General features: G+C 42.4%; 2 protein-coding genes and 3 long non-coding RNA genes across 12 annotated transcripts; 1 reads left to right on the forward strand and 4 right to left on the reverse strand.

Moving 5' to 3' along the window:
• Positions 1-58,193: 58,193 nt before the first annotated feature.
• Positions 58,194-72,384, reverse strand: LOC109146171. The gene is made up of 3 exons (XR_002048038.2): positions 72,157-72,384; positions 64,453-64,546; positions 58,194-58,966 (listed from the first exon to the last, which is right to left on the reverse strand). It is a non-coding gene; the product is annotated as an uncharacterized LOC109146171 (long non-coding RNA).
• PCSK2 (proprotein convertase subtilisin/kexin type 2) lies at positions 63,736-174,867 on the forward strand. 8 transcript variants are annotated; one of them, XM_039569447.1, is made up of 14 exons: positions 63,736-64,143; positions 84,871-84,975; positions 115,050-115,274; positions 116,158-116,271; positions 117,582-117,690; positions 118,332-118,394; positions 119,690-119,727; positions 138,014-138,090; positions 144,222-144,310; positions 147,799-147,974; positions 163,692-163,907; positions 165,147-165,247; positions 167,712-167,939; positions 171,565-174,867. In XM_039569447.1, the coding sequence occupies exons 1-14, from the start codon at positions 63,964-63,966 to the stop codon at positions 172,049-172,051; spliced, it is 2,208 nt and encodes a 735-aa protein (XP_039425381.1). In that variant the 5' UTR covers positions 63,736-63,963; the 3' UTR covers positions 172,052-174,867. The 8 variants fall into 8 exon arrangements, with proteins under 8 accessions (XP_039425381.1, XP_039425382.1, XP_039425385.1 ...); XM_019292773.1 differs by lacking the exon at positions 63,736-64,143 and adding an exon at positions 72,369-72,470; XM_039569448.1 differs by lacking the exon at positions 118,332-118,394 and having other exon boundaries at positions 63,737-64,143.
• Positions 121,260-123,798, reverse strand: LOC104696570. Its single transcript, XR_753039.4, has 2 exons — positions 123,658-123,798; positions 121,260-123,231 (listed from the first exon to the last, which is right to left on the reverse strand). It is a non-coding gene; the product is annotated as an uncharacterized LOC104696570 (long non-coding RNA).
• A 2,490-nt stretch (positions 174,868-177,357) lies between the features above and the next one.
• Positions 177,358-195,251, reverse strand: BFSP1 (beaded filament structural protein 1). The gene is made up of 8 exons (XM_010410957.2): positions 194,727-195,251; positions 188,686-188,746; positions 185,448-185,543; positions 184,567-184,659; positions 183,760-183,867; positions 181,389-181,609; positions 180,017-180,102; positions 177,358-178,704 (listed from the first exon to the last, which is right to left on the reverse strand). The coding sequence occupies exons 1-8, from the start codon at positions 195,095-195,097 to the stop codon at positions 177,761-177,763; spliced, it is 1,980 nt and encodes a 659-aa protein (XP_010409259.1). The 5' UTR covers positions 195,098-195,251; the 3' UTR covers positions 177,358-177,760.
• A 40,738-nt stretch (positions 195,252-235,989) lies between these two features.
• Positions 235,990-244,564, reverse strand: LOC109146169. The gene is made up of 3 exons (XR_002048034.3): positions 239,332-244,564; positions 238,180-238,355; positions 235,990-237,549 (listed from the first exon to the last, which is right to left on the reverse strand). It is a non-coding gene; the product is annotated as an uncharacterized LOC109146169 (long non-coding RNA).
• Positions 244,565-257,324: the final 12,760 nt, after the last annotated feature.

Below are 257,324 nucleotides of genomic sequence, written 5' to 3' on the forward strand. Positions count from 1 at the left end.
CTGCCCCGTTCTGATGAACAACTAAGATATTAGACACAGTCCTACTCGTTATTTTTTGCACACACTGAAGTATACAAGGTACTGCTACTAAAACTATAATTATTACTACTAGAATAATCAAGCCTATTTTACAGAGTTCCCTTAGCCAAGGTGCAAAGCTCCAACCATCAAACTGTCTAGCCAAGATGGGTCATCTGTTGTAATTTGGTTAGCTAGGTCCCTTAGGTTTTGTAGCTGTTTGTGAATGGAAACAGAATGATCGGATAAGTTCATACAGCATAATCCTTCAAAATCCTCACAGCCATGCCCATGTGCTAATAAAAGATAATCAATGGCAGCTCTGTTTTGTAAAGTGACATGTTTGACAGCTTCTTCATCTGTCAGCAAGTCACTGATCATAGAAGAAGTGGCACTTACTTCTTTACTGTGCCTAAAATTTCTAATTTTTGAAGGTCAAATTTATCAACTTTAAAATTATTAGTATAAGTTTGGTGTCTTGGGCTGGGAGTTGGAGAAATGTGATGATTATCATATGGCCAATATTTATCAAAAGTAACATGACCAAAACCTTCTGGGAAAGGCACTCAATAAGTTGAGAAAGGTTTGTCAGGGCTTTTGTTGGATAAACAGATGGTGTCGGAGCCTGCGGACTTGGCTAAAACAACCCAAACATTTGTCTTTGGTTGATTTACAGGTAAAGCTTCACTGCAAAAACAAAAACAAAAGGTTAAAAGCAACATGCATCTGCACAAATAATACTAAAACTCCATTCTTTTCTTGAGCCGTTTCTGGCAGACGATCTTCTCTCAGTGTTCTGCCTAGTTCACGTTTGGGTGCCGCTTCTCGGCTTCCACTCGCAGGGTCACTGCCTGAAGTGGAACCGACAACGGGCTTTGATGCGTGGTATGGCTTCATGTTCTTTGCTGGAATCCACTTGGTTCCTTCACCTGTGGAGAGACATGCAAATCCCTTTCCCCACATTATAAGATCATATGGTCTTTCTATTTTTCCTGATTCCAAATTCTTAAAAACTGGGGGGTGTTCTTTCAATTTTGCTTTTTTGTTGTTCAAGAAATACCTGAAAATGAGGGTGTCAGGCTCTTCTGCAGAGCTGTTCAAGAAATTATAAACATACAAGGCTTTATTCAACCTTCTTTGAGGTGTAGCCTGGGCTTCTCCCCCTTTCTGTTGATTTAAAATGCGTTTTAAAGTTTGATGTGTTCCTTTTAGGGTACTTTTTAGCAGTTGTTTAAGATACGGTGAGCAAATGCCACTGTATCTTACAGCCCTTCTTAGTTCTTTAATTTCGAGAGTGGGGATGGGAACCCACGTTTTAGGACTGTCATATTCCCAAAAGCTTTTGTCAGGCAATCATATTTATAAGGCTTTCCTGTTTCATCTTCCCCAACACTACAGCAGCCATTCTGGGCATAAAGCAGATGATCAGGAATAGAGTACCATCATAAATTCACCCCAAGACAGTGAATTAAAACATCTTGATTAGTGTGGTGGTGCAATGTTTTATTGTATTTTTGTATGTTCTTTGTACCCCAATGGTTCATCCCTATCTCCCCCACTTCGATTACCAATTGGTTTGCCCCAGATTCAAGCCGCTCCCCTGGTGCTCCCATTATGGTTATCTCCTTCCTCCCTTTGTTCTGGCTCCTTCCCTGCCAATCGCCCAAACCCCTCCCGGAGTTCTGGATTGTTCTGTGTCCGTCACCCAAGCCCTCCCTAATTACCCTTATATGGTCCCCGTCAATCTCCCGAGACCCTGCCCCCTCGGATACCTCCCCTCTTGGAAATCCCCTAAACCTCAACGCCCCATTGGGGCATGTGACCCCTCTCCCTCCTCCCACCAAGACCATTGGACCAGGTGTAGGTCCTCCCCTCTGGCACCCCTCCCTCCTAATCCTCCGATTGGTCCCTGGTCGAGTTACTCCCCCTGTTCAACCCCCCCTTTATAAGGTATGGTCACCCTGCAACTGTTGCTTGTTCACCACAGATCCCCTTCAATAAGTCTTGGATTGTATCCAGTGGCAAGCCTCCCTGCTACTTTTTATCTTTCCCTTTGTCGAGGGCTGCTGACTGCTACAGTGCCTGGAGCCTTCGCTCCCCAGGGTAGAGCAGAGGCTTCAGAGGAGCAGCTTCAAAGCTCTGTGCCTCCGGCTGCTCCCCACTCCCGCTGCACACTGCTGGAGCTAGCCTACGCTGTGGCCAGTAGCGGTCACTGTGACAGATTAATAGGGTTACCATTAACTCTGAGGAGTGCTTAAACAGGCTCTTGATCCGTGGCTTGATTCATGGAAGTTTATTGCACAAATTAGAACTTAATATGGTTCTCTAAAGTTTGAGTGCTAATTTTCAGGGTGTTGTGTATCTCATACTATCTAGTATCCTTTCCCTGTAAATAAGGAAATTTTTGGATCACTCCAGCAAAAATTTACGCAGGGTTCTCCTCCTTCCAAGCACAATGCACATTCCTTAATATAACATGAACTAGATTCTTATTCTATTACTGTAAAGACAAAACGATCAAACTCCAATTACGTAATAAACTAAATTTTACTCATTACTTTTGAAAGCTGTAGGAAGAAAACATAGCACAAGGTTGGATTCTAAATATCTTTTTTTTCATTTCTCACAGACTCAGTTATTAAATACATGGTCTTGAATAACTTTTAGACATTTAATTTATATTTTGTATTTTTAGCTCAACTTTCAGTACTATCACCTGGGTTTTGTGAGAAACAGCACACTGAAATGTTTGTGAAACAACTGTAAGCTGACTTAAGCTTTTTTAAAATAGTCCCCCAAACATGGATAAATGTCAGATGCTGTGAAACAGACCTCCCCTGCTATGTGTTTGTAGCTCTAGTTAACACAAATTTACACAAGGAATTTGAATGCCTGCTAGTATTATCTGTCTTGCTTATAAATTCATGTTGTCAGATGTGTATCAATAAACCTCTCATAGCAGATGAGAAAGGAAAAATGTTGATATTATGACTGATGTGGAAGTTTTCATTACTAAGACTGTTAATTTCTTAGATTATTAACTGAGTTTCTTAGTTTATAGCCTGAGCCCTAAGATTTCAGTGCAAATACATCACTTTTTAAGAATAATTGATGGTGTGTCACCTTACAAACACCAAAAAGGAGCCTGTCTCAGGATGACGGGGAATGCTTCATCAAATTTAGTATCTTTTTCACAGATGCAATCCACTGAATATGCAGAGCGATGGTCTTTGTCATTCCTTTTTCCTGTTGCAGAAGTACATATTTCAAAAGACATCATAGAGAGACAGGTCTGTAAGTGTGGATGGAGTCCATGCATGGTGTCTAAAGAATGTATGAATGATGCTTGAGTCTCCTTTCCCAGAGCTTGGCACTGCTGGCTTCCCTGTGTTATACTAGTGACTCTGCTTCTGGAGAATGTTCTGAGCCAGACCCATGGTATTGGGAGCAACAGCGTCTCCAATCCCAGCACTGGCACTCTGTCACCACAGTGATAGTTACAGTTCCTTTTGTATGTCTTTCAGGTCACAGGGGGTCCTTTTTGTTTGGGCCCACAAGTTCCACTTGGGGTTTGTCCATGTTTTAACTATTTAAAATTCTTACACTGTCTCCTGTCTCAAGAAGCTTGATCTTGAAACTGAGCAGCAAGTATTGCAAGATATCCCCAATGAACCACCCAGAACCTGCAGTGGCAAGTGAGCAGCTTTTTATATGTGCTTTCATATTTAGATCAACTTTATGTTGATTGTAACCACCTCTGTTTCTCATAATCCCTAATTGACATAATATATTTTTTCCTCCTTCTATTTTAACACAAGTTCAGACTTTACATAAAGCCAGTTTTCTATGCTTATACTCTATGGAATATTGGGGCTAGATGTAGATTCTTACATTTTGGTAAGTAGGATTTTCCAGCTTCCTTAACTGAGGTACCATGACAAATCAGTTAATGGGTAGTTTCATACACCCAGCGGTGCAGAAGATTTTTGGTTATTAAAGTCAAGCCAAACTAGAACAGAATTCATTATTTAACAGATTTTGGCAGTTCATCAGTCTTCAATGGACAGCCTGGAGTCACTTCACTGTCCCAGGAGACAGATCATCTAAGATCTTTTCCTCTCTCTCATTCTCTCTCTGAAGTAATGGCTGAAGGTTGCAAGCTCTGCCCACATGTGCTGTTCTCACTGTCCTACTGCAGAAGCCATGGATGTGTAAGGTGCCCAAAACTCCTGTAACACACTATTGCTAGTCATTATTTTCCTGTCACTAGCAGGTTGTCTTGTGAGGCTAATGTACAGCTCCTGGGAGACGTACTGCTCAAATCCTTCTCTTTGTCACTGAGCAGCCAGGCCAGTAAAGGCTTTTGATCGCTGTCACTTTGACTTGGTTTAGAAGTTGAAAGTCTCTGCTCTCTATTAATTGATTTGCATAATAGCAGCAGGGATGAAATAAGGACTGGCTTTTCAATTTTCCTTTCTCACAGCTTCTTGCATCTTGGCAGGACATAGTGGGATGTGGACTACCTGCTCTCCATCCAGGTCCTCCCTGAGAGTGGTGCTGTAGGGAATGCTCTTTGCACAGTGTCCAGGCTGCAGCCAGCCCTGATGGTGGCAAGTCCCAGACATACTCAGCAAATTATGATTTTATTCATTCAAAGCTGATCTAAAGAGCTGTTGAGGGAAAACTTTTCTTGGTCCATCAAACCCATGGGATTCTGTCTGAAAGCCACCTCCTAGTGGTTGCTTACTCACTTGCTCCTGTGCTGACACAGCTCCCCTCAAACATTTTCAAAGGCAAGGAAAAGTCCCTGTAACAACTAAAGTACACAGAAATAGCATTTTTCTCCTCTAACATGTAAAAAATCAACACATAAAAAGCTACTAATCCAGCTACTAATCTGCCAGAATTGGAGGTCAAACATAGCATTCTTCTTCTTTTGAGGTCAGGCTAATGTCTAATAATGGATTGCATGAGCCTGTTCATATTCTTTCTAGATTTCATTATTGAGACGTAATAAATTAATAGGAATATTCCTACAAACCCATTTATTTTTGTTGAGATTTTAAATAGAGATATTGCTGCCAGTAAAATACATATATTTTAAATTAATTTTTAAAACTTGCTTTCAAGTGGCTTCACCAGCCCCCACAATTATGAGACAACCTGTATTTGGCTGTTGCAAAACAAGACTTCCCTCTGAGATCTAATATGATTGTAGATACAAAAATGCTGCTAGCAAGGATTTTCTTGCTATTTTCTAAGTCCATGAGAGACTTTTCTCTCATGCAGAAGAGGTAGCAGGGAATGTAAACAACCAAGCCACCTGCAACCTTGAAAAGTCTTGTTCATGATATAGTAGAAAAATATTTTGACAATGGATGTTTTAGGATTTTAGCCAATCACCCCAAGGGGTGGCTGGTCCTTTGTCCAATTAGACTATGAAGAAAAACGTCTATAAAAGAGTTTGTAAAATAATTAAACGAATAAATCTTGCTGCACAATTCCTGCCTGCTGGATCTTCTCTCCTCCTCCCTATGGCTGCGGGACACGGTGAAATACCCGAGGGCACAGGCCTACGGTAATATATGATGCTCATACTTTGCTTACAAGCAAATCAGAACTGCAGCAGATGATGCTTAAAAATGACATTTATTATGATGTTTTGCTAAACAGCATGTTTTTGCTCAAGCATGTAAATATCAAGGAGCAGAACTAGCAACCAGTTCACAAAGGTATTTTCAACATGAAAAGAAGGTTCATAGAGTGTGTTGGTAGATGTATGTTTGTTAGTGCTTAGTAACTGACCCAGTAGCAGCCTTGGGTAGATAGGCTCTTCCTTACCTCTTTTATTTTAGTTATTACCTTAGGAAAATAATACTTAGCATGATAGGTATGCTCCAACCAGATGTTTTCTAGTTAGCTCAGATCTCGAAAATCAATCTTGACACCTTTTATGCAGGAAGAGTGGAGGCCAGACAACATTGCAAGATTAAATCCTTGTATCATAGGATGGGAGAAGGCCTGATAGTCATCCAGTCCATTTTTCTCTCCAAAGGCAGCATTTGTGTCATGCTGTGACAGGGTTTCTTTTGAAAAAATTTACTTTGGTTGAAATCCTGCCTTTCCTCTGACCATTCAGTTAAGAATAATCATTGTCCTCTTTGATGGGGAGACCTTTTGTTCTGCTTTTCTTCAAGAGTAACCTGATTTTTCATTTGTGTAGATTTAAGCCTCACCATTCTGTCTTCTGCTCACTATAGGTGTGGAGAACATGTAGGATTGCAAGAAATGCTCTCGTCGTCTAACACTTCAGTCTGCTTCCAGCAAAAATCACAGCCAGAGGCCTGAGCAAGAGTTACTAAGTTTTCCATTTGATTCTTCCTCTCCTTGTGACTTTTTTGTTGTTGTTGTTGTTTTGAATGTTTTTCCATGTCATTTTTTTTTCAGATGATTCCTCTTTAAACTGCACAATCATTGCATTCTCTCACAGGTCTCGTCTTATAGACTTCTGACCATTTCCCAATTGACCTATGCCTTTTTGGTCAGGTTTGAAGGCAAACCAGCAGTAGGAATTCACTCCACACAAATATTTTGCGAGACATTCCAAGTTAGAACTACAATTTAATAGGAAAATTACAATAAAGGCAATAATACAGAAACACTGGCTTAAACTGAGAACGCCAGAATACAACCTGACACCCTGTTGGTCAGGGTGATAGTAGCAGTCTGATTAAGTGGTGGCTGCAGTCCCTTTGGAGTGATGGATGTGGTTTTGTCAAAGCAGTGATCCTGTAGAAAAAGGTCTGGTCCTTCTGTGGAGGTCCAGTGGAGGTGGTTGAGAGCTCTTGTACTCTGGGAATCCAGTAGTAGTGCCCTCATGGTGTCCCAAGCCTCAGATTATATACAGGTAGGAATGTTTGGTTCCTCCCCCCAGGGCGGGGCATCTCACAATGGGATGATGTAATTCTGTGAGTCATGCTGGGAAACCTTGATGGCCCATTAGCAGAGATGACCCCCCCAGGGTGGCTGCTGCTTCCCTGGAGAGAGTTATCAGGGCTGAGGCATGCAGAAGATAAAGAACACTGCTCCACCATTTTTAACAGCTCATGCAGATGGTAATAGAATACATACTTTTGGTTACATCTTACATTGTAACCCAAGACACTTTCTTACAGCATACTTACTATAGTGATCATATAACATCAGCCCAACCCTCACCCAGGCTGATTATGTACCTTATGTCCTATTTATATCTTACCGATCTCATTAATGCTCTGTGTTTTCTGGGAAGTGCATTCTTTTACAGATAGCACAAACAAGATTTTTGGCTAAAAATATATGATATAAAGAGGATCTATGACTTGCTTTTGAAGATGCTTCCATTCTGATTGAACTAAATGGGGACAAAGACACTTGCTCTTCAGATGATTATAGTTGAAATTAGTAACCATGGAGAATATTTATACATTTCCCTCTGTGTCTGAGACCTGTTCTCTTTGTTACTGAAGCTATTGTTATTGAGTCCTGAAAAAACTTGCAGATGTTTTAACTTGTGCTGAAAATGACCTTTTCTTTTGGACTAGGCAGAAGGATTTCTTTAGTGACAAATTCCAGTCCATCCCTGTAAATTTGGAAGGGGTGCTCTTCTTGCATTTAAAAAAGGGCTCATGCTTCCCCACGCTGCTATCAATTAAGTGGGTGTGTTCCCCCACAGAAGTGTCTCTATATGACAGTGCAAAGCAATGCATTTAATATGGTGGCTAAAATATGAGAAGGTAATCTATAAAAAACCCACATTCTCTTCACATATTTATATACTTTGTTGTGGGAAACAATGCAGTGTCCATGAGTCTCCAGATGAGAGTATGATGATTGGCTGTATATATCTCTATATCTATCTATCTATCTATCTATCAATACTTTGATGTACAACTCTTGCATTTCCACAGTTCCATTTAGTATGTACTTGCTAGAGTTCTGTGTCATAATGAATAGAACTTTGAAAGTGTCTTTTAGATATGCTACAAGCAATGGAGGGCTATTGCGGAAAGCCACACTTGCTCTTAGACACTGACCAAATAGATGTTTGAAGGTGAAATTCAAATGACTGCAAGATTCAACGGAAAGTAAGCCTTGCTGAGTTCAAGGGAGCTTAAATGTGGGGAACTTTCCCCCTTTCTCCAGAGGAGGTCTGCTGTTTTTTGCAGGCAAATTGAGAAGAAACAAAAAAAGTGTGTGCCCCCAATGGTGCAGTGATGGGAAGGATGGAGAGAGGTAGAAAATAGACAAAAATGGGCTCAGGTCTGGTGTGCTCTGTCTTCACCATTGAGACTATGTGAGATGTGAATGAGTCACTGTGTGTTGTTCAGGACTGGGACAATGTTTGGCATCACCAAGGATCAGTATCTCCCTGAATATCTGTGTGACTGAGAAAGCTTTGCTTCTGACAGGAATGCAATGATGTGAAACAAGTTGGAGCCAGGTGTCCTTGTTCAAAGTGGCTGCAAAATTTTTAGTGTTTTGCTGTGCCTGTGCTGATTTAAGGTGATACTTTGTTTAGAGCTGTGTACAGGTTGTCCAGTCACATGGCACCTTGGAGTGTTTTTTTTTAAAGAAGGACGACATTTATGGAAAACCAAAACCAAACAAAACCCCCAAATGTTGCTTCTTTTTCCACACACCCCGCCCCCCCCCTTGCCCAACTGAAATCCGTGGTCAGGAAATTGCCAAGTTTTTGGGTCCCAGTCCTCAGCAAGTACTCTATCTTGGCTCTTAAATCTGTCCTAGTAGCTGAGAGTCTGTCCCAGACATTACAAACTCCATCAACACGCCCTTCAATTCAAATCTTATTAGCTTTCATTTGAAGAGAGGTTGGCCTGACATGGCAAAGATAGTGAGCTGGTTTTAAGATGCTGTTATTGCATAGCAACTGAGTTGGCCAATGGATCTTTAATTTCCTTTCGGCATCCAGCCCAAGGGAACACACAATGAGTAATTTCCTCAAACATAGCATCAGTGGGAAGTTCATCTTCTTCTTAGCTAACCTAGCTAATGATCTAAGCAGGGGATGGTATGATTTCCTGCGTTGATATTCTGAAACAGAAATTGGAATAGAAAATTATCCTCAATATTGGGCTATCTGTACTTCCACTGGGGCATTTTAAATGATACAACTGCTTCCTTATCCTGACATTTTCTTAGAATTTTCTTTATTGTAGCTATCAGTAGGCTGTTTACTAACTACTGTGTAGTCTACCAATCCTGTGCAAATATTTTATTTCATGGTAAGGAGAGAGTGTTTAATAATCAAAATGAAAACAGGCAGGCAGTTATTTTGAGTCTTCAGAATCAGCTCCTCTGTTATTAACTCCTTAGTGTCTAATTCTGATCTTTATAAAATCAAACCTATTTGTCTAATGCTTATTTCACCGGTCACTAAATTCCAGCGTTTTTATCTGATTCTTCTCCTTACCTCTTTATCTTCACAGGTGTTAGATTCTTCAAATTATCTGTCATTTCAAAACCATTTCTCACACTTTTTTCTTTCCATTGATGATTTTTTAGTGATGAAAAGCTGTATATGCATTACTTGTGATGCCTTGGATAGATTTTCAAGATTTCTCCTGAGCTAAAGATTTTTATACAGCTTCTCACTCCACCCACATAATTGTATTTCATAGTTCCCATTGAAATTTTTTTCTTCTGTTACCTGTTACTGTTGTATTGCCATGCTCTGAGAGTTCAAATATATGGCCTGCTTTAAGGAGTTTGCAGTAACTGCTACTGCTACTTAGCTGCGGTTTTCATTTGTGTACTTCATTCATTTCTTTCCCTTCAGCTTGGATCTTTGGGGCTAAGATTGCTGCCCAGGTGAATCCTTGAACCTGTTATGTGTCAGTGACAGAAATGCAGGTCATTATGACAAAAAATTAATTCTCACTTTGGTTTGTCTGTTTTCACGATTAACGGGTGTTCCATACATCAGGCCTCACTCCCCCTCAGTTGGAGTATTTTGCCTGTCCATAATGTACAGGATTTCTGGGATAAAGACACTTCAGTGTAGATGACTGTCCTCCACCTCTCATGTTTCTCCTTCCCTGGTAGATTCCCCTCTCTGGGTACAGTTGTTCAGGGTTTTTTGGCTGCTTTGCATGAACACCCACCTAGCTTTGACTTAGCACAAGTTCCATTATCTTTGCTTGCATTGCATAAATGCACTTTGCTTTTCTTGATAATCAGCTTTGCTCTTTAAAGTCTCCCTCCTTCACGACTCCCTTTGCTCTTGTCATACGTCTCAGTTCAGGTGGTGCATTTTAAACAACTTTCTGAAATCTTTTTTGATTTCCCAGGGCACCTGGCATTTGCTCTCACACAGTGACTGTAAGTGCTTGTGAATGTTGTAGTTTGTCCTTTTCCCTGATGATTTTTTGAGTCAGCCTCAGTCTCATTTGATGGAAATAGTTGAGGAGCTTGACATCTACAAGGAACACGTTGGTGTTTTTCCTGCAGAAAGGGAAAACAGCTCCCAGTATTTTTGTTCCTTCTTGACCTTGACTCAGAAACAGAGGTCATGCTTACTTATCTAGTGTTTATTATCTTTTTCCCTGTCTCGCTTCACTTTTTTGGAACTTATTAATGTCACTTTCTTGAAAGAGATACTGTTAGAATGCTCTATGCTGCTTCCTTCATCTTAGCTCATAAATGCCTGACTTGCAGATCTTTCTCTCTTTGGAGAAGATTTACACACTCTGATGATGTTCACTAATCTTACTTACGCAAAGCCTTAATATAGAGAAAGGTGATCTTAGGAATTATCCCTTAGTCACCTTTAATCTGAATTCAATGTCATTTATTGTCACCATGCTAGAAGCAATCTCTGACATGCAGGGATGAACACTAACTTGTTCAGCTTCCCTGTCCCTGGCTCTACTAGATGTTTCACATGTATTTTGATGTAAAATTGCATGTTCATATGTATATTTTTAACGTCAGGCTGCTAACAGTTGACTTGGTCTTTTTTCTTCCAGAAGTTGTAAACGCAAATCTTATTCAAGGTAATTCCTGTCCTCCACTGAATTAAATAATTTTTTGAGTAAATTTATAGTGACTTGCAAAATGAAGTATCAGCAAGCTTTATATTAATATATCTGTATTAGTAGCAACTCTAAATGGGTTGTCTTATATTTTAAACAATGAATTTCTACTTAAGGAAGGGATGTTTTTATTACTTTTTCCTTCTTTCTTCAGGGCAGATGACTTGATCCCTTGATATATTTATGTTATATATGGTGTACATTTCCCAACCCAGAGGTAAACCCATTTCTTTCTTTTATACTTCTTTGTAAATTTTTGGTGATATTCTAATTATTTTCATTATGGACTCTGGATGTTATATGTATTTTTTGAGAAGGAATGCCTAAGCTAACCAAGAACCAAAGGTGGGGCAGGCAGCTGACTTGGATTCATTCCCTTCTTCCCATCATCCTAGTTTGAGGTTTTATATCTTGCTTTACATTTTCCTCTGTACTTGCCAGTTTCATTCAAGTAGTTTGGTTGCTCTTGCTTTGTTTTGTTCTTTTATTATTTTGGAAATGGCTCCAGCTGTTTCAGAACTGTTAATGAATTTTCTCCTTCAAAAGAGAATATGAATTCCGAAAATAAGTGCAAAAAATCTAGCCCTTGTCTTTGGATTAGTAGCTGTGGCATACCTTCAGGACACGGAATACTACCTCCCAGCGGGATCCTAATCACAAAGGAATAGGGACCAATAAGGGGGTTTGTGCTGTTTACAATTTCCTTTAAATTCAGCTACTATTTCAAGCACAAATATAGAGTGCTTGAAGCACTCTGCTGATACAAATGCTCTGAACCAGTGAAGTAATTGTATTTTTTGGCTCTTGTAACACAGTCAGTTGTGAGCAAACTTGTCAGAGTTTGCTTTTATTCCCAAGCAGGACTACCACATTGCACATCATTTTTTTACTACTTCTTATCTACAGAACTCTGTGGTAAACAGCAGGATGTAGTTATTCCAAGATTTATGCTATTAATATCATGCCAAATTGAGTATTTTCCCTTTTTCTCACAGAATTTCTGGGGTTTACTTGATGCTAGAAGACATAAGCCACAAAAATTTTCAGGAAGCAGAAAAGATGAGGCTTGGAAGCCTTCCATCATTTCTCCAATGGCCCAAACTTTAGACAGTTCAGTCTTTTGACATTTGAGATTCGCACATCTGCTTGAAGTTGCCTGTCATCTCTGGATGTTTTCACAACATACAAAGATGCATTTAAGGAACATTTTCTAAAGGGGTATTGAAAAATTATACTATTCCAGTAAGGTACTGATCAGTATTAAATCAATGACTAATGATTAAACTTCGTTATAAAATTAGGCTCCAGGCAATAATTACTCATTATTTTGAATATGACACAGATTCTGTTAATGTGTAGCCTACAGTGCTGGAGAGTAGTGTTAACTCAAGATCAAAGCTGTCCTGAGGTAGCTGGAAACCTGTCACCCTGGTAAGTATCTGTGGGCAGGGTGAGCATTTTGTTTACATCATCATATCTCTTAATAATCCAAATTTTAGGTGAAATGGTTGAGAGATTAGAAGGCATGATGGGGAGAGTGTGCTGCTTTCAACACATCTGTCTCGTTCCACTATAAAAGGGGGAGCCGGGAAGGATTCTTTTGATAGATTTTTCAGATGAAAAATCAAGCACTAACATGGCAATATTATATCTGAAAACCGTTTATTGAAATAAAATAAACAAACAAACAACAACAAAAAAGAAACCTAAGTGTTCTTATTAAAAAAAAGGGGGGGGGGGGAACAGGAAAAAGGAGCAGAGGGAAAGAAACAGAAGGCAGGGGACAGCGTTACCACAGAACCCCAGCTATTTGACAGCATTGGTTTGGCAGACGGAGGTGCGTTTGCGAAGCTTCCATGACAGGCTGGGCGCAATTTTTAAAGAGCATCAGGCTGCGTGTCCCTTCCATCGGCAGGGAACAGGCTACTGAGGTTACAGGCGTGCTCCTGGAGCAGCTGCGGTCTTTCAGCATCGGGACGCGGTGGCTGCGGGCGCCAGTGGCTCCAGGTTGGGTGCCGCAGGGTTGTGCTCTGGGCTCGTTGCTACGGGGAACACGGCGGCGGCGATGGTCACAGCTAGATGCAAGTGGCGGCAACTGCAGGTTGGGTGTGGGCAGCGGCCATGAGCTGGGTCCAGGCGGCGGATGGAATCTGAGTGCAGGCGGCAGCTGTGGGCACGAGATCCTCACGGCGACAAGCTAGTTCCTGGAATTGGCACAGCAGGGCAAAGGAGGCACAGGCGGGGAAAACAGGACCACAGGGGAGAGGGCACAAAGGCAGGAGCAGAAGGGGCCAAGCTGACCCTCCAAGCAACCCAAAGCAAAAAGACAAGACAGACCTCATGGTGTTGCGGCTAGCTGCTTTTATGTACCCCAAACTCCTCCCCCAGTTTGGCTTTGCGGGCCCGTCTTTGGCGGGCATTTTTCACGGGCATCTGGGTACTTGCCTTCACCAGCAAACATGGCGGGGGGGAAAGGTTGGGGAGCTGCTCACAGTCTATTGCCCTGACTGGCTGCCAGTTGAAGCTTCTCTGGGCACAGGGCAACACAGTTTTTTTATAAGAATTTTCTTTCACCTCATTTGTGACATATGTTGAGGCATATATATTGCTCCCTCTCAACATCACTGAGTCAAAGCCTACCCTCGCTGAGGTTTGGTGTTTTTCATGGAAAGATTTGCGAAGTTATTATTTGTTTGTCTCTGTTGAGGTGGCCACAACACACACAGACAGTGCCTCTTTCAAGTGCCAAAAAGCCGTTTATTAAACAAAGCAGGCTCTTTTATACACTCTTTGTATGTTATCATTCATGTTACATATTCATTGGCTGCTAAACTACTACAGTAGACTCATTGGCTATTATTAACTACAATATACTACCATTGGCTACCTACAGCATAAGCATTTAAGCATTCAGAAAAATAACAGGCGCAGATATGTTGCTGTTTTTCTCCTTCCATTGTTTAACTTTCTTGCTTCTGTTGATACTACATTCTCACGGGTAAAAACTAATTGTTTTTCTTCTCATGGACTTTTCTCACAGTCCTTTTCTAGCTGAAGTAACAGGCCTGAGCCATAATTTTACAAAGGCAACAAGGTTGCATTTTATAAGGTTTTACTTAAACGCCACATTTGTTAGCCCTTCAAATGATTTTTATCTATTTGCTACTTCATGCACTTAAGGAAGGGGAGGCATGTGAGAAGGCAGGAAGAACAGACAGCTCCTAAATATGATATTTCTTCATGGCACCAAAGAACTTTAGTCCAAGCCAGTAAAAAATGGAAAGGTAGAGTGGAGGAGAAACAATAATATGGAAACAGCAATATCTCTCACTAAGTGCTTCGGTGGGTTAGTATGTTTGATGGCAGTAATAGTCAGCTTAAGCTAAACAGTGAGGAATCTCATAAGGATATGTATGAGCACAAAAAATTATGTGAAGAAATGTTTAAAGTGTCTTCTTATGGTGCTCATTCCTTTATTTTACACAAGCTAAATGCTCTATCATGCACAAGATGTGTAAGGCTGTGGTAAGATTATTACTGTCTTGGTTTGGACTGCTTAATGCAATATAAAGAAATACTTGGGCTTTGTCTTATTTGTACGTGAGATTTCAAGCAAAAGTTCCAAAATGTATTGAGCATAAATATTCGGGTTGTAAATATACTATATAAGGCCTAGAAAAAGTGGTCTTTAGGGAGCTGCATTGTGATCAGTTCCTTTCTAATTGAAAAACAAATAAATCTGTGAATCTTAAGTTTCCAAACCAAGGAAAGTCTAAGTTGGATGCTATTGAAGGATCTTATCAACAGTATGTGTGCTGTAACACTTTTTTATTGCTCATCTATATGATGCAAAGTTTGCAAATCAAACAATCATCCTACACCATCTCTGTCTGCATGGGTTCGTTTAATTCCCCACTGCCTGTTTCATCTCTTGAGGAGTGTAACAATATTCTTTATAGGACTAAATGATGTTTCTTATGAACCTTCTGTTGTGACTTTCATTACGACCTACTCCCTGCAACTTTTTTTTGTTTTCTTCCCTCCTCATTGGTGTGCAATTTGTTTAACATTTCTTTTTGTACCCCTGTAATTTCACATTGTAAATATTATTGTCCTTCAGCTACTTCATTCACTGGATTCTGTTTAGCAGAATTATTGTGAATAAGTTTTTCTTATCTTATTTCTTGCTGTTTCAAGAACTGTTGCAGAAAAGCTTGAGGTCCAAGGGGTGGTCATTGTCCTCCTCCTCCCTGGTGCACATCTCCACTGCATTAAACCGACCTAATATTTGACTTGAATATCATTACTTGCATTACTGTTTTTATATTATTCATCTTCTCTGTTCTTCATATTTGCCCATGCACTTTTTTTAGTAATGTTTTTCGTAAGTCTGTGCTCTTGCTGTTTTTCTCCTACATGTGTATCTTATTTTCTGAATTGGAAAACCCTGTTGGAGTATAAAGATGTGTGCTCTATGCACAGCTGCAGAAGAAACAGGTAATTTTTGCTGGGAAAAATAGAATAACAAAAGAAAGTGAGTTCTGAAAAAAAAATTCTCTTGACTTTTCAGACCATTTTCAGTTTTCTGAAATCAACTGCTCAGAAAGTCAAAGTGAGTTATTTAAAAATGGATAGTTGTCACTCTATGTCAAAAGTTTTGCTTTTCTAGGAAATAAAGGAAGTATTTACCATGTAAGCTATTTGTGGGCATTGGTTTCTCTCAGCATGGGCCCCTGTCTATAGGTAAATGGACAGGACACTTCATACTTTCAAGAAAGGTTTGAAGTTTTGTGTAATCTAGCTGAGTGAAAAGTAAGGGCATGAGGCTATGTTTTATAATGTGAGGTAACTGTTAACAGCTGCTGTCCTATCATAGTTGTTATGTCCTTCCAGGTATGCCTGTTTCGACTGTTTCCTAGGACAGGGATCCAAGCCAAGGTCTTGGATTCAAGGCTGTGGGTGAGATCCTGAACTGATGAAACTGAGTGCGTGACAATGGAGACAATATCTCTACCTGACCTGTGGATATAGATTAGGGGATTTGTCAGTGTTTGCCATTGAAACAGAGTTACAAGATACATTAAACCCATGGTCTCTCATGTTGAATGCTGGAGATGGGTGATGCTGCAATACACAGCCTAATTAAAAAGCAGTTTGAGATTTTTTTGTCCTTTGCTATTTGATGACACTTTCAGAAATGTAATGTCATAAGGAAAGATGGTTCCTACAACCATAGTTCCTTAATTGCAATTAAGATCCTAGAATGGTTAGGGTTGGAAGGAACCTTAAAGATGATAAAATTCCAACCCCCTGCCATGGGCAGGGATGCCACTCACTAGGTCAGGTTTCTCAGGTACCCATCCAAATTGGCCTTGAACATTTCCAGGAATGGCAAAAATAAAACCCGATCCAAGATACCTGGTGTACTAATTTGAAAACAAACCAGTAGGAGGCACCAAGTCAGAATAACAATTTAATGGAAATTAAAGAAAAGGAAAAAAAAAAGTAAAAGAAAACACTGTCAAACTGACAGTCAAGGTACAACCTGACACCCTGTTAGGCAGGGTGGTGGTAGCAGTCTGGTAGAATGGTGGCTGCAGTCCTCTGAAGCAGTGATCCTGTAGTAAAAGAGTCTGCTCTTCCTCAGAAAGTCCAATGGTGGCTGTGTAGCTCCTGTCCTCTGGAAATCCAGTGGGAAGGGTGTCTCTGGTGGTCAGAGTCCCAGATTGTATCCACAATGGGATGCTTGGTTCCTCCCTCTGGGTGGAGCATCTCACAATGGGGTAATGAGTCATGAGGCCAAGTGTTGATTAGGCTCATTAACAGAAGATAGTCCGGAGGGAGTTATCTCTGAGTCAGGTGGCAGGACAATGATGGGCAATTAACAGAAAGATAGTCTGGGGGGAGGAGGCAAGGAAACACTGCCCCACCTGGTTTCAACAGCTCCTGAGGATGGTAATCGAATACACTGCAACCCAGGACACCTGGTAAAAGGCAAATCTCAAAAGACAAGTGGATAGCTGTACTGGGAGGTGAATGGAAAGAAACTAACCCATTTTCTACTAGAAGTGTAGGGTTTGCTGCTTCAGTGCAAATCCTGCATCATTTCTGCGCTGCATATGACTTTGATAGATATTTTTCTTTACACATCCCATCTGTCTTCATGTTTAATTTTGGTTTTCTTTAGATCAGGAAACTCTGTTATGAGGGATATGATAATTTAAATGACCATTTTTATTGTGATTCCATCTTAAAATGCCTGGATGTTTCATTGAATTACAGTTGACATTCTGTTCAAAATTTGGAAAACAAACAGAACTGGAATTATTTTAAGTACCTGGTCCTTTTTCTATGGTAGGGTATTATGTTTGCTATTTCAGATCAATCCAGAAATTGATCCAGTGTAGTAAATGCTCTCAACCAGTAGTTTGGGAAAAACTCAGGAAAACAGTATAGAAAAAAAGTGTGTCTAGAATATCTTTCCACATATATATTTTTTAGCTCTTGGTAATCGGCTTAGTATTGTTTTCCACACTGATTATCCTGATTAATATCCACCAAAGATGAATGAGTCTAATTTCTTCTTCAACCTATTTATAATTTGGCTTCCACAACATTATGTTGTGGAGAGCTTTGAAATTAAACTAAGCATTGCACTGGGAAGAAAAGGATCTCGCTTGTTTGTTTTCAGCAAGCTGCCAAGTTATTTTGAGTACAAATACAAGAAATATAAGCTTCTCAGACCTCTCAAAATATTTCATGCTCAGCCTGAACCTGCCTTTTTTCTAATGCTGATGTTTCACATATGGTTATCAAGGACTCAAGACTAATGGTAGTTCAGTACCTTTAGTAACTGGTGATACCTGAACTTAGGGCCTACATCCATGCTTTGAATATTGTACTTACATTTGTTAATTAGCTCTTACATTGTAAATGTGCTCTTGTAAAGGAGAATACTCTTTTTTGGGATCCTGTGCTCTCTTGAGAAGTTTTTGAGGGAAATCTATAGAAGCTATACTCATGTATCTGAAAATACTTGCACCAAATGGTAAAAAATAATTAAGGATTCCTAACAAGTCACATCATCTATTATGCAAGCACCACTTTTTTACATCATCTTTTCCTCTGCCAGTTTTTCTTTCCTTCTTCAGAAATATCTGCTCTGGTTTAAATAAAAATAGAGTGAGGGGTGTGTGTGTGTGTAATATGTCAGGTTTCTCCTTCGGGTGCTGTCTGATAGATCAAACAAATTCTATGTGTTTATCTCTAGGGAATGGTGGCTGATGGTGAAAAACCATCATGTCTCAGAGAAAATTGCATGCACTAGTTCATTGTGCACAGATGTGCTCTTCTGAAAGCAAATCAAGCAGAGGAATTAACTCCACACAAATATTTTGTGAGAGATGCCAAGTTAGAACTACAATTTAATAGGAAAATTACAATAAAGGCAATAATACAGAAACACTGGCTTAAACTGAGAACGCCAGAATACAACCTGACACCCTGTTGATCAGGGTAATGGTAGCAGTCCGATTAAGTGGTGGCTGCAGTCCCGTTGGAGTGATGGATGTGTATTACAGCTGGTGAAGGGGGGTCAGCGGCTCTGACCCAGGAAGGTGTGACCAGTCCGGGGAGATGGTCCCGAAAGGAATCACCTTCCCAAGGTCCGGTGTCTTCCCTCAGCTGCTGGCAGGAGGGCCAAGCTGTCAGCTCTTTAGCGATTATCAGCTTGTGATTCCAGTTCAGCTCTGCAGGGCAGCCTCCAGGCCAAGCCAGACCAGAGAGAGAGACGAGAAGGCTCGTGTGGCTGGTTCCGCACAGAGGTAGCTTTATTGTGTGTCCCCTCCAGTGAAGGGGGGAGCCAGGGATGAGAATCCTCTCTGGGAGGGGCCCCAGAGAGCTTGCTTTTATAGGGATACAGGGGATCAGTAAGGGACCAATGGATTACAGAGTATCTGGGATGGGAACAGACCAATGGGTTACAGAATGATCTGCGTAGTGTCTCCCAAAGGATTGTGGGTCTGCCTTTCCTCGCCGTGACCAAAGTGGTTGCCTTTCCAGGGAGTCCTGCTGGGACATTGCTCAATCTCCTTATCTCAGCAGAGATCCCTCCAGGGCAGTGGCTGGGCATACCCCACAGATGTGGTTTTGTCAAAGCAGTGATCCTGTAGAAAAAGGTCTGGTCCTTCTGTGGAGGTGGTTGAGAGCTCTTGTACTCTGGGAATCCAGTAGTAGTGCCCTCATGGTGTCCCAAGCCTCAGATTATATACAGGTAGGAATGTTTGGTTCCTCCCCCCAGGGCGGGGCATCTCACAATGGGATGATGTAATTCTGTGAGTCATGCTGGGAAACCTTGATGGCCCATTAGCAGAGATGACCCCCCAGGGTGGCTGCTGCTTCCCTGGAGAGAGTTATCAGGGCTGAGGCATGCAGAAGATAAAGAACACTGCTCCACCATTTTTAACAGCTCATGCAGATGGTAATAGAATACATACTTTTGGTTACATCTTACATTGTAACCCAAGACAACAGCCATTAGATTACAGATGTTCCTTTAATTGAGCATAAAAAGGCAGTCCAATTAACAGCCCACCAGGAGCAGTGATGATGGCCTTTTTGTACTCGTGGGGTGAACTTATATCAGGATTTAGGTAGGCTGCAGGCTACCACATTTACCAAATATTTTCCCTTGGTGGCAAGAGATGTTTGCTTTGTTCTTTGAAGGAGCAGAAGGAATATTAAAACCAAAAGAAAGCATGACTGAAGTTTGCTAACAGCAACAGAGGATGGATAGGCACAATTCAGTTTATTTTTGCTTGGCAATTTACTTCATAATTGCAGATTTCTTTTTCATAAACCTCAAATGACTATAAAAAGTATACTACTACTTAAAAAAAATAAAGAGAAAAAGAAAAAAAAAGAAAAAAAGAAAAAGGAAAAAAGGGAAAAAAGAAACTTTAAAGACTTACTAGCAACTTGGGATGATTCAGTTCTGCTTTCTCTACATGCCTTTCTGGTCAGAATGCTCCAGTAAGAATGACATGGTATTTTCTATAAAGATATGTTTACATACTTACCTGAATTGAGGTCTTGATATAGTTAGTCCACACAGATGCAGATATTTCCAATGTTTATATCCTTTTCTATAGATTTTTTTTAAAATCAAGATTGTATTTGCTAAGCAAGAATTTATTCAGAGCACTGTGTTCCTCAACTTATTTTATGTTAAGAGAGATGGGCAGGTCTCAGTATGATTAAAGTAGTGTTCAGTGTAGGAATAGAGCTGTATGTTTGGAAACAGTCATGCTGGTGACTGTTTAGGAAAGTCATGCAACTGTATTTCAAAAAGGACAGTGTGCCTTGTTAGTGAGAAAGCAGGAGAAAGGTGTGTATGTTCTGGGTGTCTCTCTGCTGTTTGTTACCTGTCAGAGATGTGTCATTTTATGTCTACCAGAATTAGGGGTGGTAACAACAGTTAGTTTTGGTTCTCAAACTGGTTTTGGTAGCTTCCAACCTTCCCACAGATTTCAGTGACTTTGCAGGACTTTCTTGTTGCTTGCAGCATTGTCAAGACTATAAATCACAACTTTCTTTTTTTAAATTTGTTTCGCTATATAGCTGTTCAACATGGAACAGACAATTTTGCTGTCTTGAGCAAGACCTCAGTGTTCCCTGTGTAAATACATCTCTGGCTGACATGACATTTCCCAAACCACTGCTTATTTCATCCATGTTAGCTGTAGGGGTTCACACCTTCACAAAAGGAAAAGCCCAAAATACTTAATTTAGCTATAGACAAGACACAAGGCTGTTAAAGAAGAATCATTGTCTCATTTCACTTTGGAAACACATGCTAGCCTGGACGTCTCCCCCATGTGCAGAACTGCACAGAAATCCTGCTATACAGTTGAGAATTGAATGAACTAGAAACTTATCCTCCCCCTTGCATCTTCAGTTTGCTAATTTTACACTCTGTGCCACTGATCTCTGACAAACCCAAACTCAGACCTGTCTTAGTGCTTTAATATCTGCATTTTTCTAAGTTGAAAGTGTAAATTTTGAAATGCCATTGCTTTTGCAATTTTGATGGCTTGACCACATTGTAAGCAACTGAAAATAGCATCTTATAATGGGAAATGTTGGTGAATTGTAGTTGCAGTAATAACATACTCGATTGCGTATGTTTCCTTGTAAGAATAACAGTAATGGGATGAAAGAACAAATTGGCAATGATCTCTTTCCATGGTGATAGAAAAATCTTGATGGTTTCATGAATTATGCCCATGGAATCCATGTAAGGACTAACACAACAGAAATGCTGATCTTATGCTTTTCTCATTTTCATGACTTCACCTGCAGAAGTGTTTGAGGTAGCTGCTTTCTCACCCCTTCCAGAGAAGCCCGTTCTGTTTTCCAAGCCCTTGAGTTTTCAGCATTGTTCAATGTGAGCTTTAATTTGGATTATTTTCTCTTTTGGACAGTCAATTTTCCTATGTTAAATCCTGAGCACTTTGGCACTCACAGTCATTTCAGTGTAATTTCTTCATGTTGACTCAAATAAAAAAACCTTGCTCACTTGTGCCATGGTGGCGTGCTGGCTAGCACACTCTCCCAGGCACTGGGCAAACTTCTGCCTGCTTCGAGCGGAGAAGGATGGAAGTTGATCTCAGCACGGGGAGGGCAGGCGAAGCATCGGCTCGGGTTCACCTTGCCCTCTGATGTTGAGGGCATGCGAAGGAAGTAGGGTAAAAGTGGAGGGACTCCTTCGAGGGGGAGCGGGTTTATTGGAGAGAGAGAGAGATCCATGGAGAAAGCTGATGCTGCATGGCTTGCGGGGGGTTTTATACTCCTACAGAACAGGTGTGGAAAACACACAGTAACCAATGGAACATCAGCCAGGGGGTGTTACCAAGGTGGGGAGAAGGAATTACAGCAAATGGGAGAAGTGCTAGGTGGGAGGGAGTAACAAGGGCCAATTAACTACTGAGGAACATAGAACTCTGTGGAAAGGCAACCGAATATGAGAAATGGGGGGGGGGGGGGGGGAAGGCTGCAGCCAATGGTAAGGCACGGAGTTATGTATTTTTCACAGCCTTTTGAATGCTCAAGTGTTTTGGGCTGTGGAAGCATCAAACCAATGGACCTTTTGGTCCACTTGATTCGGCTGTTCATGGCTCATCGCAACACACTTGGTTTTCCTCCATCGAAAGTTAGAAGATTCTCTCACAGACATGCTCATTACCCTCAGGAATTATGTCCAATAAACCTCCTCTCCCACTGGGACCTCTGGTGCAGCCAAATCCAAGAGCTACTCATTTTCATGAAAGGAATCAGTTTTTCAGAAAACTCTGCTCTCTGCACGTGTTGAATCATGCTGTTATCGCTTGTCATCAGTGTGATCTGGTGTTCCTAACAGCACATCTAAGAGGCACACAGCCTTGGACATCACCAGCCCAGTGTAGCTCTGGAAAATTATATTGAGACCAAAGAACAATGACAAAAATTGGACCAGACCTTTGGCACTACTGCTCCACAAAATGTGCCCAACCTATCAACAGTCCAGCATGGAGAGGTGTAACCTCCCTTCCATAAGCTATTTTCCTACCTTCTAGTGACTTTGTGTATCTGAGAGCAAGTGAGATTTTAAAGTCTTGTTCAATTAAACACTGGGCTTAAAAGCCTGGCTTACTACTACTGTATGGATGTTGGGGTTTTAGGAGCTGTCCTGTTTTTGGTTTTTTTTTCCTGTTAAAGGAATTTTGCCCATACATGTTGCTAGGGGGACAAATGGCTGGGTACTTCAGAAAAACAAAAGAGCTGGATCCTCTTTTGTTTCACCTGGGTGTGTGGGCAGTCGGTCTCCGCGTTCGGACAGGGAGGGAGGCTGCTTTCTTCAGCTGCTTTTCCTTCTGCTGGAGAAGCCCCAGGATCCCAAAGCCCGCCTTCCCCGCCCCACTGGGAGCCGGGCTGTGGCCGCCCTGCCCCGCCATTGCTTTGAGCCTTCACTACATTGTAGCCGTGCTCACCCTGCCTGCCCAGACCTCTGGGGGGTTCCCTGTTTGGATACACCTCGTCTGCCACCCGGGATTTGTGCTTGTCCCTGCCGTTCCAGCCTGCTGTTCCAGCAGGATCAGCTGCCCAGGGGTTTGTGAAGCTTTTAGGTTCCATCCCTTCCCAGGATCCCAGGCCACCAGTGCCGCGTGCTCCCCGAGCTCGCTCGGCGCGCCCCCTGCAGCCGCAGGGAACCATCGCACCTGCCCTGCTCACCGGGAGCCGCCATCGCCCTTGCCGGCTGTGAGCGGAACTGCACCCAAGGGGAAAGGGCCTGACAGCCGAGAAGGCTGGGACTGGGTTTGTGATTGTTTGCTGTTACTGCCATAGTTATACACATATAGATATATAATAGTAAAGAACTGTTATTCCTATTTCCCACATCTTTGCCTAAAAGCCCCTTGATTTCAAAATTATAATAACTTGGAGGGAAGGGGGGGGTTGCATCTGCCATTCCAAGGGGGGCTCCCTGCCTTTCTTAGCAGATACCTGTCTTTCAAACAAAGACAGATCTTGGCACCCAATGTGAGGCCTGAGGGCATTAAGAGAGAGAGGTGAAAAAGGAATAACAGTTCCTGGATAACTTAATTTTGTGTGCTGGATATAGGAACCTTGTTAGGCAGCACTATGTGGTCTACTTTACCCTGGTTCGGGTGGCAGGTGGTCGTGGCTATATTCTTCCCCTTTGCAGCTCCTTACGTAAACATGGATCCTCTGACTAAGGCTACCATTGCTGTTATCCAGTTTGCACTATGGGTCAAGAAGGTGAGGAATTCATGGGTTTTTAACTTCCTCCGGAATGTGGGTACATGGATAAAGCGTTATCACACACTAAGTGATATCACAATCACACACATGTTTTTGGGGTTATGTTAATAATGGTACCTTCTGTGAGGAAATGACACAAGTGGAAGTTTTCTCCCAACCCCTCAACCAGTTCTTTGGGCCCACCCCACCAATTTTCAAAGGGTTTAGATTCCCTCTGAGTACTAACCAACTGGTGCTGATAGGCCTACTCTATTTAGCACTCAGGCATAAGTTGAGATTGGCTTGGTTAACTACCCAGACACCGGCCCCAGAGACTAGAGATCCTACCGCAAAGCCTGATCCTGACCCAGAACCTGACACGGCCCCAGACACTAGAGATCCTACCCGAGAGCCAGATCCGGCTCCAGAACCTGACACTGCCCCAGATACCAGAGATCCTGCCCCACAGGCTGACCCTGCCCCACAGCCTGATACTGCCCAACAGCCCACCTCAAAAATGGACTACCCAAACTGGGTGGGGGTACTGGAGAAGGGGATGCAGGAGATGTGCCAGGAGATGGGCCAGGTGCGCCAGGGGATATGCCAAGTTGCTAAGGGAATACACCTCCTCAGCTAGTGAAAAACCCTCTCCCTGCTGCAGAGGGTGAGTCTGATGGTGCAGCAGTGGAACCCAGAGATGTTACAACCGTCCAGGTTTCAGCCAAACCACATGGACAACCACAGCCAGCAGCAGTCGCCCCTGTGCAGAGGAGGAAGTATAAGACCAAATCAGTATGACCAGTTAATGATGATGGGGAACCAGGGCCCTCACAACCAGCAGGAGAGCCAGAGCCGGAAATTGTCACTGAGTACCTGTCATACGACAGTCTCCGTGTATGCGAAAAAGACTTGTGCAAAGGGGGCGTGAGCCTTATACAACCTGGCTGCCTTCGGGGTTTGGGACTTCATGGGCACAGGTGTGCAACTGGATAGTGGTGACAAAGGTATCTGGGATCGTTGACCCAGGACCCAGGTGTGGACCAGATATTTGTGAGGGAGCAGGGCCCCTTCTCTCTGGAGCGGCTCTTAATGAGCGTGAGAGAAAGATTCATTCACAAAGACAGAATGCAGGAGTACCACGTAGAATGCAGTGGAAGACACTCGAGGAAGGGATCCAACAGCTAAAAAGGTGGCAGTTTTAGAGGTACTCCTTGGAGGATGGACAGCATGATAATGACCCGATAAGGTCAGGTGCACAGGACAGATGATGTGGAACCTGGCAAGGCTAGGGCCATCGCAATACACCACCTTCATTGCAACGATTGATGCTGACAATACCCGAGAAACAGTGGGCTCTGTTGCCAACAGCTCAGGCATTATGACAGCATGATCAATGGCCCGCTGAAAGCTCATGTCTCTGCTGTGGTCCAGGACCTCAAAGAGGAGATGAAGGAGATGAGGGAGGAGATGAGGAAGATCAGTGTGGCACCAGTGCGAGTCACAGGCCCCCAAGTCAGAGCCCGTCGTCCCCCAGCTAGAGAGAGAGGGTACACCCCACGAGCTGAGCTGTGGTTTTTCCTGTGTGAGCATGGGGAAGACATGAGAAGGTGGGATGGGAAACCCACCTCTGCCCTGGCAGCGCGGGTGCGTGAACTCAAGGAGGGAGGCACTAACGAGGGGGTTCCGCTAAGGTGAAAGTAGCCTCAGCCTCCCGTGCCGAAGCTGCCAGGTATTACAGAAGGGAGGATGATATGTAGGATCCCCTTGAAGGTACTCAAGCATGTACGCCAGAGGAAAGAATGATAACCAGGGCTAGAGGGGCCCTGCCTCTAGCCAGGAAGAGGCACGGGAGAACCGGGTTTTCTGGACGGTGTGGATCTGATGGCCTGGCACATCAGAGCCATAAAAATATGATGCATTGGTTGATACTGGGGCCACAGTGTACTTTATGCCCATCGGGACATGTGGGGGCAGAACCTGTATCCATCACTGGGGTGACCGGGGGATCACACAAGTTGACCCTTTGTTGGAAGCTGAGGTGAGCCTGACTGGGAAGGAGTGGCAAAAGCATCCGATGTGACCGCCCAGAGCCCCGTGTATTCTGGGCATAGACTTCCTCCAGAATGGCTATTACAAAGACCCAAAAGGACTCAGGTGGGCATTTGGGATTGCTGCTGTGGAGGCAGAGGGCATTAGGCAATTGAACACCCTGCCTGGACTATCAGAGAATCCTTCTGCAGTTGGGCTCCTGAAAGTGGAAGAGCAACGAGTGCCAATTGCCACCTCGACAGTGCACCGCCGGCAGTATCGGACAAATCGAGATGCTGTGATCCCCATCCACAAGATGATCCGCGAGCTGGAGAGTCAAGGGGTGGTCAGCAAGACCCACTCACCCTTCAACAGCCCCATCTGGCCTGTGCGCAAGTCTGACGGGGAATGGAGATTGACTGTGGACTATCGTGCCTTGAATGAAGTGACTCCACCACTGAGCGCTGCTGTGCCGGACATGTTGGAGCTCCAGTACGAGCTGGAGTCCAAAGCAGCGAATTTCCAATGCATTTTCTCCATTCCTTTGGCAGCAGAGTGCAGGTCTCAGTTTGCCTTCACCTGGAGATGCGTGCAGTACACCTGGAACCGACTGCCCCAGGGGTGGAAGCACAGTCCCACCATTTGCCATGGACTGATCCAGACTGCACTAGAAAAGGTGAGGCTCCAGAACATCTGCAGTACATTGATGACATCATTGTGTGGGGGAACACCGCAACCGAAGTGTTTGAGAAAGGAGAGAGAATAATTCAAATTCTCCTGCAAGCTGGTTTTGCCATCAAGAAGAGCAAGGTCAAGGGACCTGCCCGAGAGATCCAGTTCCTGGGAGTAAAGTGGCAAGATGGACGACGTCAGATTCCCACTGAGGTCATCAATAAGATCACAGCAATGTCTCCGCCGACCAACAAGAAGGAAACACAAGCTTTCCTAGGCCTATAGGTTTCTGGAGGATGCACATTCCCGAGTACAGCCAGATCGTGAGTCCTCTCTACCTGGTTACCCGCAAGAAGAATGATTTCCACTGGGGCCCTGAACAGCAGCAAGCCTTCCCAGATCAACAGGAAATTGCTCACGCCGTAGCCCTTGGCCAGTCAGGACAGGACCAGAGGTGAAGAACGTGCTCTACTCTGCAGCCGGGAACAATTGGTCTGTCTGGAGCCTCTGGCAGAAGGTGGCCTGGTGAGACTGGGCCGACCACTGGGATTCTGGAGCCAAAGCTACAGAGGGTCTGAAGCCAACTACACTCCACAGAGAAGGAAATCTTGGCAGCTTATGAAGGAGTCCAGCTGCCTCAGAAGTAATCGGCACAGAAGGCACAACTTCCTCCTGGCACCCCGACTACCGGTGCTGGGGTGGATGTTCAAAGGAAAGGTTCCTTCCACGCATCACGCCACCGACGCTACTTGGAGCAAATGGATCCCTCATCACGCAGCGTGCCCGATTGGAAACCCAAGTCGCCCTGGGATCTTGGAAATAATTACGAAACTGGCCGAAGGTGAGACTTTTGGGTTATCTTCTGAAGAAGAAGAGGAGCAGGTGACGTGCCGAAGAAGCCCCACCATATAACGAGCTACCAGAGAGTGAAAGACAATACGCCCTCTTCACTGATGGTCCTGCCGAATTGTAGGCGCTAGCCGGAAATGGAAAGCCGCTGTATGGAGCCCCACACGACAAGTTGCACAGGCTACTGAAGGAGAAGGTGGATCGAGCCAATTTGCTGAACTCAAAAGCTGTTCAATTAGCTCTGGACATAGCTTGAAAGAGAAGAAAGTGGCCCAAAGCTCTACCTCTACACTGATTCATGGATGGTAGCCAATGCTCTGTGGGGTTGGCTTGGAAAGGTGGAAGAAGGCAAACTGGCAGCGCAGAGGAAAAACCAATCTGGGCTGCTGAAGGAGTGAAAAGACTATTGCCACTCGGGTAGAGAAGCTATCCGTGAAGGTCCGTCATGTAGATGCTCACATCCCCAAGAGACGGGCTAATGAAGAACATCGTAACAACAACAGGTAGATCAGGCTGCGAAAATAGAGGTGGCCCAGATAGACTTGGATTGGCAACATAAAGGAGAGTTTGTTCCTAGCTCGATGGGCCCATGATGCCTCAGGTCATCAGGGCAGAGATGCCACCTATAAGTGGGCACGAGACCGAGGGGTGGATCTAACCATGGACAGTATCTCCCAGGTTATCCATGATTGTGAGACATGCGCTGCGATCAAGCAGGCCAAGCGGGTGAAGCCTCTGTGGTATGGCGGGCGATGGTCCAAATACAAGTATGGGGAGGCCTGGCAGATTGATTACATCACACTGCCTCAAACCCGCCAAGGCAAGCGCTATGTGCTCACAATGGTAGAAGCCACCACTGGATGGCTGGAGACCTACCCTGTGCCTCACGCTACTGCCCGGAACACCATCCTGGGCCTGGAAAAGCAAGTCCTTTGGAGATTGAGAGAATCGAGTCTGACAATGGGACTCATTTCAAGAACAGCCTTATAAACACCTGGGCTAGAGAACATGGCATAGAGTGGGTGTACCACATCCCTTACCATGCACCAGCAGCTGGGAAGGTTGAGCGGTGTAATGGACTGCTTAAAACCACCTTGAAGGCACTGGGTGGGGGGACTTTCAAAAACTGGGAGATGCATTTAGCAAGAGCCACCTGGTTAGTTAACACTCGAGGTTCCACCAGCCGAGCAGGCCCTGCCCAATCTGAACCCCTACAAACAACAGACGGGGATAAGGTTCCAGTGGTGCACATGAGAGGTATGCTTGGAAAAACTGTTTGGGTAAAGTCTGCCTTGAGCAAAGACAAACCCATCCGTGGGGTTGTTTTTGCTCAGGGACCAGGTTGCACCTGGTGGGTGATGCAAAAGGATGGAGAGACCCGATGCTTACCTCAAGGGGACCTTGTTTTAGGGTGAACTACCCATGGCTCTGTACTTGTATCAGTATCAGCATGTATATTTGTATATAATTTGGGTAATGCATAGATTTATATGGTTAAAAAAGTTAAGTTTCATGTAACATGTTAGTATGGGAAAAAATTCGGGGTGGATAATGTTGGGGTTTTAGTTTTAGTTTTTTTTTTCCTGTTAAAGGAATTTTTCCCATATGCATGTTGCTAGGGGACAAATAGCTGTACTTAAGAAAGACAAAAAGGCCTGGCTACTCTTTTGTTTCACCTGGGTGTGTGGGCAGTTCGTCTCCGCGTCGAGACAGGGAAAGAGCTGCTTTCTTCTGCTTTTCCTTCTGCTGGAAACAACCCGGGATCCCAAAGCCGCTTTCCCTGCCCTGCTGGAGACCGGGCTGTGGCGCCCTGCCCGCGCTGCTTCGAGCTTCGCTACTGTAGCCCTGCTCGCCCTGCCTGCCTGGGCCTCGGGGGTTCCCATTGGATACATCTCGTCTGCCACCCGGGATTTTGCTTGTCCCTGCCGTCCAGCCTGCCGTTCCAGCCTGCTGTTCCTGAGGACACCGGGATCAGCTGCCCAGGGGTTTGTGAAGCTTTGTTCCATCCCTTCCCGGGATCCCAGGCACCAGTGCCGCGTGCTCCCGAGCTCGCTCCGGAGCGCCCCCTGCAGCCCGGGGGAACCATCGCACCTGCCCTGCTCACCGGGAGCCAACCATCGCCTTGCGGCTGTGAGCAGAACTGCAACCCAAGGGGAAAGGGCCTGAACAGCCGAGAAGGGCTGGCATTGGGTTTGTGATTGTTTGCTGTTACTTGCCAATAGTTATTGTTGTTTGTTTGACTGGTTATACACATATAGATATATAATAGTAAAGAACTGTTATTCCTATTTCCCACATCTTTGCCTAAAAGCCCCTTGATTTCAAAATTATAATAACTTGGAGGGAAGGGGGGTTGCATCTGCCATTCCAAGGGGGGCTCCTGCCTTCCTTAGCAGACACCTGTCTTTCAAACGAAGACAGTGGAGCAAACTCAAATATGGTGCCAAGAGCAGCCCTGATGGCCGACTGAGGTGCAGGTGGTTAGCTCTGTGCTGATGAAGTGGGATCTCCTCCTTGTTATGCCATTACATTCTGCTTGCAACTGCTTCTGCAGAGAAGCAGCAACCAAATGTGACAGTGACATGCATGACTATTTGAGGTTGATCTGTAAGGGTTGAGAGCCACGTAGCAACACTGCGAAAAGTGAAAAGCCCAGCTCTTTGCTACTTGATTTCAGGCATTTTTCTGAAGTTCTGCTCTAGTCTGTATTGTTCTCAGAGAAGAGTAATTAAGAAGTTATTTGGAGGCCATTACTAAGGTGTATGTGTGCAGATAAACCAGCAATCATTGGTGGAGAAGGGCGAGAGTGTCTCAAATGCCTCTTTCCATTTTGCTGATCTCTCTCTAGTTGAACTAAAGCAATGTCATTGTTCTTCAATTACTTTTTCTCCAAAATCCAGAGATCTTATATGTGCCTCTTTGCCCATGCCAGAGAAACTGGGAGAAACAGAGGAAAGGACAGACTGACTTGTAGCCATAGGTATACCAGTATATTTTGTTTGGCAATCAACTTGATATTGACAGAGCTCTCAGCCCTTTGGCTCCAATTCCTTGCCACATCTGTTGTCCTGCTTAACAAACAAAAGTGGTATTGCTGCCAATTAAGCTGCAACTTTTCATCTGACATAATTTCTGTTGAGACATCTCCTTTATTACATTTTTCTTTATAAATACAGATTTTGAAAAAGGCAAGAAAACTTGAAACTACCTTAAGAGCAGCCAGTTAAGTTATGGATAAAAATTCATGCTTAAAAAATTCCTCAATAAATAGGATGCTGCTCACCTACGAACTCTGTCACCATTACATCATGGGTTGATGGAGATTATTGAATCTGGGAAGAGAATTTTATTAAAAAATATTTTGTTATGAAACTGACAGTTTTCTGGGGCATGTAATCCCTGAGGGATAAATGGTGAGAAGGGAAATGATTTTGGTCAGAGAATGGGCACAGAGGATCTCTTAGTGCAAAGTCTACAGGTGACGGCATATGACTGCATATTCATTCTCCTGATGCTGGTTCTTGACTCAGCTGTGACATTTAAAACAGAGAACTGGAAAATCCTCAGACAGAATGGCAGCATGGCATAACCACTTTAGATATGGTACCAAGACGATTGAAAGAAGTCAGTATGTTGTGTTACTCTTGTGTGGGAGTTAATTAAAAGAAGAGAGGATCAAGTGCTCCTCCTCACTCAGAGCCCTGGTTTACTGCCCCACGAGATGCCCTGCCTCCTTTCCTTCTTGATATAACCAGCAGCAAATTCCCCCTCCAGATTTATGTAGGCAGTTGTCTGCTGTGGTCATGAGGATCAGGGGAAGCTCTGCTGACTCTCAATGGTTCTGTATCTGGACAAAAAAAGACTTCTGTGGTTTATTCTCTCACACATAGCTTCAAGTTGTTTTGTGCAAATCTGTATCATTCCTGATTGTCTTTACAGGACAATCCTTCCTGTCAGAGTAGGTTATGCTTTTCCTCTACAGCCACTGAGTAATCTCTCTCAGGAATCCTGCACCCAAAACCCTTCCTGGTATGGACTATACATGGCTTTGAGGAACTTGCTGTAGGAATAGACATGGGACTTGCTGTAGCAATGTGAAAATTCACATGCTGGATACTTTCACAGAATTTTAGTAATCTCACAATGCCAACAAAAGAATAAAAAGGAGCCCTGGAACAACTACTACGCTCTCTTAGCTAGGAAATGAAAAAGCTGTTTGTACCGACCAGTGCTTCAGATCACCAAGGTTTGCAAACCCACTGCACATCCTCATAATCAGGTTAAGGCTAAGTGGTGATATATAAGAAACATCTTCTGGGAGGTGATAATTATTTTTAATTCCCTTTGTTCTGTTGTCAAAACTGTCCCATTAAGCACCTATTGTACAGAAGGAACATTTTCTGCCATTTTGACACCTTCACGTGCAATCAGTGCTGCTGTGTTTGGGGCATGAGAGACTTCTGTTAGGCCAGATTGATGCCTTATTATTTCTTGTGAGTTCTGCTTTGGTGGTTCTAGATTTATGTATTGAATTCTGATTACCATTTTCTTTCACTTGTAAAAATAAGCAATGTGAGAGTACAAACAGTCTGCCTGGCTCTTGAAAAGCAGTATCAGCACTATTTTAGTTCATAGTCACAAGGTTGTTTTTCCCCCTTCTCAATTTTTAATGAGACAAGCTTATATAGCACAAAATTATATTTGAAAAGCATTTTAGTTCAGCTTGATTGCAGTACCATGAAGAATGTACACAATTTACACATATATGTCGAAAGAACTGGAAACAACAATTATACAGTAGCATAATCTTTAAATGACTGCTTCTATTTTGATTTCATTTGCTTAGAATAATAGCTAAAATCTTATGTGGTCAGAGAAAGCATCACTCATGGTTCAGTGAGCAAAGGGGTAAATAAATTCAATTTCATGCAAGCTTTGTTAGATGGATTTGTTCAGTGTCAAATCAATGTTTTGGTTGTTTTTAGCTAGAAATACTTAAGCAGGATTGACGGCTAACAAGTTCTCAATGGACTGGAATGAATCATTGTCAAAAAAGATGAGTTCACAATGAACAAAGGAGAGGGGTCATTGTTAAGTGTCTTGATTATCTCAGGATATCTCAAGATAACCAGTTATTAATCTTCTGAAGTATTCTTCTGCTTTTTAGAGCTGACAACTTTCAAAGAGACCAGCAATTTAGGCTGAACACTCATAGTAAGGGCAAGGAACTGAAACATCTTTTTCTACAGGATGCATTGAAAAGACTTTTTGTGTTACTGATGAAATATGTATAGATTAGATAATACTGCATTTTTACTGGGTTTTAGTGCATTTAGAGTAATTAATTTCCTTTTTCTCTCTGTTTTAGTCAAACATCAGACAGTGTAACCTGCAAAGGTATGAATAAAAAAAGGTAGCATTTAAAAAGAATTTTGGGCTAAATACCAAATTCTCAAAACTACAAGATGAACTCCCTCTTCTAGTGCTTTTGGGTGCATTTACATGGTCTCATTAAAACAAATGCTGTCTGTGTGTGCAGCTGTAAAATCTTTCATTAGTCATATTTGATGTTCTGAAGAGGAGCTGCAAAGATTAATTTCTTTCCATCTCCTTCATCTCACAAACAGATCCAATTTTTATTATTTATTCAGCACAGTCCTCACATTATTTGATAATGCAGTTGCTGATGTTTGCTCCATGAAACCAATTGTCTTGTGAAGGTAAGTGACATAAGGATGTGCTGGGGTTTTTTGTAATGGCAGTTTTCCTGTGACAATAGCAGCACACTGACACTCAGGTTCATAAATGTAGGCTAGTCAGAACTTTATGCTATATAATCATTTTTAAAGAAAAAATAACAAACCAGACCAGGCAAAGATCTCCACAAGTTATGTGTATCATTCATGTAATGATACCAATTTGAAATAGATGGTACTGAAGAATGCATGGCGTGTAACTAGCTGCCATTTCCAAATGTCATAGAATTCCTTGTCCTCAGAGAGGGACAGCAAAGCCTAGATCAGGTTAGCTTTAAATTCAGTATGTTCTGCTCTGGTAATATACCCGGGCTTAGAGGTGAGAGAGAGAGTATTTTGAGCCTGTAAGTCAGTCTTCCACTAATAATCTTGTGAGATTGTTAATGATCTGGGTAAATTGTTTAATATACTTCTGCATATTATTCAACCCATATTTTTTTAGTAGGTCTTATTTTTCTTGATGGATTGATTTACCACAATAATGTGGGCACTAAATTCAATCTAAAATGTATTGATTTACCATTTTGTGGCATGTCAAGAAATGAGCCAGATCCAAAAGAAGAGGTGTGTATAAAAAGTGCAGTTTCTTCCATGGTGTAACACAGATACCCCCCATGATTAACATAAAAAACAGAGATTTATCACTTAGTCTTTGCATTGGCATTCTTAAAAAACTGGTAAGAATTAACAGTGTTGTATATTTTTAAACAGATATTGATACAGATGCATGCAATAACCTAATATGCATCTTTACTGGACTTTCTTAATGATTTACCAAATTCTAAGAGATTTCTAAGGCTACATAAGGCAAACGGAGCAAAGTGCTCATCTTACCTTGTCAGTACTAGGAGATAATGTTATGTTTGGGCTTGGTTGCTGTACTACTTCCTGGATAAAAGTTTTTATTAAATAAAGGGGTTTTCTGAGCTTTATTTCCCCTTGAGGGACTGCAGGAGAAAGTCAAAGTGTTTCTAAAAATGTTTTGTGCTCATTACAGATTGCTGCCTGGCTGCATTGGACATGCCTCAACAGACAGCATGATGGGCTATTCCTTTGCTTCTCTTCGTTCCTGTAGTAGGTTCAGTTCGTATAACCGGGCAGAAACACCAATTAAGTGTAGAGGTTTGGTTCAAAATATCCATTACTTACTTATTTTCCTTCTGTGAGATAAGAATTAGGAGAAAGCAAAGCAGGTACAAAACTTAAAAGAATATAAAGAAGTTTATTAACAGAACTAAAAGAAAAAGAAGTCAGAATCAGACTAAACCTTCAAAACACTTCTCTTCCCCCCACCTTTCTCCCTTCTCCCACTGACATCATGAAAAGACAACCCTTGAGATTTTTCAGTCAGTTTACCACCTCTATAATAATCTTTTTTCAGTTCACTTAGGGAAAGGAGTCTCTCTTGCTCATGCTATGGAGATACTCCACAAGAAACAGTTCTCTCGTGGCTTCAGTGTTACAGAGAGACAGCCACCTGGGTTGGTTCTCTGCTCGCATGTGAAAGTCCCTTCCCTCGTCTTACAGCTTTCCCCACAACTGCTTTCGAGGGTCCAATCTTTAGCTAATGGGGTACCATTTTAAGGTTGAGCTATTCAGAAGCAAAGGTTCTCTTCACCTATCTCTGGGATCATCTTCATCTCTAGGAACAGAGATCTTCCCTGGGAGCAAGGGTCTTCATCACTTTCGCCTCTCTCTGTTCAAGCTTCTCACCAGATCACAGCTACTTCAACATTTGCTTGTTTCAGCACAGGTAGTTTTGCTCGTGATTGCGGTTTGAACGCTCCAGCCCCCATGCTTTCATGAAATTACAACAGGTATTCTGATGTATTGTAGTTCATCACCACAGCTTTACAAAAGAGTTTAAGGCTCTAGGTTTGAAGCATCTCCTCTTTCTCCTCTCTCTGGGCTTTAGCTCTTCCTTCTTCACTGACTTTGGTGTCTCTATAGTGTTTTCTTCATGTGCCTTTACCTTGCCCCTTCCTTTGACTTGGGAGAGGATTGATGTCTGCAGGCTTCATCTGTTCTGGAGGAATCTTACAGCACTAAGAGAGTTAATCTCGCCCAGGCCTTTCAGCTGGAATTCGCCTCTCGCTGTTGGTCACGTGATCTTTGCCAGGCAGTGGCCTCAGATGAATTTTGGCCGCACTGGGTGAGGGCCGGCCTGGCCGAGCCGCGCCGTGGCGCAGGGCCACCTGCACGGAGCAGGGCCATGGGTGGAACAGGGCTGTGCTGTTCCAGGGTGGCTGTCTCCTGGCTGGCCCGGCCTGCACTGAGGGGGCTGCGCCAGGTGTCCAGCGAGCAGAAGCGGCTGAGATCTTAGCCAAGCCACGCCCGGCCCCCAAGTTACCTGTCAAAAGCTGGAAGCAAGAGAGCTTTCCCGGGGTTTGTTCGTTCTTAAATGTGGACCACAGAGGCGTGTCAAGCTTCTTAAGTGGCTTAAAAAAGTTGCCAGTATTCAAACTAGCCAGTTGATTGGTTCTGTCTGGTCTAGAGGAATCTGTAAGCACCTCTCTGCAAAAGAATCACTTCCGTGGCTGATGGAGCCGTCCTTAATTAAAAACCTAAACTGTGCTAAACCATGACAGTTCCTTCACTTTATGGAATAATTTCTGCCTATATTGAAGAAGAAATGCAAAGTGCTAGTTTAAGCAGGATTTTGTTCTCATGTAGGTCTTATTTGGGGAAGAACTTAGTAAGCACTGAATAAGAGTAGTATTAATATTTCATAAGATAAGCCTCTGATAACATTTTGAATGTAGACTGAGTAGCAGAGGAATGAGAGAAGCAGTCAGGGTCAGATCCTCCGACATCATAAATTTGCCCCAGTAGGCTGTGGAGGTGCATTGCATTTTGAGTATTTCCTTTGAGTACTTCCCACTGGACAGCTGCAGTTTCCTCAAACTATAGACTATAGCTAAAATTTAAAAACCCCCATAGAGCAAAGTGTTTCCCCTATTTACTTTTAGGCCAGAGGCCTGTGCTGGGTTTGACTGGGGTAGAGTTAACTTTCTTCACAGTGGCTGGTGTGGGGCTGTGTTTTGGATTTTTGCTGAACATGGGGCTGATAATATAGAAATGGTTTAGTTATTGCTGAGCCAGGCTTACACAGAGCCAAAAGAGATTTTCCATGCTGTACGGCATCATGCTCAGTATGTAAAGTGGAGGAAAGAAGGAGGAAGAGGGGGACGTTTAGAGTGATGACGTTTGTCTACCCAAAGAACTGTTATATGTGGTGGAGATAGCTGAACACCTGCCTGCCCATGGGTAACAGTGAATTAATTCCTTGTTTGGCTCTGTTTGCATATGCAGCTTTTGCTTTCCCTATTAAACTGTCTTTATCTCAATCCATGAGTTTTCCAGCTTTTACCTTTCCCCTTCTCTCCCTGATCTTTCTGGTGGGGCAGTGAGCTGCCTGGGGCTTAGCTGCTGGCTGAGGTGAAACCACGAGAGAAGTCAAGCTGGTTGCTGCTGTTCCAAGGTGCAAAATTGCTCTTTGGGGTAGAAGACAGGTGTGACTGTGCCTCACCTCTGTGATTCCCTTTGAAACAGCCCACTAAGACTCCAGGTCTCTGTCCCTGCCCTTCCTCTTTTCTCTTGCTCTACAGTTTCTGTGACAAAAGTAGCCCAGCATAGCCTGGCCTTTGTGACCTTTCACCACAGGATGAGAGGAAATCTAGCTCCAAAGATGGCTGCTTACAGGAGGAACAGCTTTGGAGACATTGAAGAAATGCAGGCCCAGCTGAGACAGGTCTCTACACCCATGATGATCCCTATGCACCATGGACAGCTCTCCCACTTTCTTGGCTCCATTGCTTTCCTTTTACAACAGATGAATTTTCAATGATCTTTTTATCAATAACATGACCTCAAAAGATAGTATGAGTGATAGACAGCTGCTTCAAAATATTGGTTCCTTAACTAGGTGGTTGTGAAATTTTCATTGGTTGTGGACAGAGCAGAAGAGATATCAAAGGTTTTTAGCATTCAGAACATCACTTGTGCCTCATAGGGACTAGCACTGTGCTTTAGCTAAGAAGGCAGAAAGTGAACAAAACCTGCTCTACTTGTTGCCTGAACCCAACCTTAACAAAAACAGCTCTATCCTATCAGGGCACCATTGATATAAGGCTATGCCAGTTAAACTTTATCAAGAAAAATATAATTGTTGTAAATATTAATACATTTTATTCAGTGGCAAGAGCCTCTGGTGCTTTGTAACTAATAATAATTTAAATCTCATGGTGCAGGCTAAACAGGTAACCAACTTCCAAGCAGACCTGAGAAGTGAATGAGGTACCTATCTTCCCACTTTTAATTTAGAGGTTGGGTAACTAGAAGAGAGGCAGAAAATGTAATATATTTTCCCTGCAATTTTTATTCTTTGTTATTAAAATACACCTGGCTGTAGCAAATGTTCCCACAACTGCCAAGTAGGCAAAATTAGGATTTTCAGAACTGTTTAGATGGACAAAACATGCTGAAAGGCACCTGGGAAAATTTCACTGAGATCAAAGTATGTGCTGAACTCTTTCCAAAAATGAAAAGGAGCAAGGCTTTTATTTCTATTTGTGCAAAAGAAAATATTTCTTAATGATGTATTCAGTCCTCAGGTTGCATTCACATAGATCTGGGTGGATTTTTTCCTTGTATATTGTGGTTTTAAACCTATTTTTTTTTTCCAAAGGAAGACTCATGGGCTAAAAAAGGGATGCACATCATTTGAGACTGTGTCCAGCAAGGGACCTGGATATGAGAAGTTTGCCTGGCAGCCTTCTGACATGCTCAGATGGATCTCATGTCCTATAAAGGGTGTGGGGAGAACTTGGTGCTTGAGAAGGAACTTTAATCCAAACCAGATAATAAGATTTAAGATGAGTATGAATTATGAATCTATTCTAGGTTAAAAAGAAAAGATTAAAAGCTCTCTTATAGTAGCTTTTCTCAGTGGCTATTTGTATTCTCTTGGGCTGAATGCTCTTTTTCTGCTACCTCAGTTAATGAGCATTTTGCTTTCATTGAAAAACCTGCAGATTTAGGATGGAAACAGTTTGCAGCTGATTAAGGATGGTGTGCCTGGAAATTTCTTGCTAATCTCTCTTATTATGCCCTTCATAAAAGTGGTAGTCATGGTATAAATCCTAGTTTAAATCAACACCTGCAAGTGCTAACCTCTTGTAGAAGAATGGCTGCAAGAAAGAGGACATGAAACCCTGAGAGCTGCTGCAAAGCTCAGCAGCAAACCACAAGAATGAGCAAGGTCAGCATGACCTTGAGCCTGCCTGCTGGACAATAACAGGATCTTGTGGTCAGCGAAACAAGGATGTGGGTTACAGCCCTAACCACAGCTGGGCCGAGCTAAGAAAATGTAACCTTTAAGAATTATCCAATCAACTAAGGACAACTATGATTAGTTAATAAAGCCGGCTATAAATGTAACCGCAGAATCACTAATAAACGAAGCTTGCTCACCAATCATATTGATTGTCCGCATCTTCCCTCGTCATCCGCAAATGGTGACGCCGACGTGATACAAGGACGGCACGACAAGAGGACGAGTGAGAAAGCTCTGGTAAGCAGCGACCGGGAGGCAAAAGGAACCGCAGCGTTGGTGCTTCTTGTTCCCGTGCCTGGACCAACCCAATAACGGAGTGTCCGCCGCTCGGTGAGTTGCCTGCAGGGGAAAGGCGGCAACGGGCGCCCATACTAGCAGGCTGAAAGATGGAAAGACAGGCAGCTCTTCATTTACTCACTTGCTTTTTAGAAAAGCGTAGAGTTCAGGACCTCGATTTAAAAAAGGACCTGCCAGGGTTACTCACGTACGGAAACGTGCAGGGGTTTTTCAAGGACCCTAATACTGTGTTTGATGTGGCAGAGTGGAGGCGGTATGGAGACCAGCTGTGGGAGCAGGTGATAGACGACAACAAAGCCGCAAAAAGGGTTATGAAACCGTGGCAAGCGGTCATTAATGGTCTAAAGCAGCATCATATTGAGGAAAACCTAGCCGCGGTAGCCAATTCCTACTTGAACAACGGGGGGACAGCCCCATGTTCGAGCACAGGCGAGCCAGAAATAAAACCAGGGCAGTTAGACCTAGGGAGTGATAATGTCCCCATACCCCCAGCAACTCGAACATTCTCAGTCGCTGCTCGAGCTAGCCATGCAGCAGCAGAGAGCATGTCATCAACCCAAACAGCAGAGCCCTCTGCCCCGCTGGCAGAAGATGCACATTCAAAAACAGATCCCCTGAGACAACCACACCCCAATGAGCCTCACAAACATGCAGTAAAAGGGGTAGACTGGGACCATATAAAAAGGGAAGCATTACAAGCCGGCGACAGCACTATTTTAAAGGAGCTTGAGGATGACTGGGCATTCCCTGTGGTATATGGCCAAGATAATCGGGGAAATGTCACCGCCACATACAGCCCTCTGGATTAGAAATTGCTATTCCAGCTCCGCAGCACTGTCGCTGAGTCTGGCATCCACGGAGAGCCAGCAAAACAGATGCTAAATTATATTTGGGGAACTGGCATTTTACTGCAAGAAGATATTAAGACCATTATGAAAATGATTCTAACCCAATCCCAATTAATGCTATGGCCGTCTCATTGGAATGATCACTGCGGCCCATCTGCCCAGACCTGCTGGCGATCCTCTAGCCGGATTCACAGCAGACCAGTACACAGGTATAGGGATGTATGCCTCCATAGAAGAACAAGCTCAGCTAGGACCAGAATTACTGCAAGAAGCCATGCGACTAGCTAGGGCTGCCCTATGTCAGGTCAGGACTGCCCTGCCAACTCCCTCGTACATGGGAATAAAGCAAGGTAGAGATGAGACTTTTGCATCATTCATTGATCGAGTTACAGACGCCATTAACTGATCTGATGTGCAAGAATGGATGAAAGGCGCCTTGTTAAGGCAATGCGCCATGGAAAACGCAAACTCCAGCACCCAGGCGATTTTAATAACTCTGCCAGGGAACACCACAGTAGAAGAAATGCTAGAAAGAATGATCAGGGTCCCCGTAGGAGAGCGTGCCATGCTCGTAGAGGCAGTAAGAGAGGTAGGGCGCAGTATCAAAGCACACCAGGGGCAAGTACTGGCCGCCCTAGCCCCCCTGCAGGCCAAGCCAGCGGCAGCGCCGAGGGACCCCACACGTCCTCGATGCTTCCGCTGCGGACAGCAGGGACACATTCACCGAGAGTGCACCACCTCAGGAGTTTGGTGTCAGAGATGCCAGATGGACAACCATAGCACCTCAGCATGCCAACGCAGACAGGGAAACAGGAAGCCGAGCGCTCGGAGCCGCGGCGCGATGGCACCAACAGCAGCTCCCGCAATAGCATCAGCACCCCACCCCAACCACTCCAGCCAGCCAGTCGCCTCCGTCCCAGCACCTCAGGAAGCCTCGGCTTGGACTTGGCAACCACAGTAGACACTGTTCTTGCAAACAAAGAAGTCATATGTGCACCCACGGGGGTGCGTGGCCCTCTAAAGCACAATGGACAAACCTATGGAGCACTACTAATAGGCCGCTCCTCAGCAGCCCTGAAGGGCCTCCTCGTTATTCCCGGACTCATTGACGCCAACTACACAGGGGAAATTAAAATCATGGTTCAAGCGCAGTTCCCCCCATTGATTATACCTGCCGGCAGCAAAATAGCTCAACTAGTTCCCCTGCCACACCTCATCCAAGATGCAAATAGCTGCGCCCTAGAGCCCAGAGGCAACCGTGGGTTCGGATCAACAGGAGGCCTGGCGCTCTTGACAGTACCTATGAACTCTCGACCAGTAGTCCGCATTACGCTCAGCCATGGCCCAGAAAGAATTCACCTGCGAGCCCTCCTAGACTCTGGAGCCGACATCACCATCATCTCCCACCTAGAATGGCCACCACATTGGCCCCTTCAAAACGCAGCCAGAGCAGTAGAAAGGGTAGGGGGAGCATCAGCAGTACAACGGAGTGCCCCCGTCCAAATAGCGCTTGATGGCCGCCGGCTAACCCTTGCAGTCACCGTTATGCCATTGCCAAAGGGCGTGTCCGCCTTGATCGGACGTGATGTACTCAGCCAAATTGGAGCAGTACTCACTACAGAAACGGCTTTTCAATAGCGGCCATTGCATGGACTTTCCCCATTCCACTCACGTGGCTCAGTGACAATCCCATATGGATTGAGCAGTGGCCGCTAAAAGAGGAAAGTCTTGTCCAAGCACACTCCCTGGTGCAAGAGCAGCTAAACCAAGGTCATGTCCGGCTGTCTACCAGTCCCTGGAATACGCTCATATTCGTAATCAAGAAGAAATCTGGCAAGTACCGACTACTACATGACCTGAGGGCCATGAACGCCGAGACGCAAGCAATGGGAGCACTACAGCCAGGGCTGCCCAACCCAGCAATGCTACCCGTGGGTTGGCTCCTGCTGATCATAGACCTAAAGGACTGCTTTTTCACCATCTGCCTGCACCCTGCAGACATGCAGAGATTTGCCTTTACCTTACCATCAATTAATAAACAAAGCCCCGCACAACACTTTGAATGGGTTGTGCTGCCGCAAGGCATGCGTAATTCTCCCACCCTGTGCCAGCTCTTTGTAGACGCTGCTTTGCAACCCCTTCGGCAAAGGTGGACACAAACAATCATTTATCATTACATGGATGATATCCTGCTAGCTCAGCCAGAGCCCTTCACCCCAGTGCAAGAGCAAAAACTGATCGAGCAACTGAAGCAGCACGGCCTAGTAGCTGCGCCAGAGAAAATTCAACGCACTCCTGCTTGGAAATACCTTGGCTGGGAAATCACAGAATCGCACATTCAACCTCAAAAACTTGCGCTGCAGACAAAAGTGCGCACACTCCACGATGTGCAACGCCTGCTCGGAGATCTGCTGTGGCTGCGACCAGTCGTTGGCCTGTCCAACGATGACCTTAACTGCCTGCGCCCCCTACTCAAAGGTGTTGACCCAGCAGCTCCAGTGCACCTGATGCCTCAACAAGAAGCACAAATTCAACAAATAAGTGACCTAGTCACACAGTGCGCAGTAGCGCATCGGGACCTCACAGCACCTATAGACCGTACAATCCTTACCGGTCCCGAGCAGCTCGCCGCTGCTCTCACACAAAAAAGAAAACGGGGGAGCCACAAGTCCTAGAATGGCTCTTTTCAACCTTGCAGCCAAAGACAACTCTGCAAGAGCAAATTGAAAATCTGGCCGAGCTGATCCAAAAAGAGCGAGACCGAGCACTTCAAGTAACGGGCCGAGAACCCAACACCATTTATGTCCCCATAAAGAAGGACGTACTAGATTGGTATCTACAGCATTCCAATGCCCTCTGCGCCAGCCTGCTCACAGAATGGACTCCAGTTGATACCCGGCCAGTTAAAGTGCCTATGCTACAGTGGATGCAGTTACACACTTGGGTGCCTAAGCCAAAGCTCTTGCTACAACCCTTGCGAGACACCACGACAGTGTTTACCGATGCAGGAAGAAGATCGATGAGAGCCGCCGCCGTATGGCACGACGGCAAACAGTGGTGCCAACATGTCCTGCCAGCAGACCCAGATGATTCCTTGCAGACACTGGAACTGGCCGCTGTCATTTGGGCACTCAGCAACTGGCTGAAAGACCGCATCAACATCATTACAGACTCCCTGTACATTGCGGGCGTGGCACAGCGAATTGAAACCACTCGCATTAAAGAAGTGTCCAATAAAAGGTTGTTTACCCTACTGTGCCAGCTAAGACAAGCAGTACAGCAGCAAGAAGAAGCCTAAGCAGTACTCCACATCCGCAGTCACAAGTGGAACGAAGGCCTAGGAGAAGGCAATGCCCTTGCAGATCGACTAGTGACCGCCATCACCGTGCCCCTCGATCAATTTCAGCTCACACGGCAAGCCCATGAGACATTCCACCAGAATGCCAAAGGTCCGTTGTGGGTACTGAGCCGTTGGACCCGACCTGCTCTAGCAGATGACAGAGTCGCCACGAGATCAGGCAAAGACATCTGTTCCAACTCCACCCTAGCAACTAGAGATCCGCTTCAACAACTCGAGAAACTTTTGGGTCAATCCCTTCACTGGACTACTCAGCGGGAACTATTGGACCTAATAAGCTGGATTAAGAGGCAAGGGTGGCAAGGTGGGCAGTGTAACACTTGCTTACACTGCGGACAAATAAGGTGTCACGCTTGGGTAAAAATGCTGTGTGGGAGTTGTCATCATAAGGTGTGGATTTTCCAAGAGCATTTACAATCTTGGTTGTGTCACAACTGCTACACCAGGGGGACCCAAAGATCCTGGGCCAGAGACTTGGCTGACTGGACAGGGTATCCTACCGAGATAGCAGTCAACCTCATTGAAGACGTGAACCAAAGGGCAAATTGGGTTTTGGTGTGGGATCTTTGGCAAGCAGTGGCTCGATTAACGGCCCAAACAGCCACTTACATAATTGGGCATCGCTGCAAAGTAGGGCTCAAAATCTCCCAGCTGTGGGAGGTTGAAGATGGGGATTGGGACCGCCTTTGCCGTCGCTTTGCTGTGGTCCCTAGGGTGGACCGCCAGGGCGATTGTGCACCGCATAGACACCGAGAGAACATGTGGGTCACCTGGGCTAACCAGACAGGCCAAGAGTCCTTCTGCTTATCACTAGCCACGCCTTCTGATCCCTTCCGTACCTGCCTTATCGGGTTCCCATTGACAAAGGCCAGTAGCCTCAAAAGCTACACCTCTAAATATCAAGAGCCAGAAGCCGTGCTCTTGGCCTTTTGTGTTGTGACGAGCGGTAGCACAACGCTTGACATCTGCGAGACCCTTCAAATTAAGCAGAACCCTTTAGCCGCCCAAGCGCAAAAGATCACCCTAGGCCTTAATACATCTACGCTCAAACAGCAAGAGCTAGATCTCTTAGGTTCCCAGCCTGGTCCCTATTGCCTTATGTTTGGATACTATGGCTATAACGGCAATTTAAAGCCCCAACAGCCGATCAATGATAACACATGGCTGAGCCCCACCACCTCATGGTACTCCAATGGCACAGCCTACTGCAATGGCTCAGTGTGGCCAGTTAATGACCCTCCACAAGAACCTAGGGCGTTACCCTCGGGAACCTTCCTTATTTGCGGAGATAGAGCATGGCCAGGAGTGCCTTCTAAGCTGATGGGAGGACTGTGTTATTTTGGGAAGCTAACAATGTTTGCCCCTAGCATCCAGACAAATCCTAAACATCACGCCCAAACGATCACGATGGAGCATTCATCAGTTAGGCCCTGATTGCAGAGACAATGTGGAATTATGGGAACCCCCTGCTGTCTTTTTTGCCTCACTCCTAGCACCAGGGGTTGCCTCAGCACACGCCCTCACCCAGCTCAAAAAGCTCGCGTGTTGAGCAGGCAAGCAGGCGAATGCCACCTCAGATGTGTTGGGTAAGCTCGCTGCAGATATAGATAGCCTTCGCCATGCACTACTGCAAGACCGAGCAGCCATTGACTTTTTATTACTAGCTCAAGGCCATGGCTGCCAAGAATTTGAAGGAATGTGCTGCTTTAATCTATCCGATCACAGCACTTCCATCCATAAGCAACTGCAATGGCTGCGAGAGCATACTCAGAAGCTTACTGTAGAAAGCAACCCCTTTGATCAATGGCTTGCTAGCCTCTTTGGTAATCTTTCCCCTTGGATGCGAACCATTTTAACAGAAGCTCTTCGCTGGCTCAGTATAATTTTTGCCATGCTGCTTATTATCCGAAATAGCTAATTCTTGCATTATGCGCCAGGTAACAAAGATCACAAACAATGTCCTGCTTGTGCAAAAAGAAAAAACGGGAATTGTGGAAGAATGGCTGCAAGAAAGAGGACATGAAACCTGAGAGCTGCTGCAAAGCTCAGCAGCAAACCACAAGAATGAGCAAGGTCAGCATGACCGTGAGCCTGCCTGCTAGACAAAGATAGGATCTTGCGGTCAGCGAGACAAGGATGTGAGTTACAGCCCTAACCACAGCTGGGCAGAGCTAAGAAAATGTAACCTTTAAGAATTATCCAATCAACTAAGGACAACTATGATTAGTTAATAAAGCCGGCTATAAATGTAACCGCAGAATCACTAATAAACGAAGCTTGCTCACCAATCATATTGATTGTCCGCATCTTCCCTCGTCCTCTGCAACCTCTGAAGAGAAAAACTTCAAATACCTCTTGCTGTGGGCAAAGTCTCAAATTCTATGGCATAAAACATAAAAGGCTGCTGAAATTATTCACCTTTTTTTTCCTTTGCACAAACTTTTGCACTTTCTTTTCTAGCATTTCACATGTCATTAACCATTCTTATACAAACAGTGCCTTAATGGTGGTGGATGCATGACATGTCTGACAGTGGCACTTGGTCACTCTTCACCCTATGGTGGAGCCACTAGGGTCCCCAGCTCTCCCCCAGGTATTATCTTTGACTGTGCCTTGAGTTCCGGAGTCAGCTTCCTTCCTTACTCGTGGGATCTCTTCTGAGAAAGGTTTCTAAAAGCCCCAAGTGTTAGTTGCGTGTTTAAGTGCAGCGTGGCACTTAAATGACCAGTGCAAGGAATCCTGGAGCCAAAATGAGTGGTAAATTTAATCTGCTTCGGGACCTTAAACCCAGATTTGAACACTTACCGTCAGCATCCTATCCCATCCCCGTGATGTTTTTCTTGCTATTAACATTGGGACACAGTGTTTTCAAAACCCTGCTCTTTGCTCTGCAGTGCTAGATGGGAAAACGCAAGTAAGTGAGCTGCAGGACTGAAAGATCACTTAGAAAAGAGTACACAATGTGTTTCAAGGTAAAAAGTCTTTACCTGCCCACTGTTTCTGTTCCATCTCTGCAGAAGTATTTGCTCCATTTCTAAATTAAAATTATTCTCATAAAAAGTTCCCAACTTAGAGAGTATTTTTGCTGTCACTGATATCCTTGGTCCTCTGCAAAGATAACCTGCTTGAGTACCATAGTGCATTAGGGAACCTAATTCTAGAAAGTGCTTTTTGTAGATTTTTCATGATTGAGATTAACAGACTGATTAGGACAGAAATTATCTATATAATTTTTAAAGCTTTTAGAAATTTTATGTTGTTTTTATAAGGTACATATATGAATTTTGTTTGTCATTCTGTTAGTTCTGTTGCAAAAATAGCAAGCCAAATTTCAAAAATCTTTACTCTCCTTTCATTATTGTCCTTGGATAAAGAAGTCACTGATACTATCTCAGCCCAAGGAAGAGCCAAGGAATACTGTGCCAAGCATCTTCAGATATGCCTCAATGCTCTCTTTCTTTGTTTCAGACAGCTGTTTCTGAAACATGTTCTAGTAGCCCTACAAATACAAGCAGCAGAGCGTGTATCAGGCAGACGTAGTTGGGGCTTGGGGATCCCTGTAATCCTGAGTATTAACAGATTAGAGACTAAAGCTGCACTAGATTAAAGGTTTACGAGGAAGAGACACCTGAGTTTGAGTGGTGTTCCCTTAGCCAAGGAATAGCATGAGAGATGGATGACTGCTAGAAGACAGTCATAGTGTGTGCAAATGGGTGGTTGCAGATATCCCAGGAATGATTTGGCCTGAATGGACTCTTAAGAAGTTTTTTTAAGATAGGGACAGCTTCTCTAATAAAAGAAGCTTTGTTCTCCTGAGGATTTTTGTGTGCTTAAAAAAACCTAAACCAACCTGTTTTCAACTAACATCTTCAAGGAAGTGACCTTGAATTGTACATACTTGCACAGATTTCCTCCTGTAAAAATACAGTCAGAAAAATACGTCTAACAGCGATCATCTTTTTACAGCTCTGCAGCTGGGAGGACTACCACTTTTCTGTCATTTCACAAAAGAAGGTATAGTTTCTGGTTTTTGGCAATTTTTGGAAGCCAGAAGCAAACAAGTGATGAAAGCTTAGGAGTAGTAAATTTGCAGCTTTATACCTAAGTCAGCTAGTGCCAAATTGTGTTCACATAAGCAGTCCTGCTGGAGAACCAGCAGAGCTGTGTGCAAACACACTCTGGGGCACAGTCTGCATGTCTGAGATGACTACTACCAAATAAAAACAGTGCAGAATTGCAATCTGTTCTGCCTCCTTTGCATCAGTGACATTTCTGTTGACTTCAGCAGAAGTTGTGTTGTCTGACGGAGCTGAAGCAGCACCTTTCCTTTTCCGGGAATGAAGTAATTTAGTTTTATTTTAAGGGATTGAGGCATCTCACACCTCAACATTTTTATATTCCAGCAAAGACTAAATGTAATTCAACTGACCTCTCAGGAATTTGTGTGGTGAATCTAGTAGGCAGATTGAACCTTACAGTGGCTCCAGGGAACTGTATGATAAGTTAATAACTGTTCACCAGTTGGATTTGTTTGAAGAGTCTTAAGGGCATACTGTGATGATGCTGTGCTGAAAAGGTGCTGCATTCCAGCCCTTACAAATGTACAGAGACTGCATTAGCTGATTATTTAGAGCTGGTGTTAGGTGCTTTGCAAGCTACTATGTCAAATACTAGAACCAATACATATGGAGATGAACACTGGGCAGCTGTACCAGAAATGGAAACTGTTGCAGGGAAAATGTGTGGAAGGAGGCAAACAGGAGGCTTCTTGTTTGGCATGACAGGTGTTGGGGTCTCCTCTCCCCACTGTGTAGCCCTGGGAGAGGGGCCCTGAGGGCACAGACACGGGGTTTCCCTGCCCCTGCTCAGCCTCGTTCCCATTGGTTGGTTTGTGTTCCCTGCGAGGGCAGAAGGACCCTTGGTCCCGTGACTGGAACAGTTCCTCGGCAGAGCTCCGGCCATGCGGCTGGAGAAATAAACATCTCTCTGAAACAGCTATCAAGAATCTGTCTGTCCATATATATTTCCTTTCCACGGGACTCCTGGTTTGATATATGTATGTTGCAGTATCCCCACTGCAACAGACAGAAATATGCATTGTGTTCATGTTTGCTCAGTTTTTTAGTCTCCCATAGCAGTTTCTCACAGTGGCTTTCTCGCATGGGCTTTGCACATATTTTGGCCCCATCTCTTCTCTATGTGTCTCTTTCCAAAATCTTTTCTAAATTTTCATTGGTTTATCAATCTTTCACTTCAACTCTTTCATTCTCTTCTGCATTCCCATTGCCTTCTCTCCTCGCTTTTCCTTTTCCTCAGACTCATACATTCTTTCTTCAGGCACCTTTGCCACTTTTTCTTAATTAATTCCATCCCTACATTTTCCTGGCAGCATCCATGGCCCAGCTGGTAGGGTGTAATTACCCTTGCCACATCCAAACAGGAGCAGGGCTGAAGTTTCTTGAGCCCTTAAAACCATTCTATCTTCCAGACACCCCTGGGCTCTGAGAAAGGAGAGGACCAGCACAATGGATCCTGACTGATCCTAGGCAGTTCAGAAGGGGAGCTGCAACTCAGTTTCTTCCTTAAGGAGGCTCTGAGACCTCCATCTTTTCCCAAGGAGGCCCTCAAGGTACAACTACAACCTGAGCTGTCATGTTTGGATCAAGGTCTCCTGTACTGTTTTGTAGAGAAGGTCAGGTCAAGATATTCTTGCCATATATTTTTGGATTTTTGCCTTCAGTTGTCCTTGGTTTAATGTAGTCAGAACTGGTAAAGTTAAGTACAAAAGGTACAGGTGTTATCCTGCCAGAGGGATATGTTTTTAAAAAAATAATGTGCCTAGTCTTAAATGCCCCTTCTTTGTCAATGCTTTCCCTTACATGTGTGATTCTGTGTTTTTCAGAGCAGCCTTATCCCTTCTCTTCTGTTTTGGTTGATTGAAAAACCACAGCTGGACTTTGCAATGTTTGGGCTGCCTCTTGGTTCCCGTGACTGCCTTCATTGTTTTTTTAAATACCTGCAGCAATCACAATCTTTCTTGAATCTGAGTGACCAGAATTATATACATTATTTCAAATATTCCCAGTGCAACCCATTACATTCTTGACTACAGAGAAAGCCTGCTTTTGTCAGAAGTGTTAGGTACTAACAATTATCAATGACTATCAGAAGAAAAATAGCTAATAAATACTTCAATTTCAGATGCTCTTTAACCTTGCAACAAACACTGATTTTAAGATATAATTTCCTTTAGACACATGTGAGTAGTTCCTATGATTTTTATGCCTTTTTTCCAGAAGTCATTCTCCCTCCTAGCATTTGCTTGACTTCACTGTGTATATTCAATAAAAAGAAATTCAGATCTAACATCTTAGCCAAATCTGTGGAGGTCAAGAAAGCTGCAATAAGCCATGTGCCTGTAACCACAAAGACATCCTTCTCCTGCTGTTGTGAGTGCCAGCTCACAACCCACTCCTGCTTTGATTTGCTGGCGACCTTTCCTTTCAGTGCTCAGCCCTGTTGAGACTCTCATGAGGGATGTTACAGAAATGAACAGAATCGCTTCCTCAGAAGAGAAATGCCAGACCTTAAATAGGCAGCTGGAGAAGCCAAGGATAAATAAGAATACTCTGTTCTTGAGAAGGAAAAGACTGTTTCTCTGCCGAAAAATTAAAATCCTTGTAGACTCCAGTCAGTTTCTTCTAGAGAGAACCAGTGTGGCGCTTCATGTTTCCTCATAAAATTGAATGCAAGTGTTTCAATACTGGGTGCCTGATTAAATTAGATCTCCCTAATTTATATATATGTCCCCATTTTGTAGGTGAATTTCACACTGGAATTGAGGGAATTCAGTCTCTGAATTCATGTGTTTAACCACTTCCCTTTGAGGGCATGCAATCACCACATAGGTTTTCTTTTTTAAATCCTTTTGTTAGGACCATTATTTATCATGGATATGTGGGTACTTTTATTAAAATGACTAATATATTACTAGCAATCACGTTCAGTTTAAAGATTATTAACAGACTGCTTAATTGTCCTCTAATGGTATAATGGGTACACTTAACCCATGTCTATACAGCAGTGCCAAGCTGTGACAGTCACCGCTTAATCACAGTGATTCAATGTGTGATTTTCAAAGTATGAACAAATGAATGATACTGGTCCATCTGCACTGGGCTACTTCAGGAAGAAATGGTACTTGCAAGGTAGCAGGAGTGGAAATGAGATGTTAACCAGTGGCTGCCATTTATGTGATTGGATGGAAGTCAGAAGCAAAAAAACAACAAAAAAAAATCCCTAAACAAATAAAATCTGTCTTGGGGTGACTTTATGATGTGTATTCCCTATTGCCGCCCTATGCCCAGAAATTAATTTGTGCCTTTCTGTGCCTTTAAACTGAGCCTGGGAGGGGGAAGAAAAAAAACTGAGCAGAACTTTCAAAGCAGTGTTTCAAGGACACACAGAGATAGAGACGGCTCTCTGTGTTCAGCTGCGGCAGCGGAGCGAGAGAGCAGAGGGGCACCCTGCTTGCATTTTTCAGCCAGTTTTTCTGGTTTTTTTTCCCTCCGGAGAGTTGAACTTTGTTTTCCTGGGACTTTGATTTTTCCCTTCTTCTTTTCTGGACTGTTTCAACATCAGAACACATCAGGAGGACTTTTGCCATCAAGGCCCTGGAGGAGGTCCCACCCCGTCCCATCTCCAAGGAGGAGGGGAGAAGCTACCTACAGAAGGACTCTGAAATTTTCCCAGGTTTTCTCTCCACAGCGAGAGGTTTTATTATTTAGCGGTATTATCCTTTTCCCGTGTGTTTGTTAAATAAATAGTTTTTATCTCTTTCACTTTCCTTTGAGGAAAATTTTTTTTCCCAAACCTGGTGGGGGAGGGGTGGTTGTAACCTGCCTTCTATCAGAGGATATTTTCCTCCAAATTTGTACAAACCGGCACAAACCCTACACCATTCATGAAGGAGGGGATGTTTCCCAACTGTAGCTATCAAGGAGTTTGTTTCAGTAAAGAAGGGAGAGAAGGAGGATTGTTGTATCAGGACATCAGTGGTGTCTCTCAGGCAAGGAGCATACCGGCATTGTGCCATGCACCTTGAGCTGAGAGCACAGCACACAGTTCTTCCTGCTCCTTCTAAAGGGTTCAAAAACTGATTTACATACATTTTCATGGAAGCCAGAATAAGGGAAGTTCACTGATTTTTATCTAAAATGTTTCTAAACTGATTCCGTTAAAGAGCTGAAACGTTTATTCCTTTTTTTAATCCCAGTATGTATTCAAGGCCTTTGTAGAATAAACAATAATTACCATTAGAGCTGAGATGTTTTTATCCCTAGAGCTCAAGTGCTTTGGAAAGATGAGTGTTACCAGTCTGTTTGAACAGTTCCACCTGCTCAGTTACAAAGACTTGAGGCAATTATTGGAGAACCTGTGAATGAAGCTCAGGCTGTATGGGATCAGACAGTGGGGAGCGACTCCTTGACCCCCTTCTGTGAGGCTGTGTCTTGCTCCTCGGAGCTGGAGATGCTTGTGTGCGTGCTTGTTGGAGTGAGAGGACACATAGGGAAGAATGTAAAGGAGATAAAGGTTGTTTTATATCAATTCTTTCACTTTCAGAAATTATTTCCATGGAATATCGAAAGTGAAAATAGCTACTTTTTGTTTGACTGTCTTGTTTTCCTCTACTGAACAGCACTCTGTCTTTGAAATGGTTTGAAAGAAGATGGAATGTATTTCTCTTAAAACTTAGGGATGTTGAGTGTTACAAATCACCTAATTCCTAGGATAAAATCTGTTGAACAGAAGCATCACTGGTCACAGTGCTGTTCTGACTTGGTATAGCTCAGGAAAATGGGAAGGGTCATTGCTGCTGATTTAATGGAGTTGATTTGTTGAAACAGAGGCAAATACAAATCATCCTGTCAAATCAGTAAAGCAGACAGTGTCACCCAGGCCTCAGAGTACATTTTATTAAAGGGTTTGTCTTGGAAAGGAAGAGAAAATCTAGCAGTAGAACTGAAGATGAGGCAGTTAAGGTAGAAAACATGCAGGACTTTCTTGTGTGAGGGGCTGAATTGTCCTCATTTGTCCTTTTGAAAAGGTTAAAGTGGACGAGTCATGATTTATCTGGTGCCTGAGGTCTTCAGCTGAGCGTGAGGAATTCTAGGCTCTAGTCACTTTTCCAAGACTCTGCTTTATTACTTTATATTCAGTAACTCCAGAATATGAAGTGCATAGACAGTCTTTTGACCCAGTCCATGCTTTAGGTGATTACAGGCTAGGGGATTTCAGCATTACCTTTCTGGACTTGGTTAAACTTTATCTCCTTGAGGCTTTAAACCCTCCTTGGGATATAGTACCACTGTACATAGGGTCATAAGCCTCAGACACAGTACCTAAGATTTGGTTGGTGCAGTCAGAACGAGATTTCAGTAGTTTTCAAAATTGAATTAGGGACACATTTTGCTAAGGGTGTTTGAAAGTGAAGGTTTGAGGGCTTGTATAAGTTCCATGCTCTTGAAAACTTTATTCACATTTAGAGATAATGCAAATGTTCATGCTTAGAGATAATGCAAATATTCATGCTTTTTACTCCTCTTATACTGCTAGACTTTTCATTAATGGCTTTCACATACAATTCAATAGTTCTAGTAAAAGAAAAGGAAGACAACTTTAAAAAATACTTTTCAAATTCCATAGACCAATAAGTCAACCCAGTAATGCGGTGAACTGATAAAAAGCCCTGGCCTTACAGCTGTCATGTTACACATGAAGATGAGCTACAACCCACTGTGTTGTCCCTGGCAGGAAGATTTTTGAGAGTGACTGTGAAGGGGAGGGTGCTAGGGTTGTTTTATAGAAGCTTTGAGGTAGGCTGAGGCTTTCAGTTGGAGAAACTGAACATCTGGTTATTGACTGTGTTTATTTTTACAGTAGCAAACAGAAGAGTTGAGATCACAGTCAGAACAAAATCTCTTATTCTATAGATTGCCTGACACATTGCGCACATTTTGAGCAGCATGGTTGGCACCACTTCAGTGAAGCCTGTGTATTTCAGCAGCCATTAGATTATTACCCATGCAGAAAAGAGCTCAGGAGAGAGGCACTGAAAGATTTAGAGCAATGCCACCTAGTGCTGGAATTAAATCTCCTGAAATAAATAGATTTTAATTTTTGCAGGCTGCATGTTGTTTATTTCTTTACTTTTTTGGCAATTCCACTTGTTAGCATTAAACTTGTACATCAAAAAACCACCTTGAGGCATAGTTGGAGGATTTGCTCAGCACCAGCTTGGATTTGAAAGTATGGCTCATATCCCACTGAGAGCAGCAGGGACAGCTGACCAGGAGGAACCTTCTCACCTCACTTCTCCTGTCTTGTCTCAGTTAGTGGCTGGATGCTGGTACCACTACTTAGCAGGAGGGTGTGCATCTGAATTTGACCATTTTTAGCCTTTGATGTCTGATGGTGAATAATTTTTCCCCCCACAACAGCTGCTTGAATAAGGTGACCATCTGTTCCTTATTAAAAAAAAAAAAAAATCCTTTTTTCAGTGTTCAGCCTGTATCAGTTTAATATAAGGACGTACTTAGTCCCACATTTTGGCAGTGATCACACAGAGGAGTCCATACAAAGATACAATGATTTTATAAGATCCATGATTGTTACATATGAAATAGAACAGTGCAGGCTTTTCTTTTCCTTTTCCATTTTTCTGGTTGTTTCCTTTTTTTTTTTTTTTTTAAATTTCTTTTCCTTTTTGTGTTTTCTGGTTATACAAACAGCTATTCAGTATGTGCAATGCATTGCTGTGATCCTTTAATAACCAAAAGTTATTAGGACTGTTCTACATTATGCACTTCCATAAGAAGACAGAATTGATATATTTCCCACTGAGACTATTTTTGTCTCATGATGCCCTTCATGATGTTGGTGATCCTTTTGCTTAATTTCTCCACGGAAGGTATCACCATATTTCAAAGAGATGGCTCCTGAGAGTAACCTGAACAGGATATGACTAAAAGAACCTGTCAAAACAAGCCTTTGGGCAAAACAACAATGCACACAGATGCTCTCTCTCTTTCATTTTTTAAAAATAGTGGTCCATGGCTCTGCCAAGACCAGTGTCCTATCACATATAGTGGGCAAGATATGCATACAAAGGCAAACCTGTCTTGAAGGCCAGACCTCGTATTTCCTTTCCCATCTAAATTCCTTTACCTTGATTTTGGCACTGTCTCAAATGAAGTGTCAGCCTCTCTTCCTTATTTGGTATTGTACTCTCTTCTCTGAGCTGAAATTCAAATGGAAAATTTCCTGAATAGCAAGTCTTCCCTTTGGACACTAATGCAGCTCTGCTCCCATCAAGAGGTAAGGATTGCAAAGAACTCTCTTGAAAGGCTCCCCACCTTGAAGCCAGCATGGTTGTTCTGATGGAAAAGAGGTTCTCAATTTTTGAAATCTGATCATGTAGTAAAGTAAAAACAAAACCAAAATGACACCCAAACCAAACCACACAGTAAACTAAATTTCAGTTTTCCCATACTAAGATGTTTATTGAAGACTTGCATTCTCATCTGTTTCTTGAGGCTTCTTTATTTTCTACAAGTGAAATAAAGCTGTAGCCAAACACCAGCTTCTTGCAGTAGTTTTGAAATGAACTCTTGAGCACAGCCTGCACATGATTTGTTGTGTTCATTATATTATCTCACAGCAGAAGTAGTAACAGGTAATGCATTTCTTTGTGAACAGAATGATGATAGGAGATGCATTTAGGGGCTTAGTCATGTGTTTTTCCTAGTGATTTACTTGTTAATATTTTTTTCTTTTTTTTCTTACTGAAAATTGGCTTTTTAAATTCAAGATGTGTAGTGGCTTTTGGTGAATTGTTTAGGAAGCCATGATACTGCTTAGCGTGACAATATGCATACACTTCTTAATGATTTGGAAATGGACAGCACTACAGAAACAAAGGTGGAGGAATAGATATGTTTGTTTACATGCTAAAAATCCAGACAAAATTTTTCTGCCAGAGGAGAATTTCAAAGAATAGACAGCTTTGTTATCCATCTCCCACTGAATTTCAGTGGGCTTTGTATGGCCTGCCTTTTAGAAAATCCTCCATTTTTCTTTACAAAAGGTTGTTTATTGCTGTTGTCTACAGCACAAGCACTTCTGAACCTCTGAGTGGAATGAGGTTTCTTTGTCCAAACAGTCTCAGTAATCATTACACCAGATGCATATGAGATGAAGGGAAAAAGCCAAGTTTTCATTTCTCCCAATGTCTTTCCCATTGCTAACCTGTTTCTTCTGCATCAGCTGTGGCCTCTAGTAACAGCTTTTTGTGGCACAACTGGTGACAGAGGGCTGGGCTGATGGGTGGTGGCAGCCTAACTTCAATCCTACCATGTTGGGATATGGCACACTGACTCTCCTAATTCCCAAACCAGTATCTGTAGTAGACTGTCTGCAGCATCCTCTGCACTTTGTTTCACAGTTTTTAGGCTGTGCCTGCATTCCAGTTCCAGTGCCTCCCTACCAGGAGCGTAAAAACACCACTGGTTTCAAGGAAAAGGTTTTCAGGCAGAGGCTGGGAATGAGGCACCCAAATATGACAAAACTGGAAAGGTAGCTATGCAGAGATCCTGAAGGAAATGCATCTCAACAGGGGTAAACATCTATAACTTAAAACTGGTATTTTGGTATGATGATTTAAGCTATTTTGTGGATTTTCTTTTAATTCCTGCTGGAATTCATGCTGGACATGATGGAAAAGCTGCTGGTCTGTAGTCTTTTCCAGGGTGGAAGGTGAACTGCAGGTGTGTGAAATTGGTACTAGGAAGATCACAGACTAATTCACCTCAGTCATTAACCAAGAACTTTAAGTCTGGTAGTACTTGGCAGCTGAATTGTGAGAAAGGTGATCAAAGCAGCCCAGCAGAGAAGGTGGAGATAATTTACTTCTCTTGGCCTGTACTTTTCTATGGGCTGCAAGGCTTTAATTTACAATAGAAAATACAGAAATTTTGTAAATTCCAGTAAAGGGATATTTATACAAAGAAGTCTTGATATATTTATTTTCCTATCAATATGTAGAACAAAGTTAGTAGTGGAAAAGTTTAATTTGCATTTTAGAAACTTGAAATCTCAAAGATGAACTTGAAAGAAATCTATATTTATCTGGATATATGGTGTCATATCTCTAATTTATGGGCGCAAACTAAAGTCTGTTCAATAGAGAGCTTTTAGCTCAGATGGGAACAACTTCTTGTTTTATTTTCAATCTTGCCTTTTAAAGTTACTTTTCTGGGATCATTCCTCTTGTTTTTTCTTTAAAATCAAGTGCTAAAAAACAGATTATGGATTTTCTACTGAGTTGTTATCTTTGGTTGGAAGCAAAGCCTGAAATTTTAATGCATGGAAATAAAAAAAATTCTACAAACATATCTTTGTTTCATATAGATATATAGATGATTTTTAACTGCTAAGATAAAAATTATCAAGCCTTCTGTGGGGAGCATAACATGTTTGAATGAATGGAAATCTAGAATGAAAAGGAAACAGTAAATACAAGATTTTTCAACATTTTTTTATTAGGAAACAAACACCCCAAAAAAGTGTCATGGAACTGTTGACACCACATACGAGTTATGATTGCAATAAATTGCATTTTTGAGGACATCTGTTTTGTTTTGTTGTTTGAGCCAGATGTTCACTATTGGTGTTCTACCAAAGTTGAAGAGCTCTTTATTATTTATGTCCCACCTGCATGTTGTCACACATTCCTCTCTGTCAAAGAGATGAACAGTTGCAAGGTGGAGTTGAACAAACTGTAATTACTTCATTCTATCTCTCAGCCTTTCTGTAATTAATTTGAGACACAGTTGGGAGCGTCCCAAAGCAAACAGTTAGATTAGTTAGTAATTGATGAAACTTTCATTACCTGTGGGGGTGAACTTCTTGGAGATCAACTTTCTGGATCTTTTGATGTTTTGTTTTGAGTTCCACTTTCAATCTTTTTTTCTGATGCGTGATCTCTGTCCCTAACTCCACATATCCAGTCATTTTCCTTCAGTGCAACCATTCCCATGGTCAACAGACATCTTTTTACCTTGGATTTCTTGTACCCTTTTCCCTTAAGTCTGTTGTTGGCTTTTGGTTTTGTTTTGGCTTTTTTTTTTTATGCTAGTATTTCCAGGTCTTGCTTAGAAGCTTTCTCTCACCCATTGTTATCTTCTAAAATGTCACTGAGACCATCTGCTTCTAACTGACTGCTGAGCAATTCTAGTTCTCTAAGATCATTTGCATAGACATTATTTTTCCAGACAGACAGTCTTCAGCAAAGAACTCAGTAGCAGAAAAAGCAAACAAGTCTGGCAAAAGCAGCAAGCATATCCTTTTAAAATAAACGAACCACATATTTTCATTACTTTTAGTACCTCTCTGCCATAGCTGCCTAAGCTGAACATTTGTCTACATGGATATTAAACAGTGGCTAAGAGTTGGATTCAGGAAACAATTTCTGTGCATGGATAATCATATTCCTATTTAGCAAGCAGACATGTACATGCCATAGTCTCTTGAGGCTTTCAGCACAGGCCTAACCTCAAACCCTTCTTTCAAGGGCTTTATTTTTCTGTTTTGTAAATGTATATTTTGCCTGTAAGCTATTCCTCTCTATTCAGTTTGGATTTTACCCTCATTAAATAAGTGTAGGAGATTACGTTCACTGGTTATCTCAAGAGTTTTCACTTCCCTGTCAGGTACCATGTTGCTTAACAGCCCCTCTGGTCCTTATGTCTGGAAGTAATAAATCAAAGAAAACCCAAATTGCTTGAAGAGGTAATTACACCATTCATTCTCCTGTTCTCTTTGCACAGCCCTGCTGGCCTGCAGGCAATGGATGCTGAAAACCGCACTGTTTACTGTCTGCATTATCATGTCACTAAATTAGTATATGTTCACTCTGACACTTGGCAGCATAACACTTGCATAAATAAATGCGTATTGAAAAGATTCTGCCTGCAACTTAAAGTTTATGTAACTAGAAGCTGTGGAATAGGCTCCCAGTTTCCAATTGTCTTTTAACTTTGAAAGATCCATGCAGTTTCACATGGCGATGGCACAAAATATTTTATCCTTGGTCTTCATTCCTGTGCCTGGTAACTACTAACCTTCCTGGGCTCACATATCTTAGACACAGAAGGAGTCCCTGCTGTAGCCCTCTCTCTTCACTAACAACATTTAACACAACATGCAACAGATCAGGATCCATGTGACTATAAATAATGCTGCCATTGTTAATATACTTGTAACAGTAATGAAATATTCTGGTAGTACAAAGCAATGAAAATGGTCAGGGAAGTATTTTTACATAGAGAAAATTATCTTGAAGTCATCTAAGATAAAAGTATCCCAAGCTCTTTAATCTAGAACCTCCACACAGAAACACCGCTGTTGCTTGGCTTCATCATGCTTGGCTTTGCTGCTGTAACTCATACATCCATGTTTTCATCATTGTACTAAAATGGCCTAGATGTGTTTTATGAAAATCCTCTTTAAGAAAGTCATGGCTGATTACCAAATCAGCCCAAAGTGGAATGATGGTAGCTGTGCTCTCTCTAAACTCATTTACTCATAGTTTCAGCTTTGCTTTGCTCATACCTACACTGCTCATTATCAAAAAAACCAATTAAAACTTGCCTTTATACACTGTCATAAGATGATCCACAGCAATGCTAACAGATAGACATACCTTTAGAGAGCTTCTAGAGTCCTGAAGTGACTTTTATCCTGTGGATGTAGTGGGCCAACTCAGCAGGGGATTTTTCAGCTCAAATTCCATGGCAGTTCCTCATAGTATTTTACTCCATTCTTTTAATTCTGTACATTCAGTTATGCATGTTCTCCTATAAACAAACAATATAAGCTTTATATTCTTCTATATTCTCTAGTTTTTGCTTTTCTTCATATAGGTCTATTCATTCCCTGTCCTAAATAAAAATGTCAAATAATATTGTTTCACTTTCTTTCAACTGTGGCTTTTCTAACTATGCATCCAATTCTTTTCTTTGGAAATCTCAAGCCTTTTTAATCCCATTTCTGTTCCTCTAAATGTGGGTATTATCTTTGAGCCTGTTCCAGAGTCCACTTAAAGCATATATGCTCATTTCGCAGCTTCAGAAAGATAGGTTTAAGGGAGACTCAGAGTTGTGCCAAAGGATGCTTATGTGTTTTGTTCTCTCATAACATGAAATTTAATTATTGCAATATTCTGTATCCAGCTTTTCAGAACACTACTGCTCATGCATCTGCTAGGATGAATGATTAAAGATGAAAGCAATTTAAATCTTGGACTTAGGATTCTGTTCACTTCCACAGCAAGGAAATGAGTTCTTGCAACTTTCTCTGACATACTAGTCTCTTGGCATGGCACCATCCTTTGCAGTCCCCAGGGAAAGAAACATCTCCTTAAAAGTTAGTACTTCATGGACCTCATAGTGAATGCCAATTACTTGTTGTAAAATAATTGTAGTATTTAATGGTTGTTTAAAAATGTAGTCAGCAATCCATTTGGGAACTGGAATTTTTAAACTAATTTTATATCATTTTTTAAAGCACTGTTTTAGTTTTCACTGGTAAAGCTAGCATTGCTGTTTATTTGCCTTCTGTTAGACAAGCCAGAATTTATGGCGGAACCTTAGTCTCTTTTACTGGAGTACCTGATGAAATTGAAAAAATTGTAGGTTTTTTTATCCATTGTATATATGACATTTGTTGTGTCTGGGAGACCCTTAATATTGTGTGATGTGTCAGTAAATAAATAGGATACAAAAATCAAAATGGCCTTTAAGACACAGACTAAAAACTGATTAAATGCTAGGTTCTTAAGTATAATTACAAACTGGGAGTCATTGCCAGAGTTGATTTGATTGTGCAGAGGTTCCAAAGGACTGGGGCCGAGAATTATCTCTGTAAGATCTTGCTAATCCAGTATATCAATATAAACTCATTACTGATAAAGTGAGTAGGTGTTGTGGACTGCAGCGGCTTGTCGGTGCCAGAGCATGAGGTGCCGCAACCTTCCTAAAAGCATCTCTTTAGTGAAGCCACTCAGCAGGACCGCCACACACTCACACGCGTACATGCACACATGCACAGATAGCTCCAGGAATGGATCGATGACAAAGAGCCTGGAAGGATCTCTGTGTGGGGTTCCACAAACAGGGTTTATTGCAGTCACACCATGAAGGTTCCAGGAACTAAGCCAGAGAACAACGCAGGGTCCAGGTTTAAGTATGGCAGCAGATCGAGCATCAGGGACCAATGATCTGAGGGCACAGGGGCGGTACGCAGGCGGGACTAGGGTATGGGAGCCAATGGGAAACTCTGAGGGCGTGGTGATGGCACAAGGGCCAATGGGGGGAACCTGGAGTGGAGATCCTTTAGGGCAGGGACATATATGGTAACAAGGGGCGGAGAGGTCAACAAGCCAACCAGGTAAGCAGAACTGGGGTACATTAACATACCAGAACAGATCATCCTGGGAGAAGCCTCTTTTGTCACCCTAACCTGGGGAGGTTCTCTGATACTAGGGACTGTCTCACCAGTGGACTGTCTTTGTTCCTTGATACCACAGGCCCACTGGCCACCACAAGTAGGTTAAAGAAGAAAGCCATAAAGTATAAAAGAGATGAGTGCTGAGTGATCTGGACTGTTTGGAAAGCTCCATGTAGGTAAATTATGTGTATTTTGACCAAGTAGAGTAATAAATACCTAGGTACAAAGATTGTTGGCCATCTCTTAGAGAGCAGCAGGCCTGAAGACCACTCAGGGAGGGTGAGAGGTCTGTGAGTCAGCATGAGCACTTGCTGCACATCAGGGAGACTCGGTAGCATGGAGGCTGAATCAAATCCTCAGCTGGTGAAAGACTGGGTACCCAGTAAGAATAGAATTGTGATGTAACATCCATTTAACACTGGCCTGACCTCTGCTGAAAAAATATCTGAATTGTGATGTAACATCCATTTAACACTGGCCTGACCCCTGCTGAAAAAATATCTGATGCACTTACAGTTCACAATTCAAGGAGTAACAAGATTTATGGCAACGGTTGAAGGGATGGAAAATATGACTTACAGGAAGACATTCAACGGAGTGTTAATTCTATGTCTTTATCATCACAACCTTAAAACTCATCTGGAGAAAATAATCAGCAGTTCCATGAAAAAATTCATAGTGACAACAAAACCTAGAAGTCAATGTAGGACTGATCAGCATTTTAAAGAGAGGCAGAGTTATAACTTTTTAGAAATGACTGTAAGCACTCATTGGAACATTTCCCCTGTAATAGATCAGTCTTGATTCTTAATTCAACGTTTGTATGTTAAGGAAAAAAAGGACTACAGACCACATGCAAGAGCCAATGACAGTAAGCCCTACAGTTAACCTAAAGTACTAGGTGAGAAATCCCAGTGGTCCTTTCTGGTCTTAAACTTCTGTAGTCATCAACATAATGACTATTTTTCTTTAAATTGCTGTTTTTGATGGAGTTTTCTCTTTTCGGTGTTCAGATTTTACTTTTTAAACCAGTCTTTCCTAAACTAATCCTTCTTAAAATTTGTATTATTTTTTAACATCCCATAGACAAAGCCATCAAAGCTTGCCATTGTGAGGTTTACAAGCTATAGACAGTGGGTGCTCCCTTGTTGGCAATGTCTCTTTAGTGGCACCAGCTTGCAGAGCAGTACTGCCAGGTGGCAGTTGGGACTGTCAGAATATGCTCAGTGAATGACTTAGTCACACCCCTCACCCAGACCTGTGTTATGATCCTCATTTCTGAATGTGTGCAGGATCTTGCCTTGCTGGTTAGAGGGAGCCAGGAGGGCTGCTCCATTGCCTTTATTATTGATGTTCCTCTTTCTATGGACTGGCAACAAAATAAAAAGAGGTGTGTGAACCAAGGGAAGACCTCTGGGGAAAGAAAAACCTACATACAGGAATTTAAAGTAGAGAAAATGCCTTTCCCCAGCTTTTATTTTCCTTTTGTTTCTGATACCAAGGAACAGCTGTGGATGGAAACCAGTAGGGACTCCACTGGTTGTCAAGCAGTCACCAGTAGGTATTATTGATCCAGGAGTTCACAGGCCCCAAGTTACCCGGAAACACTTTAATACTGGGAAGGATATTATAAGGAAAGGGGTTGCTGACTATTGATGAAAACAAATAACTTGGCTTAAAAAAATAATATATAAAGTTGTTTTTAATAGCTGTCTCTGCTTAGAACAAGCATCTAAAAGCAGAATTCTACAGACATAATCTCTTAATGAGACTGCAAAGCTGTTTTCCTTTTCTCCTGTGCCATTCCTTGTTTTACCTTTCCCCCATGTTTGATTTTTTTCAACATCAGTCATTCATTTACAACACTTCTGTTGATGTAACTCGGCTTTGGATTAGGTTTCAAGTTGCCATTTCCTTTCTGTTTGAATAGGGATTTCTTTTATCCAGAGGAAGGAAACCAATAATTTGTCATGACAAACCAATGCTCACTTGGATTCACAGTCATGTGGTCAGCTCTTCTGTCATTTTCTAAAGCATTTTAAGATAATGGAAGAAGTCTTTTTTGTGATTTCTGATTTTTCCTTTGTTTTCCCCAATTTATTTAACATCTGTACTCCATTTGACCATTTGCTGGACAGATTACAGTAAATCTATCATTTTGTTTGTTTTAAAGGTGATACTAAGTTTTTGTGCTTTCTGTGCCCCAAGTCTTTCCCAGGGGATCATTCAGGGATCCATCAAAGGATCAACCTTTGGTACGACAAATTACCAGATGTATCTGTAGGAACAAGCTAAGCTATACTTCGCCATAAATTTACATAATCTGTACTGTTGCTTTCCAATCAGAGTTATGCAGATGGCAGATTATTTACAGAATTGAGCTCCCAAACTTTTTATGTGCTGCTATCACTGCAATCCCACTAGTGCATGGAACACTCTCATTCCTTGTCTGTCTCAGCACAGGGAAGGCCCAAGTACTTTCCTGCCAGTCATCCCCTGAAAACTGTTTGGGGATTGCTCAGGGAGCCTGGACACCTGGGTGTTCCTGAGCATCCTGGCAGTATAGACTGCGAGTCAGTGCAGAGTGAGGAGCCCTGGGCCTGAGGTTTTCCCTGGCTTTGCCCTAGGACTGTTTTACCACCTCCCTGTCCCTTTGCTTTTGCGAGAAGAGGGATGGGGACTGGTTGCTGATGACCCTGTGACCAGCTGGTGCAGGCTTCTGGCTAGAGAGGGAGGTTTGGGGGGAACTCCAGATATTTTGTGTTTGCTGGGCCGAAGACATAAGCTGAGTGAAGGTCCTGCCGAAGTCTTTCGTTCTGCTGTCCCCACAGTCAACCGTGTATAGGTTCCAGCTTCGGGCCGTCTGCCTCCACTCGGCAACCCTCCCCCTCAGCCCCATGGGAAGAAGAGCCGGGCTCGGCTAGAGGTATGGCGGGGGGCTGGTGCGTGCTGTGCGGGCGCAATCGGCGGGTGCGGCTTCCTAGGGGCAGGACTGTGGAAGGTGGGCGTGAGGCGGGGGTGGGGTGCTGGGGAGGCGTGCGGAGTGTTCCGGGAGCCGTGGGCTGGGGGGGTGGGGGGGGCCGGGGCGATCCTCCCCGCCCATGATTGGCAGCGCGGCGTGTCCCCCCCCCCCCCTCCATCCACCTCGGCTCTTGCTGCCCCTCGGCCGCCGCGGAATACAGATCCGCACCGCCCGGCCGGTGCTCTCCACGCCGATCCCCTCCTACTCTGTCGCTCTCATTTGTTTTAATTTTTTTTTTTCTCCTCCTCCCCTCCCGTCTTTTGGGCGCTTCCTGCTCGCCCGCCCGCCCGGCGGGCTGCCTCCTCAGGCGCGCAGCGCGGGGCCATGCCGGCGGGGCCACCGCTGCTTCGGGGCTCCCTCCTCCTCCTCTTCCTTCTGCACTTCCTCGGCGCCCCAGCCCGCGGAGCCGTCTACACCAACCATTTCTTGGTAGAGCTGTACGACGGGGGCCAGGCGGAGGCCGAGCGGGTGGCGGCGGAGCACGGCTTTGGCGGGGTGCGGAAGGTAAGCAGGGTCGGAGCGCCGCGGTGCCCTTCACGTTGGGCTCCGGGCGTGTGGTGCGGTGCCGTGGGCAGGCCGGCGACGCGGGAGTGGCCCCAGGCCGGTTCTGCCCGCCGCTCACCTGGGGAAAGGGACGGTGCGGAGTGCGTCCCGCTGTGCCCGCGTTAATCCCCGCTTCCCGAGGGGCTTTGAGGAATAGCGGTGCCAGGAGCCATTGCAAGTGTTCCTCGGCACTGGCCCAGCAGGGTGGTTATATTGGACTGGAGAGAGAGCGGAGTTTCTCACATGGTAACTCGGTGCCTTTTGACTTACTATGTAAACATCCTGCCACGGAGGAGCGGGCATCCTGCGGGGCTAGGGCTGCCGCCCAGGGCTTCCTGAGCGCGAGTGCAACTGCTCGGAGCACCTGCGAAAAAATGAAAGCCTCATCTCTATGGAGAAGCCTGCACACAATTTAAATAGAAGATTTCACAGGGGTTTTGACACTCAAGTTTGTGATGCTCGTGGGCTTCTTAATATCCCTATTATTCTCCTAGAGAAATAGGATTACTCTAGGCTGAGGAAGTTGCTTAATATTAAGCATGATAAGCAATGAATGCTTCTCACTAATGAATGTAAGTTGGGAAACTTCAAGTGCCATTGGAGGTTGTTTTTGCTCCTGAGGTCCTAGAAAATCAAACGCAGCCAGAGTGGCAGGTCTCCTCCTGGCTCCTAGAGTGTCCAGCTCTGCTAGAAATCTCTCCCATTCAAATAATAATTAGACCTCTAAATATTTCAGGGTACAGTAAGACCTGGGGTGAAAACAGGGAGAGGCTGATAGAGTGCCCTAGTCAATAAAATTCCTGGCAGACTTGCTTGGAGTGTAGAAGGAAGGCAGGCTGTGAGTGTTGCTGCTGCTTGTTTGTTTTTTTTCTTTTCCTGGCAGTTATGCAATGACAGCCTGGTCCTACATCCAAGGAAATGAATTATAATAGCACCCTGAACTTGAATGAGTGAAATGGCTTTAAACCTCGATTTAAAAATAAAAATTAAAAAAGCATATCAAGTGAGACTCCCTCCCTCAGGTTGCCTCATTTCAACTCCAGTGGGAGCTTGTTAGAGAAATGAGGACAAGATCATTGTTGCTGTGATTGCAGCTAACTCTTGCTTTTGATAAGATGCTTTTGTTTTAGGCTCGCAGCCTTGTCCTGATAGTGACAGAGCTGGGCTGCTGATACATTTGGGAAAGGATTAATTGTGGGGATTAGGTTTGGTTATATGAAATTTAGATACAGCTTTTTGGTCAACAGTTTTCCTCTTCTAGTCTCTTCCTGATTGTGCTCTCTTCCTCCTATCCTGGGGTTATCTGACAGATAAGGCCTTATTAGGATAGAAGGGTATGTTCCTGCACAGCTCAATTTCTTATGATTTGCTAGATGCTTTCAAATGATCCTCTAGTCCAAGTGGGGAAGAGACAGGGAGAGAGAGAGGATTTTGTAGGATGGAGAAATGCAGCTTCTGGGCTGCTAGAATCCTCTCCCCTCTACCATGCTTCTACCCAGGATGCCTTGGCCACATTAGGAAACTTCTTCGTGGAAATCAGCCTTGTAGCTCATCTCAGGAGAGAACTGGAGGGAAATCCCTTGGGTAAGTCAGTGCAAGAGGAGAGTACCTGGTTTCCAGGACGTGCCACTAGAGGGCTGTTTCTTGTGGGTATGGGTATCTCTGAAGCCCAGCAGAGCCACGGTGTGATGTGTGTGTGTGCTCATAGCGTGGGGCAGCAGGTGGTTGCAGTACTTAGCACATACTGTCTCAAGGTTTCTGGGTTATACTGTCCCAGTCCTTGGAAAGCTAGTAAGCCTCCCATCCCTCCTCCCCAGCTGTAAAGGAAGTACCACCCTGCCTTTTGCAAGGCATTAAGTTTAGGGAAGAGGAAAGGTTGGTAGGGTTTGACATTTTGCTGGCTGTGCTGGAGGATAATTCATGAGAGGTTGATAGCAATCTTCATTCTTAACGGGGTTTGGGTGGTGATAATTGGCCGCTAATAAAAGCTCGTGACGTTTATGCCAATGGCTCTTCAGTACTGCTGAAGAGTCTCCTCTCTGTTTTGCTATCATCAGGCTTGTCTAGCAGCTCACAGTCTGCAGACTCAGCTTTCATGGTGGTAACGACAGTGCAGGAGGATGAACGTGGCCGTGTGAAGAGAAGCACAGAGCTGTTGGTGGGAAACTCCTGAGGGAAAGTACTATGTGTAGATAAGCTGTCTAATGAAATATTCAAAAAATACCAGCACACCCCCCCCCCACCCCCACCAAATTACACCACAAGCAGAAGTGATCTTTTATACACTTCAATGACACATGCTGTTTGGATGATAAATTGAGTTATTTACTTAAAAAAAATGGGTTTAACTTTAACCATATTGGAGAAGAGCCATTGTCTGAAAATAATCACCTTTTTTTTCAGTGCAGGGACTTTCCCAGTACGAACACAAGAGCAGATTCTGCTTTTTTTAGTTGTGTATGAATTTAAGATGTGTATGAGAAAGATCTCTTTTATGCCTGTTAGGGTATCACAGATCTCTTTTAACATGACTTTGTGGGAGCTGTTTTTTAAATGAGGTATTTTAAGTGCACATGTTTTTTTCCCCAATAAGCAATCTCTGAGCAAGTGCATATTACATTTACTTAACAGCAGATTTCTGCAGAAATGCATGAGAAAGCATTGCCTTTAAGATTAATGTTATGAACTGCATGATGTGCTTTCTAACTGATTCTTTGGCCATGCTTCCTGCCATCATTCTGAAACGACTACAAGTTATCAGGTGGGCTAAATGTGTGCTTTAAATTCAGTGCTCCATGAATTGATTAAGAAGGGCTTGGTGCTTACATAAACAGGTACTTTTGTTTACGTCTAGGATCCTAACATGAGTCAGTGCCAAAAAGAGTAGTCAGTTTTTCTTTAATCTTCCCTGAATTAATCCTGAATATAGACCTCTTTGTACTGCTTATTGTGCTCTTTGATTTTTATTTTTAATGTTTGCAATTTTTCAATCCATTTTTACCTGCTAAAATTGTTTCTGTGTATTTCTGGTGAAACAAGTAACTGTGATAAAACATATTTTTTTCTTAAGCATTCAGGAATTGTGAGAATGCCCCCCTAATATTGTGAGAAGTGCAAAAAGAGCAAGTTTTTGGTTTTGATTGATTTATTTGCCTCTTGGCATGGTTGCCACCAGAATACATTTCTTAATGCAGGCTGAAAAAAGCTGCTTTCTGACCTTGCCTTGCAATTCTCAATTAGTTTCTAAGAAGGAGAGTTGGAAGATGCATTTAGAAAGGTCTTCTATTTGGAGATCAGAGTTTAGGCATCTCTTTCAATTTCATCAACAATAGGGAGACTGAGACAATCCACAAAATGCCACCGTAACTAAAAGGCTTCTAGTAGCATTGAGGTGTGAAGGGTTTTAAACAATTAGCATTCAGTGGCCTCAGGTTTTAAAATAAGAACCAAACATGGATTTCAAAATGTGGAGAATTTTATGTTTATGTTGCCCAAAGCTGGTCTATTTCTTCCTTGATGTATCACCTCATCCTATCTCTCACTAAATCAGTGTACCTCTCACAGCTGTGACCTCTTTGCTTCCTGTTTTTGCTTAGGAGACTGCTGGTTGAGGACTAGGCTTTGTGGAACCAACCAGTAATTTCTTGATGAAACACTGGGATCATTCAGGTTTTCTTGTTTTTTCTTTACATTGCATGAATACGGACTTATCAAAAGCAAGACTTAACAGGTAAAGAAGCTGTATTTCTTGCTGCAGCAGCCCACTTCCCTGCATTTAGGCTGAGAGCCTGTGAGGTGGGAGTTGATGTGGTGTAGAAGGCAGACCTAGAGGCAGAATAATGAGTTCGCAGCCTTGGGAGCTCTTTGCAGGGATTTCTATCAGGGATCCTGAACATTTCATCCTGGAATGCATATATTAAAGCCTTAAAATGCCCTCCTGGGCAGGTCAGCTTCTAAATCTGGGAAATAGGTGTTTGCCTTGCTTCTGCATGCCCAGGAGTCACTGTGATGGACAGATGGCATTCAGTGCACGTGAAAAATGCTGTTTGTGGACGTGGGTTTGGATGTTGTGTTTATAGATGTATGTATTTATATACATATGTATCTTTCTTGTTCCTTTTCCCCCAATACCTAACCTTGGTGTAAAGAAGAGAAGGGAAAGGGAAATTCTTAGCCAGGGTCCTGGCACACCCTGTGTCCATGCTTCACAGTTAAACATGCTTGTGTTACTTTCGCATGTGCTGCTAATCCAAGGGCTGGTGGAAATGTTAATTGTGTAATTAAGTGTAATTGTGGTCAAGTAAAGGCAGCATGGAGGGTGCAGGAGTGCTCCAGTGTGGTTTCGTTGCTGAAGCAATGGAACATCCCATGCAAAGAGGAGGCAGAAAACTCAGGCCTCCCGACATGGGCCGGCTGGAGTCCAAGGACTCAAGATCAAGCCTCAGAATGCAGTGTTTCTGTGCATTAATATGTGTTTCATAATTTATTAGCTTGTGTTTTATGCTGGTCTAGAGGAAAGGATGTTTGCTTGCAAAAGCATTCCTTTATTATAGAAACAGAAAAACCTCTTAGACATGGAGGATACAATGTAAATTTTCTGAGGAACCCAAGAGCTTTAATTTTCTAGATTTCACTGTTGCAGTTCTGTTTTAGTAAGACAAAAAAAAAAAAAAGGCTATCTCACCGTAGCAACGAATGCTTCAGTTTCCATCCTGATGTGTGTAAATTAGGGGGAAGAAGCATTTGAATAGCAGGAAAAGTTTGATTCTGCTGTGGGCAGACACACTGCTGGGTGGTGATATAGACCTCCCTTTTCCAGAAAAACACATGAAAAAAGTAACTGGGGAAATGCAGTGAGAGAGCAGCTATCTGCATCAGGAGGGAGCCTTGTTGGCTCCTCACAGGTGGAGTCCAGGTGTGACATTGGGTATGGTCTGGAGAGGCCTGTTCACTCCTATTTACACTTGAGACAAATGTTAGTGGAATCAAAAAAGAATTTTGCTGTGCTAGAAGTGAGTTTGCCTCATATATGGAAATACTGTATTTCTTTGGAAATGTTGCCTTTTTTTTTTTTTTAATTTTATTTTGTGTTCTGCCTTGGATGCGTAAACAGCTCCAGGAGTAAACACTGGCTAACTGGATAACTTGGAACAAGCAAAAGAAAACCCTATTACTTAAATGTAATCAATTATGCACATGAAAGCTGTAAATTGAGAACATCTGTAAACCACAGGCTCAACTACATCCCTAACCCAGTTTCTGTAAAGCTCCTTCTCTACCAGAGACTCAGATTGTTTGCTGGTGTGTGTTCTATTTGAGCTATAAAATAATTACCTTGTCAGATTTTACACTTGTTTGAGTGTAAAACAAGGTTAGTCTCCCCTACTATAGATCCCCGCTGTAATTGCTCCATTACTGTTTTGAATATGCGGTGTAGTTGTTTCTTAGCAAAACATGCAGATTAAACCTTACCTTTATAGATTTTTGTTTTGTTTCCTGAACTGCAGTTCAGTGAACAGAGGTATGAAATTCTGGCTGTTTTTAAAACTGCCTGCATTTATAATTTTATTTATTGCATGTTATTTGGACTCATTTGCAAAATAGAACACGTGGTAGAGACAAGTGCAGTTCTTTTTGCACTTGGTTTTTTCTTGATGGTGCAGCCCGACGGGGAATGTGCAGTTATGGGTTTTCATTTACATTATATTTAGTTTTGCCAGTGTGAAGGAAAAAACATTTAAAGAAGTGGACAGCATTCCCTGAACACTGTGATCCCAGCATACCAGGACTGAACATGCTGTGTACTAGCCTATCTCCTGCAATCTAGCCCAGAGTGCCTGTCAGTCTGGGGTCTCCTTCCTTTTGCCCAGATAACTTTCTGGCAGATGACTGTCAGACTATTCCTGGGCTCTACAACATCCAGATATATGAATTGCCTCTGTGTGTTTGACCTTTGGGATCCCGTATGTTGTGGGTCTTTCTGTGGTCCTACTTAAAGCTCTTATTCTTCTAGGTAGGCTTTTCAGATGCTGAAAGCAGTCTACTGAGAGGCAATATGGACATCTATAGCTGTTAACATATCCAGAATCGAATTTGTCCCCTGACCTTTGTCTGCAGAGCTGTGCAGTGAAAGGATAACTGTTTATTGCAAGAGTCCCCTGCTTTGAAGACTCGGGATTTTGCATCAGATGGACAGATCCCATTGTCATGTCTAACCAGACCCAGATGGTTTAGGGTACTGCAAATGAGGGAGGGCAGTTTGTTTGTAGTTTGGCAGTTCAAATCCACATTTAAGTTCTAGACCAAAAGAAATTATCAATTCACTCCCAGCTTGAAATGCTTCCTTCTGTGATCCTGTGGCACCCTTGGCATTTATTAGCAGACAAATGGTCCCAGAGAGTCTGCTGCTTGGCTCCTTCAGAAAAGGACAGAAGTGTTAAATTTGTGTTATCTTTTTGAGAATCAACTGTTGCATGAAGGTGAGAGATAGCCTTCTATCTTTTTCACAAAACGTGACAGGTGACAAGATATAAGACCCTACCAACTCTTAGGAAAACTTTTACTGCTGTAACTGTACTGATGTGGTTAAAGTGGGGAAACAAACCCAATTGCAGTGCTGTTACTATCAGTGTAGGAGTACTGACATGTTTAACTCATTCTAAGTCAGACCAATATTAGCAGAAATTTAATTTCCTCTGGAGCTTTTAACAGTAAAACCATGTTGATTTAAACAAACAAACAAACAAAATGAACCAAAATCAACAACAAAAAAAGGAGCTTCCAGTCTTCCTGGAATAGTTATGCTGGTAATAGTTACTACTTAGTGTGGCTAAGTAGAAGTTTGCATGTGACCCTTAAACTCATCTATCTATGGAATAGTTCAATTAAAATTAATACATGCAACTCAAGTTTCAAATGCTTGTAATAAAGCAGTTGCAAAGTAGTTGCCAAAACATAGAATTTATCTGGTAGATAGTTTCCGTTAGTAAGTTCTGAGAAATATCTATGCTCACAGAAAATTCTGTGATCTGGAAATCAAGCCAAATTGTTAAAATGAAGGATAAATTCTGCTAGTTCTTATTAAAATATTGTAGGGGGAAACCCTTTTGTGCAGTTCCAGTCCACAGCATGGTTGGGTAGTTTCTGTGTTAGCAGTAGCAGCAAATTCAGTGCTGTTGATAGATGTAAAAATTACCTTTGTCCTGCAATATTATTCCAGTCATCAGAAACTCTGGGGTTTTTTTCTTTTTCTTTCAACTTTTTCAGATAATTAAATGGGTCAGGTCTCTACAGGATGCTGCTGCGTGGTGGCTACAAATATTGCAGTGAGCAGCCCAACACTTCCATCCATCCATCCATGGCCTCTGGAGGGAGGAAGCTGAACTGCTCAACTATTTGTCAATGTCTGGTGTGTTGCTCTTGTAAATCAAGGCGAGCTCTGCATTTAACTCTCATAAGTTCATTGAAAAAGCAAACCCTATGCTACTGAAATGGAGATTTAATTTCAGCTCAGCAGGCTTAGGCTGTGCTTTGTGACAGAAGGCACTGTCCAGAGAGAGCTGAATTCAGTGGGTACTGTGTTGAGTGGCCATGACACACAGTTTATCATGCAGTGTGAAATACAATTTGGTCATGGATTTACAACAGTAGCTCAACAGTGTAACTCAGCTGAACACTGGCTGTGTTCAGCAAGTAGCCGGAACTTGGACTTGAAATTATGAGCTTGACCAATCTCTCCATTTATACACTGTGATTATAAACAAATGAATTGGGTAGTGATAGCTCTTTCACAAGGAGTGAACTGGGACATTGTCATGTATTACCTACCTTCTCAAACAAAACTTCTGTGGAAATGTTACATTCTTAACTATTTTTTCCACAGAAAGCAAATGGAAGTAATGACCTCAGTGTTTACATCAAACCAGTTGGCAAATGTGTCCCAGATACTCATGACTGAACTAGATTATTGCTTACCAGAAGAATAAGGTGGTAATATATCAGAGCTGCTTTCTCCAAAGAAACAACCTGTGAAAACCTGAAACCCAGAAAATACATATTTAAATATTATTATTATTATTATTATTAAATAGAGAAATTTGCACTGTTTCAGATGATTGTTGGATGCCAAACTAGAGCCACAGAGGTAAATCTCTTCCTTGTATGGGTAGTGAAAGAGGTGGAATATAGCCTCCCCTTTCCTGATGACAGAGGATCCTTCTTTCTGCCTACTCATTCTTTATGAAAAGCCAGTGAAACAGAAGAGTGTGATTCTGAAATCTGCTCTGTGGGTGAGTACTGTCTCTGTCACCTACTGTGCAACATCAAGTGCAGCAAAAGCTTCTTTTTAGCTGCAGCCAAGATATGGTGAATTAGCTATAACCATGACTGTTGGATTCCAATCAGTCTCATGGGGACCTTATGATTCCCTGTATCAATTAATTTTAAACTGTATTTCAACTGAATTTAGCTATTTAGAAGTTATTTTGAGCCAGTTGTAAAGTGGAACTGTCAGCTCAGAATTTGGGTGAAGAAGTATCAAAATCAGAACTGGAACACATTTGTAGGTTTGGAAGACTTCGCTGATGGAATGATGGTCGTGGATTGTGACATCATCATCTTGGTAGCATTTCCACCTTTTAATTTTTATATTGCCATTTAAACCCCCAAAATTCACAGGCAAATGTACTTTTCATCTCTTAACTGTAAAACCATTCAATTTCTCCTACAATTAAGATACAGTTCAGAATAAAACCTGGTCAGAAAAGCAGGTGGATTTTTTTCTCTTTCTGTTGATGGAGATTAAAATACTCAGTGTGATGCTGTAAAATCCCTTTTGCCCTTCTAACTGAATATATATTATTCAGGTTAAATATATTATACCTTGATAGAGAAACCAGTTTTTCAGGCTCTAAAGGCTGAAATGCTGAATGATTAATTAAAACCCTCCATTTTCCTTGCTTGACTAATGTAATAGGAGCAAGATAACGTATAAGCACATGCTGGACTGAAAACAATTTCTGCCATCAGTAAACTTCCATCATTTATTAATTGGTAGTAAAAGACTTATTTCACAGCTGCCTGAAAGGTCAATGAGGGAGGTCCTGGGAGGAAGGGTAAGAGGTGGTGTTGCTGTTTGCTTTCTTTTCTCATCATTTTTGCTAGGTTTGAGTCATCCTTTTTCTTACATCTACCACAGAGCTCTTGACCCCACTCAGAGCAGTTATTCCTTGTTGTGAAGTGACCATTGTGCTGTTGTGTACAGGAGGCAACAGGAGCTCTCTCCAGGTTGTGGTGGCATAAGTAAAGGATTTGCCTCTGACCTGATCTTGTAATAGTGAGGATTAATGTCTGTGACTTCCTCCTAGCAGAATCAAGAAACAAGTGTCTCAAAGTGTTCTTTTACTTGGCTCTGCTGAAAATGTCTTAAAGCTTCCTTCCCCTGCTCTTCTCAAGCCTACCACCTTATGATAAAAAAAAAAAAAAAGTCACCCTCTTGTCCTTTAATATCACAGTTTTGTTTCTAATTGTTACTCAACTGCTTCTCTGGCAACTGGAAGACTTTTTCAGTGTGGTGTAGTAACAGAAACCTCTCTGTGAAGCACTTTCTGTCTATCAGCTCTTGCTTGGCAGCCTAGCAAGAGTAAGTAAGCAGACGGAGTAAAAAGGAAAGAGTAAAGGTTTTGAATTGCAAGACAGGTCAGATCTTAAAGTTTTGGTAGAGCTAGAATCTTTGCATTAGATTAATTCACATCTTCTGTCAGTAACCAACTACTTTTGCTCTGAGTTGCTCTTATAGCTCTACTCCATTAGAGCTTGAGTTCCTGACTCTGCTTTTAGATGCTGAATGAGCTGAGCACTTGTACACATATTTATGTAGCCACTTTGTTACATGAACGTAGACTTAAAAATAATGCTGAAGTGCCTTACTGAAATTCAGGATCTCAGCGTTTAGCAATGTCTTGCCCCTTCTTCATCCATGAGGTTTAAGTACCAGTAATTTGTGTCTGGGACAACACTGCATCTTCATGTTGTTTTTTAAATTTGTTGTTTTGTTCCGGTTTGGCCAAATTTAGAAATATATCCTCTGAGAGAAGGCAAAACCACCCCTTCCCCCCCAGGTTCGGGAAAAAATAAATTTTCCTCGAAGGAAAGTGAAGGAGATAAAACTATTTATTTACCAAACACACGGGAAAAAGAAAATAAGGCTAAATAATAAAATGTTTCACTGTGGAGGAAAAACCTGGGAAAGTGTTAGAGTCTTACCTTTGGTCTCCTCAGAGCTGGGGCTTGGGCCAGGGCCAGGCCCTCTGTGCCCGATGGAAAGTCCTCCCGATGTGCTCTGAGGTTGAAAGCAGTCCAGTAGAAAAGGGAGAAAATCTGGAATTCCAGAGAAGGAAAAGCAAAGTCCAACTCTCAGTTTCTCTCCGGAGAACAAGAAACTGAAACAACTGGCCAAAAGCTGACTGGAAAGCAGCAAGCCGGGTGCTTCCTCGCTCCCCTGCTGCAGCTGGGGAAAAAAAAAAACCTGCTATCTTTATGTGACCTTGAACAAGCTGCAAATTGCTTTGAGAAAGTTTTGCTCAGTTTTTTCCTTCCCCCTCTCAGGCTCAGTTTAGAGGCATAGAAAGGCACAAAAATTAATTTCTGGGCATAGGCAGCGATATGGGATACACATCATAAGGTCACCCCAAGACAAAACTTTAGGTCATGGGTTTTGTCTCTATGTTTCTGGAGCTGATGTGACACCAGGCTCCTGTGTGACAGCAATAGTCAACCTGTTTGGTTACATGCTTAAAAGGAGGGATGGGTTGTAAATCAGGAGTGAGGCAAAGTGGTCTTTTGTAAGCAGTGCTAATTGCTGTCAGCAATATTGATATATCTCCGAAGTATACCATGGCCATTTAAATTTCCAGACTCTAACTGAATCAGACTGTTTCTTACGAATTTTCCCTAAGGAAGGTATACTGATATGAAGAAGAGATTTCCATCTTATATTGCTTAAATATATTACAACATTTAAAAAATATTTGTTACTAAAGAGATACCTGGTTGCACACAGATAACATTACATGTGTAGATATACCCATTAATATATGTTTGTGTCTTGGTTTGAAAGACAGGTGTCTGCCAAGGACGGCAGGAGTCTCCCTTGGAATAGAAGGAAAAAAATTGCAACCCCCCTTCCATCTGAATTATTATAATTTTGAAATTAAGGGGCTTTCAGGCAAAGATATGAGGAACAGGAATAACAGTTCTTTACTATTATATATATATATATATGTGTATAACAAGGTAAACAAACAATAACTATGGCAGTAACAGGAAACAGAACCACAAACCCAGTCCCAGCCTTCTCGGCTGTCAGGCCCTTTCCCCTCGGGTGCAGTTCCGCTCGCAGCCGCTCGCAGCCGGCAAGGGGCGCTGGCGGCTCCCGGTGAGCAGGGCAGGTTCCCCCGCGGCTGCAGGGGGCGCTCCAGAGTGAGCTCGGGGAGCACGTGGCACTGGTGGCCTGGGATCCCGGGGAGGGATGGGACGAAGGCTTCACAAACCCCTGGGCAGCTGATCCCGGTGTCCAGCCAGACCCTCGGGAACAGCAGGCTGGAGCAGCAGGGATGAGCACAAATCCCGGGTGGCAGACGAGATGTATCCAAACTCAGGAGCTGCAGTGGGAACCCCCAGGAGGTCTCAGCAGGCAGGGCATGGTGGGGCTACAGAGTAGCGAAGGCTCGAAGAAACGGCGGGGGCAGGGTGGCCCCAGCCCAGCTCCCAGTGGGGCAGGGAAAGATGGGCTTGGGAATCCCAGGGTTTCTCCAGTAGAAGGAAGGCAGCCAAAGAAGCAGCCTCTCTCTCCGTCCAAACACTGGGAACTGGCTGCCCACAAGCCCAGGTGAAAGAGAGTAGCCAGATGCACCCCATGCCTGTGGCCAGGTCTTTTGTTTTTCTTAAGCACCCAGTAATTAGTCCTGCTGGCAACATGTATGGGGAAAATTCCTTTAAGAGAAAAAGAAAACAGGAGGAAAACTAAAACCCCAACAGTTTGCAATGGCACTTGGCATTTTACAGTTAAGAGTTTCATATCACAGTCTTTAGTGCTGTGCAAACATTGATTAAATGAATCCTATCAATAAATAAAATCACTAAACTAGTACTTAGAAGATTATGCTGTTTTACGTGGGAGGCAACCGAAACAAGAATATTACACCCCTAATTGCCCAAGATTCTCCTAATATTAGGAGATGCTGAAACTCATGTCTTCTGACTCTGAAACTCATGTTCTGGCTCTGTCCTAGAGCAGAGTTGCTACCATGTGAAGCAAGAGCAGAGAGGGAAATAGCAAAGGAAATGGTCGTGGGTTGAATGATCTTTTGAATGGGAGAAGGTCGTTTGAGGTGTGATAACTTTTACAGAATATTAACATCTTCAGAGATGCTTTGAAAACACAGCAGGACATCAAAAGTGTGACAGGATACCCCGAGGTGCTCCATTGCTCCAAGCAGGAGACAGGCACAGCCAACATTTTATTCACCTTTGTTAATAAAATGTAGAACTGGCAAAGCCACTTCTGGATTACCATCTTTTTCCCCCCTTTATTCTTACAGCACTGACTGCTCCAGACTAAATGAATTATGGTTAATTAACTGGGTCAAGTACTGACAGACTGTCTCTAAAGCATGTTTGGAGTCTGATTTCTGTTCGTATTTTTTTCTCATTTTTGTTTGTTTAGGTTTGTGGGGTGGGAGGTGTTTGTTTATTTTCTTTTGTTCATTTTTGTTGTTGTTGTTTTGTTTTTAGGGAGTGAGGGTGGTTTTTTTTGTTTTAATGGGATGGTAAAATTCTCCCAATTTGTGTAAAAAACCCATTTTGTGTTATATATACCTGCTTTAAGAAAATTTAATTGATTCACCTTCTGATGGAATCATATTTACTTAATTATTCTAAATGATGTGTATGTTTATCTGTTGTTTATGTGGTTGTTATGGAGTTGTGTAGCTGAATGATCGGAGAGGCTGTCTCCTTTTCCCAGTGGTCATTTGCTGCTGCTAAAAATGACAACACAATTGGTAGATTCTCTCAGTGACTTTTCTGGTGCTGAACTCCAGAATTTTTTCTGGTGCCCAGGGCTTGACTGAGGTGCTCTTCTTTCACACACACACACACACCCCCCCACCATTTATGTAAGAGGACATAATGATGATTGCTTAGCCTTCACTTCAGCCTGTCAGCCAAACAATAATAATCACCTACTCCAGGTAGTGACAGTCTGAATTAACCCAGACAGTCCAATTTGAGGGCTAGTGTATAAACAACAGCATTCTCCTTGAAATCTGGGAAGTATCCTGCTTTCAACAGGGCATGTGGTAGAATTGATAATGGTGTTTACAGTTACTGGGGAGTAATGGATAAAACTCTCTAAACGGCACAGATCCTTTCCCGTAAACAACAATAACTGTTTTAAAAGCTTCAAATGGCTTATCCAATTCACTGATAAAACTATCAGCAAATCCACAGTCTTGTCACTGATGACTTGTATGACTTTGTGGTTGCAGGATGGAGCTCTTCAATGACAAACTTAACAGTGATACAGATACTGTAAAACCTTACACCTGTGTGATTCATTCAATTGCAGATCAAAATCCAAATATCACAAACTTGTAACCAAACCAATGGAGCAGTGGTTTGTATGTGCTTGGAAGCACTGGGTGGGGTCATGTAACAACAAAACTGATGAGAAAATGAGACTAGCCATTTAACATCAGAATTGATCTACCTAGACAGCAGTGCTTCTCTTACAGACTTCGGAGTGAAAGAGCTCCTGGGACTCATAGCTACCTCGGATAAGTGAGATGAATCATGCTTTGAAAGGGCCTCTTTTTCTTTTGCCATGAATTGTACAGGGCGTTTAGGTGAATTCCACATGGACATATAAGTGTAATAGCAGTCCACAACCAATTCAGTTTCTTTCATTTACTTCCAGGTTTTTATTTAATACCTCATATCCAGCTATTGAGAAGACAGTGTAACCTTGTTCTTGCTGCATGCAAGAGGGGATAGGCTAAAGTATTTGTTTTATCCTTTTGGATAAAATAAAATCCAAAGGCATATATTCCGCAAAATCTTTGGACATCACTTTTGACTTTACACTTTCTAGAGGAAAAGATATTTTGCTGTGGAGGTCAGGAAACCTTTCAGAAATAATTGGAAACTACTTCTGCTGGCTTGAGAAGATGTAATAGAACTTTTTAAGCAGGATTGCTGTGTTCTTGCAGGACAACCAATATTCTGAGTAACAGTAACAGGTGGCCTTGTTATCATGTGTGTTACAATATTTCCATTGACTTTTGTATCTCTCTACTTAGTCTTGGTCCCTTCTTACTACCACCACCTGTTGGTGATTCCTTTAAAAGATGGTTGGATATTTATATGAAATGGAGCTGGAAACATATGAAAATGTCTAAGTCAGGCATTTATGAATTAATTTGTAAGGGAATGTTTCACTTTGTGTTAATGAATTGATTTCACAAGGATGATCTGATGATGTTTTAGTACAAAATGTACCTTTTGGGAGCGTTGAATCTATGGCTATAACACCTCCACCTGCCAGATTTGCCAAGAGAAGCAGATCAGGCTTTGGTGGAGGCAGCTGGTTGAGACACGGGTACAGTGAGAACTGAATCATAGCACTCAGACCTGGGCCTCACTGTGCCTGTGTGACTGTCTGGGTTAATTCAGACTGTCACTACCTGGAGTAGGTGATTATTATTGTTTGGCTGACAGGCTGAAGTGAAGGCTAAGCAATCATCATTATGTCCTCTTACATAAATGGTGGGGGGGTGTGTGTGCGTGTGTGAAATTGGGGCTGTTTGGAGCTTGTGCAGAACCCAGGCTCCATCTGAGATCCTTATTTTGAGCCTTCAGAGTAATTATAGCACACAAATGAGAAAGTGTGAAATCCATGCTTGGGGCCATGGGGACACAGTGGACTGGATTTCATGTTGGGTGATCTCTAGTGCAGCTTTAGTCCTCTGTGCTATTTCACATTTCTCTACCAATGTTCGAATTAATCCTTTCTTGTTTGTGCTTTGTTCTGTGTTATTTTGGTGCCTGAGGCTGCCTATATTTCTAGCTGGCTCTTCTCTTACATGGCCCTCATCGCTAAAGTGAGTGAGTGGTTTTGACTTTAGACTTGGCTCCCATCTGTGTATTTCAAGGTAAAATGATTTCTAATGCTAATTGGGGTGAAGGAAAATGAGAGAGAGTTTAAAAATTCATATTGAGTATTTATAAGCATCCTCAGTGCATTTGGTGAAACTGGGATGAAAAGGTTTCGAAAAGGTTTCTAATTTCTGCTGGGAGGCACTCTGTTGTGCTTCACTTACAATGGTAAGTGAAGGTGTGAGGCCTGTGGGGCCCATGAAGGCTCCAAATACATTTATTTGTACTGGGTTTAGATCATATTTTCTGTTGGTGTAATTACTGAGCTTTGGTGGGATGAAAGAGCTCACCTGTACCAGTTTATGGCTCCTCTCAAAGTCAGGAGTGATGCTTGGGCAGTGCTTGGACTCTGTGAGGAGAGATGTTTTGTGTTATACTTCTTAAAAAAAAAGAAAAAATTATTTTAAAATTATTATTTGGGGGATGGGTATCTTTTTTTCCCTTTAGCACCAGTGTTTGTTTGAACCCTCGCATCCATGGCCACATATTCATACTAAGGCAGGCAAGGAGCTCTGGGGAGCTGTCTTTATCAGCCTGGCTGAATGAGGGCTTTCTTTGAATCCCATTCACTGACAGATCCATTTATGATGATTTTGGTGATCAAAGAAGGCAGTAACTTGCTATAAATTGCCCTTTGCTTGTATTTATAAATGATTTTGCTCAAAAGAAAGTTGTTGCAGACTGTTGTTCCCATTAGTAACTTGGGAGAGAAACCTTAACTGGTTTTAGAATATTACAGAGTTGGGGAGAAATCATTGGAAATGATGCACAAAAGCCAGCAGTGTGCTGTAGGGATTCTGCAGTATGGGAAGGCTGGGCAGAGATAATTCCCATTAAAACAAGAGGGGGCAATCCAGGTTGTTCTTAAGCTTTTTTGTGGGCACCATAATGTATGTAGATAGAACTCTGCTGTGAGTCAGTAAAATGCAATGTTAAAGGAGCCTGTAAAATTTGATGTTAATGATAAGCCTTGGAACCAATGTTCATCTTTATTTTTGTATTGTATATTATCTCTTAAAATTAGTGACAGGCTGTGAATGCTGGACCTCTCAGTGAGAGCCAGAAAAAGTACTGATGCCACTGGCAGCTTTATTCGACTTGGGTATTTTCTTAAGAATTTATTGCTGCTTCATAATACCTTTGCTGGACGGGCTTTTCTGGACAGGAGATGCTGCTGCTTGTTTTCAGTGTTAGCTCTGCCCAAGGTGGCCTCAGTTGCTGCAGTTTGACAATGAGGAACAGTATCAGATTTTAGTTTTTCTGTGGCTTTTCTTTAAACTTCTGCGCTGCTTTGCAGCTGATATTGATTTCCTTTGCTTTGTGACAGGTAAAACTGCAACTGGTGTCACTGTGCATATTGTTTAAGGCAAGACCAAGAAAGAAGGGCAGTTTGATTTTCTCTGTCAAGATGGGATGGGAGCCATCAGCTCTGAGGGAATCATGTCTGCTGCCCAGTCCTAGATTGGGTGTTCCTGAGGAACAGGCTACTTTATATCTGATTTTTCCTTCTTGGAGCAGTTGAGGGCTCAGCAGTGGACTGTCTGTTTCTCCCTTTCAATACTGGGGAATGACCTCTCTCAGGAGCAATGCCTGGGCCTGGCAGGGGAGAATTGTAGCTGCCTGTTTACAGCCCTTCTTCCCAGCAGTGGCATTTAGGGCAGCCCAGAGTCACTCCCTTTTCTTGCTGGGGAAAGACTGTCATATGTAAGGAGGAGAGTGAAGAAAGGTTGAGAACCATGAATTTAACTTACTTATTTTTATTTCAATAGTAATTGCACCTCAACTTCTGTGGTTGAGCAGTAGCCTGAGAACAGCTAAGATACCTCAGACATACTTTTCCTGCTTCTTTCTGTACCAAATGGTACATCCTAGCCATTTTCATAGAATCATGGATTGTTAAGGTTGGAAAAGACTCTAAGATCATCAAATCTATTTTGCTTTCAGTTATGCCTCTTCCGTTGAAAGAGATTTCTTTCCGGCATTTAGCTGAACACTGAATTTTTAGAAGTTATTTTCTGGTCCACATTCTTTCAGGAAGAGGGTTAAACAGATTTCATCTTTACTTCAGAAAGTGTTATTAATAACCACAAGGAGTCTGCAAATATGAAGAAAAGAAGGAGACAGGTGGATATAAAGTGTTTTGCTCTACTTGCTGTTTTGTATTTGTGGTTCTGGTTTTGCTTGTGTGTATTTTTCACCAGTACTTTTATACAAATATTGCAAGTAATGAAGTGCTTGTAATTCCTGAGATTCTGAAAGCTGTGTTTTGTAATGGACAATAATTATACATCAAGGAAATAAGTAAGCCCATTTCTAATTCTAAATAATCCTCCTCACTTGAATATTAAAGTGATTTCCAGTAATTAGTTATCTTACTTAATTGCTGATTTTTTTCTGAGGGCAGGAAGCTTTGCTTTTTTCTTACAGAAAGAACCTGAGCCACCAGGCTGAGTGCATTATTATTCCATGGTACATGCTGAGGCTGCTGTTGCCACAATAGGAATTTTACTCCATAGCAATTCCAGCTTTACAGCTACTAGAGCAGATACTGCTTATGACACTTTGGAGTCTTTATGTACAGGAGATCTGTTTTCATTTCACTTCATTATATGCACTGTTCATTTCACTATTTGCTCTTTTGCTGTTGCTCCAAATCAGAGGAGACTTCCTGGAATAGCTGATAGTGGGAATGTAAATCCTGTTGTGAGCTACCTGTGTCCTCCATTTGGTTGCTGCCAAGAAGTTACTGGCTTGGTAGCAGGAGTCGCTCAGAATTGGAAGCTTCAGTCATTTCTTGTGGTATTCGCAGATCTCAGTGCAAAATCCTTATCAAAGCCTGACGTTTTAGGCCCTTTCCCTGGTGTCTGATTTCTCCCACATTGACATTCATTAATTTCAAGGATTTACTGCAGAGTTTAGATTCTTCCTGAAAATTGCTTGGTTTCTGCTATTAATTATTCACAGTCCTCAGTACTAGATCACATAATCTTTCAGGTATTGCCTCACTGAGCTGCCTTCCTGGGTGTTCCCCTCTAGGTTTAATTGATGCAGTGTGAAAAACCATGTGAGCCATAAAATATCCGAGTTCCTCAGAGATTACTGGGATAACTGAGGAAAGAGTGGAATAGTCTTAGTCAAACTTATTCATTACTTTGTCCAAAAATCTGGTCATTGTTGTACTAATTGTAATTGCTTGTGGTCAAACTTGAATACACCAGCTTTAAAAGGTTACTATATACGATATTGCTTCATGCTAAGAGGTACTAGAAACTAACCTTGTATGGAAAATAAACAGCAAGTATCTGTTATATATTTCCAGATATTTTCGAAATTACTTAGACTAATCCTTAATGGAATCAATATTTGACTGGAATTGATTTTAGTGGTTGATACTGAGATAAAAGGAAGAAAAGTAGCATGATTTCACAGAGAGAATTAGAGGGGTAATTGGGCCACAAACAGCAAAGGACACTAATGGTTAGCACACCAGGATGGATTTCAAGCTGTAACTGATCTGCCTATTTAGATTTTTATTTTTCCTGTGCATGTTTTTGAGGCATAGAGTAATGTATCCAATGTGAGGGAAGGGCATTTTCCTGGAGAGACAGATCTATTGCCAAACTCTGGATTATATAAATGCCTGATCACCCAGCTGGTAAACATGTCAGATACAAGTTTAAATGTAAATCTGCTTTTTAAAACAATTACCTAAACCCAGACAGAATTTAAACCTTCAGAGCTGTGACTCTGAGGATATATAGGAAGTGATGGAGACTTTTGTGGCCTTTACTGAGAGCTCTTATAGCCTCCATTCTCCTTCTACCTCAGCTGTTGTATTTTTCACAGGTATATGGAGCTGAAGCTGAATAATCTGATTACTCACCCAGAAAAGCTCTCCAGTCAGCCATGCAGATCACCTCCAGGGAACCATAATGATTTTGATGAAATCTCCTTAATCGTTTATAAAGACTTTAAAAGAGGTCTTTTTATCAGAACAGAATGCTTTCTTTTTTTTTTAAGTTACTTTGCATTTATGTATCCTACAGAATGAAACTTTAACATGAAGATTAAATGCTTTCATTTCAGTGACAGTCAATGTTTCAATTAACATAAAGTGCTTTGAAGAAAAAGAAAACCCAAACTTGCATACTCATTTTTGGAATGACCAGATTTAAACTTTCAGACTTCACTATCTTCTATTTCCACACTGCTTCACATGTATAGTAAAATATGTTTGTGGAACTGTACCAGATATAGTGATAGATTGACTGAAACAGGAGATAAATTCATAGAAGGTAATTTGTGTTTGTGCACTGTATATACCTGTATACAGGAACAAAATCTGTTTTATGGCAGCATGATGCTGCTACCTGTATTCAGCCCAGGTTTTCACAACAATTTTTCTGTCTAGACATCAGCCTTGGTATTTCAGTGAAGAACTTTGAACTGCTAAGATGTTTATGTTATCCTGAAGTATAGATAACAAAAAGGAGAGGAACAGGTTGTCATAGCTGTTCTAGAATCTCTTTTAAGAAGTTATTTTAAATGCAGTTGAACCTTTGAAGTTGAAATGTTCACAGCATTAACATATCCCAACCATTTCTTTTCAAGTTTTACAAGGACAAGCTTAGTTTAAAAATGTGCAGTTACTTACATTAAAATGTTCAACTGGAATGTCCCTATTAAGTTCAAATGCGGAAAGAACTGTTCAAGATTCAACTGGAGCTTCCTAATCAAGTGCTGGAAGTGAGATGCTGTTCTCCTAACACAGTGTCTTTTAGCCTTTTAAAAGCTCTCTGCCAATCCTGAGGAGAAAAATACATTTAATAATGGGAAGCCCTCCAGAGGTGTTTGCTTGCTCCTTAAATGTCTTGGACATTAAAGGTGCAGAACACTGTTTCCACCTTAACACTGAGCTGTCTGTTTTCTTAATATGCTTTGTATGTTCCATTTCAGGGTGCTCAGAAGAAATTCCAAGTATCATATTTTTCTGAAAGTGGAAATCTCTTTGCTTTCTGCCTTCCATCTTATGATACCAGTTCGGGTGTGTTACAACAGCTCAGCAAAGCACTTATGTAAGGCCCTCTTGGTGAGGGATGCTCTCCGGAGTTTCAAGTCATTTGCAGTTCATTTTGTTGGTTTTTTCTGGCTTTTTCAGGGAATGCTTCCTCTTGTGATTTGGGGCGCCCGTCAGAAATATTGGCACTGTTGACCTTAAGTGTGAGGTGGAAAGAGTACTAAGTGTATACAAGTGAAGTTACGCACTGCAAACCTGTAGCAAACAACTTCAATGCTGCTGGGTGCACTTTTCAAAAATAACTTAGGAGTAGCATTCTCAAGATTGGGGCTCTTTGGCATAACTCTTCACAAGTCTTGTAGATTCCTGAATCACTTCAAAGGTAAAAGTTTTCTTGTCATCCTTATTAACAGCCAATAGTTCCATGATGGTTTTTTTTTCCTCTCTCTCTTCCTCAGCTCCCTTTTTTAGATTCTGGATACTTTTTTTATCACAATGGTCTTGCTAAAGCCAGGAGAAGACGCAGCCTTCAACACAAGCTTCGTCTGGAAAAGGACTCCAGGGTAAGTGTTTCATCATTATGTGCAGCTGTCATGTTTTCTTTGTGATGCAGACCATTTTTTATGAGATCAGGGTGATGATCAAATCTGTGGCTATGATTATGGGTTTTTTCCCCATGCTTGTTTCAAGCTTGGTGGCTTCTGTATGCACACACTTCCTAAATAGCCTCAGCTTTTATTATTTCACTGTTTCAAATAGTCGTACATTCTCTGAGATGTATCCTCTCTCCAGTAAGACTCAGTGATGCCATGGTCTCCAGAACATCTCTGTGCACTCTGTAATGTGGGGAGAAGCCATCCGAGGTACATCTCCTGGTTGTCCCCTCCATGAATCTTGCTACCCATGGGTTATTCAACCCTGAATACCTTGTGGTGTGAATGGTGGGTGGCACTTTCTCTGCAATCACCATAGATAGATTCCCTCCTTCTCAAGGAGTAGTATAAACACCAGTTACTAGAGGAGTGTAAGCTGTCAAACTTCAGTAGTTCTTTTAGAGGTTCTTGATTGCAGCCTGCAAATGGTGTGCTCAGTTTTCAGAAGCATAAACCTCTCAGACAGGAGAAAAAGGCCCCATTTGTGGAAGGCTATGAGCTGGCACTGACAAATTCTTTCTCCTTATATGCAGAGGTTTTGCACCAGTTTAATACTGATCTGAAGTTGGGCCAGGTAGCACAAAAAGTATATTTACTGCCCAAAGAAAGTAGATTGGTCTGAGGAATGATATCATGACAGCAGATAGATTATTTTTTAATCCTTCAGTAAGATTTCAACTCTCTGCACTGTGAAGAGGCTGGAACTATTTTGTTCCAGACAGAATGTGATTGCCATATTTGTGTTATTGTAACACCCATGACAGTGAAACACTTGAGTAGGAAGAAGAGGAAAATAGGTTAAATAAGATCACAGTTGTTGTTGTGACACCATAGCAAGCAAGGTCTGATGAATTCCCAGCTTAATTTTCCTGCTTCTGCAGAAATTTCAAGTGATTCCAGGCTCAGGTCCAACTAGGGTGCCCATGGCTGGTCCCTTCTGTTGTTGAGAGCCATGTGAGGGAATCACACAGGTTCCAGGTGCTGCCTGCCCCATTACTCTGTCCCAAGATGCTGATAGCTGGGTGCTCTAGGGTACCTCTTCCTGGTCCCGTTCTCTGAAAAGAAACCAGATACAGCTGAAGGGTTACGAGGAAGAGACACACCCAACCTGCCTTGAATGGAAATTCTCAGGCTTCCATTGTTTTGTTTAGTAAGCAGGGGATCAGAAAATAAGTCACTGGGGAAAATCTACAATTAGTGACTACTAAAGCAAATGTCCTGAGAAGTGTTCCCTTTCTCTGAACCATCCAATCTTGTTATTTATAAGAAGATGCATGAGAAAATTTAAGAGAAAAAGCTCACAATTAAGTCAGAACATTGAAAAGTAGTGGCTGAGTACAGTCACTGGGCAGTCATTCCATATGCTCTTTGGAAGTAAGTATTTCTGTAAGCCTCTGAAAATTTTAAAAATACCTATGATATTTGTATGAAACCACTAATTCTCACTGCAGCCTAACATTACATCTGAGCACTCCTGTACTAATTCCAGACTGGCTCTTGCTTTGATACCTCTAGACTAAGTATGTGCACTGGTATTAAGAATAGCTTAAGTGGATCTACCTTCTCGTTCAGAGATGTTCCCTTTAGTGTAGTTATCTGATATTTGCAGTTTCTAGACTCCCAGTTGGCTTCTGTCATGTGGAGTGAAATCTCATTTTTCCTGATAATCTCCACCTCATTCTGGTACTGCATACCTATGGCTTATTACCGCAGGCCTAGACCCTAGGGTATATCACCATGTCCCACAGCTATAGGGAGGAGGAGGAGAGAAGATCCAGCAGGCAGGAATTGTGCAGCAATATTTATTCATTTAATTATTTGACAAACTCTTTTATAGACTTTTTTCTTCATAGTCTAATTGGACAAAGGATCAGCCATCCCTTGGGGTGATTGGCTAAAATCCTAAAACATCCATTGTCAAAGTATTTTTCTACTATACCATAAACAAGACTTTTCAAGGTTGCAGGTGGCTTGGTTGTTTACATACTCTGCTACCTCTTCTGCATGAGAGAAAAGTCTCTCACGGACTTAGAAAATAGCAAGAAAATCCTTGCTAGCAGCATTTTTGTATCTACAATGGCTTCTTCCTTTGATCTCAGGGAATAAAGCCCTGTGTTTAAGTAACTGAGAATACCTCCTATGTGAGGAAAAGGATGATCCTGGGTGAATTCTAACTTAGTGGTTTGCACTGGAAAATGGAAGGGGGATGAAACAATGTTTAATTTCCACATGTAACATGACATTTTCTCATTTAGCCTGTCCTGTTGAATAGTTCTTGAGCTCTTATGATACCATGTAGGTCAGTTGCTTTATATAATACAGTTTGAGAGCAATTGAAATCATTAGTCTTATCTCCCTTCTTCTTTTCTATGTGAAGTTTGGAGAAGTCATAAAAATTCCTGTCAAATTTGTGTATAAACGGAAATGGGAGTTGTGTTGACAGTACTTAATTTCAAACTCTAAAAGTAATTTCTAAATGTAATGGCAGCTTTCTAGGCCATTTACAATCAATTTTACTTAACAACAAATGTCAGCATTGTCATGGTTAATACGTTAATGTGTGAAGCCAAGAATAAAATGTTCTTATTGTCAGGCTGGCCAGAAAGAAAACTTCCACCATAGGGCTATAAAAGTCTCTCAGGAACTGTTATGGTAAATGCTGTTGCAAAAATTTGCTTGGCTCTACCCAAATGTGAGAACATGTGCTGCACTTATTCTGTATACTTTTCACTTTTAAGGAGGTTGCAATGCTTAGCTAATTTTAATTATTAGCTGAAAAACAGCACAGATGTTCACTCAATTAATTAATGTTGTCTAATCAAGTAAGTCCCTTGAGGATCCATGTCAGTTTTTCAGGAGTCTGACAGATGACACAGCACTATGCAAACAGGTTACTGCATCATTTCCATGTTCTGCATGTCTTTTAAAATGCTCAAAAATGCTTTGTTGTGTAAAATTTACTGTATGTTTTTAACAAAATAATTCAGAGCTATGCTAAACACATTACAGCAGTTATGTGATAAACATCACTACAGTCAAGGGGTGGGAATGGAACGTTTTTAAATTCCTAGAAATCCAGCAAGAACTAATCTTTGTTCTGAAGAACCATCTCAAGTACAATGGTTTTGACATTATTTAATAGATTCATATTACTGAAGCCTGAAGCAGTCCTGGCAGTGGGTGAAGGTACATGTAGTAGTGTCACATAGTGTGTTGTCCTATTGAACTGTTCAAGAAAAAAGTGTAGATGCATGAGGCGTCGTGGCTTTTGCTGTCAGTACTGTTCTGTCGGGGATCCTTACTGTCAAGGTGGCAAATTCCACAGTGAACTGAACTGCTTCAAATGGAGACTGTTTTGTTATTTAAATTACATTATCTGAGGTACAGAGAACCTTCCAGGAGAGGTTTGCTTTGACTCTTTTGCATCAGTTGCAAATTTCTGTGATTTCCAGGTGCAATTCTACTTTGTTATTTTAGCTTATGTTCCTTTGGCGCTAAATGAATTGTGGGGAGGAGAGGGATTTCCTTTACCATTTTTACATCTTTAAGCTGGAATTCTTAATGAGCTAAGACATAGTAGCAACATCTCAAGAATTCTGCATGTGAAATTGCATTTTCATATGCCTTTATTTGTTTATTGCTTTAGCAGAAATGTCTCAGACCAAAATGTCAGCCATTAGGCTTTTTTGGCCTTGGAAGACTTCATTTAAGGGGCTGTTGTACTTTGCCCTGAAGCTGCAGACAGGGAAGCAGCCCTTGCCATGACCCATGGACACAGACAGCTAGGCAGAGGTGACAGCAAGGATAAGGGCCCTGGGTGGAATAAAGCCGTGAGGAGCCAGAGTAGGATGGGACCAGGCATCAGTGTAAATGTGAAGAGAGAGTGAATGGGACAGGTTGGCACAAGAGCCCAGAGTCAGTGAGAAGGTTGAGTGATGTGGGTATGGAGGGACACATAAGCTGAGTGGGACATGGAGGAGCATGGGGTAGGCTAGACAGACTGGAAACAAGGTGTCCACATTGGCATCAAAATATGCAGCTTGCTAAGTGCTGGTCACAACACAACCTCAGAGCAAGGGGACCTTTAGAGAGTGCTCCCTGTGAGCAATGAGAAATATAGCTTCTGTAAAAGCAAACTTTGTTTTTAATGAGGGGCAGTGGTGTGTTTCATCAATGAGATTGCCCTGGAAAAGTGAATCAGAAATATGAAGATACTTCATATTGCCTTGTTTGATAGTACAGTAGAGGCAGGATGGGAAATGGAGTCCTTTCCTGCTCCACCACAGCTAAAAGTAAACAAAACCATGGAATTTGCTTCTGTAGTGGGCTGACGCTGGCTGGATGCCAGGTGCCTACCAATTCACTCTGTCACTCCTGTTCTGAGCAGGACAGGGGAGAGAAAATATAATGAAGGGTTCATGGGTTGAGATAAGAACCGGGAGAGATCCCTCATCAAATACCATCACAGGCAAAACAGGCTGTAATTAGAGATATGAATTGAATTTATTACACTAACAAAATCAGAGCAGGATAATGAGAAGTAAAATGAACCCTTAAAAAACCTTCCCCCCAACCCACTCCCGCCTCCTTCCCAGCTCTACCTCCTACTCCAGCGGTGCAAGGAGACAGGGAATGGGGTTATGGTCAGTTCATTACCCGTGGTTTCTCCCGCTGCTCAGGGAGAGGACTTATTCCCCTGCACCACTGTGGGGGCCCTCCTACAGGAGACAGTTCTCCACAAACTTCCAGCGTGAGTCCATCTCATGAGCAATGGTTCCCTGCAAACTGCTACAATGTGAGTCCATCCCATGGGCAGCAGTCCTCCCAAAACTGCTGCAGCATGGGTCACTCTTCCATGGGGTGCAGTCCTCCAAGGACAGGCTGGTCCAGCGTGGGTTCCTCTCTCCGTGGGCCTCCCATGGGTTCACAGCCTCCTCTCAGGCCTCTACCTGCTCTGGTATGGGTCTCCTCCATAGGCTGCAGGTGGATCTCTGCATCCCCATGGATCTCCATGGGCTACAGAGAACAGCCTGCTTCACCATGGTCTATACCACAGGCTGCAGAGGAATCCCAGCTCTGATGCCTGGAGTACCTCCTGCCCCTCCTTTTCCACTGACCTTGGTGTTTGCAGTTGTTCCTCTCACATACTCTCACCCCCACTCTTTTCTGGCAATTACAACTGCACAATAACTTTTTTTTTCTTTCTTCTTAAATGTGTTATCACAGAAGCATTACCACCATTTCTAACTGGCCCAGCCTTGGCCAGTGGCAAGTCTGTCTTTGGAGCTGCCAGGGCTTGTCTCTGCCAGACATGGTGGAAGCTTCTAGCAGCTTCTTGCAGAAGCCACCCCTGCAGCGCCACTGCTGCCAAAACCAGGCCATTCAAATCCAATATAGCTTCATTTTTATTTTCAAAGCTGACTTATCTTCTGTCTCCTGTATTATAAATACAGCTGCGGTCTCAGCTGTATTATTATGTAAACATTTTGAAAAGTGGCCACATAAAAAAAAGGAAAGAGAAAATACATGGTCATTATGCTACCTTTCAGAGCAATACTTCTGTGTTTTTGCTGTTGGTGGGTATTTTCTGTTTGTAAATAGTCTTCTACTGGAGGAGAAGGGTTGAAACATAGTTTGTTCTCTCAAAGATTATTTTGGTTTTTTTCAAGTTTTAGATAAAACCATTTTCCTCCCACACAGTCTCTCTTGTCAGACAGCTGCCAAGATTAATCCCACTCAGGAAAGAAGCTTTAGTATACAAGGAAGAGCTGAGTCCCATTACTGATGTCTCTATGCGAGTGGATCTGTGTTGCTGTTGGGAGAATAAATATGTATGTGTGGAGGGAGGAAAGGTTAAATGAAAATCTTCCACTGAGAGTGAGTTTGGAACTTAGATGAAGACTTCTTTGGAAAGAAACATCCCAGGTGATGGCAGTTGTTACATTTCTGAAAGGGATTAGGAAGGGGGACTTGACCGTGCTGATCCAGGAGTCTGAGGTGGGTAGATGCAGAGCTTCTTCTAGGAATAGTTAACCAGATGCCTATGGTTAACAGTATTCCCAAACTGCTTGTCTCATGGGACAAGGAGAAAAAGGGGGCTGTAAATGCAGAGGATCTAAGCTTTAATTGAATAAATCAAAATCTTTCATCTCGTTCGTCACCTGAGATCCTTTATATGCTCCCTTAATGTGAGTGGCATGTTTGTGATTGGACCCTTGCAACCTGTGAAGGCAGAATTGCCCTCTGCCGCCCCTGGGCAGGGGTTGTCAAGTGCTGCCAGGGGTTAATATTTCATCCACTGTTCATCTTTAACAGGGAAAAAGAGGGATGGATGGCAGTTTAGGAAGAAGCACAGCAGCCCTTAGCAATGGCAGTGCAAGATAAATCAATCTTCAGGGCCTTTTCCAGCAGCATTAATGACATGTTTGAGCTGGGCTAATGGTGGAGCCTTTTGCCTTTCTCTCTTAGCTGCCAGCACAGATCTTCCCCGTTGCAAAAATTAAAATCTTCCTGATAAGATCAGGAAAATCCCATTTTCCTCAGTTCTCCCTAGTTCTCCAGCCAGTGGGGAGTGCAGTGATCTGGGGATGCAAGGGGTAGGAGCCATTGGAGCTTCCCTTTGTTCAGACCTTTGTAATTGCTGTGGAGGTGTAACTTGTTTCTCCAGCCTTCTGTTACTGGAACCAAATAATATTCTGTCCCTAGAGCAAAGAAATAAGAGCAATTTACAGTTGTTTTTGGCATCTTTCCTCCTGCTCCATGCCCCACATCTTGATTTCTCAGACTCCTGACCAGTGTTGGTGACTTTGATTTCCTGGGAAGTTTCTGATAGGAGCTTGGAAGATATCCCAAGATGCTTCCTCCATTTGAGAAGAAAGCTGGTTTCCTCCTGAAAGCAAAGGGGTAGCTGGAGAAGATTGCTTTCAGGTAGCTGGAGAAGAAAGGGTCATCACTTGACCAGTGCATTGTGGTAATCCTACTGTTGACACTGTGGGTAGAGGGATTAGTTTTTGTGCAGTTCACCACAGCAGTGATCCCAGATTCATATAAAATTTTCAGCCTCTGTGGAGCTAAACATTATATAGGTGAATGTAATGCCCAAGACTTGCCATCCCCTCTCAAATCTTAGAGAGAAGATTCAGGTTCATCATCCAGTTCTCTGCTGTGCAGGGAGGTGTGTGTGTGTTACGACAGAGAGATGGGAGAATGGTAGGACAAAAAGCCCTTCCTGTTTTTGTATCTTCTATGCTGCAGATGGTAGAGGTTGACAGACTTCCCAGTAAAGTCTATTTAGCATTTTGCTGTAATATCTGTTGTCATGGGGCTGGTATGCTGGTAGGATTATGTTCAGGAGAAGTTTGGAGCTGCCATAATTTTATGAGACTACAGGGCAGCATTACACCTGCGTCGGTGTTATCTTTTTGATATGAAATGGAACATTAAGTAGTAAAAGCTGTGTTTAAGTATCTGTAATAAATATTGAAAAGCCAAGGAAAACTCATGAGAGGAAATGTCTTCTTTCCAAAGCTGAAGAAAACCCCCAACCACCCTCAAACCTACACACTATTCATTGAAGCTGCACTGCAAACAAGTACTGAAGAAATTTTTGTCTTGGTCATCTTGACGAAATGAAGCATGTTGTACAGGAAACAGGCAGTGACCTCCATGAATGGATGCCTGGATTACAATTTCTTGTGTAAGCTGTCTTATGCTTTATCCAGTGTGTTTCAGGAAGGGTTTCCAAGAGTCTGTACCAGTTCACAGAAGGAGGCCTCTTCTGGTGCTGCTACCTTTTTCAAGTTACCCTCTTGAATGGTATTTATTTTGCTTTTCCATACAGCTCAGGGCTGGTTTTGGTGTTTCTAATTCATAATGAAGCCAGCTGCCAAGTATTGTAAGAAAAAAGGACAATTTTCTTGAGGGAGCTTTAGTCACCTGTATGTCATCTGGTAATTGATTTTGTGTGTGTCTTGTTGCTGAGAAAATTTAATGCTTAAATGGGCATTTTTCTTTTATGACAGACCCTTTGCAGATGTTGGTGAGTGGTTATTGAAATATACAGATTTATGAATGTTATTATCTGAGAACACAAGAAAAAAGAAGCAGCAGAAATTGCAGCGCAGTGTTTAAAAAAAAAAAGTCAGACACAGTTAGAGTCAGTTTCTGGGAATTCAACCTGCCCTTCAGACATGGAAAGAGAAAGGGTCATACAGGCAGTAGGGCAGAGATAAGTAATTGCAGGAAATATGCTGCATATGTCATATGAACTGTGTCATTCAAAACAAGAAATCATCAAGGCTGCAAAGAGGAGATTTACGTGTCTGTTAAGTAAGGAAAAAGGTTTTCCCACTATTCTGCCCTTCTTGCACTGCTTATATAAGTAAGGGAGTACTCCTCTGCCTCTGGAATGCAGGGGATAAACTAGTCTTTAGGTCTTGAAATTGTTCCTGTGATAATGTCAAAAGAAATGTATCAGAAATTCAGTGAGGTAGGTCTAGAATGAAGCAAAATAAATTTTTAAGTTTATTTCTATTCTTTCTTGATGTCAGAAAATCAGCTGTTACAGCAGTTGATGGGGTTTCTTGTATGTACAGTTAAATGACCATTTAATATATCTGACATTGGCAGTAAATAAAAGGTGGTGCAACTGATGGTGTACAGTTAAATCAATAACAACATAAGACTGGAATATTTTTTGGTGTAGTTTTTTGGGTATCTAAGAATGCTGTACCAGAGCTTGTGTCACAGGGCTGTAACTTTAAAAACCCCAATCCCTTTCTTCTAAGCTAGAAGAATCAATGTAATGGCATATGCTACTATATCACATAATAAATTTATTATGTAGTGCATCCACTCATGTCATTTAACATACTTTACTGTTTAAAATTTGATGAGTGTTTTATTTTGTGAACAGCATTTTGCTCTGTTGGTTTATTGCAGTCTTTTCTAAAACACTGTTGCTACAGGCATTCTGTGTTTCCAGATCTTCAGTGTGTATGCAATATCTTAAGTATAACAGTAAGGGTTTTTTTGCCACCAACTCAACAGCCCAGAAACTAATACGGAGTTTTAAATACATCTGTGAAATCATTGTTTGTATGTATGATGTGCTCCGTAAATACAAAAAGGGATTTTACAAAAGTCACTGAAAGTTGATAGCAGTATTTGGAGATACAATGGAAATAAATGAAAGGTTTAGATTTAAATTATTGCTGAGTAGTTTGCTGCAGTAGTTATTTGATGCTACATTGGAACATGGCTTTTTCAGCCTCTAACAGCTGAAAATAGCCAATAGTAATTAAAATGCTAATATGTATGTCATGGGTTGGTGAAGTTGAATATATGCTTCTTGGCCTTGGGAACTTTCGTACTGAGGGAGAGAACAGTCCTGTGTAGGAAAAAACACCTTGGAAAGACTAAGAAATATTAAACATCTCTATGGTACATATTTTCCCTAATTATTTGTATAGTGTCAATTCCATACCATTATAAGTGGACTCTGGCAAATATTACAATTTTGCTTATAAGGACTGGTATCTGAATGGCCACATTGCTGTGAAAATAGAGCTTTGCATTTTATATTGCAAGCTATCTGCTCTCTGAGTGCTGAAAAGAAGTACACTCTTAATATGGGTACAGATTCAATATGTCATCAATGTAAATAGTCTGTCTTCATGCTCTTTATCTTACTTCATTCTGAGCATTATACTTTCATACAGAGGAATACATGGTAAGGGATCCATGAGCTTTGCAGAGCTTTGCAGACATGAAGTTTTCACAAGACTCCAAGACAAGAAGAACCACAATTGCCAGATCTAATTATTATTATGCTCCTGGTTTCACAGCAGTGTCACTGAGCTGATTACTGCCAGGCTCTAGGTTATGTAACACTGCAGTGTTATGGTCAGCATTAATACCTGGTTGCCAGCTCTTCACACTCCTATTCCTTTTCTTTGGAGGAGGTACAGATACATTGGATCTGTACCACATCAAGAACCTGAAAAATAAAAGAAGCCACTGGGGTGAGAAGATGCCCTGTGTTTTGTCTTGGAGTCTGAGGCTGAGGTATTAATTACATTTGTTCCCATCTAACTTGGCTTTGCCATCCAGCAAATACGATAAACTTAGTGCTGAGCCCATCATCTGCGTTTGGCTGCTGTTCTCCCTGGCGCTCAGCCAGCCTTGCCCTGCAGAGCTTCTGGATCACTTTTGTCCTCCCCATGGCTCCACCAAAGGCAGGGCTATTATGTCTGGAGGCATTTTGTCCCAGCAAAACCAGGAGTCTGAGGAGCTGTTGACTGTAGCACTCTGTGCTTGGGAAAAACCACGGTCTAGTCAGTGACTGCACAGTGACGTAAAAATATGAGATACCTTGTATAAACCTTATAAGTACCATTTTAGCTGCTTTTTTTTTCCAACTCAAAACAAGCTGAACTTGTGTTGTAAAACCTTCACTCATCTCCTGGACCTGCTCCCTTGGGCCAACAAGTATCACTGGCAGAATTTGAACAAAAATGCTGGATATCTTTGGCCAGGATTTACTAATATAATTGTGCAGTGCTTGCTCTATTTTCACTTCTCAATTGTGATGCTTTCCTGGGAAAGCATTCATTGAGTATGTTTTACTTTTGGAACATGAGCTTTTCTTGGAATAATTCACTTGATTGTTATTGGACTGTTTATTTTCTGAAAAGAGGAAGGGTCATATCCATCTTAAACTTACTTCCCTGTTTCCAGCTCTAACTGTGTATATAGCTCATAAATCTCAAGGGTCCTTACCCAAGTTGTGCAGGGCGTGTTATAAGGAAAACTTATGAAAATTTTTCCACTGGACAATCAACTAACTATAATTACTATTTTCCCAAAGAAAACATATCTTTAAGACTTTGACTCATATTGTTCGTACTGAGTCACAAAGAAGTAGAATCTACATTTTCATATTTGAAATACTTCATCAGGAAAAAATTATTTTATTTAGCAAAAAATAAGTCTCATTTTGTTTCAGAGTTTCTGGTTGGAACCTTCTAGATTTCGTTTCATGGTCATTTTTGACTGTTTTCTTCAGTTTCATTATTCTTTCCAAATGAACATTCTAATCCCAGACTTCTGTAGGTCTGACTCCAGTTTCCAGAATGTGAAAAGTATGTTTCATGCATGTTTCAAGGAAAAATAGCTAGTGGGAGACAACTTCTAGAAGAAGCATGTGATCAGCCAGGACTTCAGCCTTCTCCTGGGTAACTCGCTGCTCACTTCGCTTGTCTTCTTAATTGGATCTAGATGGCTAAGAACAAACTTACAGGCAGCAGTGCCACTGTGAGGGACTAGAGCTTCTCACAAACAAATCCAGGGGAGCTCAGCTCACTCTGCCTTTTCTAAAAACATCTGTAGAGTCTGAGATTTCATTCAGTCAGAGCAGACTTAACAGCTTCTTGAACCCATTCTTAGGAGATGATGCAAGCTGGGTGATGTAGTCCCTCAAAGGAGAAAGCACTTTATTCATAGTCTATAGTTCACTGCAAACTGAAAAAGCTCACCACTTAACTTGAGAAGATGAGATATCACTAGTATTTTTTTTTTTTTAGATCCTGGAAGCTAGTTCATGAAAAACATGGAAAAGGGGATATAAATGATTGGGTTTGGGTAGTTATCCCTAAGGATGAAAGCTTTGTATGGAGTGAGCAACTTGCCATAGGGAGAAAATGTTTTTTTTGTTTCATTTCAGAATTGCCATATGCTGTCTCAGTGGAATTCGGATTTTAATGATGAAGTGTTTTCACTTTCATGTGCCAGCAAGGTTTGGAAGAAAGTTTAACTGTATGAAAGAAATGCAAATTCCAGATTGAAATGGAAAGGTATGGAAAAGAACATTGCTTTTAGGAGTCTGAATTGATCTAACGTCTACTGGTGTCCTGCCATTCACTGTGGAATACTGAACATTTTTGCATAGAGAGAGGATGTATTTCTGTAAGGACAGCTGTTTACATGTAAATGTTGTTTGTCAGAAAAATCAACTCTTTTTCAAGGTTTTCTTATTAGCACTGCACTTGAGAAGTGTGTGCAAGGTGAATTACCTATTTGACTTGCAAACAATGAATAATACAGTGTGAGCCAGAAGGTCAGATGAATCTTCCCAAATGCTTTCTGTCTGCCTACAAAATAGACAAAAGTGAGAAAAGGACTGCTTTGGTGATTTAATACTTGCAGGTCTCCCACTGAAATGATCTGTCTGTCTGAAATAATTTGTGGTCTTTTATAGTATTTAATGAAACAATATTTAAGTACAGGTTTCAAAGCACATTTCAAATATGGATTATGTGTATTTCACAAATGCTGGAAATAAATGTGGGAGGAAGAGGACCTTAAATTTTCCAAAAGGTCATACAGCAGAGCAGAGCAAAAGCAGGAGTAGCTCTGAGATGCCCAATCTACTGTCTGGAAGAAAAAAACCCAAAACAAATAAACCCTCCAAAAAACCACAAAAAACCCCCCCAAAAAACAACAACAAAAAAAAGAAGTTGGATTGCAGCCATTTGTGGTCTTTACAACACCTGGGCAATAAGAAAACTGAGATGAGAACAGTAGAGGAAAAATGAAACCCAAGAGATTAGGGCAGATCCTCTGAAGCCTAAAAGACTAAGGACAGTAACCTTAAACTGTAATTAGTTGTCTAGTGTTTCCACATGCATGATCTGGAGGCGCGGGAGAAATCACTGCGCTAGAGGCTATCTAAGCAAAAAATAACAGCACAACTGTATGGAGTCATTTGTTCCTAGGTATAATTCAGTACTAGTTGTCCTGCCTCTGTTTTCTGTCCTTGCTTCCCCATGGCTCATTCCAGCTATTCCCATGTATTTCCTTATCAAGGGTAAAAGCAGCAGCAGATGGAGAAAACCTCTCTAGTGTTAATAGAGATTTGAAGGAGCAGACTTCATGCTCAAGAGACTTTAACCTAAGTAGCTTTTTTAAATTTACTATTTTCATTCTTTGCTGTCCAGTGAATGACTCACTTTTTGTATAAGCTATGCACACGTTATTTGACTGAATGTGTTTTAGTTCATATATCTAAAATATACAGGGGCACAGAAGGTAAAATCCAACAGCCCCTTGCCTTTGTATTTTCAGGTGAAAAGCAGCAGAAATTCGGGGAACTGTGTGTCTTTTTGCTGCCTTAGACCTGCTTTAGACTATACTACTGACCTCAAACTTGTGATGACTGGCTGGGGAAGGTATGGTTTGTCAGACAGATGAATCAGTGATTTCTTAGCAGTAAGAGTTATGTGGGTGTTGCAGGTTTTTATTATAATATTTGCTTATGGAAATTTGAGGTCTCCTGGATCTCAGCAGGTAGGAAGCTGTTATTTAGCTCCTTGCTGTCCTCCTGCCCCAACTACCAGGAGCATCATCAGGACCAGGAATCTTCTTAGGTCTGATCCCACACTGCAGCACTACCTCCAGGCCCAGGTTCTGTTGTCTTTGAGTCCATTACACTCTGATGGAGATGGAAAATGAAATGATAAATAGTTTTTGTCCCCTTTGTGATTTGAAACCTCTTTTCATATGTTTTGCTTGATTAAAACAGCAGCTGCCTGCCCAGCCTGACTAGAGGAGCTAATGATTTTGATGAAAGACATGATGAATAATTTGCTTGATATTTATATGCATTTTTTTGTCAAGTCCTGAGTTAAACTGAGAGGAAACATATGAGGGGGGAATAGGAGAGAACTTTTTTCAGTTCTGCCTTTATGTTTTTTCTTGTGAAGGTTGACAACAGGTAAGGTGGGTTTTTTTTTCCAGCCCTATTTTCTATAAGGACCTCAGATAAGTTTTTCTGAGCAATAAAGTAGCTTTCAAGGACTGTGTTTTCATGAGATCTCAAGGAAAAAACCAAACAAAATAACCATCTGCTTTCTTCATCCCTGACCAAGCCATGACCTCGGCTACACACTCGTGTAAGGTATGAGCTTATGCTTTCATCCTCTGTAAATGCTGCGTGCTTTGGGAATTAATATAAAGGGAAGAAAAAATTGCTCTGGACAGTTTTCATCACCTTTTGGGATCTGTGAAGTTTGAGTTCAACCAGAGGGAAGCTTTGAACAGTGTTTTTCCTTAGAGGGATGGTGTTAAAAACAAGAGACAGATGTTTCTCCAGTTTGCGGCAGTGAAAATCTGAAGTAATCTCACTGAAATGAATGGAATGTATTTACCCTTGGGCCAGAAGAGGTGGAACCTGGGTCTTTGCACTTCTGGAGAACTGAATCTTTGCCAAGAAGCTAATACCAAATGTACACTGTTGTTCCACTGTAGAGGCTCACCAGTTCTTTTTTTGCAGTGGTGTTCCTGAGTTTAAGTATTCCTGCCTCCTCCATCCTGACTGTTCCTCTGACACCATTCTCACTTTTTTTTTTTTTTATTGGAGGGGCAGCTGGTGTTGGGATAGGGAATATGACTGCATTTTAAGAAGTACTTTCTAAGCTAGAGCATTACTCGGATCTCATTTGCAATTCAGTCCATGGTGAATGGGGTGAGATGAAACAAGAGAGAATAACAATAATAACTGGCTTGACCTTCCCTGAAAGGAAAGTGAAGAATGATGAGGGGCCCTACCCAGAAGACATGAAGGAAATTTTCAGTCCTTTTCATGAACCCCAGAACTTTTCTGGTTTTTTTGTTCACATTTCCCTGTTTTGCAGAACACTACTATTACACTCAGTCTCATAAAATGATATTTTGAGCCAAGACCTTGGCAGTTTCATCCCTTATATAATTCTGCTGTATCATTGGCATCACTTTGTTGTTCGTCATTTTTCTTTGGTGATGGTCATTTGTAGGTACAGCTCACCTTGCCCTTAAAGGAAAGGCCCAGAACAAAGGACGTTATCTCTGATGTCATTGCATTGGTGACGACTTGCCATGTCTATGATTCTGTCATTTAGCAATGGATATTTTATGCTTCTTCAGGCCCAAGACACGTGGGACTTTATATCCTGGTGCCAGTCCAGGCATCTTTTCAAATTGTCAGGAAGTGAATCCTTCTGCTGTAATAGTTTATCTTCCCAAATCTCCCTTTTGTTGCTCTGGGAAGATACTGCTTGAGCGCTTGCCATAACACAAATTAATTCTGGCTTTTTGGAAATATGAAGAGCTGCTAAATGGGCATGCAGCAGGCACTGTTAGTATTAATCAGAGATTTATCACTTCTCATACGGAAGAAATACAATTTCACGAGGGAAGCTTTTCTGTTAATTTTTTATGCTGTGGACACCATAACATGAATTTGGTTTCAAAGTCTGGACACAAAGAGCAATTTCCATAGAATTTACATGATCATTTTTGATTGTCTGCAGTAGGAATCCTGAGCAAATTATTTTCTTCCATGATTTGCTAAACATTTGTCTCATTGGAAATAAACTAGGAAGAGAAAGAAGTATATTATGAAGACAGCAGTTTACAGGAGTCTGTGGAAATCTTTGGTGATAGACTAAACTCTAAATATGCTTTTGCTTTTCTCAGTCCTTTGGGGTATGGGCTCCTTTCAATGACTGTGAATAGAGAAGTCCCTATTAATATTAATACAAGTTATGTATATGCACTGGGAGCAAAATATACCCCAAAGTCTAATTATTTTATGCTAATAACTGAACTGAAAAGATACTTCCTCATTCCTGGCCAAAAAAAGCAACAATGGTTCAAAGAATTTTCAGCAGGATGATCATTTTATCACTTCATTTAAACCAGCCTCTGCTCTGACCCAGTGGGAACTAGGAAAAATTCTGGTACCAAAATCCCTGCTAGTGCACATGAAACTGCAATTAATAATGAGTTTTGTATTCTTCAGGAACCATTTTCCATTGCTCTAGGCAGTGGATAAACAGAGGGACTTGTGACAACTCCAAACCACTTGGATGACCTGGTCCTTGAAATCAAGGCAGAAACCCCTTTGCCTTTAAGATTTTTGAAAATAATTTTAATTGTGCAGATGTGCTTTAGAGAGAGGCTTGGCCAGCAGTCTGTGGGACAGGCTGCTGGAAAACCTGGGCAAGGATGTAAAAAGCCTCTCTGCTAAAGTGGGTCTTGAGAAAACCCATAAAGAATATTCAGACCACACTTTCGTGCGTTAGTATCAAAGAATGATCTGGGTTGGAACGGACCTTAAAGACCATCTAGTTCCAATCCCCTTGCCCCGGGCAGGGACACCTTCCAGTAGACCAAGTTGCTCAAAGACACATCCAACCTGGCTTTGAATACTTCCAGGGATAGTGCCTTTTACTGCCCTGTCTTTGTGTTGTCACTGAGGAGAGTTTTCTCTGGGATAAACTGAGCATATTAATACTTGTCTCAGTTTCACAGGTTTTTCCTTCTCTGTGGGCTCTGTTGTGCTTGGGCCAGCTCTGTGTGTCTCTCCCTGCAATATTGACCTCACCACTGCATTGTGTTAGCTCTCCTGCCTACAGTTTCATGTTGGATGTGATCCCTTTGCCAAATCACTCATCATCTGGTGCATCTCTGGTCAAGGAAAGAACTGTTAGGCTTTTCTGGGGGGATATGGGTTCAATATGCTGCTCAAGCTGAGCACTGGACACTTCAGGAGTTCAGGTGCAGAGTGGTGCTGTTCTGCCTCTTGATGGCCGCCAGAATCTGGGACAAGGTGGGAAAAGTGCGCTGATGTGGCTATCCCTGCCTTGGTGCTGGGCACCAGCAAGCTCTGCAACTGCATTCTGCAGGCTCCAAGGCTGGAACTGAAAGAGAACATTTGACAATTAAAAGACAGGATTCTGATGTATATGTCTTGACAAGGGTCAAGCACAATCCTTTGAAAGTATCAAAACAAAAACTAGTTTGGATAAAGGCCAGAACAGTACGACTCTGGCTGTTTCTTTCCTTTTTATAGGCCAGTCTCTTACTTCCCAGTTTTTCCTACATTTCCTCTTATTACAGAAATTGTTCTCTAGAAATGATTCTGTGTGGCAGATGGCTTGTCCCTGGCAGCTATATTTTACTAACCCAGTGCTGTACTACAGTGATACATAAACCTCTGCTGATTTTATTAATGTGGTTTGTGATGGGGATCCATAAACCTCTGAACCTAGGAACTGAAAAAGTGCAATTGCAACCTGTGAAGCTCAATCAATATAAATCATCAGTAGCTTCCTACTGGGCTGGGAAAGGCATGCATGGGAGCAAGCTCCCATGTCTTTTCTGTCCCAGGTATTATGGTGATAGAATAAAGTAGCTGTGAACAACTGCTCTGCTTTTAGTTGCATGAGCGGATATGTGAATGTCAGCAGCAGCATAATTGCAGTTTTCCCTCTGTCAAAAGACTGGCTTCTGTTTTGTGTCTGGCTTCTAGTTATGAAATTTCCTCAGAGAAGACATTGTGCAGCCTGTGTAATATCCACCAGACAGCACTTTAGGAAGATCAGTGGTTTGCAATTCTTTATCTCATTTCCACTGCGACAAGCAACAGAGCTCTGAAGGTGTTGCAAATGGACAAGAAAGGCTCACTATATCACTACCACTCATGTAACATTGAAATTTAAGTATTACAGGTTTGAAATACTAGAATAAGCTTAGACTTTGTAGAGGGATTCCTTGTGGAATATAGGATACCCCAGGAGGGCTTGGGCATCCCAGGGCTGTTGCAGAAGTACCCCTGACAGGGCCTCAGGATGAAAACAGGCTTACAAGGCACCTGCTAGCTGGCAGCCTTGAACAGCCTTGGGAAAAGGTATACACTGGTCAGCTCCCCCGCTGCTTAGAGGCTTTCTCATGGGAAAGGGGCGTGAACTTTGGAAAAAGTATAACTTGGTGTAATGAGATAATAAAGGGGAGCACGATGCTCAAATCGTATCGGTGTTCGTATCGTGACTCTGGCTGGATTCCCCTGCTCCCGGGACCCCCCCCTGCTACAAGACTTCTTTGGCAATTGTTGCTGTATCACTCCAGGCAGGCAGCTTTGTAAAAATAGCCTTTGTTCTTTATTAAAGCTAAATGGATCTTCTGCAGATGTCATTACCACCTGGTTGGAAGTTGTTGACAGCAGCGGGCCGTAATCCCTGCTAGCAACCTATCAGCATGGTGCAGTGGGGACCCGAGTCAGAGCAGGGACCACAGGAGCTCCTGGAGGAGTATGTGGCTGGCTGTGGTGTCCTCTTCTGCCTGTGCAGAGGTGCTCCCTTTCATAGTAGCGAAAACACCTCTTCTCCTCAGCTTCAAACTACATCATTTCCTCACAGAGCAGGAAAAGCAGGGAAAGGAAAAATTGTATTGAGGAATGACAGTGCAGAAGAGGTTGCAAAAGAGAGTAATTACATTCTGCAGGGCACTCCCAAGGGTTGCAGCCAGGAAAAAGTGATCAAAAGGCACTTGGTGCACTTTCTGAAACCACTTTTGAGAAAGCCTGGATTCTGCATGGTGGAGCCAACCTTTACTTCACTGTCACCTCCTGACTCCAGGTTTGAGGACCCACAGCTAGTTTTAAAGAATTCTTTTGATTCAGACTTTCTTAACTTAGGTCAGATTGATTTTCAGCTTAGTTCATGCACTGCATGTAGGACAGCAGCACTGACACTAGTCTGCCTCCCTTCCTTCCCAGAGCTGTGATACCATTTTTGTTCTGGGAAACTGCTCTTCAGCTGAGATTCTGGCAACAATTTTGAGTGAAAGTATTTCACTACCTCTGGATCTAGTGGGGCCCAACTGCTCAGAAGGAGCAGAGAAAGCTGAAGTAAACTTCTACTCTAAGCTCCATGGCATGAGGGAAGTCTCCAACAGCTCCTGCCATGATTACCATGACTGAGTGCTGTCAGTTGGTTTGGGGCTCAGCTATATAAAAATGTCTGGGTTTAGAAATGGAGTACAGGTGAAGAGCAAAATAAATTACATAAAAGACAGAGCAGTAGGTGTCTCTTCCATGAGTGGGTCGTTATGGCAGATTTCCTGTAACATGGAAACAGGGTAATCCGTGCCAGTAATTCTGTGAGAGAAAATGCATATTTTAATTTTCCAAGCAGTTGTTTCAAGTTGAGTGAAGACCTATTTAGATAAAATTTGAGTGGGAAAGAGGCTGTGGAGAGTGAAGTGGAAGTATGGTGAGTTATAGTAAAGGTCAGAAGCTGGCTTTTATAAAAGTGCAGAATCACTTTGGAGACGAGGGGGTGTATTTTCAGCATATGCTGTAGACTTAGTTTAAGACCTCATCCTGCTTACTCGGTTTCCCTAAACTTTACCTCCACAGGTGTATATGAAAGCACTTCTAATCTGTCCATATGGAGTACAGCGAAACTTATTGTCTGTAAAGCAGATTTGCATCTTTAAAAGGGAAATACGTGAAGTTAGAGGTGAAGCTGCTACAAGTGGTGCTTTATGACTCCAAATGTGTTTGGGCATTAGCACAAGTATTCACACATTTACAAGAAGTCTCTTCTGTGTTAGAGTGGTCAAGGCTACATTTCAACAAAAATAATAACTTTACCTTTTAGTTGAGTCTTCTCATACAAACCAAATTCAGCAGATTTTTCTGCAGGTGGTATTTTCTCACAGTCCCCACATATCTGGAGACATGTTTTGTGAAATAAATTAACTTTAAATCAACAGTTAGAGAAATCTTTAGCCTGTGAGCACTCCTGTTCTCTTGGGATGTATCAGATATTTATCGCTTGTCTGGAAGCAGCAACTGTACTAATGGAATCACTACAAAGGAGGTTATATAAAGATGGATTGTGTAGTACATATCTCCTTAAAGGACCAGTGAGTTGTGGAGTAGGATGGAAGTCCGGTGCTGGATGACTGCCCAGGGGTATAAGAAATGGTCCAAAATTACAAGTGATGACAGAGAGAATAATTAAATTAGAAGATTCACCATCATGGCACATCTCTCTTCTTTGTATTGCACAGACACAGCCAAAAGTTTTGCAATCTTAAAGATGATCTGGGCCTGATTCCCACTTAAATTAAAACCCTTTTTATACCAGAGAGGGTGCAAATATAACTTAGATCTACTCTGGTTATCACCTCAAAGATTGATGGTGGCCTTTGTAATAAGTAGAAATCACTCCACAAAAAGACTTTTACTATTGAGGAAGAAGAAGAAGGCAGGTTTGGTTTTTTTCCAAGCATAATGTTTTAAGAAAGTCATATCTGCAGTACTTGGCAAAGGAATAAAAGATAAAGTTTGTGCAAGTCACAGTTTTCCTAATTTTGCAGCTAGGGAGGATCTGCAGTCGATAATGACCTATATACACAAGGCCCAGTTTTCTTTCCTGCCACAGGGCATGTGGTTTATACCCATGAGGGGTGATTATTCTGATTGATTTGGAAAGGCTGATCATTTATTTGACCCATGTAACTGGTGAGACAGCAAAGTGCAAAATTTACCCACAAGTTTACCCACAGTTTACCCACTGATAAAGTGTCCCTGTGGTTTGCAGTCTCTGCAGATCTACTGGAAAGACTAATGTATGTGGTTATAGCCCAACTCCAGGGAATTTCTTTCTCACAGAGATCTTTGATTTTGTAACTGAAGTGACTGTCTTGCCATCTTGCAAGACATTGAAGAAAATATAATTTGCTTTGTCTTTTTTTGGTATTATGTAGAGAATAAGAAGCAGTTTTTCATTCCTTTGGAAACCTCTTAAGATTTCAGAAATGCTCTTGGCTCTCGTGCTGGCTCATCTAAGCAGTGGAAAAAAAATTGGAATCTGAGAATAGCCTGCCCTGTGATAGTGTAGATCCTGATATGGCCCTCCTGCCAAACTGAAGAGAAAGTAGAGGTGTGAACCAGTTTGCTCATTCTTGAGACAGTGCACAGAATATCAAGATATGCAAGGCTTTTTCCTCTGTCTCAGTGTTTCCCCTTAATAAATTCTATCCTGGGGCAAAAAAATCTTGTCAAAGAGGGCACGATCCCAAGAAAATCTCTGTTTTACCAAATTGGCATTTTCCACTGTAGACCATCCATACTCAGCATTGATTTTACATTGCAGCCTGGCCAGCTCACTTGCATTTCAAAGTAGAAGCTAGAGGAGCTATTGATTGCTTAGCTGAGTAGGTTGAATATGATCTGCAGTCTCCTCTTACACATTGATTCCTTGTCTCTTTGCTTTCTGCTTCCTGAATGTCACTGAACTGTGAGAGGCCTGCTAAATGGACAAAAATATTGATTTCCTTTCCCCTTCTTTTATTTTCGAAAGCTCCTTATTTACCAAGAACTGAACTAATATCAGGAAAACAAAAGGTCACAAAAAAAAGGCAGAAGGACGGTAGTTTTTGTGTATTTTTTAAAAAACGTGAACTTGGTTGAAACTGAAGTCCTTTAGGCTGTGTTTCCATCAAGAAAGGTTATTTGCCTGTGTGAAACCTTTGAACTCAGGCTGTTCAGCTTCATACTTTACTGTTGTCTGATTGATGATGAACTGGGGTGGTTTCCTAAATGGCTGTACCTCTGGTGTTATGATTTTCTGTGATTTTTGCAGAGAAGTTAATGAGCAGTCCCAGCTATGCCAGATTTTCATGTGGAATGCAATCAGTAAGTCTTTTGTAAGAGTTTATTGTACAGTGTTTTGTCCCTGTTTTGTTCACCCACAAGTGTGACACTTTTGCAATGCCAAGTTCAGAGGAATAGAGCAAAAGTTCAAGGAACACAAGCAGGAGTCAAGTAAAAATGAAAAGACGTGTCAAGAGGGGTCACTGGGGACAGCATGAGTGTCCAGAGACTTTAGTACCTGCTTATGATCTGTGTAAGCTTAAAAGTGTTTGGGCAGGCAAATGGGGCTGGTTTGCCCCAAAACTAGAACTGATCCAGAACATCCAAGTGTAATAATAAAAAAACCCCGCAGGTCCTTGATATCCAGTGACATTGTTTCAACTAGTAACAAAACAAAAAAGTAAAAGCAAGGTAGAGGGATGGCTAAAAACAATGGAAAAGAGATCTATTTTACAGGGAACATTACTTTTCCTAGAAATCAAAGCAATTCTCATGCAGTCTGTGCTTGTCAATATGAAAACAGCCATTTAAAAATACATAAACCAAGAATGATACAAGTATTTTATGGAAAGAGATGCATTTTTCCTTTAATGAAATCTTTGAAATTGCAAAAAAAAATTTAAATCCTTTATCTGTCCTTTGCTTAGAAGTGGTGGGGAAAGTTGTGTTGATAAACTTCCAAGTTTCTAAGGATTTGTGCTCTAATAGCTGCTACGTCTTTGCTATAGGGTGAGTCCCTGTACAAAACACTCCACAGGGGTTAATGGATACAGCTAGAAGAGATACTTGGAGAAGTTGTTATGAATAATCCTCCAGAAACACCTACATTTAGCAACAGGGACTTGTTGCTAGGTATGGAGAGATCCATGAGAGCCTTTGAAAGTCATTAGTTTGCTTGAGAGGACCAGCTCTCATTTTATTAGTAAGTATTGGATGCCAGTGACACTCACAAGCCCTCTGATATCCCTGCTTGTGCTTTCTGGGCCACATAACAGACTCAAAAAGTTTGAAATTGAGCAGATGGACCCAACTCTGTCACAACAAAAGGCATCAATTTTCTGCATTGCTCCATGTAATGGGTTGACCCTGGCCAGATGCCAGGCACCCACCAAATCCACTCTCTCACTCCCCAGCGGGACAAGGGAGAGAAAATATAATGAAGGGTTCATGGGTTGAGGTAAGAACCGGGAGAGATCCCTCATCAAATACCATCACAGGCAAAACAGGCTGTAATTAGAGATATGAATTGAATTTATTACGCTAACAAAATCAGAGCAGGATAATGAGAAGTAAAATGAACCCTTAAAAAACCTTCCCCCCAACCCACTCCTCCCTCCTTCCCAGCTCTACCTCCTACTCCAGTGGCGCAAGGAGACAGGGAATGGGGTTATGGTCAGTTCATTATGTTGGAGAATGGTTAGAGGATGAGGGACATGGATCATTGATAAAACCAGATCAATAAAAGAACTGTACAAGCAAAGCCTGCACAAGAAAATGCCTCCATGAGAAAATGCCTGTGTGAGAAACAGGCCTGAGAACCAAAAGGGAGTTTTAAGGAGGTACAGTCCTGTGCTGATAAGATGTACTGACCATGAGAAGGGAGGAAGATCTTTGATCTCTCAAGTCAAAACATAAATAATAGAAGCTTGCCAAATGTAGTCTTTTATCTAACCCAATTATGTAGAAGTAAGAATGCGCTTTTGTAAGTTTAAACTAATTAAAGAACTGATAAGCATGTACTTTCACACTATATAAGTGCCTCTGTGTTGCTAATAAACAAAGCTTGCTTTATCAATCACATTGATTGTCTGCGTGTTTTCCCCTGCCGAAGTCAGCATCATTACCCGTGGTTTCTCCCACTGTTCAAGGAGAGGAGTTATTCCCCTGCACCACTGTGGGGGCCCTCCCACAGGAGACAGTTCTCCACAAACTTCCAGCGTGAGTCCATCTCATGAGCAATGGTTCCCTGCAAACTGCTACAATGTGAGTCCATCCCATGGGCAGCAGTCCTCCCAAAACTGCTGCAGCATGGGTCACTCTTCCATGGGGTGCAGTCCTCCAAGGACAGGCTGGTCCAGCGTGGGTTCCTCTCTCCGTGGGCCTCCCATGGGTTCACAGCCTCCTCTCAGGCCTCTACCTGCTCTGGTATGGGTCTCCTCCATAGGCTGCAGGTGGATCTCTGCATCCCCATGGATCCCCATGGGCTACAGAGAACAGCCTGCTTCACCATGGTCTATACCACAGGCTGCAGAGGAATCCCAGCTCTGATGCCTGGAGTACCTCCTGCCCCTCCTTTTCCACTGACCTTGGTGTTTGCAGTTGTTCCTCTCACATACTCTCACCCCACTCTTTCTGGCAATTACAACTGCACAATAACTTCTTTTTTCTTTCTTCTTAATGTGTTATCACAGAAGCATTACCACCATTTCTAACTGGCCCAGCCTTGGCCCAGTGGCAAGTCTGTCTTTGGAGCTGCCAGGGCTTGTCTCTGCCAGACATGGTGGAAGCTTCTAGCAGCTTCTTGCAGAAGCCACCCCTGCAGCGCCACTGCTGCCAAAACCAGGCCATTCAAACCCAATAGGACTGGCTGAGTGGCATTTAGCAGCCTCACCACCCCTGGTTATCGGTTCATTTATAGAAATGAGCTGTCTCCATTGCCATTTAAAAGTGATTCAGTTTTGCTTGGTTCATCTGATTTGCTGCAGTTCAAGTAGATCTGTACTTTCTTTTTGCTAGTGAGGGGCTTCAATGTTACTCCTTTTATTTTGTGGTGGAGAGTCACAGAAAACTTGGTTACTTTGTGGCCTTTAACAAAAATGTAGAGTGTGAGATGGGTGCTCCTCTCTGACATTGTATTTCTCTAATATATATGTCTCTCATGATATGCAGATGGAGTGGACAGTAAAATTAAATGCCTTTGTGTTTACTTAGAAATCAGAGGTAAAAGATATACTCAGTAACTCTGTATTGGCTTTAGCAACAGAGGGATGTCATTTATGGATAATACCCCTAAAAGCTCCTGTATGTACATGTTGTCCCATTCTCATTATTTTCTAAAGGGTTGGGTGTGGGTTGGCTCAGTTGAACTTTTCTGTCTCTCTCTTTTGTTGCCCCCATGTTTCTTTGGATATCAGAAATTAATGCTGCCAAGAGTCAGGACATAGTTTTCCACTATCTGAAGGTGGTTTATTTGGTGATGCCTTTGTGCATCTGGACACACTGTTCCAAACCACCTTCAAGGGATGTTGATCTTCAGTAAAGTTTATAGGGCCTAAGTCCAACCACCAGCCTTACTTTAAAAATACAGGTTATCAGTTTCCACTTCTTACTTCACCTTCAGGAACAGACCTGTATTGACCCTGAGGCTTTAGAGAAAAAAGAACCATTACTTCCTCTGATTGATCAGCTCACTGCTATGTGTTTGTTTGTGGTTTTAAAAAAAAATCCCCCAACATGCCTATTTGATGTCATCAGTTGGGACTGCCTTCTTCCTCTGGAATTTGATTCAAATTCTCCTGGTTTGAAGTTCTTGATATTTGTGGTTCAAGTTGTGGGTACTGTTTCACTTTTGTACACCCACTGGTATAATTTAGTAAATCTGTCATTTATGTGCCATATAACAGAGTAATTTAACTGCAGGATCTCATCAGTGCAATTAACCCTATTCCTTTAAAATGAGGAACTGATTGTCTTGGCATTCATAGGAGCAGAGAGCACAGTAGAGTGCTGCAGTTTCTGGCCCTTCCAGAGCAGTACTGCAGTCAATTGATTATTTTGTTAACTGGTTTTGCATCGGTATCCTGCTGGTTTATTATCATATAAGGAACTTTATGTACCATGCATAAGTACAAGTATAGTAAAAAGCAATACTTGAAAACTTTTTTCTTGTAAAGATCTTAGCATCCATGGGCTCCCTTTGATACATGACCTTCATTCTGCTTGCAACAAGCTAGTAACTTTTTCATGGTTTAGTCCTATGCTAATAAAGCAGGTGCTCAGAACCTGATCTGTACTTTATCTTGTATCCTAATGAAAAAGGAAGAAATTAATTAAAAGTGAAATAAACAAAAGGCTGTTATTGTAAATAAATAAACCTAAGTTTGAGATGGTAAAATTCATGCTATTTGGTAAGAAAATCTTGTTGCTTCATTGGGTTCTAATAAATATCATACTTTACAGGCTTGAATAATTTCGTGACTGTTATCAAAAGCCTGAGTCCTATGAATGCTGGTTTTTCTGCTTCATTTAGAGAAACAAGGATTTAAAAGATGGTTGCATTTTGTGTGGGATTGAGGGGTGGGTTCCAGGTCTGAATGTCACACAAGCAGATGGGATTATGGATGTTACAACATGAGAATGTTTTGCAATACTTTTCTACTGTTGGACATGCAGACATGTTCTCTATTGCATGTGTTTTTGAAACCGTGATGTGGTACTTAATGCCTTTTGCCTCGGTTTAAGACAAATTTAGGAGGAAACGTCCTGAAGTGAACAGGATGTTTTCTAAAGAAAAGGCTGGTTTCGGCACTCCCTCCCCCACCAATTACGAAAGGAATTTTCTTGTATGAAAGTGAAAAAAGCCTATTTATTTAACAAAGTGCCAGCAGGGCACAGGAAAAATATGAGTAATGTCAGATAATCTCCTCGATGCGGAGAAAGCTGGTGGATTTAGAGTTCCCTCTGTAGCTGGCTCGGCCTCTCCCGAGGTCGGGATGCGGCGTCCCTGCAGCCTGCATGCCAGTCCACAGGGTCCGACGATCTGGTTCTCAGATCACAGCTAGGCCGAACAGTTCCAGGGGAGGAAGAAGTTCCGGAGGATTTTGGTATGCCGGTATGCAGTCCTGGGAAAAAAACCTCTTGCCTCAGCTAACAGGCCAGCTAAAAGCAGGAAGCTGCTGCCTCGGCTCTGCAGCGGTGAGAACGTGGGGGAGTGTGTGTGCAGTGTCCTTGAACACAAACCTTGCTGAGGAATTCGCCTGGCTTCCCCCTCCTTTCCTCGGACCCAGCTTACAGCTGCAGGATCCATTTCTCAGCATGAAGCAGACAATAGGGGAACACAGTATTGTCATAAAATCACTCCAAGACACCTCTGCATTACTGATGTCCAGGGGAGGCCTACTCTTCTTTCAGAAGAAAACCATGAAATAGAAGCAGAATCAGATGCAGTCCCTCTCCTGATCTAGACTAGATATGAAAGCAGGAATTTCCTTCTCAGAAGGAAAAGCATTTTTCTAATGTAGGTACCCAGTTGACAAGAAGACTAGGATTTTGCTGAATCATCTGTGTGCAGCCCTAAATGGGCAGTTTTCCACCCAGATCACTGGATTTGCATTATCATCTTCCAAGTTTGTTCTTTGGGGATCTTTTTTTCTGGAGTAGATGGATGTTACCTGTTCTTGGGTTCATTGCTTTCTAAACACATCTTTGTGAGGAGAAAGGCAAGTTCTTACCTTGAGCTGGTTAAGATCATGTTACAAGGCAACTGACTGAGGCAATTTGTAGCTCATGGAAAAAACTACCAAGCCCTTTTCCAAAACTTTCAACTCTTTTTTTTTTTTTTTTTTTTTTTTTTTACAAAAATGTGTAATCTTTTCCGGATTCAATTGTGTGACTTACTGTCATTTGCAAAAATGAGGAAACCCCCTTTGTTTTTGTAGTGAAGAACAGGTCCCAGAATTTCTGAGAATGTTCTGTCTGTGGATGGTGACATCCTGTATGCCCTTTCTCCAAGTGAAACATTCAGAAAAAAGCCTGCAGAGTGCTTTCAGTTCAGCAAAGATTATGCCTCTTTGAGGAGTGTATTTCCTTGTCTCAGGAAATTTTAATGTTTCACAAAAAATACATTATGTTGTATTGTGAAGATGGAACAAATCAGACAAACAAGATGATACTGAACAGGGAAGACAGCCTGTGCTATTTCTGCAAATTGCTCCCCCTCTTCCTCCCCATTGTCTTAAAGACAAGCCAGGGCTCCCCAGCATTGCTTTTTAATTAGTAAAAATCCTTTTGTACTAAATCCTGATTCAGTGCCTTAATGCAGCATGTCCTGCAGAGCCAGCAAGCTTACGTGGGAGCACAAATGCCTGAAATCTTTTTCTCTTGCATCCCTGTGAATGAGGCTTGTCTTCTGTTCCTAATTATGTTCTGTGGTGACAGCTTGGGGTTTGCAGTGGCGAGCAGAGAGGCAGGGGTGAGACTGGGGAGGGGGGAGGCAGAGTGACAGGTGATCGCTCTGTCTCCATGGCATCACTGAGCTTTATCTTAGAACTGTCAAACACTGTGATTTCTTTACTGTGTACAGCGACCTGGTGCCACAAAGTACACCTTGTATGGGTCCTGCCTAGTCACTGTCCTCTTACGAGGTTATTTCATATTAGGTTTTTTCTTTACTTTCAATCCATTCCACTTCTAAAGAACCTGCACTAGTGTTGGGAACACACATATAAATGAAAGCACCAGTTCAGTATTCTACCATTTGGTGCCTTTAGTTAAGGATTTAAAATTCATACAAGTAGATTGTTAGAAACCTTTGACACTGTCTTTTCAGGCCATGCTGTGCCCCATCCTGCTCATTGTGAATTGGTATTAGGTTTTTGGGGTTCTAATGAAACAATATAGCTGTGAGGAAAACAGCTTTTAGCCCCCATCAGTTAGGTCAGTTGAATCATTCTTGGAGGCGTCTTTCTGTCTCAGTTAATTAAAGCAGGAGCATAAAAGACAGTGCTTGGTGAGGTGTCTTAAGACAGAGATGAAACTGGGTTCTAAGATCTGATTGAACCTTTGGATGAATTTCTCCTCTGTTGATTTTGACTGACACTATATATATATAGGTTGCTATGACACAGCAGTGTAACTCATATGTATGCATTTTTAATCAAAAATGCCAAAGTCACACATGTAGAAGTGGTTCTCTGAGTTACTAGATTTATTTAATAACCATAGATTCTTTTCAAGAACATGCCTAAGTAAATGTTAGGGGTCTTACTGCTTTCTTGCTGCACCTAAACGTGTACTTAATTTATGGTTTTAAGCATTTCTCTTTGATCAAGAAGGCTAGATTTTTTATTTTCTTTTCCTTTTTTTTTTTTACAATTAAATGTTGGTACTCTTCATGCTATCTTGTTTCCAGGTGTTAGGCTGAAGAGTACAAAATGAGTATGCCAAAGATGACAGCACTTTTGCAAGGTCTGTGAATATGTTAGTAAATGTTACAACTCCAGTTACAACCACTGAGTCTTCTCCTTTAGGAATGCTCTTTTACATAGGTACAAATAAGGTGATTATGGTCTGACATTTGAAGTTCCTGCCTCCAAAGATATTTGCATGTTTAACTTATATTCTGCAGTGCTTCCTTAAATGTTTTGTGGATTTCCAGTATGTAAAGAAAAGCATTTCTAAAAAACTGTGACGACTTGTGTTTCATAACCTGTATTTTCATATCCTACACTTCAGCCAGTGTGGTCAGATTAGTGGCTTTTTTGCTATACAGTTTTTTCTTGCCAGTATATTTATTTATCACTTATTTATTGGAAGGATAATGCATGAAAGTAGATCACTTTACAGGACATTTTTGAGAGCCTCAGAATTATGATGAAAGCTCACAACACCAGGTTTTTTTCTCCCAGAAAATTTTTTTGGTAGTGTCCCGTCCTGCTGTAAAAAGGGGAGTTGGGGGGGATTCTTTTTGATAGATTTCTCGGACGAAAATAAAGCGCAAATGCAGCATTATATCTGAGAACCGTTCATTGATAAAAAAGGGTAAGTGTTCCTACTGAAAGGGGATACAAAAGAGAGCAGAGAGGGGAAAAAGAGATACAGAGAAAGAAACAGAAGACAGGGACAGCGTTACTGCAAGAACCCTGGGCACTATGTCGTTGTCAGCTCAGCAGATGGAGCATGCATGTCGCAAGCTGCGATGAGTCCGCATGGCTCCCATGGTGGGCTAGGCATGATTTCCAAGCAGCAGCAGGCTCCGTGTCCCTTCCGTCAGCGGAGAACAGGCTGCCGTGCCTACAGACTGTCAGGAAAATGAATCCACAAACACCAGAGGTTTGTGTCCAAAATGGAGACAGAGGAGTCCTGTTACTTTATTTGAATAAAGGGAGAGGCCATGGGGCATTTCCTCTGGGGTCTCTCAAATTTTTGGAGGGCGCAGCCTGCTATTTCTCTTAATTTCTTGACCGCATTTCCCTCTCTTTCCCCATTGGCTGAGGAACTTGAGAGGTACAGACTTCCCGAAACGCCTAATACCTACGACTCCCTTCTAATGTATAACCCCGCCTTTATTTTAATTCTTATGGTTCTTCTCATTGTTTCTTTCATCTCTCAATATCCAATTTCACTTATCAGCAGACCTATAGTTTATTTGTAAAGACAAATCTCTTTCTTTCCATTCATCAATCAGTGGAATCCTTCCCATTGTTTCTTTTATCTCTCAGTACTAGTTTTATCTTCCAGCAGGCCCACAGCTTGTTTGTAAAGACAAGTCCCTCATTCATTTCAGGACGCACTCCTGGAGCAGCTCCGGGTTCTCAGGGTTGGGGCATGGTGGCTGCGGGCGGCGGCGGCTGCGGGCTGGCTACAGGCACCGTCTGCCCTGTCAGGGAAGCAGTGGAGTACTAGGTTGTCGCGGCGACAAGCTGCCTCGGGGGAAGTGGCGAAGCAGAGCGGGACAGGGTGCGGACAGAGAAGACAGCTAGGGAAGAAGCAGGACCGCAGAGAGAAAAAGGTGAGGGAGGGAGGGTGGCCAAGCTAACCCTCCGGGGGCGGTCCTTGCTCCCTGCAAGAAACCCAAAGTAAAAAATGGCCCCCGGTTGTGTCGCAGTTCACTGCTTTTATCTGCTAAAGCTCCTCCCATAGCCCGATTTCCCGAGCATTTTTTTCCCGGGCATCTGCGGCTCTGCTCTGCCGGAAAGTGGGGGGTTGCTCGCAGCCTGATCGTGCAAGCTCTCTCTCCCCTGATTGGCTGCCAGGTGAAGTCCCCCTGGGGACAGGGCTGCCAGCACGTGTACAGCCCCTATAGGAATCCCTTCACCTCATGTATAACATATGTTGAGGTATAAATGAAAATCAGATTGGTCCCTCTCAGGCAGGAAATGCTATCCAATAATCTGATAATGCCCTGAAGAAAAATCTGAAAAAGTAGAAGTGTGGTTGAGAACTGCATCGTGATTTTATTAAATGTATACAACTTGGAGCTGTGACATAGTTGGAATTAGTTAAGTAAGTTTAGCTTCTCTTTTGGTGGCAATAAAAAAAAAACAAAAAAAACCAACTATGGCAAGAAGACCCATGATAATAATGATGCCTGGAGAGGTGCTCACTCTTATGCTGATTGTTTGGTGTCTAAAACATGTTCAAGCTGAGCGTTTCTCCAGATAGGACACTCTGGGGGAGTCTTCCCCTCACAGCTGTTGCAGTAGTCCTGGAGCTTTCTCCCTCTTTATAAATTCTGACTGGAATCAGTCCCTGGTTTAGAAGTTGCAAATGAATGACACAGACACAAATAGTGTGTTTTCATAACCCTTATCTCTCATGAAAACAAGTCTAAAAAAAGCTTTTTATGTGTGTCAAGAATGCTGAGCTAAAGATGTAAAAATTAACCCTTCCAGGTGAGGAAAGCTGTGCAACAGGAGGGCTTCAGCAGAAGGAAGCGAGGATATAGAGACATCAATGACATTGACATCAACATGAATGATCCTTTATTTACAAAGCAGTGGTACCTGGTAAGTTTTGAGAGAAAATCACAGTAATCATAACTAAATAAATGTTATCCAAGCCATTCTGTGCAGTTGCAGTGTTTTCCAACAGTTCTTTCCAAATGCACCATGAGGACTTGGGTATGGATCCAAGGCTCTGTTGTGTTGGTTTTAATTGTACGCCGTTTATATTGGGAAGATCCAGCATATTTCAAGAGAAAAATTTCATTTCAGTCAATGGAAAGATTCTTAAAAGGCTTGAAAGAGAACTGTATTGATGTCCTGTGGGCATTGCTAGTGTGCTGATGTGACCCCTAAAACTGCATATGAATCATGTCTCTGAGCTGTTTTCAGGTAAAATATTGTTATGGACTTATAACAAAAGATTCTAGTGTTTGCTAAAAAGTTGAAGCTTTTCTTTTCTTATGGAAATTTGAATGTAATTTCTTTTGTCAAAAACAGAACAGCTGAAAACTGATGAATTTTGGTTTAAGCTAATGTCAAAGGAAATTAATATTTTGCTAAATTAATTCAGTTTTTCTGTTTCATTTTTTTAGAGGGAGAAGTCTTTAGTCATAAAAGAAAAGTTATATTTTTACTTTGAAATGAAATGATTTTTTTTAATTTAAAAAGTTGATAAAGTATTTCTGGTCAGTTACATTGTTGCAACATATTTATGATGAAATACTCAGTAAATGCCTTGTTAAATTAAGAAGGGTATTTTTGCTTAAGAGTAATGTTTTTTCCTCTTAATCAATTTCTTACATTTCATTAATCCATCCAATATGGCTGCAGTTTTTCTTGTTTTTAAGGCAAAAGTTTTCAAATGAATGGGGGCACATTAGTGTGGATGGGATTTTATCCTTGATGAGTCGATAAACTAAAGTGAGAATTAATTCACTTATTTTCTGGTAGTTAATCAAAATGTTGCAATGCTGAAAATAACAACAATTTAGGAAGCTATACAGTAGATCCTTGCTTTCAAGAAGAAAGCATTTCCTGTTCATAAAAAAGTACTCTGTAAAATCAATTGATCTTTTTTCCTGGATTGACCCACTGGCCTGACATGTTAAGTAGAAAAGTCCTTTTTTAGGGTTCAGAAAATTCAGTGTTTAACCAAATCTTATAAACCACAAAAACTTGAATTTTGCCAGTATTGGATTTTTTCAGGTTTTTTCTTTTTTTTACAGCTGCATTATTGCAGTAGATATGATTATGGACAGATGTGTACTCCAAAACATGAGATGTATTTTCCATACCAAAGATACATGCAAAGACATAAAGGAAAAAATCAGTCAAGTAAAAAAAGCTATTTTTCTTTTTCACTGATGTATTAGATTAACACTGGTCAAGCAGATGGGACTCCTGGACTTGACCTTAATGTAGCTGAAGCATGGGAGCTGGGATACACAGGGAAGGGAGTAACCATAGGAATTATGGATGATGGTAAGTGAAGACTGAGTGTTAATTTAATACTTTAAAGTAGACATTTTTTTGTCTAATTGAAGTAAAAAAAAGATTAAAAAGTAGTAATTGATTGCTTGTAGTGGTGAGACTGCCAGCCTACATAAATACTTTGAGATCTTCAGGGAAAATATGATACAAAGATAGGGGTACTGAAGCATGGATATCCAAGCATAAAAAGTAGCTTGCAATTACCACTCAGATATTTTCCAGGGCACACTGTAATGGCTGTTAAACCTAAGGAAAAACTCCCCTTAACTTCTGTAGGCAGTGACTGGAGGATGTAATTGCTGTGCAAAAAACATTTAAGAAAATGTTTTTTGGATTACATTATTTTCAAAGTCATACTTGGTAGCTGAAATAATTAAACATTTTCATGCTGAATGCCAATAAAGATCTGCATATTAGATATATTACTAATTTGAGACTAAGTTCAGGAAAGATGAATATAAAAGGTACAGTTGAAATTACAGCTGTTCTACTTATGGGTTCTTGCTGAAGTACAGGAATTCCATGCAGTCTCTCAACACTCTTCTTTGGAATAAATTTTGAGTATATTCCTGTAATGGGGCTGAATAATACTAAAAATCAATAAAATGTCTGTATCCATATATGTTTTCTAGGGTCAGCTGGGATCTATCCTCACCTGCTTACTTCTATGGCAAGGTTTTTGTGGAAGCAAGAAAGTAAACTCAGACATCTGGATATTAGGAAGAAATTCTTTGCTATGGGGGTGGTGAGATACTGCAACATGTTGCCAAGGGAGGTTGTGGCAGTGTTCAAGGCCAGGTTGGATAAGGCCTTGAGCAACCTGATCTGTGTACTGATGAAAGATCAATCTCATCTGAGAGATGATCTCTTGAGTCACAGTTTCACTGATCTCACAAAGGCAGGACTTGGCTTTCAAATTAGTAAGGCATGACTGCGATGGGAATGATGGCAAACTATTTGAGTTTTGTGTCAATAAAACTGATGGTCCATCAGATACAGCTTTTAGAGAAGGGAGTAATTTGCCTTATCGTTTGTTTCCAGTAACTCTAAAAAAGAGGGCCTGAATAACAGGATTCTTCATTGAGATTTTTATTGTCCATCTACTATGTGGATCAGTAACAAGGGTTTCCTAATGAGTAATAAGGACCCTACAAAATGAGAAGTAATCTTTTCATCAGAATAACTATGACAATATGGCATTCTCCTTGCAAATAAAATATAATCTATAGTGGTGAGGTGGTTGGAAAAACAGGATAGTCATGATGATGAAAATGTAACATGAGATTGGCGACCATTCTTTGTATGCTTTAACTGGCTATGTAATAGGTCATCCTATCTGAGTGTAGATCTGCTGCCTCTGTTACACCATCCCCTGGGATTTGTACATTTGCCATGTGTAGAAAGATGCCGTGCAATAGAATGAGTATATTACACATCAGTGCCCTGTTAGAATCCTTAGCATGCTACCAAAATGTGAAGCCTATGCACAGGTATTTGCTAAAATGGTTTAATTCAATATTAGAAGTTCTCTTTCATGCACATAATCTGAAATGTTTGCCTTAGTGATCACCCCAAGTCTACTCTAGGTAGTTTTCTACTTAGTTTACAATTTTCAGTGGTTAAAAACACTTGTTTTTCTATCCTGTACTGATCCAGTGCTTACCAATCTTGTTAGTTTTGGTATGCTTTGAGATGACAAAACTCATACAAAGATAAATTGTCATTTAAACTAATCCTTATAAGTAAATGTGATCTAGTCTACAAAACAGTAGACTTTGTCATTCAGCTCACTTTTTCAAATGGCATCTGGATTTTGACATAAATAATTGAAAAGTCCACATTTTAAAACTGGAATCTCACTTCAATCAGTTGCATTATTTGGCATGATTATTTTCCTGTGGTCGTAAAGGAATCTTGTTCTGTGATCATTAGAAAATCTTTTTTGAAACTCTTAACCTTTGGTTTCTGTTCTGTCATTGTTTTATTGCAGGAATTGATTATCTGCATCCAGATCTTGCATCAAACTACGTAAGTTCATGCTGACCTTTTCTGTAAGATGTGGATTTTCTTATTATTATAGTCCTTCTGCTACAAAATTTTAAATAGGGAGTAGAACAGCAGTACAGTTGGACTCCTGATCTTAGTGATGATACATTTTCCATTGAAAGAAGTAGACTGAAAATGGGACTGCCTGTGCAAGGAATGGAAACGTGACAAGGCTCTTGGTGGAGGAATGACAGTCCTGTGTCACATTAAATAAGCTCCAGCTTGCAATATTGGATTTAGGACAGAAATTAGTAACCTGTGAATTGGCTCTAAGTCCTGCTATTAAGATGCAGAATGCCCCTACCACTTGGAGGGCCATGGAGCTGTGGGCTGCAGCAAGGCATGTATTAGCCTTTGAAACCTCCAGGAACAGTTTGATTCCCTTGTAACAGGTGTTTTGATCCAGTGCTTCAAAGTATATGCAGGGCAGACTGTGTATTCTCAGCACATGCTATGGAAATTGTTTGTTCCTCAAACCTACCTCAGGATTCAGACCTTTGGACTAGAGGGTTTTTGCATTTCTTAACACTTTGTCTCTCTCCAACCCTCCATTAGCACTAGCACTCCTATCTCCTGGTGCCTGCAGATCCCTTCCTGAGGGAAGCCCAGGCTAAACTGTGGTTTAGTTTGCAATTGCAATCAAATGAAAAGAGGAACAAGGAGAGCTGGAGATTTTGGAAAAAAATATCAGCCATTTGGATAGAACAGCTCCAAAATGAGAAAGTAATTTTTCCAAACTTGCAGTTTGGAAAATAATAACACACAGGATGAAAACCTATTTATGTTGCAAGTAACAAAGCACATTTGGTAAATAATAAGTGGGTATAGAAGGTGTTTGCTTTGGAGAAGGAATGTGGGAAACAGCTGACCACAGAATGTAGATTAGCCAGTTTCACACCTTATGAACTGGCTTAATAACTTGATAGCAGCTAATTAAACCCTATGCCCTGACTGCAGAGTTCTCTCCTAAGTGAAATAACTCAGTAGGATATTCACATAAATTGATAGAAATAAAAAAAGTTTGTAAAAAGCAGCCTTTTTCTTTGCAGGAATTGTGCTCTGTGTATGTTCTAGCTTGTGATGTGGACAAAGCACATGCTCTACACTCACATTTCAGCAGCAGGTGTGGAGAAAGTATGTGGGAATATTCTGTTTCCAAAAATCATGTTTCAAATAAACAAGTAAAAAGTCTGCACAACATGCCTGATATAACAGTTCTGTTGTTAGCAGTGAATCTAGGATCATGCCCAGAAACCAAAACTAGATTCTGCTGTAATATAGTGTTTTCTCTTTTAATTCCAAAGTATGTTCTATTTGACGGATAAATATTTGTCAGGCTTAGTAGAAATATATTGGTTTTAGAGTGGCAATAGTGAGTATTGTGGAAATTAATGGAAAACGACACAGAGAAGGACAGTGCACAGACATGATGATAGAAATCCAAAATCATGGAGCTGGAGAGAAATCTGAGAGTTGAGATAAGACATACTGGGATGAAAATTGGAAAGAAAAGCTGTCTAGGAATGGCAAATCTTTAATGCCAGTCATGGAAGACTTGTGAGGACACTCTGAAACTGAGGATCTGAAAAGATTTGTGTAGAAGTGACTTTGTCCAAGTGAGGAGAGGTTCTGTAGTGGAGCAGTGATCAGGCTGTGGAGGGAAAAGAGAAGATTAGCTGGCTAATACAAAATGCAGAAGCAAATGACTGGTTGGTAAGACAGTCATTAAAGGAGCAGCAGAAACCCCATCCAAAAGATCTTGTAGGAGGTAAGACCTCAATGATTTAATACTGAAATTCAAAAATAGGATTTCTCACATGAGGTCTATGGTCCTGGGCTGTCACAGTGCTGTGTCTGAGAGGTGGCTGGATAGGGACAGGGTGACTCCTTCTCCTGCTGCTGAACCGTGCCATCACCTCCCTTGCTGAACCACAGCAGAGTGAGTGCAGGGCTTGTTTCACCTGTACTTTGCCTCTCCCTGTGAGGCTGCACGGGCCTCCTTGGGCCCCAGGAGTTCCTGCTCTGGAAGCATCTGCTGTCTCTCAAGAGGCCATGGGGGCCTTTTTCCCAGTAGGTAGTAATTTGGGCGTGAACTGAAGATGAGGACTTAAATTCTGCTGAAGAAAAGATCAGTTTAGATGTAAAAAGGCAGTGAATTGAGTCTCTTAAGGAGTGAGTTGTTAACTTGCTTCAGGCTGGCATAACTATTATAGTCATCTTTGTACAGCTCCTGTACCACATTCTTGGTGTTTCACTACATCTGCACTTTGGGGCAGCTTTCTCTGAAGTTCTATTGTTTCTTTTTAGGAAATAAAAAGCTTCTTGATTGTAGAAAAGCCTGCATACCCTGGCAGTGTCTGTACATCTTGTTTGGAAAACTGGGAGCAATCAGAAAGTCTCTCAAAGGTGGTGGGTTTGGCAGTTGAGCATTTTCAAGTGTAAAACCTTGGCGTTGGTTCCTCAGTTTAATTTGGCTTTATGATTTTGACTTTCTGGTTTTCTTGCTTGAATAGTTTAATGGAGGTTAGCACTTAGATGAAATGCAGGGCCAGGGAAGAGAAAGATCTTTCTAAAGAAGAAAACTTTGTATTTTCTCTTAAAACTGCTGAACTTTGTCCTATCATATGGAGTGCACTTCCATCCATATTTTTCTTTGTAGTTTTTTAAGATTTACTGCTTGAATCATCCATTTCTGGTTTTAATGCTCTTTATATACATGGAAAGACATATGCCTGCTCATGGTGTGGGTGTACTGCTCTCCCAGCATTGCCTCCTGGCTTGCTGTGTATATAGCTACTTGCTTTTCTGGGATCAGGCAATTATGGCAAAGCTGGAATTTTCCATTCTACACTGTGAACATGGAGAGACTCATTGTCAAATGATCTATATTTTCCTCCAAGCCTTGGAAACCCTGCAGGGAACCTTGGAAACCTTCAGGAAATTACTTTTTACACTGCAAAGACAGCCCTTCATTATGAACTGATAATTAAAAAGCTAGGGTCTAATGTATACCATGGTTTGCTTTCAAATCATAATGTACATATAAACCCAGCAATTTTCAGGACTGACTTCTCCAAGCATCTGAGTAAGAAAAGTCAAGTTACAGGGGCTACATCTGAGATACGTCTAATAAAAAGGGAAAAAAGCAGCTGTTGGGGATGGACATAGCAAACTATTTTAAAGGAAAAACTAACCAAATGGAGATTTGTTGTGCCACGAACAGAAACATAAGCTGAGCTCTCGCTGATACCAGTTTTTTATTGTGGTATTTTATCCTTGGCCACTGTCTGCTGGTGAAGGTCAGTGTAGCAGCATTATCCCACTTAAGAGCAGTGGGGAGCTGATCATCTCCTGTAAGTGGATTTGTCCCTGATTAGCAGTAGTTAGAAAAATCAGGATCCCACCAAGAGACTCATGCCAGGAGTAAAAAATTGCTGGTTTCAGTGTCTGAACTGTGCCTGAAGCTGAAAGCTTGTTTCAAAAAACCTAGGGAGAGAAAGAACAAGCCAAACCCTTTAGGAAAACTGGAAAACTATGTGAGTAGGTAACATTTTCACAAAGTATTGATACAGGTAGAGTGAGAATCAATCAGCAATTCTTAGTAATAGACAGTAATTTAAAAGATTTTGAATTCTGTAGAATTGCACAGATGTAACATGTGCAAACAAGCATCAACCTGAGCAGTGCTTCATTGCTGGCCTTCCCCAAACCTCCTCTATAAAAGTGTGTGGTGTTAGGGTGATAGGGAGATCGCTGCTGTGTTCCCTACAACCGTCTTGGGCGCAAGACCGCTCGGGTGCGGCAGTATAGCCACTAGCAAGCTTCTCCTTGCAGCCCCGCGCAGATGTTTAGCGCTGCGGACACACGCGCGCGCGCACACACACACATTTAAGCCAGATAGCTCAATATTACCGAGATAAGGAGCCAAGGAGGGCCCGCTGCATGGCGCGTTCCACAGACGACGTTTATTTCGTCCTCCGCAGACGGAACCAGATGCGAGAGAGGACAAATCGCGTTCGTGATCAGGTTAACATAGTGTTACAGAACCAGTGATCTGAGGGCACGGGGGCGGTACACAGGCGGGACTAGGGAAAGGAACCAATGAGCAGAGGGAAGAGGCGGAGCGGGGGACCAGGTCAGGTATGCAACCACACAGGCTGCTGGGAGAGGTAGTTTTCTTCAATCAGGGTCTGGGGAGTGTATAAGGTTACATTTCATCCGCAAGGAATTGTGGGAGAAGATTTTCCTTTACTCACACAAAGGTGAGAGTGGTGTCTCAAATATCTGAGTTTTTCCACCAGCAGGCCTTTGCTATTTCAGGGCTCTCTGGCCCCCCAGCTGCCCCAGCTGTTGGCTCAGTGACTCCAACACTCCTCTCTTTTCTTCCCTGTACTGTGAGTACTTATGGTGCAGCCTTACCTTCCAAGGTCCTTGCCAGCTGTCACTCGAACTGTACGCAGGAAAGGCCCTATGTAAGGAATGAGGGAAGACTTTTTGGATTTACCTCAGGGTTAGTCAGTTTTCTGTCATCTACCATTTCTCATTCAGATGTGAACAGCAGATGGTCTTACCTGTCTTCTCTTTCCACTTTGTCAGCATCTCCAAACACAAAGCAGTCCCTCTCTCATAACTTTTGGTAACTTGTCTCCAGCCAATACCATAACGGCTCCCCCTGCCTTGCTGAGAGGCAAGTGGGAGCATATTTTTGGAATAATTATGTTACCACATAAGTAGTGAAACAGGGAAATGTCCCGCTTCTGTTCTGAGCTGCATTTGCCATTGTTTGCTAGAGGAACAAAAACATAATTGAATACATTTTACAGCCACAAAAGAAATAAGAAATAGTACAGCCAATAAATTTCACACTGCAATACGATCAGCAAAGAGTAGCAACAGCATGAAGGATCTTCTTACTGTAAGAAAGTCTGGTTTTCCTTCATTAGCATGAATTTCTGAGTATGCTTTGGCCTCCCTGCGCACCACAAAAAGGACCAGCAAACTGTTCTGGCGGCCATGAGCCTGATCTCAATGATTTACCAGTACAAACCATCAGTATCTCCACTAAAATCTGTGGGGCCTAGTTGTGGGATTTTGTAGAGTTGACAAAGCTCCACTGACATTTATTGAACCACACTGCTTTGGCCTTGGTGACCCACCACCCTTCCACCCCAAAATCCCAGCTGATTTTTTTTCCTGAGTCCAGTAGAGTCCACATATAACTGGTGGGGAGAAAAATGTGACCCTTCTAAGAGCAAAATTTGTTGGAAATACTCTGAAGACATTGAAGAGCTCCCACTCTCTCTGCACTGACATTAATATCAACCCAGGAAATCCTCAGGGATCGTAAAGCCAAACCATAGCAGAGTTAGGTTCATACTTGCCTAGTGTCAGGGAATGATTTCAGGCAGCTTTATGAGATCTGATTCCCATGGCATGATTTTCAAAAGATCCTCAGACAGTTACACTGCCATTTCCTACTGCATTTCAAAGGGCTATTGAGCATGTGCAATAGACACTTCATTTCAATAAACCTTTGCTTCTGATACATCAAAGGTATTTTATGGGCAAACTCTGTGTGCTGACCATCATTGCTAGCACCTATTTTTAATTGTAATGTTTAAAAAGCACATATTATAAAAAAATAAAGAACAGAATAAACTTGTGTCAGCATATCACAAATTAGATTTGGGCTTGTGTCTTGGGGTGACTTTATGATGTGTATCCCCTGTCGCTGCTCTATGCCCAGAAATTAACTTTGTGCCTTTCTCTTCCTTTAAACTGAGCCTGAGAGGGGGGAGAGAGAAAAAAACCTAGTGAACTTTTCAAAGCAGTTGTTCAAGAACACAGATGCATACTCCTCTGCATTCTGCTGTGGCTGCAGCAAGAGCGGAAGAAGCAGCCTTCTTGCTTTTCAGCCAGCTTTCGGCTCCTTTTCTCCGGAGGGAGACAGAGAGTTGAACTTTGTTTTCCTGGGACTTTGGTTTTTCCCCTTCTTCTCTTCTGGACTATTTCAACATCAGAACACATCGGCAGAATTTTCCGCCAAGGCCCCGGAGATGGGCCCACAACCCAGCTCCGAGGAGGAAGAGGAGGAGAGAGACCACATCTACAGAAGGACTCTGAAATCTTCCCAGGTTTCTCTCCACAGCAAGAGGTTTTATTACTTATCATTATTATCCTTTTCCCGTGTGTTTGTTAAATAAATAGGTTTTTTATCGCTTTCACTTTCTTCCAAGAAATTTTTTGTCCCCCGAACCTGGTGGGGGAGGGATGGTTGTAACCTGCCTTCTATCAGAGGATATTTTCCTCTGAATTTGTCCAAACTGGCACAGCTTGGTTGGTTTCTTTTCATTTTTTTGGTGCTATTTGGAGTTGGGTTCTTGCTAATAGGTTTTCTAAAATGAACACTATCATAAAACCTAAAAACTATCAGCCAAACCCTGGGACAAAGTCACAATACATCCTTCTGCTAGCACTGAAAATTCAGTTAGAACACTGATGGATGAAGGGTGTTGATGAAATTTATGCCACAATCTACTTCAAGAAATTGCTGACACAAAATGAAGCCTCTCTTTTGTCAGGATGGAAGGATGGATCAAGTGTTTAAATGCCAGGCTGATTGATGCCTTAGCAATCAAAACTGGTGGCCTTCTGTTGGGCTGTTTATGCTGCTCAGGTGGCTTCTGGCAGCTCAAGGGCTGGTTTTAGCATTTAGAATGATTATTCAGGACATGCATGACAATGAAGTTTCACTGGCAAAAATTAGAAGTTACTGGGAAGAGAACAAAGTTCTCTCTTTCAGACGTGGCTATTTTTCTGTTATTCTGTGCAGGATCAATTTGTGGGCTCATTTCTATGTTCTGTGCAATCTGGTTTTTTTTTCTCAGAACATATTAAAGGCTAAAAAGAGATTATGCCTTCTCTGATCATATCACCCAGGCATATAAGGTTCTTAGTGTACCTGGCAGGGTGTCCTGAATTAGTCACGTACAGAAAATGCTTCAAATCTTGGAAAACATAATGGGCTCCTACAAACAGTCCTTCCCTGCTCCCAACAGTAACTGTTCGTAAAGGTACATATCATTGGTGCTCGTGTATTAAACTCTAAATAAGATGACTGTACTGTCCCTTTGCTCTGTACCTTACTGCTGTTTAACATAAGCACTGAGGGAGAGAAGCCTGTGTAAAGGATATGTCAGGGTCTTCCTATTTAATGAAAGATAAAAATTTTCTGTAATCGTAGCTGTTACCACAACCCTCTAGCTTTCAACTTGATTAAAAAGATGGAACAGCAAAAAGAATTTGAAGACTGTTTCTCCTCTGGATTATTTCATATGGCCAGAGGGCACAGAAGAGGCTTTTTCTGCAAAAGAGGCTGTGATTGCCTTATGGAGAGATGATTTGTGTCACAGACCTGTGTTTACAGCTGAAAACTGGATTTCTTCCACTGAAAGTTATGTGAATGGCTTTGCTAAAGCCCATTTTAAGATATCTGGACCCTGAATACTTGGCAAGACCTGGGACTTGGTGCTTAGTACCATCCATGCAGCTGAAGTTGGCACCACTCTGCTGATGTTGGCCTCTCCAGGGGGATGCACTGATTTATACTGGCTATAAAATAGCCTCAAAACACTGTTCCTTTGGAATCAAAAGATACTCACATATTGTAGTTGCCTTTGCCCGAGAATATTTTCAGATCAATGTATGCTTCAAAAAGTTTCCAGCTTTATTCTGTATTAGAACCACCTGAAAGGGGAATTTTCAAGTTAAATGCATGCCTGGTGTGCAAGCAACATGAGATGGTGCCAAAGATACTCACTTTGCAAGCTGACAACCACTCATTGTCTGCAGCATTTATTTGTCTCTATAATCAATACATTTAATTAATCAGTTGCACACTGAGAAAGTGCAAGCTGGCTAATTGTTTTAATCATAAAGCAGTAGTATTAATTTTCACTTAAGGCGTCATTTGTGGAAAGTAAATTAAGATTGTTGAAATGAAAAATGCACAAGGATGAAAGAGCAGATGACATTTCTGCATGAGTTCTGGCCGGTGTTTTTGGAATTGGCTTGTGCCTCTCTCCAGGGTTTCTCCAAGTAAGCCTTTATATAAAATTAAAGTGTCCATGGGAAAATGGAAGTGAAATATTTTAATTTTGGATCAGTTTAACCTAATTTAAAATATTTGACATGCAGAATGTGCTGAATTAAAACAGCAGCAACAAAATCCCACTCTGGTGCATGGTGCACTTGAGAGAAGAGGGTCAGACACATGGTCCCCGGGAGGCAGTGAACACCATGTAATTTTAAAACCAAGTTCAACAAATTGAAGAAGAAAGCTTTCCTTTCCCCAAAAAGAAAGTAACGCATTTTGCATTGAAAATGGCCCAAACAATTTTTTAAGATTTTTCCATTTGAAAGCCTTTGTTTTCTGTTTCTCAAAGAATAGTTATTGCTCATAGTGTTTAAGACCCTAACCAGTGTGGAAATCCCTGAATATCCATCAACATTTAAACCCAACAATTAAAATTAATGTTGTAGTTATTTTTGGTTACCAAGGTATCACCAGGGAAGTCTGAATTAGATGGTGCATGTGGAGAACACTATTCCCTCACAAAGCTTCATCAAATTTTGATGGGGTTTAGGGAGAGTTTTTTGGGCCCAGTGATGATTTTGGCAAAGAAGGTCACAAACCCACTCTTAACTCTGGACATGCAGCCGGTTTTAAAAGGAGAGTTTTGGCCAAGCCCTCTGGATAAGCCAGTCTTGCAAAGTGAAGGAGGGTAGGAGACCTGGGATTCACAAGTAGTGCCCCTTCTTTTGTGATATCAAAATGGCCTAAATACAGTAAATAAATCAACAGATGATCTCCAATACTTTAAACACCTCTCCTTCACTGTACCTGTAAATTAATTTGGTTAATTTGAAAATAATTCAATCTTTTCTATCCTGGCACTTCATCTTGGCATGGTGGTTTGCTTTGCATTATTTGATTTTAGTTGTATGCATTTATGTTCTCCATATTAGTATTTTACTTCTTGGTAGCTACATAGGTGGTTAAGATATTTTTAGACACCTGCCTTATTTCAGATTGCTTTAAGTATAATGTTCGTCATTTCTGTTTCATTCCCAATAAAAGCAATACGCATAATGAACATCTCTTACTGGGGAACAGAATAGCAGTGCACAATGTCTAATAAAATGCTGGCCACATTGAAGTCACTGGTAGTTTTTGTATTAAAATCAGCAATTTGACAGATCATATGAATAGCAGGTTTTTAATGTTTGTTCTACTATGCAACGCCTTTTTTTTTAAGCATTACAGTAAGAGGCATAGACTTCAACAGAGCAAATAATGATACTAAGGGCTGTGGAAACATGACTGACTGGGATAACGTTTTGCTGTGGAACAGGAGCTTGTATATGATGACATTTTGGCTACTTCAAGTGCTGTATAGCTGTTGTTTGGTGAAACTTAAATGGATATGGTAGTGGATACCTCAGTCACATGTTCCCTCTGCTGTCCTTACTTGTAAGCGTTGATGTAGATTGGGGATTGTTGGAAATGCTTTTCAGGCAAATTGTGTTCTGAATTTTGTTAAATGAGGTGACTCTCTCTTTAAATATGTACAAAGGTGAGCACGAGGATTGTGCTGTGTTCAAGGACTTCATAATTTCAATGCCACCATGTTTTTTAGAATTCCTTCTTGTGAGAAACTAAATCACTTTAATTCAGTGGCACTTAACTCATTTGCAGGATTAGTCAACCGTGATACCATGTCTGACAGATGTAGTTGTGAATCTTTCTGTCAGTCATCTCATGTTGTGTAGGACACTTCTTAAATTTAAACATCCAGTAAATTACTGTGAAAATATTAGCTATGATCAAATATGCTAATCTTTAACAGAAGAACCTGGAATGATCATGTACTTAAATACTTGAAAAATTTAGTATGTGTGGATTTACATGAGCACATTCTGAAGATTCCACATTCTCTCTCTGTAATTTTGGATTTAGCTGATTCCACACAGAATAAGGAAGGCAAATTTTTTAATTAATGCCAAAGCATATAATTTGGTGCATTAAAATCCGTGAGAGCCCAGCATGTCTTGACAGGTATTAGTCACATTGTTAATTCTCCCCCGGGATGCTCACAAACTGTGCTAATGAGGTCAGCATGCAACTGGAATAAAACACAATAGGTCTTCAAGACCTTTTAATCTAAGGCTTGTAAATCAACTTGTGTTTGCTTTTTGTGACAGAAGACATGTAGGTAATAGTTTGCATTACGTTTTTTGAGTCTCTTCTCTGACATCTTCACCTCCTCTTGCTTCACCTACAATGTCACTTTTATGTGTTCATTCGTCTTCCATATTCATGCAATTTAGGTGAAACACCAGCTGTGTGGTTGTGTTCCGGTTTGGCCAAATTTGGAAATACATCCTCTGAGAGAAGGCAGGTCACCACCCCTCCCGCACCAGGTTCGAGGAAAATAAATTTTCCTCAAGGAAAGTGAAAGAGATAAAAGCTGTTTATTTAACAAACACGCGGGGAAAGGATAATAATGCTAAATAATAAAATCTCTCGCTGTGGAGAAAAAACCTGGGAAAGTGTTAGAGTCCTCCCTTTGGTATCCTCAGAGCTGGGGCTTGGGCCAGGGCCAGGCCCTCTGTGCCCGGTGGAAAGTCCTCCCGATGTGCTCTGATGTTAAAGCAATCAAGCAGTCCAGTAGAAAAGGGAGAAAAATCCGAAATTCCAGAGAAGGAAAAATTCAACTCTCAGTCTCTCTCTGGAGAACAAAGCAGCTGAACCACTGGCCAAAAAAACTGTCCTCGGGAAACAGCAAGCTGGGTGCTTCCTCCCTCCCCTGACGCAGCTGGAAACAAATTGCTATCTGTGTGTGATCTTGAACAAGCTGCAAACTGCTTTGAAAAAGTTTTGCTCAGTTTTTTCCTTCCCCCTCTCAGGCTCAGTTTAGAGGCATAGAAAGGCACAGGAATTAATTTCTGGGCATAGGCAGCAATATGGGATACACATCATAAGGTCATCCCAAGACAGGTTGTTAACAGTTCTTTTGTCAGCTGAGAAGCCTTTCAAGAAAAGGAAAATACCCAACCAGTTTTCTGTCTTGTCTGCTTTCACTTTCAGATCCTCTGCATCACCAGACTTGCTTTGCCTGTCCTCCCCTCTCCATAACCCACATGGACCAGGTCTCTCTGTTGTAGGTCACCCCCCAAACCACCTAAGTCACTTTGATTTCCCTTTTTGCAAAGCCACAGTTTGGCTGTTTGGTAACAATAGATTGGTGTAGCCTCAAGAAGTGGTTATCTTTAACAACTTGCCATGTTTGTTTTCTGAGTGCCATTGCAACCACAAGTCCAGTATTCCTGCCCTTTGCTGTGAGCATTGCTGATAACTGGTCAGTTTTTATGGACTTCTCAATGTGGATGCCAATGCCTGCTGATCATGTGCTGCAGCAGGGAAGGGTTGGCTCTCCTGGCATAAGTGACCACTCCTTGCCAGACCATGTCATGCTGAATGGCTGGACTTGAAGGACTGCTGAGTTTGTATTGCAGGCTCTGAGCTATAGATTTTCTTACACTGATGGAAAAAAATTCTCCCTTATCCCCCACATGCTGCTTAAGAGACCTTGATGCTGGGTGTGATCTGGATCTTGCTATGTTTTGATGAGAAGAGCCCATGGCAGATTTTGCTGGATATTGGCCTCATTGGCAGGAGCAAGATGATTTAGCTCCCCTTCCCTTCCTGCTTATCCCTCCAAGAGGGTCTAAGTGCTGGCTGCCATCAAAACATTGCAAACACAACCTTTACTGCAGCTCAGTGCCCAGCAAGCACATATTTGATGCACTGACAGACTTGTCAACTGTTTCTTACAGTGACATAACTAAGAATAATGGACTTGGACCTCATTTCTCTGCTGCCAACTTTATACCTCTCTTACTCTCTCAGCTTCAGTAGGTCATACTAATGCATAATCAAAGTATCTGAAGGGGAAAACGTTCCATGTATTGAAAAGGGAATGTGGGCCAGGTTTTTAATAAAATGGAACACTAAACCTAAATGAAAAGTGTGTTCAGAGTATTTTTTGGTAGAAGTCACTGCACAATTTGTATATCCTATTATAATAAAGCAATCCACGGGCTCATATCTCTCTCACAACTTATATGCCATTTTTTTTCCTTTTATTTTCCCCCTGAATTAAAGAAACCAAGGAGTTCTCTCCGTAATCCAAAGCTTTACATTTTCTACTTGTCCTGAAAATCTTTAACAGCAACTAGTTGCTTAATTTATTTTTATTTTACTCATTTCATTGCCTTAGCCATATGACTCCCTATGAACATACCTCCTTGGTATGTTGTAGGTACAGCTTAAAGATTCTTGTGCACCCCCTCTGAAAATTAAGGAATGTTTGGCTGAGCACAAATAGGTTTCAGTGTTCTGTAGGTTAACTTGCATTTGCCTTAAGATCTCTGGCTGTGAGCAATTAACAACTGGTGATGTGCTTTAGGTTTTCTCCCCATCAACCTGAAAATTGTGGAGCAGGCTAGGAATGCCAAGAGGTGAATCATGAAGCAGTGTCTTTATTATGAACAGAAGTTCATTTGCCTGCTTCTTTTTAGTAAAGTCTCATGCCTCCCTCAATTTCTTACTCTTTTTTCCTATGTCAGGTAAAGATTCAGGGGAGAAGAAGTGGAGGGTATTTAAATAAGCTGGTTTTCTTTTTAAAAATTGGTTTGAAAAAAGAATACCTCTTAAAAATTCTGCCCAACCTAACATGTTCTTTGAGTCTTTTTGACTCCCATTTTTTTGGTCCTGTTTGACCATACACCTCTGAGCTAAGCATTAACAAACAGCCACAGGGTTAGATGGCATTTAGCTGGATGCACTTGGACTTCCATGTTGTTCACTGGGAAAACACCTGACAATCTTGGTACCTAAGAATTAATTTCTGATTTCTTTCCAATTCTTTGGAACTGGGAAATACCTGTGCTTAGATCTACCTGGGTGGTATACAGCACTGCTGTACTGCCCGTGTACTTTACCCTGTGTGAAATAAAAAGTGTGTTTACTGCACCTTTTTTTTTTAAAGATGCTCGCATGCTGAAGAGCACCAGCCAGCAGTGTAACTAATGTTGGTTTTTTCATTTTGTCTGCAGGGGAAATAGGAAGGCCGTTACTGAGGAAAAAGTAAAATAAGTGATTGTGTGACATTGTAGTGCTAAGTGATATATAGAGAGGATCATCAGTTAGTTGACAAAGAGATCTGTTTAATATAGAACGAGAATACTATGTGATATGACCTCAGCAAAGCTATTTTTCTTCATAACTGTAACTATAAAAATAACACTACCTTAATGAAGATAAATGCAAATGTTAAAGTGAGACTCCATGTGTTTTTCAACTGCATTTTTGTTTGTTTTTAAACATAAGCAGTGAAGAACTTTCAACTTTGCAAACTAAGTTGTTAGATAAGAGGTAGGGGACAGCCAACCTGTCTTCCTATAAACTCTGAAGCTAGATTATTAGAATTCTTACTTCTTGTTATCTTAACTATTTTAACTGTTGAAAATTAAGCAGTAGTCACTTGTGGTTTGCCGTCAGTTTATCTTCTTTTGACTGTAATTCCACTCATTTTTCCTTTGACCTATACCCAGATTCTTGGTGATTGTTGAGGAAATTGAAGTTTTTCAGTAATAACTACAAAATGAAATCACTATTGTGATGAGTTCTTTACTTGCTCATTCTGTGGCCAAATAGAGCCTGTACTGAATACCTGGAACTGGAGTACCAGGAGGGCTTACAGGCACCTCAAGTACTATTCTGGACCCAGGACGCAACTCCATCAATTTCAAATGATGTTCTGATTTATTATTCTGTGGCTGTTTTGAAAAGAAGAACAGCAGAGAAGTGTGCTGCTGTCTTATTTATTATTCAAGATCTGGCTGGTGTTGTCTGGCTCACTATTTTTACTTTTGTGATGTACCTGTAAGAACTGGGTAAAAGGCTGCTGTTTCTGGAGAGACATGGTAGATTTCACCAGTTGTGAATTTGCTCGTTAAAGTTAATATTTTTTAACAAAACCCATTACTTTGTGGATATATTCTTGGTGTTTACAAGGTCTTCAATACAGCTCTGAATTTTCTGGATAGAGATATAGGACATGTATGTTAGTTCCTGTAGAGGCAGAGGTATTTAAAAAGTTACAGGGTTTTTTTAATTTCCATTTAAAAACCCCATAAATGAAACCAAAATAAAAATGTGCTTCTCGTGGCAGAGAGGAGAGGGCTTATTGTATAATGGCTGACTTAGCAGCAGTGCCTCTGTTTCTTGTTAATGATCTTGAAGCCTTGCCGCAACTCTCCTAGGTTAAATATGTTACCTCCTTTTTCGCCTTCTGGTGAACATATTCCATTTATTTAAGCCTGTGCATGCAAAACTGAATTTCATTTTGCCACCACGTGATGTTGAGTGTTATTTTAGTACAGTTTCCCTGAGACATTATATGTTGTAATTTGAGTTCAGGGGTTTGCTTTCTCTTTGGATCAGTAAAGAAATAAAACAAACAAAAGCTATCTTTCTGCCTCAGATCTAGTCCAGGACATTAATGTCATGAATAGAATCACCCTGTGACCAGTGGGATGTGTCTTTAATTTTCTCCTGGACTAGCATGTGAGCATAGGCATATTTCTTGACTTACAGAGAAAAAGAGAAGTATATGTTAATTGCACTGCAGGGGCTGGTGAAGTAATACAAAAATTTATGGGCTTGCTGCATTATTCAAGGTACATAATTTTATTACAGTGCTGAACAACGCATGGTGACAGCTGATTTATTGTTAGTGTCATATTTTGCATAATGAATTTTTCCCACAGATGATTTTACTGCATGTGTTTTAAAAGGTACAAGGCAATTCTTTGGGAAATTCTAGTCTAAGCTTATTTTTAAGGAAATCAGAATTTTGTACAGAGGCGAAAGTAATCTATTTGTGTCAAGGTATACAAGCCATTGCTTAATAAATGACTGAAAGGGTCTCATCCTGGGATCTGATACTCTTCTGTTAGTATTTTATTTGGCATAGAGGCTAGAAAGCAAAAATAGAGATATGCCTTAAAAAGCAATACCATTCCTCTCTGTAGTAGCATTTTTATTATATAATAGATGTTATTTATAAGTAATTGTGTATAGATAGTGACTGATAATCATCAAATCAATCTGCAGCAATGAGCTGGTTTTGATTGAACATGAGGGATTAGATTCACCTCATTGTAACACCCAGTGCCAATGATTGGTCTAAGGCCAGACCAGTGTCTGAGGCTGGTGGCTCAAGTTCTCCCTGAAGTTAAAAAACAGGCAGCTACCTTAGATATTGAAAACCAAATGTTAAACACTTCAAGTCTAAGAGAAGGAACTGCCAGTAGACTAGTTTGGCAATGAATCTGGGCACTGAATCACCTGAGTGGAAAAGCAAAGTGTTCTCATTTGAGTGTGCTACTGTGGATCCTCATCTGCACTGGTTTTGATTGGAACCTCCCAGGTTCCTATGCTGATTTATTCTCCATGTTAGCAATAAATGCCCTCTTGCTGCCTGCTGGGGACTCCAGCCTGTGGAGAACAATGGCAAACCACAAATTTTAATATTCACTTCGCAAAACACAAAATGAAATATTTAAGGTATCCACTGAAGCAGTTTCCTTTGTGGTGCAATGTTGGAACTGATTTAATTTCTCACTTAAGCTAAAAAAAAAAGTCAACAAAAGTTGAGGCTTAGATATTTATGGATTTGATCTTTAAATTAGAAACTTGAAGCAGTCCATTTGTATTTGTCTCTGTTTCATTATCCATTTCACTGCTTCCATAGTGTGGGTGAAATACTCCTTCACAATGCTGAAACTCACTGTCTTTTCTCAAAGACCCTAATGAAGATAACTTGTTCAGTTAGACGTTGTTTTCTTTCCAAGAATTCTTCTTAATTTTGCCCTTTGTGGATGGTTCCCACTCCATTAGATATCTTTTTCCTTTGAGTGCAGTGATCCAAAATGAAGCAAATGAGAGCTACAGGATGTGGCTGCACAACTTGGTTTGTAGCCTGCCAAAAGGCATCTTTCCATAAGCTGGGTTACCTGGCGCATACAGCAAGGCTGCAGTCTCCTGTAGGGTGTCTCAATCATTCAGGCTGTAATCCTTTTGTCTGTTACTACTATGAACAGGAGTGGTACATCAGCACAGCTAGAAGGGCTTTTCACCTGTAATTTTTGCTCAAGGAAATTCTGGAGTCAAGAGTGGATGATAGCAAGTACAAGGTGCTTGCATATTTGATGATGTTCTGGAAAGTCAGGCTCACCAGACCCCCTTTGAGCTTAGGGTATGTAAGTGGGACTGCATTTCTTCCAGATGGGAAAATAAAACAGTTGACACATGACTGAGTTTAAATTCTCCTTTGTGCAATATTTTTAGAGTGGAAGCAGAAGTTCTGAGTGAATATGAAGCTGACAATATGTCTGTGTGGTATCTACATGACAGTGAATTTTGTAACTCATTACACGTTCTGTGGAAGCACTTCTTGCTTTCTGCTGCATCTAAGTTTCCCACCCAGTAATTTCAATTTCTTGAATTATGAGAAGTAGTAAAAAATAACTCCTTGTCCACCTTCTCTGTACTACTCATGATTTATAGACAACTGTCAATTTCCCCGTTTTTCGCTGGCTGAAAAGTGATGTTCTGTTTACTCTTAGCTCATGCAAACCTATGCCATTCAAAGTGATGTATAAGCAATTGTGGTAATTAAAAGAAGCAAATTAATCAGACACCTTGGCACAAAGAAGCACTGAGAATTTTTAGCTATAGCTGACATGATTGGAAGGCATCTTCAGGCTGAAAATCAGGGCTTTAGTGTGGAGATACAGAGAGATCCATAATCAAAAAGGGATTAATCTCTGAGCTGGAGGATATCATCAAGCCATTTGAGAGCCATTCTTAAGATCTCTGTTTCATTCAAATGCTGCAAAATATTTACTGTCTGTGCTGAATATAAGCAACCAGGCTTTATGAAATGACCACTCAAAAAACGCCACTGTACAATAACTTGAAAGATACTTATTTTTACCCTCCAAGTATCAAGCACAATGTTGTCCTCATTTCATTCTGGAACAAGTTTTTGGGAGTTAAAGGGTTTGAATCCAAAACCCAGGGACTTGGGTGCTACCAATGGACTGTCTATTCCTGTATCCCAGGAACTGAAAATCAGATGAAGGGGAATGTTTTTAGGAGTGAAGCTATTCATGCGCAAGTCTCAAATTATCTTCAATAGCATGCTCAGCCAAATCTTAAAATGAATACAAGTACACATTAATTAAGAATTAACATAATTTTGTTTCTTGAGTATGGTGATTATTAAAACATAAACTCAACAAACATACACTTGAGAGGAAGTTGCTAAATATTTTTAAAAGCCTAATTTTCAGTCACCCTTTATTTTTTCATTAAGAGAGAATAAAGAAGAGGGCACTTGACTTTCTGAAACTTCCCATTTGCTTCAGATCAAAAAGTTGCTGAGTGTCCTTAACTGCTGATAAGACAAATCAGGAGTGATGTAGATTTATATAGAAAGCAGAGACATGGGATGACATTTTGAAAAGTGCCTGAAAGCCACATTTGTGAAGCTGTTCAGCCAACTAAAGGAATGAGAAAATATGCAAAGAGATTTTCAGGCATATGTGCTGGCCATTAATGCAGTTTTCACCGTTGAATTTTGAAAAAATTTCATTTTTAGGCATTGAAATGCTTTTAAAAATCTGACTGTTGTAGTACAGTAAATGAGGTTTGCAAAAATACTTCTTTTGTGGAAGACCCATGTGTCTTGTCACTTCCACCACTGTTTGGAAAATAGGATTTAAACTTTGCTTTGCTGTACCAAGTAGTTTAATACCTGAATACTCTTCTAAGTGTTGATGAACAGTCCCTCAGTAGTGACCTGAGCTCTCACACCACCTCACAGTTAACCACACTGGAAATATCAGTAGTCTGCAGGAGGCTTTGCATGCCAGAAAACATTGTTCCCCAGGCTTGCTGGTGTGGAAAATGGGAAATGGCACAGCACAATAGGGACAGGCTTCTGTCCAGGTACATCTCACAGAATGAAGAAGGCAAAGTTTGCTATTGATTCTCAGCTTCTCACTCAATTTGTGTTTCATTTTGCCCTGCATGTCTGTTCTTCAGCTGATTTTCTGTGTTCCCTGTGTTTTGCAGAATGCCAAAGCCAGCTACGACTTCAGCAGTAATGATCCCTACCCCTATCCCCGCTATACAGATGACTGGTTTAACAGGTAAATGGATTTTGGGCAACCTGCCCTTCACTTTGGTTTGTGTAAGAAATTCTGCATCTTTGTGAAATGTCTGTTTTCTGCTAAATTCAATGGTCGCAGAACAGACACTGCAGCCTCACTACTGCTTGAAAATTAGAGATTACTTACAGCTTCATTTTTTTAGGTTTGTAGTTTATAAATGAAGTTGCTGCTCCAGAAAAGTGTATTTTCAGATTGTTTGAATAGGTGATAGCTACATACCTTTTTGTCAGCTGTCCTAGGACAGTTCAGTAATCCAAACCTGTATAAACTGGCTCCCCATCTGCTAGCTAAATTTAAAGGGAGTAAGCTGGAGAGAGGAAAGACTTTGGGGGAAAAAGTCTTTTCATCCTAATGTAGCCTAAGAAGCCAGAAAAGCAGCATGGTGTAGAATGACCAGTTTAAAAACAATTAGATCGTATGTTAAGTTCTGAATCACCTTGATTTAAGGGCAGTGTGCATGGGTAGCGTTTTTCTAGCTGCTGGAGAAGTTAAAGTCCACATACAGTGGAAGCTGTTCTGTTATGTTTATAAATTTGGAATCAACAGTTCAGCTGTGCTTGCTGTGTTAGTTCTCCTGAACACATAGTGATTGCCCAAGACCCATTCCTTCTTCAGTATGTTCTGAACTTAGCTCTCCACTTAACCAGTTTTCACTAGACGAAGGACTGGTTCTCAAGGTATGGTATAAATAAGGATGGCCCAAAAGAAAAGGCTTAAGATTTTAGGAAGTGTGACTTTTAGTTTCCCTAAACTCATTGGCTTCTTTTTTACATGGAATGGAAACATGTTTCAACAGTTATTTACAAAATGTGTCCTGGGTTCTGTAGCTGTCCCATGGCAGGCTCTAGCTGCTTTCAGGATATTTTCAGTGAAATTTCCAAATATCCCTTAGACAAAAGTTGCCAGTAGTGCTGAAGATTTGAAAGCTTTTTAGAGATTTCAGGGCTCAGACTGAGTGTTTATCAAAAAATATTTCAGGGCTGTTTGATGTGGTTTTCATCTCTAATTTAGGATGACTGGATGGTCTCCAAGTTTTGGATGGGGTTTTTTGTTTTTATTTCTAAAGAAATCAATTGTAGTTCTGTCAGAGTGACACAACAAAGAAGCAGCTGTGCTTCTACCTCAGATATGGACCTCCTAGAATGGATTAAACAGAGTTAGGAGCTGTGATGTTCTTCTTTGTAGTCCTGCAGTTTTTCAGCCAAAGCAAGATCTTGATGAGATTTCTGCTTCATTTTGGGAAAGGACATCTGACACTTTTAAAGTAGTATGATTCCAATTAGTGAATGGGAAGTCAGAGAAAGACTAGGGCTCTAATTTGTGAAGGTCTGCTGCCTTTCTTGCCTTATTTATGCAGAGGATCTTTTTAGGAGAAAGATACCACTTAGCTCTGGAGAGGAAGAAAATTAAATTTAGCTTTAGTGTGTAATGGTAGCTCTTGTTGTTTTCAGTGTGAAACTTCATAAAATTAAGTGTGTTCTGCCAAGTCCCATTAACACTGATTCTGCTGCTATCAAGTATTTTATAGTGGGGCCCAGTCTGCCATCCTTACCTGTTCTGCAAGGTAAACTCTCCCTGGATGGAGAGTTACCTCCCAAAGTCTCTTCAAATACACCTCAAGCATTCCAGATGTGGTATGGGTTATCGTCTCTGCTCCCAGGTGCCCCTGGCTAACTTCAAGCACTCAAGTGAAGAATTGAGGGTGAGCAGCACTATTGTCTGCGACCCGATCTGTAATAATTGAGAAAAACATGATTCAGGTTTTCAGAGAACTGCAACACTTTCTTCTGTTTCTTGGGGGAATGGGGAGTTCAGGTCAGCAACAGGAGGAGGAAAACAACAGAGAAATTGCTTTGCAGATTTCCTTTATTATTCTTTCTTTTCAGAAAAAAATTAAAATTGATACTTAGGACGTATAACATTGCTTGTCAATAAACCTTAGCCATGATGGGATGCCCCATCCCTGGAAGAGTTCAGGGCCAGGCTGGATGGGGCTCCTAAGCAGCCTGATCTAGTGAGTGGTATCCTTGCCCATGGCAGAGAGATTGGAGCTAGATGATCTTTAAGGTCCGTTGCAACCCAAACCACTCTATGATACTATGAACCATGAGATTTCTTTTGCAAGACAGGGAGCAGCACATTCAGTGGAGCATCCCTTTCCTGCCTTCACAATATAAGAAGGCTTTAAGATGCAAGATTCTTAGTTTTATGCAGGTTAAGATACAAACCAGCACACCATATCCAGCTGTCCAGGAGTAGCTGTGACTGTTTTTCTCTGTGTATTTCTTTGCTATTCTGTTAATTGAGCTGACATACTCCTATGTAAGCTCTTGCCATGGCTTCTGACTCCTTAATTACTGTTACTGGTACGTAACAACTGTCTGCCTCTGACAGTCCATCTGTCCCTATGTGTAGCTGCACAGGTGCATCTGGATAGGGCATGATTACATGGAAAATCTATTGAGAGAAACCTGAAATAAAGGCTCCATTTTGCACAGCCAGTCATGTATCTCCCACTGAATTTTATGCATGCAGAAGGATCACACTCAAAATAGGATAGCGTAATACCCTTTTTTTCCATAAAGAATACATTTCTATGTGAGTAATTCAAGTGATTTGTGGAACAAGAAGCAGAGGACTGATCACCAAGGGGCTTTTGTGAGCTGCCAGCTGCATGTGCAAAGTGTTCATTAGACTTTAAGAATAAATAGGAAAGGTTTTTGCATGGAGTATTTCATTAATCACAGCTGCTCTGCAGATCCCCCTTCCATTTCATTCTTTTTAAGACTGCTGGAATCACTTTGGCCTTTCCATCTAACAGCCACTGGCCTACAAAACCATGCAGGGTGGTTTTTGGAAGGGGAGAGTGGTGCCTCAGGCAGGAAATTGCTTTCAGGCAGTTCAGCTGCTGCTATGGGCAGAGGCCCATAGATGGCTTGGCAGCCAAGGAGTTTATTCTCATGTTTACTGTACTCACTGTTTGACTGTGTTCAGGTCCACAGCTTGGGAACCCAGCAGGAGAGGGTACACTTCGTGCAACGTTGAACAGAACTGTGTTGGAGCATGAGGAGGAGTGGGAGCAGTGCAGGAACCTGAATCAAGCCCTGTGTCCAGAACTAGAGGCAGCCCCACAGAAATCAGTGGTTTTTAAGAACCACTTTGGGGACTGACTGTGATTTTGAACACCCTCTCCTTCTGAACCACATTCAGCCAAGGCATGTATCACGTTCTGCAGTGAGGAAGTAGCCACAGGAATCAGTGGTTGCTTGGCCTCCTACAGCTCTCTGATTTCATGTTGTGAGCATGCAGAAAGCACAACTTGGGCTCTCCACCTTAGAGCACTGAGATTACAAATTTCTGCCCCAATCTAAATAACCAGTAATTATTTCCACGCCTGTGGCCTTTGTATTCTGTTTGTTCTCTCATTCAGCTAATGAGTTAGCAGGGCAAAATTTATTTGCTATCTTGGAAACCTATATTCTTCAGACATAAGAATGTCTTTTACTAATTATGGATCCAAACCAAAGTAGGGGAATCCTTTCCCTTCTGTGAACACTCAAATACTCAGAAGCTGACAATGTCATATGAGCAAACAGGGGATTGCACTTGCCCCACAAAAGTGTCCATCTGAGGTCTGCATGTTTAATTGCTGCCTAATGCAAGCGGCTAAAGTGGTCAACAAAGGCAGATGGTCCCAGCTATTGAGACTGCAGCACTGCATAGCACTCCCCTGCAAACAGCTGAAGATAGGATGGATGGGTCCTGTTCTTTGCTGTCTGCAGAAGCATTTCAAAGCAGATGAAAAGGACCCTCAATAAAAATCTGTGCCACCTCAGACACTTTCAAAAACATGTCAATAGAGAGGCAGGCACAGTACCATTGGTAGTGGATTTTAGAAACAGAATTGTTTTCAAAGACAAAGGAGAGTGAATTTTTCATGGCTAGTATAGATTTTTTTTAAAATACAGTATGCAAAACTGTTTTTTAACTAAATCCACTTCTCCCACCTTACTTTTTCATGCATGTTTGTGTAAAATGTTTTCACTTACATAAAGTTTATGGAAGACTTGCTCTACTTGCTAATATATGGTTGGCCTTTGAAGTAGCTTGTTCACAGACGAAAATACTTTTAATTGTATTCTGTCCCCTTGTTTTAAATATTGAAATAGGGAAGAGGCGAACACTGTAGAGAAAGGCTGTGATTTGTGCCTGTGACATGAGCCACTTCATAGAAACCACAAAGGGTTTATCAGTAGTACATGAACAGCAAATAGGTCTGAGTTGGAAAAGTCTGCTATTTACCATTAATCATTCAACCAAATGCATTTCCACTAACTGATAAATGATTTTTTTTTTCTCTCTAGTCAGCAGCACAATATTGAAACTCTGAGCTGATGGAATAGGCCTGTTTGCACTCTCCATTGTATGGGCCACTGCTCTGGAGAGGCCAGGACAGGGAGAGGACCTTCTGGTAAAACTTCTTTGTCAGGAAGGTTGTAATACAGTTTTTCTCACCGTAATCTGGCAGCATCACTGATTTTTTGCACCCCAGCATTAGTCAAGCCAATTTTGAACAAAGCCATTTATTCTTCTCTGTGGCTCGTAGTTGGCCCATAGGTGACTAGGTAATGAATGCCTAGCACTGATAGCACCTAGCAATGAATGTTGTATTTCTGTTACACTTCCTTGAGCAAGAACATGAGGGAAAATCTGTTTGATTGTTGCTAGCAATTTCTGTAGAAGCTGAATAAGAAATCTGTATTGCTGTCCTCTCTGCCCCCTTTGTAAAAGGAAGTGGATAAGATCTTCAGTCATCTTCCTTTATGGAACTGCCTTTAAAAATATATACTCCCAAGTAGAGCAGGAAAATGTATGTGTTGCTTCTTACCTTTTTATTAATGTTACACTGATCTTCGCCAGACGCCCGTAAAGGGAAAGAGAGAGGAAAAGGTGATTGAAACAGTTCTGCTGCCTCCCAGGGTGGTCCATCTGATACTCAGGATAACCATAATACAGCATTTTTAATTGCATGAATCCTTAGCATACTGTAGAATCAACGCCAGTTTCAATGCGGAGATGTGAGCAGTAGGATGGATTCATATATTGATTCAGCATCTTAAACTGAAAAAAACCCTGGCAGCAGCACAGGTTTCAGTAGTTTCCCTGCTGCTATGCTATTTTTTGAAAACTAGGTTATGGTGTCTGTATTTCTCTTCTCCTGAGTTTAATTTCTATGATGAATTAGGAGAAAGGAAAATGCAATCTCCCTTCCTGCAGGAGCCACTGCCGGTTAAAGGGTCTCTGTTAAGAGCTGTAAAGCACCTTAGAGACACCAGATACTATTGAAATACCATGTGTCGGCTCAAACCTAGACCTCTGTATCAAAGCAGTGACTTTTCCCACTTGAGCAGACAGCAGTGGCTGTGTGAGCTGGAGCATCTTGTCAGTTCTTTTGGGAATTAGGCACTGGATGAGAGGGATGCATGTGCCCTTAAGTCCCACAGCTTTGGGCCTGGCCAGCCAGGCTGCAGCTCTGCTGCTGAGGAGTGCAGTGACCATTGTGGGTCCTTTCTGCTACTCCAGCTTGGTATTGCACCCAGCTCTTCCTGTAGCATTTCTTTTGTGGGCAGCGATAGGCTCTTTGCACATGTTCAAACAGCAAAAAGGCAACCAGACTTTGTTCTTTGAGGTTCAAAGTAATGGGTGTCACACTGTCAAGCCACAAAAATAAAGGCATTAACATTGATCTTAAATTTACACTGTTCTGTCAGGGGGTGTTTCTACTGACTAAGAGTTGGTAATGAGGCAGAACCTATCTCACAAGCTAAAAAGAAAAGGCCTGAATAACTTGACGACTAAATGCAGTGTAAGGATACATGTTAACGTCAGAGCAAGCATCACTCATCCTGCAGAGGGGAAACTGGGTATCGCCTGCTTCACGAAGGAATGAACTCATCCCAGTATCCAGCACTCAACAGTTTGCCTGAGGAATGGTTTTCCTCCGCAGTACTGGGAGCTGACTGAGGCAAAACAAGCTCCCAGTGATCCAGCTCAGCTCAACACGTACATTAGCTGGGGTTCATCTGGTCTCTCTGCCTTCCTTTTCACAGCCACGGGACAAGGTGTGCAGGAGAGGTGTCTGCTGCTGCCAACAACAACATCTGCGGCGTGGGAGTTGCGTACAACTCCAAAGTGGCAGGTATGGTAACAATCCAAGGTGTAAATGGTCCACTGTGCTTCAGGCAGAACTTCTGCAGAGCCAGGGAGTGTTGCCCAGGACAGGGCTGCAGATTGATACTGGACTTTCACAGTAGCTGGGGAGAGGAATTTCTCCATGGCTTTGCCTTTTCAATCAAGGGCCTTACATAAGCTCTTTAATAACAGTGCAAAAGAGCAGCTTCTGCTCCTTCTGCTCCTGCTCAGCTCTTGTTTGTATACTGATTTTCAGTGCTTCTTCCCTGCATAGCTGCAGAATCAGTTGTGGCAAATCTCATTTTTCAGGAGGTAGAGTATAAACTCCTGCTGCACTTAGAAACTATCTGAAAAGGCAAATGTCATGCTGCTCTTACCCTTTAGGCTCTCACAGGGCAGGACCTGCAGTGGTATAAATCTCTGGTCGCAGGTTTCCTCTGTTTTAACAGTGATGTGGAGTGATAGGAGCAGATGCAGAGAATGAAACAGCTGGTACCTAGCACCCAGCATCCACACCTTGGGTGTGTTGGGTATTTTTACTTCTAACGAGTTTTTCTCTGCACAGATATACTGAATACAGTGCTTGGAGTCAGTTAGGCTCTCGAAACCATGTGTCAGTTTAGTTGAATCTGAAGAAATCCAGTTTTCCCACTCTTAAGACTGTTCATGATGAGAACTGAGGCACAGCAGGCAGAGATAGATGCTTAGGAATTTCACTTTACTTTCCTTGATCCACACCAGAACATCAGCATGGATGTACCCATTGCTTCGTGGAGATGGTCCACAGTGTGTATTCAGAGACAGTTCTGCTCTGCTTGGCAAGTCCCTGTTTCACTGTAGTGTCAGGTGAATCTGGGGAAGGCTACATTTCACCTGTCACCTACATGACTGAAAGCTGAATCTCCACCAGAGAAGGGCACCAAGCAATGTTTGCTAAGCTGTTACCCAAGAAATACCATTGAGAGTTAGTAACTAGCTGGGAAGGTCTAATGACTGTCTCCTTTCTTCAGCAAGGGTAACATCTCCTTCAGGGATGGGACATTCCACAAAATTTGCATTCTAGCAATAGTTACTCTTAGAGGAATCTGAGTTGAGGCATGGGATTTCGACTGGGCCATGTCCATATTATTCATATAACTCTACAACTTCAGGCTGGTTGTTTAAAAGTCAAGAGGTGTGAAGACTTTTTCTGATGACCAACAGCCTACAAATAATCATCTGTGTTTGTCCACTTTGTAGTAAAATCCCCTCAAGTTTTTGGAAGTGCCAGCCAGCCTTCCGTGCCTGAGGACAATGTGCATTGGCAACACCACTGTGTGGTCCATGGGCAGTGGAAGTCCATGAAAGTTGATGGTCTGCTGCTGTCATGGTTCAGAGTCCATGTTTGCAGACTGAACTGGAAGTTGGTTGCCAAGGATCTGGGGCATCACTTGGTTTTTTTCTTGTACCTCTTTTTTTCCTTGAAGATGGTTTGGCTCCTCCTGTTGTTCCCCCACTTTTCTTGGGGTCAATAATTAATTTTGTGGTTGTTCTGGGTTAGGTTTCTTAGGGAATATCTTCCCATTTGTTGTTAGGGAGATGGTGAATGGACAGTGATTCGGAGACAAAAGGGGTAGCCAAGTGCTTTGACATGCCATTTAAATGGTTCAGAGAAGGGGGGAATGGGGGTTTGGGTAGTTTCTAGCTGGGGGTAGATAGTCCTTGCCCGGCTTGGAGGGGAGATGGTTGAGGTTTTGGGTACTGGACTGCTGCTTCTCAGAGGGCTTGGTGCTGCTGCAGAATTCTCCTTGCTGCCCGTTGGTGAGCCCGCTGCTTGCAGGAGCTGCCAGCTGACTGGGAGTTTTCAGCACCTGCCCTCGCCAGGAGAGACCCTCACCATCTGCAGGTGTTTCAGGGGAAACTGGGCCCCCATGGTCCATGCTGCTGGTTTGACTGGAACCTCGGTGGCTGCCATGGCCAGGATGTGAGCAACCGGGGAAACCAAACCCCACCTTCTCTCTCTTCCCGGGGCCGGCATTAACCCCCGGAGAGTCTGAGGGTTCCTGTCGGAGCGCCCCCTGGAGCCGTGGGGAGTCACTGCAGCCCCTCTGCAGCGACTGAGCCAACAGCGCCCCCTGCCGGCTGTGGTCATAGCTACACAAAAAGGGGAAATTGCTTAACGGGGGGCAAAAGTCTGTTACTGCGTTTTTGTTGTTTGTCTGTCTTGTTATATATATTCTAGTAAAGAACTATTATTCCTTTTCCCGTAATTTTTGCCTGGAAGCCCCATAATTTTGAAGTTACAATAACTTGGAAGGAGGGGGTCGTCTTTCCATTCCAGGAAGGGTTCCCACCCTCCTTGGCAGACGTTTGTCTTTTAAACCAGGATGGTGGTTTCTGGGCAGATCTGCATTTTATACATATGGGAAGCAAAATTTGAGTTTGACTTCATCATTTCTAGCTTGAGTGAGCCCATCAAGAACATCCAGCTTTGGTCTGATTTCTATTTTTGTCACCTTTTTTCCAGCCTTATATTTGACACACTGGTTTTCTATTGCATATAGTAAAGTTACTGGCTTCTAAATCAGGATCTTTATCGCCATTCACACTGTTTGGCACTGTGCTACTGATTTCTGCCCTGTGCCCTAAACTGTTGGGAAAAACTGAACTTCAACTCAGGGCTACAAATTAAACTTGGAATGAACCCCTGGTTACTCGGATCTCATCCAGAGGACAAGTGACAAGTTGGCTGTCAGTGAAGTTGTCCTATGTGTGGGGCACGATGGATGTAAGGCTTGCACTGCTGTCTGTTGCACTCTGGCAGGCTTAGAGTCAACACTTTGAGGTTTTATGAAGTTGACATGTCCTAAGATTGCATCATTTAAACTCTTAACTTCTACTGCAGTATGGGTTAAAGGAAGTGGGTTTGAGTTTGCTTTTTTCCTCCACATGCTGGCCATATTTTGCTATTGGATCTGCATGTTGGCAGAATGATATTTTTCCAGGAAAAATGCTGTGCAGTGTGTTTCCCTCCTCTGATTATATTCTGGAGATGCACCAAAAAAAATAGAAAAATTACTTGAAAAGCTAATGACATGTGAACACAAAACTGAATATAAGTTAGATGAGGGGTGCCCTTACTCTTTTTCCCTAGCTTCAGAATACTATTTTAAATGCCATTAATATTATTTAAACACTGAATTTCTGAGATTGCTGAATTCTGGTATTTTTTAAGTGTTCTCAAAGAGTAGATGGAAAACACAGTTTAATTAGAAAGCTAACAATAAAGTTCTTTGTCTTTCTGGGCCACGCTGCCTTGGTGGCTGGGTGTTTAATACCGGCACCCTGCTGGGTAAGTACACCTTGGTGAAATGGGAATGTCAAGTGCAGAATTACTGAATGGGTGAAACTGCCAGTTACTTAAAATACCTGTAACTGGGGGCCTTCTGCAGGTGCTGAGATTACATTTTGTGCTAGGTAATGCATATTTCATGTTTATGTTGATTAAAATTACAGGTATTCGAATGCTCGACCAGCCGTTTATGACAGACATTATTGAGGCTTCCTCCATCAGTCATATGCCTCAAGTCATAGATATATATAGTGCCAGCTGGGGACCAACTGACAATGGGAAGACTGTGGATGGACCTAGAGAGTTAACACTGCAAGCAATGGCAGATGGTGTGAATAAGGTAACAGTCTTAATAATCTGGGTTCTGTGGCAGAATGCTGTGTACATGCTTGTGCTGAAACCAGTGACTTGGGAACACAGTGCAGTTGCACAAATTATCCAACTTTCAGCATATCTCAAGTTTCTTTGATGTTCATTCTGCAATATTTTGCTCTTGCTTTTATTGTATAGTCTCAGCATACTGTGTTTATCTCTAGTTAGCTTATATATACTTTTCATAGACCATCACAGTCAAAATGGAAGATCCTGATCCTCTAAATATTCCCCAGGTTGAAACATGCCAGCTGAGCTACTGACACCGCATTGTCTGTTTTGGTGTTTTACCAATTTAATTATTGTTTTGGATTTGGAGTGTCTCTTAGGTCACTCATGTATGGTCATTATTATAGCTGTGATTGAACTGCAATGGTTCAGATGTCCATGGACTAATGTCATCCAGGAGCCTCCGTATTTATTCCCGCATTTCCACCTCCTTCTAGGAGTAGTCTGGGGTCTTTGTAAAAGACACTCAGTATCATCCTGTAATCTGTTTAACTTGTACACTGTTGCAATTATTAAAGGATCGGGGCATGGATCATTCATAGAATTATGGGATCAATAAAAGAACAGTAGCAAGAGCCTGCAAGCAGAAGGCCTGTGTGTGAGAAAAACTCTCCATGAGAAAAATCTCTGTGAGAACCAAGCTGGGAACAAGAAGGGAGTTTTGAGAAGGTACAGCTGTGTAGGTAAGACCGAGAGAGAAGGAAGATAAACTCTGAATTCTTTTAATCATAACTGTAGAAGCTTGCCCAATGTAAGTCCAATTATGTAGAAGTAGAATGCGCTTTGATAAGTTTTAAGCCACTTAAGAGTTAACAAGCTGGTATACTATATAAGTGCCTCTGGTTTGCTAATAAACGGAGTTTTGCTCTTATCAACCATATTGGCTGGTCTGCAAGTAACTCCCCCCGCCGGAGTCGCCGGGCCTCTCTTCTTTTTACAATTCCAACATTTGGTGCCTGAACTCGGAACTCGGAACTCGGAACTCGGACTGAGGACTGGCACTTCGTTTTTTTTGACTTCGGTGGGAGCCGACATGGCACCGATTAAGCGGCGATCGGAGGGCAAAAGGTCAACACCTGCTGGCGAGTGTCTGATCCGTGCCTGGACTGACCTGACATCAGGGGTCCACCGAATCGGCTGACAAGGGCTAAACCTGCAAGGCTGCACGACCCTGACAGCAGGGACAGCGGTAAGACGTGGATTTTGTGGTTAGACGCAGGGGGGTTGCGGAAAGACGCAGTTACGGAAACTGAGGTGGCCCTTGGTTTATGCTTTTTAGAAAAGTGGGGACTTAAAGAAGTACACCTTTATAAGGAACTAGCTGATCCAAGATCTGTTAAAAAGAAAGTTAAAGAAACAAAAGCTCTCAAATTCACCTGGAGAGCAGTAACTAGCACTCTCACAGAAATAAAAACAGAACAGACAGTGGCCGCAGCTGCCATAGAGACTTTAGAGAGTGGCAGTGCTGGCTGTAGCAGCTCCGGGAAAGAAACAGACATGGGTCTTACGGAGCGGCGGGCAGAGACCGGAGCCGAGTCCGCGGTAGCACGGTCCTTCGGGCTGGCCGCGAGAAAACCGGTTAAAACGCGGCGGCGCGCGTCGCTCACTGCAGGAGCTGCTAAAACTCGGCAGAGCCGGATGTTACCCCTCTGACGGCCGAGGGAGAAATGGCTGCAAAAGCGGAAGCAGAGACACCCGGTCCAGGGGGCGGGGCACAGGCAGGCCAAGGAGACACAGGCAGTCCTGCTGTCCCGCTGAAAGCGGCAGAGCAACAGAGAGGTCCTAAAACCCGGCCAAAAGCGGCAGAGAGTAACCCCCCCCACCGAACAGCAGAACGTCGGGCAGCAGCGCGACTTCTGCGGTTTTGTCACCTGCAAAGCCAAAGCCAGCCGGGGGTCGGCCCCGGGACGGGGAGAAACACCAAGAAATGGTACAAAAAGTAATCAAAAAGCTTGCTGACTTCTCTACACAAAGCATTTTGCAGTCTATCTTTACAGCAGATGTCCTGTGTTCAAATGACTACATCAGCATCGTACAGTTGTTATTAACCCCTTCACAGTTCCTGCTCTGGGGAACGAATGTGGACTGCAATGCTACAGAATGTCCTGCAACAACAGGGACAAGTCATCTCTGCATCACTGACCAGAGCTGTGCCCAGCAAAGTGGTGCCATGCTACAGGACCCCGAAACGAGAAGGCACAGTCAGCATCAGCTCCTGAGGAAAGTGAGGCCACTACTTCGACAGCTGGGACTCTGAGACCTGTCCTGAAGAGCCTTGAGAGAGGCTGCAGACATGGCTGAGTGAAGGAGCTGAGGACTTGCCAGATCCACCACTCTCCGTAGCAGGAGAAATAGTGAGACTCTAGGGCAAATGTGACAGCTGCCCGGGGTGGTTGCTAGTGACCTGTGGTGGGTGTCGGGGAACCCTTTCCAAAGACAAAATTAAGAAGAAGAATTGCATAAATTTTTGGTATATTGCATGAAATTTTGAGTATAACACCAAACACAGAAGTAAAGTGAAAAGTTGTTTTTTAACTGTCTTGAAACAAGAGCATTAGCAGACATTTTCAATCAGCTGTCTGCCCATTTAGATCAAGTAAAAGCAGTTGATTTAGTTAGCATTTTTGTTTTTACCTGGTACTCTTAGCAGCCAGGGCTTACGCTATATTACATAAACTTGCTTGCTGGGAGAGGGATAAGTTTAATATGACTTTGCAAACGCTCAATGAGTTAAGTGTGTGTGTTATTAGTGTTAGACATATAATATTACAAGATTAAGCAGCCATTGATTTTCTACCATTAGCTCACAGCCACGGCTGTGAAAGGTTCCAAGGTATGTGCTGTATAAATCATTCTAACCACTTTTTCCTACTTCACAAGCAGATAAGTGAGTTACATCAATTAACTACACAATTACAGAAAAAAGAAGACGGTCTCAACATAGAGGGATGGTTAAAGTTACTACATTTAAATTCATGGCTAATTTTATTTGTGTAGCATTTGATTACTGTAGGACTAGTAATATTATTAATAATACTGTGTTCACCTTGCCTTCCAATGCTTACAAAAGATAATATACAAAGTCACTACATCTGTGACCCATCAAGTATTGCTTGTACAAAAAGAAAAAAAAAAAGAGGGAATTGTTGCAATTATTAAAGGATCAGGGGCATGGATCATTCATAGAATTATGGGATCAATAAAAGAACAGTAGCAAGAGCCTGCAAGCAGAAGGCCTGTGTGTGAGAAAAACTCTCCATGAGAAAAATCTCTGTGAGAACCAAGCTGGGAACAAGAAGGGAGTTTTGAGAAGGTACAGCTGTGTAGGTAAGACCGAGAGAGAAGGAAGATAAACTCTGAATTCTTTTAATCATAACTGTAGAAGCTTGCCAATGTAAGTCCAATTATGTAGAAGTAGAAATGCGCTTTGATAAGTTTTAAGCCACTTAAGAGTTAACAAGCTGGTATACTACATAAGTGCCTTTGGATTGCTAATAAACAGAGTTTTGCTCTTATCAACCATATTGGCTGGTCTGGAAGTAACTCCCCCCACCGGAGTTGCCGGGCCTCTCTTCTTTTTACAATTCCAACAGTACACTGTAAGAAGATTGGGGGAAATGTGTGTGCCACAACTCAGAAAGAATATAAATTAGCCCAAACAAACCAACCTTCCATTGCTTCATTTCCACCTCTTCAGTGTCATGCAGCCAAGACAACCACGGCTGCCCCTGGTGTTGTAGGGAATGAACCTCCTCCCCTTGGCTGATTATAGATGGGTTTCTGTATTGACAAGATCTGAAATTACCCAGAACATCTGGGATGGTTTTTTGTGGGAGCTCCACAATTACTCACTTTTCCATCCAAATTATTTCTTCCTTTTACTTGTGCCAAATTCTCCCACTCTTCATCACCAGCTCACTGTAAGCAGCACATTCAGTTTACCATGTTTTGTGACATGATAATTAAATCTACTGCTGTGATAAGTAGTGAAGCATCTAAAGCTTTCTCAAATGCTGAGCCTCAGATGTTTTGCCTATAACAGAGGGATTATAGTCATCTTCATGCTTCTGCCCATAAAACTGGCAATGTATGCAATAACACTGGAAGACTTGTCACAAATTCCTTCTGAGTCTGCTCAGTTTTGTAGTACAAACTGTGCAAACCTCTGATGAATTCAGAGTCCCTCTGAAGTCCAGAAACCTTCCACAGGCTGTGTTTCTTTTTGTGATTTTAATTTATCTAGTGTTTCTGTAAAGATCCCCTTAAACACTTTGGTTTTGAGGAGAATCTTTTTTAGGTGTGTGACAGTTTTAGCAGCACCTTGATGTGTTATAGTTGCTTGATCTCTCTTCCACTAATGTTGATTGTAGCAGATATAAACTGTGAACACAGAAAAGTTTCCATGTAATTTTTGCGTTGTCCTCCTCCAACGGAGAACTTGTCTAAAAGTAGCAAAAAAGTGGGAGAATGAAAACTGAACTACAGTTATTGTACCCTTCAAGAGAAGCAGATTTTAAATCATAATCATGAGGATTTTTTGCAATTTGTTATATAAAATACCTTTGAATTAACTTGCTGTCATATTTCCCTATGCTTTAATTTGTGGAGTTACACTGGAATTAGCCTTCTCTTTGAATGTTAAATATTGGCATAGGGATTTTTCTTTTCTGTTTTAGTGCTTGGTTGGAGTCCCATACTCAGAGTGTTGGGCATATTACTTTTTTAATACCTTGCCCTCAGAAGTGTTTGTGGTTCTCTTCAAGAAATAATTTGCAGAAGGGGCCCTGAGATCACTCAGGTTGAAGGCTCAGGAAAGCGAGAGAACGGTGACAGTGAGCTGTGCTCTGCCAAGGGTTGCTCTCATACCTTATCAGAAGACATAAAATTAACAGGAGAGCCTGCATTAGTAAAACAGTTCTGTTGGCCATTGCAGAATTAGGAGGAATGATACTGGATTCTACCTTAAAAAAATATTGTTGTCCAGGGGCAATTACACTTTATCTTATAGTGGCAGTATCCCAGCTATCTCCCAGCAATAGGTGCACAGAAGATGAGACAGTTCCACCCCAAGTAACTTGCTTTTTGTTGTGATCATAGCTTTGTTTACCGTTCTTTAGCTCATTACATTTCCTAATATAATGGTTTTTTTGGGTATAGTTTATTCTGATCTGGTTTTTTTGGAGAGCCAGATTTTCTAGAGATATTTCAAACTATCAGTGGATGCTGGGTATTCTCATGGTGCTCTGAAAAACCCACTACAGAGTTGGCTGCATGCAAAGGAAGACTAACATGCCTTTGGTATAATACCCTTTTACCTAGTTTAGGTCTATAATATATGCATCCAATTCTCTATTGACTGTAAAAATGTAAATCTAGTTTATGATTATTTTTCAGTATAACTCTCCTGTCTTATCAAAAAGTGTCTTTTGTAAACTGAGAGACAAATAAATGTAGGAATTCCTTTTCTCAGCCTAGAGCTGATTCTCACCAGAGTTACGGCTCACAAATTAATGATGAAGCTGAAATACTGGTGAGGAGGAAGCAACATGCTGAGAATAAAAATATGTTCTTAAACTAAAAGCAATACTTCCAAATGTCCTAGAAGGCAACATAAGATCTCTTGCATGGAGCAAGATTAATATCCTTGCTTCTAATGCAATAAAAAAAAAAATCAGTAAGTGGGAGTGATGCATTTAATTGAATTGACAAACATAGGTAATGTTTGCTTTGCTGCCACCACACTTTGGAGCCCAGCTCAAGGAGGAACTCACTGCCAAGTGTTTCATCCCTCCCACAATCTCCATTCCACTGTCTTGTCCTTCAGAATTCCTCCTTCCAGAGCTACTGAGATGTGGGAGTAACTAGTCACCTGATAATGACAATGTTATAAAAACTGCAGAAACTGTGGAACTTCATGTTTATATGTCTATTTTTATGTCTTGAAGCCATCCAGCTATAACTAGGTGGGCTAAGGCCAACAGATCTTCTATTTCTGATATATATTCTTCTAGTTGAAGGTATCCCTTCTCATTGCAGTGGGGAGTTGGACTAGCTGACCTTTAAAAGGTCTCTTCCAACCCAAACTATTCTCTGATTCTATTTTCCTGTGTTTCCTCTTCTGTTATCCATTCTTGGTATGTGTTAAACTCATTCTTGCCCTCTGTCTTAATCATACGTTCCTTGTGTGTGCTCTTTGCTTGGAAGGTAAATAGCATTAATAGAGGCAGCACTAAAATAGCACAGTTAAGGACAACACAATCTACCATCACACTGGCAACTCCTTTATGGGCTCTTACTAACAGTATATCTAAGGCTGAACACAAAAGGGGTAGTGTGTGTGAACTGGGTGTCAGCATAACCCATGTAATCAGAAGTTATTGGGAAACGTACTCAAGCAGCTTTTTGTTACTAAGACACAATCCCACTCATTTTTTTAATGTGATCTGTCTTCACTGTGTTATCTCATGGCTTTAGTTCAGGGACAGTAGTGATTGGGTCATTGAGTAGTGGTAGTTGCACTGCAAGGATAAATGAGCTCACAGTTGAATTAGCAAGAATTTGAGAATAGAGATTGAAAAGAGTTTCATACACAAAAAGGTCCACGAGTATTTGGCAATTACCAGCACTGGCCTGACACAGGTGAACACTCTTACTACTCTAGCAACTTTCAGCTGCTAGAAAAGACATACTTGAGATGTAATCGGAGAGGACCTTTAAAAACGTCTAGTTCCTAAAGATTAGGTTGAAACTTGTCTGTATACAGTACTTGCCTAACAAGGGGGCCTTGCATTCATTGTATGTATAGTGTGACTGGACAAAGCAATGCTGTGTGATTTACATATCCCTTGTCTGAGCTGTGCTTACCCACTTTGGGGGCTAGAAAGCTTGGAGAGGGAGGTAGAGATGGTATGTGGAAATCCTGTGACAACACATCTCTCTTAATTAGAGACTTTTTGTTCTCTAGTATCTTTGCATTCAGAGTTGTATCAGCCATCATCTTAAACAGGAAAAGACAGCTTAGGTCAAGAAGTAATTCCACTCATATTTTATGATAGATACTGTCTTTAGTGTAGTGTCCAGTAAAAATTTCTTATTTGCCGTTTTGTGAGTCCAGTTTTTTACAGCTTCAGTTATTGGAATTTAAGCCAATAAAAATAAGTCATCAACTAAACTGGTCTCTATTGCATTTTTATGATGTAGGCTTTTGTATTAGGAGGTTGTGAGGTGTTGCTCATGGACTGAATTAATTCCTTCAGACTTCACTGGCTCAGCCAGAATATATAAGACATGATCTGTTCGTGCTTGTGCTGGTGAAAACATTATTGCTTTCCTAATGTAGTGCTACCTAAGAAAGTAATGCCGAAGTGCAAATTACCAGGAGAGCAGTACTAAGAATTCATAGTCACATCATGGCTTTGTAATTGGGCTTACCAATTATGGAAGAAAATACAATGTAAAAACACAAAAGGAAATATTTCTCATTTACCTCTCTCCAAGTACACAGAAATTGTGTTATTGTTCTTTGAAAATAGCATGTTAATGAAGTATATACAGTTAGATACTGTTGGGGAGGATGAAAGTTTGGTAAGAAAGTTTCACAGATATGTAGGCTTGGCAGAAAGATCTATGAATGTAGAAACTGAGGATGAGGTAGAAATGGAAGCAAGTTTTGATATAGAGTAAAAGATGTTTTGCTGAAACACTGACTGCTGAGTAACTGAGAAGGCAAAGGTTGGAGATGAGTTGGAAGGAGATTTTTATGAATAGGACAAAGGTATGTGACTACAAACAAAGACATGTTTTTCACCAAGTAAGTAAGTCTCAAGAAGAGCATAAGTAAATAGAAAACATGTCTTTACCAAAAAGAGAGATATGGCAGGCAAACAAGAAATGTTGAAGTAGGAAGAAAAAGAGAGGTCTGAGAATTTTCCATTGTAAGCTTGAATTGTAACTTACTTACTCTTGTGATTGGATAATAATGACTATAATATGGTGATGGTAGTAGCTATGATAGGCTATAGGCAAATGTAAAGGTATTGTGTATGGTGCTTATTGGTTGTTATGTATTAAGATACTCTGCAAAGAAAAGTATATATTTCTTTGTTTGGCCGAATTCAGAAATATATCCTCTGAGAGAGGGCACAACCACGCCTCCCCCACCAGGTTCGGGAAAGATAAATTTTCCTCGAAGGAAAGTGAAGAAGATAAAACTATTTATTTAACAAACACACGGGAAAGGAAAATAATGTTAAATGATAAAATCTTTTCCTGTGGAGGAAAAACCTGGGAAAGTGTTAGAGTCCTCCCTTTGGTATCCTCGGAGCTGGGGCTTGGGCCAGGGCCAGGCCCTCTGTGCTCGGTGGAAAGTCCTCCCGATGTGCTCTGATGTTAAAGCAATCAAGCAGTCCAGTAGAAAAGGGAGAAAAATCCGAAATTCCAGAGAAGGAAAAATTCAACTCTCAGTCTCTCTCTGGAGAACAAAGCAGCTGAACCACTGGCCAAAAAAACTGTCCTTGGGAAACAGCAAGCCGGGTGCTTCCTCCCTCCCCTGCCGCAGTGGGGAAAACAAATTGCTATCTGTGTGTGACCTTGAACAAGCTGCAAACTGCTTTGAAAAAGTTTTGCTCAGTTTTTTCCTTCCCCCTCTCAGGCTCAGTTTAGAGGCATAGAAAGGCACAGGAATTAATTTCTGGGCATAGGCAGCAATATGGGATACACATCATAAGGTCATCCCAAGACAAGTATATACAGTTAGATACCTCTAAAATAATTTTATTTGTTCAACAGCTAAGTGAGGACAGGGAAATTTATGATATGGCAACCTGATGACTCCATTTTTGAGGAAGCCCAATAAGCTTCTTTATAACTTGGGAGCCCTTTACTATCATATTGCCATTGTGTCTGAAATATGCATTATAATTCCATGCCTTGTCTTATTCATGTAAGATAAAATCAAACCTTATTAAAACCCCACACATGTTGTATCTGCTTGGAATTCTGAACCCTGGTCATCTGACAGGGATGTTTTCTAAGGAAGCAAGACAATAATGTAGCCTGAAAATGTTAATTTTGTTGTCTCACTCTGCCCTCAAGAGTGTTTTTTGCCTAATCTCTGTGCCACATCTTGGCAGATAGACGGTTTAGCCTTTGCTTCCCAGCAAGGCTAATGCTGCAAGCTGGGAACCTTTGCACAGTGCTTCCAGGGGCACAGGTGAAGCTATGAGGCCAGAGTTCGTCACACCACTTGGGAATGCTGGGAAGGAAATCAGCATTGTCACTGGTAAAGAGTAAATTAGGTGTTTAGAGTCTTTCTCAGTGATAATCTAGCTCAGAGATAATGAGAAGAGGATGAGATTGATTTTTTTGCAAATATTATCAATACTAGAATTAGGCCTGTAGAATTGTTATTTTATCACTTGTGGTACACAGCCCAGCATCCAGCAAAAAAGGAATGGCTAATTTTTGCTCTAGCATTTTCAAAGTTCCCTCCTCATTTCCCTGCTAGACTGAACCCTAACTGAGACCTAATGCTGCCCTCTTCACCAAAAGTATAATTTTACATTAATTTCTCTTGGCTGAGAGAAGTCCATCCAATTTCAACAGCAATTTAGATGTAGAAAATGGCTCAAGCATTATTTTTAGCCAAAGGAGGTATTAACAATTATGCAATTAATTGTGGGTTGGTGGATGTGAGTTCAGTACTCTTCTGCAACCAATTCTAAAATAAGTTACAGAAAGCCTTTTATTAGGGTTTACAAATTATAGGGCTTAGGTTTTTTGAGAGTCTCGTATGCAGCAGTCTTTTGGAGTTGGTGGTTATTACTTGACCCAAATAGTTTCAGAAATCTGCTAGGACAAACCGGACAGATAGTTATTAAAGACAGCAAAATGTGAAAGGGACACAAACAGGAGAAGCGTGACTGAAATGTGGTTCCAAGTGACAGTTATCCTTTGCACAGTAGCCAAATGTTGAACTGAGTTCTTGCTCCTGCCAAAACAGCCTTTCCTCTTCCACTGTTGAATACCGGAAGATTAGACAGGCCAGCAGGGAAGGGACAGGGCCTTCATCAGTGGTGAATTTGAGAGGATAACCCAGCTGCTGTTTCTTCTGAGCTGAACTCCATGACTTGTGGCTGTGCTGGGCTTTTCTACGGTTACAGTTCAGTATCTCCAGGCTTTTGGAAGGAACTGGATCTAGACATGCAAAGGCATTCAGCTAAAACAAGGTAGCTGTCCCTCTGAACTTGTGCGGTAGCAAATTTGGCAGTCCAGATATGTTTCCTGCCTAAACTTTGGTATCTCTAAGGTTAAATCAAGATTACTTGGCTGGCTGTCAGAAATGTTTCTGCCTAGATGTTGCTTCAGGTTTTAACAGTCCCCAAGTCATCAGTATAGGAAAGGAGCAAAGGGATCCAAGAAGTCACAGGCTAGCAGATTGCTCTAGGCAAATCATCCTGGCAGCTGGAGGAGCCAGGAGAGTGGGGGATGTCAGGAATGCAGGAACATGCAGGCAGGCTCCAGAAGACCCTGACAGTGCAAAAAATGGGCAGCAGTTCAGGGACGCCAAGGACTTGCTGCCTCCAGCTGGCTTATACTGCATAGCCAGATTGCCAGTGAAAAAGAAGGTTGGGGAGACCAAGGCAGAACAAGGTCTCTGTGTAATCTCATGGAGGGAGGTCTTGGGAGCAGGCTGATGCTCCCCACCAGCTCACGACAGCAGAAAAGTGGTCCCATAGCTCTTCCAGTCTGTCCTTGCCTTGGCGTGTCCCAGGCTGGGAATACAATGGTGATTTCATTTTACCTGTGTGGGCTGCAAACTATACTTTCTGCAATAATTAGCAGTCATTACTGAAGGATGCAGGTTTTAATTACAAAACGTGTAAGGATTTTCACATAATTCAGTCATGAAGAGAAAGGAATCCTCTTTTCAGAGGAAAATGCAATCAAAATTAATAGAGGCCAGAAATTAACTGTGTCCTATTCATAAGTCAGTAGGACCCCTGAGAAAGATGAGAAGAAACTGTAGAATTTTTTGCTTTTCCTGGAAAACCAGTTTATCTCTTGCCATAGCCAGCACACAAATTAGTATTAAATTATAGAGAAGGTGCTGAAACACCTCTGTTTTCCTAGGAGGAAGAATTACAAAATAGCTATCATATGTCAAGCAGAAAGAAAGATGCATATAAAATAATGTGTGCTTTGAATTTGTTGCCGAAAGCAATTTTCAGTTCAATAATTTTTTCGCATTTTTTTCAAATATGCTCCATTTTAATTTGCTTTCATAGGAATAAAACAGTCCATAAACATCAGCAAGCCATTTGGCTATCCTTATCCTGAAATACCTTTTCATTGCATGTAAACCTCCTCACAGTCAGGTGCCGCTTTTTTTTCTTCTTACCCCACTCCTACCTGCCTCTTGGTGTCCTGATTCTGTCCTTCCCGGGTACTTTGCTTTTCAGGGCAGGAGCCTGTTCTTTGTTTTGAATTTGTATTGGTTGGAAGCTGTTTTTTCTGATCTACAACTGAAGCATTAGGCCAAGTCCATATGAAAAATGTGCTCTAAAGGCTGTTACATTCCTTCCACCCATTATCAGCCAGTGGCTGGGTGGTAGTGAGAGAACTGGAGAAGCCATTGCAGAGGCCATGCTGTGTTAGAGGTCAGACTGTTACTCATATGGGAGCTTGCCAGCCTTGATGAGAAAAGTCAGGGAAGCTGGAGGAGATTTATTTGCCAAATACACCCATTTTTCTTTGGAAAGTGTGATCCAACAATCAAAACTTTGGGAAACACTGGCTCAGGTACTAGCCCAGCAAGCATGATGAATAAAGACAATAACAAGGGGGAAAAAAATAGTTTAAGATATGCCTGAAGTTACATAAAGTGAGAAAGGCTGAAGTCTTCTGCCAGCTCACTTTTTCAAGGTAGTTCAGTAAAGACATCTCTCTGGGATTGTGCACTTGTGGAAGATGAGAAAAGGGGTAAGAATATTTCTCAGGGATACTTTTTCCTCGTAGCGCAGCTTCCCACCAAGGACACTGGAAATAGAAAACCTGATGTTTTCTCAAAGAGAGCTTCTCAGGAGCTATCTGTGAATTACTAAACATACAGCCTTGCCCAAAATTTAGTTCTGGTTTAACCTGAATTGAGAACTGGGCCTCTCTTGGGCTTGTACTAAATGCACCAAGGTCGATTTTCAGCTCTGAATGAGATACATCTTCAGATGGCTCAGAAGGGCAAGTGCCAGGCTATGCATCACTTTTGGAGGAAATGAACAGGTTTCTACAGGATTCTGGAGGAAAGATACTCTTTAAAATGTATTGTACAAACTTGCTGGTGTTGTCTTCTTCCTGACTCTTCCTTCAGGCTCCCTCTGGTATTTATAGTGTATGTTACTACTGCCTTCTCCAGTCCTGTTTTTGGTCCAAATGTACAGCAGCTTGAATCACTAGTAATATTTTCTAGGTTCACATAAGGTTGAGATGCAAATAGGAGCTTTCAGTTCCCTTTAAATATGATGCTTAGTGAACCCAACTGGGATTTTTTTTCTGGCTTATCGTAGAATCATGGAGTGGTTTGAGTGGGAAGGGACCTTAAAGACCATCTAGTTCTAACCCACTGCCGTGCCATGAGCAGGGATGCCACCCACTAGATCAGGACTAGATCTGTTTTATTACTACCATCCAGAGAATTGAAAATTCTCTTCTCCTGAAGCCATATATTTCTGTCTGGTAAATTACATGATGCCTGAGAACAGCCAGCAAACAGTTTGCCTGTGCAAACAGTCCCACTGTGGGGTCTGGCTGTGGGACATGTAAACAACAAGTCCTAAGCATCATTGCAAATAATGCAGTTGGGCTGCTATCAGTTTATTCCAGCAGTATTTGCTCCTTTTTCCAGTCCTGGCTAGGAAGAAAGGCAATTGAAATTTGAGTATTAAGAGATGAATTACAGGTTTTAACACTAAGATCCACTTGTGGATGTGACTCCCATGAAAGTGATATCCTGAGGCCATTCTCAAGTTGCAGAAATTGCATGCATAAAAACCTTTCCCAGAGTTTCAGTTCCTCTGTGAATTCCCCTTGCTTCATACCAGCAATCTGTTACATGCTTTTTCTGCCATTCTGCCACGAATCCCATCTGTGGGGTAAAATACTTGGCAACATGGAACAGTCCTGCTGAGCAGGGTTAAGTCTTTTTCTCTGTTCTGGACACTGCAGAGGTTAACTTCTTGTTAGCACTTCAGTGAATTTCTCACGTGAAATTGAAGTGTTCCCTCTCCCTTTCAAATGACAGGAAGGGAGATTGTTTAAGAATGGGTCCACACATTACAAGCATCCCATTCCTGCCACCAGCAGCCACCTGATCTCTGTGTTGGACAGCTACCTGCTTTTTTTGGGACAGAGGCTGCCCAGAGCAGGTGGAGGGTTGCAAAGTGGTGTGGTGGTGTAGGTGGGCATGGTGGTGGCAAGATTGGGATGTAGCCTCTGAAGGCAGTCCAAAGACCATGTTTGGGTCCTGTAAGCTAATGGCAGTCAGAGCACAAGGTGGGATATGGAAAAAGTCAAAGAGAAAAAAGGTGTATCTGGTCTTGTTCTACTGATTTTTATTTTATTTTTTTAAATAAATTGCTAGCATGATTTTGTTCTTAAAAGTGTATATTTTTGCAACAATATCATCCTCCCTTAAAACTCGACTGATACCAGCTCTTTGTGGAAGTTCTTAGATGGATTTCAGTGAGCTTTTTCATAGTCATTATCTTTATTATGAAAATCTGTGTCCTGAGATGTTACATATCCCAGTGTCAGCAAACCTGCTGTGCAATTCAGTGGATTATAATGCAACTCACTAACGTGCTTGAAATAATGAGGTTGCTCTGTTCTGTGGGGTGCAATGAAAAATAGAAGGTACTGCTGGGAACTCAGATTTGATTTAAAATCCTGACTGAAAAGGTTCCCTATTAAAATGCCACTGCAGGTTACTAAGTTTGTATATTCATTAACTTCTATTTCATGCTGGGCATTGAGAAGGCCAGAAGAAATTTTTTAGTCTTTTGCTCAGTGCATCTAAACAGTGTGTTAAATTCCAGCCTTGCAGACTTGCGGTCCTCTTGGAAGTAAATGTTGGATTACTTGAACTAAACACAGAGTGATTGCTGTGCTGGAATCAGTTGGAGATCTGAGCTTTGAATTCCATAGCACTGATCTTTCCCTGAGAGTTGTAGTTCTCAGATCTGACTCTCTTTCAGGCAGCTCCTACCTCTTTCTGATTATGGAATTAGAAGGAGCTGAGTTGATCCCTTTGCACTCCCTGCCTATCTGGAAGTTGGGGAGAGGGTATGGATTTCTTTGCTTTAATTAACAGGAAGCCTTTATAGTGACCCTTCAGCTTCAGTCACTCCTGTCCATCTCAACATAATTGCTGGGCCATTTTTCTGTAGATTATTTTTATGGTCTCATAACTTTATTTTCTCCTTAGAAGTAGAAGCTGGTTTGGCAGAAAAACAGCTCCAAGCCAATCATACCTTTGGAAAAAGAAATCTATTGAGAGAAAAAGGTGCTGGTAGAGCTTTTTAGCCATTGTCTGAACCTAACTGGATCTTACAAACCCCGCCTGTGAGATGACCTATATCCCTTTTAGAAGAACACTTTTCCTCATGACACTTAGACCATGACATAAATGCTGATGAATCCGTAAAATGTCTTAGCATCTGCCACAGGAGCCTTCAGGGTGTGAAGCAAACCAGGAGATAAATGGAAGTGCTCTACTTACACAAGACTGCAGAACTGGCTTTGGCTGCCAGTTGCCTGGATTAATAACCTGTGTAGGTCTGTGTATTTCATCTGAAGCTTGATGTATGTTTTGTTTGTACCAGTTTTCTCCTTTATAGATGCTCAGCTTTACAATTAGATGCACAGTTGTTTTGCCAATTGATGGGGGCGATTTAAATGACACAGACACCAATAAAGAATGGTCTTATTCTACTACTAATATTAAGGTAACACAGAGGTAAAATGATACATTTAATAAAACAAAAAGCTTACTATGTGCTTGGCTTTAGCAACAAACAAAATAAGCAAGATACTGCATCTAATCAGTACTATATGAAAGAGAGAGAATAGTGATTGAGGAAGACACATCACCAATTTCCTAAATACTTTACAATCATCCAGAACCCGCAGTCGCTGGGGAGCCCCTGTTACAGTGGCAATTTGGAGAACTTTCCCAGGAATTGGGAGGTCTTACACAGTGTGTCCACTCATAAGTGAGGTCTCCAAAGTTGCTGCAAGGCAGGGTTCCAGCTTTTATAAAATACCTTCCAACCAGCCAGGACCAGGGCTTGGCCAGAGCCCAGGCCACGGTGGGGGTAGGGGTTTCTTGCAAATAAGCATCTGGTGATGTCAGCTGAGGTGGTTTCTTAAAATGATGTCTTTATTAACATATATTGCAGATAATTACACAAGGTCATGTGAAGGCATTAAAGTGGTATGGTCAGTCTGTATGCAAGGTTCTTTTGTTAAATGACTAACAGAGACAGTGTCTATTACATGATTTTCAGGAGTCATCTGAGTCAACTTTGGCCTGAGTTGTTCAGGCCTGAGTACTTCAGCAGTTTAAAGTTGCTGCTATCTTCTATTTGCTGTTTAAATCCAGAGGGTCGATTTTCCCCTCTCACAGGGCCGGGGTGGAAAAGGCAGCATCTATGTCTGGGCCTCTGGAGATGGGGGCAGCTATGATGACTGTAACTGCGATGGTTATGCATCAAGCATGTGGACAATCTCCATCAATTCTGCCATAAACGATGGACGGACAGCTCTGTATGATGAAAGCTGCTCTTCAACCTTAGCCTCCACCTTTAGTAATGGGAGGAAGAGAAATCCAGAGGCTGGCGTGGTGAGTCCTGATACTATTGTGCTGTTGTTGCTATATTTGTGCATGATATATGTCTATGTGCATGACCTATTGCAACTCTGTGTACTTTGGGGCAGCAGATGGTTCTTTGTTGAGATGAATATTTTCTCATCTGCAGTATGTGATGGTGCCAAAACTGTCAGCTGAGAAGACGTGGGATTTATACTGAGAACAGCAATGATCTTCCATCTCTTAGAGCTTCAAAGGAAAGTTGGTGCTTTCCTTTATCAGAAACCAGATTTAGAAGTTCAGTTGCCCTCTTCCTGGAGGACAGTGTGACAAAAGGTCTCTGTAAAAATCTAAGTTAACATCTGAGATCATATTTACCTGTACTGGCAGACTTCTGCTGTACAAGCAGCACAGAGCAGAATGACATTTAGTCACCCACAGAAGATATATGGGAGTTCAGACCACAAGAGCCTGCTGTTGCTGCAGGGCCATACTTACAGCTGGAAAACAGGCAGGTTCTGTTCAATTGTATTTGGGATTCTCTTCCACTGTGGTGATCACTGCTCTTCAGCTCTTCAGCACCGTCAGACTAGCCAGGACATAGTTCAGTTTACAGAATGGAAAATGCAGATGTGCTAACTCAAGGTTAGTTTTTGCCAAAAGCTGTTGTACATTTTCCATGACCCTGTCTCAAACCCCCAAGACACATTGCACAATCCTAAATACCCATATGCAGTAGCAGACAGAACACTGGTTTCTGTCTTCATATCAGCTCTGTGATGATACCAGCCAAGATGATCTGTGGCACCTTTGTAATTACTGCGATAAAATGCATTTCTAAGGTTTTCTACTGGTTTCTGCTAGTGACTAATCTGCACAGAAGACAGAAGCCTGGTGCTGCTGCTGGTCCTAGAGTTGGACAAATGTTAAAAAGTCAATAGTGTTAACAATTCTAGTTTCAAATCTTTTTGGTAATCAGAAAGGAATTTAAGGCCTTTGGTTAAACTGAGTTTATAAGAAATAAATGGGTTCTAAGTGGTAATGAGCACTGGTTTACTACCTGATGACTTGCTCTTTCATTTATGCTCTAAATGTGTCTCACTGTGGTTTTAAATTGATATGCTCTTTCAAAAAAGAAAACAGATCGTGGGCCCAAACACAATTAAAGAGCAAGGGCTCTTTACAAACTCCACTTCCTGTATTTTTCTGAGTCTGTAGCTGCAACGAAAAAGGGATAGCTGGTTTCATTAATTGCATATAATATCATTGCAGGCTACAACAGATTTGTATGGCAACTGCACCCTGCGTCATTCAGGCACGTCTGCAGCTGCCCCTGAAGCAGCCGGAGTGTTCGCCCTTGCCCTGGAGGCTAAGTATGCTGTTGAGAAATTCCTCATGAGCTCTAGAGAGGAGAGGGCCTGTGGTTTGTTTAATGGTGTTCATCATTTCAGTTGGCTGGCTATGGCACGAGGCTGCAATAACCAGCTCAAAAGCCGCCTCATACAGTAGTGACGTGCATAGTGACTTGCAGATGGAGCAACAGCCTTGCCAAAGTCACATGGCAGATGTATTTTGGCTGTCTGGCTCTCTCTGTGTCCTCCCCATCCTCTACATCCAGGGATTAGACTTCTCTAGCACTGTTTGGAGGAAGAGATTATTTAATTTCTCCACATGTCCTCTGCGAAATGCTCAGCCTACAAAAACATAAGAATGAACCTGTAGTATGAGACAGGAGTTCATCTTGTGCCAGGGTACTGTCTGCAATGACAGATACTTAGGGAGAGGACAGAGAACAGGGATTAAGAGTGATCTTTCAACAAGAGCTTTGTCAATCCATAGTTTGTAGAGACAGCAGTCGGTCTCTCCTGTTTAATAGCCACAGGCAGATTGATCTTCCTTGAAGTTGTCTAGTTCTTTTTCATATTGTCTGTATTTGGCACCTAGGTAATCCAGTAACAATCAGTTCCTCAATATTTTTTTGGCAATGGTGGTGTAGAATGGTTTTTTTGTTTTCTTAACTCATTGCTGGTAGCTTGCTTCTGTGCTCTGTTACATGAAGGAATAAATTTCCATTGTCTATTTACCATCTCCATGGTATTCCTGACACTGGAATTTTTTGTATATCTTGGAATCGTTATCTTCTTCTCTATTGATTAGGAAAAGTTTTCCTTATGATAATTTATACCAGCTTTTTACTTTATGTTAAATTTTTTCATTAACTGAGGCAGTATTTACTTAGTTACAGAGCTTCAGTTGCTGTAACCATGGCATGAAGTGAGTACAACGTGCATAGTTTCCTTCAACAGTGCAGAATAATGAAGATCTGTGAGAGGAGGCCAAGTTTACATTAGCAATGACTATCATGCTCAGAGCATGACTTGGACCAAGTCTCATTTTTCAGGTTTTATACATGTAAAACACATGCCAAATGTTTAGCTTTGGACGATCATTCCTTCTACTATCAAACTCATTCAGTGGGACAGCTGCTATGTAATATATTAATGTGGCCATAAAAATATAAACGTTTAATGAATTTTCTGAGAACTGTACTCTGCCAAATTATCATCAATAGGAATTAGACTTAACATCCCTGGCTTGCACTAGAATTTCTAGGCTTTACTGAGAAGGCTACTGGAGAGAGAAGGAGCTTTCAGTGTCTCCTATTTCTTTCTGGCTCTATTAAATTGTATTGTGCAGAACTATCCTGGATGAACCTTCCTGGGAATGACTGACAATCTCCCATGAAGCCTGTTCTTGCCTGCATTATGTCTGTCAGCTCATACACAATATAGGATTGACATGTCTCTCAAACCAGACCAATCTATGAAATAGAAAGTACAGCTCTAAGATATGTAGCAAGCTCTTAAAAGATTTCAATAAGAATGATGTAAGTGATATCTTCTTTTCAGCTCTCTTGTGTCACCTTGGGGGAATGACATTAATTGGCTATTCTGGTGTACATTCAGCATGCATACATGCTTATTACTTGGGGCACAGAAAGCTGAAAAGCAGATCCTTTTAGGCTGATGGTTTTAATCAGACATATTGTGATGTTGAAAGAGTTCATCATAAAACAACTGGAATAGCTTTAGTTATGTAGAATTAGAATGTCAGTTCTAAAGCTTTTTAGAATAATAAGTGCCCTTCCTGTTATCATAATCACTGTACATCTAGGAAGACAATAGGAGATGATGAAAAATAACCACTGAAACTAGGCAAATATTACTTGACTGCATCCATCCATGCTAATATAACATGGGTGACAAACCTCTGCCATACCTTACAGTGCAAAGCTATAGACACCCATGGCCCATATATCCATATTCACAGAATCCTGACACTACTAACACCTGGATCGTTAGAGCTCATCTGCTTCATCAGATTGGGGCTTCTCAGGTTGCATCTTGGAAGGTCCATGGGAAAAGAAGGAGGAGCAGGCAAGAAAAAGGGGGCAAGATCTAAGAGGAAAGCTAGGTGAAAGTTTTTAATAATCTTTTAATTTTTTGTACTTTTCTCAGGATCTGGTATAATATCTTACTCATTTTGTTAGTTTAAAAATTGCATGTTGGATCTATAATGTCTAGTTAAAATAAGTTATTTTTAATCAGAAATGATTTTGCAGTTTTGGAGAACATATTTGGAAAAGTACTATATAATTCAAACCTATTTTGGTCCCCATGAGATCAGTAGAAGCTTTGTTATTGATATGTGGGTAGTTACAATTTTGGTATTATTCATAGAAGCAAATTTTACCCAAAGCCTTACTCAAACACAGTTTTTCTTTAATATCTGCTTGGAAATACTGTAATGTTTGTCTCCCATGTTGCTCTTCCACAGCTTGCATCTGACATGGAGAGACATGCAGCATCTGACAGTGCTCACCTCCAAGAGGAACCAGCTTCATGATGAGGTTCATAGGTGGCGTAGGAATGGCGTTGGGCTGGAGTTCAACCATTTGTTTGGCTATGGTGTCCTAGATGCAGGAGCAATGGTTAAAATGGCAAAAGACTGGAAGACTGTTCCTGAGAGATTCCATTGTGTTGGAGGGTCAATACAGGAACCTGAGTAAGTGAATAGTCTAGTGGATGTGTTTGGCTTCTTCCAGGCATGTGGGAGGCTGCAAGCATACAATTATGTTGACAAAGACAGTCAAAGAAACTTAATGAAGTTTTTTTTCTAAGTAACCCTAATGTTACCAGTAATAAGTTGATAAAATATTTTTTATCAACAATGCTTGATGAAACTACATGATCTTTCAGTTCCTGACTTGCTGGAGGAGTACATTCTATAGCACATCTGTATCCTCATTGCTAGTGCCAGTAGTGTTAATAGCAACATCCATTTCTCCTGGGCACTCACAGGTATGTTTGTGCTAAAGTTTCTATGAATAAAGAGCCTATCCCCAAATGAAAATCTGGGAGACTGGCACTGTAAATTACATAAACTGCTGCCACATGAAATATATATCAGCCAAGCCATATCTGATTGTGAGATTCTTCAGCAGACAATTCTATCTCCAGAAGACTGAAACAATCGTCTGCAGGTACCAGTGATACAGTTTGAACACTACAGCATTTAATTGCACTTAAGATCTTCAAATCTCTAATTGCAGGGTAGGTAGTCAGATTATTTTCTGATTTACCTTTATGTGCTAAAGTGAATGAGTCAACAAATGAATGAATTAATACTAATTGACTACAACAGCTGTAGTTTAAGTAATTTAAATACTACCTAATAATGGCCTGAATTATATCTATACCATTTGAAATTTGATTTTCCAGTGCCATTTTTGAAGGCAACATTATTCTGTTGGAAAAAGAAAACAGACTAGGATGCTACCCTAGCACACAGCTCAACCAGGCAAAGAATGAATTTTTCCCCAACCTTCCAGACTGAATTTTCATGATCCAAGGTTCTACAGCTGAGGTCTGAGTTTTAATTTATCTGGCCTATGCATGCTCACAGGTAAAAAACAAATGAGAATACTGAAGCTAGTTTTAATATATCTCTAGTTTATTAATAATTAAGTGCAGACAAATAATCTTATTTATCTTAGGGCAGCTCCATTTAGTGAAATGGGGATCATCCTAGAGGAGGAGAGAACATTTCTTTCTGTAGTCTGTAAGAGTACCACCCTGACAACTGCCTGACATATCTATATATTAACAGCACTGCTGTAAGATTTGTGTTCCCCAATGGAAATGTTGCTGACAGGAGATAATAAGCATTATGAGGTGTAAAAAACAAAGCTAGCTAAGTCGCAGCATCTCCAGAGATTCCTTGGAAATGAAGACTACTCTGCACTTCTGCTGTGGATAATTGGGTTATTCTTTCATTTTGGTTTGCTGGAGCGACATTTTTTATATATTTTCTCTGTATTTAAGTATAGATATTTGTATACATAAAACATGTATTTAGTATAGATTTATGAAGGTGAGTAGTTGATATGGAGGTGTGTTTCAGAGCAGCATTGTCAATTAAGCAAAAGGCCAGGAAATACTTAATAGACAGAATATACGGTGTGCTGAAAGCAATCAGTATTTAAAATAGAAACACTTGTTAGCAATAGGAACTTTTCCTGACAAGGGTTCTGGCTAGTTTAGGGAAATAGAAAGTTTTAAAATAATGTAGTCCATTAGCCGAGGAACAGGAGCACACAGGAGCTCCCCCTGCTCATCTCTCACTAGGTACTACACATGCAGAAGTGGATATACTATAGATAATCTCCCACTGGGTACTATGCAATGGATGTACTATATGTATACACACACATAAATTGGGCAGCGGCACATTTTAAGGCTGTGGAATAGCTGTCTTCACTTCTGCTCCTTTATGTCAGGCTTTTTCCACCACCCCTGGTTCTTTTTGTTTCTTTGGGAAAATTCACCTGGACTACAATAATTAGTCTAGTGAAGCAGAGACTATTAGATCCTAATTAATATGAAAGGAGGAAATAGAGCAAGCCTTTTCTCATGTGTTTTTAGAGGGCTGAGAGAACTTTTGCACTGCAGTACTTGAGAAGGTGGAGAGAAAAGCTTTTTACAGCTGTCAAGCTGTCTGCAGAGCAGATGTAGTGGGAACACATTGCCCTTGTTTCTTTGGTTTTAGTCTTGACAGGAAGAAAAGACTCACACTGTGATGTCCCTCCTCATTAACTGGAGGAGATAAAACACTTATCACATATCTGGGAATGAAGCAGTGTTTGACAAAGCTTTATCCACTGTGTGAGAAGGCTGTGAGACAACAGGAATTCAGATCAAGTTGAGATTGAGGCTTCCCATGCAGATAAACTGCAAGCACATGGCAACTGAAATTATGATCCTTCACCTCTGTCTCCATGTAGTGCATTTTTCTTGTGCTTTGGCATGTAAAGTAAGTATCTCAAGTGTCTTAGATGCTCAAATATTTTATCTATACAATATTTATGTTATACCAACTTCTGCTCCGTAATACTCAGAACAACACAGGTTTTTCAGTTTAAGGTGTTTAAATGCCTTGAGGATCTGGGTTTGAATGACGTTTTACTCTGCAAGTACTTCCAAGAAGGTAATACGCTATGAAAGGCCTGAGCCAGTTAGTGATGTACTAAGCTCTAATATCTGGAGTTCCTCTCAAGAAGAAAAGAATTCCTGGAAGCTAGGCTTGAATTAAATGCTTTCACTGGTCTCTAAAGAAGACAATATTTCATTAGCAGAGGGAAAAAGCTGGTACTGATTTCTTTTGAAAAGAAGGTATTCATTACCACAGTGTGATCAATGCCCTTCAGAAGACTCTCAATTAGGCTGCAGAATTGAGGTCAGGGAGAAGCCACTGAAAGACAAGATAATGACAAGGTGACTGGAGTATTTTGTGACTTAGTCCCTTTTTTAATGATTGCTATAATTCTTGTCTTTCAATTATTTCTTTTAGACAGAGGAAGATGTCACACTGCTCACAGAACACTGATGATGAAGATGTAGAGCATTTTTACACTTTCCATGTGTTTTGCCAGCCAGTTTCTGAGGCAGTGGGTAATTGAAGTTGCATCCTGACCCCAAGGGGTTTAGAAGGCACTTGACAGCCTTGGCTCTTGGGCCAGACAGCACTTTGGCAACTCAGTAAACACGTGCGACTTCTTTCCTTGGTGTATGTGCTCATGTACAGGAGCTGTTAGAGAATAGAAATCTTCATGAAAAAGTATTTTTCAAATAAACCGACTCTGGGATCCCATGTTTGTGCTGGTTTCCAAAGCAGAACAAGAACATAGGCTTTAATGTGACTGCACTGAAATTCTGTGCAATTGGTTCCTCCAACACCAGAGAGCCATTTGCTGCTGTCATTTAAGGAAACTGACATGACTGACTACTCACGGTTCTTTTACTGAGTATACACATTATTATGCAATTACCCAATAAAGGAGTGATAAGTGAAGACAACCATTTATGTTAGTTCTTAAAGAGCAGTATGTGCTTCTTAATTGTATTACTTCTCTCTTCGTGTAGGTGTACATTTCATAATTATTTTCAAATTAAGGTTTTGGTGTAATTTTCTAAAAAGAGAACATTCACTTTTTGGCTAAGTTTGCAACTATTATTTCCTTACTTTTTCATGTATTAATAAGAAAAATAATACGATGGTTTCTGTGAGGCACCAAAACCCAGTAAGCCATGTTGTGCTGTTTTAATTTGCTCAATTATCTTTTGATCCACAGAAAGATACCACCAACTGGCAAACTGGTCCTCACACTGACAACCGACGCGTGTGAGGGGAAGGAAAACTTTGTCCGATACCTTGAACATGTCCAGGCAGTCATAACTGTGAATTCCACTCGACGAGGAGACCTCAATATCAACATGACCTCACCAATGGGAACAAAGTCCATTTTGCTGAGCTGGCGCCCCCGGGATGATGACTCCAAGGTGGGTTTTGACAAATGGCCTTTCATGACCACTCACACTTGGGGAGAAGACCCCCGAGGCACCTGGGCTCTGGAGATTGGGTTTGTTGGCAGCCAGCCCCAGCGGGGTGTGCTGAAGGAGTGGACACTGATGCTGCACGGGACTCAGAGCGCACCGTATATAGACCAAATAGTAAAAGATTATCAGTCCAAACTGGCCATGTCCAAGAAGGAAGAGCTGGAAGAAGAATTAGATGAAGCGGTGGAGAGAAGCCTGAAGAGTATACTGAGCAAGAACTAGTGCTGTGTTGCATGACAGTGTCTTTCCTTCCCCAGACCCCTCTACTCACTGTTCTACTATCCAAACCTCTCTGTTAGATGTATTACAATGATTGTCTCTGTAGCCAAATTATCACCCTTTTTTGATTTTAAAGTCTTATATCTTGTCAGTAATTATTTAAATTGCCACTGAAGCAGTCCATTTTTTAGCTCTAAACCACAAAATATACTCCCACCAAATACTATGTACAGTTTGTGACTGTAAATGATGATTTTTCTTTTGTGTCATACAAATAGGTAATAACCTGCAAAGAAGTTAATGTCTTTTCCCTTCATATTTCTGTCGTAGAAGTTTGTATTAAAAAAAGAGTGAATTTTAACATTGGAAGTTGGTGATAATGAGCACATTTTTAAAAATGACACTGAGAGAGAGAATCACAAAGAGGTTGTCTGGTGAGGTCTTTAACTGTCTAACAGCTCCTTCTGCATCACTGACTTCAGTGAGACTTCCTCCATTGGGTTCAACTAAAGTAGCACTATACCCCACAAAAAGAAATAATCCAGAGATAAGGAAAATTCACCAATCCAATTTGCAGAAATGCAATTTTTTGGGAGTTTTTTTTCATACTACAGTTACACTACATACAAAATTCAGCTACAGGATGGATCAACAGACATGCAATAAGGAAGGCAAAGTGATGCCAAAGCTGAGTAGCAGGGAGAAGTGATTTGCAAACTGGGTCAGGGCATTCTAGAAGCACAAGTCCCAGTTTTGCTGGAGTTTTTTAAATTTGGTTGGTTTAGGGGTTCTTTTCCTGTGTTGATTTTTTTTTTGTTTTGCAATTTTGGCAATTTAAATCAATTTACCATCTTACAGCAGAACAAGCACACAGGGATAAGCGGTAGGATTTCTGGCAGTTTGTGTGCATCTGCTGGTTTCTCTACTGAGATGTTCTCCAGCACTGTAAAATGACACTGTGTCAGCAGTACCAACCACAGACACCTGTTTCCTGGGGTTTACAACCTAGCTGCCAGTAAACTGCTGTGGGGAAAATTTGAAGCACACAGTTTAAGTCCCAAAGCAATTTTTAATTTAAATTTCTTTTTTTAAAGCTACATATTTGTTGATATTATGTTATACGAATATATTTAAGGAGAAAAATATGCTGAAGTTATTAAAGTGTAATGCAAAATTGGCCTTCTTGAGAAATAAAATGTAGTGTATTTGGGAAGATTTGTTGGCATTGTTCTTTGCTGTTTAAAGTCAGTCCCACCTCAGTTTTTTGGACATGAGTTAAAGTCCATCTCTCTCACCCTCAGAATATGCTCTAGCTATTGCTGCAAAATATAACATTCTCCCTGGTGGAATTACTTATGGAAGCAACCACTACATGTTCTCAGGTGTGAGATCCTAAATTTAACCTTTGAGTAATAAAGGGTCTTGATTCTGCAAATATTCAGGCACTTACACTAAACCACATCAGTGGACCTACTCAAATGGTAATTTTAAGCAGGTATTTCAGATCTTTGCAGGATCCAAGATCTACATTTTAGCAGTGACTAGTTTCAGAATTTTATTATGTATTTTTAATATGCAGAGTATTAATCTAAGATGTTTTAATAAGAGTTGTCCTGGTTGATCCGGTGCATAGTAGTAGAAACACATTCAGTAAGTAAATACTTGTCTAACAAATTAAAAACATAACCCAAAGGTTCTATGGTGGACGTGTTTCACCTAAGAATGTATAACCTGTGCTGTTAATTCAAGTGAATATCCATCTTTTATTTTTCCATAAGAGGCCTGCTCTTTCCTTTTCCAAATGAAAAATAAACAGCTCAACCTACTCAAAGTCTATGCGAATTACACCCTAAAGCCAAGCCAAGCAGCCTCACACTACTCACAGGTTCCTCGTTGCGTGCAGCAGTCCCATCAGAAAAATTTACCATATATATATTAATGCATACACCTGTATGACTAAATACATACACACCTGTGGTATTGCTCTCTCTGTGTATATATATACATATATATATTACATACGATATATATATTCAGAGTACGTTACATATATTTGCATATAAATATGTCTAGAATTACATATGGTATGTAAGGTATAATACACATACATCGTAACTTTTTGTGTGTATGTGATCAAAGAAAGAGATTACTGAAGGTTTTTACAGGACTTCCAAAATGTGGAAAAGTTTTGGAATAAGAAAAGTCCATGTGGAATTCTTAAATGAACATGTACATGACTTTCCATTGCATTCATGTAATTTTGCAGTTCTCTGTTCAATTATTAAATATCTTATGAAGCAGCAAAATAACTAGATGGCTGTTCATATTTTCATAATGCTGACATAATTTAGTAATTGAAAAATCACAATAATGAGTGATATACAGAAGTGGTGAGTTTTGATATAATTATATATATAAAACTAGATGTATATACAATATAGAGATCTACTTCAAATTCTTGGGGATTTTTGTTTCAATGATCACTGAAAATTATGTCCAGTTAGACTGAGTTTTTATGGTATTGCTGATGGAAGATAAAGTTGATTTGTTAGTATTTATAATAAAGGGAAAGATGAAGCTCATGATGCAAAACAGGTGAGCCCTGTGATGATGTTTGATAATATCAGCAAAATAAAGAGCTGTTACAAACTGGCAGGTCCTATCATCATCGCCTATCTGAAGGTACACGGGAGGTAAAATGCTGCTCTCAGTGGGATGACTTCCTACTTCTCTACTTTTTACACTGATAAAGAAATGTGTATCCTGCATATACTGGATATGGAGAAAATAAAGACTCCAAAAGAGTTGATAGCAACAGATTAAGAGTAAAGTGCTTTATGTTAACTCTGTGAAACTCTAGGACATACAAGAGTCAAGCCACAGGCTGGGAGGAGCTGTTTTTATTTACATAGCATTATTTACGTGGTTCAAATCCATTGGCTCCAAGATGTTTTTGCTCCGCAAAGGCAGCAGCAGTGCAGGTGCTGAGCTGCTTTGGGAAGGCGATGATCAGGAATAGACACCGTGACAGTTTTGCACTGTAGCTCATTAGCAGCTCTGGTCCCAAGGAAATGCTACAGCAGATTTTTTTCCTCTGCTGTTTGGAGCACTTTGATTCACATGAAACCCCCTGTTTCCATTTTCATCTCTACTTTCCACCCATACCTTTTGGGTACTTTTTAGCTCATGTGTTCCCATGGCAGAAAGTACATTTCATTTTATATCTTACCATGTCTGCAGCAGTACAAGCTGGCAAGGAACCTCCTGATCTAGTTCTGGTTGCCTCGGAAGTGAAAATGCACCTCTAGTAACCTGAATCTCGTTCCAGTGTCTTGTTGAATAGATGCTTGCAACTATTTCACCATTAAACTTGAGCATAAGCACTTCATTGAGAATCTGCATTTAATGAAGAGGTTAGCCCCTAAATCATGAGATTTATTATACACTTCAGCATGGTCACTGTGAACCAGAGACTACTAGTGGTTTTCTATATAATTTTCATGCACAGGCCTGTGACCTGTGGCCTTACTGGGCAACTGCAGTGTCCGTGGAAGGCAGGTCAGAGATTGTAGCAGAATTTAGCCCTCACCTCTTCTTGGTCCTTGACTTCGGCTGGTTGCTGCCCAGGCAATGCAGATGTGACTTCCTTCAGCAATAAATGACATCAAACCCACTTTAGGAGCAGTTCTTACATCACACTGAGCTGCTGAGCAATGGTTACAGGCATCAAAAACCAGGTCTGGGTCAGCAGCCAGTGGTGACACCACAACACAAAAAAGATTAAGCTGGTGGAGGTATTCACACAGTGGACACCTCGCCCAGGCTGTCCTGACATTGCCTCCTTGCCATTGAATGAGGCTTTTTGTATTCTGAACATTGGGTCCACTGTATTGCAGTGAAATCAGATGGACTGGGAGAGGGGGAAGTTCCACCTCTGTACTGCCTGAACCTGTTTGCACCCTGTTTTGTGACAGAATTATTAAGCAGCCTGCCTATTGCTGCAATGAGGGTAGGGGTTTTTTTGACTTTTTGTTTACCTTGCAGCAGTCAAACTCTCTTTCAGCAGCAGTTACTCTGAGCAGTTACTCCCAGCTCACCACAGCCCAGCCTGCATAGGCATTGATAAATGCCTTCTCTGCAGTTATTTACACTGTTAATAAATTAAACTGAAAAGCAACAAACTTTAGTAAGCCATGTCTACTCCCATAGCATTCCAATAAAACAGCATTGACAAAAAGTCCTGACTAAAATTGTGACTGTGAGAGTTACCTGTCCCTGTTTCAAAGAATAAGGTGCCACTTTACTAGACATAACAGTCACAGTAGATCAGATGTACACCTGTCCTGGACCTCATGAATGAAATAACCAAAGCCAACTTATTACTGAAGGAAAGTCTTGGGTTCTGTGAGGAGGTTCCGAAGCTCAGGGTTGTCAGCTCAAATGGCTTTTAGCCCTGCCTTGCTGCAGCTGACAGGAACTAACAGGCAGAAAGAAAAGGCACAACAGTGCTGGAAGCATAAATGAAAACTTAAGAGAACTGGGATAGGATTGGACAAGAAATGTGTAGAGACTAATCTAATATAGCCCTTCAATAAATCCTGGGCTTTAGTGGGATCATTTGTGTGCTTGGAGTCAAGCTGAGGCCTAAATGATGTATGAGCACTTTAAGTAGAGCTCAGTATTCGCACACATACAGGTGAAAGATTTCCTTTCCCTGATTTTTTGTTTGTGTTTTTTTGTTTGTTTTCTTGAGTTGAAGGTTTCTGGGAGCTGTAAGAGTCTGTTGTTGCTGCAAGTGTTGGTTTTTGCTTCCCCAGGCATGGGGAGGTGGAAAGGTACTGCTTATTCCAACAGTCCTGTGGAGGAGCTCCATGTGACTGCAAGTGACAGGGCTGAGACAGGATCCTGTGGCAGTATTAAACTCTACAGTCCAAGGAAATACTTAACAAGAAAATACCTAAACACAGTCTTTGGCTGCAGTCTGCTCAAAAGCTTGTTGGCATTCATAAGTACCTTAGTTGTGGTGGTGAAGGACAAATAGTGCTTTTATAAGGGATATCTCCCTTCAGGGAATTTTATTCTGAGAAGATCTGCAGTAAGAGCTTATTTCAAATGCGGGAAGTTTGTCTTTATTTCCAAAAAAAAAGGTCTGCCACGCTCATCATTATTTAAAGACTGTGAAAGGGAGATATTTGGAACAGGTTATTTAACAGGTATCCAGCTCTTTCCCTGGAAAAACTCCTGCACACCAGTCAGGTGATGTTTACAAGTAGGAACTATGAGTCAATGGTGAAGGCAAAATAAACCCACAGTGGGTATCTTTGGTAGAAGGCAAAACTTTTATTAATTAACCAGATGTCACAAGTTAACATTTGCAGCTGTCTCAGAGATGGGGGATCATACGGCAGTTATAGGAGCAGTAGAGGAATATGCAAATTTGTCCTGGATACTGTGGAAAGCCAGGCAGCTCTGTCATAATAATTATTTTCCATGTGTCCTAATCATGCAAATCAGTTGCATAGGATGTTCCCTGGAGAGAGCTAATGGTTGTTGCACCAAAGATGAGCCTACATCAGACAGAATTGCCATCAAGGTTTCAATCTGTTCCATACCAAACAGCAAAAATCTCACTACTGTATCATTCGGTCAGAAAAAAACCCAGTCATTTAATAACTATGCCGGACAAGTCAACTATCAGGGGGTATGTGTCACTTAGGAGCCTTTGTCACCTGGTTTCTTCTTGCTTGTCTTCTCTATCATTGTCTCAACAATCATTGCTGTCTCTTCATAAGTCTGAATTCTGTCATCTGAAAACTTCTCGATGGACTCCACCACCTCTACCTTCTCATAGCTCATAGAGCCAGGTAAGGCTGCTTCCCTGAACAAAAGGCCCTGCTTATCTTCTCGCTCATACTCTGTCTCTCGACGGAGTCCTGGCTCAGTTGGGCTTATCAGACCAGGGGGAGGAACGGTCTCAGGTTCAGAGATGTCCGGATACTTTGTGATTTGCTCAATTTTTCCTCTTGTTTTTTTTCCCCATTCAAGCACGTCTTCTTTCTCCTCTCTCTGTTTATCTGGGAGTTCAAACTCTTCTCTCCTTTGACAGATTTCCCCTTTCTCTTTTTCTGATGGTTCGGCAGGTTCTGGCAGCTCTGGTATGGGCTCCACATCACCACCATTCATCACCTTCCCATTGCCAGTGGAAACTGTGATCCCTCCCCCAGCAGGGATGGAGGGGGCCAAGATGCATGGTTCTTCATAGCCTTCCTCCCCTGTCACCAGCACATAACGCCCTTTGGGATGGGCATCAGACTTAACCTCTGGTCTTTTGTAGACTCTTATTTTCTCCCTCACAATGTTACACAATTTATCAAAGGCTTTACTTATCTGGGCTCCATCAGGAACATCCTCTGGGCCCATTTCTTTGTCATCAAATTCTGATCCTTCTTGCTCAGGTTCACACCTGACTGAGCCTTCATGCCTAAACTCCATCTGATCTTGGTCAAAACCTTCCAGAGTTCTTTCGTACATTCTTTCAGGCGAGTGACTGTCGGTTATGTCTTTTGACATCAGCTCCTTTTTCCTGGCAATTTTCTTTGTCAGGGCTTTTTGTCTGGGCTTTACACTGGCAATGTCTTGCATGGCCTGGGTGATATCTAAAGAAAAATCAAAGCAAAGGAAACAACAAACAGTGCTTGAAGACAGTCACTGCAAATGCTAGAGCTGCCTCTTGCCCTCACTACTGCAGGTGGAGAGCCTCTGTATCCCTGGGGGGCTAAAAGTGATCCAGGCACCTCCACTCCTGGCAATTTGGGCTATGGGCAGATGCTGAGAGTCATGTCAGGAGAGAGCAGCAATGGCTGGTGGTCACAGAGCTGAGAAGCCACCTACTCACAATGGCATCACTCAGACACTGACACTGAGCCCTAGGAACCCTCTGCCCCCAGGCTGGTTCTGATCTCCTGGGCAATCAGTAGCCACAGATCCCATGACAGCCTAGCAGCAGCAGGAGCATAGGCAAGCTACTGATTTCCATGGCATGAGCAGCTAGAGCAGAGGAGGCAGGGGTTGGTACTGGCAGGTACAAGATCATGGGGACAGACAGATATTAACATGCTTTCCCCAAGACAGCTGTTTTGTCCCCTGCCACAGCACAGTAACACACATGAAATGTCCTGCTTGTCATGCAGGAGAAAGCAGAGGTGTCTAGAGACTGGCCAAATCCTCAGCAGGTATAAAACACCACTTTGCATGACAGTAGTTATTTACAGCTGCTGAGGATCTGGCCTCAGGCACTACGGACCCATTTAATATAAAATGCTACAGTTCACACAGCAGTTAGAAAAATTACAGCTGAATTCCAAAAAAGTCCCTCATACAGTGGTTTGTCTCCGTTCTCAAGGCAGTTTATTATTAGTAAAACCCCAGTGAGCCTCAGATTTAAGTCATTCCTTATGTTAGAACCTACCACATCAACTCCTTTGTTTAGAGCGCTCTTGCTCATTTAGCCCTGGCCATTTCCTTGTCACCAGGTGTACAAGCATCCTAATTCTAACAAGCCAACCTACAACATAGAGGAAATATCATTCAAAAAGGGCCCTCTGCCTGCCTGTGGCACTCGTCATGCCTTGGTGCTCTTTGCACATCACTCAAGTGCAAACAAACAACTCACAATGAGTCAGCACAAAACCTGCAGCTCTTTCCATCATTTCAGGTGCCTTTTGACTTCACTCTTTTGATTGGCCTAAGTAGTAAACTGTAGAAATTAGCAAAGAAAGGCTTTTGCTTGTGGTTTTGGCCTTTGACAGCTTGTCTCAAGGCCAGCTGAGGTAAGCTGAAATGGTTGCATTTACAAGCCTGTAGTGAGGCTGTCACGACTGGTGGCCATTTTGAAGACAAATGGACAAACAGCTTAAAATACAATGATGCTGCTCTTGACAGACATAGAAAGACACATCACAGGTTTACCTCTTCCCCTTGAAGCCTGAGGCTGGGCAGGTCTGTATATCTGTGTGAAGAGTGTTACGGGTGTTCCTGCTATAGCAGAGTTTAACCTGTGGAGAATATGCGCATCCATCAGTTCTCTCCCCACCGTTTTCCTTGAAACCAAGTGAAATTGTGCAAAATGAAGCACAGAGGTTGAAGAAATGTACTTCTCTATGGTGAGGAGTCAAAAAGAATGACGGGAGCCTGTTCCTTGTCTGAGGAAAATCAAGACAGACTTCACAGGAATTAGGCTGGTTTCTGCCAGCAGGAGACATGGGATACTCCATTAGGTAAAGTACACCAATGATTACAACATGTAGCAACAACTTTGTATTTAGCATGGCACTTTGAAAAGATGGGAAGGTTTTAGATGGGGAAACAGTCAATCCAAGCCTACCAGAGGTCAGCAAGAACCTCTGAAAATGCTTTTTTACCATGGTAAAATAGGAAATTTGGAGCAGTCTTCCTTGGAAAACATTTGAGCAGTCAGTAGTATTAAGGGTTAAAAACTAAAATTGAGAGGCTGGCCTATTGCAAAACAGTTACTGTATCTCTGGCCTCTCCAGTCTGCTCTGCTGGAATTTGACATATTTTGTCCTGTCAGAGACCCTGTGTCAATATGATTTTTGGCATTGAGAATTACCCTGTTGACATACTTCTAACTAGAACTCAGTGTCCAAAATAAGACCCTGAAAATTAATTAAATACCCATTCCCCACACGTAGGATGGACTATTTAGTGAGTGTCCTTCCCCTACATCTTCTGGACAGCCTGGAGCAGTGATTTGGGTGCTCTGGGGTCTGGCTCTGCTGCTGTGAAAGACCCTTTTCTCCTCTGTGGCTGATTGTTGACATTAGAGGGAGAGAGTGCTCCTCTGGAAGTTTAAGCATGACCCAAATCCCTGCAAATTTCTTGTATTCTTCCTCTTTCTCCTCATGCCTGAAGAATGGCTTTGCTATGAAGAGTGCTTTGCTTTACAGAACATTTGGTTTGTCTGCACCCTCCAAAAACCAACCTGTCAGTAATGTCGAGCAAGTGTCATCAACACCCGGTCTGGGGAGAGGATGTTCAGATTGCTTTTGTGTGCTCCTGACCTCTGTACACTGATGCCAGGACAGCATATGGAAAGGAGACTGCATGGACAAGAGAAGCCTAAAATGGCTCTGACCCTTTCCTTGGCAGAAGTTTGACCAGATTTTGCATCTATTTAGATTTCTGTCCCTAGATATCTACCAGTGAAAGGTGTGAAAATGCTATAGCTTTGGGTGAATCAAATGTCCTTAAACATACATTTTTCAAAGGAGATAAAAGAGATCACTGGCCCCTTTGCAAGTGCCCAGAAATCCAGCCTTACCGGCTGTCCTCATTCTCGATGATCCGTTTGTACCGTTCCAGCTCATTCTCCAGGGACTGCTGGTAGATCACCAGCTGGCGACAGTCAGTGGTATACTTCTCCAAGATCCTCTCAGCCTCCTCTATCCCCTTCCTAAGGTTTTCAATCTGCTCATTGTAAAGCTGAATTTCATCGTCATAACTCTCCTGGGTGTTTTTAATTGCTTGCTCCAGCATGGTTGTCTGGTAAATAAAATTGGTGGTGAAAGAAGCAGCTTTGAAACATTCACCATCCCCATATTTTAAGCATAATGAAAGGCAAGTCATGCTTTATTACAATGTGATGCTGCACTGCTGAAACACAGGAGCAATTTCACTACCTTTGTTCAGTTATTCAAAAACAGTAACTCATCAGAGTCGGCAGGGTCTTACAAGGACACCAAAAGTTCTTCACTAGGAAGATGTGCTCAGGAAATACCCACTCCTCCTTCTCTGTGGTCTGCAGACGGGGCAAATAAGACCAAAGGTCTCATTATAAATAAAGAGTTCTCCTTTAGAATTCAATTCCTCGGCCTTTTTACTTCAGCGATAAAACCAACGAGCACATCAACCAGGAGGTGGCGATAGTCGCCTTCCAAAAACAAAGGCCGAGCTTCAGGTGGGATCTTTCACCCTGTAACTTTCCACTCACTTTCTTCAGCTATTTTTACCTACTTATTATAGCTCCTTTATAATTATTTCTTTTAAACTGCATTTCAAAGAGATGAACTCACAAAAAGCTAATGGGGCAATAAGTGACTAATGAATTATTTAATAATTGATTCATTTCTATATGTTTCAGGCAAGATAAAAAACCCCCCAACTTTTAAGGGCCTAAATACAGGAATGATGTCCCTTGGCATTGGTTTAGTTATGTTGTAGTGTACGAGTGGACTGAGACTCTTTTCTGTTCAGTGCTCATGAGGTGGGGTCCATGACATCTCAAACACATGGCTATCAGGTCCAGAAACAGGAAAGCAAAGGAACTCGATGACACCTCAGTCATCAGATCCAGCCTTCACCATCACAAGCAACTGTGTTACTGACCTCCACTCATAAAGCTATTTCACTCTTTTAATCTCAAGGCACAAGAATGAATGGATAAATAATCTTTTCCTAAATGGGATGGGAAGATTTGATCTTGAAAGCATCACGATTAATTCCACAAAGACTGCCTCTCTCCATCTGCCAGCAGAAGGCTGATTTTCTCCCCTTTTTTTCTATATTGATTCTCTCTCATCCCTATATTTATTCTTGTTCATCCCACAGTGCATGTGTCCTTTCCACCAGAGCATCAGACGTGAGAAAATGACCCAGGAAAATACACTGTCCTGACCCTAATGAAAGAAGTTATGCTCAGAAAGTTATGAGCTGCTGCTATGGCTGTCCAAAGGAGTCCAAAATCCCACCAAAAGATGTTTTATGTCAATATTTCATTCCTCTCACCTGGATGGACAACTAAAGGCACAAAGGAAGCTGTATTTTGGGGTCATTCTCCACCCCATCTGCTAAAAAATATTCAACTGCATGGAGGTAGAGATACCATTGGCAACTGGTTTCTACCCACTGCAGCCTTCAGCTGCTCCTCCACCTCCTGCCACTCTCAGCCCTGCACTGCACTCATGTTTGCAGGCACTGGCTGGAGACAGAAGGTTGATTTAGGGCAGGTTTGGCTGGGAGATGGGCAAGGACAACTAGTCAAAGTCTTGGCCGGACATTTTCTGCAAATCAGGGCTTGGCAAAAAGCATATGATTTTTCCTGCTGGTAGTGTCCAAGCACAGGAGTGATGCTGCCTTAATACTTAGTAGTGACAGGGATGAAGGCAGAAAGCCAAATGTAGCTCAACAGCCCTCTCAGTTTTGCTCGCCAAATCTGTCCATTCCTTCTCAGAGGAAGCTCAGCATTGGATGTGGCAGTGATAGACAGGATTGGGCAGAGCCCTGAGGGTCCCCCATCACTTTTCATGGAGCCAATTTCCAGCCAGAGCTCAGCAAGTAAGAAAGTCATAGGAGCTCTGTAGGACTTTTCCATCCACCATGTCCTGCTGATTCTGTCTTGCAGGAATCCAGTTGCACTGTGGAAACCTTCCCTCATCAGCCACTCTGATAAGCAAAGACAGCTTCACTGCACCTACAATACCTACAGCTTTCCCTGGCCATCTAAACCTGACAATATGTACCATTGAGAGAATCGGAATGAAACAGCTGAAGAAAAAGATGGAAATCTAAAAGGAAAACACACCTCCAAGTTAACACAACCATGTTAAAGCCATGTTAGAGGTTTTACCATGTAACCATAAAAAAAGCAAGTTCATGACCAACATGGTTGTGTGTATGGCTAGTGATTACAATACCTCCGTCTGCAGCTTGTATTTCTGTGCCTGTAGCTGGCAGAGGATGCTCTTGTATTCCTCCAGCTGGCTCTGCAGAACAGGGATCCTCCTCTCCGCTATCAGTTTTTCCTGGTTGGAAGAAAACAATGTGTGTACAGGAAAGTATGTTTCACTCCTAAAAAGAGCCAAAAGAAATTCCACTACTGGAAATAAACTGTAAAGACAAACAGAAAATGGCAAAAGACAGATAAAAAGACGGTATTGAATCTCGAGTCAAATTCTGCTGCATGGTGGCATGGCTTTAAGAATAAAGATGTCAGATGGCACGGCTGTTAACAGTACAGCTGAGACCCTGTAGACCTGTTCACATTTTCTTTCAAGTAATGAATGTTCCTGGAGTAGCCACTCATATTGGTGGAAATCAGCAAGTTTTCATCTAGTCTGTATCAATTAATTTGATTTAACTTTTCATCACATCTCACCCCTTCAGGATAAGATTTCCTTTCTTTTCAACTAGTCATATATCCTGCCAGCTCCTCCTCAGAGAAGAAGCACAACTATTTCAACTACCTTTTAACCACACATTTTTGAGGCTAATATGTATGCTGTAGTGCACCTGACAAAGGTAATTTCTCTTACCTGATTGTTACAGTTTTTCAAAGCTACAGTTAGTTTTTTTCTCCCATATTCACTATTCAGTACTTACGCATTGTTTTGACAGTTTTCACCTAACCTTGGATCAAGAGTTAAAGGATTTGGGACACTTCGGGGTAAACATCATCTCTTTCTTAATTAGAGCTGCATGTATTTCCCAACACCAATACTTGCCTCACATATGCCAGTAGTTATTGGGGACACACGAGGAGTTGTCTGGATGATCTGCTGCAAGACATTGACGTAGGTCTGTATTTCCATAAGGTTCTGTGATGAGGTAAAAACATTTTCATGAGAAAATGCCATAGTAAGGTAGTAATTTCCATGTACTCCTGGGGCTTATTTCTAGATATGCAATACTTTCAGCATATAAAAGTCCAATTCATGTTCAGACTTGGGTTTGGAATGCAATTTTATACCTGTTTTTGAGTGCAGGAGTGCTAACAGTTTCATCATACTGAGGGTATATTACAGACTTTTGCCTAAGGACTATGCAGTTCAAAGGCTTGAAGATTCCATGATTTCCAATTTCATAGGAGATTTTCAAAATGAGAACCACAAATACTTTTGAATGTGGCCTGAAAAAAGAGTCACTTTTTTCAAAAGCAGCAAAGATGGGACAGTGGCCTGATCCCAAGACTCACAGTTCTCCCAGGAAGAAGGCAACATATGTTAAAGTCAGCTACAGTGGAATCATACATCCACAAGCATATCTCTGCTGATTAACTGGAGTGCCCTGTCCCAAAAAATCGGGTGATGAAAGCAACAGCTTCCTTAGTGTGAAATACAAGACAGCTTGATCATCACTTTGGGTTGAACTGTGATACCAGGTTGACAAATTCAAGACTGTCCTACAGCTGTAGTGACCAGACCCTGAGAAGTGTGTTTGGGTGCTGGAAACCATCCAGTTGTTGTGCCCACTGAAAATAAATAGTGCTATATGCACCCACCAAAACACAAACGGGATTTGCTTTAATTTGCCACCATTTGATCATGGAGGAGGGCAAAGTTCCACACCTATCTCTACAAGGAAGACAGCAAATTCAGCCAGTTACCTTCTTGTATCTGTCCTTTGTGGCATTAATGTCATCCTGCAGGAACTGGGACTCGATCTGCAACTCCAGGTTGCACAGCAAGGCCTCGTCAGCTTCCTGCAATGCAGAGACATGTGGTATGGTAGTATGTGTGGCTGGAGTGCCAAACCCACAGCAGTCCCACAGGCACTGTGTGAGTCACCATGCATGCTGAGCAGTCTGCTTGGAGTGTTAGAGCCTACTGGGAGATACAGAAGCATCATGAAACCAACAAACAAGAGGCAGGTTATTTACCATATTCTTCACCAATGTAATTTACAATACAGTTTGGAACTGGGACTGTCAAAATAATGCTGGGAGCCAAGTAGTACACATTTGAAATACCAGATTTTGATGTTAAAATCTTGAAATGGTGGAAGAGAAGCACCATCTCTGGATGTGTTTAAAAAAAGACTGGACATGGCACTTGGTGCCATAGTCTAGTTAGGTGTTAGGGCATGGATTGGATTCGATGATCTCGGAGGTCTCTTCCAACCTCGTTATTCTGTGAGTCTTAAACAAACGACATCAGCAGACTAAAGCATTGATTTCTCTAGCATCATGACAAGATCTGAGGTATCCTCATGCCTTTTTAAGATCCCCAGTAAAGAAGTACTTACAAAAACCTGATGGGACTTATAAAAAAAAGATGGTCTGAAGTATTTGCACTCTATTTGGTATGTTCTGAAATGCTACAAATTTTTGTCAATTTGGAGCCATTTCTGGAAATAAAAATGAAAGCTGACCAAAAAATCCCCTTGCTGCAGAAGTTTATAATGCTTTGGAATTTGTGAGGACAAAAGTTCCTAACATCCAATTAGTTCAAAGAACAAGCCATATAACTAGCAACCATGATCTCAGAGTACATAGGTATGAGTGGCATTGGTCTCTAAATCTAACGAAAACTCCATTTTTGTTCAAAGGCCTAATTGAGGTTTTTCCTATGTTATGTTATTTAACACAAACCCTGGAATTTAGAATAATGTCCATGGAACTTGGCAATATATTTTACAAACATGTAAGAGTAATGATAAGTTTTATGTTTCTATTTAATGCATGATTTCTTTATTAGGTTTGGCATTAACTACGACTGTAAAATATAATTTTTGAGAAAGCATCTTAAAAGATTTTAACTGAATCTTCCTTGCAACTCTACAAAACTTAAAAGTTCCTCCACCAGTTTGCAATTTGCCTCAAGAAAGTCTGGATTTCTGCATTTAACTCAAAGAATGAAAAAAAGGAGTATTTAAAGGTGTCTTTTTCAAATGACCCATGTGCCATTAGCAGCTGTAAAAATACCTCTGTGAGTGGATCACGGGTTGCAAACAAACCATTGATATCTGTGGGTGCACCATATGACTGGTAGAAGGGGATTTTTCCTTTTGCATGTGTACAGCATGAACTATTCAAAAAATGTGTAGATGTTGGCTGTCTCATTGTGCTGCTAAGCCTCCCAGGCAGAGAACTCTCCAGCAGGCTCTGTTTTGTGAGCCAGGGGCTGATTCAGACATATCCAGCCCAGCACATTCAGAGCAAGCCATCAGGAATGCCCGCTGCTTTTCTGCACTCCTCCTCCCTCCTATTGAGAGGAAGATCAGCAGGACAATGGCCATGTTGGGACGTTTGGGAGGGAGCCAAAAAAAGCCCCCAGGCACCTGAGTAATACCTATAAGCAAATATTTCTGCACGTGATAAACAAAAGCAGTTTTCAGCTTTCCAAATGTTCCTTCAAAGGGGAAAAATACTTCTGCTTTTATTCCATGCTTTCAAAGACACCAGCTTCCTTGATGGAGCTGTGTATCAGAACAGTGCAGTGTACATATTCTTTTGAACTTTGCAGTATTTGCTAATCACTCAACTTCTGAAAAGACATTCTGCTTTATGTGATGATTCCAGAACACTGACCCATGTGCTGAAGCAATATTTTCATTTACTGTGGAAGAGAAATTCCTTAGATCTCTCCAGAACCAGTGTTTTCCCAGCTGTCAGATAAAGAATGAGTTTACACCTGCCACATGCAGGTTTTCAGGCTACATCTTGGGCCCTGTACAGAAAACCAGCTGTATTCCCTCCAGTACTTGGTGCTCCAGTGCAAGGAGCTGCTGCAACAGGAGTGGCCAGGGACATCCTGGGATAAAAAACACCCTTGTGCCCTTTTGTGAGCTGTGCCTCGGGTTGGTGAATCAATTCACTTTTCTTTAGCTATAGATTGGTTAAGGGGAACTGTGAAGACACACTTACCAGCTCCAACAACCCCTTACAAAAGATTTATCGTTACAAAGTTTTTTTAAGTGCTTGCAGGGTGTCCAAGAGCCCTGCTAGCACACTGGAAAGCAGAACTGATGTAGGACGTCAAGAGCTCACTGGAGACAGAAATGCTAAAATGCACTTTCTGCATTTAGCAGAATGCATTTAGCATTTTTCTGTCTTTTTTTAATATAAAATATGCATATCATTGATGTGACAATTCTCCAGCAGAGCAGGTCCTGCCATTTGTAGCAAGGAAATAAAAAAATAATCTCTATTTAATCCACCTCTAGTTGTTTCCCAATACAGAAGATGAAAGATAGCCTGTGCAAAGTAGAACTGGGGAAAGATATAATACTACATTCTTCACCCAGATGAAGGTTAGCAGCAAGAGAGGATGAATCAGGATTTTTCAGTTTCACAGACCTGGTTTGGAAACTTCCAAAATACTTTAGCCAACTTTTATCTTTTTCTGAGCTTTATATTATACTAAATGTTGTTATTTTTATTATTTCTTTTCCTGTGGTATTAATTTAAGAAAGTGTAGCTTGATATAAAAGGAACAAACCAGGGGGAGTTGGGGCTTCTCTTTTATTTGGAAACCTAATGGGAAGCTGAGGGTCTGTCCTTGGAAGGGCTAACCATATCCTGCAAGGGACTAAGGAGCTTTGAGACACTCCAGGCTTCAAAACATGGACTTAATCAGCAATTTTTCATGGAATGATTATCACTACTGATTGTACTTTAATACAGTAGCTGTATTTAAAAAGTGTGAGGAAAAGGTATGCACACACTGAGGCTCAGACACTTACAAAGCTTAGGGAGGGGAAGGAAGGAGAAAGGCAGAATAACAAGAAATGCCTTGCTCTGACATTTTATCTTCCCACTGCTTCTTCAAAGCAGCTCACTGTAGTAAATGAAACCAAATAAAAAAAAATTATATACCTTTCCCTTGGCATTTTCCCAGACTTACTTTATTAAGGCGCTCCAGGGTTTCTTTTAGCCTCTGCTGATATTCACGTTCGTTTCTATACCTGCAAGTAGAGAAAAGGAGCTAAAGTTCAGCCATTCATCCTTCTGTGAACTGCATTTTTATCTGCACTGTCATGCACAAGATATGCTTCACACTGAAGGAGAATATGAATCTTGAAAGGGCAAAAAAGATTTATTCATACATTAGCATTAATTATTTCTTGGCCCCAGATGCTGAGAGTAATTTCAGAATTGTCTAAATTCTTGTCTTCAGCGTATGCAACAGAATACAACAAAATGCCATGTATTTGCTATCACTCTTTTACAGAAAGTCCAAGAATAGATTATCTGCAATAAATGCATATTCCATTGGTGTTGGACTACAGTGACAGCCATTCAGCATTGGTTACTCTGTGAGGATTTGCTACATTGGCACATGAACATTTAATTACATTGTTCTTGGTTTTCTATTTTACCTGGTGTTGTTCAATAAGCACTTTAATGACAGACACATTAAACATGAAGGTTGCCATTTCACGTATTGACTGTGTATGAATGATGTTGCATTAGGATGCTTAGCTTTGTGTCTCCTTTAATGGTAATTCACATTTTAGCTCGGTCAAAGCAACATGTGAGCCTTAGTAAGGATTGCATTTAACCAACTATTCTTATGCTTTTATAAAATGTCCACAAGTGCATAATGTGCATGTTCCTGGTGCTGAGATGGATGCATAATGTGTTTATCTTTGGTTTCACGAAACAGCACATATTCTTTAAGAATTAGGGCTCCACATTTGTATGTAAGTAGAATTATCTTCTAGAAAATCCTGTTAGCCATGGAGTACAAAACTTAATTGTTGGTTATTGTAATTTATTTCCTTCCTTAAGTAAACTGCATATAAAATGTTTAACAGTAGATGTGGTTTAATGAGACTCCATTAAAAAACAAACAAATAAAGAAACAAACAAAAAAACCCCTGAAAAACAACCAGCCAGAAGAAACTTAGCAATACAAGGCAATGAGACTTTGCCATCAGTACTAAACAAGTGGCTCATCAAACTCCAACAGCAGCAGAAATACACTTAACCCTTTAACACTTTACTTTCCCTAGAATAACAGAGGTACAGAGATATAAAAAAGCTGTCATTATCTTACTTTCTACAAGAAACACTCATGATGGGTGGCAAGTCAGCTCTGGTGGTAACAGTCCTTCATTTGCAGTAAAAGCAATGGACACCAACACAAGCCGAAATTCAGAATTGAACCTAAGTCCCTGTCTGTCTTCTGAAATCATTGATCCAGCCCTGATATGCTGGTGATATCAAAGGGACTTGCTCCAGTCAACAGAGAACTTGACAGTTTCTGGACTGAACATACCAAGGATCAAGTTATAATGATCATGTCAACCTCAGTTCTTTTTTTGTCTCCTGAAGGATGAACAACCAATATTATTCTCATTTCTTTCAACACATACTGGAAAGCTGAGTGGATGATGTCACTCACAAACTGACCAGGACCACAAAGGAAGAACCTGGCAGAACAAGGAAATGGACTTAACCTGGTGCTCTGGTTTCCCAACTTCTTCTGAAATCCCATAATATTAGCAGGGTTGGTCACTGGTCTGTTTTCAATTCTTACATGAACAGCAAAGAACAAGTGAAAATGATGAGGTTTTATTTGATTATCACTCCAACAAATTGCTGAAAAGACTAAAACAATGTCTCTTTTTGCCAAATAGTATTAACACCAGTTTCACTGTCAAGGATACAATATTTTTCAGCTTCAGAAGTGAGACTACCTTTGTTTCAGCTGTTTACCAAATAGCTCACCTCCAACCAATTTTCTATCTATTTAATAAATTTTTTGTGTGCAGTTGGCAGCAAACACTTTCCTAACTTAGATACTTTCTGGCAGCTGAGCGAGAATGAAGCAAATTGTGGCATCTTGTGAAAATCAAATACACAGCTATACGAAAAAGGTTTTACACTCACAGTAATATACAACCATCTGATGGAGTCAATGTCCAAACCTCAGCCCGAATGTAATTCAGATCTCCCTCATTGCTAGATCCTCACCCAAAATATTTTTCAATGACTAAAATATTCAGGTACATTTTTCTTCACTCTCAAATAACCCAAATATGTTCTGCACCACACAGCCATAAATCCACCTGGCGGCCATGAGAGAATTAGTATTGTATGATTATCCTGTGAAGGAGAATTGCTTTCAAGTGATGTTCAATCTTCTCCAGAAGATCAGTGCAAAAGGGCTATGGACCTCTTCGAAATGCTTCAGAGACCTCAGGATGCCTCTGTACCTGCTGAAATGTAAGTGCAATGGCTGACAAGTCGCAATCCTGTTATTGTTTCAAAGCTGATTTTGATGTTTAGTAATTAGCTAGACATGTCCAAAAAAGGTTTTCTTAGATGGTTGCTGGTCAGACTTTCCTGGAGCTTAAGAGCCATGAAGTTAATTTTGCTTATTTAAAAAAACAACGAAACACCAACCTTCTCACCTAGTCAGGTAGCTTTAGGTCTGCTACAAATATTTTTGAACTGCTGAAAAAAAAGAGATGTTAACTGTGTTTTTTTGCATAGGGGAAAAGAAGTGGAGTGGAGGGAGCTTCCAGGCTCAAAGAAAGTGGATCAGAGGATTAAAGGCTTCCATCATCTCTTTTTTTTTGGACCCTGCCTCTGCTGCAATGCAAGGGCTCGCTCCTGTCCAAAGAGGAAACAGTCACAATCCATCCCAGCAATGCTCAATGGCCAGATACTCAATTTGGTGTCAAACCTGAGCCTTTTATCTGAAGAAATATGGGGTGCCTCTCTGTTGAATCCTACTGAATTCTTCCACCTCTTGGCTACTACCATTTCCCCCTTCCCTGATGCATGTCACTAACCTTCTCCCAACAGAAACAGCATGGATGCCAAGGAGAGCACAGACTATGAAACACAGGTCCTACAAGCATGATGAACAGGCCACTAATGTTTGTCATTTGGTGTCATACCCTGAATGCTTTGATGCACCCAAGAGAGCTGTGCTGTGCTGATTTATGAACAAATTCTACCTGTGTTATCACGAAGCACTACTGAGCAGCTGACAGCCAAAGGGCAAGATTTTGGCAGTTTTTGGAGAATGTGGAGGGCAGGCAAATGCTCCTCACCTCAGCTGCAGCAGGATAAAGTCCTTCCTATCACTAATGAAGCACCAGCAGTGCCAAGACAATCCCTGCCGACAGGGCTGGAAGGCAGCTTTGCCAGTGGAGTCCCCATATCCTAGCTATTGTGTTTTCCCACTTGTTTTTGTTTTCTCACAGGTGTTGGGTCTCCACTGTGGCTGCAAAGGGTGGCAGCTCATCAGAGTATCCCCACTCAGCACATCTTGGAGAACACTGTGCCAATTACTGTGTCCGGCAACTTCCATGCATGTTGACAATCCACTGTATCAGATTGTATGTGCATGAATTTTTTAATTAAACGATTGATTAGCAAGAATTTTAATTTATGAAGTTAATTAATCCTGTTCAGTCAAGGCCACTAAAATCTGGATTTCAGCATCTTTCCCAATATTATGGAGAGAAATATGTTCCTTTTCCACAGCCAGATGCAATGTTGCTATAACAGTGGTGGTCAATAAAGGTAACATAATTAGTCTTTTTATGAGATGCATCCAAACTATTCTCAGCAATGATTTGGTTTTTTGCAACTTCAAAAGAAAGAATTCTCCCCTGGTACAGAGTCTGAACTATTCATGCTAATGAGAAAATCTATGAATGTGACCATAGAGGATTTAAAAATAAATTTTAATGTAAGTTCTACCTTTTAATGGTTTATGAACATTTAATTGTACAGACCCAGTAGTCTTAGGCCCTACTCTGTCTAAATGCAACTTTAAAAGGCCTATTTATATAAATGTAGCTTTTAAAGGTTTACTTAGATATAAATCTATTTTAAATAGATATAAATCTAAATTGTGAAGGTGAGTGAGAGAATGGGTTGTAAGAGTTAAAATTCTTTGCATTAGTGAAGGACACAGCTATTTGTCAATTAATTGATTCACAGTGCTCCCCTCTAAGATATTTTGTTAATCCTAGTGCACCAAAAGCTTTATGCTTCAAGATGAAGCAAGAAACCCACAGTGACTGTTACCAGCTGAATGCAGACTCAGGGAGGAGAGTAGGTCTTCAGCACAGGAATGTTTCTGGTTTCAGCAGCCCCTAATAGGGTGCAGAAGATTACTCCTCTCATATTTTGTTTAGGGAGCTTTATTTATAACTTTCAGGAGCTGAAATCAGAGCCATCAGGATGGCAGAGTACATGTTACCAGAGCACTGCCTTGTTTTAAAACCTGCAACTCAAAACCCAACCAAGTTTTTAAGACCCTAAACAAATTTTCATGTCTGTCTTCTAGTCAAAATCAGCAGCTACCAAGAAAAAAAAAAACAAACCTAAAATTCCCTTCTTGATGTAAACTAATTGGTGCAATTTGGTTAAAAAGCAGACACTGCCCTTCCATTGTCATGGCCCTGTGTATCTTTAATTTTTAAATTGCCATTTTTGGCTTGGATATAGTCAAGGTTTCCTTCTTACTTTTGTTTACAGGTGCTGAGTGAATCAGAATTACATCCCAGAATTGTAAGACAAAGCACCATCCTTTTTTTTTCTGGGAAGCCACTAACTACCACTTTAGCAGGTCCTAAATCTTGCTTTCTGAAAGCACAGCCCCTTCTCTGGGTATTTTCTTCTCCTCTGGATTTTCAATGTCCCGTATTATTCCCCACCTATTTACAGTTTGCATAAAGCAGCTCTAATAAAAATAAATTACTTTATGTCATATTACTAATCCTGTACTATTCACACAGATTTTTAACTAATATGCAGCTAGAAAACAAAGTACTGGGTTTAGTCAAATACTCATGGACACTGTGTAATAAAAACACGTGAGCAAGTATCAGAGTCAACAGCTAAATTACAGCATTGAATCATAGTTAAATTTCCTGCTCATAAATATTGGAATATAAATCTGCCTAATCAGGTGCTTATTACCCACTGGCACTGAGTCAGGACATTGTGGACATCTGACTGGCAGCAATAAGCCTCAGTGCACCTGGATGGGTTATTCTCTCCTGTCAGATGAGAAAGAGAGATCAGGGCTTTGCATTTCTATAGGTGTGCTGTAGCTCACAGCCCTCATGTGGCTGTTCATTTGGCAGTGTGCCAAATTTTCATGGTTGAAGTAGCCAGATAGATATTTTGGGGGCAAAAAATCCCCGACCAATAAGTAACAGGAAGATGAGCAATGCTCACCAACTCTTGGGTAATTAAGTCATGTGACCAAAATTGCCTGCTGCTTGAGGAAAGGCATCCATCTCCATCAGCATCTGAGGCTCCTGCTCTTTGAATTATGGTGCCACAGAGGTTGAAGAGGTGAAGTTGGGAGAAGCCTGCTCTTACTGTTTTAGTGGCATGAGATGGAAATACAGGATGCAAGGAAGAAGGGGGGGGTAAATTTCACACACCAGGAAAAAATGTATCTGCTTTCTTTTCATCTCACATCTGTAGAGGCTGGTACAGACCGGCCCAGGTGCCTCATAGAGGCTGTAAATAAGAGTTTCTCAGAGACATCCTGCACAGCTCAGGAGATGTTTGGTATTGTGTAACTCTGGGCTGATCAGACACAAGACTTGCTTTGAGACACCTGGCAGTCAAATGGGTCATTTCCTCTTTGCAGCTCAGAGCACAGTTCTCCTAAGGCTAATGAACAACAGCAGCCATCGAGTGCCAGGGCTGCTGCTGTGAAATGGAGAGGGAATTTGCCCATCTAGGATCAGTGAGACAGTAAGAGGCAGAGCTGCAGCTCCCTAAGTCCTGATAACTTACTTTTCGCCATGGGCTTACATGCCATCCCTCTCGACAAGTCTGATACACATGGAGAGGCATCACCCATGCACGAGAAGTAACTGGTGACACCAAACCCATCCTTATAACAAAGATTAACTATGGGAATGATACCACCCATCTTCCATGGATTGTAAGCCTTACTTGTTGCGGTACTCATCGAGCATGCGCTGGGCATCCTTCTCCTCCCGCTCCAGCTTGGCTCGGTCGGAAGCCAGCTCCCGCATTCGCTGGCGGTTGAACTCGATCTGCCCAGCAAAGGCCTCGTCCAAGCCCACCAGCTCATCCATGCGCTGGAAGGTCTCCAGCTGCTTGCGCAGGATGGTGTTGCGCTGCTCCAGCACACGCGCCCGGTTGATGTAGCTGGCGAAGCGCTCGTTGAGCTCCTGCAGGTTCTCCAGGCCCCGGGCTTGGGCCAAACTGTCAAATTCTGGGGAGCCTCGCAGCTCATCGTAGGCATCTGACCGCTCGTACTTCTCCTTGCGTACCTCACGGAGGAAGCTGCTCCTGTACATGGCTTCAGAGGGGCTGTGCAGTGCCGGGGTCCCCTCTTGTGTGCCTGCCTGTCTCTCCAGTTTGGATCTGAATTATGTCTGGGGGGTTTGGGGAGGAAGAACTGAACATAATCACCCCCCCAGATGATTAGGACTTGTCTCCAGGGTGGTTTGTGGCACTAAAGGCATCATCTGCGGCAGTGAACTAAATAAATCCCAATAGCCCCGCCTTGGAGCTGCGCATCCAGGCGTCAGCAGTTTGGAGGAGCAGTGGGCACAGAAGGGCTAGGGGCTTTTCTTTTCAAGCATTGCAATTGTGTACAGCCAGAATAAAAGAGAGCAACGTCCAGCTTTCACCCGGTGGATTAAAGCATTATCCATGGAAAACAAAACAAGTGCTTTGCAGTTTTGGAGGCTGAGCTCAAAGCCTTTCATGGCTGTACTGGGGGGAGAGCTTTGTCCCATGGGGGTGTCCCCAGGGCTGTGTGTAGAGGCCTTCTGCTGAGCCAGGATTTCAGTGTGAGTGGATAGCAGCCCTTGGTTTTTGTTATTTGACAGTTTTGCGATCATTTAGAATTATGGGATGGTATATAAAAATTAATATGACTCCAGGTCCATGGACAAGATTTGGCTCATTTCAGGCTTCGTGTCAGGCTTTTCTGCAGGTTAATTCTACATGGCATGAGAAACACGCAAAGCAGCAGTGGTACTAAAAGCCCCAGGCTTAACAAAGCCCTTTCAGAAGCCACTTTCCTTGGAATAGCCACAAGCCATGTTGTCTCGTGACTTGGTGGCCTTTCCATATTAACCCATGGGGAGCCACCATTCTTCCTTTACTTCCATCATAGTGGAGTCTTGTGTGCTGCCATTCCCTGAGAGGCTTTAATTTCCTCTCAATTCATCTCCTCTAGTATTTTTTCCTGTCTTTCATTTTGAAAAATCCTGTTTCTTGGACCTGTTCTTCCCTAATCTACTTGTCCAGACAAAAAGCCCAACACCAAGATAGTCCAACTTTGAGATCTCTGTTAATAATTCATATAAAAGTCAATTTCACTTTTTAATGGCCTATCTTAAATGAATTTTTAAATCACATGTATTTTGAAGCTCAACAGAGCTCAGCTAAATGATGGCAAGTACAGCGGTGAAGAAAGCAGCTGGTGCTCAGGTGACTCTAAAGTTTGGGTTCTCTGCTACTAAATCTGAATCAAAAGGGGGAAAAAATTCATTAGACGTTTCCTTCATATTTCTTATTCTGCTTCAGATTATTTGGAAGTGCAATGGGAAAAGATCAAATGATTTTTCAGAAAATTAAATTAGGCTGTGCACACAGACTGCAGCTCCATAGTCTGCTTCCAAACTTCATAAATAGCAAAACAGGGATAGATCTTTCAGAAATGTCTGGGATCTTTATCAACCAGTGAACATGAAACCACTGGTCTCCATGCTGCACAAACATACTGGCATTTGCAGCTCTTTGGCTGAACCAGCCTGCTTACCCCAACAATGTAGCTGAGCTTTTTACAAAGTTAGTCTTCCAGAAGAGATCAGGAAGTAGATTCTGCTGGATTGTGGGCGGTGTATTTTCATGGCAAGAGTTTTTATGGCTTTAGACAGCCTTTCAGTACAATAATAGCCCATGTGAGTGCTATTCCATCTCTGTCTCAGTGGCTGGAAGAAGCACTGACTCCATGCTGACCTTTAACTCCTTAGGTAATAAAAGGACAGGCCTTTCAACATTTCACCATGTCCCTAAACTGAGTGGTCTGTCTGCAGGGGAACCCTTGCAGCCCCAGTTTTTGTTACAGAAATTTATCCCATGCTTTCTACCAGGAAAATCTAGGTTTGGTATAGCATACTCTGCTATCACATGCATGTCTCTAAGGTGAGATCCCTGATTCCAAGACCTCATCTTGGGCAGTTTCCGCTGTTAACTTGCTACAGACACAGCTTCACCAGGGCTAAGGCAAGCTTACATGACCCAGGCTCTGTGTTAGTGACTTTTTGAGATGGAGGCGACTTAAGGAGTCACCCTGGCCTCCATACACCTTGTGTATGCCATATAGAACTGTTAAGTCTGGAAAAGACCTCTACTAACCCGGCACTGCCATGTTCACCACTAAACCATGTCCCCCAGCTGTCACATCCACAAGTTTTTGACCATTTCCAGGTATGGTGACTCCACCACTTCCCTGGGCAGACTGTTCCAATGCTTGATAACCCTTTCAGCAAAATTGTTTTCTTAATATCCAATCTAACCCTCCCTTGGCACAACTTAAGGCCATTTCCTCTCATCCTGTCAGTTGTTACTTGGGAGAAGAGACAAACCCCACCTCACTACAACCTCCTTTAATACAGCTGTAGAGAGAGATAAGGTCTTCCCCAGGCCTCCTTTTCTCCAGGCTAAACACTCCCAGCTCCCTCAGCTCCTCCTCATCAGACTTGTGCTGCAGACCCTCCAGCATTGCAATGTCCTTCTTGTAGTAAGGAGCCCAAAACTGAACACAAATGCAGGAAACCAGAATAAGACAGCCTAAAAGGAAAACCAGTTTGGAACAGACTGCAGCTGTTACTCTTTTCAAAAGGAAAGAATCAAAAACACCTCAGAAAAATCAATATGCTTCTGTTATGCACTGAATTATTTGGGTCATCTAATGGACCACTGTCTTGGTTTGAAAGACAGGTGTCTGCTAAGGAAGGCAGGAGCCTTGCTTGGAATGGCAGATGCGACCCCCCTTCCCTCCAAGTTATTATAATTTTGAAATCAAGGGGCTTTTAGGCAAAGATGTGGGAAATAGGAATAACAGTTCTTTACTATTATATATCTATATGTGTATAACAAGGTAAACAAACAACAATAACTATGGCAGTAACAGCAAACAATCACAAACCCAATGCCAGCCTTCTCGGCTGTCAGGCCCTTTCCCCTCGGGTGCAGTTCCACTCGCAGCCGGCAGGGGCGCTGGCGGCTCCCGGTGAGCAGGGCAGGTGCGATGGTTCCCCCGCGGCTGCAGGGGGCGCTCCGGAGCGAGCTCAGGGAGCACGCGGCAATGGTGAGCTGGGATCCCAGGGAGGGATGGGACAAAGGCTTCACAAACCGCTGGGCAGCCGATCCCAGTGTCCGGCCAGACCTTTGGGAACAGCAGGCTGGAATGGCAGGCTGGAACGGCAGGGACGAGCACAAATCCCAGGTGGCAAATGAGATGTATCCAAACGGGGAACCCGTTGGGGGTCTGGGCAGGCAGGGTGAGCAGGGCTACAATGTAGCAAAGGCTCAAAGCAACGGCGGGGCAGGGCAGCCACGGCCTGGCTCCCAGCAGGGCAGGGAAGGCAGGCTTGGGATCCCGGGGTTTCTCTGGCAAAAGGAAAAAAAGCAGCTGAAGAGAGCAGCCTCCCTCCCAGTCCAAACGCCGGGGATCGACTGTCTGCCACCCAGGTGAAACAAAAGAGTAGCCAGATGCACCCCACCTTTACTGGGTAGGTCTTTTGTTTTTCTTAAATACCCAGCAATTTGTCCCCCTAGCAACACATATGGCGAACATTCCTTTAACAGAAAAAAACCCCAAACAAAACAGGAGAGCTCCTAAAACCCCAACAACCACCAAGGTGAATTTCCTACAAATGGATCTTGTCCACTGTTTCCTATTTAGAAATGGCTCAAAGACTGAAAGGTTATCTGTATTAATGAAATGCCTGACAAACTGCTTGAAATCTTTTTAGACTTAAATCAACGAGTGTGTATTGAAGAACACTTATATAAGGAATACTTTTCATCCTAATGCCTGCAGTAAAAACAAGAACGAACATACAGAAACAATTTGAACTTTCCCTCTTTGTCCCTAGATTATGTGTGACTTCTTCCAATAACAAAATCTGAAGGCTGGTTCTTTGCTGTTAAAATGCACTATATGATACATCACCATCACCCTAGAATTGGTGTTTACCTACTGCTGCATAGCTCAAAAACCCTGTGGTATAAGAGGGTGGTTTGTTTCTTCTTTAATTGCTTGTATTACTATAAACTCCTTTGCAGACTAACTTGGCTATATCCCTTATGCACAACATGAGTATATTTTGGCAGTGCCAATAAACCTGCTTGTACTCCTTACTGCTTGGCTAAGTCAATACAAGTTTGTCAAACTAAATCAAAATGCATAAAATACATTTAAAAATGCCACAATCCAAAGGAACCTTATCTTTCTGATAGGAACTGGTCCAGCCCTAGCTGTGGTTGGCCACATTTTGCTGGCCATTGCTGTGGGGCAACCATGGAGCTCCTGTATTCTCCCTATCCTGGGGGCTTCCAGCTCTGCTTCTTTTCTCACGGCAAAAACCTTTTCTACACTGGTGGGTTGAGACAGGGTAAGAGTCAAACAGATCCCCCCCAGCAGTGTGCTCAGAGTTTTCAAATTAATCCTCCAAGTTCAGTGTTTTCTCAGTAATAATATGACAGCTTGTTGGTACAACTATTCAGCTGCTATAAATCACACAGCCAGTACAGCCCAGCTGAGGCACTCAATTCACCCTTGTTGTCTTTTCAAGTTATTTTGCTTTATTCAGAGTCTGATGCTATAGCCCAGGGTTTCCTGTTCCTCTAGTCCAGAACAAAACTTCAGAGAGGGCATGCTAATGAAATGTGTCACAAGTGTTTCATGCTGAGATGTCATACATGGAAATTGAGGTTATTCTTAATTTTGAAAAATGATGCTCAAGAGCCATGTCCAAATACATAACATTACCTATCTGAAAAAACTGCTGGGAAGACATTCAAAGTGGAACCTTTTTGCAAATATGACTGATTAGAAAAATGAAATTAATTTGGGCTGATTAGCCTTAAGAAGACTCAAAGAACATATATTCAAATATGAAAGAGACTGGCACACTGAAAAAAATAGGTCTTGTGTGTTTTTCCTTTTCCATGATCATAGTAAATAGGACAAAGAATAATGACTTTAAACTGTGCAATATAAGCTATGAATAAGACATAAGACAAGTAGGCTAATTGTTCCTCTAATGGAGCACAGGGAAAAAAATATTGCAAGATCTCAGTCACTGGACCACTTTAAAGATCAAGCTAAGCAAACACCACCCAGGACTAAGGAATGGTTGATTCATCCTCCTTTAGAAAAGAGAAGAGTTTATTGCTGACTGTCAGAACACAGTGTTGAGGGGCCCTTACTGGCCTCTTCCACAGGGCCAGTAATGTTTCCAGGGCAATGATTTCTGAGGTCTCTTCCAGTCCTGTGAGGTAAATATCCTCCCACATCTTAAGCACCCTCGCATGCAGTCTCTGAATTTGCTTTAGAAATTTTTATCTGATGGGTGATGTCCACGTAGTGCATCACAGCCGGATGCTGACTTGCACCTTCTTGGATTCTTTGCCCAGAGATATTCTTCCCCCTCCAGGCAACACCGGGTCACTGGTCAGGGCCCAAAGGTGAGTTTTTCCTATAATGTTATGCGGCTCTTCACAAAATAAGTGATTTGGTACTACCAGAAGGCTGTAGTCCTACAGCAAGAACAGGCTGTGGGTCAGAGATTGAGTACCATGTCAATCTCTGACAAGCAACCCCAGAGACTCCTGCAAAGAAATTTGCTCTGCTGTATGAAACAAGCTGGGTTTTGTCCTTATTGCAATAGAAGATGTGCTGCAAAATGCTGTTTCTTCTGCTCAAGGAGACCAAATCCTGCTGGGATCAAGAAGAGTCCCCTAACGGAGGTGGATATGCTGATATAAAGGTACATATCTGTTGCATTGACCAGGACACATCTCCCACCAGACCAGCCCAAATAAATACCCCAAAGCAACAGCAGCCCTATGACAGATCCCTTTCTAAGATCCATCTTGAAATCAGGCCAGAAGAAAGTCTGCTGCACACATCTGGTGCTCAGTTGTGCTCTTCAGAGAGACGGGCATGGGATCAGGAATTAGAGTAACGAAAATGACATTGATAATTTTCTGTAATGATCATAAACAAAATTAAAATGGCAAAAAAATTTTGTCTGCTTTGTTCTGGCAAGTCTGTGATAGTAAGTAACTAAGTTTCCCAATTGCAGTGGTACGCAGATAAGCGTCACCCAGTTAGGCTAAGATTTTTTTCCCTTCATTTTGGCTATCAACCAGAAAAAAAGCCACTCTGATAGATGCCGTTTCAGTCTAAGGATCTAATGTGAAAAGTGGGTAAATACTTATTATTTTTCTTTTTAATTTTCTATTTTCTTTTTATTGTATCCACTTTAATTATTTTTTCCCTTTCTGAATAATTCACAAAGCAGCAAAAGACAATGTATCAAAAATAAATGAAATCTCTGACAGCTGACAGGTGGTTTAGAGTAACTCAGACCTCCTGGGGAAAAAAGCAGAACTGAAGAAAGCAAGAAGAAAGTTTGAGCTAATTGCAGATAACATTTCTTTCAGCCCTTAGTATTCCCTGACTTGGGGCACAGGATGGCACCTATCCATACACCTCATTATTTAATAATATTGCTTATACGTAAGAACAGAACATTTTGGAGATACTGTAATATGTCTGTATCATGTCACCCTGAAAATGCTTAAAATTGAAATATGTATTTAGTCTTTGTAGAAATAACATTTGTTAAGAAGTTGATTCAGAATCTTCAAGTACTGGGACTATTTCCTTGGCACTTCAAACTGTAAAAAATTCATTTGAACAATTCTTGTTTTCTCAGAATGTCTTTGATGAATGAAATATTTCAGACCAAATTTTTTCATGCAATGTTAAGGTTTTTCCCAATTCTTTTTGAGTGAAAAACATAGTAATTAATATATACAATTTTGATGGGACCAATAATATACTTCACAGTACAGAAAAGAGAAAGACAGTTTTCTTACTGAAGAGTTCATAATATGAGGAAAGACAAGACATAGCATCCCTCATAAACCAAATGGTCTTTACTTACATGTAAGTAAAAAAGGGTAGGAAGCTTTTTCTGAGAGGGTGTTTGATCTCCTGGGGGCAGAAAAAAAGTGGAAAGGCAGCTGAACTGAATCTGGGCTCCACTTGAGCCCTGTAAGCAATAATCTGAATTCCTGTGACAGAACAAGGAAAACAGGAGCCAGAGGAGAGGTGCAATTGCTGCTGGAAGAAATACCCCAAATGAATGAAGCAATAGAATTGGTGAAGGGAGACAAGAAGAGGCTAAAAAAGGGGCAAAAGCATAAACTTAAATTTTTGGCTGATATTCAACAGCTGTCCACATATGCCAAGCTGGCTGTTTGGGGACCACTACTAATGGTGATAACAGAGGAAGAGGTAGTGTCATCTCAGCTCTAATGGCGGTGGGAGGATCAGCACAGCAAACAGGACAAGGAGCCTCCAGCAGACTGGGGAGAGGCATGGGAATGGCTCAGACCCCCACGCCTCTCCTGCCTCTGCCCCAGGAGTGGCTCAGTCTTGTTATGGACAGATGGCTGCTTTCACAGAGGAGGATGAGTGAGACCACAAACCACAAATATCCCAGCACCTGCACATCTGGAAAGCTGACCCTGATCCTCACAGCTACCAAAGGAACCTGCCACCAAGGTTAAACTGGCATTCAGAGCTAATTAGCCCTTCCTGCCCCCACAGGCCAAAAAATGGAGCAAGAAGGGAGTCGGAAATGGATATCTTTCCTCTGCAGCAGCACCAGAGTGCACACAGCATCTCCTCCTTGTCCCTGATGCCAGCAGCTGTTACTGTTTTTTCTGCCCAGGAAACTACAGTTAAAATCCACATATCTGGCAAATGATGATGTTTTCCCTAACAGCATCCACACAGGGGTGTGTGCTCACTTTGAGGAGCTACTGTCAGACACATCTCAGCAACGTTTCATCACAATACTGGACACGAATATATAGCCCCAAAATGAAATGAACCATTACACGCACTCTGCAGAGAGAAGACTGCAGATTCTAAACACATGCCATTTGTTTTTATCCCCTCCCCTTTGCCTTGAATATCTAGCAAGGAACGGCTAAAATCCTGCCTTAGAGTTCTCAGAATTTAATGAAACTAGATAAAATGCTTGAATTCTCTCCAGCAGCAGATATATAAAAAAAGGTACTCAGCAGGGCTGATTTTTACTGGATCATATCTCCAGTGCAGTGTCACAGGAATGAAGCAGACAGGTTCTAATTCAAAAGGCAATTTTAAAACCTGCTCTGTTTTTCTGGAAAATCACTCTGCTCTCAGAGCTGCAAAAGTCGATCTAGCAATAAACAGACCTAGACAGGGAGAGGTAACAGAGAGGTTTGTGTCTTGGGAGTAGGAAACAAAATTCACCAATTGCAACAAAACTGATCAATCAGAGAATTTTTTGAAAAAAATTACACGAGGGTCGTGTTTCCTTCTCCTCTTTCCCTAATTTCACCATAAATTAGAGTGGAAATGTTACAGCATGTAAGACATGTAACAAGATAAATTAAGAAATTCTGAATAAATGAGAGGTGAAAACAGATTCATCTCCCTTTCTGTTTGTATTGCTTTTCAGCTGTGCTTGCCATGAATCCCGTTAAACAGGAAACATAAAGCAGATGTTAGTTCTCCTTCACTAAAAGTTCAGGAAACGAGAAGATTATGTCTGTGACTTGAGGAGAAGACCTAAAGAGTATTCATTAGAAATTACACCCTTGCTATGGTTGAAGCAACAGTCCATCTGTTCACTGCCATTGACATTGGCTTGCAATAGTCCAGCAATCATCTTGTTATTGTTGTTATGGTATAAGACTGGTTAGAGGACATGCATGCTAGAAAAAAAGAAAGGAATTACTCAGGTTAACGCATATAGGGGAAAAGACCAGCTATCATCACAAATACAAATTTCTCCATGTTATAAAGGTATTTGAGGAGTCTCTTGTTCGAATCTCTTATTGCCTACATGAGGGAAAAGTTGGCCATGGGTGCAGCATCAATCACTGACATTCACAGATACTTAAGTGAAAAATGAGAGTCCTGTTTACTCCTAGCCTGTTTCTGAATGGTTTGTGTGGAGAGCAGATCACCATGAAGGGCTTGGGTGGCAATTTCAGATTTTGGGGGAATAATGACAATCCCTGCTTGACTGGTCTCTGGGTATCTGAAGAGCAAGCTCCTTGACACCAACTGTTTCTTAGTCTCTCCAGCCACTCTTTCGTCCAAAGGGGTTATAAGATCTTTCTGGCATCTGAACTGAATCACTGGTGCAGAGCTTTTCTGGAATCCAAAGCATCTACAGGGAGACATGAAAATAAAACAACCACCCTGTTCACATGTCTTCACAAAGGCAGCACAGCAGAACAAGACCCAAAGGTGGGGTTTCACCCTTGTGTCCCCACCCTCAGCTGCTCTCTGCTGCTCTGCAAAGCTGTAATCACTCTTCTGCAATGCAGAGAAGGGCTCACTTCTTGACCTTATCAGTGCACTCACTTCTGAGCTGTACAGGCATTTGGAAGCAAGATGGTAAAAGAGCAGCTCATCCAAAGATTACTTCATTACCCTGCCCAGTGATGGTTGCCTGCTCATTTCACAAATAAATGGCTTTTTTTTTTTTTTGGGGGGGGGGGGGGGAGGGGGCGGGAAGTGGGGGGTAATACAGCCTGTTATGAATCATCTGAACAACTCACTTTCTCTCTGACTAAAAAGCACTTTAAAGCTCCTGTACTTTTCAAAGTGCTTGTTGGAAAACTTAGGAGTGGCACTTTTGAAGTGTGTACCTACGTGTTTCTAAGTTCAGAAAAGTATTGGAAAATGCCTCTTCAAGGACATGCTCCTAATCCTGATTAGCCTTTTAACTGATCTGCTTTTTATCCACTTTTTTATATCAGTGCTGCTGTGGCCTGAGTCACTGGGGATTTTCTTGCTGGTACCCTTAGCTGTCATCATGCATCCAGCCTTGATTGCATCTAAAAACAGCCAGCAATAAGCAAGGCAGCAGTCTGAGAGGGCCGTTGGTTGGATAAAGTTTCTGAAATTAACTTACAATCAGAAAAATATCTTCTCAGCAGTAAGAAACACCTCAGTTTTCTTTCCTTTTTGAGATTCCCTCAGAGAGATTCCCCTGGTTTAAAAGACAGGTGTCTGCCAAGGAAGGCAGGAACCTCGCTGGAATGGAAAATATGACCGTCTCCCTCCAAATTATATAACCTTGAAAAATTATGGGGCTTTCAGGCAAAGATATGGGAAAAAAAATAACAGATCTTTACTAGGAAATGTGCATATATATGCATATGTGTATATATATGTATATATAAAAATGGACAAGCAACCACAACCACAGCAACAACAACAGTAAAAAACCCTAGAAAACCCAGTAACAGCCTTTTCTTGCCTGTCAAGCAATTTCCCCCTTTGGTGTAGTTATGACCACGAGCAGCAGGGGGCTGAACACGAAGTATTTTCCATTGAGCAAAATTTTGTGTCTCAGGTTACTGCTGGGAACAGTCTGACTTCTTGAAGCACATGAAATAACTACATGCTGGAATCAATGAGAGTCTAGTACCTGACAAAAGGAAACCAGCTATCATTTACTCTGCATTCATTGCATCAGCCCTTAGGGAAGGAAGATTTCCTAAACACTCAAGGCAAATTCTCCAACTCCGGTTGTACAGAATTGCTCTGGGGTCACTGCCTGATCCCCTAGATACGCTATTATTTTGTGACTCCCTAACAAAGTATAGAAAGTTGGTTGTTACTACACAGTCAACTGTATGGTTTAAAGAGAGTGCATTAGGGAGAGATGGATCCCCAGTGACAGCTGGAAAAAAAAAGAAATCAAGTACCCTGTGATGAAATGCATTTTGGGAGTAATTCCCCTTTTCTCCATGATGCCACAAATTCCCTCTGATGCCTGGCAGGTTGAGTCAAGGAATTAGGAAGGATCTGCCAGGAAAACACTCATTCTCATTTGTGAAGAGGAGATAGGATTGAGGAAGATAATGGAGAAAAGCAGCCTTTAAGTCTCCTTGTAGCTCTCAGGCACATGGTATAACTCTTGCCCTGCTGTACTCCTTGGCTGTGGCCACCACTGGTTCCAGCTCCCTGGGGAAGGATCTGGCCCAGTGGTGCTGGTGATTGCAGATGTCCATGCTCCTCTCACTGACTGCTGATCCCAGCTGCCACTACTGTATCACGTTGTCCTTGGGAGCAGGGGAGGGGAAAACTTCGTATCACTTGTTATCTGCATTTCCCTTATCTTCCAGCTCCTGCTCTACATTTGAACAGACTGAGCCCAAGTAACACTTTTCCAGTTGTCTTGAGGTGTCTGGACCAATTTGTCCTTTTGACATCACTTCTTTTTATCCCTTCACCCTCCACCTCATTCTTGCGCTCTTCACTTTCAGACCACACAATTTCTGGTTTGACCTTCTCTTTATTCCCTGAAACTCAACCTTCTTCTAGCTCAGGGCTGGACTTTCTGGTTTTGTTCGCAACCTTCCATGTGTATTTTTGCTGCAGTTACTCCAGTCAGCTTTGCTATTTCCACATCCACTGCAATACTGGAAGCCAAGCCTGAGCCAGTAACTGTAATCCTGTTTTCTGAATTCTGCTCCTTTTATTACTCTCAGGATTATTTATCAGTTTGTAGGTACAAACAATTCAATGTAAAAAATTATTTCTTGTTGTAAAGTAATTTGTATAAAAGGATGGCTACCATCCTCAGAAAGGACAGAGTTTATTAGCATTGATAGTGCTTTAGAGTAAGTCTTACAAATCATTAGGAGTAAGATGTTGATGTATGATTTTCCTTCCAGTATCTCGAGCAATTTATTTAATGGATTCACTGGAAGTTCCAAAACTAAAAGGATTGAGCAAATTGCTCAACTTCATTATCTTATTCCTCCTATCACTGCAAAGCCTTTTTTTCCCCACTACTCTGTCTGGAAACCAGAAAAATGGGAAAACTTAAGACCAATTTTCCATAATGTGCATACAAAAATCACAGAATAGGTATTAGTGGGAGTATCATTGGCATTTTCTGTGACCTATCACCCATGTTCCTGGCACTATTAAGAGGTTTTGCAAAACAAAACCAAATCAACACAAAACCAACCAACCAAAAAAAAATTTTCCCCCTTAGCTTTGTATATACATGAGCTTGTAATACTTATTAAACAGCTGAAATGTTCTTCTTCACTTACCTAAAGTTGCAGTTCTGAGAGTGGATTTCAGACTTCTAATGGCAAAGTGAAAAGCAAAACCAAAGCCTATAAGAAAACAAAGTCCCACTATACACCACAGCTGGATACTCTCTCACAGGGCATTATTTTTCAGTATGTACTAGTTTGAAACAAACTAGTGGAAAGCACCAAGTCAGAATAACAATTTAATAGGGAAATAAAGGGGGAAAAAAATAAAGGCAGAAAATACTGGGTTAAACTGACAGTGTCAGAATACAACCCTGTTAGTCAGGGTGGTGGTGACAGTCCAATAAAATGGTGGCTGCAGTCCTCCTGAAGTGATGGATGTGGTTCTGTCAAAGCACTGATCCTGTAGAAAGGGCCTGCTCTTCCTCCGAAGGTCCAGTGGTAGCTATGTAGCTCCTGTCCTCTGGAAATCCAGTGGAAAGGTTGTCTCTGGTGTTCAGAATCTCAGATTATGTCCAGGATGGAATGCTTGGTTCCTCCCTCTGGGTGGAGCATCTCACAATGGGATGATGAGTTATGAGGCCAGGCATTGATTAGGCTCATTAACAGAAGATATTCTGGAGGGAGTTATCTCTGAGTCATGCGGCGTGGCATGGATAGGCCATTAACAGAAAAATAGTCTGGGGGGAGGAGGCAAGGAAAACACTGCCCACCTGATTTCAACAGCTCATGAGGATGGTAATAGAATACACTGCAACCCAGGACACAGTATAGTCTATTTGTTTAGAAAAAGATTTCCCAGTCACTCCCTGGTTTTGAAGCATCCCTACAGTATCAAAACGTTCAGCTGTTAAATGATTTATAATATATATATTCATATATTTATTTTGTATTCTGATTTTCAAATATAATTGACAGTTTATGTTTTTTCCCTTAATTGACTTCCTTTAGCTCAGAACCCAGGGCTTTCAGCAAAATTATGGTTGGAGGCTGTGTGTTCACCAAAAGGAGTTTTGAAATGTTTGTTATATTGCTTCCTGCAGTCATTTAATGTTGGTCTCCACTGGGGCCATTTCCTGTTTCAGTAGAATGTTATTTATTTCCTCACTGTGAAAGGTTTGTGCAGAGCTCATTCTAAATGGCATCTCAAGGCATGTTTATAACAACTCCCCTAGATGCATCTTTTCATTTTAAATGGCTTACAAATGTTGAAAACCTGACACAAAAAAATATAAAAATAAATAACTCTAAATTATTACTGGAATTGTGCACAAAAAGCTAGTTGCCCACAGCTATGTTTGATTCTCTATATATGTCCAGTTTGCTACAAGGTTATGTCAGATAAAGTAAATTAATCTAGCTCCAGCATGACAAATGTGTGCTAAACACACAGATTTCATATGCACCGTCTCAGTTTGCTCTCTTGGCAGAGTGTGCTAAAGTTTTACCCTCTGTAAAGGCCAAAGGCCATGCACCCACCAAAGCCATTCTCTCACTCCTCTCCACAAGTGGAGAGGGGAGAGAAAATTTAATGAAGGGTTCATGGGTTATGCTACGAACAGGAGAGATCACTCATCAAATACCATCATGGGCAAAACAGGCTTTAATTATGAATTATTATGAAATAATTATGAAATAATTATGAATTAAATTTTTTGCTTACAAAATCAGAGCAGAATAATGTGAAGTAAAATAATACCTTAGAAACGCTTCCCACCCCCACCCCTCCCTCCTTCCCAGCTCTACCTCCTACTCCAGCAGTGCAAGAAGCGAAGAGAATGGGGGTTATGGTCAGTTCATCACCTGTTGTATCGCTTGCTGCTCAGGGAGAGGAGTTGCTCCCTTGCTCCACCCTGGGTTCCCTCCCATGGGAGACATCTCTGTGATCGTCTCCAATGTGAGTCCATCTCATGGGTGACAGTCCTCCCAAAACTGCTGCAGCATGGGTCACTCTTTCACAGGGTACAGTCCTCCAAGAGCAGGCTGCTCCAGCATGGGCTCTTCTCTCCATGGCCCTCCTACAGGGTCACACAGCCACCTCTCAGGCACCCTCTGGTGCGGGTCCCCCTTTTTTTTTCTTTTTTCTTCTTAAATGTCTTATCATAGAGGCATTACCACCATTTCTAACTGGCCCAGCCTTGGCCAGTGGCACATGGCGCTGCCAGGAATTGGCTCTGCCAGACATGTAGGAAGCTTCTAGCAGCTCCTTGTGGAAGCCATCCCTGTAGCCCCCTGGCTACTGAAACCAGGCTATTCAAACTCAGTACACCCTCTAAGGGATAAAATAAGGAAAGAGATCAGCGAGTATGTTGCTGCTGGTACTCCCAAGTTCCTGGAAGAAACCATCCATGTGAACATTGCAAAGAGCTGTGTCCACACACAATGCTTGGGGTTATCACAATGTGGCTCACCCTGCCTGCCAGCTCTGCAGCCGGAAAAAGACACAGGTTATAGTCCCGCTTCTTGTTTAAATAGTGCATAAATACACTCTGCTGATCACTTGATAAGCCATAGGGCTGTTTTCTGTTAGAGTTGCCTAAGGCATTGGTAATATGGAATGGTTTTATGAACACCATCAGCAATTCCAGCACAGTCCTTAAAACAAAAGAATTGAGAAAAGGGAAAAAAATACAAGAAATAAAGCACAATATATGCAAAACCTACCACTGCCTTTACTAGGTTTCTTGTTCTCCACCATAAAGCAAGGCAATCCCAAGGTGTGCTGAGGTTTAGCTGGTGTTTTTCTCTAAAAACAAAGAGAAATAATATCCTTTTGCACAAAAAATAATTTCTATACTAATATGAGGAATCTTCCATATCTTACAGCTGTTTTCCTACACTCTGTAGAAGAGCTGGTGCCCTTTCTGTTAGCCTGTAGCCTAAAATGGCCTGTGAATGCCATGAGATGTCATTTTTAATGTTTTTCTTGTTCAAAGTATCCAATATATGTCCCTGTATGCATCTGGTGGCTGCACTGGCACCCATCCCCAGTGGTATTCTACAGCACAAGACCAAGCTGTGTTTTGGTCTCCCTGGGGCCCAAAGCACAGTGATACAGTCTTGGAGGTCTGTGTAAGGCAGGAAGAGGTAAAGCTGGAGCAGCCACATCCTGCTGTCACTTGGGTGTCCTTCCAACCATCCCCGGTCCTCATTGAAAGCAAAACTGTTCAGCATTCCATCCACTACAGCAACCACTGGTTTTCACTGTTCCCTTTGCCTTGCCCTCTCCAGCAGGCACAAAACAACACCATTTCAGGCCACTGCGAGGTTTTATGCTCCTCCCCTGCAGAGGCCGCAGCCTGATGCACTTGAAATGAGCAACTCACCCACACCAGCAGATCCTATTCCCTGTCTCTTGATTTATCAGCTGCATCTCAAGCAGAGGTCAATCAAATAAAATAGTGGGTCATAGTCCCTCTGGCTGCAAATATGTAGTATTTCCCACACACATACGATGTTAATGGGGGCATAAACATCTAGATATCTGTATCTTGATCATATATAGAAGTCAGGGAGATTTTTGCATAGTCCCACAGTACCCCCTTGAGTATCCCATAATGTTCCTAGTAATCTCTAGTAATCTTCTTTCCCTCTTATCATCTACAAAGTCCAGGATGAACCTCTTTGGGATAGTCTGCAGTTTCAGTGGTCCATCAAATATTGGCTAAAGGGTTTTAGTCTTGGATACTGTGCCCTATATCCCTAGTCTGCTCAGCTGATATTGTTGTGTTTTTTTATCAATTTGTCTATTGATTATTCCCTTTAAACTTGTAATGTCCAGCACCATATACCCTAAATGGAGCAGGTAAACTCACATCTTTCCACATATCCTTGAAAAAGGGAGGGGGAAAAGCATCTCTGAGCAGCCAGTAGGAAAAGCAGCTCTTCAAAAGTCAGAGGGATTTGTAGTACTCAACATGCATCTCCAACAGACCTCTTCTGCTTTTCAGTTTCTCAGTTTCTCAGTTTCTCAGTTGCAGGACAACAAGCACTTGAGTCCACTTGGTCCTAGCGGTAACCAGCCTTGAATCTACCAGACTTAGTTTTCTTTTAATCAATTTTAGGCTGCCACTACATTGCCCTCAAGGCTTTCAGCAGAAGCTACTTGAGCTTATTTTTCTGTTCCCTCCCTGTTGAGAAAATACTTCTTGTAGCTTTCAGTGAAAAGAAAATTATACCTGTATTTAAGCTTTCCCTTTTTTGGCATCATCTCTCTGATACCGCAAGTGTCTCTCTTCTGACATTTCTAGCATCAGAGAACTCATTCTCATTTTCAGGTAGTATCACTTTGGTGAGGCTTTGCTGCTTCAGGTGAAATGAAGGTAAGGATTTTTTTTTTTTTTTTGGAGCTGTGTTTTTCAACCATGCTCACACTCCCACAGTTAATGACAGGAAAAAAGAGAAACAAAAGCTGCTATGGAGGGTGGATCTGGAGTTTGTCTTTATGGGCATACATGAAACCCTCCGCAGGTACCTCTTCTACAAAAGAAACTCTTTCACAGTCTTTCCAAGAAAAACATTCATTTCTTTCTTCTTTATCAGTTTCTATGACTAATATAACAAAGCCTTTCCTTTCCAGGCACAAACCTCAAATCACAACAAATTAAAATGACTGAAAACAAGTAATAACAGCACCAACACTAAAAAGCCTTTGGCCCCATAAAATAGGAATTGCAAGCCAATAAACACCTCATTTAATCATTTAATCCTTCCTTTTCTCATATAAATATCAGTGGGGATTTCATATTAAGGTTTCTTTCCTAAGTCAGAAATTCCACCTCCCCCCCGTCATTTTCTTTCATCCAAAATAAGAGGACACTGATTGCATCAAACATACTAACTTTGTGCAGTAAAATTACACCACTATCAGTGGTTGAGTAGACACAAATTAAATCACCTATGTTTATTTTTAGGAGTAAAAATAAATGGATTTGCTTCTGTGTTCTTTCAGAAGAAAACTCTTTACTACATGTTCTAAGGTTTGACAAATACGTATCTTGATCCTCACAGACTAGTCTAGTTCAGATCCCCACCAGCATCAGGCAACAGACATCAGAGGGGTTTCATTTTTCCTCCCATGCCTATTTGCTGAAAAGGTTGAGAACATTGCAATTAGAAAAGCCACTTCAAGCAAAGTTATATGAAGCAGGAAAGTGTTACTCTGACTCCAAACTTCATTAACAAGGCCACTAGATGTAGGTTTCTCAGAAATGTCTCAGAAATTGTCCATGATATTTTCATGCCTATCTTGATTCATTCCAAGTACATGTTCCTTTAGCAACTGAGCCTTTATTTCTGTTTCCTGATGATTGGTATAATCTAAAAAGACAGATGACCACAGCAGCTTTGATTTTTCTCCTGTGATGATGCATCCTCTTATTGCTGCTTTTAAAACTATTTTTTATTTTTTATTTATTTCATTTATTTAAACTCTGTTTACATAGAAGTGTCATTTCATCACACATGTTCCAGGTTAATTAGGTTTGCTGGATATTTCTTAGCTTCACTGTTGTGCCCTCCATTTCCCCTTAACGATGAGTCCACTGAGTTGTTCTGTAGTGACTAATCTTCTCAGTGTTCTCATTCTGAATGTGCATTTTGTACATACTTTTCTAGGCCTATTTAGGACAAAATTCACAATACTTGTGAGAAGTTACAGGAATAGACTAAAAAAAAAGGTGCAAACAAAGATCCTACATTTAGTTTGCAATAATCAGCTACCCAAGTATGAGATGAGGCACAATTAGGTGGCTGGCAGTTCTTCAGGAAAGGAGTGACTATAGTAACAGGGAGTCAGCAAGATCCTCTGGTTTGTTAGGAAGACAAACAAGATGTTAGAAAGAAACATCAGACAGGGGCATGATGCACAAGTGTTAAGTGTTCAGAGCAGCAAGGGGGAACCAATAGCAATTTCCATACATGAAAAGGTTTTCAGTATAGGAAAGGAATATATGCTCTCTGTGCCTTCTTTAGGGAAGATACCCATAACAGGGGCAGGACACTCACATGAAATGCTAGCAGCATATTGCCTGGCCTAATGTGCATCTCATATGTAATGGACATCTGTATTTTGATGAATACAGATGGATGTGCCATTACATTAGGACATACTCCACATGGCTGTTTGGTCTTTAATTTCTTTGTTTTCTAGACAGTAGAAGGAATTAACAGAATATTCTGCTTTGTTTTGATGCAGAGAGTGGGACTTGAAATGCAATAATCAGTTCCATTGCATCCTTTCAGTCAAGTAAAATTGAAAGATGAATTAAGGAACAGATTATCTGGAAAAACATACACATATCTCACTGGTATTAGGAAGAGAAACAAACAGTCAAGATTCTAGAAAGGATGAACACCAGAAGTGGGCAGGAGCTAGTTAATATATATGTGTTAATATTTGTGTGGCCAGGTTTTGGTAGCTGGGGGGACTACAGGGGTGGCTTCTGGGAGAAGCTTCTGGATGCTTCTCCCATGTCTGGCAGAGCCAATGCCAGCTGCCTCCAAGATGGAGGTGCTACTAGTAAATGCTGAACCCATCAGGAATCATAGTAACGCCTCTGTGATAACATATTTAAGAAAGATAAAAAGAGTTATTGCACAGATGCAATTGTGGCCAGAGAAAAGTGGGTGAGAACATGTGAAAGGATGTCTCAGTTTGAAAGACAGATGTCTGCCAAGAAAGGCAGGAACCTCCCTTGGAATGGAAAATATGATCTCTTTCCCTCCAAATTATTATTATTATAACTTTGAAATTAAGGGGCTTTCAGGCAAAGATATGGGAAAAGGAATAACAGTTCTTTACTAATACGTATATATAAAACAAGGCAACCAAGCAACCACAACAGCAGCAACAACAAACAGAACAGAAACCCAGCACCAGCCTCTCTCGGCCACAGGCCCTTTCCCCTTCGGTGCAGTTCCGCTCACAGCCGGCAGGGGCGCTGGTGGCTCCCGGCCAGGCAGGGTGGGTGCGATGATTCCCCCGCGCCTGCAGGGGGCGCTGTGGCACGAGCTCAGCCACCTCTCCACATGAGGTAATGTCAGGCGAGACGGCGGGAGAGATAGAAAAGGGGCTCCCTTTGCAAACCCCCAGGAGCAGCTGGTCCCAGGGTCCCTCTGGATGGCAGAATGATCTGTAGCAGGAACCTTGGAGCAGTGTCTGGAGTGGCAGAGGTGGGCACACCCGGCGTGACAAACTAGCAGAAACTCCACAGCCATAACAGGAGCCATGGGGTGTCCTGGCAGGTACGGGATGTTGGGTTGAAGTGTAGCGAAAAAGCTTGAGGCAGCAGCAGAAAACAGCGGGGCTGTGCAGCGACAGCTGGGTTTCTGCAAGCAGCTGCTGCACACAGCCAGGACACGTGCACTCTGGGAACCGAGAAGAGTTCGGAGTCCTGGGGTTTTCCCCTGAGGCACCCATGTAGATGGTGAGGGTCCCTTCCAGTATGATCGGGTGTTAATAAGGTCCCAGTTCAATGGCTGCTCTTATGAGCAAAGGCTCACCCACGGTAAGGAAGAAGCAGTAAAGGGGCTGGACTCCATGGCGGCAGCAAATTCTCCCCACGGTAGCAGCAACTCAACCGTTCCCCTCCTAATCCAAGAGCGAGTGAGAGAGGAGCTGAGCCCAGCCCCTCACCCCCAGCCAAAATCTCACTGTATCTCTGCCCTTCCCAAGAGAAAAATCCTGCCAGCTAAGAGAGTAGCCATCTGCACCCTTCCCCCCACCTTGGCCACTTTTGTCTCTTAAGTACTCTATCATCTTTTAAGTACTTTATCATCTCTTGGGCAACAAATGGGACAAAATTCCCTGACAGAAAGAAAAAAAAAAAAAAAAGAAAAAATCCTAACCTCCAACAGAGGAACAACTTTGCAGATACCTGGGTCAGTGGAGAAGGAGGGGCAGGAGGTGCACCAGGCGCCAGCTCAAGATTCCCCTGCAGCCTGTGGTGCAGACCATGGTGAGGCAGCTGTGTCCCTGCAGCCCATGGATATCCATGGGGATGCAGAGATCCACCCACAGCCTGTGGAGGAGCCCACACTGGAGCAGATGCATGCCTGAGAGGATGTAAGCCTGTGCTGGATGCCTGAGAGGAATTAAGCCTGTGCTGGAGCAGGCTCCTGGCATGGATCTGCAGACCCCTAGGATAGCAGCCCATGCTGTAGCAGGTTTCCAAGGAGAAGTTGTGACCCCATGGGGGAAACACCCTGTAACAGGCTGTGCCTGAAGGGCACATACCGGAGCATTTAGTGGAAAACTCTTGCCCATGGGATGGACTCACAGTGGAGAAATCAATAGAAAACTGTCTCCTGAGGGAGAGACCCCATGCTGGAGCAGGGGAAGGACTGCTCTCCCTGAGCAGCGGCAGAAACCACGGGCGATGAACTGACCACAACCCCCATTCCCATGCGCCTGCACTGCTGGGAGAAGAGGTAGAGCTGGGAGGGAGAAAAGGGTCGGGAAGATGTTTTTAAGATTGATTTTACTTCTCATTATCTGGCTCCGATTTTGTTAGCAATGAATTCAGTTAATATCCCTATTTTGGCCATGACAGTATTCATTGAGTGACCTCTCCCTGTCCTTATCTCAGCTCATGAACCTTTAATTGTATTTTCTTCTATCCCGTTGTGGAGGGGAGTGAGAGAGTAGCTTTCGTGGGTACCTGGCATCCAGCCAGGGTCAACCCACTACAATCTTTTTGGTGCTATGACTTTGATCACGAGGATTTTGAGACAGGGATAACAACTGGGAGAGGTAACGGGCAAAACAACAGCACTGAACAATGATAGAGAGTGGAATGATCTTGGGGAATTTTTCTTGTAATTGTGGTGATCAGACAAGGGGTAGATTATGTGTAAATTATCCACTTTCATTCAGTGTTGTGATGATGTTATTTTGATTTTTGTGAGGGTAATTTTTGTTTTGGTTTGGTTAGTTTGGCTTCTTGATGTAAGTGGAAGTTGCGTGATGAATGTGGATTTTAATGATAATCCTTTAATATGTGATTCATAAAGGTGAGGGGTGGAATGGTGGAGAATGCTAGTCCTGTAGCTCCTCCATTACCAAAACCTGGCCACACAAACCAAATACAATAACTAAACCTCTGAAAGAAAAATGAAAAACGGTAGTTTAAATCACTCTCTCTCTCTCTATATATAAAATTTTAAATTATCATCTTCCTTCTGTCAATGAATATATTGAAAAAGAATGATGAACACTGGAGGAAAAATGTACAGGAATTCTTCCTGGAAATAACTTCACCTTCAAGACACTTTCAAACAGCTTCAGCAATGACAGAAAAGCAAATAGGAAGGATACTGAAAGCTCTAAGTAATTTGACATTAACATGTAGTGAAAAAAAATGCTGACTGGATCTAAAAAGGATGTTCCTCTAGAACTGATCTGGAACTGATGATCTAATCTGGGTTGGGGCATCCTCCCTCACTTCCTTCCTCCATGGCCTTCAGCTTTGGCCAATTTTCCCCTCAACACTCTCAAAGTAATCCAAAATATTCTCCTGCTTGTTACTTCATCTTTTCTCCTAGCTGAGCTTAGTTATATTTCTTTTCATTTGCAAGTTTCTTCTTACACCTACAAAATCTGTTGACACTGATCATTGAAGGTGTAATTTATGAAGAAACCCAAATAACTGAGATACAATTCACTTGAAACTGCATGTGTTCCATAATGCCATTTAAAAATTAATTGCTTTCCCTGCCTTTAATTATCTTTATACAAAACCAGTGAGATCCTACAGTGCCAAGGCTAGAACAACAGAATTGGGAAATGAATTCCAGTTTTAAGATGCAAAGCATCAGTAACTGCAACATAAATGCTCTCTGGTACCTTAGTAGAAGTCTCTGAAGGGCTGCAAGCAACACATTTATTTCACTGATGAAACTGAGGAAAGAGTGCCAAGGAAATATTAAGAAATACTTCAGAATTTAGTTATAAATGTGCAGTTTCAAATCTTGTCATTGAGGTACAGAAAACCAAGTCTTTTGTTTCAAAATTTTGTGAGCTGACATTAAGAATTCCACTCATCATTGTGCATTAGAGGAGACACAACCACCAGAGACACCAGAAGAGTAACTATTTCAATTCCTGCCTTGCAAAACAACAAATTGCGAATTGCCCTGGGTTGCAGCTGAGTGCTCTGCACCTCCAATTTGATTAAGTGTCACAAGCCAGGTAGCCAAGAGCCATTCATAATTGCATTACAATTCTTTATAGGTTTAATTCCATACAAAGGAAAAGCTAAGATGGACAGACACCGTCTCAGACTTTCCCAGTAACACCCTGTTCTTTTTCATCAATAGATGTTCAAGTGCTTAAGGACTCCATGACCTTTTGCTATAAACGGGCTCACAATTGAGCTTTTAATGCAAATTTATTAATGACAACAAATTTAACTGACAATAAGAGACCTCTTGCGCCGATCTGCCATACACAAAACACAGGGTGCAGTGCTAAGAGCTCAAGCCTAGACAGATCAGATCAGACACTCCCCTCGCAGCCTCGAGTGATATATTTTATACCTCAGCCCCCACCTCCCGGCCACCCCTTTCCCCACTGTTGGGGTTTTAAGAGTTCTGTTGGTTTTTTTTTAAAGGAATTTTCCCCCACACTGTTACTAAGATACAAATTGCTCTGTACTTAAGGAAAGACAAAAGAGCTGCCCACTGGGGGTGGGGTGGGCCTGGCTACTCCTTTGTTTCACCTGGGTGTGGGGTCAGTTCGCTCTCGGCATTCGGAGAGAGAAGCTGTGGAGAGAGAAGCTGCTGGTTCTTTTCGGCCATTCTTTCTTTTTCTGTGGAGAAAGATCCCAGGATCCCCGGCCCACCTTCCCTGCCCTGCTGGAGGCCGGGCTATGGCTGCCCTGCCCCGCCGCTGATTCGAGCCTTCGCTGCGTTGTAGCCATGCTTGCCCTGCCTGCCTAGACCTCCGCGGGGTTCCCCGCTTGGATACATCGCGTCTGCCACCCGGGATTTGTGCTCATCCCTGCTGCTCCATCCTGCTGTGCCAGCCTGCTGTTCCAGCCTGCCGTTCCAGCCTGCTGTTCCCGAAGCTCCAGCCGGACACCGGGGCCAGCTGTCCAGGGCTTTGTGAAGCCTTTGTTCCATCCCTCCCTGGGATCCCAGGGCACCAGTGCCGTGTGCTCCCCGAATTTGCTCCGGAGCACCCCCTGCAGCCGCGGGGAAACCATCACACCTGCCCTGCTCACTGGGAGCCGCTAGCACCCCTTCTGGCTGTGAGCAGAACTGCACCCGAGGGGGAAAAAGGCCCAACAGCTGAGAAGGCTGGCACTGGGTTTGTGATTGTTTGCTGTTACTGCCATAGTTATTGTTGTTTGTTTAACTGGTTATATATATAATAGTAAAGAACTGTTATTCCTGTTTCCCACATCTTTGCCTAAAAGCCCTTGATTTCAAAATTATAGTAACTCGGAGGGAAAGGGGTTACATCTGCCATTCCAAGGGAGGCTTCTGCCTTCCTTAGCAGACACCTGTCTTTCAAACCAAGACATCCACCCAACCAAAGCGTTGTGATTTGCTCACTGATGTCTAGGATCTTCCTACTGGCTTCTTGTCATCTGGCCATTGTCTAGGCTCTTCTTACTAGTCCAGTGAACATCCAATGACAGTCCTTGATTTTTCCCTTTATGTAAATAAGGTCTTACACCCTCCCTTATAATTACATCATAGATATTCTGGAAGATTCCCCAATTCTCCATTTTGTCTTAACAATAAATTTATTAATAATGAACTTAATGAACTGATTAACTATTAACCTTGATAGATTTAACAATTGAACGTGATAGCAGACAAACAAATCAACTAAATTCACAAATATCTTAGATTAGCCAAACAACCAGGAGTATAATTAATTTCATAACTATTCAATTATAAAAACACTTAACAAGTGAATTAACAACTTCTATTTAAATGCAAAAGCCAACCTCCCCAAACTTAATCGTAAGACCTTTCAACTCAGCTATCTCAACAGAAAGTTGGGACTTTCCAACAAGAGAAAGCCTGTAAACTTGCAAGGCTTTTATTTTATACGAGGTAGGAAAAATAAAAAGATTTAAAAGCTCAGTAAAAATATTGGCATCAAACAACTGAGATTTTTGGTCAAATTTTAGAGCTCCAGACCGCAAATTTCCTCCCAAATTCTAATAATCTTCAACCAAATTAAGTAAACCCAACAAGAGTGTTATACTGGGAAACACTTAGCAGCTTTTATGGTATCATAGAATATCCTGTGTTGGAAGGGACCCGCAAGGATCATCGAGTCCAGGTGCTGGCCCTGCTTTAACACAGGGATCTTAGCAGTCAAAATACAGTAAGTATATTCTGTAATAAATTATCAAGCTCTGTTTTTCCTTTCAGTGCCTTCCCTGTTGCATTTAGATATTCACCATATTTGAGTTTTCTGTCTGGAATACAAAAAGACCAATAAATGATGAAAAGCTGACAAACCAGCCACTGGCTCCTCTTTCTCTTCTGCCAAAGTGTTCCTAGGTATCTTTGACACCAACCTTTCCCCAAAAACAGTCTCAAAAAGAATATATCAAAAACTGACAACAGCTAATTCTTTCCTCTTAATAATTTTCCTGAGCATTTATACTATATCCTTTCTGCCTACTCACTTTATCTGTCTCTGTCTCTACTGCTGGAGCCAGAGGCGGAGCACAAGGCTGAAAGCATCTTGTGAGAAGCAGATAACAAAGAGCAGTAGCTAAAGCCCCTTGGAGCAGCCTTGAATGACACGTGGCATAGCAGCATGAGAATTCCTCATATTAAAACACATTTCTATGCAGGTATCCACGTAGCAACCTTCCCTACTTCCAGCTCTTACAGTGATACTGTGTTTTCGGGATCAGCTCACAAGTTCTGCAAGTCAGGGAGTGTTTAGAAGCTACTGTCAATGCTTAGATTTCTAAATGCAGAGCTAAATAAAAAATATTTCCAAGGCATTGAATTTGAACACTGAACTCCTAGTATATACAACAGAAGCCAGCTGGAGCTGTCAGACCTTCAACACTTCTGAAAATCTGGCTTGCTAATTACTGAGTCAGGAGCCTAACAGTAGATGTTCATCCGCTGCTGACCATCCAAGCTGCTCCTTTACAGATTTCCGTACCACCAGCCTCTGCATCTGCTCAACTGAAATGCCATACTCATAGCATGCAATTACTAAGCCCATTCCTGATGGCGAAAATTATTTATGCATTTAATTCAAAATGCCTTTCAGGTCTTTTTTCCCCCCCTTTTGTTTCATTAATTATTTGATGGGGACAAGAGTTGTGGGAAGCATTTGTTTTTACTGTTGTCTATCTTCCTTTGAAAAACTTGTCCAATTTGTGCTTCATGTTTATTATGGCAATATTTGGATTACGATTTGGATAAACAGCCAGGGGGAGGTTTAATTATTTGTAGTTAAGTGTTTCTCAAGGACAGGGGTCAAAACTACAGGTCAGTGCTGCTGCAACAGGAACTACAAACTAATATTTTCTGAAGCTCAGTATTTTAAATTACTTTGTATACAAACTGTCAAGAAATCAGTAGGAAGCCTCACAGTGATTTTCTCCTTAGAGCATGGTGGAAAGTGAACGAACATACAGAAGTCACACACTGCATGGATGTGCACATACATAGTAAAAGACAGTATCTGGGCAAATGTGTGGTGACTGACCTCACACTGAAGCAAAGCTTAGGTGCAGCTGCTCAAAGGAAGACCTACGCAAGTCCCTAGGTCCAACAGGCCCCGTGCTCATCACACCTTCCTGGAGGTAACCTGCAGGTGCAAAATAACATACTCCTGGTGTTGGATATGGGGCTACTTTCAGTCTTGAAGCCAGTGACGTTCATTAATGTGTGTCATTGCTCTTGTTCTCACCTACCTAATACTGTGCATGGTTCACTGATGCACAAAAGCCAATACTGTGTGGAAGACAAAAGTTTTACACACAGCCTAATGTTCCCTGTGCTTGGTATTCCTCTCCACACTGTAAAACACTTTTACCTCAGCAGTGGCACTGGCAACCAAAAATATTCCTTAATTAGGTATTTCCAGGTTTGTGCTGGACCACCACATCCTTATTCATGTTTCACCATGACTTCACTGATGCTTTCTGACTAGATTGGTGGTGTGTGGTTTAATGCTTCTGGACATGAGCCCCATTGCTGCAGCAAAGCTGACCAGCTGGCAGAGGCAGTTCTCCAGTTCCACAGCTGGCTGGCACCAGCAGACGGTCTGGCTCCTCGCTTAAGATGTCACTTTGTATTAGGTGATTGCCAGAGATCACGATTTTATCCTTCCCCTGATAGCACTGCTCCTGTTAACAGTTTGTGTGGCCTCTGTAGAGAGGTGTTTGCATTAGTTTCTGCATGAACCATTTTTAAGCACAGTCACATTTAGCTCTGCTTTTAGCTGAACACAATTTTCATATCATTCATTAATGTTGCTACAGCACCATCTTGAACCATTCAGACATCTCTCGAATGCTGCCCACTACATACAGTGTGGCTGCAAGGTCATTTGTGAAGATAAGCAAAAAAAAAAAATTATTCCCTTTGACTAAACCTTCCATAACTGGTTTGGTTTTTTTGGTTTTTTAAGGGTTTGAGGGTTTTTTGAGATTTGTTTATTTTTACATTCTGCCCTAGGTCTGTAATTGAGGGTCTCAGAGGGAAGGTCAGCTTCCTTCCCCACCTTTCCTTCCTCAGGTGCCATCTACCAGGTGCTAAATTTATTCTGGGGGTTTGCCTGTTGCTCCTGCTAGGACAGGAGCCACACAACCTGTGCCTCACTGTCACAAGGGAAAAGCATATCTCTATTGGTAAATTCTCAGTTTCTCTAAAAACAGTTTGGGGGGTGCTTTTACATTGGCCTCTGTACTTATCTTTTGTTGACATAAGCAGACTACCTCATTTGAGTCTTCATACTGGTATGAAAATGCAGCTCAGGAAACACTGAAGCTGTTTTAAAACCCAGCACTAAGAAGTATGCTAGAACATCATTGTTACACCAATAGCTTCATCTTTAAATCAGCTCTGGGACAGGGTGAGAGAAGGGAGAGCAGTACAAATATGTGGTACTTAGATTCTCCCCCTCATCAGAATTGCATTCCCAATAAACCAGCCAAGACAAACACCTTCTCCTTAGTTTCCTTGAATCTAGCCATTGCCTGAGAATCTTGTGACAACAGAGCTGCAGTATGGTTAATGCACAGGGAATAACCACAGCATTTCAACCCCACTCTGCATGTGCTCAGCCCAGTGTGGTCAACCATAGTCCTTCCATGCTCAGGGGTCAGGCCCCTGCCAGACAGAGAAAGGAGGAACAGAGTTACAGATCAAAACAAGGTTGGTTACTCCATAATTACAGCCACTGATCAAGAAGAAGAACGGGACCCTGGGGCAGAGGCATGGCCTAGGCACCAGGTCTCCCTACTCCCTGGTCACATCTACCCTAATCCTGTTCCCCATTGGTTATTTTGTGTTCCCCTACCAGGGGAGGACCCTGGTTGTCCCGTGATTGCTCAGTTCTTCAGCAGTCCCCTGGCCATGTGGCTGGAAAATAAAGATCTCTGAAACTTCTATCAAGAATCGCTCCCTATTTCGTTCCATGGGCCTCGCTGTCTAATGCATGTTGCAGGAGACTCCACTGCAACACCAATGAACAAATTTGACTTTTCCTTCTTGAAGGACAGAACTTCTTGTTTTTGTTCCTCATGCCCTGTCTTTTTAAGGTTGTTAAAAAGCCATGAGTTTTAATTTTTAAGTGCCTCATGTCAATTCCTTTCTTCAAGCACTGCAGATCAGCACTTTCAGATCCACAGATTCTGAACATTTCAGTTCTGTCAGAACATACATATCTTTTATTTATTATTTTAGAAGAATAAAGCATGCTTGGCTCAGATATAATTGTATGCTACACATTTACCCTACATTATAAAAGTGATTAGCAAGTGACCTAAGCTTCACTTTAAGTGTGCATTGGGACCAGGATCTCTGTGTTGCAGATGGATACACTCAGCATAGAAAAAGATTTGCTTTGCCACATGCACTTAAAATCTCATCAACATTCCCACACGTATCCCCCATACAGAAAAAAAAAGACCTCTGGAAATCATACAGGCTGTCCAATTTCCCTTAATTGAAGTTAGTGCAGATTCCTTTAATGAAATAAGATTAAACATGGCTTATCAATGAACCAATATTAAAATCCCGTGCTGTTGAAGCCGAGCTGTTTGTCACCCAACATGCTGGATCACAAGGCAGTTATCTGGGTAATAACAAACCATGAGCATTACCATGGGATTCCTCCAGATATGTCACCAAAAGATAACAGCTTACAATTCCCAAGCCACACTAATTTATGCAATTTGCTTTAATGCACCATATTAAACACTTAGAAGGCAGACACAATTTATCAAAAAAAAAAAGTCCACTTCATCCCGCACAGCTAAATTCAAGCCCAATGCTTTACAAAGATTTACTGCTATCACAAGTGAGTTACTACCAAGGAGTGTGATCTGGCAATGGGCATGATACACAGAAAAGACTCCATTACTGAAATAGTAAAGTAGGTATGTTTATTCCAGTGCGGGTGCATGTGGATTGCTCCACCAAATGCATGTGCGCCAGCAATACATTTGGCTTGGTACATGTTGAGTTACAAGCCACGTATTAATTAAGTTTCGAAATGCGCCTATACATAACCATTTCCTAGTCCCGCCTAGCCCCGGTTCATATTATAATGAGCCCAGAGTCATTTCCATATGGCTTGCACTTGCACAGTGCCTCATGCAGGGGTCTCCGGGATGAAGTAGGGAGTCCTCCTCAGATGAAGTAAGGAGTCTTCATCAATTTGAACTTTTCACCTTGCTTCCTTGCACATGCTCCCTGAGTCCCTGGCCCAAGTTCAAGCCCCAAGGCTGGTTTGACCTGGTTCTTGGGTCCAAAGCAGGATCTTTTGGTCATGGCTGCCTCTCCTTATCCTGTATCCTCCCTTTTCCTACTTGACAAATGTAATAAATGTTAGGCAAGCTATATGCATTGTTTAAGCAAGCGGCCCCTTTAGTAATTCACTTAACCATTGTTTCCCTGACTCAGGCAGATGCAGGCAGGAGGTTTTGGAGCTGAGGGAACACTCACAAACATCCTCCCTGTAACTGAGGCTGCTGAAAGAGGAAGCATTAATCCTGCAGCAAAGCCAAACCAGCTCCTACAATCTCTGTTCCTCAAATCCCAGCTTTTGCCTTCCATCCTCTTCCCTAGGCTTGGTTCCTATATGATTTTGCTCTGTTTGCGTCAGCAGGAAATCCAGCCCAGGGTCCTCTTCCCTGAGGGCAGGACCTTGCTTTCAGCTTGCTGTGTGACTGCAAATGAACCAGTTGCAGTGATAGCCTGACAACACCACATTGCCATTACCAAAATTTGCCACGGATACAGCACAACACCATTTGTCCCAGAAGCATTCCTACTTTACCTGTTCATAAGCAGGACTGCAAGTTTTTCAAAATATTTTGAGAAGTTATGAACAAGGTTTCACTCTCCTTTTACTGAAACTGAAGGGAATGCAGCTCTATTATTTTAACAGATACGAGCAGTAGGTTTGATTCTATTGATCAACTTACTATTTGTAATGCCACATAAGATAAAATTAAACCTGGAAAATTTCAGCATAATTTTAAAAGATTCTCCCCAAAGACGCTGGTTTAGAAAGCAAAGTTCTAGTATTCACAATCTGTGTTTTATCTCTTTTACCAAAGGATAAACAATTTCCCATACATGTATCTTAAGAATATATATTTTTTTTGCTTTTAGCCTGGGATGGAGGATACTGTTTTCCTAATAAATTCAATATTGGAGCTCCAGGATGAATTTCCCATAACTGCATCCTGAAGGATATATTTTGTGAAAATGAAAAATCAACACAACGTTTACCTAACAAAATTGTAGCACATTCATCAATGTAAGACAGCAGCTTGCTTCCCCACTTCCAACATTCTAAGAGGCATGTTGCAATGCTGAGGCTCTGCTGGGAGGTTATCGGTAATAAAGAGCTTTCAACTGCTGGGCAGACAAAATGCCTCACTGCCAGCCAGCTGTTAACTACCATCATCTGAGTCTAATTCACTCCTCCCTTCACTTTCATGCAGAGTAGCTTTCTGCTATTTTGCTGTTTACAATGGCGCTAATTGAACTGGCTTCCCATTAAGTGCTGTCATCTAGTATCACTGCACCACTGTTACTAGGTTCAACCAGGTGCTCCCAGAGGATGAGCCACTCTTGCACTACCCTGTCTTGAGTATTTTTATTCCAGCTGATCCATAATGTGCAGAATATCATGCTGTAGGGGTTGTTTTCTCTGAGCTGCCTCCTGGGAGAAGCCCAACTACATGGCACTGCCAGGCTGGGCTGTGCGTCTGGGTCTAGAGTGCTGCTGTCTGAGCCTCCTTCACAGGGCTGTGTTGGGACCCAGAAGGCTCTTACTTCAGACTCCATGTTCATGATGTATCACAGGTGCAGGTTTGATGCCTGGGTGTGCCTTTCATTAACAAATGCACACTGAGCACATCAAATATGTGGGCCATAATAGGGCAGCCCTGCTCTTTGCAGTAAAAATAATTTTAGATGCCAGAATAAAATAAATATTTAATCTGAAGGCCACAGTCCTACTGATTGCAAAAGGCTCAAAAAGAATCTTAGCAAAATTTCTATGTGACAAATCTGGGCGGGGGGGGGGGAGGGGTGGAGAATGTGTGAAGTGAGAGGAGAAATGTGTTGACTTCAGAATGGAAAAAAAAAAAAATAATAAAAAATAATAAAAAATAATAAAAAAAGTGTCTCATGAGGGAAATCTTGCACAGGCCAGTGACACCACATTATGCCATGTGCTTAAATCTTCAATTACAGGTACTATTTGTCACAAAATTATACTTATCCTCTGAGGGTAGTGTCAGGAAAGTTAATACATAAACACCAGAGGTTTATGTCCAAAAAGGAGACAGAGGAGTTCTGTTACTTTGTTCGAATAAAGGGAGAGCCCATGGGGCATTCCTCTGAGGTCTCTCAAATTGTTAGAGAACACAGCCCGCTTTTTATCCTAATTTCCCAGCCACATTTCCCTCTCTCTTTCCCCACTGGCTGAGGTACTTGAGAGGTACAGACTTCCCAAATTGCTTAATACAGACCGCCTTCTAATGTATACCCTCCTCCTTTTTCTTTTCCTATGAAATTTATGGTTCTTCCCATTGCTTCTTTTGTCTCTTATTATCTATCTTTACCTATCAGCAAACTGTACTGGTTTGCAAACAAACTAGTGGGAGACACCAAGTCAGAATAACAATTTAATAGGGAAATAAAAGGAGGGGGAAAGAAAAAAACCAATAAAAGCAGATAGCACTGGATTAAACTGACAGAGTTAGGATACAACCTGGCACCCTGTTAGTCAGGGTGGTGGTGGCAGTCTGGTAGAATGGTGGCTGCAGTCCTCCCGAAGTGGCAATCCTGTAGAAAAAAGGGTCTGTTCCTCCTCAGAAGGAATGTAGCTCCTGTCCTCTGGAAATCCAGTGGGAAGGATTGTCTCTGGTGTTCAGTCTCAGATTATATCCACGATGGGATGCTTGGTTCCTCCCTCTGGGTGGAGCATCTCACAATGGGGTAATGAGTCATGAGGCCAAGTGCTGATTAGGCTCATTAACAGAAGATAGTCCAGAGGGAGTTATCTTTGAGTCATGCAGCAGGACAATGATGGGCCATTAACAGAAAGATAGTCTGGGGGGAGGAGGCAAGGAAACACTGCCCCACCTGATTTCAAGGGCTCATGAGGATGGTAATAGAATACACTGCAACCCAGGACACAAACCCACAGTTTGTTTGTAAAGACAAATCCCTCTCACTCCTTTCAACAATCAGTGGAATTCCTCCCATTGTTTCTTTGACCTCTCAGTATCTAGCTTTTACCTATTAGCAGACCCACAGTTTGTTTGTAAGGAAAAATCTATCTCATTCCTTTCAGTAGGAGCACAGAATTTTTAGTTTTTAATGCTCACAATCTAAAGCCATGACAATTAACCTTTTTGGTGTCTGGTGCTGTTACAATCTGGTTTAAGCCCAGAAAAGCAAAAAAAGCTAAGTCTCTGAGCATAAACTGGAAAGAGTTTAGAAGGTTCAAAATATTGCCAGAAACAAGATTAGAACCAAACGAGATTAAACGTTGATGCCGAAAATTTCAGGTATTTTATTTAACAGTAGGGAGGCAAAGGGAAAGAAAGAGAAAAGAAAGAAAGAAATAGAAAAAGAAGCGTGCGTGGGGGGTGGGGGACAGGGAGAGGTGACAGGGATTGGATGGAAGCATATCACACATCCGAGGGTCCCAACGATGTCTTGTTGCTCCCCTCTGTTACAAATGTATTGTGATGTTGGCTTTTCACGGTATATAATTGTTATGAATGTATTGTGATGTTGGCTTTTTGCATGTTACTTAATGTTGGAGAAACTTTGCCTAGGTTCTATGATGTAATGCATGGTATAGAATGTCTATTGTTTGTGTAGTCGGTTTGAAGAAGGTAGGCAGAGAGTCTTCACATTCCTGAAGTATCTTATCAAAGAAAAAGAAGACCTGAAACCAGAGAGAAGAATTGATGGAGGGAGCAGAGATGGAATGGAGCCAAGGAGGAAGATAAGGCTGATGGGATGATACTTAGAAACTCCAAAGAATTCATGAATTATGCATGATGGTGATGAATATGCAATAAGTGATGTACTTTTAAAGACCATCTTTTGGATGTAGAGGTGTGCCGTTGGCTCTGCCAAAGCACCTGGCTGTAATACCCTTTTTGCTGTTTCCTAATTGTCCCTTTTATTAATTTTTTCTTAAAATTTTACAAAGAGTGAACCTTGTTTGTCACACCTCCATCTGGTCTGCTGGTGGTGAGGGTCCCCTGTTGCTGCTGTGGCCGTGCTGCCACATGCCGCCCCATGCTGCCGCATGCCACCACATGCTGCCACACACCACCACACCTCACGCCAGAGAGTACAGAATCCCATGGATTAATATATGCTTTGGGCCAGGTGGGAACACCCACGTGTTTCCCCTTGCAGGGGCTAGCTTGACACTGTCCCTTGCAACACTGAGGGTCTGCTGCATCATCTCTGGTGCTCTGGTGCAGGGTCTGGGGACCCCTTTGATGGGGGCCCCTTTGATAGGTCATGTCACCCTCTTCTGCTGTGGATAAGCTATCGCCCCCCCCACCAGTGAGGGCCCCTCAGTTGGGCTCCTCTGCACAGTGGAGGATGAGCAGTCACTGCACCTCTGACCAGAGGATTTTCCAAGATATCCAAAGTCTCTCCTCCCCCCCACCCTTTGGTGCAAGGGTCTGTGTGAGCCTGGCAGCTAATAGCCCTGGGGCTGTGGTCTCCACCTTGGAGGTGTTAAGCTTGTGTTTTGTGAATGTCCCCAGCCCTGAGTTGTTACTTTATCTTATCTTCATCAGCAAGAGGTGTAAGCTCTCAGTCAGGACCCCTTTCAGGGTGCAGTAGTCTTCTTTGCAGCTTTTGTAATACAGTTTTAAAAGTCCTTCATGAAAACGTTTAAGTCATAAACTATAATATTTCAGTCTCTGACAGGTAGTTGTTACAAATGACTCAGATCCTGAGTGGAAATGAGTTATAAAAATTCTACTGAGAACTATAAAAAATCAGCAAAGCAAAAGGGACAGCGCTGGGAGCATGACAAAATGCCAGAGGCTCGCTCACAAAATGGTGGTTCCCCTTTTTATACCCCTGAGATTGCATCAGCCTTATGCATATTTACTTTCGGTTTTGCATAGTCTCGCCCTATGTCACTCCTTTTGGCGCCGGCACAGTTCCATCGCTGTGGTTGTTGGGGTCCTCATTGGATGGAATCCCACTCCTTTTATGGTTGCATCTTAGAAGTTTGGCTAGCAACAGTTCGTCCAATGCAAAATCACAATACTAACATTACAATAGACGAATCACCCAACCCTTGTGGAAGCCAACCTCACAGCCAGGCTGTTGTAACAACATTAACCACTTTTAACATGTACTATTATTTTAATATTTTCCAAGGCCAACATTGAAATATTTAATACCAATTCATGTAATATTTTGTGAAAGCCAATTTCCACTAACTTCTTTCTCACAGTAGTTATAGTAGGTGACTCCCTTCTGAGGGGAACAGAGGGCCCAGTATATCGATCAGAACCATCCCACAGGGACGTCTGCTGCCTCCCTGGGGCCCAGGTATGGGATATCACCAGGAGACTCCCTGAACTAATTCAGCCCTCTGATTATTACCCGTTGCTGGTTGTTCAGGTTGGCAGTGATGAGGTTGACAAGAAGGGTACCAGGGTAATTTAAAAGGATTTCAAAGCTCTGGGTTGATTGGTTGATTGGACAGGAGCATAGGTGGTGTTCTGCTCAGTCCCTTCAGTAGCAGGGATGAATGATGAAAGGAACAAGAAAACCCGCTTAATCAATGAATGGCTTAAGGGCTGGTGCTATCAGTGGAATTTTGGATTTTTTGATCATGGGGCTACTTTTATGGCACCAGGTTTGCTTAAGTCAGATGGGCTCCATTTATCTAACAAGAGCAAAAGTATTCTAGCCTATGAGTTGGCAGGGCTGATTGAGAGGGCTTTAAACCAGGTTTGAAGGGGGAAGGGGATGAAATTGATGCCTTGAGAGGCCTCCTAGAAACAGACTAGACAGGAATAAGGGAATAAAGGTAGGTATTTATTTGAAAGGCCTTCAAAGGTACACCCTGGGGAGCCAGAGGCTATTGCCAAGATGGACCCCAAGATGGACGACAGGTCACGAGTTCTTCACACTTTTATAGGTTTGGTTCATTTGCATAGCAGGGTTAATTCTCCAATTAAAACTTCAGTTTAATGATGTAATTCTCCTCAGCTTGCCCCCCTCTCAAAGGCTTTTTGGTTTATACTTTTTGGGCCTAGGACTGTCTGGGTGTCCTTGAAGAGCAGGCCTGGAGAGGCTTTGTTATATCTACCTAGCACAAGAGAGTAGAAATGAACAGGCTACAAGAAACTTCAGAGTTACACACTAAGCAGTACAGAATTTGAAAAATATAGAAGTTAAAACTTAAGGCATCAAAATCAGGCTCTCCAGAGAGGACCCTAAGGGTGCTAAGCCAGAGTTGGGTGAAATCTGCAGCCCTCCTGAAGTGCATGTACACTAATGCACACAGCATGGGTAACAAACAAGAGGAGCTGGAAGCCATGGTACAGCAGGAAAGGTATGACGTAGTCACCATCATGGAAGGGTGGTGGGATGACTCACATAACTGGAGTGCTGCAATGGATGGCTACAAGCTCTTCAGAAGAGACAGGTGAGGGAGAAGAGGTGGAGGGGTGGCTCTGTATATGAGAGGCTCTTGATACTCCAGAACTTGAGATTAGTGATGATAAGGTTGAGTGCCCATAGGTAAAGATCATAGGGAAGGCCAACAAGGCCAATATTCTGGTGGGAGTCTGTTACAGACCACCCAACCAGGATGAAGAGGTGGATGAATTATTCTACAAGCAGCTGGATCATGTTTCAAGATTGCCAGCTCTTGTTCTTGTAGGAGACTTTAACATGCCAGATATCTGCTGGGAACTCAACCAGCAGAGAAGAGGCAATCTAGGAGGTTCTTAGAGTAAACAGAGAAGAGCTTCTTGTCATAGCTGGTGAGTTAGCCTACCAGGGGTGGGGCTCTGCTAGACCTGCTGTTTACAGACAGAGAAGGGCTGGTGGGAGATGTGGTGCTCAGAGTCTGTCTGGGGAACAGTGACCATGACATAACAGTTCTTAATGTTCTGTGAAACAAGGAGGGGCATCAACAAAACTTCCACACTGGACTTCTGGAGGGCAGTCCTCAGCCTATTCAAGAGATTGATTGGGAGAGTACCTTGGGAAACAGCCCTTCAAAACAAAGGGGTTCAGGAAGGATAGACATACTTTAAGAAAGAAAGAAGTCTTAAAGGTGCAGGAGCAGCCTATCCCTATGTGCCGAAAGATCAGTTGATGGGGAAGACGACCAGCCTGGATGGGCAGGGAGGTTTTGAAAGAACTAAGGGGGAAAAAAAGGGTGTATCACTTTTGGAAAGAGGGGCAGACAACTCAGGAAATGTTTAAGGATGTCAGTAGGTCATGTAGGAAGAAAATTAGAGAAGCGAAAGCCCAATTAGAACTTAATCTGGCAACTTTTGTGAAGAATAATAAAAAATGTTTTTATAAATACGTTAACGGCAAAAGGAGGGCCAAGGAAAATCTCCATTCTTTATTGGATGTGGGGGGTAAGATAGTTACCAAAGATGAGGAAAAGGCTGAGGTACTTAAGACCATCTTTGCCTCAGTTTTCAACTATAAGACAGGTCATCCTCAGGACAACTGACCTCCTGAGCTGGTAGACATGGATGGGGAGCAGAATAGTTCCCCTGTAATCCAGAAGGAAGCAGTTAGTGACTTGCTGAGCTACTTAGATGCTCACAAGTCTATGGGACCAGAGGGTATCCATCCTAAGGTGATGAGGGAGCTGGTGGAAGAGCTTGCCAAGCCATTCTCCATGATTTACCATCAGTCTTGGCTCACTAGGGAGGTCCCAGATGACTGGAGATGCCAGTGTGACCCCATCCCAAAGAAGGACTGGAAGGGGGATCTGGGAAACTCCAGGCCTGTCAGCCTGACCTCAGTGCCCAGCAAGGTTATGGAATAGATCATATTGAGTGCAGTCACATAGCACCTACAGGACAGCCCAGGGATCAGACCCAGCCAGCATGGATTTAGGAGGGGCAGGGCCTGCCTGACCAGCCTGATCTCCTTTTATGACCAGCTGACCCTCCTGGTGGATGAGGGGAACGCTTTGGATGTTGTCTACCTGATTTCAGCAAAGTCTTTGACACCATCTCCCATGGCACACTCCTGGAAAAGGTGGCAGCCCACAGCTTGGACAGGTGCAAACTCTTAGTTTAAGAACTTTGCCAGGCCCAAAGAGTGGTGGTGAATGGTGCTGCATCTAGTTGGTGGCCAGTCACTAGTGGTGTCCCCCAGGGATCTGTGTTGGGCCCAGTCTTGCTTAATATCTTTATTGATGATCTGGATGAGGGGATTGAGTCTACCAGACGACACCAAGTTGGGTACCAGTGTTGATCTGCTGGAGGGTGGGAGGGCTCTGCAGAGGGACTTGGACAGGCTGGATGGATGGGCCAAATCCAGTGATATGAGGTTTAACAAGACCAAGTGTCAGGTTCTGCATTTTGGCCACAACAACCCCCTGCAGCTCTACAGGCAGAGTGACTGGACAGAGGCCAAACAGAAAGGGACCTGGGGAAGTGTCCTCATTTAAAAGATAGGTGTCTACCAAGGAAGGTGGGAACCTTCCTGGAATGGAAAATATGACCCCCTTCCCTCCAAATTATTATAACTTTGAAATTATGGGGTGTCTTGATTGAAAGACAAGGAAGGCAGGAGTCTCCCTTGAAATGAGAAAAAAAAATGCAACCCCCTTCCCTCCAAATTATTGTAATTTTGAAATTAAGGGGCTTTCAGGCAAAGATATGAGGAATAGGAATAACAGTTCTTTACTATTTTTATATATATATATATATGTGTGTGTGTATAACAAGTCAAACAAACAACAATAACTATGGCAGTAACAGCAAACAGAACCACAAACCCAGTGCCAGCCTTCTCGGCTGTCAGGCCCTTTCCCCTTGGGTGCAGTTACTGTTGCAGCCGGCAGGGGCACTGGCGGCTCCCGGTGAGCAGGGCAGGTGTGCTGGTTCACCCGTGGCTGCAGGGGGCGCTCCGGAGCGAGCTCAGGGAGCACGCGGCACTGGCGGCTTGGGATCCCAGCAAGAGATGGGACAAAGGCTTCACAAACCCCCTGGGCACCCAATCCTGGTGTCTGGCCGGACCCTCAGGAACAGCAGGCTGGAACAGCAGGGACAAGCACAAATCCCGGGTGCCAGACGAGATGTATCCAAACTCAGGAGCTGTGGTGGGAACCCCTGGAGGTCTGGACAGGCAGGGCAGGGTGTGCAGGGCTACAGAGTAGCGAAGGCTCAAAGCAGTGGTGGGGGCAGGGTGGCCCCAGCCCGGCTCCCAGCGAGGCAGGGAAAGGTGGGCTTAGGAATCCTGGGGTTTCTCCAGTAGAAGGAAGGCAGCCGAAAAAGCAGAAGCCTACCATGCTGACGAATTCCTTCCAGCCTCTCTCTCCATCCAAACACCGGGAACTAATAGCCCACAAGCCCAGGTGAAACAGAGTAGCCAGATGGACCCCTCCCTCTGTGGCCAGGTCTTTCGTTTTTCTTAACCCAGTAATTTGTCCCCTTGGCAACATGGTATGGGGAAAATTCTTTAAGAGAAAAGGAAAACAGAAGGAGAACTCCTAAAACCCCGACTTGGGGCTTTCAGGCAAAGGTATGGGAAAAGGAATTAACAGTTATTTTCTCGAACAAGACAAACAACAACAACACCACCGGCAGCAACAACAAACAGAACAGAAACCCAGCACCAGCCTCTCTCGGCCACAGGCCCTTTCCCCTTCGGTGCAGTTCCGCTCACAGCCGGCAGGGGCGCTGGTGGCTCCCAGCTGGGCAGGGCGGGTGCGATGATTCCCCCGCGCCTGCAGGGGGCGCTGTGGCGCGAGCTCAGCCTCCTCTCCACATGACAATGGCGACTGAGGCGACAGGGAAAAGGGAAGGTGGCTCCCTTTGCAAAACCCACAGGGAGCAGCTGGTCTCAGTGCCACTCCAGGTGGTGAGCTAGACTGTAGCACTAACCTCGGAGTGGCGAGCTGGAACAGCAGAGGCGAGCTGACCTGGGGTGGCAAACAAAGTGTAGCAATAATCCTGAAGGGGTGGCAGGAACAGCGTAGGGCTGGGCAAACCCAGGGTGTCGAGCTAAAGCGCAGAAAAAACCCTGAAGCAGTGTCAGAAACAGCGGGGGCTGAGTGGCCCTAGGAAGAGAGAGAATGTGGAGGGGGGGTGTTTTGGGTTTCCCCTGGCTCTCACATGTCTTGTGTGATGTCCTGGTGACACCAGCAGCAGCCAGGCTCTGGCAAGCTGCCAGGAGGTGCTTCCTCCAGAGAGAGGGAGGAGGTGGGGGTCTCGGGTTTCCCCTGAGGCATCCAAGCAGATGGTGAGGGTCCCTCCCAGTGCAGTCGGGTGTTGAAAAGTCCCAGTTCAATGGCTGCTCTTGCGAGCAGAGGCTCACCCACAGTAAGGAGAAGCAGTGAAGGAAAAAACTCTGCAGTAGCAGTGAATCTTCTCCGCAGCAGCAGTCCAACACCAAAACCACAACCGTCTGTCCTCCGACCGGGGGCAAGGACTCCCTCCCCTCAGCTAAGAGACTGCTGCAGCCACACCACCTCTCCCCTTCTCCCCAGAGCCATTTCAAATGGAATTCCAAGATGCCCAGCTAGGTCTTTTGTCTCTTAAGTACCATCCATTCATCATCTCCAGGGTGACAGCTGGGAAGAGAATTCCCTGGGGGGGAAAAAAAAAGCCTAATCCCCAACAGGGTGCTGGTCAACAGTCAACTGAACATGAGCCAGCAGTGTGCCCCGCTGGCCAAGAAGGCCAGTGGCATCCTGGCCCGTATCAGGAACAGATGTGTTGCCAGAAGGACAAGGGAAGTCATTCTTCCCCTGTATTTTGCGCTGATTAGATGGCACCTTGATTGCTGTGTTCTGAGTGCCTCAATTTAGGAAGGATGTTGAGATGGTGGAGCATGTCCAGAAAAGGGCAAGAAGGCTGATGAAGGGTCTAGAACACAAGCCCTATGAGGAGTGGTTGAGGGAGCTGGGGTTGTTTAGCCTGGAGAAAAGGCTCAGGGGAGACCTTATCACTGTCTATAACTCCTTGACAGGAGGGTGTACCCAGGTGGGGGTTGGTCTCCCAGGCAACCATCGAGACAAGAGGGCACACCCTTACGCTGCTCCAAGGGAAGTTTAGGCTGCATATTAGGAAAAAGTTCTTCACTGAAAGAGTGATTGGTCACTGGAATGGGCTGCCCAAGGAGGTGGTGGAGTCACTGTCTCTCGAGGTGTTTAAGGAAAGACTGGATGTGGCACTCAGTGCCAGGGTCTAGTTGACAAGGTGGTGTTAGGTCATAGGTTGGACTTGATCTCAGAGATCTTTCCCAACCTAGTTAATTCTGTGATTGTCTGAATATAGGAGTTTGAAAGCTCTTTCTTTTCCCTTTCCCACAGTAAAAATGTATCAGTACACCACACCCATGACCTGCATAGGCAGCATCTCAGGAGAATATGCCTGTTTATGCTCTAATTAGACTTAGTCTTGCCCCTTGTGCTGAGATTGTAGAGGAAATGGTATTTTCCTCATGCTTGGGATACCCATTCAAGGCGGTAAAGTGAGACCACCCTCAAGTCCTGCAAACTGCACAAAAAGAAGCAAGGATTCCTTGGTCCAAAAAGCTCTTCTATCAGTGTAAAATACCTGAATTCCCACTTCTCCTTGTAAAAAATTGCTGAAATGCAATACTATCACCTTGCAGGTGCATTGCTCCTCCCAAAGCTGAGGCAAGGGAAAAGGTAAGAGCTGACTCTTGCCTTTGCTTTCACAGCAGCCAGGGATCATTTACAGGTGTGAAAAACGAGGTTCACTCTCCTGTGAGAATTTAAAAAGTTTAATATAAAGACAATAAGAGACACATAAAATAAAGCAAAGAGGTAACGGCCGGGTGCCTTGGTGCTCTGCCAAGAGCACACCTGGTGCTCAAGGATAGTCCTTTTTATACCATTTTTACTGTCTGTTCTTTATGCATATTCAAACTTTTCCAGGAACTGTTCTGCATGGCCACTCCTTGGTTCCACCTTTTTAGAGCATGAGCATTTCTCTGCCTTGCAGTTTTATTTCTTTTGATTCTTGGACCTGGGCTTGTTAGGTGGGAGTTGATAGTCGAGTGGGCCTCTTAATTTCCTCAGATAGTAAGGGCTGATAGCAGCTTTGGCCTCTTTGCTCCCCGGGCAGAGCGGTGATAGCAGCTCTGGGCTCCCCTGGGCCTCCTGTTCTCCGGGCAGAGCAGCCTTTGGGTCCCTTTGTTCTCTGGACAAAGTGTTGATTAGCAGATTTTCGGGCCTCATCCTCTGTTTGATTGGAGGTTCTCTTACTTGCTCACACTTGCTAATATTCTTGCTAAAAAGAAAGAAAACTACATCCACACAGCAAAAGCATTTCTAACATTATATAATATTCACCTTAATACTTGCGAGAAGCCAATATTATGATATGCGTTTATAACACAGGTAATTTCCTGCCTCTTGGCTGGAGACCTGTAACTTCCTAAATTTTAAGAAGAGAGCTCTCTTGCATGAGAAGTCCTTAAATTTATGAGTAGGTGTAAAATCCTTGTTTGGGTGTAAACTGAGGCACAGTTTTAAGACTCAGGAGCTCGTTTCTGTCTCTGCTGTTGCAAGGTAGATATAGGTACATGCTCAGGTTGTAAGAGAAGAAGGGATTTGGCACAGTGAACTCCCACAGCACTCACCAAAGTGGAAAATAAACTGTGTTCTACCAGGCCAGCATTTTAATAAGGATGAGCTCCAATTCTCCTGAGCTCACTTCCAGACCTCCAGTCTTGTAATGTTTGTGATCATTCTGAATAGCAGAATATCAGATGTGTTACATGCTGACTTCAAACAGCAGACATCTGCATTTTGGGAGATGATATGTGGCTGTTGGTGCTTGAAAAAGAAAAAGTTAGGTATATTTGGACAGATTGTTCCAAAGCTGCTCCTGAGCCAGAGCCCAAGAGATGCTGATCACCTGCAGCTCTCACTGACCTTCTCCTTGTTGATGTAACCATGCTGCTGATGGTGCTGTGCTTCTGTGTTACTCACAGCTTCACTAAAAATCTTTATGGTATCTGGTCAGTTGCAGCCTACCTGAAATCTGATAATAGTACACGTCGGAGCAAGAGTGTTCACTGTGTACTGCTGTCTGCCTCTTTCATTAGTCATTTTTCAAAAATTAAGCAGAAATGCCTTTGAGTAACACATTATGAGCCACTTCAGTGCACTTCTAATCTCAGCAGTGCATTATCTATTAAATGTGCCCCATTTCTTTCAGCTAATTCATATGCTACTCTAAATTTGACCTAATGAGTACAGATTATGATACAGATCAAGAACATGCAGGGCCTTCAGGTGGTGTAAAGCAGCTGCAAAAGCTTGAAGGGTCAAAATGTACCTACCCATGAATTGCTGTTTTCTGGGAAAGATACCCTGTCTCTCCAACTTGATTCCCTTAATAAGGTTCAACCTATGCCAGCATCTGCCATCATGACATACAGCAGGATTTTAACATTCCAAGGACCTGGTAGCTGGTGTCTCATCTGTGACTCCTCAGGCAGCCTGCAAACAAGCATATGAACCATGACCAAAAATTAGGCACCAGCTCTGTTAATGAGTGGCAGTGAGACACATCTGTCCTGCTGTTTCACTGCCACTGGTTTCAGGGCAAGGGGAAGAGAGGTTTTATGTGTGCTAATAGAAGCTACTTCATAAGAAACAACCAAATGAAATAAATATTATATTGTTCTGCCTTGCAAATATTTAATTCTGTTCTGGAAAATGGACTGGCTTCAACACAGGAGTATGTGATGGCCAACCCTGCAGAGCAGCCTGTGTGGCAGCTTTCTAAATTTGCCTGCCCTCTCCTATCAGGACAGCTGGCACTCAACAGCAGGTGAATTTGCCATACGTTTCCCCCATGAGAAAAAGACTACAATACTTTCTGCATACTTCCCTCCTTATTTACTTACTTTGCACAGCTGTCCCCTGCCATGCTATCAAAGCGATGGAAATCCTTTCCTTAAAGGTACTTGCTGGCTAAATTCTGTACTACTCCAGCACTCACTTCTCATTTTTCTCTTGGATCTCAAACTTTTCACCCTTCATTCTCTCCGTTTCACTACTCCATCTTCCTTTTGCAAATGTCACTCAGCCTTTTCTCTTATGTGTCTGTCCTCCCAAATAACTGACCTTTGATTTGTAGAGAAGAACTGTAAGTTTTATCTGGCAGTTACATGGGAAGAGTTGCCTTTGGAAACCTCCCACATTCACATTTCACTGGTTTCACCAGGCTTTTTATTTTGTCAATCAGCATAAATTCAAACAGTCAGGGTACAAGTGGAGTCAATCCCATTTTATCAGAGGCACTGCAAAAGATTTTCATAGTTACAAACTGCTTTAAAGATATTTTTTCCCCTTAGAAATTTTAGCAAAACAGCCGAACATGTTTCTAGACATATATAGCAAAACCACAACATATTTCGAATGTTTTTGATTTTGACCTAGTGAATTCCAACACTTCAAAAAGGTTTATAATTAAAAGCTCTATTTTCTCTGGTCCTGTAAACAGTTATCAACATGTTCATAAAACTCCAGATATAAAACTCCTGACACCCTCCCATTTTTCAAGTGAAAAATTAAAGCATTGGAAGGCACAGTAATATCTCCAAGAATGTGAATCTTGATCCTATGACTTAATCATCAAATCACACTTTTCTCCCCCTCAACTGGTTATGCTTAGCCTCTGTGCTGAATAACCCTCCTGGATGTAGCTGGAGCCAATAGGCAGTGAATGCTCAATCAATCAATCAATCAATCAACAAACAACAGTTAACCACCAAGAAAAGAAAGGTCTTTGAAAGTTATTTCTCATCTCATGAAGATAATGAAGATAATCTGGGACCCCCCAGATATGGTAGAGACAGGAGAAAGAATAAAAATATAACACTCAGAAAAAACCCTAAGCAGTATAAAACCAGCAATGAATGAATATAAGCATGACCTCTAATTTAAACTTCCCACAGGATGTAGTTTGGTGTGTATATTTTAACTGTTGCTTTGCTTCATATCACAACCTTTTGATAAATAGTCTGTTTTTTAAAAATGCCACTGGCTTATCTGAACAGTGTCAGAACATAATAGCTGATACTTCTTAAGTAATTTTGGCCCTGCTACTTGGTCTACACAGATCTTGTGGATTCAAAGTGAGCAGCTCACATAAATCTGCCAGGGACCTCTGCCAGCGAGCTGCCAAGAGTTTGAACATGTGAACAAAATCACTCTCCTAAGTAAGTAATGGGTCTTGAGCCATTACAAACAAATAATTGCACTCAGGATCCTTACATTTCTCTTCTCAGCACATACTGCCAATTGGTTGTTCTATGGGAAGGATTTAGGATGGGTTCTGTAATGACACTGAAAGTAAACATTAACAATTAATGCAATTCATTATCACAGTATTTTTAAGTGAGTGCAAATTGATTTTTGAAGGGCATCCAAACCAATCTGTTCTAGAATAACTGCTAACGGCAACTTACCTCTTAGTGGTGCTTAGCATTTACTGAAATAAAAATGCACTATTCTAAAATTTATGAGAATTGATATCAATGTTTCAATGAACTTCTCAGAAAGTGCAAATGTCCTTAGTAAGCTGCTTAGGATGGGCTTCTGATGTTGTAACTGGTATTCAAGAGACATTTTATTCCAAGATAGTTATTAAAGTCCATCAAGGCCATTTGAAGGACCTAAACAATAGTATGTAATTCAGTATGAATAAACATATAAAAATCTGATATTGTGAAGTGTTTCTCAGCTACCAGGAGCCTTGCTGTTCCTGTATTGAATCAAAAGTACTCACAAGTTCTGTCTACTATTTACAACTTCACGATCAATTAGTGCATCATTATTGGTTAATGTAAGATTTACAGGAAAGCAATGATAAGGAAAAACAAATGCAAGCAGGAAATACACAATTATTGAAAGTCCCAGTCTTGGTAATGGCTATTTCTAATTAAATATAAATGGATGAGAAATGTCTGGCTCTAATCCTCTTGTCAGATCACCACAGGGTAACAAAATGTTAGATCACCTCACACAGGCAAACAGTTTTTCATGTAAGAAGGAAGCCAGATGTTCAGTTGACTTATTTGAATTCTGCTGAAGGAAAGTCTCTAAGTGAGTTTGAGAGACAAGACAAGTGAAACCTGGTGACAGTTTATACCATTGCAGATAAAGCAGGGCCTCAGGAACTATGCAAAGAGCCAGATCAGAAAATCATAGTTTTATCATCCTGCTAAGAAGGTGAATGCTTTCCCCCTATCAAGTCATTAATATAATGGATTATATTGTAGGTTAACCTAATGGATTATACTGTTTGCACCTAGACATTTTGGTAGATTTGGATTTGAAAACACATAAATGGAGTTCTTGTTCCTGATTCTCAATGAGTTATCCACAAGGTACAGACATTTGCCATGTGTAGTTAGAACTTATTAAAACAGGATGTATTGGTCAGTAGGGACTGAGCTCCATCCAGAACAGTATGTAGCAAAAGATAGTTGGGTAACACACATCAACTAAATACGACAAGGTGAGCACGAATATTTTTCCACACTACATCAAATTTGAAACCGAGTAAGTAAACTTGTTATCTCATGGAAACAGACTCTAGATAAATGTTTTATAGTTCTCTGTTCTTGCTAAAGAAAGCAATAATAAAGCCCCCCATATTTGAAGCATTTATAAAATCTAGTAAAAGACAGTTGTTACAAGTCTGGTCAGTGTCAGTCTGGTCACATTAATTCTTACTCAACATAAAAGCTCTAGCCATTCTATGTCTTCTCTTGTTTCCACATATTTATCTATTAAAAAAAGGTAAATTATCCTTATGCACATTTTAGATTTATGTCTTTCATTCCAGCTTTACTATTTCTCATTTGGTCCCATCTGCCTTATAACATTTTCATGTTGCTTTTGCCATCCAGCAGTTGGTGGTGATTACCACTTGAAAAGTTAATATTCATGGTGGAACAGAAATATCTTCTTCTTCAGCTTTTGCTAACATCCACAACAGTGATTTCCAAAGAAAATGCCATCACCATGAACAGGAGTTTCACAGTAAAGGCACACAAAATCATGCTTGGAGGCCAGGACTGGAAAGAAAAATCCTTAACTGTCTACATTTGACTCCAGCACTCACTCCAAGGTGGGTGCTGCATGCCCTGACTCCCTGGCTTTCCCAAGGTATTCTTTTTAGATTCTCTTGAAAATCTGTGATGCTACAGGCACATTTGTACAGATCAGTGTGGGAGTTACAGGCAGGATAAGCCTTTCTATACAGTCAGATCTTTGTGTGGTTAAGAAGCTACTGAGCTGCAGTAAGTGGCACTGTGAGGGTTTATAATCCACTTTGGGGCGAAGAAGTGATAAATGATGCCTCTTTGGGTTGCACTGAAACAGGCTATGAGTGCTTATTTACATCATGAAAGCTGGAGGATGGTGACGGATGAGGCAGGTGTGGAAACTGCATAATTTGTACATCTGTCCTTCCAGCTGCAATGGAAGAAGTCACTCTCAACTCCAAACTTAGCACAGGTACTTCCAAGATCCTTCTACAGCTCAAAAGATGACTCACCTTTTTCACTCAGAATTCACTCAGAATTAGAAATTCTGTTGAAAACACTACTGTACTCTTTGAATCAGACCCTTTGTGAAATGTCACCTTTTACTCAAAGATATGTTTTTACATGCTCTGTAAATCCATCCCTTTACTCATTCCCAGCTTGTTTTTTCTTGCTTGATCTATAACTTTTTTGTAGGCATTAAAGTGTCCACAAGCACATGGTAAAAGTGATTGAGCATTCATACCCGGTAAATGGGATTCAAATGCTGGACCCTTCTCAATCACTAGTAGTCACTGATGCTTCTGTCACTCCCAATTAGCTAAATTTTGGATTTTTCTGGTATGGTAAAACTCAAAATCCTGCTCCTAAATTGTAACTTGTTCCTAGGAGCTGTGTCACAGAGAACCTAGCTGATATCCCATGTGAATCTGAAAAACATTACAGTCATCTTTCTGGACTTAGTGCATACAAGCTAATTACAGTCCCTGAACAGAAAAACACTTTATACAGGTTTGAAATTAGTGTGACTACAAGTAAGAAATTAAAGTGATAGCAGCAAGCTGCAGGTTTCGCAGTGTACGTATGGAGTTAACACCTAAGCTCCTGTTTTCTGCAGCAAAATATCAGGGTCAGGTTTCTCCTTAGCAGCACGTGACAGGTGATGGCTACTTCTGGCTCTTTCTGGAAACAAAAAGGACCAAAGCTCTTCCTACAGAGCACTCAGCTCTACAGAGGGTCACATTTCTACATGTGAGAGATTTTCATGTTCTCTGCAGGCTCCTTGCACATTTGCTATGTTATTTCCCCCTCCCTGTTGAACTAATAAATCCTTTGGGGGAGGACCTGCCTCTCACTGTGGTATAGAACAGAATTTTGCTTCCAATCTCAGTGGAGGCTTTAGCTGCTACTGTAAGATAAATGACAGCCAATAACTACAATATAGATGCTCTGTGGTCTTCAGAATGATCACCTGTCTGCTAAATTAGTGTTTCAGATGTCTCACCTAAAGTTTATTTGTTTCTTGTTTATTTATTAATTGAAAATACTTGTGCCCAAAGGTAAGCAATCAAAAATTACTAGCTTTCATTTGGAGGAACGGATGTCATTTTATCCCCAGCTTTTTTTTGTTGGCTACAGTTGGCAGACCCTCATGCAGAGGCAGAATTTTTTGATTCGTTCAAGTAACAGATCACTACACACAACACCAGGCAAACCCAGGGAACCAGGAAAATTTAAAGAGAATTCCTCCAAAATACTTCAACTGCAAATCAGGCAGAACATACCTGTCACTTGTTCACTCTGACTCATGGAGTCAATCAATAAAATACACTGAGCAATTTAGTAGGTAGCTGATGCCAGCTCCTGTGGGTACAGACAGGAAGTGTACTTGATGCTACAAAGAGCAAAGTTGGTAGATTTGCTGTAGAATCACAAAAAAGTCCTTCTCTTTAATGATTTCTAACTGACAAACCTCTTGCAAAATACACTTTGAAAAGCCTTTTCCATGAATTCAGGGTTCACAAGTGATAACAGGATTATCAGCCCTGCGGCATGAGATGCACAAAACACATACCAGAAAAACTGAAACTTGAGAAAACCTCATATTTCCCAGCAGCTCCTCCTCTCCCATCACCTTCACAAAACATTAACCTCAAGGCTCACCCAGCCTTTCATTTCTCAAACTGTGAGCAAAGGAGAAGCCTCAGAATCTGAGATACCAACAAGCAGAATGTGAAGGGGCAGTGCTGGGACAAGATGGGTGGTCCTGCCCTCATTAGCATCCCTCCAAAACAGAGGTACCCTTAGGGATACCCTTCAGCCTATAAAGTGCTTCCCGGGGAGGCAGTTCTGAATTCTGCTTAGACCTACAGCCAATCTGGCTTCATTTGCACTGAAATTTTATTAGGCATTTCAAACAAAGAGAAGCATTTAGCTTGTTCTAATGTTTTACTAAAGTTGAAAACCTGCAGAAGTTTTCCTGTGTGAACTGCAGTTTTCCTGTGTGAACTGTTTTTAATTACTGCTGTTTTCTTTTAGCTTAATCAGAACATGGAACACCAACTTTGACATTCTTCTCAAGGCAAAATGCTGACACTGTCAATGGTGACATCATCAAAATGCTCTGATGTGTTTTATCACAGTTACTCTTTTTATTGCATTCTGTAAAAATGTAAAGAAAAATTAAAACCACTTAAATATTCAATTTGGAAAAAAATAGAAGCTGTTCTCATGAAATAAAATTCTGACTAAAACTATGAGGTGTCATGTTACGGCATGATGTCCTGCAGCAATGAAGCCCATACAACTGCACTGTTTATGTGCAACCAGTCCTGGTACTTATTTCTCTCTTCCAGAAAAACTCACATCCCAAAATCGGCCAAATTTCGGTAGAGATTTTGCACACCTCTTAAGCTTGCAGATAGACAGCTGGGTAGAAAATCCACTTCTTTTGCAGAGTATATTATGTTTTCATGTGCTGTTTATGACATTAGTTTATTTAGGGTGAGAACATCCTGCTGTGAGCTACTTTAATATGAGAAAAAAATAACTTTGTCACTGGACAGTGGATACAAACAATGTATTTTCCAAGTTTCTTTCCACAGGCTGTTTTCCACAAACTTCTTTGTTTTCTCTCAGAGGGATGAAGTACACAAAACTTATCATAATAACCCAGACAGCAGAGGGATCCTGGCTTTGGAGGAGTAGAGGACAATATCAATAGTAGAGAAAAAGTTACATATGAAGAGAGCATGATTTTGCTCTACAACCCTCTGCAGATTGACAGACAGCAGTGTATTTTGGTAATAATAATCCATCAGAAAACAAGTTTCCATCCCCCCAAATGATAAACCCATTTGGAAGTGCAATTGAAACCAATTGATGTCAAATTTGATGAGAAGTGGCCTGTAGGTACAAAAATGCTGTTAGTGAGGATCTTCTTGTTATTTTCTAAGTCCGTGAGAGACTTTCTCTCTCACAGAAGAGGGAGCAGGGAATGTAAACAACCAAGCCACCTGCAACCTTGGAAAGTCTTGTTTATGGTATAGTAGAAAATATTTTGATAATGGATGTTTTAGGATTTTGGCCAATCACCCCCAAGGGGTGGCTGGTCCTTTGTCCAATTAGACTATGAAGAAAAAGTCTATAAAAGAGTTTGTAAAATAATTAAATAAATCAATCTTGCTGCACAATTCCTGCCTGCTGGATCTTCTCCTCCTCCTCCTCCCTATAGCTGCGGGACACGGTGATATACCGTAGGAACCAGGCTGGTAATATTTGGTGCTGCCCGACGTGATTTGCACTCTCTGACGTGTCCTGCTGCTGCGAGCCAAGCCGAATTCCTGTAGAGGTACGCTGTTCCTTTTCCCCCCGGGACCGGGAGGTCCGACAGAACTGAGAAATGGCGAACAGCGGCTCACAGAACGACGCTGTCGTACTGGTCTGGAAAGGTGTGTTTAGCATATTGCGCACCTCCATTCCTGAAAACTCAGTTCGGGAATTATTAGACTGGGCTACTTTAAAAGGGATTTCCATGGACAGAGATACTGCCCTGGACTTTCCTTATGGCAGAACTCGGATGCTGTCCGACACGAGCTCCCGACTGGGGAGCCGGCAGCGTTAGATTATACAAAACCTGGCGTTCGTTATTTTCTGCTGACAGCCCTTGACTGTGATAGCAGGGCTGGATCGCCTGTCTCGGTGATGAGTGACGGAGGAATGTCCGAGGGGGCCCCGCTGACTGGGCTTCGGGGCAAGTGATGGTGGATTGGAATAACCCCCCGGCTCCACAGGCAGAGCCTGCGCCGGCTCACCCTGCACAGTCGCAGGACTCCGCAGCCCCAGGACCCCGCGCCGCCAGAGGCGGGGGGGTCAGGGCAGAGAGGGCGCACAGCCTGCCTTGCCGTTGGCTGGACGGCAGCCACGGCTTATCCAGGGCCGCAGATCAGCGGCTTAGCAACTTGGACGCCCAGAGAGCTCCTAGTTCGGTTCCGTATGCACCTGGATCTAACTTAGCGGGCGTAGCGCCGGGCGTGCCCCCCCGGACTGCCTGGCTATGGTCCGCTGCCCTCCCTGGCGCTGGACTGTTCTGCGCAGTCGCAGAACCGAAGCCATGGACCTTTTATGCAGCATTTGCCCTTTCTGGCAGAGCTACGAAACCTATCCCGAAGGATGGAGGACTTGCTCAGCCTGTTAGAGCGGCGAATGCCGAGCCGCGCCGCAAGCGGCGCCAGCCGGCCGTGCCGCGCGCCGCCCCGCCCCCCGCCAGAAGCGGGAGACGCAGCTCCGAGCCGAGAAACGGCGCGGCCGGCGGCGAAACCGGGAACAGCGCTGCCGCGGGAAAACCCGGAAGCGGCAGCGGCTGCGGAGCGGGCAGCGCGGCGCCGGGAGGCCGCAGAGAACGGACCAGCGGCGGCGCCGGGGTCCGCGAGCGCGCGGCCAGAGCGGCGGGCGCGTCCGCAGAGGAGGGCCAGAGACGGCGGCGCCGAGCGCCCGGGGAGCGCGAAACAGCAGCGGAAGCGGGACCGCGCCGAACGTGGCTGCTGTGCGAGAGACGGCGCGGCCGCCGCGGCGCGGCGCAGCGTAGCCCCAGAGTCGGCTGCAGCTTCAGTACCGGCTCGGTCGGATCTGGCCGAGACGGCCTCCCGTAAAGAGACTGCTGTAAAAACTGCCGCGCAGCCAGCTGCAGTCTGTCCTGTCTGTTCTGGCTCTGGCGAACTTAGCCAAAGTGCCTCCTCCCCGTACATTTCTGTTCCCTCCCAGCACCCCAAAGTTGCCTTTGCCTGATGATTCCTCGTCAGGCAGTGAGGCAGATGAGGTTCTGGCCCCAGGTCGTCAGGCGGCTGTAGCCGCGCGGCGAAGAAAAAGGCGCCTCTGGACCTTTCCGGACTGCACGGTAACAGTGCGTCCGACGTATAATCGCTTCCTAGAGTCTCTTAAGTGCAAGCATTGGGGGAGGGTGACTGGAGGTTATTAGAAATCCTTGGAATGCCAAATAGATCTGAGGATTCTGGGGGTAACCGGGGAGCTGTTACACTCCATCCGCAGGCTGTGCCAGAAGTTCAGGATGGTACTGGTTCCCCAAAAGAGATCCAGCTTTCCCAGTGTATAAGGCTCTCCCAGATTCAGGAGAGCATGACAAGCATGAGGTAATTGCTTGGAAAGTTGCCCAGGACCTCCAATCCAAGGTGGCACAATATGGGCTAGGTTCTGCTGAGGTTATGCAAATAATAAGGGTGATAAATACAGATTTGCTTTCTCCATTTGATATCAGACACTTAGGTCAAATTCTATTTCAACCTGTACAATTTACAGTTTTTGAAAAACCTGGAGAAAGCTGGCCGCAAGACTGCATTAGCAAATTTGCAGCTCCCTGCTGCTGATCCTAGACAGACAGCAGGAGTGGATGCTTTGATGGGGACTGGTCCCTTCTCTGATCCCAGTCTACAGGGTAACTTGCCCTCTAGCATCCTGCAGCAAGCAACAGGTCGGCATGGCTGCCCTGTTGAAAACCATAGAGTTGTCAGCACCCAGAAAGCGATATACTGAAATAGTTCAAGGGAAATCAGAGTCATTCCTTTCTTTTGTAGAGAAAGTCGCTGCTTCTCTCGAGAAGCAGGTTGAGGATGACGGGTTAAGACAGTTGTTGTTAAGGCAGTTAGTGAGAGATAACGCAAACGAGGAGTGCAGAAAAATCATAGATGCCTTACCAGGGGATCCTGAGGTAACAGACATGGTCGAAGCCTGCGCTAAGGTGGGATCTGGGAACCAGAGAAGGTCTGCTTTGGCTGCGTTCCTGCAGCCTGTTCACGCATCTTCTGGTCGTGAACCAAAGCAACCAAAACAGGTGAAGAAACGGAAGCGGCCTAAGCCGAGCCAAAAAGAGAACACACCGATCCCCCAGTGCAAGAGGTGTGGCAGGCCAGGGCATTGCACGGGCTACTGTAGATCCCGGACTCATGCCAATGGTCAGCCTTTGTCGGGAAACTTCCGCCGGGGTGCAAGGAGGGGGAATTGCTCTCCGATGCAGTCGCTCCCCCAGAGAGTGGCACAGGTACAGGCACAGGCCTACCCAGCCACCCTAGAGACAGCACCCAGGATCAGACGGTTTGACGTCCACACCGCAGCCGCAGTCGTCTTAGACTCTAGCGGTATTTATAAGGTTCCCTTGGATGCATATGGACCCTTAGCCCAGGGATCCAGTGCGATGCTGGTGGGAAAACCTGATGTTGCCCATCAAGGAATCTTAGTGCTGTAGTTATTGATGCTGACTTTAAAGGTCAGATTTGCGCTATGGTCTCCACGCAAAAACCCCCTGTAACTATTCCTGAAAAGACCTGCCTTGCTAAATTAGTGCCTTTTAAGTCTTGTGTCCCCAGGATAGAGCAACAAACTCACGAAGATAACGGCAGTGGATCTACGGGACTTCCGCAGGCCTTCTGGACTGCAGACATCTCTGACCAAAGGCCACAGATGACATGTACCCTGATCCTGCCGAACGCCCGTCCCCGGACTCAGCTTCGAGGTTTGATTGATACGGGTGCTGATGTAACTATCATCTCCTTCTCTGCGTGGCCTCCCTCATGGCCTTTAGCCCCGGTGGGATCGGCCATCGCAGGATTAGGAGGATCCACACAGAGCTATTAAGCGAACGGCCTGTGGTGGTGAAGGACTCAGAGGGGCACACAGCTACAATCAGGCCTTATGTTGCTACCACTTCCCTTAACCTTTGGGGGCGGGATGTGTTGGCAGCTTGGGGCGTACGGATTGGGACAAATTTTTAGCAGGGGTCACTGTGTGTAAGGGCGCACAGCATCCTACACTGCCTTTGCGGTGGTTGACTGACACACCAGTCTTTGAGCCGCAGTGGCCCCTACCAAAAGAGAAGTTAGACGCCTTCATCAGCTGGTTCAGGAACAGTTACAACAGGGGCACCTTGAACCTTCTACTAGCCCTGGAACACTCCTGTTTTCGTAATTAAGAAGAAATCAGGGAAATGGAGGTTATTGCAGGACCTCCGGAAAGTTAATGCAGTAATGGAAGGTATGGGGGCATTGCAGCCTGGCATGCCCTCTCCCACCATGATTCCTACGGGGTGGGACATCCTGATCATTGATTTAAAGGATTGTTTTTTCACAATTCCTTTGCATCCTGATGACAAACCAAAATTTGCCTTTACTGTGCCTGCCATTAACAATGCTGAACCTGCTAAGAGATACCAATGGAAGGTCCTCCCTCAAGGGATGAGGAACAGCCCAATTATCTGTCAGTGGTATGTCGCCCAAGCTTTAGCCGGAGTTCGCAAGCAGTTTCCTGATGCACGCTGCTACCACTACATGGATGATATCCTGGTGGCAGCGTCCACTCGGGACGAGCTGCTGAGAATACAGCCTCAGCTGCTCGCTGCTCTGCATGCCTATGGATTAGAGGTAGCTCCGGAGAAAGTTCAACAGCATCCTCCTTGGAAATATTTAGGAGTGAAAATTTTGGACCAAACTATCCAACGCCAAGAGGTGCAATTCCCAGATTCGATTAAAACCCTAAATGATGCTCAGAAATTGCTGGGTGTCATCAATTGGTTACGACCTTATTTAGGTCTAACTGCAAAGCAGCTTTCCCCTCTTTTTAATACATTAAAAGGGGACCCTGGTCTGAATTCACCTCGGGAGTTGACTCCGGAAGCGCGGCAAGCGCTGCAGGAGGTCCAACGGGCTGTTTCAGGTTTATCGAGTGGATCCCTCCATTGCTATCACTGTTTACATTACTATTCCAGACCTCCATCCTACAGGTATCATTGGCCAGTGGAATGCACAATGGCCTGATCCTTTGCATATCCTAGAATGGGTCTTTTTGCCTCACCAGCCAAAAAGGACGGTGACCACAGTGTTTGAATTGGTCGCTTCTCTGATAATCAAATGCCGTCAACGGTGTTTGCAACTGATGGCTGCGGATCCTGCAGTAATTGTCATTCCGATCTCAAAGGAATACTTTGAGTGGAGCCTCATCCATAGTGCTCCTTTGCAAAGCGCGCTGCAAAACTTTTCAGGGCAGATCACTTACCATCTGCCCAGCCATAAATTACTGCAGCTGGCAAAATCGACCGTACTTTCCTTGCGGCCGAGAAATAGCCGAGTGCCGGTGCAAGGACCCACCGTCTTTACGGATGGTTCAGGGAAAACTGGGAAAGCCATTGTTACCTGGAAGGAGGGATCGGAATGGCAGGTGCTGAAGGAACACGAGTCAGGCTCTGCTCAGTTAGTTGAATTAAGGGCTGTTACCATGGCTTTTCAGCGATTCTCACAGGAACCTTTGAATTTGGTTACTGACTCTGCTTATGTAGCAGATATAACCCGCTTAGATTGTTCACTTCTGAAGGAGGTGAACAATGCGGCTCTGTTTTCACTGTTGCAAACCTTGTGGTCTGCGATTCAGGCTCGAGTGCATCCGTATTACATTCTGCACATTCGAAGCCACACCAATTTACCAGGGTTTCTAACAGAAGGCAATGCCAGGGCTGACATGCTGGCCAACCCTGCGTGGGTAGGGCCTCAGCCTGACAAAATTGCACAAGCCAAGGCATCGCACGGTTTCTTCCATCAAAGTGCACATACCCTGCAGAAGCAGTTCCATTTAACGCCAACCGAGGGCGCGACATTGTCAGCGCTTGTGCTGACTGTCACGGACTCGCTGCGCCTTTGCCAGCGGGGTAAACCCCAGAGGGCTAAAAGCCTTGCAGATTTGGCAAACGGATGTAACTCACATCCCAGAATTTGGTCGGCTGAAATATGTGCACGTGTCTATTGACACTTTCTCCTCGGCTATGTGGGCTACTGCTCACACTGGAGAGAAGGGCCGTGATGTCATTGCCCATTGGAAATTGGCTTTCTCAGTCCTGGGCGTGCCAGCTTCTGTGAAAACCGATAATGGTCCTGCCTACGCCTCGGAGAAGACGCGGCAGTTTTTACACCTATGGGGTGTAGACCATACCTTTGGTATCCCACATTCTCCTACTGGCCAAGCCATTGTCGAACGCGCTCATGGTACCTTGAAGCGTGTTTTGGACAAACAGAAAAGGGGAATGCATGGAGAAACCCCACAGAGCCGACTAGCAAAAGCTTTGTATACAATTAATCACCTTACAGTACCACAAAATTCAAATAATCCTGTTATTCTGAATCATTTTCTCTCATTGCAGTCTGCAGGCGACAGACAGCTGCCCCGGGCAAAAGTCTGGGTACGGAATTTACTCACTAACCAGTGGGAAGGCCCCATGAGCTTATCGTTTGGGGTCGTGGGTATGCTTGCGTTTCCACAGATACTGGAGTACAGTGGCTACCTTCAAAATGCGTTCGCCCTGACCTACGGCACCAGAGGCAGAACAGGCAACCTCCAAATGATGACCAGAACGCCAACCATCCAAATGGCGACCAGAATGTAGATCATCAGCCTAATGACTCTTCTGATGATGACCAGGATGTCAACCATCAGGCAGATGGTCCTTCTACAAGCAGAGACTGGGATGGTCCTTCCACAAGCAGAGACTGAATTTTAAATTTCTTGTTATGGAGTCAGATAGTTAAAGCCTTAAGGACATTTTAGAATTAATAACTGATGTAGATTTCTATTTAGGATTAATAGTAGAGTTGTTATCTTATAAAACAAAAAGGGGGAATTGTAGGTACAAAAATGCTGTTAGTGAGGATCTTCTTGTTATTTTTCTAAGTCCGTGAGAGACTTTTCTCTCTCACAGAAGAGGGAGCAGGGAATGTAAACAACCAAGCCACCTGCAACCTTGGAAAGTCTTGTTTATGGTATAGTAGAAAATATTTTGATAATGGATGTTTTAGGATTTTGGCCAATCACCCCCAAGGGGTGGCTGGTCCTTTGTCCAATTAGACTATGAAGAAAAAAGTCTATAAAAGAGTTTGTAAAATAATTAAATAAATCAATCTTGCTGCACAATTCCTGCCTGCTGGATCTTCTCCTCCTCCTCCTCCCTATGGCTGCGGGACACGGTGATATACCGTAGGAACCAGGCCAGCTGTAATAGTGGCCTAAGGCAGAGAGCTGCACACAAATAACAATTGATCCACAGCACACAGCACTTGGCTTTTGATATTTTTCACATTAAAGGAAAAGTCCTAGGATGGATTAAACAAGTGACAGTCCAGGAATGAGAAGCAGCAATGTCTCCCTGCAGTAAAGGGCAGCTGTACTCCCTCCTCCTGCCCAGTCCTTCCATGCTGGAAAGCAGGGGCACAGTCTTCATTTACTTCCTCTACTGTTTATTTCATGCACTCTTGAAATACACGTTCCTTTTGTCAACAATCACAAAAGAGGAAGAAATCAGTGAAGTAATGCATTTTGCTTAGAAAGAAGTGTAAATTCTCTAACTTTGAAGCATAACCAAATTCTCACCTCAAGAAGTAAGTAAAAGACTTTTCTTAGAGGGCAAATTTTTGCATAAATATACAGTTTCTTTCTGACCACCTCCAGACTTGGGGATAATAACTTGAAAGTAGATAAAATGTGTCAAACCAAAGGTCTGCAGAGGTCAGTATTCTCCCTCTAATTGTGAATACGGAAGTAGGCTGTTCTGCATCTTGTTAATTATTGTTATTTGTTGTCCCCCGGTATCAGTTGTTTTTCCCCTTGTTTTTTCACTTTCCTCTTTTTGCACTTTCGTGCCCTATAAGACTTCATTGTTTCCTTAGGCTCATGCCTGGCCATATGAGGAGGATCCAGCATGAAATGGATGGAAGAGCACAGGAACAGAGCAAAGAGTCAGACTTTTCCACATGGGATAGAGTCCTAGCCTTCTCCTCCTACTGTGTTTGTGGCATCTGGGTTTACTCTCTTAAGCTGCAAAGCAGAGGTTTTGCAGCTCTGCATCAAAACAAGTGAAAATACAGACTGCAAACCGTGACCTGAATCTATAATGGATGACTTCTGAAACTGTTCAGAGATGCTCCATGAATATTTTAGTTAGAGATAGGCAATAACTCAGCCTACGAATACAATGTACAGTTGCCTGTTACATGGCCAATGAACAGGTGTAGAATGGTAAATAAGCAGCATTTGTCTCCATTTTTCCAAAGAATGTCTGAACCTTCTTTGTAACTTTTGAATACACAGAAGAATAAAGCGTCTTTACTCTGGTAGGCAGCTTTGACTCTCGTCCCACTAATTTCAGTGGGGTTGAGAGATGTTCAGGAAATCAGGTCTTGCACGGGGTCTTATATTTCAATTTTTTTCTCAGTGTCTATAAATAGAAAAGCTTCATCTTAATCTACACAAACTATATTTTCTCTTGTTTTTGTCTGGGTGTCATCAAAAGCAAGGCATAATTTATCAATATAAAGCAAAACCAGATGAGAATTTATAAACCATGTACATTGTTTCTAAAACTTAGAACAGGTGTAGTATTTATTTCCTACATAGTATCACTGGTAGAGGTATCAGTGTTTTGTGACTTCAATTATTGAAAACTACAGGTAACAAAATTTCTTCAGTACTTGAATTTTCAGTACTTCACTATAAAATAGCGTCTGAGAAACCAAGTAGAATGTGCATTATATACTTGCGTTCAAGAAATATTGTGTATGTTACTTTGAACGCACTAGGGAAAAGACTACTCTAGAGCTGAGGAACTGATGACCAAAAGAAGTTACTAATCCAAACTCTTCAACTAGGAATATAACAAATAAATCATATTCATAATACAGAAGAATCTCTAAGAAATGAACTGGGATGAAGCTCTGACTTTTATCCTTTCCCTGTCTGTGGATTTGGGTGTTCCCCAATGTCTTACAGAAAATATTTTTACATGGCACTTTAGCCTTAGGAGCAATCTTCCAGTCTATAAACTCCACATATAATTTCTGTTGGCTTTCATTTGTCTCATCAAAATTTACACTGTAAATTACACTCTAGAGTAGCTTCACTGAAGATAGCAGGACAATCCCAGCTAGGACCTAGGTTATGGCAGGATGTTCTTGTCAGTTGACCCAGAGGAGTCAGGAAAGGTGGGTAAGACACAAATCTGACCTTTTGAACTGAAATCTTGCTCAGAGGTTCCAGCTAGAAAGCATTCTCCCATTTTTCCTATTTGACCTTGCTACATACAGGTCAAATGAGAGCTTCAGACAAGCCCTGCCTTAGGCTAAGATTTTTGGCAGCAGCTTGAATTTAGGCAGCCTGCACCTAAATTGCTTCAGACCACAAATTGTCAAGAATGGCAGATTAGGTCTATTATAAAATGAATTACTTATTGAATAGATAGGAGATTAAGAGTCAAAATGCCTTAAACAGAGTTACTTACTACACAGTATAAGACAAAAAAGAACTACTATTAGATTACATGAAACAGTGCACAAGATCAGGGTACCTATATTAAAGCTAGCAAAGAAATAGTTTAGATTAGGAGTCAATGTAATTTACCACCGAAATGATGATAGTGTTCACAGAGTCCTTTCCCTCAATCCCCAGCAGAGTAACCACAAACAGCCGGTGTCATGACTTTGGGGAGAAAGCTCCACACGTTTCTACGGAATGTGCAGAAGATTTCTGCTTTGTGATAGTTTGGTATTGCTTTTATAGTTTATAAAGTGATGTTGCTGTTATCCCCAGAGAGACAGCAAAAATCACGACATAAGTCCAGGTCAGATGATATGTCCGAAGCAGAGCTAAGACTCCTTTAATGCCAAAGCCCCATCTTTTATAGCATGGATCGCAAAAGAGAAATTATGTGATTGGCCCCTTGGCTAGTCACCCACCACAGTGAGTGGCTGAGCGGTATAACCACCCATTTCAAAATATTATTCTCACAAGACTGAAAACAATTCCACCGTTCTCACAACAACCTGCACCTGTGGATAGTTTACCAAACAGTCTTTCTGTTTCTCAGTTAAAGTGTGAGAAAGGAAAAACTTTGCAGATGCTTCAGCAGCTGGAAAATTCCTCTGCTCCTGCCTTTTAGCATCCACAGTTCCCCCTTTTTGTCTGAGACCAAAAAGGTCGCGTTTGTAATCCTCTGCGGGACCCCTTGAAGCAAGGAGAACAAACACAGCGTAAGGGGTCTGTTTGACCAAACAGAATCTAAATCAGATATTGATTTAAGGCAGGTAGAGAGATCCTCCAGCAGTGCCAAGGGAAATATATCTAGCAAACCCAGCTATACGTCCAGTCATTAATTCTGAATAGCCTTAAGGGCTCTACATCAATTACTGCTTCTGGATAGCCTTAAGGGCTCCAATATTCTGCATAACATTCTGACTCCATAACACAAGAAACTTAAAATTCAGTCTCTGTTAAAATTCAGTCTCTGCTTGTAGAAGGACCAGGCTGAGGGTTGACATCCTGGTCATCATCTGAAGAATCATTCAGTGGTTGATCTGCATTCTGGTCATCATTTGAGGGTTGCCTTGGAGGTTGCCTGTTCTGCTGCTGGTGCCGCAGATCGGGCCGAACACATCTTGCAGGTAGCCATCGTACCCCAGTATCTGTGGGAATACAAGCATACCCACACCCCCAAGCAATAGCTCATACAGGCCTTTCCACTTCTCAGTGAGTAGGTCCTGTACCCAGACCTTCACTCAAGGCAGGTGCGTCTCCTGCAGACTGCAATGAGAGAAAATAATTCAAGATAACAGGATTATTTGAATTTGGTAGCACTGTAAAATGATTATTTGCCCGCGTCTTCTGAGAGACATAGGCAAGGCCAGTATCACCTTTCACAGAAGCACGCACGCCCAAGATCGCAAAAGCGAACTTCCAATGGGCAATGACATCATGACCTTTCTCTCCAGTATGAGCAGATGCCCACGTAACTGAGGGGAAAGTGTGAATAAACTTTTTTGCAATGCCTTAGCTTATGCAATTTTATCAGGCTGAGGAGCTACCCATGCAGGGTTAGCCAGCACATCAGCCCTAGCATCACCTTCTGTTACGAAACCTGGCAATTTGGTGTAGCTTCAGGTATGCAAAATGAATGCACTTGAGCTTGAGTATTAATCAGTGACCAAATTCAAAGCTATCTGAGATCCACTTGATAAACAGGTCGAGCAGAAACAACCTATTGAACCTCCTGCAGCACTCATCGTGCTTTGGGAGTCAATTTCCAAGGTGAATTCAACTTGGGGTCCCCCTTTTAAAATTCCAAAAAGCGGGGAGAGCTGTGCTGTGGTTAGCCTTGAAGAAAGACATAACCAATTATTGATACCCTGCAACTTCTGAGCATCATTTAAAGTCTTAATAGAATCTGAGAATTGCATATCTTAATGTTGTATATTTGGATTGTCATCATGGTACTTGTACCTTGTCCACCCCAGTGAATCTGACAATGGTCCAACGAAACAATCAAAGTAGTGTTCATGGTTCAAAAGGAGAGGCCCTGAAAGTTCTCAGTGACTACGAGGAGCAACAACTTTCTCGGATTCAGATAGAGATGAATACTCACAAAAAGGATCCTTATAACATGACTGGAATCTAAGATGCCTATTGCAGCTGTATAAAACCACCCTGGCTGATTCCCGGGTGGTAGCTGCAACCTGGCACAGCAGGCCTGTGTCAGGGGAGCTATGCCCTGGGGAAACATTTGACTCCCCTTTGCATTCCTGGTCAAATTCCCTAAACGTATTAGAGGTTGACCATTAGCATGAAATATAGACTGGCAGTATTCTGCAACATGACCTATCCTGCTGCATCTCCTGCAGAGAATAACCCTGTTCCCTTTGTTTCTCCGCCTTTTCTAATTTGATTTGGAGTGCTCGTAACTCTAGGCCTCTTTTGTCCTAAATATTTCCGAACAAAACATTCAGGTTTATCCATCTGACCTGAATTGGAAAAAACCTGTTGCACAGGAAAAACCTGGACCATCCCATCTGTGTTATTATCACTACTTTGTTTCATTATTGCATCGCATTTGCAGGCTTACTTTTTGCGCCTAGGCCCTGTTACGCAATCCTGCCATGAAGCAAGCGTTGGCGTGGCAACGCTGCTCACCCCTCCGGCCAGGAGAGTGCCCGACGATCCCCTGGGAGATTGGCATGTTGGCCCAGAAGGCGTGGCCGTGCCCCGCCATACGGCCGAGGCTGCTACTGCCGCTTTCGGCCGTGCCAGCGCTGGACTGGCAGGTGGGGCCGCGCCGGAGCTCGGAGCCTCGGCGGGCGGGGCGGCAGGGAGTGAAACCGCGGAGGCTGGAATCCGGGCGGCGCCCGGGACCCTGCGGCCCGAGTTCGCCGCCGCTTTCGCGGAGGAGTCGGGGTTACAGCAGCCGGCTCCGCCGACGTGGTCGGCTCCGCCCCCGCCCCCCGTGATGCGGGCTCCCGGGGCGCAGGAGCCGACCCCCCGGCCGGCTCCACGGCTGAGGCAGGTAGCGCCACTTCCGCCCGCGCCAGCTCTGGGGCCAGAGGAGAGGCAGCGCCGGAGCCTGGAGCCTCGGCGGCTAGAGCGGTGGTGGCCGCAACAGGGGCTGGATCTGCGGTGCGTGTGTGTACCGCGGTGGCCAGCTCTGACGCATACGCGGCCGGCTCCGGCGGTGTGCTCTGAATGTCTGGCGCCGCGCCCGGTTCCGGCACCGGGACTAACTGCCCCGTCTCCCGCCCCAGCGCAACAATAACCGGCTTTGCTATAATCCCCGGTAGCGCTGTGAGCTCCAATTCTATATCCTGCAGCGCTGCCAAGATTCGTTCCCTCATAAAGACAATTCGGGGAATT

Source organism: Corvus cornix, chromosome 3, assembly GCF_000738735.6.
Source record: "Corvus cornix cornix isolate S_Up_H32 chromosome 3, ASM73873v5, whole genome shotgun sequence".
Lineage (NCBI taxonomy): Eukaryota > Metazoa > Chordata > Aves > Passeriformes > Corvidae > Corvus > Corvus cornix.

Coding starts and splice junctions, on each gene's coding strand:
- PCSK2 (XM_039569447.1), top strand. CDS start 63,964: ATGCCGGCGGGGCCACCGCTGCTTCGGGGCTCCCTCCTCCTCCTCTTC. Junction 119,728..138,013: donor CAGATCTTGCATCAAACTAC/GTAAGTTCATGC, acceptor TGTGTTTTGCAG/AATGCCAAAGCCAGCTACGA. Junction 165,248..167,711: donor GCCCTTGCCCTGGAGGCTAA/GTATGCTGTTGA, acceptor GCTCTTCCACAG/CTTGCATCTGACATGGAGAG.
- BFSP1 (XM_010410957.2), bottom strand. CDS start 195,097: ATGTACAGGAGCAGCTTCCTCCGTGAGGTACGCAAGGAGAAGTACGAG. Junction 185,544..188,685: donor CCCTGGAGCGCCTTAATAAA/GTAAGTCTGGGA, acceptor TCTGCATTGCAG/GAAGCTGACGAGGCCTTGCT. Junction 184,660..185,447: donor CAAAGGACAGATACAAGAAG/GTAACTGGCTGA, acceptor ACCTCATCACAG/AACCTTATGGAAATACAGAC.